Genomic DNA, 270,340 nt, shown 5'->3' on the forward strand with positions numbered 1-270,340 from the left:
GTGTTTATGTTCCCTCTTTTAATTCAACAGGAGAATATTCTAATTATTTTCCCACTTAAGTGTCCAGACATCTGGAGAGAATAGTCTCAAAGTGCATACCCGAAATGTTTCAGCAGACCTAAGAGATTAGGTCCTTTCAGCCAGACTTGTGCGGTCTCCAAGATGACAGTCGCAAACCTTGTGTGTCTCAGGATATATTATATGTAAATCAGTGCATCCTGGACGGAAATTCTCTTCAGCACAACACATGCTTCTGTTCGCTTTAAACTCTGGACCAAAAGACAGTAGAATCATGAAAATGAACTCATCTCGCCACCGGCCACCTTTACTTGGCTGCATGGTTTTTCCTTATGTGTATCTCCCCACCTCAAGAGCATGGGGCCTTGCTTGAGGAAGTGGGGGGCCATATAGTTCTGTGTGTCCCAATAACCACAAAAGTGCTATTGTAATCAGTGGGTTCTCAGGCATAATTTGAATAGAAAAACTTACAAAGGTTATGGTTTTAAAAAGTTCTATGTTTCTCAGCTGTTCTTATATCTACTTCTTGGCAGAAAATTTTTTTTTTTTTGCATATTAGTGAACATGTTTCTGGGCATGAGGCTACTGAAGAGTGCCACCTTGTGGTTTGGTTTTGCATCAGCCTACTAAGGCTTTATAATTTCCCATCTCCAATTATTCTAGTAAGACATTCTTTTGAATTGATAGCATCTCTTAGTACAAATCTTGAAAATGTTTGTCATGATTAGCTATTATTCAGTATTTTCACTTTCGCAAATCAATTCTGTAGCTGTTATATATCTCCCTGACTAAATTAAAAAAAAAAAAAACCCTCCAAAAACTAGAGCAGTCTTAAACACTGAATTTCTCAGGATAGTTCGGTTTTACTATTTATTACATGCCTGCCTTGCACAAGGCGGGGCAGTGAGGTGGCCCAGGAGATAGAGTGCTAGACCTTAAATGAGGAAGATTGGAGTTCAGTTGCAGCTCATTTGTGTGTAATTGGTGCAGTTTGGACTGCACATGGGCAAGTCACTTAATCCTATTTGCCTCAGTTTCCTCATCTGTAAAATGAGCTGGAGAAGGAAATGGCAAAACATTCCAGTATCCTTGTGAAGAAACCCCCAAATTTCATCATGAATAGTTAGAATACTACTAATTGACCCAAAAAAGTGTACAAGGAATTTTGCTGGACATCAAGAAGCACAGAAATGAATAAGAAAGAGGTCTCTTTCCCTACAGAGCTTGTAATTTAGCTGAATAGATTCATCATAGTCTAGGATTTGTGTTTTTTCATGTGAAATCTCACTTACTTAGCAGATGAATATTAGAGAGCTAACTGAACTTGAGAGAGACTATGTCCTTAGGCACATAGCCAGTAAGGGACATAGGCAGGATTTGAACCTGGTATCCCTTCAAATCCAGCACTCCATCCACAACTACTCCGTGCTGCCTCTATTTGGGCAGATGATACCTATCATAATGATAACTGTAATTTAGAATATAAATTCACAATTAAGATATCGTGAAAAACATACAAAGATGAAATATGTTCCCCCACCAGACAGACAGGTGAGAGAATCAGGCAGCAGATGGCAACATATTTTGGAGACATCACCAATGTGGGATTTTGTTCTACTTGACTATGCATATTTATTCAAGAGTTTTGTTTTGTTTTTTTTTTTCTTATATTAATTAAAAAAATAAATAAGAATCAGTAAGAGGGAAAGGGACGGAGGTTTGGTGTACCAGGCTTTATGAAAGAACCTATGCCTAAGTTAGACTTTGGGACATCATTAGAATTTCATTAAGCAGAAATGGGGGGGGGGCATTTTCAGCATCCAGAACAGGGAGAGCAAAAACAAAGTCATGAATAAGTTGTGTACCATATAATTTGTCATAAGTTTAGTACATATAAATATAAAGTAGTATGAAATCAAGCTGGTGAGATAATCTGTGATTCCATCACTATAGGAATTCCCTCCAACAATGTGGATCACAATCTCCTCATGACAGCTAGTCATGTGTGCCTCTTGTCCACATCCTCCCATAAGTTCACCAAAAGTGACCTGAGGCCTTCTTTCCTTCCCATTGGCATCTTGAGGGTACTAATGTAATACTGGCGGTCCTCCGACTTCACTATCACCAGACGGTCAGCCTACCTTCCCTTCCTTTCATACAGTTCCTTGATTATATCTTTTACTCCTATTCTTTGAAGTTCCCTATTGATTAGATATTGTAGCCTACTCACACCTAACATGTGCCTTCCCATTTCCCTCTGTGGGATATTAATTTTTTATTCTTCAAATATAATTGTATTCCATCATTTTGACATTGACATCAGTTTGGACAATATCAAGATGTCATATAGCAACACTATAAAATGGACCTTTTCTTTCATAGAAAACTCAGAATGAGTTTAGTAATTTCCTGAAGCAATACACCTTGTTCTTCTCCCTGTGTTAAACCACAACTCATCCTTCTGTATTGTCCATTGCAGATACAAGTTTTCTAGGATGTCTTTCTAAATGCAAGTTAAAATCTGGACAATAGAGATTTTTAACCTTTTGGGTTTTTTTCTGTGTGCTTGAACAGGCTAAGCTCTTTTGATTATAAGTCTCTTTTAGGAGGTTCTACAATGTTCTATGGAGTGTTCAAGCAGCTTTTCTTCCCAGCCTGAAATATTCAGGGTTATTCATTTCACTCATACCAACCACTGAGAATATATCCCATTCAAAAGTACTCTTTGGACTTGCTAGTCATCTGACATTAATTAATGCTCAGCCCATATTCAGGGAGTTGGTCTGAAGGAATGTTTTGTTGGAACCCTAATTCCTGACCTAGATCACTTTGCTCTGTCATCAGTTGAACTTGCTCTGTGTCAAGGTGCCCAAGAGACAGATGACATGTGAATATCAAAGATCTTTAACATTTGATCTTAAGGGGTAATATACTCTGCATTCCTATCATTTGTAGTTGTTTAACTTTAGTTGCAAAAAGTGAGAAACATTTTCTCCCCAACGTTTTACTGATTCTATACTTGAAGAGTCTTGGGGTCATAATATATTAGATTTAAAACTGGAAAAGAACACCCTCATTTTCTAGATTTGGCTCAGGCGAAGCTAGAATTGGAAACATCTGCTAGGATACAAATTCAAGGCTCTTGCCTTTGCACTACCTTGACCATTTTCTCTACTAGGACAAAATGTTCTCTGGTAGGTGCTAAAAAGAGTATCCCAAGCCTATACCAGGAGGATAAATACAGCTAGCTCTCTGAAGAGCTAGCATTTTATTTGTCAAACCTGACATGTCCTACTGGACTTTGTAATGAATTGTTTAGTATATTCTGACTAAATTCTAAGCTGGACAATGGATTACATCCCATCCAGCTGCAGCCAGTTTGCCATCTTCTCTGCCTGTGTCTCCCTCCCTGGATAAAAAATGATGTTTAGACCATATTTCCGGAATTCATATCGCCAGGTCTCAGGGACTGAGATAAACTCATGAGTGAATTCAAACCCACCTAGCTTACCAGACCAGATTATGCTTCACACCCCATCCAGCTACCCATGGTGCCATTTATACCAACGTTCTCCATTTTCTACCTCCTGCTTGTTACATACATTAATCAAATCAATATTAACTATTACTTCTGGGAAGGTCACATTGATTGGCCATCCTTATGGATCATATTCACCATCCTTTAATTTCTCAGACCAAAACTCCCTTCCCTGGCTACCCTTTTCTTACATATATATATTATCACTATTGGTCCTTGAAAAGAGGACTTTTTTTTAATTTGTCATCACATTGAATAATGAATGCTTTTTTAACTGGGACACTGGTAGAGTTGTAAAGTGATCCAACCATTCTGGAGAGCAATTTGGAACTATGTCCAAAAGACTTTAAAACTGCGTATACCCTTTGATCCAACAGTGTTTCTATTGGGCCTGTATTCCAAAGAGATCTTAAAGGAGGGAAAGGACCCCACATGTGCAAAAATGTTTGTGGCAGCCCTTGTTGTAGTGGCAAGAAATTGGAAACTGAGTGGATGCCCATCAATTGGAGAATGGCTGAATAAGTTGTGATATATGAATGTCATGAAATACTATTGTTCTGTAAGAAATGACCAAAGGATCACAACATAGTATTTCCACTTTTTTGTTATTATTTGCTTGCATTTTGTTTTCTTTCTCATTTTTTCCCTTTTTGATCTGATTTTTCTTGTGCAGCATGATAATTGTGGAAATATATATAGAAGAATTGCACATTTAACATATAAGTGGAATATTTGCCATATAAGGGAGGTGGTGGGGAGAAGGGAGGGAGAGAAAAATTTGAAATATAAGGTTTTACAAAGGTAAATGTTGAAAATTATCTGTACATATGTTTTGAAAATAAAAAACTTTTAAAAAATGCCTTTTCATTCATTTAAGGGTGCCATCAGCATGAATAATTACAATATTTAGAAAGGGAAGAAATTTTAGTCCTACTTATGGTATGCTGGAAAATATTTAACAACCAGCTTTCTTGGGGAGGAAGGGGGAGAATTTATATAAGACACACTGATGAGGCTGGGGTGGGGAGGCACTACAGGGTTTAATGACTTTCACAGGGTCTCACATCTAATACATTTCTGATGCCAAATTTGAATTCAGATCTTCCTGATTTCAGGGTCAGTGTTCTATCCACTGCATCACTAGCAGGCCCACATATGAAATGCTTTTAATCTGCATTTCCCCCTTTTTTAATATCACTTTCACAAGTCAACAAAACAATCAAGTCTGGATTTATAGTGTTTGTTTGGCAATTTTCAAGGTGTAAAGGCTTGCACTGAAAAATTTAACTACTGACTTTCAGGGAGACCATATGCCTACAAATTGGTTCTAGCACACACCTAAGCCCAGCATTCTTGTTGATGATGGCTTTGGTTAGGCAGGCTAGAAAATGGCCCTAGAAGAGTTAAGTGACTTGAACAGAACCATACAAGTGGTTTGTAACAGAAGCAGGATTTGAATCCAGGACTCCTACCTCAAACCCAACAGTCTTTGCATTGTACCCAACTATAGAGTTGATATTCTGAACAGCTGCTTTGAATTCATGATCCAAATTCTTTTTACTGTAATATGAACTTCTTGGTTTGCTAAGTCTTCCTTAATTTATGACTATTTCTTTTAAAAAATAATTTTAATTATCCTATTTCCCATCATTGCCTTTGATTTTTTTCCCAATAATTAAGACAGATACATTCAGGTCCTTTTAAACTCCTCTGCTTTCTATTATTTTTAGGGCTCTTCTAAGTATTTAAAATTTTTTTAAATTAAAAATTCTTTTCCTATTTAGTCTCTTTTTATTTGGTTAGCAGTTTTTTTCCTTTGTTTTAAATGACAATTTGAAAATCAAAATAGTTTTGTGGTTTGCTGCTTTGTGAGGAAGTCTCTAATGAATATTGTTATTTTGCAGTTATAAAGTTAATATTATGATAATCCTATAAATCAATTAATAATAAAATCTTGGTAAGAGAATGATGAATAGACTATCTGTAAAATGAGAAAACTTGAGCAAAAGTTCACACTGACTGGTTCTCAGATGTTAAGTATAACCCTCCTGGGACAGGGTTGTTTTGTTTTAATTGGTACAGAAGTAGTTCTTGAGGCTTTTAGAATCTTAGAATTTAGAGTGAAAGGACCTTAAAAGTTTAGATAAACTTACCTTGAAAAAAAAAAAAAAAGATCAACTTAGGGAAAATGGGACTGTTAATAAGCATTCTATGCCTTTACTTGCTCTGAAGAACTTTTCCATTATTCTCTGTCAAAAGGGTTTAATTTGGGATTTTTCTTTGTTTTTGGCCTTATGCTTTAGCATAAATTACAGTTTGTATCTACTCTAGAGGTCCAAGAAGTAACCCTGTGAAACACTTGCATTTGCAATTTTAAGCAAGGTTCCAGAAACAAGAGAGAAACATTCAGCTGGGAAGCTGATCAGGGTCCAAGTATATTAACTCTGGGCTATATAGTTCTTGCCAAACAGGAAGTTTTTAATATTGGGAAAACAACTTAGACTATTAGACCCTCCCCAGCCCCAGGGGAAGGCCTGAAACTTTTCATCCCGTGTTGAGAATATGAGTACTCTACCCTATCACCTTTTTCCTTTTTCCTTCCTAAATGGAAAAGAAAAACAAGCCCCCCTTTTCCAAATATATACAGTCAAGCAAGACAAATTTCTTCATCAGCCATGTCCAAGAAAATGTATTTCATTCTTCATTGTGAGTCCATCACCTCTCTCTCAGGAGATGGGTAGCAGGTTTTAATCATGAATTCTCTGCAACTTTGGTTAGTCTTGCATTGGTCAGAACTCTTAAGTCTTTAAATTTGTTTATTTTTACAAAATTGTTGTTGTTATATAAATTGTTCTTCTGGTTCTGCTTACTCTCTATCAGTTCATACAAGTCTTCCCAAGTTTCTCTGAAACCTCTGTCTTCATTATTTCTTAAAACACAACAGTTTTAACACAGCATCACATTCCTATCCATAATTTATTCATCAATTTCCCAATTAACAAGCATTTTCTAAGTTTCTGATTCTTAACTTTGCAAAAAGAACTGCTATAAATATTTTTGTTATAAGGATTTTTACTATAAATATCCTTAATTTGAATTTATTTTGCTTAGGACATTGCTCCTTTAATCTACCCGCCCTTTTTGCATTCCTTTCACCCTTCTCCCCTTTTGTTCCTGATTCCTTGTTCAATGAAATGTAATTCAGTGTACGTATTTGTATTCTTCCTTCTTTGACTAGTTCAGATTAGGGTAAATTGCCAGTATTGCCCACTCCCCTCACCTTTTTTTTCCTTCTTCCTTCTACTGTGCAATGTGACTAAAAGGAAATGTGATAGGTTAATTTTTTCCACGTTTCTCTAATTTGCTTATGATATGAGCTTTTATATCTAGATCATTTACCAATTTGGAGCATATCTTTTTTTATATGTGAGTTGTTGATTTATGTGTACTTTATTCCATATTATTGCTTAATTTTCTCTATTCAAAAAAAGAGTAAAAGTCATTGATTTGAAAAGAATGGAAAAAGAGAAAAGAGGAGAAGAAAGATGGGGGAAATTATTTCATTTTAGTCAGATTGTACAGTAGAAGGAAGAAGAATACTGATAAATGTCTAAGGATATAAAAAGGCAGCTCTCAAAGGAAGAAACCCAGGACATCTATGGCTACATTAAAAAAAAATACTCCAAATCACTACTAATTGGAGAAAAAAGATATTAAAATAATTCTAGGATTCCAACTCACACCCATATGTTAAAAAAAACACTTTTTCCCAAGGGGATAGGAAATAGTATGGAAAGAAAATAGATTTTTGTTACCTTTTTTTTTAAATAAAGGTGCAGGATGCTATAAATATGAAATATTGCATGACTTTCAAGTGAGCTCACAGTATTAGTTTTACTTAATTTTTACTTGATAATAAGAGACCTCTCAAAGTGAGAGTTATGTAATATAAAAACAAATACATCAATAAAATTTTTTAAAAATTAAAATAGAATAGGTACACTTCTTGGCTTTTTTGTCTAATTAGACTCATTCTGTGTGACCCCTGGTGTTAAGAGGATTCTGAGAGGACATATGTATCATCTTCTTTCATTAAAATGCAAACAGTTCATCCTAGTTTGGTCTCTTATGTTTTCTTGCTCATATTTACCTTCTTATGTTTTTTGAATCCTGTATTTGCACTTCAAAATTTCTATACAGCTCTAATCATTTCATTAGAAGTGCTTGGAAATCCTCTATTTCATTAAAAATCTACTTTTTCTCTTGTAGGATTATTTATGGTTGGAAACCTGTATCCTTTGCTATTTCAAGCTCTCAGTTTTGGTAGAGTGGTGGTTGCTAAATCATGCATGATCCTGACTGTGGCTCTTTGGTACTTGAAATCTTTTTAGCTGTTAGTATTTTTCCTTTGTCCCCTGGTTCTAAGAGATCTGGGCAGTTTTCTTTATGATCTCTTGATTATTTTTCCATCATTGCTTTCAGGAAGTCTAATGAGTCTAATATATTTTCTCATCAATAAGTTTTCCAGGTCAGTTATTTTTGCAATGAGATTGTTGTCATTGCCATTGTCTTCCTTCCTCCTCCTTCTTTTCTTTCTCCTCCTTTTCCTGCTCCTCATTCTTTTTTTAAAAAAATTTAGTATATTTTCTTTTCCCCCAATTACGTGTCAAAACAATTTTAAACATTTTTTTAAAAATTTGAGTTCCAAATTCTATCCCTTTATCTCCTCTCTTTCACATCCCCCTCCCTGAGATAATAAGCAACCAGATACAGATTATACATATGCAATTATGCAAAACATTTCCATATTAGTCATTTCAAAAGAAAAGTAATGAAAGAAAAAGTAAAAAACAGCATGCTTCTATTTATCAAGTCTTTCTCTCATTATTAGTGTTTTGGGCTTGTCTTAGATCATAGTATTATTGAGAATAGCTAAAGCATTAACAATTCTTCATTGTACAATATAGATTAATTACATATTACATTGCAGTAAATAACCATAGTAATTCAAGTTGTTTTCAGTTAATTTTCTCGTTATTGTCATATGGAGTCATTATTTGATCCTTTCTAATTTTCAGTTTGTTGCCTAGGCAAGATATAACTTTTGTACCAACTTGTTAATTCCCTTTTCAATTATATCTTCTCTAACTCTCATTTCTTTTCCAATTTTTTCTTCCAGCATTCTCATTTCATTTATAAAACTTTTAAAAATCTTTTAAACCTCTTGCTTCACTTCTACTAGAAATTTTAGTTGAATTTGTGCCCAAGCTGCATTTTTCTTTGAAGCTTTGCTTGTAGATATTTGGAAATCATTTGATTTTCTTGGATTTGTATTTTGAGCATTCATTTTTGAGTTTTTTATGGTGGGATTTTTTTTTTCTTATTCTGTTTTCTGACTTTGGACTTTATGTTAAGGCTGGACACTGTTTATATCTGGAGAGATTATCTTGGCTGAACCTGAGTTTTCTGAAGTCTTGATGTTGCTTTCCAAGGGTACTTAGTGTTTTGCTCTGGTTTCTTGCCCTTATGACTCTATAATAAGTACTCTATAATGTGAGTTGGCAAATAGGTAAGAGCAGTAGATAGAGAGTCAGACCTAGAATTAGGAAGACTCCTGGGCAACCTCTTAGTCCCATGGGCAACTATCTCAGACTATCAATTCCAGAGCAGGTGCGGATCTGAAGAGGTAGAAGGAATTTCCTCAGTGACAATATTCTATACCAGAAATCACGAAAGTTAAATCCCAAAAACTCTACCAGTGTGATAACTGTCATGGAGCCTAAGACTATTCCACCTACACTGAAATAAAAGGGATAGTCTATTTAAAAAAAATAAAGTATCAAAATTAATCAGTGTATATAAGCTTTGATAGAATAATAACATGATAAGTTGAGGGAAAGACATTTCCCCCCCCCCCCCATATACACTTTAGAGATGAGCCTGGGTTGAGAACTTACTTTTGACACAAGTTAGTCATTAATGCAAGCAACTTTAATTGAATCCCTGCCATGTGCAAAGCAATGTGTTAGTTTGGGGGACAATATAAAAGGGATTTTTAAGTGGAATAGAAATGATTCTTGCCAATACAGATCTCACCCCTGTGAAGTCATAGAGCTCAGACAAAGGATCCTTTTTCTTTCTTTCTTTTTTCTTTCTTTTTTTTTTTTTTTTTAATTTTTTAAAGTAATGTAGAGGAATGAAAGCAAGGTTGTCTCCAAACATTCGGGTAATATTTGTATAGGCTGAGTCACATATTGACTTAACAAGGGTTTAGTGAATCATTTAGCAAATCTGGGCAAAGTTGAAACTCTCATAAATAAGAAACTTATCAATGACTTCTAGCTTCCAAACCTTGAGAACTCTGAGGTGGCTCTTGGTGCATCACTCTATTAGGCCCTTTGGAAGGTAAGATAAAAGATTGCTGAAGTCAGGTAAAGCTGATCCCCCTTTTTTTTTCCCCCAAATCAATTAGCATTTAATTCAATCCAAGGAACTGTGATAAGTACTGGGACACAGAGACCATAATAGAACAGTCCTTTGCCCTCAAAAGAGTTTACATCCTGTTGGATTCATTTTAAACTAAAGGCCATTTACTTGGTTTCTCTTACCACCACACAGAATTTCTTGTTGCACTGATAGTATGTCCTGGCACCTCATTTTTTAAAGGCTCACCTTAATATGGTTTTATTCTACCTAACTTAATTTCCTACTATTTTAAAAGCTGTTTATTTTCAAAACATGTGTATAATTTTCAACATTCATTCTTGTAAAACTGTGTTCCAAATTTTTCCCTCTCCTCCCATCTCCTTCCCTCCCCTAGACAACAAGCAATCCAATATATGCTAAACATAGCACCTCATTTTTTAAAGAGATAATATGTCCTGTAGCCCCACTCAGGACATTAATGGAAGTAGATCTATCAAAATTTAATTTTGCCCCTAGATTAAAACCCATTTACTGCATATAGGAAAAGAGAGCAAAGATCACTGGGAAGGTGAACACTAAGAGTATACCTACCTCAAAGGGCCCCCACTCACTAGGAAGCAGAAAGGCAGCAGCAATATTGCCATTTCCACTTGAAGCTCCTTTTGTGTGAGTGCTTGACAAACTGACAGCAAGCACTCACGCAGGGTCCTCCTTTCACCCAGCCTCCAGCCAACCAGATGGATCACATTCAAGCTGGCCTCTGGAAGTAGCTGCACTGAAGCCTCCTTCTTCCAGAATTTAAATACTTGTACTGCCCATCATCGGCCCTTGGCCTTTCCCTCTGGACTTCAGAGAGTTGTTCAGTAAGATGGCCTGTCTTACCTCCCACAGCACAGCCCCTGAAACCATGTTCTGCTCAGCAGCACTTTGTCCTCAGTCACAATTCGAGGCAGGCCCTTGAAATGCTTTGTTTAGTGTCTAGGCTTAAGAAAACAATAGGGGGCAGCTAAGTGGCACAGTGAGTTCAATCACCAGCCCTGAGTTCAAATGTGGCTTCAGACGCTTAACACTTCCTAGCTGTATGACCCTGGACAAGTCACTTAACCCCAATTGCCTCAGCCAAAAAAAAAAAAAATTTGTAATAAAAAATAATAATAATAAAAGAAAATGATAGCAAAAATGTTAAATTTAAATTTAACTTAAAAGTGTGTCTGAGTTATTTTTTCTTCTGGGGAAGCTGGTTGTTACATGTTTACCCGAACTAGTGCAAGTAGTGGTAGCTGCACAGATGAATGGGTTGAACGCCACCTGTGTACCAAGCTGATGAAATCTAGAGCTTTTGACATCAGAAAACCAAGTGACATTTGTGTATATGTGGCCGTGGCCACTTGAGGCACCAAGAGAACATGTAGGATGCTCTGCTGGTTGCCCATCAGATGGAGCGGTCTGGGGAACCTGCATCCGGAGGCGAGGGGGGGGAGGGGAGAGGATGGGAAGGTGGAAGGGGATGTACAGGACAGGGAACCACTTATCTCTGGGAGCTACTAGGGAGGTGTGGCCAGCTTCTCCTGAAGGAAAGGGCCTTGAGCCCCTGCTCAGCTGGAGCTGGCTCGAGGCGTGGGCACATGGCCTTCCTATTGCTGATCCGGGTCCCTTCTTCCCACTCTGGCTGACATGAGGCCCTGCATTTCTTCTGTCCTTGTTCTTACCCTTTCCTGGCTTAGGTGAAGGAGAGATGGAAATGAAAGAGACTGAGTCATCCGCTTGTAGGTTCTGAAAGGTCAGGATGGCCACCAGATGTCTGAGAGCTAAAATCCTCATCAGAGTTGGTACATAGCCCCAAAGCAGCAGGGATTCTTAGGCCACCATACTAGGCTGCTGCTTTATGGAAGACCTTTTTTTGGAGAATAAATGACACTTAGAAACTCTTGAAACTTGAAGGATATTATATTCCATTGATTCCAACCTCTTTATTTTATTTTTTGATTAAAGCTTTTTAATTTTCTTTTTTTTTATTATTTTTATTATATATATATATATATATTTATAATATTATCCCTTGTATTCATTTTTCCAAATTACCCCCCCTCCCTCTATTCCCTCCCCCCGATGACAGGCAATACCATACATTTTACATGTGTTACAATATACTCTAGATACAATACATGTGTGTGAATATCATTTTCTTGTTGCACAATAAACATTAGATTCCGAAGGTACATGCAACCTGGGCAGACAGATATTAGTGCTAACAATTTACATTCACTTCCCAGTGTTTCTTCTCTGGGTGTAGCTACCTCTGTCCATCATTGATCAACTGGAAGTGAGTTGGATCTTCTTTATGTTGAAGGTTTCCACTTCCATCAGAATACATCCTCATACAGTATTGTTGTTGAAGTGTACAGTGATCTTCTGGTTCTGCTCATTTCACTCAGCATCAGTTGATTTAAGTCTCTCCAGGCCTCTCTGTATTCCTCCTGCTGGTCATTTCTTACAGAACAATAATATTCCATAACCTTCATATACCACAATTTACCCAACTATTCTCCAACTGATGGACATCCATTCATCTTCCAGTTTCTAGCTACAACAAAAAGAGCTGCCACAAACATTTTGGCACATATATGTCTCTTTCCGCTCTTTAGTATTTCTTTGGGATATAATCCCAGTAGTAGCGCTGCTGGGTCAAAGGGTATGCACAGTTTGATAACTTTTTGGGCATAATTCCAGATTGCTCTCCAGAATGGCTGGATTCTTTCACAACTCCACCAGCAATGTATTAGTGTCCCAGTTTCCCCACATCCCCTCCAACATTTATCATTATTTGTTCCTGTCATCTTAGCCAATCTGACAGGTGTATAGTGGTATCTCAGAGTGGTCTTAATTTGCATTTCTCTGATCAGTAGTGATTTGGAACACTCTTTCATATGAGTGGATATAGTTTCAATTTCTTCCTCTGAGAATTGTCTGTTCATATCCTTTGACCATTTATCAATTGGAGAATGGTTCGGTTTCTTATAAATTAGGGTCAGTTCTCTATATATTTTGGAAATGAGACCTTTGTCAGAACCTTTGTTTTTAAAAATATTTTCCCAATTTGTTACTTCCCTTCTAATCTTGTTTGCATTAGTATTATTTGTACAGAAACTTTTTAGTTTGATGTAATCAAAATCTTCTATTTTGTGATCAATAATGATCTCTAGTTCTCCTCTGGTCATAAATTCCTTCCTCCTCCACAAGTCTGAGAGGTAGATTATCCTCTGTTCCTCTAATCTATTTATTATCTCCCTCTTTATGCCTAAATCATGGACCCATTTTGATCTTATCTTGGTATATGGTGTTAAGTGTGGATCCATATCTAATTTCTGCCATACTAATTTCCAGTTTTCCCAACAGTTTTTTCCGAATAATGAATTTTTATCCCTAATGTTGGAATCTTTGGGTTTGTCAAAGATTAGATTGCTATAGATGTACCCTTTTTTGTCCTTTGTATCTAATCTGTTCCACTGATCTACCGGTCTATTTCTTAGCCAATACCAAATGGTTTTGGTGACTGCTGCTATATAATATAGCTTTAGATCAGGTACACTTAGACCACCTTCCTCTGACTTTTTTTTCATTAGTTCCCTTGCAATTCTCGACCTTTTATTCTTCCATATGAATTTTGTTGTTATTTTTTCTAGGTCATTGAAATAGTTTCTTGGGAGTCTGATTGGTATAGCACTAAACAAATAGATTAGTTTGGGGAGTATTGTCATCTTTATTATATTCGCTCGGCCTATCCAAGAGCACTGAATGTCTTTCCAATTATTTAAATCTGACTTTATTTTTGTGGCAAGTGTTTTGTAATTTTTCTCATATAATTCCTGACTTTTCTTTGGTAGATGGATTCCCAAATATTTTATACTCTCAACATTTGTTTGGAATGGAATTTCTCTTTGTATCTCTTGCTGTTGCATTTTGTTAGTGATATATAAAAATGCCGAGGATTTATGTGGATTTATTTTGTATCCTGCCACTTTGCTGAAATTTTGAATTATTTCTAGTAGCTTTTTAGCAGAGTCTTTGGGGTTCTCTAAGTATACCATCATGTCATCTTTCCTGTTGAAACTCCAGATTCTCTTCAGCTGGTAAGTCGTGCTTCCAGTCCTTGTGGTATCTATCAGTCCTGAGCTAATTCTGAGACTTAATTTATCTAATTGGTTGTGAGGGAATGAGGACGTTCACAGAGACGTGTGTTTCTTCTCCGCCATCTTGGCTCCGCCCCAAAGCTTTTTAATTTTCAAAAGATATACATGTATAATTTTTCAACATTAATCCTTGAATAATCCTGTGTTCCAATTTCCCCCCTTCTCCCTACTACCTCCCCTAGCAAGTAATCCATTATATCCAACCCCTTTATTGTATAGATGAGGAAACAGATCTATCCAGAGCTCCACAGCTAATATCTGAAGTGCAATGTGATTCGAGTCTTCCTGACTCCAAGCTCAGCACTTTATCCATCATACATCCTCACTCTTCTCCTAGATTCCCTTTCTCCATCAGTGACACTTACCCAGTCACCCATTGCAGCCTAGATGTTCCATCTTGGAAATATCACTCATTTGTACAAAGCGACGATCATATTCATGACCCCCCTGGTGCGAATCCTCCTTACTGACTGGGTGGACTACCATACATAGTAACAGCCTCCCAACCAATTTTTTCATTTCTGTCCTTAATTCTCACCAGCCCATATTCTAAAATTAATATTCTTTATCCACAAGCCGAGATTCCTTATTGCAAATCTCAAAATTTCCTTTCCACCAATCCAAATTCCATATTTTCTAAGTCATTACACAAGCTTCTTTGAAGATGTTTTAAGACTAGAAACTTTTCACCATATGCATCTTTCTACTTTTTCCTTGGCAAGTATCTGTAATACCCCTGAAACCACTGCACTATCAAACTGAACAGAGTTCTTAGTGCTTAATGCATTGACTCAAATTAGCTTGTTTTAAGAATTTCTTTATAATTGTTTGGTTTACTTTTAGACAAGCTTCTTGAGGACAAGAACCATATCTTTTTCTCTACATGGACACCAGGTAGGTATTTATGTCAGAGCTTGTTCATCAAGGGCTAAGGACCAACCTCTTAAATACATAGTTTTAGTTTTTTTCTTTTTCCTTTTTCGTTGATTGAACAGCCTTCAATTTGATTGCTACAAAAGTGTATGAAAATGGAAATTCATAAAGATCTATGTATGCTTCCCTGCCCCTAGCAATATCCCTTCTAGACAGCTGTTTTTTTTTTTTCCTAGTGATAGATCATTTGAGTATGCTCTCCCCTTATATCAATTACTAAATAGTTAGCATCTCAGTTAATGAACCTTAGTGAAATTCTGCATGACAAACCATTTCAGGATGCATAGAAGCAAGCTGGCTGAATTTTATGCCATGTCAGAGTATGGTAATATTTACTTTGTTTACCAAATGACTTTTGACATTCTCAAAACTATATGGGTGAATAACTTTTACCTTAAAGAATATCCCAAGAAAAAGATTCATTGGAATAGTAAGTATTCCATATTTACAATTTACAATTAATAAGCATTTATTAAATGTCTAACAAATGAAATTTAAAAATCTAAAAAACATTAAAAAAAGAAATGACAATAAAGCTAATTTCTAAATTAAAGTGTTTTACCTGTTTACCTATTGAAAGCATTTAAATACCTTTCATTAATGTTCCTATCAAACTACTGGATTGTCAGCTCCATGAGAGCATGGACAGAGTCTGATTCCATGTTGGAAGCCTCAGTTTCCCATAGTGCTTCATCCATACTAAATGTTCAATGAGCCAATCCCAAAGGAGCAACTGAAAGCGTTTTGCCCACCTAATGTGCTATAAAAAAAAATGAATTACAGATCACTGTACTGTTGTTAAAATAACAGATCCATTGGAAATTAGAAAACAAATGCAGTGCCATGTATTTCCAAGTGCATTTTTATTTGGTTATTTATTGTCTGGTACAACAAGGGGCCTTCCTTTGCCACATCCCTAATATATTTTTTTCTCTAGTGTTCTGAACACATTGATGTACTTCATTCAGGACTGTCCTTTCAAATTCACAGTTCTTTGGGAAAAAAAATGGTTTTAATCTATTCAATTTCCTGGCAACATCTTTCAGCTTGTCTTTGAGATCTCAGTTATTTCTACTGGTTCCCACACCTGGAGCCAGATTGCCTTGCAAGTCGGAGGCTGCAGGGTATGCCAAATTCTGATTCTCTATCAAGAAACTGGAGAACCAGATGGAGTAAAACTAGGCTTTAGTCCAGCAGCAAAAAAGGAAAAAGCAAAACAAAAAACCTCATCAGTTTTAGAAGTGTAAAAGCTCTTCCTTAAAAACTAAATGTCTTTCTCCCATTATAATTAATAGGGATCAGGAACACATGGGTCCTGAAGTAAGGAGGACCTTACCTCAAACACTCAACACTTTACTAGCTGAGTTAACCCCAATTGCCTTACTCCCCAAAATAAATTAGTAGGGATCTCTTTTTAATCTTACTCTAGGTAATATTTGAGCTCACTATGAACCCAGGAGAGTATCTATCAGAGTAGGAAGCATCATTGGGATATTTCTGAGACTTTGGAAAAGAAAAAGTATTCGGAAAGCAACCAAATGGAAAAAATTAGCTTGCACATTGCATCCTGCCAAGGAGAAGATGACCTCCCCCTCTCTTCCCTTTGGGCCGGCAGCAGCACAGCCCTGACACCGACTGCTTCAGGTTTCATTCCCACACGCCAAGGTGGGCCTTGGGGAGCCTGTGCAGGACACTTCATCTCCCACTCTCAGCAGCAGGGCTCCCGATCTCTTGGCATTCTGGCAGACCCCCAGATCAGCCTTCATGGTGGCAAGTTGTTCCATACCTCTATCCCTGTCTCAACAGGTCAGGAGTAAGTTCAAGCACAGTAACCAAATTATTAGTTTCTTGAGAAGCTAGGAATCAGGATTATGGGAATAGGTAGCTTGGGAGGTGAGAATTTTTGATATATTTTTCATTGTCTGTCATTTGATACTTCTTGATAACACAATTCCTTCTATTTTAAGTAAATTATTATTTTTCACTACAACACAAGGTCCTTGTGATAAAATACTGACATAAAAGCAAACACATTGGTGAGGTTTATTAAAAGCTGTTGGTTTGGGTACTATGCCTTGGGGTAGCTTTCAGGAGATTTTATCACTGAGTGATGCTCCAGCAATGACATTACTATTTGCAAAATCAAATAATCTTGCTTGGCAAGAATCACAAGCCTATATTTTGCTCTTTGATTACAAGTCAAAGTAGTCAGTCATGTCCCTCAAGTGTGATGAGAGTGGTCTTTTAAACAAAAGGTAAGTTTGCAGCTCAGGTATTTTTTTTAATTGCAATTTTAATTAGTTACATTGTTATTTTCAAGCAGAAAGCTTTGATAAATGACACTTCCATACCGTAAGCTTGAAGTGATATCTCTTTTATTGATATAAAATGTAAAAAGTAGGACACAAGTTCAGTGATTTCACATAATACAGATAAATCAAAGTCATTCCACATCATCAGAAGACAAGCATTTAAAATCAGGATTGAATATGTTCAGTTCCATTTATATGTGTGGAGAGGAAAAAACCAATTATAATAAAGAAAATGGAGTATTTTTGAATTGTCCAAATCAAAAGTTTAACTAAATTCTGGTTTGATTGTCTCCATGTTGCAGCAAAGGGTATCCACTGGTTTATATACATAGTAGATTTTCACATACATGATTCTCACTTATTTTTCCTGAAAAGATAAAATATTTTGGCTGAATAAATGTCACTTGTTGAAAAAACTCCTCACAAAATATAAAGGTTTCAGTGCCATAATGGGAGTCATCTGACAATACTAGAATTAACTAGTGATATAATGCATTACTACAGAAGTTAAATTATTCTAATGAAATTTAAAGAAACCCAAAATAACCAACCAACCTGTATCATTCATTGTCCTTTTAACAAACCATAACTTTAGGCTTCATATTTCCAGAAATGCTATGTCCATTATTAATCTTATTATACCTGTCATCATTTAAGCCCAATCTTATTCCACACACAGAAGTCTCTAACAATGGTTCCAAAAAATTAGTCACCATAAAAAAACATCACTAGCCTGAGGACATGTTAAGAGGAGCTAAGTCTTCAGTGCTAAGTAAAGACATGATTTTTAATTACACATTTTGTTCATTCTAGAGGAGTTCTTCATTGATCTATAATGCTTACAGTTTGTTGGAAGCATGGGATTTCTTCAAATGTGGAGGCATTTTTAATATTCCACAAACAAAATGCTTTGTACTTTGGTATCATTTATCAGCATTCTTAGGGGTTTACTGAAGTTATCTTGTGTTGAGGATAAGAGAGGAATGTAAATGTGTATGTTTAACTGAAGGCACTTTTATCTTTTTCTCATTTATGGATCAAAATAGCAGAACTTGGTCATGCAGGCCAAATTTTTCTCAAAGATTTTTCTTTTAACTAAATCTGCCAGATCTGGGAAAGGAAAAAAAAAACTTATAAAATGATCCAAAATAGGGCATTAGTATGGGTCTATTGTTGTTCTAGTTATTTAAAAAAAAAAAAAAAGAGCTAAAAGGACAGTAATTAAAAGCAGAAACTAATATAAACTTTTGGGGTTTTTTTTCAGACTCTTGCTATTAAGTAGAATCATTACCTTCCATTTCTATGATCAGTTTTAATAATGCATGACAATTTCAACTTCATTAGTTGTTGGTTTGTTAAGAACTTTTCAAGATGATAGTGTATAAAATTCCAATGGATACAGGTGGTTATCTAACTTGAAGCATTAGAAATATGCTATAGTAAAAAAGCATCTCATCTTTGGTCTCAGTGTGGGTCTGTATTTTTTCTTTTGTTATAAACCTTATTCTGTTTACAATGGAATTAATTTTATCATGGGTGAATTATCTTCAATTTCACAAAACAAAGTTCAAACTAGAATTCTATTCTTCAGTGTTTCAGAAAGATAGGTCTATTTACTTCTAAGAACTTCAGGTAATTTTTCTTTGATACCTTCCTCTTCTCTACAGATTTACATCCAGGGCTCCCATCCTATCCAAGTCCTGCCAAGCACATTGGGGTCTGTAGCCTGGTCCATAAGACACTTGACCTGAGTCTCTTCTGAGAGCCCATCATCTGGTTGTTGAGCACGAAAATTGTGGTCTCTATTTCCTCGAGCTACAGACACATAGCACTCAAAGGCAGGGACCTTCTCATGGCCCAGGCGTAATTCGTCACTGAAATAAAGAACACATTATTTTAAACCATGTATTTGTTTCTTTCTATGGCTGTATTCCTAACTCTACTGTGCTAATCTTTTCACTTCATCACTTAAATTTAACAAGTCCAATTCCATGGAATCATGGGACTTTTAAAGTGGAAAGGACCTTAGAGATTACCTCCTTAAGCAAAAGCTACTGAGTTCATCTAGTTTTTCTTTGACCATTTTGCTCTCAATTCCAAAGACTAATTTTTTCCTTTCACTTACAGAAGCAAAAAAGAGGTTTTAGACCGTTAGTTTTGCTTAAATTTCAGGAACATTGTTCTTGGCACTGGGGAAAGCCTTTCAGATCATCTAGATACAGTCCCTGATGGATCCATCAATCTTCTTTACAACACCCCTATGAAGGCATCATCATGCAGCTTCTACTCAAATACCTACAGTCATAGGAAACTCAAGCAAATCATTATACTTTTGGAACTCTGTTAGAAAAAATTCTTCATACTGAGTCTAAATTAGCATTCTAAATGAAAACCTAGTATCAATAAGAATAAGTATTAGGAATTCAGTTGTGACAGGGAATCAAAATGCTTTTTAATTTTCCTGTTTAGTTGAGCTTCCTTTAACTTTATGTTAAAAGAGCTGAAGGAAAAAGAAAACTGTGTAATATACAAATAAAATTTGTCAAAATTTGTCAATAACTCTTTCCTCCTCCCACTCTTTTCCAAACCCTCTTTTCACCACCAGTTTCAGAATAATTTTTTATGACTATCTTTTTAAAAAAGATTCTTTTCTTTATCTTAGCAAGGACAATTTTGGTCATTATCACAAAATCAAAAAAGTCTCATGGGTAACACTTACCAGGTAATGGCTGCAGGATTGGCTCCTGCTAACTTTCTCTTGGCATAATTTATTTTCTGTAAAGGATACCAGTTTATTTCTGTCATATTTACTTCTCTGGTCCAGGAACCTCCTTTTTTCAACATCTTTTGTTCAAAATTCTAGGAGAGAACAAAACTGTTTTTTCCCTTACTTAGCAATTATAAAATCATGACCATAGTCACATAGAACAAATTCCCAAACAAATTTTCAAAAAAGGTTTCTAGGCAAATTGATGTCTATGTTTGATTATAACTAGGCAGTGTTAAAAGAAAATATATGCTAGAATTTAATTTACTAGAGTAGACTGAAGTTAAGTTATTCATGAAGAGGTTCACTAACTAATTCTTTATGGGTTACAAAGAAATTCTAAGGTATATATAAGGAGGAAAATAAATATGTGGTTTAGGTAAGCTCATTGTTAAATGTTTCAATCTTCAGACCATATGTCACAGAAAGAACATCAAAAGAACTATATTTCCATCCGTAACTCAATGATGTCAACCTCCACTGAGCTTTCCTTTCCTCCACCTTAACCAATATGATCAACTATTTTTACTTTCTGGTTTTTGCTTAGTTCTTTATATAGCGGTTTTCAGGCAAGGTGAGCCTGACATTTATCATGTACAATTTAAATATTAGTTTTAAATAACACTATGCAAAGCAATAAAAATGTGTTTACAAAGATTTTTTATAAAAACTTTTCTAAAGTTCTAAAGTTTCTAAAGTTATAAAGTTCTTAGATTTATAATTGAGGACACAGCAGAACAGAAATCTTAATATAAACAAAACCTACCTTCCAGTCTAAAGAAGGTTCCTTTACAAATACATCCATGGTGCTGATGAGAAGACCTGGATCTAAGCGAAAAGCTCTTAAAGCATGTACCATGACACTGTAGATAAGACCATTTTCTTTCATTGGTAACATTAGATTGATAAATTGGCGAGTTAGACGAAAAGGCATCAACTCAGGAACTGGTAGAAACTAAAGAGGAGGAAAAAAATCATACAGAAAATAAAAGATAAATGTTTACTAAAAATCCCAAGCTATAAGGTTAAAACCATCCTTTACCATAACTGCATTTGTATGGTATTTGTATACAACATCAAGGGGAATGTGAACTCGTGTCTTTTCTGTGAATATCCTATAGCACAAAAAAGTAAAAATGGGTGGAAAAATCTCAATAATCAAATTTATAGGGTCCTGCCATAACTACTTCATAATATTAGACTGTCATATGACAACTAAATCAACAGAAAAGAGCAGTTCAATACCATACTTTAGAGGCTCTAAAAAGTGTACCTGTGTTGCTGATCCAAATGCATGACCAAAATCTATTCCAATCATGCCTCCCGTCTCCATGTTGATCATGAAATTGGACAGATGTCTATCTCCAATTCCTAGAATCCAGTGGCTGATACACATCAAGGCATGGGAACTGGCAAAATGGGATCGAAGAGCCAGAAAAGCCTCGGGGGTTGTACTCATTTTAACAAAGGCCCTCCTAAGGAATTCAGAAGCAAAGTCTTATTAACTGCCAAAAACACATTATTTCAAAAAGAGTTAATGATGTTACTTACCTTAACAAATCTGCTGGTACTTTACTCTCTCGGTTTCTGAAAGATGTGATTGCTTCCGTACGATTAGCTCGTCTATAATTAAATAACACAACTTTATTGAAAATGAAATTCAGTCCTGAAATTCTTTTTTTTTTTTAAATTATAGTTTTTATTTACCAAATATATTATGCATGGGTAATTTTACAGCATTGACAATTGCCAAACCTTCTGTTCCAATTTTTCTCCTCCTTCCTCCCACACCTTTCCCCAGATGACAGGTTGACCAATACATGTTAAATATGTTAAAGTAAATTTAAATACAATATATGTATGTATGTCCAAACAGTTATTTTGCTGCAGTACTAAAATTCTTGAAATTTAAATTCGAAAACATTTGCTTCAAGTGAAACTCAAGTAGCAAATAAATGTATTTTGATGTTCCATTTACCACTGGCCACAATTTATTTTACTGGAGCTAGAATTTCTACAGGGCCTTAAAGTTTGTAAAGAACTTTATATCTCAGTGTATCCCTCAACCACAACCACCATCTTAGGATGAGAGGACTTTGCAGATAAGGAAAATGAGGCAGAGGTTAAATGACTTGTGCAGGATCACACAACTGGTGCATGTCTAGGCCAGGTATGATTTAAGGTCAGAGTTCTATCCCCAGAGTCACCTAGCTGCCTCACAACCCACAGACGAATTCTGATCATTTTTACCAGGATTAAAATCACATCTACCCAACAGATAGAAAAAGTACCATAGCAAAAGTATAACATTAACTTCAACTGGTTATTCCATTCACATGATGATAAATCCCATCAGCTCACATTCTATGGCCTACTTTACATTGTCTGGGCCTCTCTTTTACACTTGCCATATTCTATTTTGTAGTACAGTCATTTTTATACATATCTTACATTTCCTAATAAAAGTAAGTCCTTTGCCCCTCCTTTAGTCAGGGCCATCTGACCCATGGGCCCACTTGGCAAGAAGAATTGCCAATGAGGTTGCTCTTTTCCCCCATCTTCTAACTTGGTCACCCAGACCCCAATGGGCATCTGGAAGTATTAGCCACTGCAAGGATCCTTCAACAATCCCTTCTTCCCCTTTTTTCAATCATAATGAGCCAATGATCCTTATCACATCCCTGTTCCTTTGAAAGGATACAAAAAAAAAAAAAAAAAAAAAAAAAAATCCCCATTCTCTGGCTAGCCCACTTCCCACTGAATAACTGCATATCAAGACTCTCAATTCTTCCCCTCACTCAAAGCCATCAATCAATAAACACTTATTAAGCACCTACTATGTGCCACGAGTGTTCATTGTGTGTATAAGCTATGATTCATCAACTACAATCCTTCTGGTAAGATAGAAGACATATGTCCTATCATCTTATCATCCTTGTCACCTGTCCTGCCACTGTGTTCTAAAGTCCTCTGGAGGCCTCCCCATCTACCCTGCCCACATAGCCATAAGGTCTCCAGGACATCTGTCCTGAATCAAAACCTTTCCAGATGCGCCATCTCCCCAACTAGTGTGTGAACTCAAAAGCAGAACCTCTTTTGTGATCTGTATGCCCGGCACTTGGTCATCTCAAGCACTCAGTAAATGCTTTTCTATTCAATCATTCATTTCTGTAAAGGAAGGCAGTTGCCCAGTGGTTTTCACATAGGTACAGAGATAGGGAGAGGATATTTGTGTGATCACTGGTATAGGAAACTCCCGGATAAGGACATGCCCTCTCCTCCAAGATTTCGGGTCGGTACCTGATTCTACAACTACTAGGCTTAGAGACCTGCCAAAAGCATGGACTTGCCCAGGGACTCTCAGGCACTATGTTTCACGATTGAACTTGAATCCAGATCTCCTTTGCTCCAAGGCCAGGTCCCTATTCACTATGCTATACTACCTTTGCGTATATGTATATAAGATGTTAAATATTTTAAATTTAATTAAGAAGAATATCTTTTAATAACAATTAGAGAAAATGCTAAAAAAAATAATGTTACCACTAAAATATACTATAGTTAAGGAAAAAATGTAAAACATATTAATTTAGAAATATGGGCCTCCATATATTCTCAGTTAGATCAAGAAAGCTATGTTGGAAATCTCAAAGAATATAGCCAAGTCTATCCAAGTAATGGGGTGACTTCTATTGAAATAGGAGAGTACTCAACTGAGTACTCAACTCTCTCTCAACTGAGAGAGTCTCTTTTCCACTAAACACTTTAAGTCATCAAAAGAACACAGGTCATCTGAAACCCAGATTTTTAAAGATTGGATTTATGAACCCCCATGGGGTTTGTAATTGAATGTGGGGGTCACAAAATTATGACTTATTATTAGTAAATGTTTCATTTGTATACCCATATGTCTGGGTCCCTAAAAATTTGGGGGGTAAAAAATGGGTTGCCAGTGGAAAAAGTTTAAGAAGCCCTCTATAGGATCTAGAGATTTTCACAAACAGGCTGGAGCCATAATCTTCAACATTAATCTTCTAGATCTAAATCTATGATTATGAGAGCTTAATAACTGCAAAAACTAGAGTATCATCTGACTGGGAATGTCTATGCATCCTGGAGATTGATTAGGGTTTCCTTAATCAATAAAAACACATTATGAAAGAAAAAAAAAAGCGCCTCAAAACACACTAATAAGAACCAGTTTAACATATTACATTTAATAGTAAACTAAAGTTTTCCTAGAAATAAGAAGAAGCAGCAACAATATATAATAGTAATTTACATTTCATACAGAATTTTAAGACTTACAAAATATAAAATACAATGCTTTCCTTATCAAAATATAATATGGAACTTAGCACTCAGCCAGGAGAATTGAATTTTGTAATGCAAATTTACAGAAATTAAGAATTGTCAACTATACTGTCTCCAAAGTTATAAAACATCCCCAATCTGCCAAACCCAATAGTCTTTTCTCAGTCCTCAGTCTTCCTGGCCTCTGTTCACCTCCTCCTCCTGCAGAAGGAGGAGTAAGATTAAGCCAAGAGCATCTTTGATGGTATAGTATGGGTGGAATGGGATTTTGTCTGAGTCAGGGTTAATGCCTGAGGGGTTATTGGAGCCTCTCTCCTCTCTGGGTTTTTTGAGAGCGACCTTCCTGTCAGATGGGTTCTTTTGGATCTCCTCTTGGGGTGCTCACTAAAACTCTATCCTGGATGCTCTTCTCTTTTCTTTCCTCACTCACTTGTCAGTTTCCAAGGGTTCACAAAACATTTCTAATACAGGTCACTCTTAAATCTCTAAATCCAGTTTGGATTTTTTTCTCTTGAGCTATGGTTTCCAATTGCCTACTAAACATTTCAAACTCCAAATTTTAATGAAGATTCAATCAGTTTCCCAAGTTTGCATATTCTCTTGATTCCTCACTTTTCCCTCCCACATTTACAACCAGCTGCCGAATCTTCCAGTCTCTACTCTGACACATCTCCCACATCCTTCTCCATCTTCATGGCTACCAACATAGTATGAGTGCTCATCATCCTTCAACTTGACTTTTTTCCCCCTGGCAAGGCAATTGGGATTAAGTGACTTTCCTAAGGTCACATAGCTAATTAACAAAGGTCAGATTTTAGATTTGAACTTGGGTTTTTCCAGGGCTGGTACTCTACCCACTACATCTTATCTGGTCTGCCACAATTTTTTTATTTTATTTTAAAAAGCCTTTCCTATTCCAATCCATTTCCCATTCTGTCAATGCCATTTTCCCAAAACATCCGACCCTGTCATTCTACTTTTCAGTGAACTTCAACAGTTCCCTCAGACCTTTCAGATCAAATACAAATTTCTTGGGCATTTAAGTCCCTTTACAAGCTGAGACTCCATCATTCCAGCCTTCTTACATACAGCTCTTTCCCATATTCAATGGCAGTCTTATTGTTTTCTTTCCTATAAGGTGCTCACTCTCAGTTCTATGTTTCAACAGGCTATTGTCTTAAGTATGCAGCACACTCTTGCCTTGTTTCTAGCTCTCAGAATTCCCTATTTCCTTCAAAATTTAACTCTTTTTGCATGAAACTTTTCATGACACCCCTTAGCCACTAGCATCCTTCATGCAAAATTACTTTGTTATACACATATGTACAAAATATACACAAAGACACATAATGGGATAGAATGTAATCTGTAAGGAAACATCTCATTTTTATCTCTGTGTCGCTAGTGCTTAGCACAGTGATTGGTACTGACTAGTTGGCACATACTTGTTAACTAGTAAATCATAGAAAAATTTAATTAAAAAAAAAAAAAAGGCGCAGACTTACCTGTACATCAACATATAGGCACTAATATCTTGTTTTCCTGTTATTTTTGTCAGCCAGGTACCATATTCCAATTGTGGGGCTTTGGGTCCACTAACAACAAAAATAAAAACAGGATTTAAAAATTAGTTACTATTTTAGGGTCATGTGATTTCAAAATACAACAGCCCTTTTGTATCACTTTTAGTAGAAGAGTAAGAGGAAAAAAAATAAGCTTTTACTATATTATTTTATAGAACTTTAGCTTTTGCCTCTGATATTCTGGATTTAATTTATATTTTCATTCTCAAAAAATTTATCCTGCTTCTAAATATACAGCCATAAAAAGAAAAATAAGCTGATACAACAATTTCCTGCTCAAAACAAATCCAATATACTTGCACTGTACTGCAATCATGCCTCCCCAGACTACTTCTTCACTTCCTCCTCCAAAGCCAGACAACATCTTCACCCCTACACTCTCCTCTTCTCACTTGTGAATTTCTTAGCAGGACCTCTTCTGGAAGATGTCCCCATGCCAGACATGCCTGCTCCAAACCTAGCTCAGCTCTTACTTTTCCACTTCTCTCTCATGTAGAAAGCTCCACCATCCCCACTCTCCCTTCAGGTCCCTTTCATGGGCTGTCTTTTCCCAGTTTAATATAAGCTCCTTGATGTCAGGGGGACTATCTTTAATTTGCCTTTTTTTGTATTCCCAGCATTTAGCACAGTGTCTGGCATATACAAATTGCTTAATATTTAATATATTGCTTTAATATTTTATCTAGCTAGCAACAGACTAGGGATGATTCAATCCTCTAAACTTTAAACCATATTGACAAAGGTACAATATCATGCCATCTTCTCACGTTTTAAGTGAATGAAGAAGGTATTATTATTGCCATTAAAAAAAAAAAAAGATGGGGTCTCTCAGGTTAGAAGGATCAAGGCTACTTAGAGACCTATACTACCACTTTTTTTTTTTCCAATATGGGTTAGTTTGTACCTTACTACTGGGGCTTATAATATTAATGGCAAACTTAGAAACCCAATCAGCACAACCCAATATGGCTTAGAACCCTTGAGCAACAAAGCAGATCACCTCAACTTCCCTGGTAGCTGACATTATAGATATATAGTATCATACTCTTTCACAATATCATTTTAAAAATACATATATACATTCAGCCTAATTTTTTTATCCTATTTAAAATATTATCTTTCTTCTTTTATACATGTATCAAAGCCCAAATAAAACAAGACTGAATTTTTAAAAAAATAAAAATTGCTGATCAAGAGTTGGAATTTAAAATGCTCTCCTGTTACCTATGAGAATATATAAAATGCTTAGCCCACTTAGAATTGTATAAGCTCAGCCAACTTTAGTGGCTGCTGTAAAAGAGTAAAAAAAATTTTTCCTACAAATATAAAAAGTATTAACTCACTATAAGGGAAGTTAGCATTTCAAACATTTATGACAAGAAAGGAAATAAGCATTTATTAAGCACTTATTATACACAGGCACTGTGCTAAAAGCTTTATATATATTATCTCTTTTGTTTCATTTATGGTATATTTCCTGTGACTCATTAAGTCAGTTTTTTAATTGACCTTTTGATTCAAGTCACTTTTCTACTTGTGTGTACAAAGATTATAAAAAAAAAAAAAAAAAAAAAAAAAAATAGTAAGAATGTCACTAAAAATTGACCGAGTCTTTTTTTTTTTTTTAAACAGGTAAAAGAAAGACAGCTACATTATACTGTAGGTGGAAAGCACTTTCATTTCCATGAATGAATACAGCTGCCTGTTGCAGCTCAATGTTGTAATTCCATTTTATGAATGGAGGTGTGAAGGCAAGATGTTGATTAATTGGTGTCTCATGTGCCAGCATGTCAGTCAGGCAAACTCAGCATTCTTGGCTTTAGGAGATACACTTTTCAAAACCTTTAGAGACTGAGTTTTTCTCTTCTAGGAGAACACAACTCAATTACTTAAAGGGAAACATTCAAAGAGAAACACTGCCTTTCTCCAGGAATATATCCCTGGATAGTAATATCCAGAAAAGAAAAGCTTCACCATACTACTCTACCTACCATTTCTGATAGATGATGATCAAGCCTTACTCATCCCCAGAAAAAGAATGATGTTGCTATTTATAGAAACTGCAAAATCACCCAAGCTCAAATTCTTAGTATAATTTTTAGCTCATCTTTTGAATAAAATATAAAGTCACTAAGGGCTGCCAATTCTTCATTCAAAATGACTCTTGTACTTGTCCTTTGCTTTCAAAGAAAACAAAATCCTACCTCACACCCTCATTTTTCACACCTGTGCAGCTACAGCAGATTCCAAACTGCTCTATCTTCTTGCCTCCAGTCTTTCTCCCTCTTGTTGAATTTATCACTGTTTCAAAATTTGCATTACCTTCTCATAATGCTCATGAATTCTTCCTTTTAAGATTTATCATCTTTAAAAAGTCTCTGGAAAAATTAGGATGCATCATTTCTTGTAAAAACAAAACACTGTCATCTCCCCAGCACTTCTCTCTTTTCTTTTATTCACATCTTTTTCCTGCTTAGAGAAATTACCCTCCTCACATCTTATTTCTTCACCTATTCATTTATCCAACCTAAATTCTTTATATTGATCTTCAACTTTGTAAAAGATGCCTTATTTTCATGTTAATAACAACTGTAAATATTGTTCTTCCACTTCATAAAAAGACAAGTCACATGACAGACTCAGTATATACAGGATTTCATTTCCAAACCAAAGTATTTGACCTATGCCATGGTTCACTGTAATAACACAGATGAGAAGAATTAGTGACTTTTAAAAATTCTTAATGCTTTTGAGCATCCAGAGGAAATATTTAGAGTTTTCTAAAATTCTAAATTTCTAAACTTCTGAAATTCATAAGACATTTTCTCTTATAGCTTAAAGAATAAACACTATGCTAAGAGCTAAACAAAGAATTTAGTGATTGCTCTTTCTACTACTTTGACTAATCCTTGTCAATGGAACATCCTGAAACAAACACAAACTATCTATTAGGTCCAATGAAATAGGAAAACAGTATTTCTTCTACTTGAGGGAAGGGTTACACTTAACATAGGACTGTAAGATAAGAATGTCATCTTGTAATGAAGAGAAGGGAAGGGAAAAGAACAGTGAACGATGACCAAGTTCTTCATTTGGAATTTTGACCTTGTTACAATATCAGAGAAGCGAAGGAAGAGAAGACAGACTTTTCTTTTCTTTCCTTCTTTTTTTTTTTTCTTAAAGGAAACAATATCTCAATTCACAGAGGGTTAGATCACAAGGAATTTATAAATTTAACTTATGAAAAAAATTTAGCATTTTAAGACAAAGATTTTGAAGTTTTCACAGATACTTAACGACTTAAGTCCCAAGGGCAAGTAAAACACTGTTACCTTTCGTAAGCAGCTTTCTCTTCTTCAGACATATTATTCAAAAGAAGTTCCTTTAATGTACAGGTATTTTCTATCCATTCAATCAATCCTAATCTGAAATAAAAATTTAAGGTATGAATAAAAACTCCAATTTAAAAAGCAACAAGTCAACATATATAATATAGATTTAGATAAAAAGTTTTTGTTTTTCCTCTGGATTAGTGATGCCCATTTAAAGATTGTGAGCCCCTTGGGGTTCATGACAATGATTCAAAGGGTTTGTGTTAAAAAGTTTTTCATCTAGAGGCCAGATAAATAAATTCAATGAATTTAAGCAAAATAGAAATTCATGTGACATAGCTACCCACCTTTTCTCAGAAAAAAATTAAAGTTACTGCTTTTTTCCAGCAGTTCAGTTCCCTCCATTTTCTTGTCATGTTTACAACCCTGAGAAGTTGGGTGGCTGACCATTCAAGAGAATGAAGCTAAGACTTAGTTCATCAGTCAAACTTTCTCATTAAAGAATTTCTTTTCCTATTAAGATGTAAAAACTGGCTATTTTTTAGACTCACAAAACGTATGGAATTCCTACCTGGTGGTCATAGGAATAACGTGGTAAGTTTTTAACCGCATGTTCCTTTGGCTACAAGCAGCATCTTGTGATAGGATAATATTCATGACCTCAAACAGTTGCTCGATGCGCTGATCCTGTCTCAGATCTTCCCCTCCTTTCACAAGGAAAGGATACTCTTTCTCATCATTGCCTCGGATGGTGATACGTTTGGGCTTTCTGATGGATGTCATTACTTTTACCTTAGAAAAATATTTATATGTTTTAGGTCGGAGATTGAATACCAGTTAAGCCACCAACAGAACCAAGAAATCTCAGGCTTATTACTGGATATTCCCCTGTGGAATCTTGATTCCATTCAGTCCCATAATTAGGTTACCTAAATAGCTATGACACATAGGACTTTGTAGAGTTAGGTTGTGATGTGATTTAAGAAATAACTTCCTAGCATTTGATACTATTCAAAGTAGATTGGGATGCCACGGGAAGAAACTACGGGGGAACCTTGTTGGGGCCACTGAACAGGTCATTCTTATTCAAGGAGACAGTTCACTAGAATGATCTCTGAGATCCCTTCCAAAGGGATTCTTTGGTTCTCATTCTGAAACAAAAGCCTTCCTTTAACTAGTGATGCCAGATAACATGCAGATAATATGCAACAGCATATAATGTTTGAGGCTAGCAAAATTTCATTATCAATTTCCTGTTTTTCTCAAGTTAACAAGGCAGCCAAATTATCTTCTTTTTGTTTTTGAATTTTTTTATTAAAAGCTTTTATTTGCAAAACATATGCATGGGTAATTTTTCAACAGCGATCCTTGGCAAAGTCTTCTGTTCCAAATTATCCCCTCCTGCCCCTCACTCACTCCCTTAGATGGCAGGTAGTCCAATACACAACATTATCTTCTAACTGGTGATTGTGAGCCAATGCAAATTTTTGACCTGTTCACAATTATTCATCATTTGCTTACATGCAAAATTAATTCACTTTCTAAAAATCAAGAAGTAATTTTATTTTGCCCATATTTCATAAAGGAGTGTTAAGATCCTAGTTCTAAGTCCTAGCTCTGCTAATTCAATTCAATAAAATTTCTAAACATGAACCAAGTAAAACTAAATACTATAGGTACAAAGATGACATTAAGATGGAATCTTTCTTCATAAAGCTTACAGTCAAATAGAGATTAAGAAATTCACACAACTAATTACAGTAAAAGGCAAAATATATGCAAAGCTGTTAAGAAAACAGGAGGAGAATATTTTTAGAGGGATCATATATGACTTCAGAGAGGAAGTGACACCAGAGTTGAGTCTTTAAAAAGGGCATTTTAAAAGTGGAAATGGTTGTAGAAGAGTGCGAGTAGAAGTTGGAGTAATTCATTCAAAGCACAGGAGCTAGTATGAGCAAAGTTATGAAGATAAGAGAGAACAAGATGCAAAGAGAAGATTATTTTCCACTTTGGCTACAGAAGCAGAGTATATGAAAAGACTGTGAGATAAAACTAGAAAGGTAGTTCAGGTTGAAGCAAGATTGTTAAGAGCCTTAAATATAATGATAAAAAGTGAATATTTTATTTGATATCCAATGAAGAGCCATGAAGGATTATTTCTGAAAAAAGAAATAGCATAAAAGCAACACATTGGGAGAATTAGGTTAATATCTATATGAAAGTTAGCCTGGAAACATAAAGAATAGTTGGGTGGTCATTACAATTGGCTAGGCAAGAAATAATGAACTAGGGTGCTTGCAGCAGGACCACAAATAAAGGAAGAGAAGAGGGACTATTTCCAAGATAGTACTGAGAACTGCCTGGATGTAAGGCATGAGTGAAGAGGGAAAGTCACCAATGAGTCTCACTGATTGACTAGGAAGATGAAAGTATTATAAACAGAAATAGAAAAGAGAGGAACTCCAGCAGATTTGGAAAGATGAGTTTGGTTTGGAATGGACTGAATTTAAAAGGCAGTTGAATGGCGACATGGCACCAGAAGTATAGACAACAAACTTGGGAGTCAGCTGTAAAGAACTAACAATTGAATTCACAGATGAATTTGCTAAGGGAGAAAAGGATGAAGGACAGAGCCTTTGAGTATTGTTCATAATACTGCCCAAACACAGTACTCCATTTCCAATTTCTGTGCCCTGGCCTTGACTGACTCCTATACATGGAACACACTTATGCCTCATTTTTGCTTTCAGAATTCCTAATTTCTTTCAAAATTCAGCTCATGCACTCCCCACTACAGGAAGCCTTTCCAGCCTCCCTCTCCTTCCAGCTCAGCTGATCCCTTTGTGTCTGTGCATGTGCACATGTCTCTCAACAGATTATAAACTCCATTAGGACAGGCACTTCCCTTTTGTCTTGATATCTTGGTACTTCCTGATACAGAACTGGCACTTAATAAATGTTTGTTGGCTAATTACTAGCCAATAACTTTCAATATAACCCAACATTTATTAGGCACCTACTACGTGAAAAACACTTCAGTAGATGCTGACAATAAAAATATTAACTAGAACAGCATTTAACCTTTTTGAGGCTTTTTGAGGCAAAATGGGGATAAAACTACTACCCTAACTACCTTATATAGCTATTGTGAGGATGAAAGCATCAGAATGAACAGAATGTTGGGCTAGAAATTAAGGAAATATGGGTTTCATATGCTGAACATGTCACTTAACTTTGTTCAGCTTCAATTCACTCATCTGTAAAACCAGGGATAAAAATTCCACCTATCTCAGAGTGGTTTAGGATCAAATGAAATAACATAAATAAAGTTTTTTTTTTTAAATAAGTATTTAAATGTTATATAATATGCTATATAAAATAAAATATTTTAAAGTTTTTTGAAAACTGTAAACACATATCACTTTTCCACATAAATGATCTGATTATCACATAGCAAAAATCTTAAGAGCAAAATAAAATAATCCGTGCCACCTTACCCGCTCATCAAATCCAGTTATTTTTGCATGGTACTCCGGTAATGGCTTTCCTCTACCATCATACTGACCTAAAAAGAAAAAAAAAAAAAAAAAAGAGTAAAAGAATGGATTACTTAAACAAAATCTTTAAATATTTTAAAAAATGTATTTATCTAATGAAAACAGGTAATATAGCATCACAGTGTTATGTATGCAAAAAAATATAAAAAAATCCCATTAAAAATAGAAGTAACTTTTCTCTTATTAGCAAAAAAAATAATATTAGCTTTTAGAAGTCAGTTTACTTCTTATATTGAATATTCAGCACATTAATACATAGGACTAGGAATTAAGCTGCTTTAATCTTACTCATTGCTGGATTATTACTTTCTAAAAATATAAAAACCAAGTGCAAATTCTGAGATGTTTTCTTCTTTCTGAGAGTAGGTTTTTGTTTTGTTTTGTTTTGTTTTTTGTAATTGTACCTCTAGCACCTACCAGAGTTTCTGGCACACGGGAGATACTTAATAAATGTCTCTTGAATGGTTAAAGTATCATAGTGACTGGCTAGACAGAAATCCTCTTTCATTATATACTTCTGTTACATGGATTCATTCACAAATCTAACTTAGAAAATCTATATCATATTCAAAAATGGCCCAAGAGGTAGAGTCATCATTCAACTAATCTTCAGACTGTCTACTGCTTTCAACACAAGGATAAATAAATTATATTGCAGTCCCACTGCACATTCCAATAAAATAAGTTAACTTCATTTATATCCATTTTTAATCTAACCTAAAATTATAACTACATATTCATTGCCTCCATTAATGTATAAAGTATTGTCAGTTTTATATTTCTGAAGCTTATATGTGTCAAGTAACTTTAAATATTATCCTCATTTATTATTACTAAAATAAACTATACCAGCAAAATTTAACTTCCATATTTCAGTGGATCTATGATCTCCCCAATGAATAGATAATAAAGAAACTAAGAGCTTTGATCAATGCAGTGGCCAGTCATGATTCCAAAAGACCAAAGAGGAAGCATGCTTTCTACACTCCTGACAAAGGGGTAACGAACTCAAGAAGCAAAAGCCAATGACCACTTTTAGACATGACAATTGTGGGAATTTGGTTTTCCTGACACTGCATGTCTTTACAAGAGTTTTGGCTTTTTTTTTTTTTTTTTAAATGAGGAGTGAAAGGAAAAAGGACAGATTAGGAGAAAAAGGGAGGAAAGAAGAGATGGAAAGTACGAAGGAAGGACATTGAAAAGAGAGGGGGAGAACAAAAGGAAGGCCAGAAGAAATCACAGACAGAAGTTTTGTAAGTTCTATACTAAGTTTATTATATATTTAAAAAGAAAATTAAGTTTTATATAATAAGGATTTTCAATTTCATATTCAATACTCTTATTCTATTTACCATGTCTACCATGTCAGAATTTAAAAAGAAAGGAAACAAAACTTAAAAAAAAAGGGAAATAAAAATTGCTTCTAAACAGATAGCAGAGCTTTTTGATTTGGTTCATTTTAACAGACATTTAAGATCTTAATAAGAATAGGGAATTAATATGTGTATCCAGCATCTACAAAACAAAATAGTTAACCTACCAGGAACTTCTAGCTCATTCCTCAAGAATTCTACTTTGAAGTTGCTCATCCAAGGTGAGCACTCTTTAAGATTTCCAGGTGGTTTTGAGTCTTCCCTCATTTTATTCAATAAAGTAATAGTAATGTTGTTGAAGTCACTGGGTTTCATAACTAGTAGCTTTGAACCTCTTTTTCCAAAATGTTTGTCAAACTCTTTTCCATAGGTCTGAAAATAATAATTTAGCTTAAATTTAATGTTCAATTCAAGGTTGGAAAAAATGTCACAGATAATTAATTGTACAATACATTTTTAATATAGATTATCCATAATCACCTTTCACCTCTTAGAATCCTCGTTTTCTTTAACATTCAATTCACGTATACTCTGCTCCATTAGTTTTGTGATCCCTTCCCTCAAGTTGTTAATATTTTTTCCTAGACATCCCTTTTATCTGCATGTGCCTGTGTCTATACAATATTTATCAGACTATGCTTGGGTTTCCTTTCTTATATCATACAATACATGCATAACACAGACACATGTATGTGTGTGTGTGTGTGTGTGTGTGTGTGTATATATATATATGTATATATATATATATATATATACATATATATATATATATATATATATATATGTGCACATATACACGTGTACACATATTATCAATGTATGATATAAGAAAGAAAATTTGGGTGTGTCTGGCATGGACTTTAGATCTAGGAAAGCTATATGTCAAAGGATTCTAAAAAATGACAAATAGACTCCCATGTACTAAAATTATACAGACATTTCCCAGTAAGGATGGATTTTTAAAAAATGACTTTTGAATAATTCCAAATGAGGTACAGTCCCACTGCACATTCCAATAAAATACATTAACTTTATTTACATCCAATTTTAATCTAACCTAAAATAATCACAACATATTCATTCCCTCCATTAATGTCTTAAGTATTATCAGTTTTATATTTCTAAAGCAATTTTATATGTGTCAGGTAAAAAAAGTAAAAAAAAAGTCATTATTCACTGATACATTGTTGGTGGAGTTGTGAAAGAATACAGCCATTCTGGAGAGCAATTTGGAACTATGCCCAAAAAGTTATCGAACTGTGCATACCCTTTGACCCAGCATTGCTGTTATTGGGATTATATCCCAAAGAAATACTAAAGAGCAGAAAGGGACCTGTATGTGCCAAAATGTTTGTGGCAGCTCTTTTTGTTGTAGCTAGAAACTGGAAGTTGAATGGATGTCCATCAATTGGAGAATGGTTGGGTAAATTGTGGTATATGAAGGTTATGGAATATTATTGCTCTGTAAGAAATGACCAGCAGGAGGAATACAGACAGGCTTGGAGAGACTTAAGTCAACTGTGGCTGAGTGAAATGAGCAGAACCAGAAGATCACTATACACTTCAACAACAATATTGTATGAGGATGTATTCTGATGGAAGTGGAAATCTTCAACATAAAGAAGATCCAACTCACTTCCAGTTGATCAATGATGGACAGAAATAACTACACCCAGAGAAGGAACACTGGGAAGTAAATGTAAATTGTTAGCACTACTGTCTATCTACCCAGGTTACTTATATCTTCGGAAGCTAATAATTAATGTGCAACGAGAAAATGGTATTTACACACATATATTGTATCTAGGTTATATTGTAACACATGTAAAATGTATGGGATTACCTGTCATCAGGGGGAGGGAGTGGAGGGAGGGAGGGGATAATTTGGAAAAATGAATAAAAAAAAAATCATAACAATGATGATAGTTTATATTTACACAGTATTTAAGATTCATAAAGTATTACAATTACATATACTATCTCATAACCCCTGAAGTAGATGCTAGGAAGTTCTTTCTTATATTGAGTCTTTGAGTGAGGCAACAGGCATTGGATAAGCAACCATTAAATTTAATTCTATAAATTTAAAAAAAAAAGTCATTATTAAAGTGATATTTATCATATCACTTCCATATTTCACTGGATCTATGATTTCCCTGATGGAATAGGTTATAAAGCATTTTTGAAAGACTGAAGAACTTTGATCAATACAGTGGTCAGTCATGATTCTAAAAGTCCAATGAGAAAGTATGCTTTTTACCCTCCTAATAAAGGGGTAATGAACTTAAGAAGTAAAAGGCAACATACAATTTTAAACATGACCAGGTTGATGAGGATGCATATAGTTCTTATCAACCAACTCAGATTTTAAAAAGTCATATAAGGGAAGAGGAAAGGGCAGGAAAGAAATTGATAATAAATTCAAAAGTGTGACATCTCCAAATAAAACAAACAAAGGCTTATAAGAAAAGAGAAAAGGTTTTTTTAAACTTAGACAAAGAGAAGGATAGAAAAAGAGACCAGGCAGCAGATGGGAAAATGGCATGATTTTAACTAATAAGACAATTTATGTGCAAGTATTATTATCCTCACTTTAAAATAAGGAAATCGAGGCTCAGAGATTTTAAGTCAATGTCAAACAGCAAGAGGCAGAGCCAACCTTCAATCAGAATTCTAGTGACATCAAGTCTGGAGATCTTCTCACAACACTATCCTATATCCCCAAACACATATAACTTATGAAGGTGGAATACAGAAGGCAAATGATAGCTCTGTGGTACTTCCTAATAGTCAATGAATGACATGTGACACCCTGTGCAATACAAGATGTAATGTTCTTTTCTCTAAATGTGATGTTCTCTGGGAGCAGGTTTCTTGAGGAGCTTCTAGAGGCAGCCTTCCTTTCAGTTTAGTGTAACCACCCCAAATGCAGCCAGGAATTAAAGTCCAGATCCTTTATTGTGTCCTTCAAAGTCTTGTCTCTTTTCTTGGGGCCTGGTTAGCTTTAATAGAGGCCTATCTCTCTCCTTGGTTCCAAGAGCTCCCTCCAAATGTCTCTAAATCCAAAGGTTTGTCCTTCAGCCTCCAGCCAGCACAAAGGTGGAAGTTGGAATGAATCTAACTCTGCCTCCAAGAGTGGGCTTGTGAGCTTCTGACTTGTGAATCTCCCAAAGTCAATACTAGTTAGGAATCTCCCAAAGTCCAAAAGTAGGCTTGTCTTTTAGTGGGTTTGTGAACTCTTCCTTATATATGCTCTCTAAAGGTGTGAATGTGTGAACTAATGTGTGAATTCCTTTAAAAGTGTGAACTAAGTACATAAACATTAGCACCTTGTTTCAAGTTGTGGACCATAACAGGAGTGAATATGTGATGAAAAAAGAATATAACCTGAAAGAAATCTGGGGAGTAGACTTAATTTTTGGCTTAAATTGTCAGTGAACGTCTCATAAAAAGATGCATTCCTGAAATGAACGAGTTTTACATACGTACCTGAACAAACTTCTTTCTAAAGGCCCCAATGCCAGGAACTTCTAGGGTTCCTAAGATTGCATACATCTCTTGATACATTTTTTCAAGTTTTTTTTTATTTACTGGGGTTTGCATCAATACACCTCTGACATCATCAGCCCAGTCCTATATGGAAAGAATAGAAGGAGGAGAAATACTAAATTACAAAGCACACATTTTACCTGATTTCTCTTACTCTGAAGTCTGTTTTACAATAGCTATATACAGGACTGCATACAATATTTAATGGCACTGTAGAGATGACTATAAAACACTAAAAATTGCATAATAAGTAAGAGAGAAAGGTAAAGTGGGCACTTACAACTGTCTCTCAGGTTCTGGGCATCCTGAGTAAGGTAATAACTTATTGTCCTCACCACCCCCACTATATATAACATAGCTAGGCAGTCACAATAAATACTGCTGTTTTTTTTTTTTTTTTTTTTTACCTTAAAAAGTAATTCAGGATTAGAGAGCTGCTCTAAGGCATTAATAAAATCTTGAACCACTCCTCCTTGATCCAATTTACTTTTTATCCTAGGAAAGAAGAAATTGCCAAGGTTAGGAAGGTAAAGTGTCCTCTTAATATCAATCTGTTGCTGTAAACATCAGATTCTTGTTTTCAATCTAACAATGTTATATTACAAACAAGAATAAAGCAAATATTTCCTGTAATAGCAGAAAAATATATAAAGTATTTCTTTAGCCAAAATTTATATTAATGTTTTGGTTTCTGAAAACTAAAAACTGACATCTTAAAAATTGGTTGTGGTTTCTTTTGATATATGCAATTTGGCATTTATGACTTGTCTCTAAATTTCTGCTATGGAAAAAAATCACTTTAGCAGTCTCCTTCCCTTCTCCCCCCACTTATTTTAAAAATAACTTGTTTTTAGTTGTCTTTGTTCAGAAGAAAAGACTGAGATGGGCAGGTAATAGCTAGGAGCAGATGGCACAATCCAGCCCAGCTATGCACAAGATATTTATTTTGTATATATCCCCTTCTCTCCCAACCCTGCCACTGTCTTGATTCAGCGCCCCATCACCTCTTAGCTGAGGTATTGCAAAAACAGTCCAGTTGCCTCGTCTCTTCCGAGTCCATTCAATTATTTCTCTACCCAATTGTCAAATTCCTTATCCCTTTATTTTTCTTTTAAAATGGCAACAAAATTAATCATCTGGTGGTAAAAAAGATTAACTCTTAGGCTCTACAAAGGAGTTTTTTAAAAGCAGCTCAATAAAAGTAACTATTAACAGCTCAACTTTCTTCCTTCAGAGACAAACAGAAGGAATAACATTGTAGCTTTGTAATGATAAATTGTTAAGAGGCCTTTCCATACAGGTACTAATTTCAAAAGCTATACCATTAAATCTCTCTTATCCATAATTATGAATATGAATGTCAGTTACAGGGGATATAGTACCATGACTTGGAAAGAATTTGGCAAGACCAAAGGAGAAATTTTAAGGAAAGGAAAGGAAAGCAAAGGGGAGGGAGGTCAGATACTTAAAAAATATCCAGCACGGAAAAATTAAATAGTTCTCTACATATCAGACAGTTTTACATTCTGTAGCAGGCTGTACAATATTCTTGGTCATCAAAATTTTCCACATTTTAAAAAATTATATTAATTGCATAGCAAACAACATTTTACAAACAGAATAGGATTTGCTAATTTTACCAAGGCTATTGTTTTTAATTTTCTCTAGGATTTTATCAGCAAATTAACTGTAATATTACCTTAATACAAACTCCTTCTTCTTGTGACCAGCAGAAGTGTCTTTAAAGGAATAGTTTTCACTGCTTATCATAAAAGGATAGACAATAGCCTGTGGATAGTTATCAGCAATCTCTGCTACAGTGTGCTGCACAGCTACTGCTTCTTCTTTATCAAGCAAGGCCATCATTTGGCTGATCCAACCAATGAACTGCCAGCAGGGAATGGAAGACATCTAAAACACACACAAAGTTGTCACTAAAATAATTTTTGTAATAATACTAGGAAACAATAAAAAATAAATCCTTGACTATTTTAATACTTGAAGTAAATTTCTATTTCTCTGTTGAAGCCACAGACTCTATTTGTTTAAATGATGATGGCAACAAAAACAACGTTCTGTTTTGTAAAAGTATAAAAACCAACATTTATATAATGGTTGTTTTTGCAAATATAACAGAGAGGGCACCAAAAAAACAGTTACAAAATATTCACAAACCTTCAACTCAAAAAGAATCACCATGTAGAAATATTTGAATATGAATGTGAATATAGTGTGTACTTACTTTAATACTCAAAGGATTTGTTATTTCATCAGGGTAGAATAGTATTCCTTCTAATGATACAGATAATAATTGTTCTGTTCATTAAGATAGTCTTCAAGAATTGCTATGAACATTGTATTTGAAGAACATTATTTGAAGAATAAATGAGGAGGCAGCTAGGTGGCACAGTGGATAGAACATCAGCTCTGAAGTCAGGAGGACTTAAGTTCAAATTTGGTCTCAGACAATTAACATTTCCTAGCTGTGTGACCCTGGGCAACTTAACCCCAATTGTTTGTCTGTCTGTCTGTCTGTCTGTCTGTCTGTCTCTCTCTCTCTCTCTCTCACACACACACATGAATAATTGCAAATGACTGAGTTATTCTGAGTATTATAAATATTTAAACCAACTACCAAGGCCCATGAAGGAAGAAAGATGCTATATACCTCCAAAGAACTGATAAATAGAACTATGCATAATATGGGTTTTATACTCACGCATGCGCGCGTACACACACACACACACACACACACACACACACACACACAAAACCATACTGTATCAACTGGGGAGCTCTTCATTGTTGGGTGGGGAGGGAAGAAGGCAGTTCAAAACTTAAAATGTACTATGTGATCCTGGGCAAGTCATTTAACCCCAATTGCCTTGCTCAAAAAAAAAAAAAAAAAAAAAAAAATCAAAACCTCTCCTCAAAAACCCTTAAAATATAACAAAAAATAAATTAGCTTTTTTTTTTTTTTTTTTTTTTTGGTAATTGGTGTGGCTAAAAATTTATCACCTTACAACCTACTTGGTGAAGAACAACCTCCTTGGGCATGTAGAGGCTGGCCTCTAAATTATAGACATACTGTCCATTATAATGCCCATGATCCTAGGCTTTTAAATTTGATAGGATCCATCAAAGTTTATATTCTGCTAACTATGCCTCTAAAAACTAAGGGTCACTTCCATCCCATGAAAAGATAACAACAGAGCAGAACTTTAAATAGAGGAGACTGCGCTACTAAAATATACCCATTTAAAGATCAGTTACAGATCTGTTTCAGAATTCAATGTGTAAGTCTTATGTTTTGCACTGAAAAATAAATAACAATCATAGCATTTTAGAATCAAAGAGTAACTAGCTCATATAGTTGAGTCCTATAATTTCACAGACAATTAAACTAACAGAGAGGTAAAATAATTTGTCAAAATCAAACAACAAAATTGAAGGAGAGGGCTAGAACCAAGGACTCCTAAACTGCTAGTCCAATGCTCTCTAACATGTGGTACTTGCCCTTTCCTTCTCCTTTTCCTCCTGAAGAACATATTCTTCAAAAAAACCTTTATGAAATTACCACCTAAAACTCAATATATAAAAGCAGATTTTATTCATGCAAACTATTCTTAGCACTTTCATCAGATCCAAAGCAAAGCAAGGAATAAAATATGTAACTCAAATTCATCAAGTTTAGAAGACATCTCATGAATGCCCAAGTTCCTATCACCACCCTGCATTGCTGATATTGTATACAACATACTTCAACTATTTGTGGCTACTACCCTCCAGTTCTCTCCCCTATAATCATTATTTGAGCAGCTGAACTGATTGTGCATGTTATACTTCAAAGGACAAAGCAAAGTATACGCATATCACTGGAAAAGAAGATAAAATGGAAAAAGATCCAGGACCCCTCTTGTGGTCTTTAATGGAGAAAGCATCCCTCTCTGTTGCCTGCAGTTGAATATAACTGACAGACTAATGGATATTTTAAAAATGGCCATGATGATAACAGTTCTCTGCTAACCATTCTCTTTTTTTTTTTTAATTCATTTTTCCAAATTATCCCCTCCCTCCCTCCACTCCGTCCCCCCTATTAACCATTCTCTCTTGCCAATACAAACTGGCAGTCCCTGATTACTATAGATGAAACTACTTTTAAACATTCATTTCTTTGGGCTCACAAGATGTTCAGCTACCTTACAGCTCTGAAATGCAACAAGCCCCTGATTCTTCTGTGCATTACCCATTCTGCTCACCAGCAGTGCATAACAGTTAAGTGCCAGATTTCTCAAGTGTGCACAGGATTTCAAATCATTTGTTTTATACTTAGATATAAATTTATTTAAATAGAAATTAAAGACTGATAAAAAATTATAACAGGAAACAGGAGGAAAGTGAAATGGAATAAGTATTTAGATAGTGACCTAATACATTTTAGGCACATTTGACAAAATTTGATCCTCATACTCTGCACAGTATTGTTATTATACTCATTTTACAGCTGAAGAAACTGTAAACTGCAAACAGAGGTTAAGTCACCCAGGTTCACATAGCTAATAAATTTCTAAGGCTAAATTTTATACTCACATCTTCTATTTAAAACTGTCAACTACTAATGATATTAGAAATATATGCCAAAGTCACCATGTTTAAGAGATAGAATGAAGTAAAAATATAAAAGACCATAATTTTTATTATGAATTCTTCTTTGATCTTATTGTTCAAAGGATGCCCTTCTATCTCAGGTTTCCTAGAACACTTTGTCTGAATCTCCTTTGTCACTACCTCCCACTCCTCCATCATACTCTAGCTCATGTTATACTTATCTATGTATAGGCAGAGATGGAATAATTTTTTATCTTTATATCTCTAGCACTTACCACAATTTCTTCATCAGAAAACATGCTTCATGTTTGTTGCAATGACATTGAATTGATTCAATATATTATTTAGTAGTGATTCCTGATGAATATAGCTTAAAATATAATTTAACCACAAGGAACAACTGTCTTAGTTTTGGATAGTTCAGTTTTTATAGAAAAATCCATGTCCTAGTACCTCAAACACCCACAACTTTACTCTTTGGTTTGTTATATCAGATATACTGTTCACTTAACACCCACAGGGAAACAATGCAAATATGGCCATTTAATTATTTTATAGTAATATGAATTAAATATTTTTCTGAAACCAGGACAAAACCAAACAAAATGGGACTTTTATTAGTAGTAAATGATCCCAAATAATCACTACTATTTTAATATATTTAAATACAAATGGGACAGTTTTCAAATAAAGTTCATTATATTAGGAAAAGAACTTGCTGACCTCTTTTATCATTAAGTTTAAGGTCTCTTCTGGATACCGTTCTAGAATTTGAAGCAGTCTAGGAAACTTAAGTCTGGCTTCTTTAGAGTTTAATTTTAAGGCTTTTAACATCTTGTCCACCACAAGTGCAGGATATGTTCGCAGCTCCACAGTATGAATAACTATCAAAATAACACAATTAAGGAAAGGTTACCAAAAACCTACTCTTTAAATTTATTTTTTATCTTAATTCAGAGAATGACAAACTTGACTAAAGATAAAACCCTCTCTCCTTGCTCTGCAAGGGTGTCCCTTCTCCGATCACTTCCTTTTGACCAATAAACATCAGACATGTTTTTGGACCATGAGGAAAAGGTTTCATCGCAAAATGAAATCTTCTCAATAAGATCATCCACCCCATATGAAACATTATCATGTCCTCCTGGACAAAGAACATGAGGAGCATTTGCTGGTTATGGAACTTGTTCCAGGAGTGAGATGCAGACACATGAGTCATAATCATAAGTAAAAATATGAAAATTTAAATCATGCAAATAGGAAGATAAGAGGACAGTAAAATCTGTCCAAATGCAGACAAATCTTGATGAGAATGTCATGAGCATTTTGAAAGCTAGTAAGCTTGACAAAGTTTTGCCATTATTTTCTAGTATAATCAATCAACAGCATTTGCTAAACACTTATATGCCAAATACAACACTCTATTTAAATATTATTTTATCATATATATATATATACATATATATATATATATATATATATATATATATATATATCAACTTTCTTTTTGTTTATTATTATAGCTTTTTATTTACAAAACATATGTATGCCTGGGTAATTTTTCAACACTGACCCTTGCAAAACTTTCAGTTCCAAATTTTCCCCTTCTTCCTTCTACCTCCTCTCCTAGATGGCAGGTAGTCCAATAAATGTTAATATGTTAAAATATATTATGCATGTATAGCAACTTCCAAAGAAAACTACTTTTTGCTTAATTTCCCACCTGATAAACATCACCTTTTTTCAAGATGACAATCTCATATATTTCTCCAGATTTTCTCTCTCACCTGATGTACTTTCTTCTTCTTTACGGAGATGTCTATCACAGAAATCGACCAAAGTCATGTAAGCATCTATGACTCCAGCTACATCAACATGCTCAGTAGTATGAGACTGGACCTCATCTTCAGCTCTCCTTGCAGCTTTAAATAGACATTCAAATGCCTTTTTGTGTAGACCACCAATAACCTAGAATTTAATCATAACAAAAAACATATGCATGGGTGTGTGACTAAATTTTTTGAAAATTAGCTATTTTCTGCTAACAGTGGAAAAAAAAAAAGCTTCATTTTTGTCATACTCTTGACAACAAAAGTCACATATCAAGATGATGATTGATGATCTGAAAAAAGATTAAACAAAAATCGAACCTGAAGAATTTCTTACTGAGTGACTGATTAAATTATAGCAAACGAGGCCAGCTCTTGCCATGTGCAAGCCTCTGTTTTTCATGGAAGGACTGCAATATTGTTGTCCATTAAGTGGAGAGAAAAAGAGCTGAAAATAAAAACTGCTTAGCTAAAAGACATGTGCCCCTTTCACGAATGATCATAAAGACACAAGGAACATTAGGATATATGAAGAAATTACTTTAAGAAAAGAGGAACATGAGGGCCTAAAATCAAGTAGATGCAGCAAAGGAAAAGAACTGGGAGCTACAAAATTTCACAGTTCACAAAACAAAACAAAAAAACTTCAATATATTAAAGGAAAAACTAGAAGTAAAACACAAATTGTCTTTGTATTAGTATTTGTAAATTCAACCCACTGGCTAGTAGATTTAGAATAAAATTTTAATTTGAAATAAATTTGCACTAGTACCAACATAATAACAGCTCTATTAGCAAAATTTGCTACAACTAGGCTCCATTCCATAAAAAGTCAGACATTTTTCTGCTTACTATGACCATGGTGCTATGATGGGCTCTTTAGCTACAAAGACAAAACTCAAAAATGGATTTTACCTTATAGTAGTATTTTACTGGGAGGATAAAACACAAACACATATGTATAAACAAGATAATTTGAGGAAGGAAAAAGCACTAAAAAACAAAATTAACAACAACAAAACAGAGGATCAAGAAAGGCTTCCCATATGAGGTAATACATGAACTGAACCTTGGAGAAAGCTAGGAATTCTAAGATGAGGAAGGGAATTCCAAGGACAGGGGCTGCCTATGGAGATGCACAGAAGCAAGAGAGGGAATATCAATTTTAGGGAACATTATATAGGCTGATTTGGCTGAAATGTAGAGTGTGTAAAGGGAAGTAATATGAAATAAGCTTGAGTAGGAAACGGAGGAAGGGAGAGACAAAAAGAGAAAAAGGGGGAGATTAGAGAAAGATAGACAACAGAAACAGAGGAAAATAGAAACTTAGGAATTCAGAGAAAAGGCTGTGAAAATAGTTGTGGTAAGCAATGAGGAAGGTCTGATTTGCAATGGTACCCATGTGAGTAGAAAGAAGAGGATGAATATGAGATCTACTGGGAAGGTAACTATTGGTGTACGTGAAATCTCTGCGATTGGTGGAAGGTTGAGATTCAGGGATTATTTTTGTGTTTGGGGAGCTGAGGCACAATAGGGCTAAGACAATCAGGTGTCTCCCTAAGTCTGGTAATCATACAACAGGCCTGTTTAAGGCAGGGCAAAACGAGTAGGCTTTATTATAGAGGAATTATCTAAATCAGGCATTCTTAATTTAAGACAAGTTAAAAACTTAAAAAAAAAAATTTTAATAACTATTACAGTGTAATTAGCTTCCTTTGTAATCTTAAATTATTTTATGGATTTAAAAATGTTATTCTGACAAGGGATCCACAGGTTTCATAAGAATGTCAAAGAAGTCTATGACGCAAAAGAAGTTAAAAATTCTTAGTCTAAACTGAACTACCATATAAAAGTTCAACTTTTATACTGGAAATTATGAGTGGCACATACATAGGTATGTGCCAATTTTCATGTATGGAACTTTAAGAACTAAGTTTTAGAACTGAAATTTTGATCTACAATTGTTTTATTGGACTTTACTCAGATTTACTCCTTTTTCATAAGAAAAAAATGTCGTACTTTAAATGTTCAAATTCTGGCATAGTCTGCTGCTACTGTATAGCCCACAATTTGTGTTAACAAAAGCAAAATATATTTTTACTGTTTGTTTTGTTAGTCTTTTTTTCCTATGTTATGTTTCCCTCCCAAACTCCCAAAGTATGAATAAGCAAGTAGTACATTTAAAAAATACTTAATGATACTGAATATACTATTCCACTGTAGCAAGAAACTTAAATGCAGGCATGTATACAATATTAAAACATTAAACATTCAATTTCCCACTATTATTTACCATCTCTGCATCCTCAGAACTGGCTCCAGAAAGCTCTAAAACTTTCTTAGCTTTACTTTCTTCAATTTGGGCAAGACAAGTTGGCTCATTGCTGAGTGCATTAGCTATGATGTTGTAAGTGATGCCCAGGAGAATGTTCTGATTACGAAAAGCCAGACTATTCTTGCTTTGGTAGCTTGATAAGTTTTCATCTGCTGGATCACAAAACAAAACAAAACAAAAAGAAATACTTCTTTTCCCCAGAGAAACAAACCACTTAAATTTAGAATCATCCTGCAATCAAAACTAATTAATTTTTCATTTTATCAGCTCAAACTAGTCATGATAAATGATACTTTGTTATAAAGTTTTCTTAAATATATCATAAACATAACAGGTGAAAATATCACCACATGAATTTGGCGCACATATAAAAGTAGACACTGAAGTAATTAATAATATTAAGTTTTCTACAAGACTAGACATGTATAGTTGTAAAGTAGGTAGTCATAACAAAAATAATTTTTTTCCCTTTTTTGTTCCCATGGTCACATTATTAAATATTGTAAAGCTAAAAGAAGAGGTTGATTCACCAAAAGGGACACAAAGATTATGAATTTGGTTTTAACAAAACTTTCTTCTGAGCAGTTTAAAGTGCTCAGCAGTCATAACAAAATGAGACCCACAATATTTTTAGGAAGAAGGGAAAAGCTCTATAATTCTAATTTCATAAAGATATTCAGGTTCTAAAAGTCATACTGATTCTTCCACCTCCTGCCTTGGCTCCAAATTTTCTTCTCTTTTCTCTTTTCACCATGTTTTAGAGACTATCTAAAAACTAAATTCTTAATTGTCAAACATAATATAAAACAAACAAAAAGAAAATAGTTTCTTTTTAAAAAGTGAATGTAAAAACTTCCTGTCTTTCACAGAGGTGCAAAAGAAAAAACAAAACAGAACAAATGCAAAAGAAAATAAATACCCAATAATGAGACTGTTTTCAGCACCGTGAGAATCTGCTCAGAACTATTCTGTATTTGACTGCGGCTGTGGCTGAATCGACAATAACTGTGATTCCATTTCACCAGCCAGTCTTCTCTTGTTTTAGATTCTCTATGCAGATCCTTTAACAGCTTCATGGCAACTGAAAAATTATTCTGTAAAAAAAAAAAAAAGGCAAAAAATAGAATTCATTATATAAACAATTCAATTTGATGACAATGTAACATACAACTACTATGCACAAAGAATTATGAAAGGCTGAAAAAATTAAAAAATGAAAAATGCTATCACTTCCTCACAAAAGATGTAATCCAGTAGAAGGAGAGTACATATTCAAATACTTGTACAACTATGTCTTTGGTTAAATAATGGATCCCATAAAATTATAGCAAGTCTTCAGATTCACACTATTTAAAGTTTTAACTATTAAAAAATGGTAACTGGTTCTAATCCAGTGGATATATGCATCATGAATTAGTATGACAGGACTCATTCACACTAAATAGGACCTAACTGTATTATGCCTTAGAAAAACCATTAAATACATAGAAGTTAGGGGCCTGTGAGATTTAAGGAAAGGATCAAACTGGGGACTTAAAAATCAGAGAAGGTTCACTTCAGAGATAATATTTGAATGGGTCTTGAAGGAAAAATAAAAATGTCAGCAGGTAGAGAGACAAGACCATGGATATGAAGCTAGTTCCACACATTGGCATGTCTACTGGCAGAGGATGCAGGAAAATAGCAAGAGATTTGGTGTAGATGAGATGTAGAGAAAGTCAGGACCATGAAAGAAGGTTCATATTAGAAATGTGAAATTCAGACATCAAGAGACTGAGGAGCAAATAATTTTTTGTATATTTGTCAATAAAGGAAAGAAGATTAAATATGATAACAAATATCCTGAGGGGTGAGAAAGTGGTTTTAAATTTTTTATTTTAATTTTATTAGGAGACACCACACTCTATAAGCAGACAGGAAGGAAGTGGCAAGGAAGAAGTGATTAAATATGAGAGAAAAAAGATTTTTTGAAACAACAGTGTCCAGGAGATGATGGAAGCAGATGGAATCAAAGATGAAGCGAGTTACCTAATCCTCTGAGACTGGAGGAAATGATGAAAAAGCAAGTTGTGAGGTTTGAAAGAGGGAAACTAAGTAGTTCTGATGAATGGCCCCAATAAGAGATAGAACTAGTAAGAGAGATAGATGAAGACAGAATTTAGAGATTGAGAAAGTTTGGAAAGACAGAGTTTGGAGATTTGAGGCAGGTTTGAAAAGCAACTGTGTGCTGCAACAGAGAATCAGTATGTTAGTCAACAGTTAGTCAAAAAGAATTTATTAAGCACCTATTTTGTTAAGCCATGCATCAAGATGCATGCTACAAAGAATCCCTGTGCTCAAGGAGCTCACTCTAGTGAAAGAGACAATAAACAAACAACTATGTGAAAATGGCATTTATGCAGCATAAACTAGAAATAATCAACGAAGGGAAAAGCACAAGAATTTAAGGAGGATCAGGAAACACAGCTTTTTTAAAAAAGAGAATTTTAAGTGGGACCTGAAGAAAACCAGGAAATGGAGATGAGGAAGGAAAAACTTCCAGGCATGGGGGACAGTGAACAAAAATACATGGAGATAGAAGACAGAATATCTTGTAGGAGGAACAGAAAGGAAGCTGAGGAGGCAAGTACCACTGGATTAAAGAGTATGTGGGGAACAATGAGGTGTAAGAAGACTGGAAATGTAGGAAGGGACCAGGTTACAAAGGGCTTTAAATTCCAAATAGGAGATATTATATTTGATGCTGGTTATAGGAAGCCAATGAAGTGTACTTGGGGGGGGGGGGTGATAAAGTCAAACCTGTACTTAAGGAAAAGAAATTTCAGCTGAGTAGACAATGAATCTGAATAGGGAGACTGGCATTTAGGGACACCAACCAGCACGTTACTCCATTAGTCCCTTTGTGAGATTATGAGGGCCTGAACTAAGGTGGGGCCACATCAGAGATGGGGCATATATGAGAGCCATTCTGAAGCAAAAGCAACAAGACTTGGCAAGTGATTGAATGTGTGTACATGTGTGTGTGTGAGGGGAGGGAGGGGGAAATGAGGATGAGTCTGAGGGAATGGTGGGGCCCTGACAGAAACAGCAAATTTCAAAAGAAAGGAAGCTTCCAGAGAAAAGATGAGTTTAATTTGGGACATGCTGAGTTTAAGATGCCTCAGGACATTCAGTTTGAGAGTATAGCAGGCAGTGGGAATGCAAGTCAAGAGACCAGGAGGAAGGCTGGAGCTGAATATCACACTTCCATAGGGATGAGAAAGTGAATTCATGGGAGCTAATAAGATTGTGAAGCAAAGTAGGAGAGAGGGAGAAGAGAGCCCAGAGAGAGTCCTAAGAGACACCAGTTAGTGGGCACAACTGAATGATGACCCTTCAAAGGAAATTGGAAAGCAGAAGTCAGAATGGAATAAAAGTCAAGAAGGAGAATTATCAGAGAAACCCAGGGGGGAAAAAAAGAACATCAAAGGGAAGAGAATTATTGTCAAGAAGGATGAAGACTGAAAAAAATTATTAGATTTAGCAATTAAGACATTATTGATAACTTTGGAGACAGCATTTTGAATGAGTATGTCAAAAATCAGCCTTCTGCAGGGAGTTAAAAAGGGAATGAGAAAGTAGGTAGACACTGATTATAGATGACTTCAAAGAGTTTAGCCTTTAGTCCTTTTAAAGGACAAGAGCTTTCAAGATGCACAGATCAAGGGAAGATTTTTGCACATGAGGGAGATGAATGTATTCTTAGGCAGTCAAATGATAGGGAGAGATTGATTAGTAGTGAGAGAAGAATGAAAGAGGAGGCAATCTATTAGAGATTATTATTATTATTATTTAATAATATTATTATTTATATATATAATATATAACATATAATATTATTATAATAATAAATAATTATTATTTTTTTTGGTAGAAAGATGGCTTAGGGTAAAGTAGGAGGTAGTGGTGGAAGACATCTGTGAAATAAATATAAAGAATAAAAGGACTACTACTTAGCAAATGAGGCCTACTTGAGTTTAGAGAGTACTACTTTGTTGTAGAACTAGTCATTATGATTTGTTTTGTTTTGTTTTTACTTTCTCCAGATATCTGGAAACTCAAAGAGAACTAAAGAATAGCAAGGGTGGTCAGAATTGATACCTGAATCCAGGTTTTCCTGACTCTGAAGTCAGTTCATATCTATTATATTACATTGCCTCAACTAGTGGGCATTAACTTTCTGGCCAAGAAAATGAATTGCAGTATCACTGTAAAGATAGGTAGCATATCATTATCTCCATTTTTATATACAAAGGAACTAAAGCTCAGAAAGGTTACTTTTTACTTATAATCACAATCTAATAAATCAGTATAACAATACAAGTTTGGCTCATGGCTTAATGTTCTTTCTACTACAAAAACCCCAGAACTTCCAAAAGAAATAAAGCAGAAGGTTAACTATTTAAATTACAAAGGGATTCTCTGATTCACTGTGCGACTCACCAACGATTTCTTTTAAATAAAAAGCTTATCTGTAAAATAAATGTGTGTGATGTTGTGATTTCCGAAGTGTATTTCTAGCTCTAAACACTAAACATTTACCTATGGACATTTACCAATATTTACTAATACTTAATAAAGTAACAATCCTTGATTGTAAGAGAGTATCTTTTTAACTTTTAGGTATTGAGTTGAATCTCTGTTTCTTCCCCCACCCCTCCTCCCACAGATGGAGTTCCTCTTTTTTTCACCTTCTCCCATTTGGACGAAAAAACCCAGCCTGTCAACTAGTGATTAAGCAGGTACATTAGGAAAATCAAAAGTCCACCAACTATCATCATATTTTCTCAGTGGCAAAGAGTTAAACTGGGTTTGTGTACACAAAAGTTAATTGAGGTAAGACAATCTCACTTTTAAGAAAGAGGGGAAAATTTAATTTTCAAATAGGTTAGATGGGAATGGTCCATTATGGAATAAGCTCAAAGAATTACTTAGAAAGGTCCCTAGAAAAAAGGATAAGGATCAAAGGATTCAAGTTGCAAAGAGTTGGTCTTTAGCTTGGCAAAGGAAAAAAAACTTGCTTATGATCAGTTACTAAAAAGTGTAATGTTTTAACAAACAATCATAATAACCATAATTTAATAATCAACAAAGAGGACCATGATGAAATATGCTATCCACTGCTTTGTTGTTGTTATTTTTCCTCTGTTGTTGTTGTTTGTCCTTTGTTCTCTACATAACATCAGGGAGGGGGTGCCATGACATGGAAATGAATTGGATTTAAGAGGGAAAGGGTTATGCAAGATCATCTGCCTTACTTTCCCTCCAGAGTCACCTCGATCCAGGGGCCAGATAGAGATCAAGAACTGGAGACAGCCCCCACACATTGCCTAGCATGGAGATGAAGAACTCATGGTGCAAAATAATATATTGCTAATATATTAGAATTATTTTTATTTAGCTATGCATATTTGTTATAATAATTTTTGTTTTTTCTGGAAAGAGATGTGGAGGATAATTGAAAAAAATTTTTTTTTGCTTTCTCTTGGGAAGTAGTAAGCTCATCCTAATTAGATAAATCTTTGAGCAATTGAATGGTTGGCTTTATTTCACTATGTTGGAGATGGGATTTTTATTTGGGTATAGATTGGCTCTTAGCTCTCATACACTTATGAAATCTGGGTACTAGCCTATTGTTAAATGGAGTTTTCTTTTTCTTCATTTTCAGGCCTTGAGATCTGCCTTGACTTTTCATTGTAAGGATGAGGAGCTTCCTTTGGGCAATTTACATTGTAAAAGGTTAAATGATAAATAAAACTTGAAATGTGTCAGGAGCAGGACCTGAAACTTAACTCAATCCACTATTTTGCTAACTCTTTTCCATGACTTTTCAATTACCTAGAAACCTATTCTTGATATTTCTGCATACTATTTGATTCTCTTGGGAATAAACTCTAGAAAAAACACTTTGTAACTGTACCAAAGAACAGCAAAGGCAAAAAGTTGAAAGGGTAGTTTCATCAAGATAGTCCCAAAGGAGGGAAAATGTTATTAGGAATTGGATTTGAGAAGATTTCAACCCAAAGAGGCAAAAGCAGGTTTAGAGATCAAGAAAAACAGGAGACATAGTATCTTATGTTGTTTTATCTCATATTGCTTTCAGAAATAAGGTAAAAAAGGAAAAGACAACAAAACATTAGCTTACGTTTTCTCTCTTATCTTTAGTAATTTTTAAAGGAGAAAAAAATCATGCACTCCACAAACTTTGAAAACAAAAAATTGAAAGGCCCCTATATTTTAAAAACCAATGTCAATTATCTTTATATGTCTTTGAAAAATAAAATACTATTGAGAAAAAAAAGCAACCCAAAAGCCAATATGACTAATTTCTAGAACTCCATAATGGGGTCCACAAACCAAGGAAGACAAGTACTTACCTGCTTTCTGGCACTCTCAATCATTTTCATTTTCATGGAAAACTTACAGCTTCTAATCATTGAGTAAATATCTTCTTCCTGCTTCTCCACATCTACCTTGTCACTGAAATTTCCATCTCCCTCCACTTCCATACTATCATCCAATTGGAGGCAACTAAGCTTCTCCTGAATTTTATTAAGAAAGAAACACCTACACAAGGAAAAGGAAAAAATAACAAAGATCCATGAAAGAAACCAAAGATAGTTTTTCCTAATCTAATACACATCATGTAGGTACCAAAGAGTCAAGAGCCTCAGAGTTCTCATCGTAAGATTATTATTTTAAAATTTTAACCAATAGTGTTACAAACTTGGCTTTTATTTCAAGGATCCAAATCTTTAACCAAAAAAAAAAAAATTACTGTTTCATTACACTCTTTGTCATGGATAAGGAATTTAGTATAATACAGACAGTTTTCACTTGAAGTGGACCCTTCTGCAGATCTTTATGTGAAATGATTTTTACATGATATGAATTTACCTCTAAATATGGGAAGGGCAGGAAGAGTGCCACATGCTCATGAAGGGAAAGAGACAGCACACTTTGTTCAAGAACACTTGGAGGCTGGGGACTGAAAAGCGAGAGCAGGAAGAAGAACACATGGAGGCTGGGGCCAGCCATACAGAGGGCTGCCTAAAATTGAGAGGAAGAATGCAATGGGGAAGGAAGGAGAGTGCACCAAAAACAGACACAGAGTTGACAGGTGACATGCAGGGGCCAGGGACAAACATGCTGTATCTGAAGAACCAGGCAAAGGCATCTCTCTCCATATTCTCAAGTTAAGCCCCAACTCAGAGACTGCAGTATTCTCTCCTGGTTTGTTCTTCTGTTTTTACATGGAGAGTTTTTGATTTTCCCCCCCCCCTAGTGTGAGGAATTAGAGGTCGAGGATGTCAAGCCAAGGGCAGGAGTGGAAAAAGAGAGCACACAGTAGAGTGAAGTATAGGGGCTCTTTTTTGGAATACGAATCAAAATTCTTTATGTAAAGTTGACTTTGCATAAGGCAAATTTATATAAAGTGAGAACTGTCTGTATACTACCCACTGCCTTCATTTCCATAGGATGAGTGTAAACTTACAACTTTATATTTTAATGAATCTATTAATCCTTGTATTAAGGTCAAAAAGTATTCTCATTGTTAGCCTACAACAACAGAATATCTAAGGTTCTAGAAAAATACGAAATGTGTGTTCCTTTAAGCAAGAAGCTTTACATTCTTTTAATGCTTAAAAGCTTAACACATTCGACTCAAAAAAGAAAGAAATTCAGGTTGTGGCCACTTGCTAAAAGCAGTATGATTAATATGATACATCAAGGACATAACTTGTGTATTTATCCTGACTAAGATCCAAGAAGATATTTGTAAATGTTATTAGGATATTTTTTTGATTTCAGTGTAGAGTCCTATTTTAATTACAGAAACCAAATGAATGAATGGAGCAGTTAGAATAGATGACTAAAGAACTAGACAGCTGAGCACTAAGAAGTTAGCAGGAATACAAAGAAAAAGACCCAAACACAGAAGAGGTGATCTTCTCCATGGGCTCACTTGGTGTTTTCTTTTCTCTCTTAATTGGAACTGGGTTGTTTTCATGGAAGTAGGAAGGTATACCACCTTGTCCATATTCAGTTTTACTGAATAATTATAATCACAATGACTGAATGAGAAGGCATTATATAACTGGTAGAGGTTTCCTTGGTTCAATTCTGTTACCTACAATGTAGTGCAGAGAGGCAGAGGGAGATGGAGGCTAACAAGGAAGTAGATGTGCTGCTGCTGCTGCAAACATTGCTCCTCTCATGTATTCTACTCACTGGTGCTGCCACTGCCAGAAACAGCTTCACTTTCAAAAACCTGTGTAAAGCCAGGATCCAGATGCAAGGGATTCAGCAGAAGCTTCAACATTGTGGTGAAGCACTTGCTTTCTTTACTTAGGCTTCTGAGTGGAGGGAGGGAGAAGGGGAAAAAAGAGGGTGTAGGTTGGCACGTTAGGGAGCCAAAATGGATAGCTAAAAAGTGAAAACTTCTGTTAGAAGAAAAAAAAATACATAAGATCTGCATAATAAGGGATACCTATATTTTAATCAAACTTCACCTTTTGTACAATTTAAAAAAAAAAAAAAAAGCAGTTTGGAGAGTTAAGAAAATAATCTTTAGTTAATTCGTCTGACTGTCTCATCTTACCGATTTGTAATGATGTCATCCCAGATGTTCATTGGGTCCATTTTAGCATCTGGATATCTGTTTGTCCAGATTCGTAGAAGTCTCTTAAGGGGAGCTTGAGATGATAAATTACCTAAAAATAATTTTAAAGGATGACTACACCCATAACCCAATGCCAAGCATCAATCAACAAAGTGGTAATCAACACCAATAAAAAATAAGCCTAGCTTAAATTTCTTGGCTTGAATAAGAAAAAAACTTCTTTTCTGAACAAAAGAAAATTCAAGGTTAACAAACAACTTATTTTGGCTTTTTAAAAAATTCAAATTATTTGAAAAAAAGAAATAGAAATCATTAATAGAATCATATATTGCTAATATTCTCTCAAGTATGGAAGAAAAATTGGAATGGAAATAAATGTACACTGATGATGAGTACATATATTTAATCTTTATAGTAATAATTCTCATTAAACTAACCTTTTCATAACTAATATTCAATGCTTTAGTTGCTAATTGTTCTAGTTAAATCAATGGAATAGAATTTAAAAGTATCTACTAATATATTGCTTAGGCAAGAAAAGAAATATGAAATAAGACTAGAACTTTTGTTCCTAAGGAGTTTGTAATTTAGCAGAAAAGGTATTTATGCAAATAATTAAAATACAAAATATATATATAAGAAGAAAGTACTATGAGAAGCCGGAGAAGGATGAGATGACTATTGGATATTTAGGTCAGGAAAGACATAGGAGAAAGTAATATTTAAGCTGGAAAGGAAAGTAGGATTTCAACTAAATCTAAAAAAAAAAAAAAGTAGGATTTCAACAGATAAAGACTTAGATGAAGAGGGAGACAGAGATTAAAAAGAGAAAGAAGATTCCAAACATAGGGAAAGTATGGACAACAGTATGGGGGAAATATGAACAAAATAGTAATTAGTCTAATTACGTGGAAGATATAAAGGGAAGCAATATAATAAAAAGGAAAGGTAGATTAAAGCTAGGGTATAGTAGCCTAAAGTGCTATCTTGAGGAACATGTACTTTGGTAGAAAATGGATGGGCACTGAAAGTATTTGAGAACAAATATAGTAATATGGTCAGATTTGTGCATTAAGTTTCATCTATAGGCCTGTGTAGGGCACAGAGGAAGAGACAGACACTTAAAAGCAGAGAAACTGGTTAAATGTCTGAGGAATTTTCAAAAGGATTTTTAGTTTTAGACATTTAATAAAAGTACAAGAACACAAAGCTGCCATCATCAATCTGAAAATTACTTTTAATATATTTTTAAAAATTTTAAATTTTGATTCACTACTTCAAAATGTTAACTTTATTAAGATTACATTAAAAGTCCTGTTTTAAATTTAAAAGTATTTCATAGATTCACAAACATAATAATATATATTTTCTTTTCTTTTTTTTCCCTTAGGCTGGGGTTAAGTGACTTGCCCACAGTCACACAGCTAGGAAGTGTAAAGTGTCTGAGACCACATTTGAACTCAGGTCCTCCTGAATTCAGGGCTGGTGCTCTATCCACTGTGCCACCTAGCTGCCCCTATATATTTTCTACTAGCAAAATGTCAAATTCTCCAAAATATAATTACATAGAAAAGAACAATAAGAAAAAAATTACCTTGCTTACTCATAAAGTTGACAAAATCTTGAATTTCAATTAAAGCTTGCACAGACTGTAGTTTGGTTAATCTACTTTGGTGTAAAAGAGCATCAATACTGGAATAATTCTAGGGAAAAATATTTACATAATACAAATCATAGTATTAAAAAATTCAACATGCTCCCTTAAGCATGATTGTCTATATTTATTTTACAGAATCTGAAACAGTTAAAAAAGAAGTTTCATAAATCCAGTTAATAATTGACTTTTAAATAATTCATATTTAATAACTTTATATTGATACTGTATATGTTTATTACATATTTATATCCTTCACTGAATATATAAACTCATTACGAGTAGGAATTATTGCATTATTTGTGTCTGGCAAATAATAAACAATTAATGAATATGTGATTGATTTTGACAGATCTAATTTTCTTAAAGACATCCAAACCACAAAAAAATCATTTATTAAACCTAATAACATCTATTTCAATGAAATAACCAATAGCTACTTGTACACAGGGAGGTCCAAGACACTTAGTTGAAGACAGAAAATGCATCTCAAATAGGGCATTCAAAAGAAAGGAGGAATGGAAACAGGTTAAAAACTCCATCTATATCTTATTCTGCAGAGAACTGTCCTCCATACAGTTGCTCTGAATGAATATCTTAGAAAGCAAGCAGATGTTTTAAAGGATTCTGAGGAAGTGAGGAATATAGGAAGTAATAAATAAAGAAAAAAAAACAAAAAGAATTTTAAGTATAAAGGGAAAAGAACAGGAAGAAGAAAGAAACAAGTGAAAAGGAAGGAAAACAAAAGGAAGAAAATGATGTTAAAGAAATAAAGACAACTATTTACTAATAAAATTAATAATTTTTTTGATGAGAGTTAATTACTAGTATTTTTAAACAGCATATCAAAATATATTTGTATTACCTGCATAAAAACCTGAATGCTATTTTCAATATAATATTTTGCTCTGTCAAAGTCATCCTGCAAAATGTAAAGAAGACTCAATTCCTGGCTATAGTGAACTTCTATGAGTGTCTTCTGGGGTTCTTTCTTCATAGCTTCATCAATGAATGTTAAGAGTGACTGGTCACTGGCACCCTGAAGCAATAACTTTAGCTTACTGCGAATCATGTATGGTAGATAAGTTTCCTAAAGAAAAGAAAAATCTCACTGAAATTAATAACATATACCTGTGTATATATAAAATCAGCATTTAGTTCCTGGTAGTACCTCAGGTAAAGGTCTGAAGATTAAATGATTTTTACTTAATGGTTCAAACATCTATGTTTAGAAAGAAGCAAAACTGTAAAGGCCCTACTTATTTTGTTATAAATGAACAATAACTATTGCAAACATACAGAAGCATCTTTCCCTGACATTTTAAGAGTTATGATATCCATGCAAATTAAGATTTCCAAAGAGAAACAAAAACGATAGCTAAATGAAATCCTAAGGAAGATAATTCAAGTAGTTGAACCTTAATATTATTTCATGCAGGTCATGGCAAATGATATTTAGCACTAGTTCATCAAGGACAATTTGTGATATTAGAAGCAATAGAAAAATCACTGCACAATCATAGGAGGAATAAAAAAGTTCAAATTTTAAATTAGTTTCATCTATGTAGGAAGTACTAGCTAGAAGAGATAAAAAGGCTTCTATATAGTAAAGGTTATTCTATACATTCCTAAATATATAAAAAAATAACTTTAAGATTTTAATTAGGGGCAGCTAGGTGGTGCAGTGCATAGAGCACCAGCCTTGAATTCAGGAGGACCCGAGTTCAAATCTAGTCTCAGACACTTAACACTTCCTAGCTGTGTGACCCTGGGCAAGTCACTTAACCCCAGCCTCAAAAAAAAAAAAAAAAAAATTTTATTAGTCAAAGAATATAAATAATTATATAGAAACACTTATGATTTAAACATTTAATATTTGGATCCAGAATCTTATAATTTAGTATTAATTGTATTTCAGTCATCTTTAAAAAGGAAGTTTTGCAAACCTGATAAAATGGCTCAGTCCATATTTTGCTAAGGTCTGGAGGATTTTCACTATCGACATTGATGGTAGAACAATATTCCAATGACTTCCATTCAGTAAGATGATTATAACATTCAAGAGCTGCAAGTTCCCAAAAATCCTTTTCAGCTTCTGTAGGGTCACCCTCTAACCACTCTTGTGTATTTAAAGCCTAGGGGGAAAAAAAAAAAAAAAACTTGCTAAGATAGCTACAGAAAAATTTAAAGATAGATATAAAAAAAAAGAGAGATTGGCACTGGTGGGATCATTTACACATAAATACATTCTCACATCTAAAGAACTAGAGCAACAAGCTGGGAGATTATGATTTTTGAATAAAAATCAAACACACATAGTGAAAATGAAAAGAAGGACCTTTTGCTACAGATATACTGAAAGGATGCTAACCAAGTAGTTTAGCTTTTTTTGAGGAGTTACCAATGCTGTCAAATATTGGGAAATTTTAAGAATTTAGCAACCTATTCAAATATCTAACAAGTTCTTAAGAGTTACATTTGAAAAAAAATCAGAAATATCACATGAGAAAAGCAAAGGAGCACTCAGACACAAAAGTATTTTGGTTTTAGCTTCATCATTTTGAAAAAGAGTAGTTTAATTAAGTAATTTCAAAAGACCTTTTGGTTCTAAAGTTATACTATAAATATTACATTCTACATACGGATAAAGGAAACACTGCCCTAATATACTGGGAAAAGTAAAGAAAAAACGGCAAAAAAGATTTGTTCAGTTATTGCTAGCAACGTTTTGCTATAATTTAAAAATCAAAATATATTTAGTATATTATTCTAAAGTAATACACCACTGTAATTAATATCAATCCAATTTTTGTGAGACTCTTACATGCAATTCTTCTATTCACAACTATAAAAAAAATATGTGGTGGCAACGAATAAGCCTCAGGAAAGAAGTCGATATAGAATATTAATTCCTCAAAAGTAAGACTGTCACTTTTCCTCGGTATGCCTAACACTCAGAAGAGTAGTCTAACATATAATAGGTGCTTCAAAATGCTTGTTGAGGGAAGCTATGGAAAGAACTTTAGAGCAAGATACCAGAATTGGAATTCTACCACAAAGATCTGGCTTTTTTCAATGTATCAAGATTCTTATGAAAGAAATAGAAATAAATTTAAATAAATAAATAAATAAATCTTAGGCTAGAAAAGCAGGTATATTAACATTCTTTAATTAAAGAAAAACATATTCTGTCATTTTATATAAAATAAGAGGCCACAGAATTATTTAAATTGTAAGTTGAAGTATGAAGACCATTAAAGCTTTCACAGATCTGTGATCTCACATATGTGGGTTTCTTTTAACAATGAATTTATTTCTTGCTTTTTATTTGATAGATAATAGAAGCATATGAATAAATACAACATATTTTTAAAAAGATTATTCCCATTTTGTCATCTTTATTAATTTGAATATTTGTGAGGTTAACCTTCCAGGTTTTAAAAATATTTCCTTCTTTTGTAAAATAAAAATTGTATTTTATTCATGCCTTTTGTTTTTATATCATATCTCTCAAAATAAATCTGCTAGAGAATCACTCTTTGTTATGAGAAACAAGAGAAAAAAATAAAACTAACCAACTTATCAGATGAATCTTAAAATATGTGCAATATATTCCATATTGACATATTTGCCTCCATTACTTGTTCAGTTGAATATTCTCTCCCTAGTTATAAATGGTACTTGATCATATTCACTACAAAAAAAAATTTTTTAATAATGTATCTTTTATACTCAGGTTATATATATCCATGTTAAAGTTCTTTTATTATAATGTAATAAGATGTTTGGTCTAAGATTAATTTCAAACAATTCCTTCATTTTTCTTAAATCTTGTCAAATAGGGATTGTTTTCCTTAAGTTTATATGTTCTTAGGTTTACTGAAGAAGTAATTAAATTGACTGATTATAATCAATTTTTGTTTGTTCAATTTTTAGCTAATATCAAAAGTGTGGATAATTATTACTTTATAACAGCATCTGAAGGTGTAAAGTACTTTCCTTCTTTATTGCTTCTTTCACAGGATTGTGTTAATTTTCGTTTCTATTAATGATTTGAAACATCTTTTCATATATTTACTTATTTTAAGAACTTTTTCAAATTTTATAAAGTCTTAATAGCTGCCATATCTTTCCCATTAGTAGGGAGATCAAATAGATGCTACCTGAGATAGCTTTAAGTTTTTTCTCACCACTTAAGAATGCCTGGCATAGATCAATCACTTAATAAATGCTTCCTGACTACTGACTATTGTTCTACACAATGCCTCCATCTTCACTAAAATTACTGAATATTAAAACCACCAATTTAATTTGGAGCATCTCATCAAACTCACGATACTATTTCTCTCTTGTCATCCTGTCCAACAGATGTTGGCACACTTCTCAATAAAAGATGGAGTATTGGGAGGAAGAAGGAACAGAGTCTGGAACTCAAAGTTTTAAAAACAAATGTTAAAAATTGTTTTACATATAGCTGAGGAAAAATAAAATACTAAATGATGAAAAAAAAAAACAAAAAAACAGATGTTGGTACAACAATGACCTTTCTACAAATACTTATATTGAGCATTGCATTACAAAGTCATCAAATATACCCTGAAACTGTATTTCTTGTTGCTTTTAGATGAATAATAAAATCAACTCCACTAATTCCTTTATTTGCCTCTCAAAAAAAACCCCTGTGGTTCATCTTTTCCATTAAGCTCCAGATTTCTTTTATCTTTTGGGTTTACTTACAGTGAGAACATCAATGTTGATACTTTAGGACTATCACTGCACTCTAAAGAAGGACCTCACATTAGAGTAACAATAGTTAATTTTGTAGACAATCTACAAACCGTGGGGTTCTTGACACCTTCTGTCTCACCTCCCTTCTTTTCTAGCATTCTGCTGCTATTACTGCACAAATAGAAAAAGACCATACAAGACGAAGGGCCATTTTGTACTTTATTTCATAGGATATCACCATCAAATAATCACCCTAATGGTCAGTATTATCTGTTGGTAGTAAGCCTCTCCACCCTTAGCTAGGCTAGTTCTTAGAAAGCACATAGAAATCACTATGGCTGAAATGGTGTTCAGAATCTTTATAGTATGCTGAAACCTGCTAGAGCTTGTGTTCCAGAAACAGTATCCTTAAGAACCCAGTCTATACTACAAATAAGCATCTTAAAATGACTACATGAACAACTTAGATTTAATATAAAAAAATAATTCCCTAATAGTGGCAAACTGTGAAACATTACAATAGTTTTCTAAAAAAGATTGATTCCAAAAAAGGCTGTGGAATTTTCTCTGTAGGACTTTGAAGAAAAGAGAAATTTTTCATTTTGTTTAGGATCATTTTAACATGTTGTTCCTGTAGGCCAGGGGTTCCCAAACTATGGCCCGTGGGCCAGATGCGGCCCACTGAGGACGTTTATACGGCCTGCCGGGTTATGGCAAATGGGCTGAGGGGCGGAGACAGAATGTGAATTTTTGTTTTTACTATAGTCCGGCCCTCCAACAGTCTGAGAGACAGTGAACTGCCCCCCTATTTTAAAAGTTTGAGGACTACTGCTATAGGCAATGAGAGAAAACAGGTTGGGAGAAGAAAGGATAGAACCTTTGCGGTCATTTCCAGACCAAAGATTTTTTCACTTGAATATAGAACTTATGTAATTATCATTTAACTTAAGTTTCAAGAAAAAAATAAGTAATTTCATGGTAATGATTGACATTTTTAAAAGAGACACAAAAGTTTGTATATTTTGGACTTAAATTATCTGATTAAAAGATTTTAAGAAATAAATGACACTAAGGAAATAAATATGAATATGGTTATTCTACAGCTAATTTCTATTATTAAGCTATAGATTAAATCTAAGGAGAAAATTTGAAATGAAAGGATTTGAAAGTTCCAAAAACTCAAATAAATGATCAGAGCTATTCCTATTTGTAAAAATACAAGTGAATATGTGGAAAAAGGTATTTGCAAATGAATCATTTTACCTCATTATATTGTTTAGCAGCTTCAGAATAGTCATTTTTGGCTTCTGCTAATAATGCATTCTGGGTTACTTGTTTCGTTTTAATTTCACCACTGAAGATGCCACGAAGAACATCATACTCTCCTATAGACCTATATAATCTTTAAAAGACAAAAGCAAGAACATTTGAATTATGTTTTTAGAAACAAATATTATGGCATCTAAAATCTATGAAAGCATACAATAACTTACTGGCTAAAAAGAAAAAGGTCATGGTTTACCTTACCTAAAAAAAGTTAAAGTTTAATTTTTACAATTCTGACATTAATAACATTTAAATTATATTAGAATAATTTCATCCCTCTTGTGATTGATATGCAATTAAATTATTCTGCAAATATATAATTTCCAAAGAATGTGTAGGTAAGATGGTCTTATGTATAGTTCTTTTACATTTATACATTTGTCAGCTTCTCATATAAAGGTTTTGAAAATCAACTGCACAAGTGGAGAATAGGGTAAGATCAGAATGTGGTTGATCATTTGAAAATTATGGAGATTTTTTGCCTCTATACTCAACAGGATAATGTGGCTTATGGGGGAAAAAAGCTGATGCAATGTCAAGCTGCATCAACTACAATGTCAAGAAAGGAAAAAAATAGAAGTGCTTAAGCCAAAAACGAAGAATTTGGAGAAGATATGATGGCATTATTAATATACTGTAGAAGAGATTAATCTGTCAGGAAGTAACTCAGATTAGATGTCCATTATGATTATATAGTGTTATATCACAATAACATTTCTCATCTGGCAACCGTTCAGGAATATAGCTGAGAAATCCAAAGAAAGAAAAAAATCTGAGCAACCCCAAAAGAGTATGCAAAATTAAAGCTGATAAATCATGATACACATAGCTTTTTAAAGATGGCAAAAATAGCTTCCCTCACAATATCCCTGTGAAAGAGTTAGTACGAGTATTATATTCATTTTACAGCTGAAGAAACTTCAGAGACTTGCCCGGCATCACACAGCTAGTAGGTGTGATTAGCCACAAACTGTGGCTAAAAATGAGAAAATGTAGGTTCAAATTCTACTTATTATCTATAAAAATATTTAATCTTTCTGGCTTATAGATCCCTCATCTATCAAATCAGGCTCCCATCTGCTCTACAGGTTTCACACATTGCTAAAAGAATAAAGCAATAAAGCATTATATAATGCATGTGACAACATTTAAAGAACAATAAAGTATAATCAACGACATTTTTATGAGTCTAATAAAAAAAAGATTAAATTAAGTTTAAAACACTGTAAATTAAGAAAATAAGAGCATAATACATTTTAGAAAGATTTCCATCCAAAAAATATAGTTGGCACTTGAGATAAACTTCAATTTATTTAGAACATACATACAATTTCAAACATTTCATTTCTCAATGAGATTAGATTCTATTTGTTTTTGGTGACTTATGGGTACAAATTATGCCAAAGAAGAGAGCTAGATATCATTGCTAATATTTATGAAGAAATAAAAAAGCACCTGAAGCTCTTGTTCTCAGTCAATACTCACTTTGCAAGCTCAATCCATTTGATGACATCTGGAGAAAGCTGGGGCTTTCCCCGCATTCGTTTAGATGGCGGTTCTTCTGCAGGAGTAAGATGAATCAGTGCTTTTTCAAGAAGGAGGATGCCTACGGGTTGCTGCAAACTGGCCAGGCAGCTGGTACTCACAGTGGTTGAGTCAAGGCTGAGGAGCTCTGGGTGCTGGTAACTCATTTCCTGTGAAACCACAGACATTAAAATATTTAATTCATGGCACTAGAAGTTATCTTCTTGGGAAATCATCTACATTTACTAGAAGTTAGAGAAAGTTTTGCTCTATTATCGATAAGTCTTTCCTGAAAGTTCAACTTGCTCACTAAACAACATTTTTGTTTTTGTGCTATCATAGCAGAACTTCACTTAAAGGTACCTACCACCCAAATGAGCAAATCAATAGAACAACATATATCTGCAACTTCAGTTGTAATGTTTTCTCTAAAATGTAATGGTCTCTTGTTGAGGTTTTTTGGGGGTCTCTGGAGGCAGCCTTCGTTTCAGTTCAGTAATTATCACACAACTAGCCAGGGGTTAAAGTCCAAATCCTTTATTGTCTCCTTCAAAGTCCTAGCTCCTTCACTTGAGGCTCAGCTAGTTTTTTGGAGGCCTTCCGGAGTCTTGGCTTCAATGGAGAAGTGAAGGAGGAGAGCCTGTCACCAAGATGGTATGAGATGGGATGGATCTGTCTGAGTCTAAGGGTTTGTGCTCCAGCCTTCAGTCTGCTTGTCTCTGAATCTCCCTGGCTGAGGCTTCTAGGTTATAAGTTCCACACTGAGTACAAACCAATCATTATATCACTAGGAAACCATTATTTATTGTAGGATTAAATTAGTGCTAAACTAGATTTAACCATTGTCTCCTCAATTCCACTTAGTACTTTGTTTCAAGTTCTAGCCCATAACATCTCCTTGTAGGATTAAATCAACCATACTGAACCAAAAATTAGATAACTATTGTCTCTATCAATTCTACTGATTTAGTAACTTATAAGAATTCTTTGTTTCAAGTTCAGAGTTCTGGCCCGTAACATCTGCTTTCTTTTGTTTTAGAACATAGGTGGTCATGACCTCCCTGACTTCTCAAGGAGGTGAGAATCTCTCAAAAGGAGATGATCATGCCTTCCCTGACTGCTCAAAAAAGGAGTGAAAACACCATAAAAGGAGGTGATCACATCCTTCCTGACATCTCAGGAAGGGAGATGAAAACACCAAAGGAAATGGGAAATCAAATCATATTAGCAGGTTTCTGAAGGGGCTCACCTGAAACAAGGTGTACATAATATCAACATGGGAGGTATTACACATAATTACATAAGCACATAGCAGCACAGTTAGTAGTGATGCAACAAATAACATGACTCAAAATGAGGAATTATACATGTCCATAAGTCCTAGAAATAGTCCAAAAGGAATCTATTGTCCATTAGTTCATGTGCCAGGAATCCAATAATTCCTGCAAATTTTGAAGTCCTGCAATAGTCTTATTATGTGTTAGGGAGTCCAGTGATTCCTGACGGTTTTCAAGTCCTGCAACAGTCTTTTACAATAATTTTTTATCTCAGGGAATCCAATGATTCAGCCTCATTATCAGCCATGCTCTTTCAGTGTCAGTTGTTTTTTAGGTCTTCTCCTTTGTTTTGAGGTTTTTTCTCTTTTTTGTCTCTCTCCAGGTGCTAGTTGGCACCCATTTGATTCCTTCTCCATCTGTAGAGATACAAGCAAACCCTTTCTCCCAAGCAGTTAACCTATTTGGTCCCTTCTATTTACCATTTTCTAAATCTCTTCTCATCACCTGGCAATTACACTGGAACTGCTTGAACTGAACACAGCCCTTCTGTTGGGTTAAAAAAGCCTATATTCTCTCCAATTGTAATCTTTCTCCCATATGATTGTATTTCAGCTGATTGATCACATCAGAGCCCTGACTTCTAAAGGTGTAACCTTGGCTACCATCATGCCCCACCTGTCTTTTGTTTGAGGTTTTTGGAGCTGGGCCCTGCCTCTCAATTCCCTGAGTCAATCTACATTCTGAATCTCTATACCTACACTGGGCTTTTAGGTGTCCAATTTTTCCACACTGAAAGCATCAATGAGTGTCTCTAGAAGTTCCTTGCCAAGAGGAAAGAACCTTGTCATCCCATGTTCATCATAGACTGGGTAAAATAAGTATTTGTGCCCAATGTGGCTTCCTTAAAGGAGCATCTTTGTGTAGTCCCCATATAATTCTTCTGGAAACCTCATTAGCATTTTCCTTATCCAGTTGTCTGATCATTATTCTTGTAGCTGCATTTTCTCCAATGATTCTTGTTACAGCTCTTTGCAAATGTCCCACAAAATCAGCAAAGGGTTCATTGGGACCTTGCTCTATTTTTGTGAAGGCTTTCCCTCCATCTTTTCCTGGGAGGGAACACCAAGCTTTGATTGCAGCAGCAGCAATTTGCTCATACACTGCTATGGGATAATTAATCTGTGCTAAATTGTCTGTGTAGTGACCTTCACCTTCTAGTTGGTCAAAGGTGATTTGTATGTTAACTCCAGTTTGCTTATTGTGTTGGGCTTATCCTGCATAATTCACTATACTCCTAAAACCACAAGTTTTGTCCAGGTTCTAAACATGTCCTTGCTATGGATTTCCAATCACTAGGGGTTAGCTAAATTCTCTAGTAATATCTTAACATAAGATGATGTAGCCCCATAAAGAGTACAACTCTTTTTCAGATCCTTATTTTTTTCCAGATCAAAAGGAATGTATCTTCTCCTTTGTTGACCTGAAGAGTCAAGCTCTTCAATCACAGGGCATGCGTTTATTAAATCAGATATATCCTGTTTTTCTTTTTTAGCCTTAACCAGTGCCTTTTGTAATCTTGTCATAGGCTGCTTCATAGGTGGTGCTGATAGTGTTATTGCCTCTCCGCCTCCTCCTTCTCCCTCCACCCATGAAGGGTTAATTGAGGGGGGTAGATCAGGGGATGGGAATGCCCTAATTTTTCCTGCTGTGAAGCACTACACTCAGAACTGTAATTAACTCCATTCTTATGATTCTTCATCCTTTTCACCTAGTTTATCTGGATCCTTCCCCTTCCTGCTCTTTCTTCTTTTTTCTTATTCTAATACTTATATAATTTCTTAAAGCCAGTTGTATTAAATTATATTTATAAAACATTTCTTTGGAAATTGAGTCAGGTTCATTATCATTGTAGTATTGACAAAGTTGCTCTCCTACTAATTTCCACTCGTCTAGATTCAATTCTTTTTCCTTAGAGAACCAAGGAGATGGGTACTGTACTGTTTCTAAAAGTTCAATGATCTGCTCCAAGTTACAATCAAACCTTGGTTTTTCATAAGTCTGACAACGCTCTTTACACATTTTCCTTGAATTGGAAAAGAAGGCTGTTTTCGAAACATCTGTCCCATTTCAGCTGAAGCACTAGTTTAACCCTTTACAAAGTTTCCTTCTTGTACTTACCCTAATTTCTGGGTCACAGATAAAGGTTCTTGATCCCACATTCTTGTGCCAAAATGTAATGTTCTCTCTAAAACATAATGCTCTTTTGTTGGGTTTGCTTGGGGTCTCTGGGAGCAGCCTTGGTTCCAGTTCAGTAATCACCACAAAGCACAGTCAGGTGTCCAAATAAAGTCCAAATCCTTTATTTTATCTCTTTCAAAGTCCCATCTCCTTCACTTGGGGCTTGGGTAGTTTTCTGGAGGCCTTCCAGAGTCTTGGTTTCAGTGGAGAAGCGGAGGAGAGCCTGTCACCAAGGTGGTGTGAGATGGGATGAATCTGTCTGAGTCCAAGGGCTTGTGCTTCAGCCTTCAGTCTGCATATCTCTGAATCTCCCTGGCTGAGGCTTCTAGCTTATAAATTCCACACTGACTACAAACCAATCATTATATCACTAGGAAACCATTATTTGTTGTAGGATTAAGTCAATGTTAAACTAGATTTAACCATTGACTCCTCAATTTCACTTAGTACCTTGTTTCAAGTTCTGGCACATAACATCTCCCTGTAGGATTAAATAAATTATACTGAACCATGCTAAATTAGATAACTATTATCTCTATCAATTACACTGACTTAGTACCTTGTAAGAATCCTTTGTTTCAAGTTCAGAGTTCTGGCCCAAAACATCAGTCACTTTCCAAGTTTCTAGAATTTTGTGCTAACATAAAAAGCAATCGAGAGGGGCAGCCAGATCTGCAGTGGATAGAGTATATTCTAGAATCAGGAAGACCTGAGTTCAAAACCAGTCTCAGACATTTGACACTAATGAGCTGACATGACCCCAAGGCAAATCATTTAATCCCATTAATCTCACAAAAAACAAAGCAACAGAGAGCAAGGAGTAAAAACAGCAGCTGAAACATTTTCAAAATCTATAGTTCCTTCTTCAACACCATTGGATGCAATATCTGTGTGTGATACACACACACACATTTTTTTGCCGAGGCAACTGGGGTTAAGTGACTTGCCCAGGATCACACAGCTAAGAAGTATTAAGTGTCTGAGGCCACATTTGAACTCAGGTCCTCCTGATTTCAGGGCTGGTGCTCTATCCACTGCATCACCTAGCTGTCCCTGTAATAACTATTTTTAAGGCATTTCTATTCCTTGATTATTCATTCCTAAGAGCTTGACTACATAACATTATTTTACTATAGTAAAAAAAAAAAAAAAGTACTATAAGAATTACTGAATTGACATTTTTATTTCAAACTCAAATTTAAGAGTTGATTATAGGTTATACTAATAAAAAAATCAGATTAAAATATGTAATTTCATTCTAAATGCTTCTACTTTTACTTTATACTGTTCAAAAATTTCTGACAGGAAAAAGAAATTTAAAATATAAGGTTCAATAAAAGAAAATTAAATAAAAATTTAAGACCATTATGTAGCTATATAAACATTTTCATTTTTAAAAAGGAAATTATTTCATTAAATTAAAAAAAAAATAGAAAAACTACTAATTGCAATTACAGATTAGAAATCAAGAGATGAAATATTGATGTTAACCTAGGATGAATGTCTTTAAAGTGTAACATTTTGCCCTTTAAAGTATTTGTATTTCTGAATGCATTATGTCCAGAAAAGTGATGTGATAGAGCAAAATACAGACAAGTTTACAAACTTGATGCACTGAGTTGCCATAAAATCTAGACTTTTTTTTCACATACCCAGAAATGAATTCTCTTGAAATACCTGGAGCCACTTGATTTCAATGTGAAATGAAAAAAGAACAATTCAATTGAAAGCACTAAATGTCTAACCTAGAAAGTTAATAAAATATTAAGGTAACTAAGTAAGTTTAGGGCAGAGAGAAAGAAACAGAATGTACAGGAATACACAGAGCAAACTTCTGTTGAGAAGCAATATGGTATAGTTGCTGGAGAGCTGGCCATCAAACCAGGAAGGCCCAACTTCAAGATCTATCTGTGACATAAGACTAGTTGTGTGAAGCTGGGCAAGACATAATTTGTCAATACTACTGGCAACCCCTTAGGACTATAAATTGCAGGAAATGTGGTGAACTATAGGGCAGAAGGAGTTCCTTTACCTTGTTATTCTTAATACCAATGAAATCACAGATGCAGTGCCCATCCCTAAAGAATCCTAAATAAATCACTTGACTTTATCTGTAACAGAAGAGTAACAGACTAGATGGTCTATAATATCCTCAAAGCTTTAAATGTGTGGTCTTGCATGAAAATAATAGAGATGCTTCTCAAGGAGAGGAATGCCAGAGCTGTGATATATGAATAAAATGGAATTTTAATGTGCTATAGAAATAAAAAATATAACAGATTCAGAGAAATCTAGAAAGACCTTATAAGAACTGATGACCACAATGATAAATACAAAAGGACACAATTCAGAACCCAGAAAACAAGTATGACTTCATAAAACTCAGCCTAAAACATACCCTCCCACCTCCTGACAGAGATGATGGCATAGAAACTAATCAGTTTTATTTTATTATTGTTTTATTTGACTATACACAATTGTTAAATGGGAAATTTCTACTTGGCATTAAGGCAAGGAAGTTTAGCATGTACTGACAGAGATGTAGGAAAAAGATAGCAATAAAACATTGAAAATGCAGAGAAGGAAAAAAAAAGCAGAATTATATATATATTATAGAATTGGGGTCAGGACATGAATTTGAAATCTACTTCAAACATTTAACTAGCTGTACATGATCTTGGCAAACCACTTAACCTCAGTCTCAATTTCATCAACTATAATATGGAGATAATCACAGTATCTGTATCAAAATTGTTGTTGAAAGTTTTAAATGATATAACATTTGTAAAGTACTTTAAAGCACTATACAGATGCCAGTTATTGACCTTCATATGTAAATTTTTTAATATTAATAATTATATTATCAAAAATAAAATGATTTTTTTTTCAAGATTCAGGTAATTTGCTGGTCATGAGACACATACCTAGGTGATTTACTTGCAATCATGTAATGCTATCTTAAATATACCTGTTTAAAAAAAAACAAGAAAAATTCCCTATTTGACTAACTTAAGAATTGGGGCCATACCACATAAATTATTTATGTACATGTAATAAAAATTATAATTCATTACAACAGTTCTATTTTTCAGAGATAACCACCATTCAAATAACATGATAAATTTTCATTTATTCAAAAATTTCTAATTAGAAGAGCCTAAGTTTACAAAGATTCATCTTAAAAAAGAAAATAAAGATTAAAGGTTTAAGTTAAAGCCTTGTTTAAAATTCAAGAAAGGAGTAAAGAGTAAGAAAAACTCCCCAACAACTGGTCTCCCTTTGATTCTTCATGGTATGGAGGTTTGCTTATGCTCTCAAAGGTCCTTGCAGCAGAGCAAAAGTGCTGGCAGGTTCTACCAGATGGAAAAACCTGAAGTAGATGCTGATGATAGACCTGTTCTCTAAGGCACACCCCAACTACATTTGGAGAGGGTCATCATGAGGATGGCTGTAAAGAACTGCAGATAGTGGGGGAACTCTCGGTGAGGTATAAGACCCTTCAGCCCAGAGGGAACTTGCTAACAATGTCTGGTTCAGCTCTCATCTACCCTTGAGGTGCCTCACCCTTCCTGAAAAATCAGAGGGCAGGACAACCTACGTTCTATTTGAAGCAGAGATACTTGCAGTAAAAGAGGCATTTACACATTAATAGGAGGGTGTTTATAGTTATCACATGTGTGCTGTAGTGATGTAATTGTACTAAGGTATTTAAGACTGAGAGAACTTGAAATAAAGGGGGTCCCTGCCTCATTACTCCTCTCTAAGATCAAGGACTCAGGCTGGTACTAATATGATACTCTAGAAAGTAGGGCATATAGCAGCTCAACTGATGTGATCAGCAAGTTCAGTTGAGGAGTCTTTGTGACCCAGGAACAGGGTAAGTATAAAAATAGGCAAGCAGAAAGATTTGGTAAGGGCTAAACTAGTCAATGGGGCAAATATTAACAACTTGGCTTTGTAAAGAGAAGAGATTAGAGCCAGAGATGTGGAAATAGTGGGAGAGCAATTGGATATTACAAAATTATGGGTCCTGATTCAATTCCTGAGGAAACACTCCTTATGGAATATAATAAAATTTTATATATATATATATCAAATATAATAAAATTAGCTTTAAGGAATCCCACATGTTTTAAAATAAGGAAAAATTTTAACAAGGATGGTCAGATAAGTGTGAGAGAAAAAGTAGCAGGAGAATGGTACTGACAATGCCAGAGGACATGGCAAGTTGGGCCTGGAAAGGAGTTAAGTACTGTGCTGAGAAGTTTAAGGGTTGTAGTGCTTCTCACTTTCACAGCTCCATTTCACTTCTGCCTATATTTGAGCATGCACCCCTAACAAGACTTTTTCAGTCAGGTAATTAAAATGGACCAACACATCAAAGGGGAGCCAGGAGACTGATGAGGGACTTATGAAAAAAACCTACTATGACTACAATCCTACTTCTCCATTTGTCAGAAAGTTATGATATTAGAGCAAGGTAGGTCTCATAAGATTTAATAGTGTCTCACCCTTCAACCATCCAGAAAAGACTCTGACAATGCTATTTGCATTTCTAAGCATGTAGACTCAGATAACAACCAATGCATAAACTTACTAACCATTTTGTTGGGGGAAAAATAATTGTGTTCCCATAAAACAAAAAACAGGGAATTGTTAAGGACCATGCCTAAGTGTGGAGGGGCAGGTCAGTTCTCTGAAAGCCCCTGAAAGTCTCTGAAAGACATGGAAGAATTTGTATAGCCCTGTAACACTAATCAGGAACTGAACTAGAATTAAGAAAATGATATGAAATATATGATAACTGGAAAACTATTGTGAGATAAGATACACCAAAAAAAGGATTCCACCTAAAGGAGATATATTATTATGAATTACAACTGTGAAGACTACAAGGAACTAATATAACATATCATTACAACCTACCAAAATATATATTTATTTATATATATATATTATATATATATATGTGAGAAACAGGAAAACAAAAAGTATATTTTCTTAGAATTTTAGGGCTTTCTTATTCTTTTTCTATTTTGTACAACACTTTAAAGAAAAAAGTGTTATTTAGTTTCTACTAACATGAGTGATGCTTAAGAGTTGTGCCTATAGTTTGAGTTTTCATAAAGGCCTTGATATTTCAGAACTTAAAAATACTTTGAAGAGATCACTGTGTTGAGAAGTTAGTGATCAGTTACATGTTGTAAGTGGTAAAAGTATTGGTGTTTTTTTTTAATCTACAACAATAAAACTTACAATTATATAAATTCTAAATTATAGAAACAGGAAATTGTGGAATAAAAAGCTCAATGAAGTGCAACCAAATTTCTAAAATGATTTCAGCATAAGATAAAACCAAGCACTTTTATAAAAAAAAAAAATCCTACTCACTGTCTCATGTGACCATTACCTTCGCAAAGGGCAAAACAAACTGAACATTTATAAGATATTATAGGTCTATACGCTTCCTTATTCATGATTAGAATAGTACTTTTGAGACAAAGGCTAAAGTTACAATATATTACAGTAAACAGAAGGAAAAAAAATTGGCTATGTGAATGCTTTTACCTGGATACAGGAGATGAAAGGTGGAAAGAACAACATAGTGCTACTAAGAAAATAATTGAAGTCCAGAAGCAACTTCTCTGTAATGCTTTTTTTCTCAGATGGGCTCTTAAATTTATCCATCTCTTTTAAAATTCCAGCAAACAAGCTGCCAAAGAGCTGCTTTGCAAGGGCTGGGTCTCGCTAAAAATAAAAAGCACAAGAAAGCTTATCAACAAACAAAAATCTGAAACAAAAATGATATATTGCCAATACTGCTATAATGAGTTTCATTTAGAAACAGTCTTGCAAATTTACTTTCTCTCAAGTCTATTTTAAAAGTTAAAAAAATTAAGATACTTTATATTTCAATCCATTGGCTTAAATTTAAACACCATTATTGTTATAAATACCGAAACAACACTTAATACAAGTTTTTATTTTATATAAAGTTCCATAAACAAAAATTCCTGAATCATACCAAATTTTCAATTTCAAAAAAGTAACCAATTCATTAGCCTCCAAAAAATGTATGTGAAGTAACAAAAGGGTAATTAATTAATAATTCTACTTTACAAATTAAGAAATAGGAAGCACAAGTCATTTTTCCTTCTTGAAAGCCTTCTTCACTTCTCTCCACTGTCAAGAGTCCTTATTTCCCTGCACTGAGATGCCTTCTCCAAGAAGCCCTCTCTTATCCTACTAATTACCAGCAGTATGGCTGTCCTCAAATTATCTTGAACTCCCCATCTGTGTACTTACCTTCCATACTTGAAAGTAGGAATTATTAGTTTCTGTCATGCATAGCAATGCCTAATACATAGCATAAGCTTAAGAAATGTTTATTGAATGGAATTCAATCAGCTTAAATATAGCTAACATTGAAAAGTAGGGACAGCTAGGTAGTGCAGTGGATAGAGCACCAGCCTTGAAATCAGGAGGGCCTGAGTTCACATCTGGCCTCAGACACTTAACACTTCCTACTGTGTGACCCTGGAACCCCAATTTGCCTCAGGAAAAAAAAATTCAGTCCAAAATTTGTGGGGGCTGAAAAGAAAAGTACTTGAGTACTTGACTTGCTTTAAAAGACAGAAAATTAATTACTTTTAAATGATTAATAATTTCCTGGTGAGAAGAGGACAAAATATCTGGGGGCTCCTGGTCACGTTAGTCAACTTATTAATGATATGACAGACCATCTTCTTATTCTTCCAAAAGAAATTTACTTCCCAATAATTATCCAAATTCGCGATTTCATTATGAGGTTGCTCCTATGAAATAAATTTTTTCAACAAAAAATAAGTGTCTTATCACAATGGTCTTTCATTTGAACCATAAGTTCCTACACTTGCAGTCAAGGAATTAACCGCTTAAATTCAGAACAGATGCGGTAAAACAAGTTTCTGTAAAGACTGTGAGGATTTTAGTCTCCTGAAAGCTTAAGATGAATCAACAGAGTGAGATAGCAGCCAAAAAAGTGGATGCCATCTTAGGCTGCATGGAAAGACGATATGTGGAGGGAGGGGAAGGGTGTCCTGAGCTATTCTCTGGTCAGACTGGATCCACAGTATCTTCTTTAGTTCTGAATAGAACATTTCAGGAGGGGCCTAGATACGGAGTATCAAGAAAACAATCAAGATGCACAAGGGACAGAATGATATAAACTAGGCCTGGAAGACCTGCCCAGTTCCAAAACTTATTAGCCTTCAGTGTCCCTTCAACTCCACATCTATGACCTTACAAGTGTCACAGGATGGAAGGAAGTCATGAACCAATGGATCAATGAAGCCTTTTCTGCTCTCCCCAAATGAAAGTGGGGGCCCACCTCCCAATTGATCTTTTCTTTAATTACTTGGCATATACCATATTTGTATTTATTCACTTTACTTTTACTTTACTTTTATGCTATATACATATATATACATCGGTAATGGTAGTTTCCCCTAGCAGAATGCAAACTCACTAAAGAAGAGTGTGTTTCATTTTCTGTACTTAACTCCCCAACATGTAGGCCAATGTCTAGTACACAGCAGATACTGACTATCAACTATCAGTTGTCTTCAAGTACATTAAATCCTGTAAGAGTAGGGTTTATCCTTGGTCTTCTTGGCCCTAAAGTGTAAACTTAGAAACAGTGAACCTAAGCTACAAAAAAGCAAATCCAGACTTTATATGAAAGCAGATCATGTTAATAAAGAGACAAAGGTAGAATGGACTGCCTTATAAGTAGAAAAGCCTCTTTAAGAAGCTCAAGGAATAGTGTTCTTCAGATAAAAGAGGGACTGAGGTCACTTCTAATTCTGAGGTTCTTTGTTTCTATAAATTAATGGCCTCCCATATTTTCTTTGTTTCTGTGTTAAGGAAAGTATTAAGAGAAAAGATGACCAAGGAGTTTAACATGCTGGAGCAGGAGTGGAAAGAAGACCAAACTTAAGGACACAAGAACCAAATTCAAGGTCTGCCAGAATCTGTGTGAGCTTAGCAAGTCATTTTACATTTCTGTGCCTCAGTTTCTTCATTTGTAACATGAACTGGTTGGACTAAATGATATCCAAAGTGTTTTCTAGCTTCATATTTGTAGTGCTACTACCTAATGGTAAGAGAAAGGTAACAGACCTGTATATGTAAGATTCTGATACTACTGAAAAGATGCCCAATAAAACAAATGACATTTTAAAAAGCTTAACAGATGCAAATTTTTGTAGCATTTGTAAACATGAGAAATATCTTGAATTTTAGCACTCGAAATACAAACTACAAAACTTTCCTGCCCAATTTTCTATGGTGTCTAGAATAATTCCTTCTAAATATTTACTTATAGAGACCCAAGCATATGCAAAATCTTGATATTATTTAAAGTTTGTAAATATGAAGTTAAGATAGCACTGACCTGAGCCACAGCTTGTAGAGGAGTGATTAAACTGCTGTATTCTATCTGAATGTCAGGCAAATCTCCTTGGCGATAACTTCTATACAAAGTAACATGAGCATCATGCTTCATTTTCAATTCATTTTTCATCTCCTGCAAAAAAGAAAAAAAAAAAAAATAAATAAAATAAAATTGATGAAATTAAAAAAAAAAAAAAGCTATTCTGTTAAAAAGCAAAGTATTAATACAGGAAAAAATAAGTTTTAAAAAACAACCGAAGATATGAAGCTTCAAAGAAAAGTTTAGTTTTTGCATCTATATGCCTCTGTACTTCAAAAGCATTTATAATTTCTCTTATAAAGAGCCTTAATAGGTTTAAATGATTTGCTCCTAAATGTAATATGTCTCCAACATATAAATTCTTTCCAATTTTGTGGAACTGATCAAAGCTTATGTTCTCCAAGGTGATGGATTTTTAAAAACTTATTCTTTGAAACTTAATTGCATTATAGTATTTCATTACAGCTAAGTACTGATTTAATGATTCCTCCATCATTTGTACATTAAATTTATTTGCAATGAAAAATAAAGTTATGAAAACCTTTGAACTACTTGTTCTTTTTTGTCAGTTAACACTTTCAAGGCTTATTTGTGACTGAATTAATGATTTATGGAAATTAATGGATTAAGAATATCACTATTTTGTTATTTTACAATGCATATTATGAGATTATTGGTTAAAAAGAAACTATAAGTTTTCAATTTCGTCAGAAATAAATGAGTTTCTGTTTGTCCACAACATCACCAGCACTAAATACTGTGGGGGTTTTCTGTTTCTGTTTTTGCCAATTTGATGAATATATGGTGGTACCTCAAAGTTATTTTAACTTGCATCTATTTAATTATATAGGCACAAGTTTTTTCCCCAAATTTAAATATTTTTCTTCCCTCATCTAAAAATTTCTGGTGCAAATCCTTTGCTGTTTACCATGAACAATTTCATTGATATATATATATATATATTTTTTTTTTTTTTTGGATGTCAACTTTTTTATATGTCATATATGATTTCCCTTGATTTCTGTGATATATAAAATTTTAATTTAATATAATCCTAAATAATCCGTCTTCTTTGTTTAGCAGAAAAGCTATTTTCTATCCTTCAAATAAGATTTATCATTCCATCATCATCTCTCAAATTATATTGTAAGATAACTCTGCATTTCATGCTTAAATGCTATATTATCCTAGAGAATATAATTTCTCTTTGTCTTTGTGTCATTAACCTTCTGAAGCACAACAATAGACATTGTATATGCTTAATGTCTGATGAATTGGGCTGCTCTAGGTTTTGTTTTGTCTAGGTTTCTCTAAGTGGTCTTTTCTGGATGTCTACCTAGATAAAGAACAGTACTCTATTTTGTTCTAATAATCTATTTCTCTATTTTTACCAAAAGTTACTTTCTACACCATTAAGACACTTAAAAGTAGAATGCTGGTGGTATTAAACTACAGCTGAAATTAAGAGACATTAAAATCATTATATATCAAAAGATGAAAAAATTCAATGTTTATTCCAAAGCCATTTCAGTATTCTTTGTTTAAAACGGACTGTGAAAAAGTAGAGAAAGTCAGGTTTTGGTTGGGGAAGATACAGTGATCTTCAGTATGGGTTAAGAAATTGAGGAACATCACCATTTAGTCAGTTCACATGCTTGGATTTGGAAACATTAAAATAAATCTGAATGACAACATAAAATTACTATATTTTATTTCATATTTTCTTTATGTAGTTTAAAGATATATATTTATATTTCACAAAATGGAGGTATGGGTAAAAAAGCAACTTTAAGTATTTTTGTTGCTTCCAAATATTAAAAAGATTTCTTTTTCACTCTATAATATGCCATCAACTTTTTTTAAAAACAATTACTGCTTATTTTATTTTAGTTGAAAAACAGTGAACTAGATTGGGGAAATCAGTATCTAAAATTGGTGATCAGATTTATAAAAGGTACTATTATAATAACTAAAAGTTAAAATAAATTTAATTTAAAAAATAAACCTGTAGGATTTCATTGATGCCTTTTTTTTTACACTACTCTTATATCCCCATAACCTCTCCACATTGACAGAACAACTTCTTAGAGAAAATCAAATTGATATTTGCTCCACTTTTCTGATTAATTCTATTCTGTAGCAATGATATTTTGTAAAAATTGCCTAAATCATGTTTCTGTCTTTGAGTTAAGTTTAGAAGTTCCTACATTCAGAAGTTTAGTCTTCCTCTCTATTAAGTTCAGAAGCTTTTTCCCCTTTAAATCACTTTAATTAAAAGAAACTTATATTCCTTATAGACTATTATACTTGAATCAGAATTTCCTATCAACAAGATGAAAGGACGGGATGCTGGCCATATATTCCAATCATACTGCCCCCATGCTTATGATGTTTCTGGCTTTATAATGAATTATGTTATTTTCCCCATATAAGATTTTACCTACTATTTCTTTTTTTTGATACTTCTTTTGTCTGTGAAAATGATCGATCAGCCTTCCTTCAAGGCATTTTGGCTTGATGACAAGCTAAAGATCTCTTTCATTGGTAACTGTTAGCCTTACCAATAAAAATTGAACATGCTCAGAAATTTGTTGCCTCAGTTCAAAATGTCTTAATTTTAAACATGACATCTTAAAACAAAAAGAAATTGGTAAGCAAAATAAATCAGCTGACATATTTATATCTGTACCAAGTCTGATATATATGCAGTAGTAAGTATGTCTTGTTCATAATAATTCTACAGTAAAATATGAAAACAGCATCAGTATTTTTAAACAAATTCTTAAAAAAACAAAAAACAAAAAATAAAAAAAAACACAAACCTTTTCCTTTTTCTGTTCAACAACACCTTTTCTGGCATAAATCAAACTAAGCTTTTCTTGATCCTTCAAAAATCGCCTCCGCAATCTTAGGATTTCTGCCCGTTCATCTATACCTAAAGTACAGGAAGAAAAAGTTATTACTAACACCAAAAACTGCAGAGGACCAAATTGGTGTTTTAATTTTTTTTTTTTAGCCATATTTTAAAGTCTTAATTTCCCTTAAATTATTTAAATAATTCCTTAAGAAGTTCAGCATTGCTCCTGAGAACTAAATTCTCTAAAATACTTAGGAAAGATGACATGTTAAAAAAAAAAAAAAAAAGTCCAAGTTTAGATGAGGAAGTTTAAAGTTACTCAGTAAAAAATGAGACAAATTATTAAAACATTCATTTTATTTATGTCATTACTAATAAACTTTTGAAAGAAATCAACAAACTAAATGTAATTACCTAAGGAAAATAAATAGTTTAAAGAAACAAGTAAACTACTCTATCTTCACTCACACATTTTCTCATAATACCACCATATCTGAATCCTTGACATTTTCCACATTTAAAATGGGTTTTAGTCCATCATTAATGTCATTACTTTTATTAATCTTTGGGATTGTTACTCCTAATCTCTTTATGAACTCATGCAATAATTGGCAAAAATGTTTCAAATTCTCAATTTGCTAATATTTTTCCTTTTGCAATTCCTTGATATTTAGAGCAAAAGAGTTCCTTTAAATAAGTTTTCATGTGAGAGGGAAAAGAATACTAACAGGAAGAAGTGAGTGATGCTGGCAGTTAATAGTTCCTTTTGATTTAGCTATTTTTGATCAAGGCAGATATTATAGCCCAGGACTACTTGTGTTGCTTCAAGTCTAAAGGTACTTTTAATAATTTTCAGAGGAGACATGAAAGTCAAAAAGGAGAAAAGCAGTGAAAGGCAGTTATGTTAGAGGAGGAGAAATAGAAATAGTAAGTGTTCCCCAAAGCTAATATCCAAGAGCTCATTTAACTTCCTAGACACCTAATCTATTTTAAAGGAGGAGAAAAATGGAGGGAGAGAAGAGATGATGAGCTTTCTCTTCAATGTCTTCCTTATACATCTCTGCATTTAATTTGCTTTAAGAAAAAAACAATGTAAATGCAAACTGTCAGATGGTACAAGTAAATGTATGTACATAAATAACATAGGAACAATGAATGTTAGTAATATACTACTTACACCACTGATGGAAAGGCAGAAAGCTTGAAGTGTAGGTTTATTACTCTATGTGGGTTGTAGAGTATTACTTTACCTTTGGTTTTGTTATCTACTTCATCTCCTGGCAATCCCAATCTTTTTTTCCCAAAATTAGGTCCCACTGATTTCCAGACTGCCCTTTGTGGTTTGTCAGTCCTCTTATGAACAAACAGCAAGGAAGAAGACAATGATTCAGACGATGATGGAATTGTATAGTCTGCCAATGTGTCAATGCTGCTGCCAGTTAGCCAATTAAAAGAGTTCCTTCCTGCTGTAAAATAATTATAACTCCATTAAAATGAACTTAGATTCAGAAAAAGTGACCCAAATTATATTTAAACAGATTATAACTTCTCCTAATTACCAAATATAGAAAAAGTCTGATAGAAGATAGTTTATAAAGTATCAGTGCTATCATCACAGCAGTGTGATATAGTGAATACTAGGAATTAGACCTGGATTGGATGCTTGGATCTGTCACTTATTGTCTTTGTAATCTTGAACAAACCTGGCCTTTAGTTTCATAATCTTCAGATTTAACATATTTGATTAATTATCTGTAAGGTTTCCTTCTGTCTCAAAAATTCTATTACACAAAAACACTTTTACCATTATTATTAAATGGAACCACTGTATTTGTCAAATAATTACAAAATATATGTTTTCATTGTCATAATAATAGAAAATTGTGTTAAATGTCTAATAAAAACTTCAAACTTATATAATCAGATTTTTATTAGACACTGCATTTTTTAGAAATATGTTAAAGGAAAATATAGAAAAATATTTAACAGTCCAGTGGTGTATATGTATATACCTGTCTTGTAACAAAAACAATTACATTATGTCTATTTATATTAAATTTCCAAAAATATTTATTTTGTTTTTATCATACTTTCTCTTTAAAGTATCAGTTATTAAAATTAATATAATGGTATATAACTTGTCTTTGCAGAAATTAAGCTAAAGGATCAGCTAAATTAAACATCTGACATTTACCTATATTTTGTGTAGGAGTAAATTCATACTGTTGTTGGGTAGCTCTTATTTGTTTAGTAAGCAATCGTGGAAGTGAAAGAGAACCTTCTTGTGACCGATTTCTAGTAGAATTCTGGGAAGCCTGACTCTCAATAAACATTGGGGTGAGGACAGTACTTCGATAACGCCAATCAGAATCGATACTATATTCCTGTATGTGAACAAGTTTAAAATGAAATTAAAGAGTAGCTTTAGCATTTTATCAATAATAAATTATTTTAAATTCAACAACAGCAAATTGGACTATAATTCCATTTACTTTCATTCAGCGCTCTAAAATATCATCCTGTCAACTTGACGTCAGATCATTCAAAAGTATATTTCCAAGAAACTCTCTCTCTTCTTATCAACCTTTCAGCTTCCCTGTCTTCCTTCAAATCCCAGCTAAAATTTCACAATCTAAAGGAAGCCTTTCTTGAGCCCTCTTAATTCTAGTGCTTTCCCTCTTTTAATTATTTCCTATTTATCCTGCATCTAGGTAACTTGTTCATAATTGTTTGAATATTGCTTCCACCATTAGACAATGAGCTCCTCTAAAACAAGGGCAGTTTTTTACTTTTTTTTTAATTCCCAGCACATAGTAGGCACTTAATAAATGTCTAATAACTGACTTTAACTCAGTTTCTAATTATACTTTTAATTAAGAAGATTCTATAATAAAGAACTTTCAAACAAATTGCCTCAATTTAAAAAAAACAAAAACCTCTGGCAATTATACAAGAAGGGATAAATAATCATTTGAAACATTCCCTCTTTCTAGCTAGTCTTGTTAAATATATAATAATGAATTAATTTATGCAAAATCAGAAAAATTTTAGCCCAACTTTCATAATGTTAAAAAATTAAGATATTCAAACTCTAAAGAAATGACTTATGACCAGTTTTTCTAGTATGGTTTTTCTTCATGCTCTAAAAGGAATTTAACATTTTTAAATTTTGTAACTATGTATATATTAAGTACTTTACCTGGAATTTGCAATCTGAAAGGGGATGCTCAAATATGTGTCTTGAATAATCTGGGCTCTTGCTGGTCATTTCAAGTAGAAAATTTGTTGCTAAGCTCAAAAAATGCATTTCTATTTTAGTAGAGTATAAGGACCTCAGAGCCAGTAAGCGATCCAGTATGTTTGATGGTAACCTGGTTTCATGACTCCAAAAATTTCTAATAATTAACCTACAAGGGGAAAAAGGAACAGAAATATTCCATCCTATTAATAAAAGTAATACACTACACAACATGAATTCAAAAAAATTTAGGTTTTTCAGACCAGCAAAGACTGGGACTAGGAAAGACTGTTCTAAATTACTAATTAGAGAAATGCAAATCAAGACAGCTTTGAAGTTTCACCTCAAACTCTGCAAATAAGCAAAGAAAACAAAAGAATAGTCAATATTGGAAGATAGGACAAATTTGATGAAGTTGTGAATCAGTACAACCATTTTAGAAAACAATTTTGAATTATAAATCAAATGACTAAATTGTCCAGACATACCACATCTATGTTTATATTCCAATGAAGTAAACTTATTAATCTACAAATCTACAACACTTTATCTATAAAGATAGAAATTCCACAGATATAGTAAGTACATTCCACATATATTCAGACTTTCTTGATGCATTAATCAATTTTACAGACTTTTATCCATTCTTTTTCTTTAAAAAATATTGTTAAATAAAAAATAATGACTCTTTGGGAAGAAGAGTCATGCCAGAAGAAAATGTGGTAATGTAGCAATTCAAAAGATACCAACTGAAAGGTATTTTTAAAAAAGAAGTTAAAATAAGATCAAATGAACTAAACTGTAGCAAAATATAGAAGTTAAAATTATAATGAATTCCATATAAATTATAATGCTTTTTTGATTACACACACACACACATATATATACATACATACTTACATACATATACCTATATAAACATATATATGGGGGAAGGAGGGGAGGATAATAACAATCAGTTCATCCAAATGTCTTGCATTAGGAAAAAAGGAAATAGGATAATTTTGTTAAGCCATTATTTTATAGTAAGTTTCTCAAACTATGATAAAATATAGTGATACACAAACAACTGTTAAAACTAATTTCACTATTATGGTTTTCATATCCTAGAAGAATCACCTACTGAAGTCCAAGGTTATCATCCATCAGCCCTTGAAGCAGGACTTCTTTTGCCAGATTCAATACTTCCTGGGATACTTCATCAGTTTGACTTTCTAGATCCCTTTAGAATATTAAAAGAAAAAAGAATTACTAATTTCTATCTGGATAGATAAAGAGAGTATGGCTGCTAGGGCAATAATAGGCTGTCAACTCAGTTTCCAGATAAGTACTGTTTTTAAATTAAATTAAAAGGAATTTTCTTCAAACTTGTTGAGTAGGTTACATTATGAAAGATTTATGGGCAGATATGAGCAAAAATTACAAGAAAAAGATGGCAGGGATAGACAGCAATTTACATTAAGTGAGGGAATAATCCTATAGACAAGATTATGGCTCTATAGAAGTATCAAAATATATTTACTTCCAGAATTAATAAAGATCAATATCTACATAGCAAGGAAACCATACTTTTTGTAAAGTATACGCAAGGAATAAGAGGAGTAACCAGGATAATTTTATCAAGAATTATGACAACACCCTATCCTTTGTAAACATTTTTTATCACCAATACGCTTCCTGTTAAGAGGAGCTGTGGTAGAAATAGTGCAATAAGAAAGGAAGAAACAGGAACAGAGTTAAAGAACATAAAAAATATATTAAAAGGATCTTCTGCAGCCATTAAAATAAATGGTGATATAGATTCTGACCCTTCTAAGAAATGATAGATAGCATGCTATTTCAAGCCCTACATATATATCTATATGTATAGATATATATAGATACATCTAGATACATCTATACAGCTTTTTCCCCTAAAAGAAGAAAACTACTAGATAAGCAATACCTCCCTCTTCAGGACAAATCTTGGAATAGCATCATAAGAATAAAGTTTTAAGGGAAGATTCAAACTTGCCAAAAATTAGAGTCTAAGCATACTATTTACAAGGAGTACTTAATTATTACATAAAGACAGGTTTTAGGAGTAGTTTCATTGTCTTAAAAAAAATCTAATTTTATGTAATAGTCTTGTAACATATCATAAAGTATCAGCATCCTTAGAGATATTCTTCAGAATGCCAAATGTGTCATCATCCCTGAAATACAGGGTATTATTAAGAATGTAATGGAGCTCTGCTAAAAATCCATACCTGTAATTATCATGAATCCACATTAGGATATTATACATTTTTTCCCGACACACTGGAGAAGGATGAGAGATGAACTCTACAACACAATTTAGAAGGTCTCGTAGTTCTACAGGTTTCAGTTTTGCTAGCATTGTATAAATTATATCCAAACATACTTTTTGCCTTTCATCATCTCTAGAGTGAAAGATACCAAAATCATTGGTTACATAACCTTTCTTACTTTACTTTCTTCATCACAAAGTTAAGTGTTAAACACCCCTGTGTACATGATTGTGGGTTATAAAACAGAAAATGAATTACAGTAACACTAAACAACAATGACTTTATAGCACTTCAGAGAGAAGCATGCCTCCTTTCAACAGAGAGAGGATGGGCTATTAGTGCAGAATAATGCATTCATTTTTGAATATACAGATTTCTTTTGCTAAATTAAACTTCTTTTTTTCTATTATTTTTAATAAAGGCTGATGCTATTAGCCTGGGAGTAGGGAAGAGATCACTGGTAGTGATACATGTTTAAAAGAAAAGTATAACAATAAAATACATGTTTTTTTTAAAAAATGAATTACAACATCAAACTAATAACTTTCTAGAAGGATTCTATGATAAAGAAAATGGTTTCAAATACCAATGCTTTACATATAACATGCATTTGATATTTACTGAGTTTGTTCTAATTTTAAAATAGAGCTATTATAAACTAATTAGACAGATATCAAAATCTGCTCCACAAAATTACTTTTAGCTCATTGTTCTCCCACATGCTTTTCTGTTCCTTCCTTCATCATAGAGCTATTAGAAGCCACAGACATAGGTTTGTTGCACATTAGCTTCTCTGGTTTTTTAATTTCTGTATTTGGATCAACTTATTCAAAAGTGTAAACTTTTAAGAACTACTTGGTGTGTTGGTGGTCACCTCCTCTGAGCTCCTCATTTTTGCAGAGAAAGGAAATGAAAGTCCAAGAGGTTTTATGACTTTGTCCATATAACTATATAAATGAGTTAGTGGAAGATCTGAAACTAAAACTGACCAGCTGGAACTGACTCCCAGATCAGAGCTCTTTTCTACTTTATACATACTTTAGTATATATTATATAGTTACTGACAGTTGAGCCAAAGGCAACTTCCCTACTCACCGATGTCTCATGATCTGGATGAAATCCTTACTCTTCAACTGTAAGTAGAGTTCATGTATTTCTTCTGCACGACAAAGTATTACCTCTAAACATAAGGTTTTCATCACTCCATGAAATTTTGGGAGCAAAAAGAACACAGCATTCATAAACCTTGAAATAGATAACAAACAGAATGAAGAAAATAACACTTTCCTTCCCATCACCAAAAACATGAAAATGTTCACTATGACCCAATATCCTACCTATCAGCAAGAGGAGGGAAGGTCTTCACTGCTTTATTTAAGCATACAATAAATTTGTCCTCCTTAGTATTCTGATGTTGCTTCAATTGTTTGACAACTAATTCAAAAACTGAGTCCTCCAACACCTAGAAGATTAAGTAAACTTTGAAACAAAGAAAAACATTGCAAATTTAAGGATATGTTCTGTTGACTACTATTGACAAATTATGCTTTTGATTAAGTAAACATAAATGAAAATCAATGGACTCACCTAGAAATAAAAAATATGTTAACTCACATTGGTAGAACTTTTAAAAGCTTTGTAAACTGCCTAGTTCACAACAAACTTGTACAATAGGTATATTAAATATAATTCACATTATATAGTTAAGAAAATCAATCAAATCAAGATATTAGAGGCAGTTAGGCAGCACCTTATTATGCACTATGTACATTGGATTAAGGTGCTACAGATGACAAGAAGCTTATATCATTCAGTAGGGGATATGTGTATACAAATAATTAAAGTGATAGAATGTGTGATAGACACAAGAGAGATTAAAGAGAAAGTAATCAGAATCTAAGAGGGTAGAAAATAACTTATAAATGTTTCCTAGTTTTGACCCTTTTCTTTCAAAGATGCATAAATCAATAACAAAATCCCTAATATTGCCACTGATATTTTTTATTCTGAAAGAAATATATCTAAGATTCAAGTGTGAAATTAATCAGCAAGATGCTGCTATAACTAAGTAAAGCTGATTTGAGGAAAAAAACAACAAATTTGCTAGTAGAAGGTATTAGTGAATAATGAATTTAACAGTAATACTGCCTGAATATAATACTATAACTAAGGAGATACTTTAATTCTAAGCACCAACTTTCAAATGTTTGCTAAAAGTATCAGAAGTTACTACTAAACTATGTGAAGACTTCTCTTGAACCTGAATTTTTAATATACTCTTTGACATGAAGAAGACCATGCTGGTGAAATTTCACATCATATGTTAAAATAATTATCCATTTACTTAAACTATAAATAACTTTAAAATATTAAGTGAATATTTCCCCATATATTCTTCAGTAACAGTTCAAGAAATAAATACCACACAATACAAAAGAGGAAAAGAGTTGCAAGATTGCCTTTATTTCTTCCTTACTTCAATGGAGTGAGTGAGTGAGAGAGAGAGAGAGAGAGAGAGAGAGAGAGAGAGAGAGAGAGAGAGAGAGAGACTAACTAACCTTTCCTACTCACTGTAATAGTTTTAGCATAGACAAGATAATGGTTGGTCAGGTATGCAAGATCTGTTTTTAAATAAACAGAAAATAACTCAAAGCTATCCTTCAGCATTTACAGAATCACAGAGCAGGAAGGGACAGTAGAAAAACATTTTTTCTATCATAGACTCATCTGGCAGTCTGGTTAAGTCTATAGACTCCTCAAAATACTATTTTTAAATACAACAAGCAAACAAAAAAAGAGGTAATTATCTATGTTAGGAATACCTATCTTAATAGTTATCTAATCAGATTTATAACCTGATCAAGAATTCCTTCTTCAACAATTGCAATAAGTGATTGCCTAACCTTTGTTTCAAGACTTTGAGTAAAGGAGAATCTGCTAGCTTCCTAAAGCAGAAAAATCCATCTTTGGAATATTTCTAATTATTAGGAAGTTTTCTTCCTTACATCAAACCTAAAATCTCAGGAACTTTTTCATTCATAGTTACTCAATAACTACATTATTCAGCTTTTAAGTAATACTGAGCTAAGTTCAACCCATCAGTGACTAAGTGAAATAGTTCTAATGCCTCTTCCAAAATTATATCCCTTGGAAAATTTAAAAAATAATAGCAACTAATTTTACATAGAACTTTAAAGTTTGTAAAGCAATTTACATGTAAGGTACACTGTCCTTGTAGGATAAATGGCCCACTTTAGTGCTTAAAAGGGTAGTAAACAGAAATTAAAAAAAAAAATTATTGTCAAAGTATGTAAGATATTGCCCCTACTTTAGATTAATAGTTACAGAACTAAAAAATGTAGGAACAGAATTATGATTTAATAAAAACTGCTAATATATTTTTATGCAGAAACCATTTTTTAAAAGCACTTGAATTATTTTGTGTACTTTATATGATCTGTGGCAAAAAAACAGACTGTTTCAAATGGGAATGATATAAAATTATGCTACCTTACTTGTGTGGGAATTGTCTGACTTATGAGGGAGCAAAAAATATTTTTCATATTGAGAACTAAATATGAGTATAAAGAAACTTTCAAGGACACCCAAGAAACAATGGATCAGCTTGAATTATGGCTAAAATGGTAAAACTAATAAAATACAATATTTTATACATATACATATAAACAAAGGCTTTGACATACTTTTTAAAGGAATACAGATTTCACTAGAGAAGTCTGGGGTGAAAGGTAAAATCACTTAAGAAGAGTCAGAGGGATCTACCTTAGAAGCAGACAGTTAAGATTTTGAAAGAAGACTGAGAGAGTAAGCTGAGAAGAACTAAAGATGCTACACTGGAACAAAGGTAGGCTCAATCCATGCTCTAACAATAGGAAGTAGTCAGCTGACAGAAGGCTTCAGCCAAATTATTCCTAACTGGTGGGAGGGAAAACTGACTTCATTGATCAAGAACTTCTGTCACCAAGTGGTGCTATTTGGATCTACCTGATCTTACAAAAAAGTTGATCATCTCTTCACTAAAGCATAAATTTACCTGAACCATCTCAAAACACATTTCATTTTTTAAGTAATAAATTTCTGACTGACAAAATATGAGAAGAGAAATTTTTGAAAAGAAACTTTACATATTGCTTGCCAACTTGGGCCATCTTCCTTTCTTTCCCTAACTAAAATTTAACCTGTCATTACTTAATATGACAGTTGTTTTGTCTGATAAAAGTTGAACATTGTCTTCTCCAAAAACAGCATTATTATTATTATTATTATTTCTTCTTCTTTCTTTTTCCTCTTCCTCTTCTTCTTCTTTCTCTTCCTCCTCCTCCTCCTCTTCTTCTTCTTTCTTTCTTCTTCTTCTTTTTTTTTTTTTTTTGCTAAGGCAATTGGAGTTAAGTGACTTGCAGGGTCACACAGCCAGGAAGTGTTAAGTGTCTGAAGCCACATTTGCACTCAAGTCCTCCTAACTTCAGAGCTGGTGCACCACCTAGCTGTCCCTCAGCATTGCTTCTTAATGAACTATGTCAAACTACTAGTGAATATCAAGTTTATTTACTCTCAATAAACAGCATCTGGCACAGTTCAATCTGCAGTGAACCATTTAGAAATACTTTTTAATGTTCATTAGTTATTTAGTCATAGACTATTTCCCTAGACATTTCTGCAGAAAATAATAATATGCTTTTTACTCAAACCTTATCTAAATATAATGGCTTGTCATTGCACACAAAAGTCCAAACTCTTTGCCTTGTCATTCAAGACCATTCATATGCTGTCCTATATTCTATCTAAACTATATTATTCCCCATTCCTTAAATATTTTTCACTTTTCCAGTGCCTTTCTTCTGTCTCTTAATCCTGAAATATTCGAACTCCAGATTTTTTCTCCTATTTAGAAAATGTATGTAGTATTTTATTTTTCCCATTTACATGGAAAAATGATTGATACTTTTTAAATATAGCTTTATATTTTCAAAATATGTGCAAAGATAGTTTTCAACATTCACGCTTACAAAAATCTATGTTCCAAAATTTGCCTTCCCCCCACTCCTTCCCCTAGACAGCAAGCAATCCAATATAATTTAACATTCATTTTTAAAACTTAGAGTTCCAAATTCTCTCCCTTCCTCCTCCCTCCCCCATTGAGAAGGCAAGCAATTCAATATACATGAGTAATCAAGCAAAACATTTCCACTATTGTCATATTGTTAAAACAAACAAACAAAAATCCCAAAGAAAAATAAGGTAAAAAGGTATGCTTCAATCTGTATTCAGACACCATCAGTTCTTTCTATGGAGATGTATAGCAATTTTTTAATCATAAGTCTTTCAGAATTAGCTGTTCTCAGTAATACAATGATCCATTCACAACATTGCTGTTGCTTTGTATACAGTACTTTTTTATTTTGTATCAGGTCATGGAAGTCTTTCTTTTTTTTTCTTCTCTTTTTTTTAATTAATTTTTATAATTATAACATTTTTGACAGTAAATATGCATAGGTAATGTTTTACAACATTATACCTTGTACTCCCTTCTGTTCCGAATTTTTCCCCTCCTTCCCTCCACCCCCTCCCCTAAATGGCAGGCATTCCCATACATATTAAATATCTTATAGTATATCCTAGGTACAATATATATGTGCAGAACCGAATTTTATTGTTATTGTTGTTGTTGCAAAGGAAGAATTGTATTCAGAAGGTAAAAATAATCTGGGAAGAAAAACAAAAAAAATGCTCACAGTTTACACTCATTTCCCCATGTTCCTTTTCTGGTTGTAGCTGATTCTATCCATCATTGATCAATTGGAATTGGATTAGCTCTTCTCTATGTTGAAGATATCCACTTCCATCAGCATACATCCTTGTACAGTATCATTGTTGAAGTGTATAATGATCCCCTAGTTCTACTCGTTTCACTCAGCATCAGTTGATATAAGTCCCTCCAAGCCTCTCTGTATTCCTCCAGTTGGTCATTTCTTACAGAACAATAATATTCCATAAAATTCATATACCATAATTTACCCAACCATTCTTCAATTGATAGACATCCATTCATTTTCCAGTTTCTAGCCACTACAAAAAGGGCTCATGGAAGTCTTTCTAGGTTATTTCTGAGATTATCCTGCTCATCATTTCTTAGAGCATAATAGTAATAGTCTATCAAATAACATAAAACATTTTGTTCAATCACTCCCTTCAATTTCTAATTCTTTGCCCTCAGAAAAGAGCTGCTATAAATATTTTACATAAGTCCTTTTCCTTTTTTAAAAAAATCTTTTGGGATACAGACCTAGTAGTAGTAATGCTAAGTCAAAGCATATGCATGGTTTTATATTTCTTAGGCCATAGTTCCAAATTGCTCTATAGAATGGTTGATTCAGTTCACAATTCCACCAACAATGCACGAATATCTTGATTTTTCCATTTCCCCACCCCTCTGCAATTTGTCAGTTTCCTTTCCTGTTCTATTAGCCAATCTAATAGGTTCAATAACTATTCCAGATATCTGCCAGTTGAAAATTTTCTTATCTTTCTTTCTCTAATATACTCAGGTAAAAAGGATTTCTCCTTTCTCTAAGCTCTCATGGCATTTTTTCTTTTTCTTTGAATTTTCGCATTCTATAGAGAGAGGCTTGGAGAGACTTACATCAACTGATGCTGAGTGAAATGAATAGAACCAGAAGATCGCTGTACACTTCAATGCTGTATGAAGATATATTCTGATGGAAGTGGATATCTTCAACATAAAGAAGATCCAACTCACTTCCAGTTGATCAATGATGGACAGAAATAACTACACCCAGAGAAGGAACACTGGGAAGCGAATGTAAATTGTTAGCACTACCGTCTATCTACCCAGGTTACTTATACCTTTGGAATCTAATACTTAATGTGCAACAAGAAAATGGTATTGTATCTAGGTTTTATTGTAACACATGTAAAATGTATGGGATTGCCTGTCATCGGGGGGAGGGAATGGAGGGGGAGGGATAATTTGGAAAAATGAATACAAGGGATAATATTATTTAAAAAAAATTACTCATGCATATATACTGTGAAAAAAAATTCTAAATTAAAAAAAAAAAAGAATTTTCGCATTCTATACTAATGGATTATTCAAATTTATAAGAATACAAGTCATTCCCTAATAAATTGTCAAAGCATATGAACAATTTTCAGATTTAGAAATTAAAGGTCATATGAAAAAAATTATTATTAATTACAGAAATGCAAATTAAAACAACTCTGAGGTGCCACCTCACACCTATCAGATTAGCTAAGAATACAGGAAAAGATAATGACAAATGTTGGAGGGGGTGTGGGAAAACTGGGACATTAATACATTGTTAATGGAGTTGTGAAGTGAGCCAGTCATTTTGGAAAGCAATTTGTAACTATGCCAAAGGGCTATCAAACCATATATATCTTTTGTTCCAGCAGGACCATTACTGCGTCTATAACCCAAAGAGATCATAAAAGAGTGAAAAAGACCACTTGTGCAAGAATGTTTGTAGCAGCAGTCTTGTAGTAGCAAACAATTGGAAATCGAATGGATGTGCGCATCAGCTGGGGAATGGTCGAACAAGTTGTGGCATATCAATGTAATGGAATATCATCATTCTATGAAAAATGATGAATAAGCTGATTTCAGAAAAGCCTGGAAAAAGCTGAGCGAGGTCAACAGCACAAGAATAATATTGTACATAGAAACAGCATGATCAACTATGATAGACTTAGCTCTTCTCAGCAATACAGTAATCCAAGACAATTCCAATATATTTGGGGTGGAACATACCATCTGCATCCAGAAAAATAACTATAGAGACTGAATGCAAATCAAAGTATATTATTTTCACTTTTTAAAAAATTGTTTTTTCTTGGAGCAGCAAGTGGCACAATGGATAGAGCACCAGCCCTAAAATCAGGAGGACCTGAGTTCAAATCTGACCTCAGATACTCAACAGTTCCTAGCTATGTGACTCTGGGCAAGTCACTTAACCCGAATTGCCTCAGCAAAAAAATAAAAATTAAGTTTTTTCTTTCTCATGGTTTCCCCTTTTTGTTTTTTCTTTCACAACATGACTAATACAGAAATAAGTTTAAAATGACTGTACATATATAACCCATATTAGATTGTTTGCTCTCTTAGAGGGAGAGTGAAAGAAGGAAAGAAAGGAGAAAAATTTGGAACTCAAAAATCTTACAAAGTGAATGTTGAAAACTAACTTTACAAGTAATTGAAAAAAAAAATACAATACTATTAAGAGGGTGGCAGTGGGGGAAGCTTTGATCTAGTCCAACCTCATCATTGATTACAAGTCAGTTTCTCATCTGTAAAATGAGCATAATAATGCAAGAAATGTCTGCTTCACATAAGCATTATAAGGATAAAATGAGATATGTTATTTTTTATATTTCTAAGATATAATACTGTGTTTTATACAACAAAATGTTCTCACCATTGATCTATAATGATAAATAATACAAGTACCATAATCATTGGATTATAATTTAAAATATCAACATAAGGTATAATGATTACCAAATAAAAAAAATATTTTTAAAAATGCTTACAAAAAGACTTTCTACATAGTAGGTATTCAGTATGCTAGTTGAATTATAAATTATTATAGGAAAAAGTAATTTATATAAAAGTTCACTTACATTTTCCTTCTTAGCAATATATTGAAGAATTAACCCCAACACTTCTGCTGCAGCTGCATATACTTCTTTATACTTTATGAAAGACATATTATTGACCAAAGCTTGAAAGTATCTACAAATTATAAAAGATGAAACAAATTCATAAAAATTCATTTAACTAGTATGCTATAAACCAAATTACACATATAAAACAAAGTACTATAAGCTTTTCATCACAATTTAGAAAGTAAACCTGAAAATAATTCTTCAATAAGCATAATAGTCCAAGGTACAGTTGGACCAAAATACCAAGAAAATCCTGGATATTATTCAAGAAAATTTTTGGAAACATTTATATACTATTACATAGAAAACTATTCTATAACTGCATATGGAAAACTGTGTGAAGTATACTTTTACTGTTTTGGATCCATATATTCATTAGTATGGGTAGTCCTTCTAAGAGAGTACAATTAGTGAAAATTATAAACTTTCCACACAGTCTGTATTACTCTTATCCATGCCTTTTTATAAATACATTCTTCAGTTTCCTTAATATTCTGGACAGGCCATTATGGTACTAAGGTTCACCCTGTAGATTTCGTTTTGCTACATTACTAGTTCCCTTCTTTCTTATTCATACTTGTCTGATGAATCTGGACAAAAGATCAAAACTATCTACAAAATTTTCTGTAACATACTGTTTTTACCATCAAGAACAGTGATACCACCACAACTGATGGCACAATCTTGGTTATATTAATAAGAAATGAAAATAGCACTGAAGAAAATGAAGACCAAGTGGTTGAACTAGATCAATTATATCAGGAATAAGTCCATGATGAAGTGATATAAATGAGAGCAGTGAGAGACTGATTCTCAAGATATAAGAACATACAGAAGACACAGCAAAAATGTGGGACCCCCCCAAAAAAAGTAATTGAGAAAACTTTAACAATGCTATCTTCTTCTATATATAAAACTTTTGAGTATACAGAAGCCTTTAATGGGGAGGACAGGAGGTGGGAGTGAGAGGAAGCTGTGAACCAGGTACTGAGATGAGTGACAAAAGGGCTTGTTACATAAGGACCACTTTGAGAACTGCCCATTTCTTCTCACTATTCTGTGAGACCTACTTGTGACGCCCTGAGTTTTCCCACTATGTGCCTAGTATCCTTCAAATGCTGATTTTTTCCTGATAAGCGCCATTTCATAAAGGCGATCCTTTCTTTCTTTCTCAGTTCTACTCCAGGTGCTCTCTGCACTTTTCCATGTCCTTACCAGCAGACTTGTCACCGGGATGCTTCCTACCTCTGACAGCCCTCTTTCAATTGTTGAGTTTATGCCCCAGGAAACAACTTCATGATGTACCACACAAATCTCATTGATTTCTGGTTTATTTTGATATAATATCTTCTTTGATTAGAACTGGTAAGCTTCTTGACTTGTTTTGCTTTTACTGCTATTCCTCGTTCTTAGTAACATGTCTGGCATATGGCAAGAGCTTTAAAAATGTTTCACCCACTTACTTACCTGCCTACCTGACACCAGAATCCACACTAAATGCTATTATATATGAAAAATAAAATATCAAAAGAAGAAAGGATGTTAAAAGTAAAGTGGTGGGGAGATCTGTAAGTTGCAAAGAGGAATAAGCAATCTGATGATTTTCCCTCTAGGACAATTAAGTACTCATCATGGGGTGTGAGAAGAAGAGCAGACAATACTAGATGTGATTGCCAATATGGCACTGAGACCTATTAATGCAAGAACGCAAAAGGAAGAGATCCAAGATGAAGTAGAAAAAAAGATTTCAACAAAGAAGAGTATGAATGAAAAAATATGATGAACTAATCTCATAGAGAGTATGAAGGATAACTGATAGGAAATCAGTTTTCTCCACTGTTACCTTTGTAATGTCATGAGAAAGCAAGTAAGTTGGAAGCATGTGAAGACTTGTAAAGAACTAAAATGAGAACACAGATGAGAATCACACCAGATGGACTAATATTTGCTTTCTCTGACATAGCACCCACACTGATAAAATCCAACAGCCCTCTGAATAATTTGCTTAACCCTCCCTAAGAACTAGTGATAGAGTCACAGGATAATAGGATTTAGAGTCAGAAGAAACATAAATGATTACCTAGTCCTGGCCCCATAATTTTATAGATGAGGAAAGGGGGATTCAGAAAGAATAACTATCCAAGTCCAACTGGTAGGAAGCTTGGTTTATGTCTATTTTTCTCTATATAGACTTATATGTCTATTTTGTAGGGTTATTCAGGTAGGCTATCTTAACTATACTCTACTTTCTCTATTTTTTCCCCCTGATTTTGTACTATTTAGAATTCTTTAAGAGATGATGATGTGACTGAAGAAAGAAAAAAATTCTCCATTTAGGACTTATTAGTATAAACCTGGTTCTACAATCACTCTTATTAGCAAAACATGTTATGAAATAGGTATGTGGTGCACATTAAAATCTGAAATTTTAGCATATCAGGACAGTGAAACAGTAAGAATTCATATTCTAATAAAAGTAAGAATTCTTATTCTAATAAAAGTCAAATGACTTGAGGCAAGTTATTTCTGATCTTTTATCCTTAGTTTTTCTCATCTATACAGTAAAAACTAACTCTAAGATCCTATGAAAATAGGTAAGTTCTATTCTATGGGGAAAAAGGTAGAATAAGCAAAAATGAATAATAATAATAACAAACTTCATTTGGAATCAAAGATTTCTTCTTCTCTCAGGTATAAAATAAGGAACCGACTAAACAAATTCCTACAAAATAAAATTCCCTGAAATACTTCTCATATTCATACAACAAAATCCCTTGCATTAAATATCCTTCTGGAATCATTTTTTTAAAAAAGATTATTTTTATTAATCTGGATTCTGGTCCCTAGCACAAAATTTAAAACAGAGAGTTTTAGTCCATTTTGCTTAATTTACATTCTAATAGACAAAAATATCAATACAAAAAGATATGATTCTCACCTTGTACTTTCTATACCACTTTTTGAATCATAGGGAGGTAAGTTATTTGCCATTATAATTCCTAATAGTTGAATTCCTACTGAATTGTCTTTTGAATTGGGATCTCTATTAGAAAACTTTTCAAATATTATCCTGAAACACAAGAACAAAAGGAAAAATAAAACTAAATGTCCCATCAAATTATTAAAAAATAAATATTTACATAAATACCTTTGAAAAGTTTACACTAGAAAATCCACAGACGTACAGAAACTTTCCCGATGAAATTCTATGATTTTATTGTTTTTCCTTGATATTATTGTTTTTCCTTCACATTCTTCTAGCATCCATTATTGTTGTTATGACTCCATGAACCAAATTGTGCGTGTGATTTTCTAGGCAAGGATACTGGAGTAGTTTGCCATTTCCTTCTCCCATGAATTAAGGCAAATAGCTTAAGTGACTTGCCCAGGATCACATAAATAGTAAAGTATCTGAGTTAACATTTGAACTCAGATTTTCCTAACTCCAGGCCCAGCACTTTCTCTACTGAGTCTTTTAGCTGCCTCTATTTGCACTCAGATTAATCAACTGTTTTGCTATTGATACATTTGATTACATCCTCTTTTCCCTTCTTTCTATATCTTTTTCACAAACTAAAAGTTTTTTCATCTTTAAGTTATATTTATTTTCATTATTAAAATTAAGATGTTTTTAGAACTGTTCCATTATTAGAATCACATACTTTAGTAACTATTCTAAAAAATATCAAATAGTGATATACACTGAAATAAAAAAATACAATAAAAATACAATATGAAAGAAATCAGTCTTATTCTAGTTTTCTCAATTGATTAACTTAATACTGTCACTATAATCCAAGCCACGAGTAAAATAATGTACTACCAAACATATTCACACTAAGTTCATGTTGTATCTAAGCCTCTGAACACATAAAAAGACATGATATTTACCTAAATTTGTTAAGTTTACATAAGGAAAACCAAGTAATATGGAATAAAGTAGGTTTACAAGGGATTTAGCGCAATCAGTAACTCAATCAATTCCAATAATCCCAAACAATTTAGTTTTATGATTTCAATCTGTCCTTTTTCACTCAAACAAAATATTTATAAGACAATTACATTTTAAGAAATATAGTACCTTCCTAGTAATTAATTTTTTTAACAATAGGTTTTTTTTGTTTGTTTTTTTTTTAAGCTCACTACTAATTTTGTACCTGTATGGTATGGATAAACAATCCTTCCAGCATTCAACAACAGTTTTTATGATTTCAAGATTGTGTCTAAACACAGCTCTTTTTGGGTGAAAGACATGTTTCATCAAGAACTGAAGTAATCTATTTGCTAGTAGTTCATCTTTAAGAACACCCTGAAAAATATGGAAATTATGTAGTCACATGTAATACTAAAAATTTTAATACCAAAATATTTTCTCTCTCTTTTTTTTTTCCCTGAGGCTAGGATTAAGTGACTTGCCCAGGGTCACACAGCTAGGAAGTATTAAGTGTCTGAGACCAGATTTGAACTCGGGTCTTCCTGAATTCAAGGCTGGTGCTCTATCCACGGTGCCACCTAGCTGCCCCAATACCAAAATATTTTAATAAAAATGCAAAAGTATATTCATAAATATTTTCTTCAAAATCATGAATCTCTGTAATACTTAAGTAAAAATTACCCTTAGCCATCAAAAAACTCTAAATTGTATTCTGTACTACTCTACAAAGACAGAAAAGCATAAAACAAATTTTTTAGAAATACTCTGAAAAGTGTTTAAAATTTTTTTCATTTTGAATGAAGTAGGTTTCACTTATCTGAAAAATTCAGTTTTGAGAAACATCTAATTCTCCAATGATACTAAATAAATGAGGCATTATTGTAGTTGTAAAATACTTGCAAACTTGAAATACCATATAAATGTAAACAATTATTATTTTCATTCTCTTTTATTAAAAAAAGCTAACAATAAAAATACTTTTGATACCAAAAGAATTTTAAATTATAAAATCCCTTAGAATTAAATTATTCACTTTAAAAACATTTACCCATTCTGCAAAATGCTAACAATATTGTAGCATATTTGATAAAATGGGTAAATTACATGGTATTAGATATTTGCAATGATATAAAACTAATTCAATTATATATAAAATTATTACTTTGGGTGTAGCGATGCTTGTCCATGAAAGAACTACCACCACTATTTCTACCACCATGTAATGAATCCCTTCTCCTCCATTGTTTTCAGAGACAACTAGCTGTAGCAAAGGATTAAGCCAATGTTTTGCATATGGCCGGAAAACCTAAAATCAAAAATTTAAAGTTATTTTAAAAATTCAATATTAAATTTTAAACACCTGTTCAAAACAATTAACTTTTTATTTTAAAATTTGACCTAAGTCCATAAATAAAGTCAATTCAAGAAAATAAATTCAGAGTTGAAAGATCCTGTATGCAATTATGTCTAAAACCTATCAATCAATGGTAATGGCTTACTTTTTATGCAATGTTATTGCTGAGGTAACTTCTACAGACATTAATATAAAGAAACCCATAGGAACCCTTTTTCCACCTGACTAATAAGCAAACCTAGTTTGTGATTCTGAATGACTTCTGGATGTATCAAAAATTTAAACTCAAAACCCAAAGGATGAGCTGCTGACATTCTGAGAAAAGAAAAAAAAAAGTAGCATGAAACTTGAAAAAAATTCCAAAAGAACCCTTCTATAAAAAGTTCTAGAAATGACATCTTTAAGTAAGTTCCCTAGATAACTACTTTTAAGAGAATAGCAAAGTGCTTTGACTTTGCAAGCCTGAAAGTGTTATAAAACTGTTAGTTATTATTATTATTAATAAAAATCCTAAATCATTGAGTGTTTACTGCAAGCTAAGCATTGTCTGTTAAGTATTCTGAACATCATACCACTCATAAATGTGAAAATGCAAGCATCAAAAATTATACAGAATGATCATAACTTTTTTTCTGACCTAGACCTGTGAAAAGAATTCCTAATATACTAAATTCTTTCACTGATTTAGAGATAAAAATTCATTATTTTCCAGAAACAGTTCAGTGAGTATTATCAAAATGAATGAACAGTTCTCTGACTACTTTTCTATTACAAACAATTCTTTGGAGGACCAAGTAATGGGGTTATCAACATGAGGAAAAAAAGGTGGAAAGGTAAGAAAAGAGTAGCAGATAACTCTGAAAATATGCAATCTTTTTTTTTTTCTTTTCTGACTATAAGAGAACTCTTATTGTATTTAGTGTGTTTAAATTAGGTACTAAAATAAGGAAATGAAAAATTTAAAAATTACGAAAAATTACTTACTTCTTCAGTATTTATAATGAGTTTAGCTAAGAAGAGACGAATATTTAGTGGTGTTGACAGATTTTCTAATTTACTATGAAGAAACTTCATCCATGGAGGGAGATTTGGTGGCTCCGAACTCTGGAACAAATAAAAAATATACACACGACAAACACAAGTGTGTGTGCGTGTATAAATAAATACATAAATATCTATACATATATAAAAATATCTTAGGCATGTCACTTAACCTCCCAGGGTCTTATTTTCTTCACCTACAAAATGAGGATTAGATTAGATGTCTTCTGATGTCCCTTCCATCCCTATATGATCCCATGTACACTCAAAATTATACAGATAAAGAAAAAAGACTATCTGTTTATACTACATACAATTATTTGAAACAAGGTAATTAACTTATTTTTCAATATAATCTGCCCCCCAATAAGATCAGTTAAAAGGATGTGGGAGTGAAATACCTCTTTTACATGGGGTGTGATATGGTTTCTCTGCATATGCTTAATCAAGGCTGTCATGGTTGTCATACACTCATGCTGATTTAGTTCATCCATTTCTAACTCCATTACATCATCTTGGACCATGGAGTCAATACGTTCCTATAGAAAAATAAGAAGGTAAGGGACTGTTATATCATGTGTTCACTTTCAAAGTATATGCCATTCTTTAACAAAAACATACAAAATAAACCCCCAAAATAGCTTATTTTCAAAGAATTACTGAATAAATTGAGACATATGGTTTTAAGAATATAATAGAAAAATTCCTGATCTTTTCTTGCTTTCAACTTAATTTCTTTAAGGAACCATTTTTTAATAACCTCTTGCCAAAACCACTAATTCCTTCTGCTTTGCTTCCTTACCTAAATATTCATTAATGTTCACTATATTCCACAAAACTATTCCTGGAAATTAGGGAACAGTTCACTCTGCTAATTCAGTATTTCATTATTTAACTCTGCTAGCCTTTCCTCTTAGATTGTTAACTTAAGAGGAAAGAGAAATGCAAAAGACAAAAAGCTAGATTAAAAACACACGGGGCAGTTTTTTAAAAATAATAAATTTTAAAGAATTTTATACCCTAAAAACACCAACAACTACCTGAAAAATCATAGGCAATCTTGGAAAATTGTACAAGTAGGATATTGACATGCTGTCCCTAAATTTCTGGTTAAGCGCTGTAGCCATGGCCATGATTTTCAGAATATTTCCCTGCTCAAAAAAAGCTTTCCATACATTCATTTCAGCTAGAAAGTTCAATTTAAAAAAACAAACAAACAAACAAACAACAATACTGTTGAAGAGTTCAGATTCAGACTTTTATTTAAGTTGCTTTAAATCAAATAACTGAGCTAAAATATAATAATGTATATTTCAAGAGTAGAAGAAAAATAAAAAGAGGCCATTTGGAGTATGGCAAAATGTGGTTAAACTAATGGCAACTGAAGAAATTTTGAGGCAGTGTGGAGGATGGAAAAGAGACAGACACACACAAATACAATTCTCAAACATAAATTATTTTTCAATTTTACATTTAAGATTAGGCATGTCACTATTATATTCCACTTAAAGCACAAGTAACCAAATTGTAGTTCAAAGTTTTCTATTTGTTCTAAAAATAAATATATTATGCAATCAGTGAAAATGTCTAGAACTGGAAAGTGGAGTGCTGAGCATGAGTGAAGAATGGAATGGAGGTCAATGTCATTAAACTGTAATGTCATGTAGAAAAGAGGAAAATGTAAGAAGTGTGGAAATGTGAGTATGGAAATTTTTTCAACTAGCACAGATCACAACCTACCTATCAGTTAGAAAAGATCTAATCAGCAGCCTGAAGTACAGAGGGATTAAGGAATTTATTTAGAGTCACACAGCCAGGAAGTACAGATGGAGAATTTGAATCAGGAGAATCCTAACTAAGCCCTGCATTCTATCCACAGTACCATGTGGCCTTTGGAAAACGTGTACCCAAGCATGCACACACGTTTTCCATTGCAAATGGATTAAAAAAAAAAAAAAAAAAAAAAAAAAGCACATGCTAAATTTCATATCATGTATTAAACATACTTAAACCAATATTTCTCTATATTTTAAAATGGTATTATTACCCTTCTCCGGAAATGAACAACAGTAGCTTTAGAATCTTGGGTACTGTATGAATAGCTCTGTACTCCAGTAGAAAAGTCGAATTGACTCATTTCCTCACTCAGACTGCTGTCTGCCATATATGACAATGAAGATAAATAATGAGGCCCCTCTGAAAAACAAAAACAAAAAGAGTGAATGAATAAAAAAAGCATTTTCTATGAAAAAAGTGAGGGGAGAAATCTTTCTTTGCTTAAAAAATCATCAGCAAATAGCTGTTTAGTATATTGCACATATAAATTTGTAAGTCATTCTAGGACCTAACATAGAGAATTTATGTTTTTGCCAAGATTTCAAAAGATCTTTGTAATAAAAATACAGAAACTATTAACGAATATGGTGTGATAGTTTTTTCCATAATAATACTTCTTTTTTACCTAATCATTTTTTGGGTTTATCATTTTGTCTTTTGATTGTTTAAAACTGTGTCTTTGTGACCCTTTACAAGGTTTTCTTGGCAAAGATATTGGAGTGGTTTGCCATTTCCTTCTCCAGTTCATTTTACAAAGGAGAAAACTGAGTCAAAAAGGGTTAAATAACTTGTACAGAGTCATACTGCTAGTAATGAGGACAGATCTGAACTCAGATCTTCTTGACTCCAGGCTCAATGATCTATTCATTGAAGCAGTACTAATCATTCTTAGACAGACAAATTAATTGATTTTATCACTTTCAAAATTGTCATTTTGCACATCACCAAAGGAAACATTCAATTAGTTACATTGCCACCTGACTCAATGAGTACAAATTTTGAAAAGAACTAATAATTCCTTATTCTGTTGAAAGAACAGAACCCACGTGATGGATGTAGCTCTTTTTAACAATGAGACAAATCAGGCCAATTCCAATAGACTTGTGATGAAGAGAGCCATCTACATCCAGAGAGAGACTGTAGGACTGAGGGTGGATCAAAGCACAGTATTTTTGCTGTTTGCTTGATTTTTGTTTTCTTTTTCATTTTTTCCCTTTTTGTTTTTTCTTCTGTAGCATGATAAATATGGAAATGTGTATAGAAGAAATGCACATGTTTAACACATATTGGATTACTTGCTGTCTAAGGGGTGAGAGAAAGGGAGAGAGAAAAATTTGGAATGCAAGGTTTTGCAAGGATTTATGAATGCTGAAAACTATCTCTGTGTATATTTTGAAAATAAAAAGCCATTTAAAAAAAAGAACATGGCCCATTTATAAATTACTCCATGGGACTTTTGGCCTCCTACTTCGCCACTTACATTTCTGTAATCCTATTTTCAAATGTCACATCCAAACAATATGTATTCTATATATAATTTTTAATATCAGCAGAATTTTCTTCCTGACAGATGACAGATTTAATATGAAGAATGAAACACTTTTTAGATGGAGTCAATACAGAGATTTTTTTGCATATCCACATTTGTTACATAAACATTTCATACATGTTATAAACATGTTTATTAGGTTTTGTTTTACTTTTTTCTTCTTCCAAGGAGGAAAGTGAAAGGAAGAGAAAATAAATGGTTAACTGGGGGGGAAAAAAGCTCATCAATTTAAAAAATATTAACAGAAATTACTTTTTCACTATTTCAAGAATATCTTACCTGAATCGCCATTTGCTGCATCTCTGGCTTCCTTTCTAATAGCAATATATCTTTTCTTCCTTTCCATAGGAACCTATGGAAAGATAAAGATAACAAGATAAGATAAAAACAACAAAAAACATTTAAACTTCTACAAAGACACTTTTTGATATTTTCCAAATTTGAAATTTTATCTTCCTCCTCGATAATATGCAAATATGAGATTCCCTGCACCCAGAATACACATCATGTACAATCTCAGAAGCCATTGGGAGAGCACCAAACTCAGATTCACCAAACTGAAATGCAAACCCTTGCTTTGGGATTCTGGGCAACTCAAGATGCTTTCCGGGTCTCAGCTTCCTTTATTTATAAAATGAGACAACTGGATGAATGGCTCCTTTTGGCTCAATTCACAAGCCTTCAGAATCACTGCCTGTGTTTCTTATATTAAACCTGAATTTTATGGAGTTATCCAATTAGCTCGTGTCACAGACTGTTATTTTGTTCACATTTTACTTGGGAAGCTTTGGTGCAACAGAGAGTGATGATCCTGGAGTCAGGAAAATGTGAAATTGAATTGTGTACTTCCTAGCATGTAACTGTAGACAAGTCACTCAACTTCTTTCAATCTTAGTTTCCTCATCTATAAAGTGGGGATAATAATGGCACTTACCTGCCAGGGTTGTTGTGAGGATCAAACAAGATACATATGTGAGGTACACTTGTAAACCTTAAAGTGCTATTATCAATTCTAATAACTATTATTAGTGAATAATAGAGAGGACAAATACAGAAGGAGATGAACTAAACTTTCAGCTGGCTTTTAGATGCCAAAAACTTAGCAATGGGCTAATAAACGAATTTCATTCAGTAATTAACAACTCCCCTGTTCATCTCATTGGGCTACGTAAGTGTCTCTCCATGTGTGTGTGAAAATTCTCCAATTTTCTAACTAAATTTACTGTTAAGTTTCCAAGTTTCTTTTCTTTCCTCATTTCTCAGCCCCATAGCATTTTTAGATCAATTAATCTTCCACTTGAACCAAATACTCTGACTTAATGATATGGTATGGTCACAAATATCAATAGATTTCAATGAAATTAGAAAAAAATTAGATGTAACTATTGATTTTAAAGACCAAACCCCACTGCTACCACTTCATAGTGTTACACTGATTATGATTATTATTATTTTGGGGGGGCTAAGCAACTAGGGCTAAGTAACTTGCCCAGGTCACATAGCTAGGAAGTGTTAAGTATCTGAGACCAAATTTGAACTCAGGTCCTCCTGACTTCAGGGCCAATGCTCTATTCACTGTGCCATCTAGCTGCCCCTGACTATGGTTATTTGTAAATATACAGTATAATAATAAGGTTATTATAATAACCTTAGTATAGTATTGAACAATTCAGCATTAAGTCTCTGGTTTTAGTCAGTTATTTGTGGTATGTGATTCTGAAGAAGTCTCACACATCATTCCACTCCATGCTTTGTGACTTTAAACTCATGTGAATTAACACTGATTATCTATCATTATGAAAAGCAGTCTTCCCATAATATATTCCTGTAAGAAATAAAATATTTCTACCATAATCTAAATTTAATCTTATAGGCAAACATCAATCAACTAGTTATAGGCAAACTTTAAGGAAATTCTTCTTCCTTTAACCCATTTTTATTGAAAATATTTCAGAAATGTGCTTCAGGATACACTATTCCAAAATTTTTCATTGTTGATTCAGGATTTTATAATTTCTCAGGGATATAATTCTGTATACTGATTCTTGTTAGAAAAAGTACGAAGCAATAGCAATGTTCTGGGATTACCAGCTGTAAATTACTTTGCTATTCTCAGCAATACAATGATCCATGACTACTCTGAAGGACTTCTGATGAAAAATCCTATCCATATATAGGAGAGGAACTAATTATGTCTGAATATAGATTGAAACATACCATCTCTCCCTTTTTAAAAATTTTATTTGAATTTTTTTTCATTAGGTGGGAGAGCTATGTTTTCTTGTATAATATGATTCTTACGGAAATAACTTCACACATAGTTTCTTAATGAATGGAAACTAAGGATAGAGACAAAGGAGAGAACCTGAAACTCAAAAGTCTCAAAAACAAATGTAAAAACAAATTTTTTTAATGTAACTGGAAAAATACTAATTTTTTTAAAAGAGAAAAAGTACAATTTCATTAAAAACCTATTCTAATGTCTAATTCAAAGTGTAGAAGTGATCCTAAGTTCTCAAAGCCACATACATCAAAAAAAACAGACAAAACCACAATATGGTCTATGTAGTTTCCTCTCTCTGCCTTCCCTCTCCTGTCTTCTAAAGATTTGAAAAAAGAAACAAATAAACAGACTATGTTAAGTACTATACAGTACTTGGTCTACCTAATAATATTAATTTAACTAACTGTAACCAATTGATGTATGTAATTTTTGCTCAACAATAGCAAAGAACAGGCATATCCCCCAAAGACTTATCAGAAAATATACAAAAAAAAATATTAAGAATTTAAGAATATATGGCATAGAGAGGATTTAAATAGCCACAAAAAGCCACAAGTAGGAAAAAGGGCTGAATATGAATCAGTAATAGAACTTCTCAAGTAATTTTTCCTTCAAATTTCTAACATTTTATTTTGTTATCATTTAGTTCTTCTCCTAAAGATGAAATTGATAATTTTGGTTAACTGGGTTCCAATTAAATGAAGTTGCAATTGATTAAGAAAACATTCAAAAATATTTTAAAGCTTGTACCGAACACAGAAAATTTTTACTCACCTCAACTTCTACAGGAAACGTATAGCAGTGTTTCAAGTCTATCAAGTTTTCCAAAATAAACAAATTCTGCAAAAACAAAGAATAGAAATATGAAAATGAACAATATGAAAACTAACTAGAACAGTGAAAAATTTTTCATCAAAGCTATGTAAAACTGACAGTATTTAATTACAAGAAAATCTTTTTCAACAATACTATCTGGGCCAAAAGAGAGAAAATCAAAACTATCACAATCACATATTTAAATTCATCCACATCCATCTGGAAATACTATAGAAAGAACCTGATTATATGACATACAGTTTCAACTGGTTTAATGTAATTCCTAAAACTGACATAAAAAACAACATTAACCTACCTTCTCTGGTTTCTCAGTAAACAGAAAGCCCTGGTAAAATTTCATTTCACTGAATACACGGCAGAGAATAGCAATGGCACAGTTATATGCAGCACAATGATAAAGTCTTCTTTTCTCTAGCAACTGAGTCTCACCTGCCATATTTTCTGTAAATGCATCATAACACAATCTGTAAAACATACCCAAAGTTATAGTCAATTAATCTCCCATTTTAACCAAACACTGTGACTTAATACATCACAGCCTCAAATGTCAACAGTTTTTGATTCCATTAAAGTAATTCTCCTATATATTCAGTCAACCTGATTAATTTGATACTGCTTTGAAAAATTTTATGTAGATTTTTACACTTAATATTATTTAATTTTTTTCCAATTACATGTAAAAAGTTTTTATCATTCATTTGTAAGATTTTGAGTCCCAGATTTGTCTCCCTTCCTTTCCCAAGATAGCAAGCAATCTGATATCAGTCATACATGTAGAATTATGCTAAACATATTTCCACATTAGTCATGTTGTAAAAGAATCATAACACAAAGACAAAAAACCACAAGAAAGAAAAAAGTGAAAAAAAGCGTGGCTTCAATCTGCATTCAGATTCCAAAATTCTTTCACTGGATGTGGATAGCAAAAATATGCTATATTTGTTATGAAAACATATATCATTATATTAAATTATGTAAAATTAACACATGTTCAATATTATATCAAATTCATATTATATTACAAATAATAGTTCTAAAAGTCTGTCTCAAACCTATAGGAAAAAGAATCAGGAAAAATTAGCATAGGAAATATGATTCTTTATGAAACAAGAAGATTGAGTAAAAACATCTCTGCTTCTCACTAAGTATATCCAAGTTTACTAATAGAAAAAATGTCTACATCACAGAAAACATCAGCAATGTGCATTTTATTATCAAATATATAAATTTAATATCTCTTCATATCAACAGGACATATATAAATTATAAATGGGCTTAAATAAAAACTTACTTAATAAGTGTCTTAGTGAGTTCATTTCCTTCTACAATGGAAGAGCCATGGAAAACTTGATTAATTCTAGATTCTTTGGAGTGAACATCATCTTTTGGGAGCCGAGAATATAATACCTCAAGCATTTTATAGTAGCCCAACTTTTTGGTGACTTGAGTATCAAAAGTAGATTCACTTAACTGAAAAAATTGAACACACAAAAATGGCTTGGTCTTATATAATTTTTCTTAGTAACAAACATCTTATAAAAAGATAAATATTAATACTTCTACAATACCAGTACCTTTCTATTCCTCTTTCAGAATTTATGTGTTTATAGACAAGCATACCACTTAAAAAGCAATGCTTAATAAAATGCCAATATAAAAAAATTTTGGTGCAATTATCACATAAATAACTGATTAGCTACTTGTACCAAGGCCAAAAATTTATAGTAATGAGACATTATATAGGTAGCATCAAGAATTTCAGGGAGTCCAGGTAACTAAACCTGAGAAGCAGTATGATTTGAAAGAGTATTGGACCTGGCATGAAGGAAGACATGGGCAAATCTGGGCTCTGATATCATGTGTGTTACTGGTTTGTCATTTGTCTGATCCTCAGATTCTTCAACTATAAAATGTGAATATTTGTATTTGTACTATCTATGTCACTTGACTGAGGAAAGAAAGCATTTGCAAGCCCTAAAATACTACAGAAATAGGAGCTATTATAAAGTACATGTGGTTATGTATGAGAAGTGAAAAATGAAGGTGAAACTTCAGGTAAGTAAACCTGTTTATAATTATTTTCACTAAGTTGTACTGCACAGGGTTTCCAAGAATTGAAACAGATAATGTTAAGATTGCATTCATGTTACAGTTTGGTGTAGAAACTACAGAAATTTATCTCACACACATACCCCCCTTTACCTTACAAAATAGAGTTAGTGGGCAAAACAGAATCTGTTTCTTAACTGAAAATATTAATAATACATTGTTCTGAACAATTTTAGTCTAAGTGAACAATATTTTAAAGACATAAACAATATTTAATTTATTAAATATGTAGTACCTTTGTAAATCTGGACTTCAGTACATCAAGAGCTTCCACTATAATACTACTAAAGAATTCCCTCAGAGCAGCCAAGCTGCAATGCCACAAAAGGGTCAGGAGACAGCGATCCACAAATGCCAGGCGAGGGATGTTTGACAGATCATCTTTCTGGAACATTCTATGCACAGTGTCCAGTAGAGCTACTTGTGTGGCAGAGCTACTCCTAAGAAAAATAGCAATTTTGAGTTCTTCCTATTATCAACTACAAAGTGAACTTTATAAACTTCCAGTATAAAACTGACTAAAAGCACAATGTAGCTTGTCAATAATCTAAGAATAAGATTGTGACATCAAAGTAGTATTCAATTCACCATCATCATTCTATTATTTAGTATTCAATCTCTGAATGCCACTGTATTGAGATGAGACTGACAGGCTTACACGTATTTATGTACAGCCATCAATAAAAAAATGAAATTTAAAATACTGAATTGTGTGAACCACCATCATATTACCCTAGCACATACATGAGATTATTCTGCACCACCACCACTAGTGGGCGATGCTGCCATTTAGTGAATGGAATTTAGAAATGTTCTAACCAAAAAACAATTTTTGCTTCAATGGTTAACACAGCTGTTCATGCACATTCCATGTCTATCACTTTTCTTCTGTTTCTCATCCCTTATAGCTCTATTAGATATGCTTCCAGCAATCTTTCACATAACCTCTTTATTAATACTTTTTCTTCTCCTCCTTCCAACTCTTAAACAATTACATTAAGAAAATGTCTCACAGCCACAATCTCCAGTCCCTTTTTGAGTAGAAGTACAAGAACAAACAAATGAAATGTAACTATATCTAAAAAGCACAAGAGTTGCTATATACCTATAATCAAGGAAAAGGGAAACCAAAGTAACTACACTAAAGTAATGAAAATAATATTGTTTGGAAGTTAAGAATCTTGAAAATTGCAGACTTGAAAATCTACAGCATCAGTAGTACAGATGGAAAGTTCAGTAGTTATACAAAAGTCTTCATATATCTAAATTTTCTTTAGTTAAAAAGGACCCACATGCGAAACTTTAAAATTTCTAGTAAATTCCATTTAATTGTATTGTAATAATATTATTATTAGCAACAAATATAATAATAATAAAACCTTTCATGAAAATCCTATTGTGGCAGCTCATCACAGAATGGATGTGACCCTCCTGGGTTCTTGAAGGGTAAGCTTTACATTAATTACAGAGGAGGAAATAGTAGTATTCAAAAAATAAAATAGAATCTAAAGACTTAGAAAACATGGGTTCTGAACCCAGCTCAGTTGCTTACTAGCTGTGTGATCTCAAGGTAAGATATTTTATCTTTTTGAGTTTCCTCATCTGCAGAAAGGAAAAAAAAAATTTGCATTACACCATTTCACAGGGTTACTGTAAAAATCAGGTTTGATACAATGTATAATTTTATAAATTATAACATCTCTATATGCACCTCAAAATTTTAGAAAATGATTTACCTTCTAGAAATCCTTTGGAAAGTAGTTTGAAATAATTCTTCTATTACATGCCTCTGGTCCCGACAAAGAATTTCTGTCATGAATTGTAATAACATAGGGCTCTGGGATAATTCTAATGCATCCAGGAACTGAGAAAACAAATTTTGGTCATAATATTACTATTTACTTTTGATATGTTCATAATTAATAAAGAATTTATTTCTGGATTTTATTTTACACATTTTTCATTCATTCTTGACTATATATTTGATACTCAGACTATTTTATTATAAAGTCATGGTAGGTGAGTAAACAGATAAGAAAAAAATCAAAAACTGGCCTTTATTATACACAATTTAGGTACATAATAAACCAACATTAAGATATTCAAACAATCACTTTATTTGAATATAATATAAAACAATAAATATTTTTGAAGAACCTAAAAACAAAAAAAGAATAAAAGTTTGAAAATTATTTTACACTGACCCAGGAAAAGCATGTATATATGTATTATGTATGTTTTGGCTATGTATACATATACACATGCAAACATATGTATATATAAAAATGAAGAGTAGTTAACATAAAAATATATTTTATTGATGGGAAGTAGAGACAAACGTGCAGAATGTATGAAGTATTATACTTATATCAAGTATACTTATGTCAAGTATATAAAACAACAATTTATCTGTTACAATTTTAGAGAACTGTTTGGGATACTGTGTCCAGGAGTACCACAAATAATAACTTTATTTTTATATAAATATGAAGTCAATATGAATCAGGTAAAACTGGAATGAAGGGCTTCTTGATTTCAAGATCAATCACCAACTCCCTATATAGCAAGCTGTTTTTTTTACCATAAATTTTTTTTTAAATCAACATAAATCTATTTTTTCTCCCTCATCGTTGTTTGAGTTAATTATATTTCTTAATTTTTCAAGTTGTGTATTTTTCACAATATTATAGTTCATGTGTATTAAATTGTATTCCTAATCTTGCATTACTTCACTCTGCAACTTCATTATATCCTTACATTCATTAATCATAATTTAATTCTTCCCCAACTGTTAACAACTGTTGTTAATTTCCAGTTTTTAGCCTTATGACATAAATGTTTTATAAGTTTTTTTCCCCTCTTTCTTTGATTCCTCTGGGATATTTGCCTAACAGTATTTCACTGTATCACAGGATAGGCACAATTTACTGACTTTTGTTCAGTCCCACACTCCTCTACTAACAGTACATTAACAGTACATTATCATACCTGTTTTCTCATAGTGCCTCCAAAATATCACTTTTTAAAAATTTTGGCCAGCTTTGTCAATCTTTTAAATATTATGATTTCAACTATACCCAGAGAAGGAACACTGGGAAGTGAATGTAAATTGTTAGCACTACTGTCTATCTACCCAGGTTACTTATACCTTCGGAATCTAATACTTAATGTGCAACAAGAAAATGGTATTTACACACATATATTGTATCTAGGTTATATTGTAACACATGTAAAATGTATGGGATTACCTGTCATCGGGGGGAGGGAGTGGAGGGAGGGGAGATAATTTGGAAAAATGAATACAAGGGATAATATTATAAAAAAATAAAAAAAAATATTATGATTTCTCAGAACTGCTTTTATTTGCCTTGCTCTAATCATAATGGTTTGAAACTTTTTTCATTTAGCTACAGAATGGATTTCTACCTTAGAAAATTTCTTATTCATATTCTTTGACCATTTATCACTAGAGAAATGGTTCTGACTCTTATCAAATTCAATAAATTCCTTGAATATTTTTTAAAACACCCTTATATGAAAAATTGACTATTATTAATCTTAGTAAATGAAAAAAGGAAAAACTTTCATAAATATTGAAGCTTGGGGCACCGAGGTGGCGCAGTGGATAGAGCACCAGCCCTGAATTCAGGAGGACCTGAGTTCAAATCTGGTCTCAGACACTTAACACTTCCTAGCTGTGTGACCCTGGGCAAGTCACTTAACTCCAGGCTTGGGGGGGGGGGGGAATATTGAAGCTTGCTTTCAGAATTACTCGAACATGTAGAATTTATTTATTATTATTTTTTGAATTACAGGAGAATATCTTTTTATTTGTGACATTTGCATTAATCATTTTTATTTTTGAAAACAGGAAAGGAACTGAATAAATGGTCAACAGTCAACATTTCATATTTATACAACTGTATTCATTATTTACCTTCTTTGTGCAGTCCACATAATTGTTGTACTTCAGAGTTCCCTGGACAAATTCATGAGATGTCATTGGGAAATTAGAAGCCACAAGCTTTTCAAGAGCAAGCTTAAGGTCTTCAAGTCTTTCCCCAGTAAGATTGGTAAAGAATGGAAGAATAATCAAAGCTTGACCCTGTTAAAGAAATATCAGCAATCACAGACATATGAAATTATAGTAAAAGCAACCAATAGTCTATATTGATTAAAGTGCTATTTACTAAAGATAATTAAAATAACAGCTTGTGTAAAATGAATTATCTCAGTATAATGCTTAAGTTTCATTTTAAGGGCAAAACCTGAATCAAATCCTCAATCTTAGCTTTCCTTCTTTTAGGTCACTCACTAATTAAAATCTTGGCAAATTCACAGGAGGAAAAAAGTAAAACACATAAATACATACACACATACATCACATGCACAGTTATATATGCTGCAAAATTATATTATAAATTCAAATGATATTTTCTATTTATCCAAACAGACTTTTTGTAATTCTGTAGAGATCTATGACACTAAAGAAAGAATCAAGCCCATATATTTAGAACTAGTTCAGGAATCCAAAGTTGCCCCTGAGTGGAGTGGACCATTCCCTATCTTCCTCATATCATAGAAAAACGGCACTCAAGTGAGCAAGAAGAAAAATAGATTCCTTGAATAATCTTCACAGTTCTGTCTAAGACTGTAAGAATTTCTCTTTTTCTGTATCGTATTCATGTAAAAGAAAAAAAAACATAACTTGCCTTTAAATTCAAACCCAACTTTGGATCATCTAATAAACTGGTATATGTGGTAAAGACATCCAAGAAAGCTCCATGATTGATACTAAAAGATACAGACGAGTCTATCTGAAGGAATTAAAAATCAATAATAATAATTTGGACAGTTTCTATACTTTCCCAAAAGAATATTACTCCCCCTACATTTCCCTCATACTTTAAATTTCACAAATGGAATATAATTCTTAAGGCATTAATTGTTTTTCTAATAAGATAAAATGGGCAGAAAGTACTGTAAAAAGCAAAACTCACTTCCTAAATACAAGATTTATAACATTGTATGGAAGAATGAAAATGACAAATATTGTTGTTAACAAACCTGTTAGGTTCTTACTAAGTGCTAATGAGATAGAGATATTGGGTTTTTATTAGAGAATTTATAAATGTCCATAAGTCCATTTTCCTTTAGTCTCATCTTGTGTTAGGAAATCCAATGATTCCTGCTGGTTTTTAAAGTTCTTTAACAGTCTTCTTATTAGCCATGCTCTTTCAGTGTCAGATGTTCTTAGATTTTCTCCTTTGTTTTGAGGTCTTTCTCTTTTTCTGTCTCTCTCTGATGGACAAGGCGAATACGACTGGTTGGCACCCATCTGATTCCTTCTCCATCTGAAGAAATACAAGCAAACCCTTTCCCCACTCAATTTGCAAATTTGCAAATTGGGGTTTTAAGCAGGAGGTGTCAGAAAAATTACCACAGGGATAACTGGCTTGTGGTGGCCAAGCGTTCATAGCGAAGTGCTTTTTGATCCTGTGATGTTGGCTCTTCCTATCATTGTGAAGCAGAATTCACCAAGCGTTGGATTGTTCACCCACTAATAACCTCCCATGGAGCAGTAGGGCAAAAGCTCACTTGATCTTGATTTTCAGTATGAATACAGACCGTGAAAGCAGGGCCTCACAATCCTTCTCACCTAGTTTATTTGACACTTCCCCATTTTGCTCCTTCTTCTCTTCTTTTAGAATAGCATTTTTAAAAGCCATTTGGATTAAACTGTATCTTTGGAAATTGAGTTTACTCTGGAACCAAAGGGCAAAATGTCATAAGGGCAATTGTAGTGTTCACCTAATTGCTTTCCTACTAATTCCCTTTCATCTAGATCCAATTCTTTTTTCAGAGAAAAACAAGGACATATGACCTTCACAGTTTTTAAAAGTTCAGTAATCTCCTCCAAAATTATAATCAATCCTTGGCTTTTCATAACCTTGATAATGCTCTCCAAACATTTTCCTTGAACAGAAGGCGTTTGCCCCATTTCACTATAAGAGATTGCTGGTTTAGCCCTTAACAAGTTAAGTTCCTTATTTATCTATTAGCACGCTCACTTAATCTTTAACAAAGTTTCCTTGTTACTCGTGGTTCTGGGTCAGAGAGACTGTGATCTGGATGGGAGGCTTTTCCACTGGAATCAGGACTGTGTCTGTCCCTGTTCGGGCGCCAAATTGCGAAGGTCTGGGCTAGCTCCTCTGAAGGGCTCAGAATAAGTCCTTGTCAGGATAAGGAAAAGTCCTTGCCCCACGTTGGGTGCCAAATGTAACGTGCTGTTGTCTCCAGAAGCTGCCGATTGCTCTCTGGAGGAGATCTGCTGTGTCAACTCAAATCTCTCGGACAGATTATTCTTCCTGTAGAGAACCGTTGTCTCCAGGCAGTTGCCGTGAACTGTCGTCCAGAGAAATGACTTCCCTTCCTGCAGAGAGCCCCGTCAAGCCTGGTCTAAAGCAGAGATTGACTATCTCTGGAGTACTGCCCTCTTTATCCTCCCAGAGAATAGGCATGGGATAATGCAAGGGCTTCTGGGAAGAATCACTTCAACCAATGAACTTGCTCCTCCCAAGCACCCAAGCTCTTCCCCAGGAATTCACAAGTCAAACTACCAGGAAAGGCCGGAACTAGAAAATTGTCAAGTACCGACTTAGCACTTAGTAAAAACCCAATATCTCATTATCTCATTAGCACTTAGTAAGAACCTAACACAAACCAAAATTTTAAAATTCAATTTAATCACAACCTCATCACATTTTAAGAAACTTCAGAAAGAAATTGCTTAATACAAGTATTTTGGAGAAAGCTATAAATACAAAAGCCATTTTTAAATAACTGCAAAATACCTGTAGAATTTTAGCCATAAGAGTCAAAACTGCCATTTTGCTTTCTGGAGCAGAATCTTTAGCCCACCATGTATCAAGTTTCTTCCAGTTTTGAAGAATTGTTGCCACTAACTTCATTCCTTGCTGTTTTCGCACAGCTCGATCTCGGAAGCTCTGATCTAGCATACCATTCAAAATGGCACCCACCTGAAATGAAAAGTTTTCTTTTACCATTGCTGGATGACATAGCATCATATTCTGGATTGATAAACAAGTTATTACTAATACTCAGCCACAAAATTATACTTAGAAAGTAAGAGGTACTGTTGTTCATCATACAAAAGAAAATACAGATTTTAGGAACTGATCTTTAGTAGAGTAGGTAAGGCAAATAAATCAATAGAAATAGTCTACATTTTCATTAAAAAAAAATTTTTTTAAATCAAAACATTACTCTTGCCATAATTGGCCTCCTCAGAGCAATGCAGATTTTTTTTATACCAAAAATTTGGCATAAACTAAGTATTCTAGAAAATGAAGCATCCTGAAAAATTATGGTGTCAAAGAAAACCAAAATTTTATCAGTAGATGAAGCCTAGAAACAAACCCCTCCCTAAAAAGAGGTTTCAACCTCTATCAATAATTTTTTCTTTTTTTAAATGACATTCTGGGTAATAGTGATAATTTTTATATATAATTATTCAAAGAAAATGCTCAATACCATTTTGGCATTATCCACAGATGATTTCATAAGTTCTAATATAGCAGTATCAAGATTTTTCAGCAGTTCAGTATTGATGACTTCTGAGAATAGGCTGTAGAAATATTCTCCATGGGAGAAGTTGATTAGATTCTTCTGGGAAGTTCCTGAGAGTGGCACAGAGAGAACCACTGTATTCAACAGAAGATTCACTAGCTCTTCACACTGTGAAAAGAAAAATTAATACTTATCCTCATTTCAAAATATAATTTAGGAAAAATATCTTTAAATAGTTGATGTTCAACTGATGCTGAGTGAAATGAGCAGAACTAGGAGATTATACACTTCAAGAACAATACTATATGAGGATATATTCTGATGGAAGTAGATATCTTCAACATAGAGAAGAGCTAATCCAATTCCAATTGATCAATGATGGACAGAATCAGCTACACCAGAGAAGGAACATTGGGAAATGAGTGTAAACTGTTAGCATTTTTTGTTTTTCTCCCCAGGTTATTTTTACCTTCTGAATCCAATTCTTCCTTTGCAACAACAACAACAACAAAATTCGGTTCTGCACATATATATTGTACCTGGGATATACTATAACATATTTAATTTGTATGGGAATGCCTGCCATCTAGGGGAGGGGGTATGGAGGGAAGGAGGGGAAAAATTCAGAACAGAAGGGAGTACAAGGAATAATGTTGTAAAAAATTACCTATGCATATGTACTGTCAAAAAATGTTAATGGAAAGGGATAAATATTAGAGATACTATGAAGGTGAAATCATAAAATTTGGAAACTCCCTGGATGTGAATATGAGTGAGGAAGTAAAAAGTTGTGAGCCTGAGTGACACAGTAAAATTGTGGAGCTCCCAACAGCAATAGGAAAGTCTGAAAGAATGGAGAGTTTGGATGGTAAAAATAATGAGTTTTATTGTGGACATGTTGAGTTTGAGATGTCCACAAGAAACTCAGTTCAAGATGTCTGGAAAAAAGCAGTTGGTGATCTGGAACTTAGAAGGGAAAGGAGGACATAGATCTGTGCATCACCTAGATAGATATACACATTGAATCTATGTAAGTTGATAAGACAGGTTTAGAGGGGAAAGAAATCTGTTTATAATATAATTTTTTTCTTTCTTTTAAATAAGTTTTTAAATCTACTAAAAAACTAGCAATACTTAACAAATACTAAATTCCCTTTAAATTAATAAGCTATAGACTCATGTGCAACAAAAATAAGACATTTAAAGGTAAATTTAGAATTACTATCCTAATAGTAAAATCAACTAAAAGTTAATTTTTTTAAAATAAGAATATTTAAAAGTAAATTTGAGTTTCCTATCTTAATATATTGCTTTCATTTAAATTTAATGTGCCAAGCATGATAAATTTTGGAGGGAAGAAAGTTAAAAATAATGCAATTTTAGCTTCTAGAAAGCCATTTTAGACCTGATAGGAAAAGTAAAAAGTACCTGAGATATTTTTCTTTACCAAAAAATGTTTCCAATTTTACTAACAGAAAACAATGAAAAAGACAAAATGACTATTTATTTTTCCCTTTTCACATTTTCAAATTTTTTCATGAAAATCTATATTTCTAGTCTGGCTACCCTAAACATTACTTGAAGTTAGATAGGTCAGGTCTTGGCAAGGAGACAAAAGCATGAAGAGCAGAACATATATGCTATCAAGATTGGGGAAGCAAACAATTTAAATTAAATCATTTATAAGATGTAGTCATAGAGCTCATAACAATTAAAATTTCTCTGGTGCTTTCAGATATTCTGAAATAAACCAGAGTAATTTTTAAGTTAATAAGATGTTAATTCCTCCAGAAGTCTTTTTACCACAATGTCCCAAATACTGAATGAGGTGTTAAATTCTATTTTTAGAAACAAAAGTGAGGGGCTACATATTTCTATAACTGATACATTGAATCACAAAACTCTTTTTTATTTCCTACCAATCCTCCAAAAGCAAAGGCCAATTCCAGCAGTCCACTTGCCAATCGTTTACTACTGATTTCTAATGAGGGAAGGGCAGTCCTCTCATCTCCTGGTGCAATGCCTTTATAAACAACAGACAGGAGCTTAGTACCAATTGGATGCGGTAGGTCTGTAGCCTAGAATAGAATAGATATTCAATAACAAAATATTAAGCAACATTACAGCTATAAAACTTTTCCTAAATAATGTCTACCAAAAATAATTTTTTTAGAAATTTTGTATATAAATTATCAAAAGATAACAACATACATTTCTCAAGGGGAAAAAAAAACTAAACTATCAACAAACCAAGTAAAAAAATATCCCCATCAATAATAAGAGAAAAAAAAAATTAAACACACTAACATTCTACCTTACATCCACTAGACGGGCAAAGGAGACAGAAAACAATATTGATAATTGTTAGGAAGACTATGGAAGAACAAGCACATAAATGTAATTTGGTCCAACTGTTTTGGAAAGCAATTTGAAATTATACCCAAAAAGTCAACAAATGGTGCACATATCTTTTGACCCAAAGATATAATTATAAGAGTATACCTCAAGGAGATCAAAAAATTGAAAAAGATCTCATACCTTTTTTTCCCCCCCAGACAAAAATATTGTAAATCAAATGGATTTTCCATCAAGTAGGGAATGGTAACCAACTATGATCTAAGTGTAATGGTATACTCTTCTTATGGTACATGAATATAATGGATTATTGGGCCACAAGAAATTATGGAAAAGACAGGTGTTAAGAACTCTGTGAAGATTTGTATGAAATGACAGAGTAAAATTAGTACAATCAGAAGCCATATTTGTACAATAATGATAGTACCATAAAGAAAATAAATATAAAAGACTTAAGAACTCTAGTTAATGCACTAACCATGACTCTATAAGATTAATAACTAAACATGCCTGATACTTGCTAAGTGGAGAGGTGAACTGTAAGTGTAGAAGGAACATATGTTTTTTAGATACAATCAATATAATTTTTTTTTACTGGCCTATACTTATTACAAGGGAGGGTGCAAAGGGTAGGTAATGATAATTATACAAAATTTAAAAATGTCAATGAAACAGTTAAAAAATATAAATGAAAGCAACATGAAGTTCAGAAGGCACAAGCAAACAAGATTTAATGGTTAATCACATTAAACTTAATATACATATTAATTTTAAAATACTCATGGATTTAAGTTTGAGATACAGTCTTCTCTATGATCTTCTTCATGTATGGAACTGCTATTTAATGATGGCAAATTGACAAAAAATTAATTTGTAAAGATTTTGTATCTTGTTCTTTATGAGCAAATGAGTTTCTTTACCTTGCAAAGTGTTTTATTTGATAATGCAAACTTGGTTATATTTTCTAGGGTCAATTCTGACCTAGTTTCCTAATTCTGCATGCACACAACTATATATCTTTAAAAAAAAACTTATTAATTACTAACTTCCTAATTCTGTAAGTGAACACAGAATATTATATAGAGGATTTACAGAAATCCAACTGGAAATTTAACAATACAAATAATTTCAAAGAAAACTATCTGGCAGAAATTCAAGTTTTAAAACTTTATTTTTACTTTTAAAGAAGTTCAACTTATCTGTTTGAGAGTATACCTGTGTCATTAAAAAGATAAAAGATAATACTTTAAGCATTTTTATAACTGGAAATAGGCATTCTTCTTTATATATTAAAGTTTCTTGATGAATAGCACAAAAGAACACAAAAATTCAATACAATCAAAGCAACTTGTAAATCATTCATTTTCCATAAAAATGTTTACCTGAGACTCTACTGTAGAATGCAAAAGACCTGCTTTATGGAGTTGTTTACATGCTGACAGGAGAGAAGCCAAATTGGCTCTATCAAACCGAGCATCTGAATTATATAAATCAACAGCACAAATGACTTCAATGCTGGCCAGGTAAGAGAAGAAAAAACCAAAACAAAATTAGTTTTTAATCTCAATAAATTCTACCAATACAATTTAGAAAAATTGCTACATGAATTCATTGCTAGATTCATATTCTAGATAGAGCTAGATTACATGTAGCTAAAGTTTTGTCCATGCATCTTATTATTTATAGTTACTTTGAATTTAAGCTCTGAATTTATTAGCAAATTTAATACATTAATTGAACAGATTGAATATCTACTATATGCAAGTATTTAGTCTTATCTTAAATAATTATATAAAATATAATAAGGGTTATATAAGATACACAAAAAAATATAGTAAAAAATGCACAGGGTTTAAGTGGTAGACTTGATTTTTTTTTTTTTTTTTTTTGATCCTCATGACCTCTCTCCACAAAATAGGAATTATACAGCCCAGGATATTAAAAGTTCTGATGAGTTAACAGCAAAAAAAAGCTAATTTATTAACCCTAACTCAGTATCTCTACTCTATCCAATCACAGTTCTTGTAAAACCAAAAGCCAAAGCTTTCTAGGTTGGAATGGCAGTGAATCTCTACCACACAAGAGCTCGGACAAAAAACTGAGGAAGAGAAAGCCTTGAGGCAGGATACCTGTGAGGGGCTATGTAAACCTCCACTACACCTACAGGAAAGAATACAGAATCCAACTAAGGCTAGTACTATCAGTAGAGAAATCATTTGGGATAGAGACTAATGTTGGACAAATATGAAATAACTCAAAATGGGAGGTAGCTGACAGGCCCCCAAAGTCCAGTCCTTTGGGAAATCACAATCAAAAAGGAAGGAATTTTTGTTTTTGGTTTTTTTTCCCTGTTCTCATATGGTTTTAATTTCTTCCATTAAATTTCTTTTTTTTAAATTAATTTTATAATTATAACATTTTTTGATAGTACATATGCATAGGTAATTTTTTACAACATTATCCCTTGTACTCCCTTCTGTTCTGAATTTTTCCCCTCCTTCCCTCCACTCCCTCCCCTAGATGGCAGGCATTCCCATACAAATTAAATATGTTATAGTATATCCTAGGTACAAAATATATGTCCAGAACCGAATTTTGTTGTTGTTGTTGTTGTTGCAAAGGAAGAATTGGATTCAGAAGGTAAAAATAACCTGGGGAGAAAAACAAAAAATGCTAACAGTTTACACTCATTTCCCAATGTTCCTTCTCTGGTGTAGCTGATTCTGTCCATCATTGATCAACTGGAATTGGATTAGCTCTTCTCTATGTTGAAGATATCCACTTCCATCACAGTACATCCTTACATAGTATCATTGTTGAAGTGTATAATGATCTCCTAGTTCTGCTCGTTTCACTCAGAACCAGTTAATGTAAGTCTCTCCAAGCCTCTCTGTATTCCTCCTGTTGGTCATTTCTTACAGAACAATAATATTCCATCACATTCATATACCATAATTTACCCAACTATTCTCCAATCGATGGGCATCCATTCATTTTCCAGTTACTAGCCACTATGAAAAAGGCTGCCACAAACATTTTGGCACATACAGGTCCCTTTCCCTTCTTTAGTATTTCCTTGGGATATAAGCCCAGTAGTAGCATTGCTGGATCAAAGGGTATGCACAGTTTGATAACTTTTTGGGCATAATTCCAGATTGCTTTCCAGAATGGTTGGATTCTTTCACAACTCCACCAACAAGGGAAGTAACAAATTGGGAAAACATTTTTACAGTTAAAGGTTCTGAAAAAGGCCTCATCTCCAAAATATACAGAGAATTGACTTTAATTTATAAGAAATCAAGCCATTCCCCAATTGACAAATGGTCAAAGAATATGAACAGACAATTTTCAGATGATGAAATTGAAACTATTTCCACTCATATGAAAGTGTTCCAAATCACTATTGATCAGAGAAATGCAAATTAAGACAACTCTGAGATATCATTACACACCTGTCAGATTGGCTAAGATGACAGGAACAAATAATGATGAATGTTGGAGGGGCTGTGGGAAAACTAGGACACTGATGCATTGTTGGTGGAGTTGTGAAAGAATCCAACCATTCTGGAGAGCAATCTGGAATTATGCCCAAAAAGTTATCAAACTGTGCATACTCTTTGACCCAGCAGTGCTACTCCTGGGCTTATATCCCAAAGAGATACTAAAGAAAGGAAAGGGACCTGTATGTGCCAAAATGTTTGTGGCAGCCCTTTTTGTAGTGGATAGAAACTGGAAAATGAATGGATGTCCATCAATTGGAAAATGGTTGGGTAAATTATGGTATATGAATGTTATGGAATATTATTGTTCTGTAAGAAATGACCAACAGGAGGAATACAGAGAGGCTTGGAGAGACTTACATCAACTGATGTTAAGTGAAACGAGCAGAACCAGGAGATCATTATACACTTCAACAATGATACTGTATGAGGATGTATTCTGATGGAAGTGGATATCTTCATCATAGAGAAGAGCTAATCCAATTCTAATTGATCAGTGATGGACAGAATCAGCTACATCCAGAAAAGGAACACTGGGAAATGAGTATAAACTGTGAGCACTGTTTTGTTTTGTTTTGTTTTTCTTCCCAGATTATTTTTAGCTTCCGAATACAATCCATCCTTTGCAACAACAACAACAACAACAACAACATTCAGTTCTGCACATATATATTGTACCTAGGATATACTATAAGATATTTAATATGTATGGGAATGCCTGCTATCTAGGGGAGGGTGTGGAGGGAAGGAGGGGAAAAATTTGGAACAGAAGGGAATATAAGGGATAATGTTGTTAAAAAAAATTTACCTATGAATATGTACTGTACAAAGAAAATGTTATAATTATAAAAATTAATAAAAAGATTTAAAAAAAAAAAAAAAGGAAAACCTATGTAAAAAAAAAAAAGGCAAAAAAAAATGATTTCTAGTTCTCCTTTGGTCACAAATTCCTTCCTCCTCCACAAGTCTGAGAGGTAAACTATTCTATTTATTTATGATCTCGTTCTTTATGCCTAAATCATGGACCCATTTTGATCTTATCTTAGTATGTGGTGTTAAGTGTGGGCCCATGCCTAGTTTCTGCCATACTAATTTCTAGTTTTCCCAGCAGTTTTTGTCAAATAATGAATTCTTATCGAAAAGTTGGGATCTTTGGGTTTGTCAAATACTAGACTGCTATTTTTATTCACTATCTTGTCCTGTGAACCTAACCTATTCTACTGATCAACTAGTATATTTCTTAGCCAATACCAAATGGTTTTGGTGACTGCTGCTTTATAATATAGTTCTAGATCAGGTACAGTTAGGAAAACCTTCATTTGATTTTTTTTTCATTACTTCCCTTGAAATTCTCAACCTTTTGTTCTTCCATATGAATTTTCTTGTTATTTTTTCTAGGTCATTAAAATAGTTTCTTGGGAGTCTGATTGTATAGCACTAAATAAATAGATTAGTTTAGGGAGTATTGTCATCTTGATTATATTTGCTCGGCCTATCCAAGAGCACTTAATGTCTTTCCAATTATTTAAATCTGACTTTATTTTTGTGGCAAATGTTTTGTAATTTTGCTCATATAATTCCTGACTTTCCTTTGGTAGATATATTCCCAAACATTTTATACTATCGATCGTTATTTTGAATGGAATTTCTCTTTGTATCTCTTGCTGTTGGATTGTGTTGGTGATATATAAAAATGCTGAAGATTTATGTGGATTTATTTCGTATCCTGCAACTTTGCTAAAATTCTGAATTATTTCTAATAGCTTTTTAGCAGAGTCTTTGGGGTTCTCTAAGTATACCATCATATCATCAGGAAGGAGTTTTAAAGTGAGCAACAGGATATTAAAAGGAAAAGACTGAAATTATCAAAAAATTTTGATAGAAAAAAAACTCAGTTTAAAGTAGATAAACCAATGGAGAATATTATATGGTCTCAAGATGAGATAAGAGTGAAGATATCTGTGAGTAAATGATGCAAACACAAAGGAAAGCGACTCAACACCTGTGGAATCCTAAAGGTAGCATAGCCCCATGCCAGGATTTTCCTGAATAGCTTAGAAGAGACATAAGAATTGTAAAATTAGAATTTATGGCCAATACGGCAGAAATAATTCCTAGAATATATTACTTTAAATCTACTGGCCTCACTAAAGAAACAAAAGAGGAGACAACTGACTATAGATGAAAATATAGAGACGGGAAGGACAGTCTTGAAGAGTAAAAAGTATCAATGTTAAAAGAAAAAATGATCACCATACAAAAAAACCAAAAACAAAAACAAAAAAACCCAACAAACATAATGATCCTAAAGACAAGATCTAGAGAGACAAACTAAAGAAGAACATGACAAGTCAAAAAACCCAAATGCTAAAATGCAAGAAACAATACAAGAGAACTGCTCTCTATCCCTGTCTCCTTTTTTGTTGTTGTTTGTTTCATTAAAGCTTTTTATTTTCAAAACATATGCATGGATAATTTTTCAACATTAAAAGAACATTCATTTTAAAAACATGAATTTGTTTCAAATCATACATTAGGGAATTAGCATAAATTTTGAGCCAGCTTACATGTGACTGCTTATGCAAAAAGTACACTGTATAACTCAAAAGCTGTCATTACTCTGATGCCAACTTCTACAAGAAAACTTCAGGTTTTTGTCACAATAAAGAGCCGTATTTATTATATGTCTTCTAATGCAACAGTAAGTAGCTGTCGGTGCAGAAGAGCTAACCCATTATGTCATCCTTGCATTCGGTTCTCCAGTCCCCAAGTTTTACTAGTCTAAGCTTATGGAAATTGGACTCAGGCAGAGAGCAGCAGCTGGAAACATTGGACTACTACTATTTATTACTGTATTTATTTCTTCACCATTTAATGTGTACAAAACCATGCTACTATTTTAAAGTTCCTAACTTTTTAAAAAATGTGTCATTGATGAAATTATTGAATATTATGTCTCATATCCATTTTCCCCATAAACTTCTGGTTTTCATTGCTCAGTTTTGCACAGCTGGTACTTTTTTTTTGGAGGAACATGTCAGTTATAGCAAAATTGATTGTACAACAGTACCAAATTATGAAAGGTCTCAACACTAGGCAAAATACTGTTAATTTTTTATTTGACAAGGAAGCCATTTTGAATGAACAAAGTTTATGTGACAAAAGATAGATTTTTAAAGAATAATGTGGCAGTGGCATATATGCTCAACTGGAAATAAGTGACTAAAGGTGGAGACTCTAAATTATAACAGTTTAAGCCGGTGTTCTCCAAAGTGGGGGAGATCATGGGATCCCTTAACTGGAAGGGATATGTGACCAGCCAACTGGAGGCTATGGAAATGGGCTATAACTCAGCTTTTCCTTAACAGATAATTGCAGGGCTTGTCTCCAACATAATCAAAATCTATCCTTATCTGTACAGGCTCTCTCAACTCTGCACCATTCCTCTATGGTGCAATCTCTCAACCTATACCTTACTAAACCAGGCAAAATTCTCTAAAGATATTTATAATGTAACCAATACCCCTAGGACCCATAGCAACAACAGCAAATCATTGAGAAAACTCTACCAATCTCTATAGCACATCCATTGAGAAAACTCTACCAATCTCTATAGCACATCCACACCCTATCCTCTGATTCTGACTTGGTTCCTGGAAGGGCAGAATGAGTTAAAAAGAAGAATAAGTTGTAATCTACATCACAGAACTTGTATTATGTTCACCTACTCCCACTCCTTTTCCAAACTTCTGCATCATCACAGAAGACACCAATCTCTTTCCAGAAAACCAAGTTTACAACTGCAATGCCATCTTTCAACATCTCACTTTCCAAAACCTATACAGTCAGTTGTCAATCGTTCCTATCTCCACAAAATCTTATATTTCTTCTTCTTCTTTCTGCTTTAACTCTTTAATCTAAACCATGACCCTATATACAGCCTTCATTATCCTCTTGCCTGTACATGAATTGTACCTTGAATGAGAACAGCTAAGTCTTAAAAAATAGCAGCTTTTAAGAAGGCAATAAATTTGGTTTTTAGTTGAGTATACTACTGAAACATCCAGGCTGAAGTTATCCAGTGATAAATATTTTTTCCAGTAAGAAATAATTTATTCTAGTATTCATATACCTCATTTGAGACACGACAAACAATGAAAATGTCACTCTTCATTTCTGGTCAGCAACATAAAATAGATAATTTTACTGCAAAGGTATACTAAAAAAAAGTTATGGTTTTTAATTTAAATGCATACCTTTGTGGTGTTATTCTTTTCTTTATGTTGATTTCTAAAGATTCCTTATATGGAGATTTTTTTAAGGCTTTCAGAAGATTCACACAGACATTGGGAAGATTATTCATCACTTGTACATCAGCTATGTTAAAACCAATACTTGATGGATCACACAATGTTTTGACCAATAGTTCCATAAAGTAAGTGTTAAGTAAATCCTTCTCAAGGAGCTGTAAAAATGTTTGAAATCAAACAAGTTTTGGTCAACAATTGCTAATATCCTTTTAACACCATAATTACGTTAATTTTATATTTGTAAAATCAGGCTAAGGATCTTTCCCTCTAAGATCACTGGATCATAAAATATTACACAAAAGATAGAATGGTGAGAGAAAACTAAATATTAAGCAACATTAGGTTTCTTCTTACTCTAGAAAATATGCATGTATAATATTCAAATTTCATTTTTTCTTTTCAAAGATGATTAGCTCGGACAGCCCAAGAAATACTAAATAAGAACCTCTATTTAATAGATAATTTATAAATATCACTTTAAACTCAATGATTGAATAGAAATGAAAATGAATACAAAGGACTATTAAAATTGTGTTTACTCACTCCATCCACTTTAATCATTAGATGACACAATTGAGTTTGATCTGTCACCTAAGCCCCTTTCACCACCAAGTTTTTTTTTTTTTGTTTGTTTGTTTGTTTTTAAATAGCCCTGAAGAGAATCCCAAAAGGTGAGTTCCAAAAGTAGTTTGGGCAATTATCAGTATTACCAGAATAAATGAAGGGCTTCCAAAAATAGCTTAAGCAACAGCAGCATTACAAATTAGTAATGGTAGTCAACTCTTGAATGATAACCCTTTGAATATATAAATTTCAGTATTTGTTTTTCAAACATCTCACTACTTTTTCATTTAGGTGCTTCTAGTTTTCACTTAAACTAGCAATTATCAAGACCATAGGATAAGATATCCTCTTCCAATATTACTTTTGACCAATTCCTGGCAGTTTGATCCTAGATACCTATACACTCCTACAATTTCATTTACTAATTAACTAATTTCTTAAGCTTTATTTTTAACCAGTGTGTTTAAAGAATTCTAAACTTAGAAAATGCTACACAATATAAGTATGATAAATAAAATTACATTTTAAAGGTCATCAATTAAAAAGATTTTTTGGCACTCCTACCTTCCAGACATCCTGACAAGTATTTAGAAGCATCGAAGAAAATTCCATAATCCTGACCACAATTGTACACTTGCTGTAATTATATTCTTCTCTCTCTTGTGGGCTAAATACATTGCCTTTTACGCCAGTGCCAAAGCATTTTTCTGCTGCTCTAATATCATGAAGAGCAATATTTTCTAAGAAAAAGCCCACAGCTTTCAAAAATGAAGACTTTGCTTTAGTACCTAGAAATAATTGCATAAGACAATTATTACACAATTCTCTAGTTCAAAACAAGTACAAGGGGCAGCTAGGTGGAACAGTAGATAGAGCACCAGCCTTGAATTCAGGAGGACCCGAGTTCAAATCTGGTCTCAGACACTTAATACTTCCTAGCTGTGTGACCCTGGGCAAGTCACTTAACCCCAGCCTCAGGGGAAAAAAAAAAAAAAACAAGTACAAATATTTTATTTTAAAGCCAAAAGAACTTTCATAAAAAGATACAATAAAAGGAGTACTTTAATAAAAATTAAAAAAAGGTCACAATTTAAGACATTGTGAACAATCCAAGGATAACCAGGATGAAGAAAAGATTTTGAATTAATTCCACACAAGTATCAGCAGAAGGAACTAAATTTGTCCAATCTTGATGAAAAGAAGACAAAGTGAGGTGAAAACAAAGGGGACATGTCAGCAACCTTCAATTACATGAAAGGTTGTCATGTGGAAATATGACTAGATTTGTTCCATTTGGCTTCAGAGACAGTCACCAAAAGCAAGGTAAAGAAGTTGCAAAGAGAACAATTTAGGCCAAATGTCAGAAAACATTAACTAATAATAAGAGCTATCCATCAGTAGAATGGGCTGCTTCAGGTTCCCCTTCATTGGGAGAGGGGAGGAGGAAGAGAAGGGGGAAGTTTCAAACAGAAGATAGGTAATCACTCATATATGCTATAGTAGAGATTTCTTTAGGGGGCACATATTCCTATGATTTCTTTCAGTTTTAAAATTCTGTGCTTCTGTAATGGCCCAGTAAAAGTTAAAAAATGTAAAGTTTTCTCTTATCCTCCAAACAGTATTCTGATTTCTGATTCTGTAGTTTAAAAATGTAAATTATAATAATAACCTTCATGAAGAACTAAAAATATGTAATTAAAAGTACCAATAAAAACAATCAAATATTAGAAAGCAATTTTTGAGCTCTGGAGTTCAGATTATAAAATTCTTTTAAAAAATGAAAATGCAAACACCTCCAGCCAGTTCAGTTTCAACATACTATTAAGAACAAGAAAGGTACATTAAGAAGTCATTCAAAAATTTCAAATGTAGTGTTCAGAGAGCTTAATGTTAATTTTGTAACATGAAGTCCCCTAATTAAATGAAATGACTATCTTTCAAATGGGGAACTCTGTCAATCTTTCTAAGACAAAAGTGATTCTTCAAAATTTTCATCTCTGAATCATTGTAAATAAAAGACCCTGCAGATCATCTACCCAACCAATTTTCACAGATTTTTTTAAAAAAAGTTTCCTTTAGTCTACTTCTTTCCCAGTCATGTATCCCTCTCTTCATGTATTAAAAAAAACAACAACAACAACAACAACAACAACAAACAAACCAAGAAAAGGAGATAAAATAAGTTATTTAAGAAGAAACAGGAGGAAGAAATAAAGATCTTTTTGAAATAAACTCATTCATAATTCCATTTTGCTGCCTTCTCTATTTCTATTACTATTGAAAGCCTATTTCACCTCCCCCCCCCCCAAAAAAAATCAATGAGATAGGGTTTAAAACTATTGAATCTGGAGCCCACTAAGTGGCCCAATTATTTAAAGCAGTGATTTGTGGATTTTTTCCCACAGTCATTCAAAATAAACAATCTACCTCTTTCCCTTTGTTCTAATAATGTTTGAGTGGTTAATCTAGACCAGGGGTTCTCAAACTCCGGTCTGCGGGCCAGATGCAGCCTGCTAAGAACGTTTATGCAGTCGGCCAGGTTCCGGCAAATGGGCTGAGGGACAGAGACAGAGTGTGAGCTTTTGTTTTTACTATAGTCCGCCCTTCCCACAGTCTGAGGAACAGTTAACTGGCCCCCTATTTTAAAAGTTTGAGGACCACTGATCTAGACATCAATATGTCAAATTCTTCAATTCAACCAAATATCAGGATATTCCACTTTTTATATATTTTCAGACCATGGACCACAAAAGAACAATGGACACATACAGGGATCTCAGTTCTACTTCAATCAACTCTATCATTTTCAAAGGAATAAGTGATTCTAAGATTTTAGCAAATTAAAACATAAGAACACAGAATATAAGCAAAAACTCTAATGGCCCTGATACATTCTTTAATGTTATACAAATTAAAATTTTGGAAACATAACATCAGGAAGTTAAAGGTAGAACACTACTCATTAATTTCTCTAATTCCTAATAACCTAATAATTCAATCCTTTAAGGATCTGTGATTTCGTTGGTATGGGCACTCTTTCACCAGTTTAAATACAAAAGTTTTAAAAGATGACTTTTATGAGCTACTAAGGCCAAAAAATTGACCACACTTCTTACAAGGAGCTTGCCCAAACTTAGGCAGGCTCCTGTGACAGGTACTAAGTTCACTGATCAGCCTTTACTTGAAGCTTCCAGCTTGGCAGCATCAGAGGCACTGCTGTACTAGAATTCTCTAGAGGTGAAGGGTCACATTTATTTCACATTTTTTAAACCTCTCAACAGGACTAAAATGGAACAAAAAATTTCCCAGAATAAAACCCAAAAATTACGGCCCAAATTTTACCTACCTAATATCTCTTGTGCTTTGACAGCTCTCTCTTCAATAAAGGTATTATAACACTCCAAAGCTGCTAAAAGCATATCCATCCACTGCACAACAGCTCTTAAAGTAAAGGGTCCTTGCAAATCAAAAAGAGTAGGTTGAGCCAAGATTCCTGACAAATGTTCACTGGCATTGCCTGCTCCTTCAAATCTATTTATGAGGAAAGAAATGTCTTCTTTTTTGAGAATGTCAGTTAACCAACAAGATGGAGATCTATTGCCTTTAAAAAAAAAAAAAATCAAGATTTAATAATAGTAGAATTTTTTTACATCAGAACAAAATCAGAAACATTTTACACAGAACCAAATTTTTGTTTCTATAATTATATCATTATGACTAGTGAAAAGCAGCAAAAGAAGAAAAATAAAAATTTTAATACATTGGAAATACAGAACTAATCAAAACATAACTTCCTTTTAGATTTTATGAAGTTTCAGAAAACTTTTCAGGCCTAAGGTCATAAATATATTACCTTATCACTATATACGCTTCTCTTTAAATATAAATAAATATCTTTTGTTGTTGTTGTTATTCCAGACTTGTTACTTCACAGTGCAAGAAACTCAAGGAAAGTAAACTCCTTCTACCAATTCAAATGAACAATGGTTTAACTTAACATGTTGCTTAGGGCACTAAAAGGTTAAAATTTGTCCAGGACCACACAACCTGTAATGTCAGAGATAGTATTTCAACCAAAGTCTTCCTAAATCCAAGTTCTATATATCTATTATACCTCTACAATTAAATACTACATAGTACTAACAAAGACGGCATGACAGAGGAAAATCAAGGCCCCTCAGTACCTTCTGGCATTAAATCTATTTCCTATGAACTGAATGAAATTAACTGTTGATATTTCTTCTGTTATCTCAGAAAAAATGAGGAACTGATTTCATTCATGAATTGTAACTTACCAGTAATAAATAAAGTATCCAGTAATAACATTGAATGAAGAATATATTCACTGGCTTCTTTAGAAAGCTATTTTTAATAACATAATTTAATGGCAAGTATTTTCCTGCAAAGATTGGAATTAACTTTTTTCTGCTACTTTTTATTCCAAGTCTAAGACTCTTTAGTGATAGATATGTAGACATTTAGGGATATCACATGTTGAAATAGCACAGTATAATCACATTTATTTCATTAATTGGCTATTAAAAACAGTGCATATTAACTATGTTGAATACTGTATGATCAGAATAGTTTTGTTTTTTAAGGTAAAATTAAGTGGAATACAAAAAGTGAAAACTGTGAAATTAAATAACTGAAAATTTAATTTTAAAAAGTTATAGAATTCAAAAGGATTCCCTCAATGTCACCATTAATCAATAGCCATTTGTGCAGCTACTTAATTACAACTCTTTTTAATCAACAGATTTACTTAAAAAAACAAAAACAAAAAAAACCCCACATACTAATATGCTCAACTGATATAAAAGAAAAATTTAAAAAAATAAACTTCAAACTCTGCATAAGTTAGTATGTTATTAACAAAACATTCATCATTGTACCTGGTAGCAAAGGAACAAATTTATAAAAAAGTTCTATAGATTTGTGTCTGCATTCTGTTTGGGGGCGTCCACACTGTGCCAAAAGCCACTTCACCAGATCCAATAAACACAATGTTTGGACAGGTGGAAATCCACTGAAACAAGAAGACAATAATTGCCAATTAGTGAACATTATTGACCCTAATCTTACTTTAAGACCCAGCTAATATCTTTCAAAACTCAAAAAGCACACTGCCATCATCAATATAACTAACATTTATATAGTGCTTACAATATGCCAGGCATTGTACAAAGAGCTTTACAATTATCATCTTACCTGATCTTCACAACAACCTTGCATGGCAGGCGCTAGTATGATCCCCATTTTGTGGATGAGAAAACTGACAAAATGGTTAAGGGCCTTGGTCCAAGATCACACAATAAATAGATGTCTGGGCCATATTTAAACTCAATCATTTTCCTGACTCCAAGCCCAGAGTTCCACTTCTTCTGACTCCCTGACTTTTCTGTGGCACACTCCCATGCCTAAAATGCTTTTCCTCAATCTCTTGATTTCCTTTAATATTTGGCTCAAATCCAACCTTCTGTAGGAGCTCTTTCCTTATCTTTCACACTGCCAGTGTTTTCCCCTTGAGGTTACCTTCTATTTGAACTATATATTTTATATGTGTGTTTTTTTTTTCCTTCATGTTTTCTCCCCCTTTAAATTATGAGCTCCCTGAAGGGAAAAATTATGCTTCTGCCTATTTTTTGTACTCCCTGTGATTAGAAAAGGGCCAGGCACATAATAAGCATATAGTAAATTCTTGTTCAATGGCTGACTTCTATCAGGGTCTTCTCTCCAAATATTACTCGAAGTTGTAATGACTTTTCATCTGGAATAATAAAATAATCTATTAACTAGTCTCTCACTAGTTTCCTTTTCTCTCCAATTCATCTTTCACATATCTACCAAATTAATCTAAGGCATAGATCTGTGGCCATGCCTTATGATTAATCATTAACATTTACTGACTAACTCCTTATAGCATCAAAGATTAAATAGAAGTCTCTTATATTATCCTTTCAAGCCTTCCAAAATCTAGTTTCTTTTTACAATTGTTCTTTATTATTCTCCTTTATACATTTTGTGTAATAATGAAATTAGCTACTGAGCTTTTCCTCAAACTTGGTTTCATTCTATTTGTCTTCATGTCTATGTACAGATAATACCCCATTCTTAATTCTAGCACTTAAAATCTACCTCTGACTGACTCTTCACAATGGTGTTTTATTCAATTTGGTTTGTATTTATTTAACTATACAAGATGAACTCTTTCATTAAAATGTAAGATCCCAGAAGGCAGTCACTGCTATTTTTTGTCATTATATCATCAATACATAAGCACTTGAATTAAATTAAGTTGAATTATTAAAATATTTCTTTCATTCAGTCAAATTCCATAATTATTAGTATTGTATAATAAGGGGATGGGGACAAAAAAAAAATAGAGAAAGAATTTTCTTTCAAAAAGATCAAGTAAACTTAAACCAAGCATTTCATTCATACTACAAACTATATAATTCTTTCCAGTACTTGTTAGCTTTAAAAGGACAATGTTGATGTTTAAAAAAAAGGGGGGGGGGCAGCTAGGCGGCGCAGTGTTCAAATTTGACCTCAGACATTTAACACTTCCTAGCTATGTGACCCTGGGCAAGTCACTTAACCCCAATTGCCTTAGCCAGAAAAGAAAAAAAGAAAAGAAAAGCAGAATAGTACCAACCGAGGTAAGCGTCGTTTTTTGGGCTTATTTAAAGTGATGTGCTTTTTTTCAATTATGCGCGTAAGGTGATCAATAGCATCACAACATTGTTGAATTGTACCTGTTCTCAAAAAAAAAAATAAATAAAAATAAAAACTTAAATTCTAGTCTTGAAGGGACTCATCTACCTCATTTTATAGATTAAGAAACTGAGTTCCAAATAAATTAATTGAATTAACCCAAATCATAGAATTGCAGGTACCAGAGCCAAGATAACAATTAAGTCTTCTGATTATAAATCCAACCCTTTGTGTCACACTACTGTCTTCCTATTAATCATTTCATGTGTTATTATTAAAGGGAAAAAATATCCTTTTTTCATAGATTTTGCTATTTCCCAAACCTTCAAATGTTTTCAATACATATGTAATCTATTATGTCCATTCTTCAATCAGAAAATCACAAACTGTCAAAAAGGAGTATATTTTACTGTTGGTGGTAATTAAGGACAATAGAAAGGCATTTCAGCTATTTTAAATAGACAATAACACTTTATTTATCTATCAAGTAGAATACTGGTAATATCAACCATCCAAAGCTAAGATGTAAAATCAATAACAATAATAATAACAGCAAGCATTTTGTTTTGTAAGAAATGATCAGTAGGATGAATACAGAGATGCTTGGAGAGACTTACATGAACTGTTGCTAAGTGAAATGAGCAGAACCAGGAGATCATTATACATTTCAACAATAATACTATATGAGGATCAATTCTGATGGAAGGCAATGAGAGGATCCAAAACACTCCAATTGATCAGTGATGAACAGAAACAGCTACACCCAGTGAAAGAACACTGGGAAATGAGTGTGGACCACAACATAGCATTTGCACTCTTTCTGTTGTTGTTTGCTTGCACTTTTGTTTTTCTTCCCAGGTTATTTTTTTACCTTTTTTCTAAATCCGATTTTTCTTGTGCAACAAGATAACTGTATAAATATGTATACACATATTGTATTTAACATATATTTTACATGTTTAACATGTCTGGGACTGCCTGCCATCTAAGGGAGGTGGAGGGGAAGGAGGGGAAAAGTTGGAACAGAAGTTTTTGCAAGGGTCAGTGTTGAAAAATTACCCATGCATATGTTTTGTCAATAAAAAGATATATATATTTTTAAAAAATGATATTACACATAAATTAAGTTTTTAGATAACTGAAGCTTTGGCAAGGTAATTTTTTTTTAAACTTCCTAAAATCTCTTCCTGATTAAACAGGATTTATCACCAGAAGTTTAACCACCAGGTAAATATTTCTTTAGGCCAAAACAACTTATTAAAGTGTTTCATAAAACATACAAGGGTGATACAATGCCTTTTTAAAAGAAATAAAACTGAGTTTTTAATCCCAAGCCTAAGAAAATATTTCATTTTTAAAGGGCTACTTTATGTTCACTTGAAACATTTTTATCACACTGAAAACACTCAGTATTACTATAGTAATAGTAATTAAAAAAAAAAAAAACCCTTTTCTACAAAGTACAACCTACCTAAAGATTTTTCATCTGCATGAGTTAAGGCCAAACTTTCCATATAAACAACTAAAGCTTCAAAGACGAATTGTTCTACAAGGGCCTCCTCTTCCCTGTAAAATAAAAAAATAGAAATATAGCAAGTAAGAATCGAATAAAGTAATAGAATAGAGTAAATAAGCAAATGGAATACAGTAAATAAGAGTAAAGAGAACTAGAAGTAAAATAATATTTAAATATATGTTAAGTTGAAGTATTACCTCAAAAGTAAAAATTTCAAAAGCAGGTCATTAGACTAAGCCCCAATTATAAAATTCCTCAAACAATGGCAAAGTAACTGACATCTTTGTAGGGTGCTTAAAAGCTTACTAAGTACACAAACATTTGATACAATCTTTTCAATAACCCCACAGTTCAGATTTAGCTGTGAAATAAAAGATGTACAATTTTTTTCTGCTTAACAACTGCCTGAAACCAGCCATTTAATATTACCCAATGACTATCTGCCTTAAAAATCAAGGAAGGATATTTGTTTCAGAGAATAATTTTGAAGTTATTTTTTAAAAGCACATGAAATTTTCCAAAAGCAATTTGGCACACACTCCTATTCAATTCTTAGCCCAGATCATTTATCCTTCCTTTTACAATGTTTTTCCAAGAAAAATGTGCCGGTGTGACAGCTGAACAGACTGTCCATGAAATTCCATGTAACAAAAATTAGAACACTGGCATTCATGGATTTTCCTGTGTCACAAAATTCTGTACTCTTCTGAATTATAATGGTTCTTCTTTAGAAGGTTTTACAATGTTACTCCCAAACAGAAGTTGCTGAAAGATAAAGTAAATTCAATTTCCAGTTGGAAATTGCTTCTCCATGACAGGAACACATGAGGTGAGCAGCACATCTGGTTTATTTTTTTTATACTTAAAATATTTGTGAGGAGAGGATCAATGAAGAATATTTATCATATTCAAATTATTAAAATATCTTTCATTTAATTGTTATACAATTTTAACATGAAAGGAGACACTGAAGGAGAAACTTTATGGTAACACTTTGTTCTATAAAATCAATTTTTTTTTTAATAATAAAGCAATAAAAAGCACAGGAGGATATAACATTCTCTTCACTTTTTAATCAATAATGTGACTATAAATATTTGGCCTGCTGTGGAATATCATTTGTAAAAGTATCATTTGTAAAAGTAATTGTTTCTTTTTTATACCACCTTCAATATTCTTTCAGTGATGCCACATGTTTGAGAAGTATGCAATATGCCAATCTTTGAGAAATTAAAGTTAAAAGTGACCCAAAGTGTAATGGTGATATGCATGGGCAGTATATGACATTAAAGATACTACTAAAGAAGAGAAATTGAATCAGGCTCATACAGAGAACAGCTTCCATTGGTATCCATACAATAATGTAGAGACTGAGAAAGACTGCATGTTTGCAGAGCTCTCTACAGAGAATTTGTGCAGACAAGAATTACAGAGGATGAAGAGTGGGCCCACTGTGATCTCTCCTGACAAAAACAAAGGTATTCATCAAAGATATTAAAGAAAACTAAGGTAGAAATCTCAAAATACATTTAAAATAAAAATGAGCATGAAATTTAATATATAAAAAAGATAAGCCTTATTTAATAAAATCAGTGAAGTTTCAAAATATGTTGACTTACAAAACATAATTAAAGCTAGTATTTTGGCTAAAAACTCTAAAAATACAAGATTTCTTCAAACTATCACTCTTTGCAGATGACATGATGGTATACTTAGAGAACCCCAAAGACTCTGTTAAAAAGCTACTAGAAATAATTCAAAATTTCAGCAAAGTGGCAGGATACAAAATAAATCCACATAAATCCTCAGCATTTTTATATATCACCAACAAAATGCAACAGCAAGAGATACAAAGAGAAATTCCATTCCAAACAAATGTTGAGAGTATAAAGTATTTGGGAATCCATCTACCAAAGAAAAGTCAGGAATTATATGAGAAAAATTACAAAACACTTGCCACAAAAATAAAGTCAGATTTAAATAATTGGAAAGACATTCAGTGCTCTTGGATAGGCCGAGCGAATATAATAAAGATGACAATACTCCCCAAACTAATCTATTTATTTAGTGCTATACCAATCAGACTCCCAAGAAACTATTTTAATGACCTAGAAAAAATAACAACAAAATTCATATGGAAGAATAAAAGGTCGAGAATTGCAAGGGAACTAATGAAAAAAAACTCAGAGGAAGGTGGTCTAAGTGTACCTGATGTAAAGCTACATTATATAGCAGCACTCACCAAAACCATTTGGTATTGGCTAAGAAATAGACCGGTAGATCAGTGGAACAGATTAGATACAAAGGACAAAAAAGGGTACATCTATAACAATCTAATCTTTGACAAACCCAAAGACACCAACATTAGGGATAAAAATTCATTATTTGAAAAAAACTGATGGGAAAACTGGAAATTAATATGGCAGAAATTAGATATGGATCCACACTTAACACCATATACCAAGATAAGATCAAAATGGGTCCATGATTTAGGAATAAAGAGTGAGATAATAAATAGATTAGAGGAACAGAAAATAGTCTACCTCTCAGACCTGTGGAGGAGGAAGGAATTTATGACCAGAGGAGAACTAGAGATCATTATTGATCACAAAATAGAAGATTTTTGATCACATCAAACTAAAAAGTTTCTGTACAAACAATACTAATGCAAACAAGATTAGAACGGAAGTAACAAATTGGGAAAATATTTTTAAAAGTAAAGGTTCTGACAAAGGTCTCATTTCCAAAATATATAGAGAACTGACCCTAATTTATAAGAAATCAAACCATTCTCCAATTGATAAATGGTCAAAGGATATGAATAGACAATTCTCAGATGATGAAATTGAAACTATATCCCACTCATATGAAAGAGTGTTCCAAATCACTACTGATCAGAGAAATGCAAATTAAGACAACTCTGAGATACCACTACACAACAGTCAGATTGGCTAAGATGACAGGAACAAATAATGATGAATGTTGGAGGGGATGTGGGAAAACTGGGACACTGATGCATTGTTGGTGGAGTTGTGAAAGAATCCAGCCATTCTGGAGAGCAATTTGGAACTATGCCCAAAAAGTTATCAAACTGTGCATACCCTTTGACCCAGCAGCGCTACTACTGGGATTATATCCCAAAGAAATACTAAAGAGTGGAAAGGGACCTGTATGTGCCAAAATGTTTGTGGCAGCTCTTTTTGTTGTAGCTAGAAACTGGAAGATGAATGGATGTCCATCAGTTGGAGAATGGTTGGGTAAATTATGGTATATGAAGGTTATGGAATATTATTGCTCTGTAAGAAATGACCAGCAGGAGGAATACAGACAGGCTTGGAGAGACTTAAATCAACTGATGCTGAGTGAAATGAGCAGAACCAGAAGATCACCGTACACTGCAACAACAATACTGTATGAGGATATATTCTGATGGTAGTGGAAATCTTCAACATAAAGAAGAGCCAACTCACTTCCAGTTGATCAATGATGGACAGAGGTAGCTACACCCAGAGAAGGAACACTGGGAAGTGAATGTAAATTGTTAGCACTAATGTCTGTCTGCCCAGGTTACATGTACCTTCGGAATCTAATACTTATTGTGCAACAAGAAAATGGTATTTACACACATGTATTGTATCTAGGTTATATTGTAACACATGTAAAATGTATGGGATTGCCTGTCATCAGGGGGGAGGGAGTAGAAGGAAGGGGGAGATAATCTGGAAAAATGAATACAAGGGACAATATTATAAAAATATATATATAAAATAATAAATAAATAAATAAAAATACAAGATTTCTGAAATTCCTTGACATCATTTCCTGATTGTTACTACTGAATCTGTGATCCAAAGAGATCATAAAAAAGGGAAAAGGACCCATATGAATAAAAGTGTTGGAAGCAGCTCTTTTTGTGATGGCAAGGAATTTGAGGTTGAGTGAATGTCCATCAGTTGGGGATTAACTGAGTAAGTTATGGTATATGAATGTAATGGAAAATTATTGTTCTATAAGAAATGATCAGCAGCATGATTTCAGAAGTCTGAAAAGACTTACATGAACCAATGCTGAGTGAAGTGAATAGAACCAAGGGAACATTGTACAAGGCAACAGCAAAATTATATGATGATCAACTGTCATGGACTTGGCTCTTCTCAGCAACTCAGTGATCCAAGATGATTCCAAAAGACTTGGAATGGAAAATGTCATCCACCTCCAGAGGGAGAACTATGGAGATTGAATGTGGATCGAAGCATACTATTTTTTACCTTTGTTTTTTATTTGTTTGTTTTTTTCTTTCTTGTGGTTTTCCCCCTTTTGTTCTGATTTTTCTTTCACAATATGACAAATATGGAAATATGTTTAAAATGACTGAACAAGTATAATCTATATCAAATTGCTTGCTTTATTGGAAAGGGGAGAAGGGGGAGGGAGAAAAAATTTGGAATTCAAAATCTGATGTTGATGTTGAAAATTATCTTTGCAAACAAAAATCCATGTTAAAAAATATAATTAGAAAAATACTATTAAGAAAAAAAATTTCATTACATTTATATATCACACATTAATCCATTCCCTAATTGTGGGTATTCCTGCAGATTCTCATTGTTTGTTACTTCAAAAAAAAAAAAAAAAAGCTATAAACATTTTTTGCCCATCATTTGTTTTGCACAGAACTAATGTCCCTGTAAATTTACCATCCCTTTAATTTCCTCTTTACCCCTTTCCCTATTTCCCTGTGAAATGTACTGCTATACCCAACTCTGTCTGTCTGTGTCTTCTTTCTTCTGATTATATTCAGATGAGGGATTTAAGTATCAACTGATCTCCAGTATCCCCTCCTCCTTGTTGTATACACAATATCTGCTTGTGAACCCCAAATATATAGCATAATTGTCCATAGCCTTCTTTTCCCATTCCCCTCAATGTATTCTTTTACCACTCTCATTCTGTTCTTAAGATCTTCAGGACAGAACTTGAACTAGACAGAATTAAGAGTGTATGATTCTTGAAGACAAATTTCAAAAGGGATACAAATATTGTTTTTCCGTAATTGAATGCAAGCAGTTTATCTTAGTTCATTATCATTATCCTTCACCTTCATATGTTTCTCTTCACTCCTGTTATAGATCTATATTTTTTTTAATAAGAATACTGGGAAATTCTATATTTCATTAAAATTCCATTTTTTGCCCATACTTCATTTTGCTTAGTAAGTTGTTATTGGATGTAAGTCCACAAACGATGTATTTTGGAATATTAACCTCTCCATTTGATTATAGTTCTGGCTGCTAAGTCATCATTATCCTGATTGCCTTCTCAGGATTTAAATTTTTCCTTTCTGGCTGCTTGGAGTCTTTATTACTTTGACCTTGAAGATCTGAATTTTGGCTGTGATGTTACTGGTAATTTTCATTTGGGGGACGGGGGTTCTTTTTACAAAGTAACTGGGAGATTATTTTTATTTTCACTTTGTCCTGTTTCAAGGAGAGCTGGCTAATTGTCCTCTTTTAAGATTTCTTGAAATATATCTAAGTCATTACATTCAGACAATTCAGTGATTTTTAAATTTTTTTCTCCTCAATGTTTCCCAGATCAATTGTTTTTGCTATGAGATAGCATATACTTTCTTTTTTTTTTTTCAGTCTTTTGCCTTTGTTTTAATATTTCTTGTTGTCTTATAGAGTTAATGGTTTTTATTTGGTCCATTTCAATTTTCAAGGTATTAACTTTGGTAAGATTCTGATTGTCTTGTGTCAACCTATTGATTCTTTTTCCAATCCTTTCTTTCATAGTTCTCATTTCTTTTCCTATTTCCTAATTCCTATCCTCAAGAGTTCTTACTCTACTTATAAAAAATGTTTGTAATTTTTTTTAAACTTTTAGCTTTATCTTTTCTAGGAATTCTAGCTGAACTGGTGCCCAAGATATATTTTTCATTGAAGTTTTGCTTATAGATGTTTTGGAGTTTTGGTAGGTTTGTGTCATGAGCATCTCTGCCATTAAAATAGCTCATTATAGTGGGATTCTTTTTGTTTCTCCATTTTTCCAGCCTACTTCCTGACTTCAAAATTCGTATCAGGCCCGGGCTCTGCCATAATTCTGGAACGAATGTTTATAGTCTGGTACTGTTACTGCTTTCTTAGAGTATATAGTCCCTATTATGTGCCAGGCACAATACTAATATTTTACAAATATTATCTGGTTCAATCCTCAAAAAATCCCTAGGAGGTTAAAGACTATTATTATTCCTATTTTACAACTGAGGAAAATGCAGCAATCTGAGGTAAAATGACTTGTCTTGGGTCATATAGCTAGTGAGTGTCTCTGCCCAGATTTGAATTCTAGTTTTTTTGATTCAGGAACAATGCTTTGTACCATCAACAAGCTGCACTATCTGAGAAATGTAAAAAATTCATTGTACAGAACAAAACAAGTTTTTTTGGACATGATCAATGTGGAAATAGGTTTTGTTTGACTATATATTTCCAAAGTAGTTTTGGGTTTTTATCCCCTCAATAGGAGGGGATGAGATGGGGAAAGAGAAGGCAAGTTTCTGTTGATTGGAAAAAAGAACATCATAAATATGTGACAGGAGGATGGGGAGAGAGAGAGAGAAAAAGAGAGACAGAAACGTTGAGAAAGAGAGTGTAAATAAATAGCCAAGTTTGGTCCCATCAAGAAAGTAAAAAAGAAACCCAAGGCACTTTGAATATTTCTTCAAAGAGATTAATGATTATGAGTATAAAACACTAAAATTAATGTCAGACTTCTTAAATGTGTTGGTCCTCCTGACTCCATACTAGTGCTCTACCCACTGCACTATCTAGCTATCCCAGGTTACTTTTTTCTGAACTTTTTTTCTCTTTCATATTATTTATTATATTTGCTAGAGTCTAGCTTCTTAAACTGGTTCTTGACCTCATAGGAAGTTTGAATACCTATTTTATATACCTATATACCTGAGATCACATAAAAACTCCTCAGGTGAAAAGAGGTTGAGAGTGGAAAAAGTTTTAAGAACCCCTACTTCTTAGGGAGAAAGAGAATGTATATGTAAAGACAGTTAATATTAACATTTATTTTTTTAAAAATATGTATGTGTATAATACAGTGATATATAATGCATAGTAGAGCATAATGGTGTAATACAGTCAAATAGTCAAACATATATCCAGATAAGAATCCCAAATCATTTTTTGAATAATTGTTTAAATGCAGAAAAAATTATATACATTTTTTCTTTACTTACCTAAATTCCCTATAGATATTGTTAAAAGCAAGTGCAGCTCCTAGTCTCTTGAAAGCATTGGGGTGAAGTGCAAAGCTATAGAGACGCTTAAAAAGTGATTTAGTGTTCACAGGACTTTTCTCTTGCTGCTGAGGTGTGGTCTGTTTAATGGACCATTTTAAAAACTCTCTAACACACTGACCACAAAAATCTCGTAAGGTACTGTCAACAGGATCCACTATGCCATCCTGGAACAAGAACAGATTATTTTGTTAGTAAACTTTTATTTCCATGTCACTGGATCACTATTTAAATAGTAGAAGTAATTTTAGAAATCCCTAAATTCAATCCCCTTATTTTACTGATGTGGAAATTAAGGTCTAGAAAAGAGTAATTCAACTAAGAAATCCAAACTAACGTGTCGACAGTGAGTGAAGAGAAAGGGTCAGATGAGAAATGTTGTGGGATCAAAATCAGTAAGACTGGGCAACTGAATTAAGTCTGGAGTGCTGAAGAATTGAGGACAAGTCCCAAGTTGCAAACCTTGATTTCTGGAAGAAGAGAAGTGTCCTGAACAGAAAACAGAAGTGTTCTGAACAGAAATAGGGAAGTTAGGAAAGAGTGAGTATGGAGGAGAAATAATGAGTTCTGTATAAGACAAAATCAACAGTTATCTTTTGACCTGACTTAGATTAAACCTTAACCTATTAGTGAATATTTTCTTTCCACAAAGGAAAATTAAAATTTACAAACAAGGAATTTTGACTCATTGAAATAGATTTTTTTAGTTCCTTAAACAAAATAAAATATTTTAAAACACATAAGACCTAATTAGAAATTAGGAAGAAAAAGAAATTATTTTGGTCTCTTTGTTAAAATGTCTAAACACACATTTTATGTCACTGGCTAGGAGAAAAAGCAGAGAAATTAATTGCTACCTACCAGAATGGTTTCTAGTAATGTCACCGTATCCTGACTCTCAAATTTCTTGTTGTTGGTGAACCAGTGAATTAGTTGCATGACAAGTGGTTCATACAGTTGCCTTGTCACCTGAATCATAAAATAATATGTACATAAAAAATGTACATCACATATATCTGCATATTTTTCTTCAAATAATTTTGTCTTGGAAATAGCTATTGCCAAAAGATCAGTGTATTACTACATCATCACAGCAATAAGCAGCCCAGAAACCATAAAATTATAATATTTCAGAAGTCATTTCATTCAACCTTTAACTGATGCACAAAGCCCTTCTACAACATTCTTGACATCTTCTGTTTAAAAGACCTATAGTGATAGGGAGCTCACAACCACAAAAGGCAAGTTACTCCAATTTTAGACATTTCACATTTTCAGAATATTGTCATTTAGTCAGAACTAGAGTAGAAGAGATAATTTCCATAATCTATAATTAAACTCAGCAACTTTAATTCTGCTCTAGAAAATCTGATAGAATAAAATTCAGTTCCATATGAACATGTTATTTGAAGACAGTTTTCATACGCCTAAGTCTTTAGTCTAATTCCTTTAGTAATTCCTCACATGGCACAATTTTCAGCCCTGTATCATTCTCACTGCAGCATATGAACACATTCCAATTTGCCAGTGTTCCTCATATAATGTTACATGCAGAATGAATAGAACACTCCAGGAGTGATCTGACCAGGGTAGAATATGGTGAGCTTGTTTTGAATACTACACTTGTACTGGTATAACTTCAACTTTTTTGGGCAGCTACATCATTAAGGTGGTAATATTACACAAAACAAACAAAAAACACCCTCGTTTCATAATTACAGTGTAGATGTAACATATGCACCCTGTACTTATTCTATTAAATCTCTGAACCTGAGCACAGTATCTGATTTTTAATGTTATTTAACTGAACTTCATGAAGATTTTGTCTTTCAACATCTTTTTGAATCTGGATTCTAACAGTTAATCAATTAATTATCCCTCCCTGCTACAAATTTGGTAAATGTGATGTTACAACTTTATCTAAATCAGTTTTTTTTTTTTTTAATGAACAAGATATGATCAAGGACTACAAACTGTGATTAGCAGAAAACAAAATTTCAATCAATTAGAATAGAATTTTCCCCACAGGAAATTCAAGAATCAATTCAGTCCCTGGGAAGCAACATTCACTGGGTGTGACTATCTCATATTCTATTTAATTACATACTATTGTGCAGTCTGTATTTTTCCCATTTTGTTTCATTACAAAAGCACAAGAAAGTATCAAATGTTTTGGCAAAATTATTTCACTCACAGTTTCAATATTTCCCCAATCTACTAGTCCAGCAAAAGTATCAAAAAAATAGGCCAGTCAGGTACTTTGTTCTTAATAAATCTAAGGATCAATACTTCCAATTATAAGTACTCACAAAACAATCAAATTTAATGATGTGCTGCTGTAGTCTCATTACTGCATCCATATTCCAAAGAAATCATAGAAGAGGGAAAAGGACCCACATGAGAAAAATCTTTATATTAGTCTGGAACTGGAAATTGAGCGGCTTCCTATCAGTTGGGGAATGGCTGAATAAGTTACACGATATGAATGTAATGGTATATTATTGTTCTGTTAGAAATGATGGGAAGGCTGATTTCAGAAAGTTTGATGCTGGTGAAGGAAGCAGAACCAAGAGAACATTGTACATAGTAACAAAAAGGTTATGGGATCATCAACTGTGATGGAATTGGCTCTTCTCAACAATGTGGTGATTTAAGGCAATTCAAATAAGTCTCGGAATAGAAAATGACATCCACATCCAAAGAGAGAATGATAGAGACTAAATGTGCACTGAAGCATAGTATTTTCACTATTTTTGTTTTTTCCCTTTTGGTTTAATTTTTCTTGCACAATATGACAAACATGGAAATGTATTTACAATAATTGCACAGATTTAATTTATAACAGATTGTTTACTGCCTTGGGGAGAGGGGAGAGAAGGAAGCAAGAAAAAATTGGAACACAAAGTCTTACAAAAATGAATGCTGAAAACTATCTTTATATGTATTTGGAAAAATAAAATACTATAAAAAAAAGAACTAAAAAATTTTAAAATTGAATGTTTAAAATTACTTTTACATGTAATTGGGGGAAAAATAAAACATAAAGAAATAAAATGTTTAATGAATTAAATGAAAAAAAAAAAAAAAGAGAGAGAGAATTTTTCTGGGGAATTAAAATAAATTTGAATTACATTTCCAAGAATCTACCTTTTCCTCTTTGTGAAAATTGGGAAATTATTTATGTATCTCTAGTTTTCCAACCATTCCTTAAAGATCAAAGACCAACACTAATGCATTGTTGATGGAGCTGTGAAATGATCCAACCAATCTGGAGAACAATTTGGAACTAGGCCCAAAGAGCTATAATACTGTGCATAACTTTTGTCCCAAAAGTCCCACTAGTGGGTCTATATCTCAAGAAAATCTTAAAGAAGGGAAAAGGACCCACATATGCAAAAATGTTTGTAACCAGCTTTTTTTGTGGTGGCAAACAACTAGAAAATGATAGAACAGCTAAATAAGTTATGGTATATCAAAGTAATGGAATATTATTGATCTATAAAAAATGATGAACAAACTGATTTTAGAAAGGTCTGGAAAGATTTATATGAATTGATGCTAAGCAGAACCAGGAATACACTGTACACAGTAACAGCAAGATTGTGTAATGATCAATAAGAAAGATTTGGTTTTTCTCAGAGGTTCAAAGGCAATCCCAATAAACTTTGGATAGAAAACACCATCTGCATCTATTGGAATTATGGAATTTGAATGTAAATCAACACAAGTTATATTCATTTTTTTCCCATTTTTTTTCCTCCTTTTCTCATGATTTTTCCCTTTTGTTCTGATTTTTCTCTCCCAACATGATTCATAAAGACATGTCTATTTAAAAATGTATATCCAGAAAACACACACACACAAATCCAACATGAACTGTTTCACTTTTCTATTTGTACCCTTTGCACTTAAGTGCCAGTCCTTGGTACACAATAATCTTAATGAATACTTCATTTGTTTATTAAAAAAAAGAAAGAAAGAAAAAAGGTCATAGACCAATTAAGTAATTACATCTCATGATTTTTGCAGTGATCTAGGATATCATTTGTTCAGAGAAGAGTTTTGAACTTATTTAAAGCAGCTAAGTGACTCTTATTACCCTCTCAAGATATAGGTTTCAACTTTCTCTGGAATATGTTTAATCAGTCAGTCATATATTGAAAAGACAGAAACAAAAGAGAATTTTGTGTAGTATTTTATTTTCCCAGTTTCATGTAAAAAACAAACTTTTACATTCATCTTTTAAAATTTAAGTTCTAGATTAGTTCTCTATGATTCTTCCTGAGAAGTATTTTCTCTTATTCTTTTATTTGCTGAAAACATATTATGCTGTCTTGCATTTTTCACAAGCTTCAATTCAACTTTAAATTTAGCCTTTCTGACACTAAGTTCATAGGTTCATGCAAATCTATATAATTCCTTATTATTCTTGTTCAAACTTTTATATTTGTCCTTTCAAGCTGAACTCTAAAGATAAAGCTCCTACAGTTAACTGCATGAATTTTTACATTCTCGTCAAGATGGTTCAAAAATGTTTCTTAAAAACCTCCTTGAGTTTTCTTTCTTGAGAATTTCAGGCAATGATATAATCTCCCTGAACTTTTGCATTCAAACTATGGGAAATTCAAATGGTAGCTCCTAATGCAATTTTTAAAAGAGAAATAAGTTTTACCTAAAGATTACCTGTCACTTTTCTTTTTCTGGTTCAATGCTACATTAAATAGAAGTCTCTCTAGCTATTTAAACAAAGGAGAGCTATACAAGGTCAACTGCTTCACTTTCCCTTCCAATATATTTTGGAGTTTACTGGCTAGATTTCTTTCTTAAGGACAATGTCATAAACCACAAAAATCTAATTCTAATTGGCCACCAATAAATCCTAGGCCAAGCCCCACTGGTCTTTATTTTGGGTCCAGATTTATTCAGATTAAATGTAAATAGCAATCAGAAAATTTTTGCTTTGGTCAGAAACCCCCGAGAGTCTTCCCCTCCTAGATTCATTCATTTATTTAGTTCTTTTTTGGACTAGGTGAAAGAGGAGATTCTTTGCCTCCATTGCTACCTAGCCTTAATCAGTGAATGGGTACAGCCTTAATCAAACTGAGACCTACTGAAGATCTTAGCTTAAAAAGGCCAAGGTCTCCCACTGCATTCAGGATCATCTCCAGTCATCATCCTATTCTATATCTATAAAAGACAGAATTTTTCATTACTTTAATTCACATAAATAAGTTAGATATGAAAACATCACTCTGTTCATATGTCAAGGTTATTTCATAACATAATTTGGAATTAAAAATAATCAATCTATTTACCTGATCTACATCACAGGCAAGTCGAAGTAGCACAGGAAACGTCTTCTTATATAGCTGATGCATGGGTGGGGAGCCCAGCTTTCCTTCAGGTATCTGGGTTGCCTTTCCCAACATAAACATAACCATGCTATGTAATAGTTCACAGGCTGCAATCTAATATAAGCAAAACAAGTTATCAAAATTGTATATACCAGTACTATCTCAAAATAATTTTATAAAATTAAAGTTTAAAATAAATCATAATAAAACCAAAATTTTAAATATGCAAGAGAAGCACTATACGACTCAAATATAACTTACAGATATGTTGTGAAAATATAGAATTATTGCTTTTGTTCATTTCGACACTTTTTTGCCAAAAGATCTAATTTAAAAACTTTTAAAAGGACAAATATGTTAACTTCATTTTTAGTTAAGAACCACATAAATTCTACTTATACTTGATAAATATTCCTTGTTCTTTAATCATTCATCTAATTTGAACAAATTAATAGTACATATCTGTTCATTTTTGGTTACTAAAGAAGCAGAATCATATGAGACAAAACATAGTCAGGACAATAATATTTTAAATTTGAAGTTATCTGCCTTTTAAATTGTTTTCTTTAAAAAATTAGTTGTATTTTAAAAATCTGCATATGTCCTTGCATACTACCATAGTTTTTGACAGATTCTTATCTCAGTCTGTGATCACACTGATGTGAAAATTTCCTTCAACTACATATCTGTATCCTTATCCATATTGTTCATAACTATCCACCTAATGTAATTTTTATCCATGTCCTACCATAAACTACAGATGAGAGAGCTAATGTGATGTGAGGACCCTCCCCATATCCAATATAAATATGTTTTCTCATATTTTCCTCCATGTTTTTCTTTTCAACTGTCATCACAATTTGTCTTTTGTTACTACTTTGGAGAGGTAAATTAACGTATTTTTGAATAAACGCCCAGTTTAAAAAACCAACAATTATTACAACGGAATGACTGAAATAGATTCCTCTTCTTAAATACTTGCTTGTGGTTTTTTTTTTTGTATTTTATTTTCCTAGTTACATGTAAAAAACAATATTTTACATTCATCCTTTAAAATTTAAGTTCCAAATCCTTTTTTTCCCTCCTCACTCCTGTCATTGAGAAAGCATTGCTTGTTATTTTTTAAGAAAAAGCTTCTTTAAGATTACAGTCTTTAAAAGCTCACTTAAAATAATATCAGTAAAAAAAAAAAATTAATTAAAATAAATAAATAATATCAGGGAAACAAACAAAAAAAGAAAATACTTTCGTTTGTCTGTCACTAGATGAAAGAGCCAGTTCTGTGACCCGAGGCAAAAATACATCCAAATATATTACAGGCTTCATTTCTGCAAATGGTACTGCAAAGCTCAGTTTCTTCTCTGAATCCCAAGCCAAACACTTCTTCATAATTTCATCTGAGGAAGCAGCTATTAAAAATTTTAAGAAAAAATACATAATCATAATCTAATACTGAAAAAGTATTACATACTTAGGAAATTAAAACGGAACATACCAAGAAGAGTTTGAATGAATACAGAAGGGTTTTTTAGGTAGGATATTTATTATGAAGAATAAAATGGTCTAAAATTTCACTTTATATTAGAATCTGAAATGGTTTTGATGTTGTTATTATTTCAACTGTAAACACTTTAAGGTGGCAAAATTAGCTCAATAAGATTTCTTCAGATTCAATATCACTGGCAGCTTATAAATCTTTAGAATAAAAGCTGGAATAGTTGGGGGAAAGAACAATTTTCTAAACTTTTAAAATATTTATTAACTATCATATATAACTGTGAAGTTCAAATTTTAAAAAGAGATATATATTTATTATATTAACATAGTACTTCCACAAATGTCAAGGAGGAGTTTTAAAAAGCAGATTGACGTTCCTGATTTACCAGAATCAAGGGTAAATTGGTTTAATATGATTTTGTGTAAAAAAACAAACAAACAAAAAATATAGTAAGATATCTTATTAAAAATATCTATATCTTATTTTTAATCTTATGATAAGAATCTGTCTAAAGATATATTTTTTTCATGCAAGCCAATCAAAGCATTTAATAAACATTAGCTCCTAGTCACAATTTTTAAAAAGAATATATTAAATGTATGTACCACAAGTAAATTTAGAGGCAACTTTGAAATTAAATACACCTAGAAGGAACTTAACAGGTTTACCTGTAACAAGATTCCTATTTATTTGTCCTCCTAGAGATCCAAGCACTCGAATCACTTGTGCTCTCACAGCTTCCAAGGACATCTCTTCATCCTTTCACGTTTGCACAAAGATTAGTAAGGCAATTTTGTGACCATTTAAAAACCAAGACCATTTCAATTAGGGGCATGAATTTTAAAAGAGAAAGAAAGTTATCTAACAGTAAAAATACTTTTAGTTCCTTTTATTAGTCATATAACACACACACACACACACACACACAGAGTATCTTCAAATAGAAAATACAACACTATTTGAAATGCAGCTGGAAAAAATATCAGTGTGAAAATTGCATGTTTATTTTTCAGGCATCAGAGTGGTATCTCTCCATAGAAATATATTAATAACTGCCTAATTCAAAACAAGGTCAAAGTATTTCAATCTGTAGAATTAAACTCTTGAAAGGAAGAGATTCTTCTTCTTTGTTTTCCCTATTCCTAGGACAGTGTCTGGCACTTCATAGGGACATAAATATTTGAAAAAATGAAAAAGCTACCAGTCATATAAGAAGCCTACAGATTTGTCTTAATCAATGGCATCTATCTTCTCCATTAGGCTTTTATCTTCTTTAGTATTCTAAGCTCTAGCTTTTGCAGGATTTAAAATTAAAATGGATAGTATTTTTAACATCAATACTTTCCATAATATTTTCCATTACCTAAGATACTATCTTAGGAGCAGAACATTTTTAAAACAACGACCATGAGAATAGTTAAATAATCTTTATATATATGAATGAGCTTTGGGGGTTGTAACTTCAAATATGTAAAGTTTAAAACTAGTTAATTAAAGCAAAAAGTCATATTATATTCTCAATTATAATCCATTATATTATGAAAGTAGAGTGAATGCATTGAAAAAAATAACCAAAATAGTAGTTATTAAACAGTATAATCTTATTACCAAAGCTTTAATGAAGTAATCGCTGTATTGAATTATTTAATATATTTTATATTTCAGGTTTTGAAATTTACATTTTATTTTTTTCAATTGGAGATTATCACCAACTCTCATATTCTGATCACTAGAGCTTAAAGTAGAAAAAAAAAATAGCTTACTTACTGATAATATGGTCTTTGATTTTTTTAGATGCTTTACTACAACCTTATTAAACCCTTTCTGGGCTGCACGAGAAAGTACTGTGACTTCTTCATTATCCTTGTTATCATCTAATCAAGAAAAGAAAAATTCATTACGAATAAACAAAGATACTTACTGTCTGCCAAAATGTTGAATAAAATTCTGAGATGAATTTGCAATTTTAAAAGTAGTTTCATTATTTATTTCAAAAAAGTACAAATATTTTTCATTAAGTTAAACCTCAAAAAAAGTGAACAAGATGATGAAACATTACATTTGTTACCAGAAACATTCATGTAAAAAAAGAACAATTTTGCACAGTGAATACTTACTGCTCTTCCTATAATGTAAATTCTAAAATGTTCACCAATCTTGAAAAATTTAACATGTGATTGGTCATTATTATGCTAAAACACATATTAAAGCTCTCCACAAATCTGAATTTTCATATTTTATCATGAAATACAACTAATAATTTGAATCTTTCCTGATTAACTATAAAGGGACATTGAAAGCATATCTTAAGAAATTTATAAAGCTTTTGGTGATTCCTCACAAATAATAATCGCCCATGATAATATGCATTTCCTGTGCATATCAAAAAATAAAGTCATTAACTTTTCTTCATTTGCTGATCTTAACTTCCACATATATTGTAATAATATCTTTTCTCTTTGACTAAATTAATTTGACTCTGACTTTCAATTATTTTCTCCTACCAAATATAAAACATTTCTCTATTTCATATAGATATTGCCATCCATTTCCCTTCTAAACACTTATTTTCATTCCTAGAAAAAATCTCAGTATGCCCATTTCTCTCATTCACAAATGATTTTTCTTCTTTGAATCTTCTTAAATCTTTTTCTTCTATAACAATTATCACTTATTTTCAATCTCACAATTCTAAGGTTCAAACAAAATAGACCAACTGGATTACCTACATAAAATGTAACAAACAATTAACAAAAACAGCAATCAAAACTAACTAGGTAGAAGTTCAACAAAATTATTACTTGATCCCCTTATAGCTTTACTACATCAACTTCTTTCATTCATTCCTTCAACTAACCAGTTGTTTGAATGACTTATGGTGCAAATAATATCAGCTCCTATCTACTTAGTACTGTATTTTATAGATTGTTATAACAACCTAAGGATCATGGAACCTAAGGTCTAGTTCATTCTGGTTCTAACATTAAGTAGTTGCATAAAAAGAGTCAAGGTGCTCATCCAATGTAGAACTTAATTTCCTCATCTGTACAATAAAGCAGGGAGAGTAGATGGTCAAGTCTCTTCAAATTATAAGACTTCTAAAAATTTGGAATCTATAATTCTACTTTGTGCTAGACACAATGGTACATGATGGTTCACAATGGTTCAACAGTCCTGACTGTTGAAATTAGAATTTGTTAAATCTTAAAGACATCAATGAATGAATAATAATTTTTTCTTTGATTTTTTCTGTCTGTTATATTATACATAATAAATTTTTATAGATTAAAAAGAACTCAGGAAAAAAGATGGTATAACCCCTTTATCTTCAATATAAGGAAAAAATAAAAACAAAATCATTTCTCCCATGTAAAATAGCATTCGATATATTTAGGGAAGTAACATAAAGAACAAATGCCATTTCCCAACATTAAAGGGGTAAAATATGTGAATAGTCAGGTCTTAAAAGAAATATAAACTACCAATGACAATATATTATCACTAATAAGAAAAATGCCCATTAAAATAATTTTGAAACTTCATTTCACATTAAATAAGCAATGATAAAAGATGATGATAATAAACGTTGAGGCAAAGTTGTAGGAAAGTAGAAACGTTAAGACATCATTAAAAGAACTGTTAATTTTTCCAATTACTTTGGAAAGCAATTTTGAACATACTGGAAAAGTTATTGAACTTTTGATGCAGTGATAAAGCTACTAGTTGCACATATTCCAGAAAGGTCAAAGAAGAAAAAAAGGCTTCAGGTGTATTCAGACATTTAAAACAACACTTTTATGGCAGATAAGAGCTAAACACTAAGCAAATGCTCATTGATTGAGGGTACAGCTAAATAATTTCTGGGGAACAAATGTAATGAAATGTTACTGCACTCTTAAGAAATGGCAACTTCTCAAAATTCAAGAAAATTTATATTACTTATAGGAATTAAATTACTTATAGAAACAGAATAAAATGAGCAATGACAATAGACCATTTGATTCAATGACCACAATACTGTTGATATAGTGAAAGGCACTGTGGTTAAGAATCAAAGCTCACATTTCAAATACTGTCCCTACTCACTTCCTCTCTATGTGGCCTTTATCAAATCTACTTAAGTTCTCTGTAACTTAGTGTTTTCCATCTATAAAACAAGAGCAGTCAAACTATCATCTCTATTTTCCCTTTAAGAGCTCAACTTATATGATACTTGATATAAAGGAATACAATACTGAACAATATCAGAATAATGATTTTTTTAAAAATTGACTAATGTTGGCTTCATTGAACTAAACGTGAAAATGCTTACCCTCCAAAGGCCCTAAGGAGGCTTGTACAATGTTGGTTCTGGCTAATACCCAATGTACTACTGGTATACAAGGAGAAATCAATAATAAACCAAACTCCTTTGTTATAAGGGAGAGTCAAGGGGAGGGTCAAATCATTGAGAAGTGTTAGTAATATTTTTTAAATTATCAATAGAAAATTTATTTTAAAAAATTAAAATCTAGTTCATGACAGTCTGGTCTAGAACGTAAAAGTCTGCTGACTCCCAAGATAGTAATTTTTCTACTATTTTACATTATACTCAAATTATCTGTTAGAAGAATATTAAAAATGATTTGTGACTACTAAATTCTCTTTTCCAATTTAAATTTTATAAGCTACCAATTTTCTTGGCTTACCTGATAATGCTGTAGTTTTCAAATAATTATCAAGGCAAGGTAGAATGTCTTTGTAATATGGCTGAATTGTATGTTTTGGTATGTACAACGACCACTCTTCTAGGGCATTCAGACCTACTTCTGCCAGTGGGGTATAACTTAGGCCCAATTTGAAAGCCATCTGCATATTAATATATACAACAAAGTAAATGTCACAAAGAATCAATAAGAACAAAGAAAAAATTTAAAAATAATAACTAAAGAAATATCAGCTTTAATATGAAAGGTAAACTATCAAGTACTACAATATATAAATTCTATAGCAACAAGAACATACAAATTGTACCAAATGGATAGGGTATAGCATTGTGTTTAATATGGTTCTCTAAAGATTAATAATCATGAAGGAAAATGTAATTTGATTTATAACAGACACTAACCTGTAATGCAGGTACATAAGCTTTAATATCCAGCTCAATGATGTCATGTGGCAAACACAGTACAAAGTTCAAACAGGAGGCTAACAGTTCATCTTTATATTGCTTCATTTTTATTGATACCTTAAATAAAATAACACTAATTATTCAAAAAATAATATTTAATAAATGTCATCTCAGGACATACTTAAAAGTGAACATTTTTCCTATTTATGGCACTTTGTAATAAATTCTAGATCCTCTGCATAAGATTTTAAACTATAAATTTAATACTTATCACAACCCAAGTTAATTAAAAAAAAAAAACAACCTGAAAAGATTATAACATCATAGCTGTAGGGAATCTGACAATTAAAAAGGATAAATAACAGCTTTGTTATTTAGAGAATTTGGATACAATGTATAAATACTTTCATTATAATTGCCAATGATATTTAATATATTCTCACCTGGATTCACAAGTAAATTTTAAAATAATTAACAGAATCCTGTCCTTGGCAATTATGATTTTTTCCATACATTGCTAATTTTAAAATAATCCAAAACAAGATAGGAAAATAGCTTTTTAAAAATCTATGATTTCAATGATACTATTCCCATCGAGGCAAATCACAATAACTCAGTGAGTTACAGCAAATGAAAAATTTACCAACCAATTTTATTATAAATCTCTCTGAATCTAATTGAGCTTCAGGTAACAGATATCTATCACCAGTAACACATCTAAAGCTTCTCCAACTGCTAGAATCTGTGAAAGTTTACACTCCACGAGTTCAACCTTTGAGAAGTCAGGGTCATTAATTAGTGTGAAACTTTTAAAAAAGTTACCTCTTTCCCAAACTTTGCAAATAATGCAAAACAAGAATACTTTTCAGGGTCTTCAGGAGATTTTTTATGGCTCTTTGGACTTAGTCCCTGTCAAAATAATGTACAAAACCATGTCATACATAAATAAAATAGCCCAGGAGTTCCCAACTCATAAGAAAGTTACTGCATGTGAACCAATTCATTAAATGACTCAGCATAATAAATAAGAAAATACAATTTCTGTAAGCTGAATAAATATCTTGCAATACATGTATTACCATTTTTGTATGTAAATTCCATTATGATTAATAAAATACAAATTCATTTTTAAAAACTGTTTAATTCACAGTAGTAGCTTTCTGTCAATTGTATTCTCAAACAAATATATGCAATACAGCTACTACCAGAAAGACAACTATGAACTTTGGGATATTTATGAAGGAATCTTCATACTCTGAAGTCCTACTATAGCTTTGAAGTTGCCAATTTTTTTTTCAGAGAAAGAAAATTATTTTTATTTGTAAACTAAATGAAGTATATTATCTACTTCTTGATAAAAGAGATGATGAATTCAAGGTACAAAATGAGACATTTTTTTTAACACAGCTAATGAAGGAATTCTTTGGTTGACTATTTTTGTTACAAAGATTTTGGTTTTTTTCTCCCTATCCTACAATCTTCTCTCCACTCTACTCCCATCCCTGCCTCTCTGGAGCAATAGAGAAATAGGAGAGAGAAGATAGATTTTTGTCATTCAAAAAAATTTTACTGTAATATTTTTTATGCTCAAGATTTCTGAGGTTGGATAAAGAATACATAAGATCATATTTTTGAATTGAAAGGGACCTTATAGTTCCATGGTTTCCAACATCTTCATTTAGAGTTAAGGAAACTGAGGTCCAAAAATATTAAGAGATTTAAACTTCACTAAAATGATTCTTTCCATATGATTACACTTATACATACTTATCTTTCAATCACTAATTGATTTCTAGGAAGATGTAATGTATTAGAGAAGGGGAAGGTAAAAGGGAATAACCATAAATAACTACAATATGCCACCATACATATATTATTTCATGTGTTCCTCAAAAATCACCATGCAAAGGGAGATGCTATTATTATTCTGGTTTTCCAGTTCAGGAAATTGGGAAAGGTAAAGTGCCTCCTTGCCCATGGTCACACAGCCAGTTAAGTGTCTGAAAATGCATTTGAACTCAGATATTCATGATTCCAGGCCCAGTATTCTATCAACATTTATTTATTAAGTACCTAGTATTAGCCAGTTACTGTGCTACATGCTGAGAATTGAAAAACAAAAACGAAACTAAACTAGGACCTTGCTCTCAAGAAGCTAATAATAGGAAGAGGACAACTATATATATTCCGAATACATACAAAAATGTTTTAGAAGGGAAAGTATTAGTATGTGAGGACACTAGAAAAGGCTACTGTGGTTCTGGCACCGTGTAGGAAAGGGAACAATATATAATAAGCCTGGGGTTAATAGCCACTGGAATTTACTGAGGAAGGGGATAATATGGTCAGACCTGAACGTATGAAAAAACTGTCTAGAGGATGGACTGACAAGGTTAAGAGGCTTACGACAGGAAAATCACTTAGAAGACCGCTTTCAGGTGAAAGATGATGAGGACCTGAACCAAAGGTGGCTATGTGAAGGATGAAAAGAGGTCAAATGCAAGAATTGTTAGGGGAGTAAAAAATGACAAAGTGGGCAATTGTATATGTGGGATGAAGGACAATGAGGAATCCAGGATAATTAATCTAGGTGACTAAAAAAATGGTAATGCCCTTGACGAAAAAATTCAATTCCATAAACATTTATTAAGTACCTACTGGGTGCCAGGCACTATACTAAGCAATGAGATATAAAGAGTTAAATGAAAATCTCTGCCCTAAAGGAAATTACAATTTAAGAGGGGAGAAGAGGATTTGGAAGAAGAGTAAGTTTGAGAAATAAAGGAAAAGGAAAATAACGAACTCTATTTTGAATATGGATAAGTGCTAGATGTCTGTGGGACATTTAATTTAAAGAGTCTAAAAGGCAGAGGTAAAGTTCAAGGTGCAGAATGAGATATACATTGTTGGACACAGACGATTTGGAACTTATTTATTTATTTTTGCCTAACCACACATATTTGTTACAAGGGTCTTTTCAAGCCTGGAAAGATTTACATGAACTGACGCTGAATGAAGCAAGCAGAACCAAGAAGCCATTGGACACAGTGACAGCAAGATTGTGCAATCATCAACTATGATAAGAGTTAGCTCTTCTCAACGGTTCCCAAGTGATGCAATGCAATCCCAATAACTTTGAATAGAAAACATCATCCATATTCAGAGAGAGAATTATATAAATTGAATGTAGTTTGACACATACTATTACCATCTTCCCCCCCCTTTCTCCTGATTTTTCCCTTTTGTTCTGATTTTTCTCTCTAAAAGTGATGCATATGGAAAATAATACTAAATAAAAATAAATAAATTTCAGTTGCTTCCTATTACCATTAGAATCAAATACAAACTCCTCCCTTTGGCCAAACATAAAAAACAAATTAAAAAAAAAACCTCACCAAGAAAATCCCCAAAGATCTTTTCAATTTTGCTTTTAAATTGAAGGAGTATAAGAAAGAGAGAGAAAACAAATGCCTACTAATTAAAAACAAAATAAAATGCAGGGAGAAAAAAAGACTAATGCTATTTGTGGGCCTGTATAATTTTCCTGTGACTTCTTCATATTCTCTGTACTTAGCAAAATATCTGGAATATAATCAGTACTTAATGTGTGCTGATACCTAATCAACATGTAGAGATGTAATGGAGTTCAGTAGAGCTGGCCAGATATATAGATGTAGAGATAATAATTAATATCATGGGAGCTGATAAGTTCTTCAAGTAAGAAAGAGAAGAGAGTCCAGAAGAGACCCTGGGATATGGCCACAAGTGGGCTATGATAAAAATAACACAGTAAAAGAGAGAACCAGAGTTCAGAAAAATGGGAGTTGTCCCAGGAGAGAATAATGTAGAAAAACTTCAGACATGAGAAAAGATTCTGCAGGAAAGCGGTGTAGACTTTGTTACTAACCAGCTTTGAAATTCTAATCTAATGTTTCATAATAAATTTATTTTATGCCTGGAAGAAAAAAAAATCTATACCATAAATGCCAATAGTTAATCCCTGAGGAACATGACAACAAAGCCAAAATAAAATATTACATGTTGGGTAAAATAACTATCAGACATAATTACACTTAAGAGAAGATTGCTAAACTAAAAAAACAAAATATGGAATAGTTATATATTAATAAAAATTACACATATATACAAACTAGTTCATCAAAGGAATACTCAGTAGAAATGCTTTACAAAGAAATTAGAACCCAAGCAAAAACTCATGAAATCTGATATTTCATTGATGTGAATTCTTACTATATTGAGTAACAATGAATATAAATAGAACATATGTTAAAATTCTATGACATCTGTAAAACAATGAAATTCCTTATAAATATCTCACCTCAAAGTATCTTAATTTTTTGGCATTTCTTACTGCAATAGCAAGTAATTTGTAGAATCCACTAATGAGAGGTAATCGTGTAGATTGTAAAATCAACTCATATCCAAATGAGTATATCCATGGTTCAAAATACTGAATATGCTTCTCAGGAAGGATTTCTCTGCAAAAAATAATACATATACGTAAACATGTATGTGGGAACATACTTTAGCACAAGTATTTTTTATCCAAATTTTGAAATTATGAGGGACATAACTTGGAACCAATCTATTTCATTATGTAAGTATGACAATTGACAGACCTAAGGGAAATGTGTGTGAAGAAATTTTATCACCCTTTCCATTTAGTACTTCAGCACTATTCTGAACTATAGAAAGAAAAATGGCTGATACCAAAAAACTGTCCATTCAAACCTTCAAACTTTAGGCTGCTTTAAGTATATTAAATTGTTTATCTTAATGATTAATATTCTAAAATTATTTTAAATAATCAATTGCAAGGCTCTGGATGCTTGTTATGCTACATTATAATAGTACTTTTATAATAGTATTTAATGTAATCTATAAATATAAATATACATAATATAAATATAATTTAATAATAGTATTTCACACTTAAACAAGTAGCTAAAAAAATACCTGCAAAACTCCACCAGATTAATGAAGGCAGTAAAATCTTTAGGTTTAGCAGGATGCAAGTTTGCAGCTGGATCTGAGGTTGGAATTACCCATACACCACTAGCTTCACTCTCATCCTGAAAAATATCATTGTACCATTCATCCAATCCAATATTTATTGAGCTCTTACTATATAGAAGGCCTCAAGAAAAACGTGCTTGAGGGTAGGAGGACATGACTATACCTTTTCTGCCCAATGAGCTGTCTTTACTTTCTCTAGAACCCCGTTATTGAAAAGATTCTAGTTTCTTAGCTGAATGAAAACCAGGGCTACTTCCTTGTCATGAATTATCAAAATGGGGCTTTAATGAAAAAATATATTACTAGAGAATTTTTTAAAAAAGGAAAAATAATATCATCAAAAAGCCATTTAACCACTATAATTTCTAGATGAGGCAACTAAAGTCTAATGGAACTAAGTGATTTGCCTAAAAATTCACAAAACCAGTAAATAGCAAAGACAAGACACAACCTAGATCTTCTGAGCCACAATACTTTTTCTATATTAGGCCGTAGTGGAAACAAGAACAATTTTATACTGGGTCTTTTTCTTTGCAGATATAAGGAATCATTCCAATGTACATAAATTTTAAAATATAATAAAGCAAGTCATCAAAAATATTTTACTGTAATAATCTTACATTAAAAACATTCGCCAAGATTCAAGGACCATAACTGAGATTTGAAAGAGTTGCCACTAAATAAAAATGTCACTATTTACCAGAGATTATGAGGTTATAATCCTTTGAATAAATAGAATATAGACTGATCAGAGCTATAATACAAAAGTTTAGCAATTAATAGCAAGAACCCTGAACCTATGATAGATGATATGATATGAAGAATTAAAAAATAAGCTGCAAACTTTTAATATATTTTTTGTCTAAAAAAATTCTCATAATTACTATTACTCTAAATCAAATTAACCTTAAAACATATGTGCTTATTTTTTTTAAACTTCAGCTAACCATGTCATGGTTAAATTTTTCACCTGAAATCGCCCAACTCCTAACCCAGTAATTTAAAATAATATCCCCTTTCTCCTCTCCAAAGATACCTGAGAAGAAAAGACCAAACCACTGTCATGTTGCAACTACTATGCTGCGTTTTTCTATGCAAAACTTCCATCCTATCTTAACATCTGGATTTTTCAGAAAACTAAAAATAACAGCATTTTAAGATGTGTACAATGCTTTGCACATGCTATCTTATTTGCTAAATCTATTTTATGCCTAATAAGAATTATTTAGCATCACTTCCTGCTACTGTTAGAACTATCAGACAAATTTGTTGTCAAAAAATTTTCCCATGGTTTTTAATATACAGAACAATTACTTTTAAACATAATGTTTTCCTCCATATTCAGCTATGCTAAATCTAAGATTATACCTAAACTAATATATCACACCACCATGATTTTTCAAATATTTCATAATCTAAATATATGGATTTTTTTTCATTTATCAAAATGAGATCTGTCATACCATCTTAAAATGCTATGTAAATGCTAATAGTTTAATTTCTGAATATTCAAATGTTAAGATGTAAAAAAAGCTTTGCATCAAAAAATATAACATACAATACAAAATTAATATATAACAAAGAAACTTTAAGGTTTTATCAAATACTTTCCTCTAAACAACCCTACAATGTAAGGGTGTAAATCTTACTGTCTCCATTTTATTTATGAGAAACAAAGAGAGGGATTACTAGCAGCATGAAGTTACAGTTACAGACAAGTTGCAGAGCTAAAAGAATGGAACAGTTCTTACCTCCTGATCGCCAACATTCTGCTTTTCTAGTTTAAGATCTAATTTCTCAACAATCTTCAAAATTGACTTTATAAGTTCATCATATAGCAAATGATTCAGAGACTGAAGAGGTGAATTCACTAACAGAAATGTTTCATCTGCTAGAAGAGAGTCCTTTGGAATAAGGAAAAATAAAGAGAGCTTGAATCCCAAAATGTATGTATGAATACCAAAGAAGTTTTCCATAAATATAAAAAATGCATTTCCCTTATATAAAAAAAAAAAGTATTTTAATTGAACCTAACCTATTCCACTGATCAACTAGCCTATTTCCTAGCTAATACCAAATGGTTTTGGTAACTACTGCTTTATAATCTAGTTTAGATCAGGTACAGCCAAGCCATCTTCATTTGATTTTTTTTCCCTTAATTCCCTTGAAATTCTTGATCTTTTGTTCTTCCAAATGAAATCCCCCTCCCTCCCCGAAGCTGGGGTTAAGTGACTTGCCCAGGGTCACACAGCTAGGAAGTGTTAAGTGTCTGAGACCAGATTTGAACTCAAGGCTGGTGCTCTATCCACTGCGCCACCTAGCTGTCCCTTCCAAATGAAATTTGATGTTATTTTTTTCTAGGTTATTAAAATAGCTTCTTGGGAGTCTGATTGGTATAGCACTAAATAAATAGATTAGTTTAGGTAGTATTGTCATCTTTATTATATTCGCTCGACCTATCCAAGAGCAATAAGTACTTTAATTGAGAAAATAGAAATAAGGTAAGTTAAAATATTGCTTTTTAAAAGTTGGACTAAAACTTTTTTCATTACTTCTTTTTGTAATTTTTTGTTTTAAATTTAGAATCATTATAAATTATCTGTTATTCTAAATCATCAACAAAAATAAACACCCAAATTTTATAAAATCAAGCATAAAGACAGTTCAAATTATTTAAAATTTGTTTACCTTTAAAATTTATTATTGTCATTAAAATTTTTTAAATATCTTGCTTGATATGCTCCTTTTAGGAATAATTTTCTTATTTTTTACCCCTTCAAATTTTGTCAGTTCTCTATTACTTTTCACTAATGAAATACTCTAGCTATGAAGCCTGAATAGTATCTTAAATTAGTAGGAAATCACTATCTGTAATATCACATGTATAATAATTTCATCTTTTTCCCTAATGGAACATCACAACAAAAAATACCAACATTTACTTCTCACACTAACCACTGCACTATGGAATTTTTGGATATCTTCAATGAGACAAGATATATAAAGGAAATACTAATAGTGAAAGACAAGATAAAGTAATCAAGATAAATCTGGAGAGGCAGCAGAATATGAATTGAAAAAAATTGAAGAAAAATACAAAGACAAGACACAACCTAGATCTTAATATTTATCTCCAAGTTCAAAATTATTAAAACAAAAAAAGATTCTTTTCATGGTTTCAATGCTATTTTTACCTTCATTTGATCACAGCTCAGTAGATTTCTGAAAAGATCTAAATAGTCCTTACATGTAGGTACTTTCCATTTTCCTGTTTTAACCTCCCCAGATGCAGGATACTCTTCAGACTCAGAAACCTCCTTACCAAAGGCCTCCTAAAAATAAAATTACATATTTATGTTATTTACTACAGAATAATATTAATAAGCATTGGAAGAAACAACTATAAAACATGTAACTGAACACAATCTTTCTGACAAAGACTTTAATAAAATCATTGTATACCATACAGAGAGATATGAACTAGGTTACAGTTCTATTGGGAAAATTGGAAAAAGCTAAAGAAATAGAACTAAAGAACATCAATTAATGAATCAGTGCTATCCTAGAAGGAGGCCTTAGTGAAATAATATAGGTGTTTATCCTTTGCCTTATTCTGTTAAACATATTTTATCAATTGTTCAGATAAAGTTATAGATATTGCTTGTTAACTTTGCAGATGACAAGGAACTGAAAGGAACAGCTAACACAATGGATAAAAGAAAAAGGTTGCAAAAAGATTTCAAGAAGCTAAAATGATAGACCGTTAATAAGATGAAATTTAATAAAAATAAACTAAAATCCTAAATTTACAGTTTAAAAAAAAATCACAACTCTTAAGTGGGATGAGTAGAAAGAGAAAAGAAAGTCTTTTGGATGAAATATTTTCATGTGTTGGTCAAGAATTTTTCAAAAAGCCTATTTTTTGTGTGGGGTCAAAATGTCTTTATAGTAAGCATAAAGTTATTGTTTGATACTTTCCAACACATCACAAATGTGCCCATTAATCAAAATACCGTACAATTTTTTAGCCTGTTATAGTTAATAATTAATAAAACGCATAATACATAGTGTTAACACCAGATTTAGTATAAAATACTAAAAATCTCACAAACATATTTAAGTTACCAAAACTAACAAGAGATGAAAAGGAAAACAGACTAGATTATTTGCATGAAATTACAAAGTACTTTTACTGAACCCAAGCTTCCCATAAATATTTTTACAACATAGTCATTTTATCAGTGTTGTATGGCAGTAAGATCTAGACCATTCCTGCCTTTGAAAAACAAAAAGAGAATGAGCATCAAAGACCACTGGAAAGAGACTAGATGAATGTAAGCAGACTGCAACATACAACCAATGAGCAAATGTAAAGAACAGGAATAAAAGACATCATTAAGGAATTGTATGACATAAAGAGAAATGAGTTGGTTATGTGGTAATAATAGAAAAGGGGCCATCTGGTAGATGGCCAGAATGTTTCACTGTATTATCACAAAATCAAAAGAAAGCAAGGAAGACCTCCAGTACACTAACTGAACACCCTGTGTGGCAAACTTCTGGGAGAACATAAATGAGGACAGAAAGGATTGCAATCTGCATCACTGGAGGGAACCCCCCAAATGATCAAAGGCCATTCACATATTTAAGAGTTCCAGCAACACATATTTTAAAATATCTGTTTCACAATTTACCTTTTGAAGGATGACTGGTTTGGAACATACTCTGATTAAGCCCTGATGCACTAAAAAAATTAAAAAATAAATTTAAAAAGATCAAAATACATATAAAGTCAACAAACAAAACCATTTTTGAGACACAAATCTATTTTCCTATTTCACCTTAATCATTATCAACATTTTCAATCAGAGAATATAATGTTAAGTTCTTTTTGTTAATAATATTGGTCTGTTATATGAGATTATACTAAGCTCCTTGAGGGCAGAAACTTTTAACTTTTCATCCCCTTGTATTCTAGTATATTGCTGTGCACACAGGAGATATTTAACAAATATTTGTTGTTTAACTTATTCTATGAAATAGCAATGTAGCCCTAAACAAGAAATAGAGTCTGTGTCATCTGTTCTACAAATAATTAATGACACACAAAAGTAACATTGAAGCTCTCTAACTGGGCAACTGGCTTGTTTTTTAATTGAAAAATCCATAATGTGTGTATGTATATAAGATTTCTCATAATCATAAAAAAAAAAGGAAAATAAAATATCCAAAACTTACCCACAGTACTAATAAAATTCCAGAGAATTGGTCCCTTTTCTGCCAAAGCGAGAAAAACTTTTATTATAGCTCGACAACAGATTGTTTGCATTTTAATACTGTACTGTGGAAAATTGTCTATTTGAACCACTATTAGACGCTCAAGAACTGGAGTGTACACCTCAGGAACCTACAAAAGACAGAGGAATTCAGCTAATAGTAAACTTTAAAATTAAGTTAAGTAAAGTAGTTGATTGCAGTCAAATAATTCAAACTTTAAGGTAGTTCAAGATAGGATTAGCCAAATATAATTTTTATTCCACTAGGTTTTATTTCTATCATTGTGGTTATTGAAAGCAAAATAAACTGACAGGTCTTATTCTACTGAAAGAATCAATTTTTTTTTAAGATACACAAAGTAACTGGAGGTTTACAAAAAAGCTTGGTTTGGCACATGATGGCTGTCTTCAAATATCTAAATGGCCTTTATCTGGAAGAGGGATTAGACTTGTTCTGCTTGGACTGAGAAGACATGACAATATCAACAACAATAAATAGTTCACTTACAGTATCAAGGTGAAGCAAGATGCTTGCAATAGACTGGAGAAAACTTGGGAGCTGGTACATGTGGTCATCTATAGTATCTGTTTCAGTGAGGAACATTTGCTTACAGCGCTGAATGAGCTCAATATACATGAAGTCAACATCCTTTGCATTTATAGATTTACAAGGCTTTAATGAGAATAAAAACAAAAAATTAGTATTTATTAACCTCCCTATATTCTTGGGATACAATATTTAATATACACTATGAAATACAGAAACATATTACCACAACCTGAAGATTGCCAAATTTAGTAATATGTAGAAAAACCTCTCATTTAAAATCAGTTAATTATTATTAATAAAGCACTCCCAAGATGTTCTATGGAGAATTCTCTATTTTTCACTACAGGAAATCTGAGTATTTTAGAATAAAGTCTTCTTTCTAGTCACACAGTTATTTCTATAACCTTGTTTGAATTTTAACTTTGTTTCATAAATTTCAAAATGACAAACAATTACTTAGAACAAGTATTTGAACAGCTATATTCCTCTATACTTCTACCATTATGAAAGATAGTAAAAAGGTAAGGCAATTCAGTGAGACATACTCCTGCAAACATCCCATATCCGCGAATGGCAATGGATAATTCTTTACTACTTGAATCCACATTCCTGATGATTCCATAGAACTGTTCTGTGAAGTACCGAAGGGTGTTTGTATGTGCTTCTGCATCTTTGGCTACCATTAAAGAAACCTGAAATTAGATAATTAACAGTTATATTTTTCAATTTGAATGGTGTATCAACTCCAAATAAAAGCTATATATTTCCAAATGTATAAACTGTATTCATATTTACTTTTGTAAGTGTTGCACTGTTATATTTACTCTTTCCTAAATTATACAATCACAAAATTGCAAAAACCAAGGCTTGAAAGTGACCTAAAAATATTGTCTAGTTCAATCCCCTTTATAATAATCTTCAACAAGTAGTTATAAAGTCTATAAGCCTTTTCAAAGAAAGGGAGGGAGCTCAATGCCTTTAGAGAAATCCATTATGTTTTTGGGTAGTTCTAATTGTTAAAAATAACCTTTTAAAATTAATCACTGTTCCTACAACTTCTATTCATTAACTCTGTCTTATGGCTATGTGGAAAAGACTAGTTTTTTTTCATATGACAACCATTTAAATATTCAAGCTTATGGTATTCCTCTAAATTTTCTATTCCCCAAAATAAGTCAACCTAAGGCATCAACTGATTCTCATATAGCTATCTCATATAGAATCTCACCATAACACTGAAAAAATCTGTGACTTTATTGGTATGGGTGTTCTATATGACCTTCATGATTTACTGTGATGGATGAAAAGGCCTTTTTGAATTTAGTTAGTATGGCCTTCAGGTGACAAGCATAATTGATCACAAGCCTTAAAAATGAAACATTTCTAGCTTGATCTGTATTGCTAATACCCACAGCTTGTCCTCCACTGGCATAGCTTTCAAAAATCCAGGATAACCTCCATCCTGAGAAAAGGCACCAGAGAAAGGTTTAAGTGGAAGAACTATGCTTTAAATTTCTTAGTAAATGATGGAAGTTACAGAGAAGCAGATTTCAGCTTGATATAAAAAACAACCTTCTTTGGCATTCTCCAAAAATAGAACAGATTGTTCAAAGAGGCAGTGACTTCCCTATCACTAAGGGTCTTAAAATAGAAGCTTGATAAACCATTTAGTGGAGATATGCTAAGAAACATGAACATGAACATTTCATTAGGGATTGTACTATAACTCTTCCCATTCTTCTATGATAATAGCATAGTTGAGACAGTTAAGAGAGAAGAAAAAATGAAATTTGACTGAGAGGAATAGTGAGGAAGCAGGGGGGAAAGAACGTGACATTGGACATTAGAACTGGCTCACATGAGGAGTCAAGAGTGCATTCATCAGTGCATTGTTACCCTATGGAATAAGAACTAAAATTGGAAGGATAAAAATCAAGAGGTGAAGAGAAACAAAAAAAATTTCACATATTTCAAAATTTGACTAAGGACAGATATATAACTAGGAAAAGGATGAAGCAACAAATTTTTCCTCCTCTTCCCTCCTTAATATATGATTATAACCATTACTAGTATCATATAGTTCAGCTATGTTGAAAATTAAATAGTTTCTGTATGCTAGCCTCATAACCCTCTGAATTTTAAGCACCTAGTTCAGAAAGATATTTTTTAAAATACCATCTCTTCTTAAATTGGCATACTACCTCTACTATTTGATTTTCTTCACTAATTAGCCTGGTCACCAAAATTTTTCTGAGGTACTCCCATTGGTTACCATATCACTGACCCTTAAAAATTGCTTAATCAGTGATGAGAATCCTAACTCAAGTCATAGCTTCTGTTGTATTCTGAGAGCCAATTCCATTAATTTTCAAATAACTTGATTACTGCCAGCCTCAAACTCTGAAAACTTGTTTTTCCTTCCTAGAGAATACTGAGGACTATGGATCCTCAACCTACACTAGTTCTCACCTTCATCTCTTGACTCACATGCTGACACCTGACTTATTCCTATTCTAAGTTCTGAGCCAACATTACCCATATCCTAACAAAAATCAGATGAAAATGAAGAAAAAAAGCCCATTCACTAAAGTCAAAGGTCAGAAGAAGCAAGCAACCTTTATCATGTAAACAAGTGTTACATTTCTCAAAGTCTCACAAACATAGGAATCAGGAGACCAGGAGGAGGAACACATATTTTTATGATAAAAGCCCAGCAATCTGAGGATGCCAAGACTTTTCATTTAAAAAAAAAAAAAAAAAAAAAAAAAGAGTCCTAAGTATATACATCTGATCTCCAAAGCTCCAGGGTTTAGGGCTCCTTTGATTTCATTATAGCATCATACCCAGCCCCAGTTTATGCTCATGATTCAGGCCTTCGTGGGAAGGAAGACATAGGCCTGGTAAGGGAATCTGACACTACCCAGACTGAGGTCTCTGAAGCAATTTTAAAAAGATGTTGAAGTTTCAGTACCTGTTTAAGGAAGGAATCTAAAGCTGAGTGTGCAATTTTCTTCAGTTCTCCATTTGTGTGACCACACCACTTAGACATTATTTCAAATAGGGAAATATAGTTGTCCAGAAGACAAGTGCTAAACTGAGATGCATGTAAAGTAAATAGGCGCAAACCAGCTGAAATTGGAGGAAAAATGCAAATGTTATTTAAAATTAAGAGAAATGTAAACAATTATTTTAAAAACTATACAGGTCACTAGCTGGCCCCAATTTTTCTATGTTGTTATTTTAGCTTAGGCTAGTGGCTGGAGGAAAACCACTACACTAAGCTAAATTGCTTTAATTTTTAGAGTCACCTCAAACTTCTATAGGAATAGAATATAACTAATGGAAATACTAATTGTTCTCAAAAGAGAAATTCTAAAAGTAAAAAAGATGTGCTTTTGCTCAGCTCATGCCACTGTTCTTATAAAAGAAAAATAAACAAGTATCAAATATCAAGGTTTAGGTGATAAGAGCTATAGATGACACTAGATTCTATCTACTATAGAATAAATACAGAAATACCTCAAAAGCTTATAATGAATATGATTTTTTGGCCCTGTTATCATATCTATTTCATATAATCCAAAGATTGCAAAAGGACTTAACTTGGTAAAGAAATCAATTTATAATGAAATGAAAATCAGAATCTTACCTAAAGGTACAGCATATCTCTTCAGATCAACCTATTTAAAACAAAAAACTTTCCATGAAGGAATCTTTTCCACCACAATTAATTTAAATAAAACAAAATTATCAAAGTAACCACAAATACCCTCCTACCTGAGGACTGATAGCCTTCAGTGCAAAATCAAAAATCTCCTTTGACATCTGAGGATCTAAAAAAAAAAAAAAAAAAAAAAAAAAAGTGTGTCCAAACCAAGAGTATTTGGAAATAGTATTTAATTTTTTTTATCCAATAATCTTAAAGAATTTTCTAACTACATCTAGTTATTGGGTTGTTAATTTTTTAAATAGTTAACAAATGACTGCAAAGTAATTTATCATAGGACAAGAGGATTTGACTGAAGTAATAGCTCCAACTCCTTAGTGAAGAATATCAGGAACATTCCTAAGGCAAACCAAGAATTCTAGGCTCTCATTCCTATATTATATATTACCACAGAAAGTCAAACTTCAGATTCCTCAGCAGAAAGGTACTACTTAAGCAGTCCTGAAGTCTTAAATTGCTCTGATCAGAATCAACTGTCCTTTTGACATGTTCTTTCCAAACCCATTCTGTCTTCACTGTGACTTCCAGATCCTCCAACCAGCTTCACTTTCCTGCCTTCAATCACAATCCTAGAAGTGAGCACCTAACTACATTCAAAGTCTTCCACCTTTGAGTTCCCTGTCCCTTGCCCCATTATTGATCACACTTTACCTACTCCAACCTTAATTTATCTCTACAATCTACTATATCCATTCCTATTCCTATCTGCTGTAGAAACTCATGGAATCATAAAAAAATAGGTCAATTACTATTTAATTTCTGCAGGGACTTTGCTGTTGCAAAGGAATCCTTTCACTCTTTTCTATCACATTTCTTTACAGAACCAACTCTTCCACCAAATTCTCTCTCCAGCCCCCAAGGATAGGAACTTCTCATATTTTACTAAGAAAATAAAGTTCATTTACCATGATCCTTCCACTTATACTCTTCAGATGAAGAGGCCATTGGTCTTTCTTCCCAAACTGTACACTTATGCTTTCTCATCCCCATCCCATCATTTTTTGTCTCTTTCTTCCCATCATCTTTATTCTCTCCTTATATACTGGCTCTTTTGCTCCTGCCTACAAACAGGCCTGTCTCCTGCATCCTTTAAAAAACAAAAACAAAACAACTTCATTTAACCCAACCTTACTTTCTAGCTATTATATCTCTTCTTATCACCTACATGTCCTAAAAGTATCTACCTTACCAATACTTTGCAACTAGCTTCCAACCATACAACTTGATTCAAAGTGTCCCTGAGCTTTAAATTGCTAAATTCAATGGCATACTTTCAGTCCTCATTTTCTATGACCTTGCTTACTATCTCCTCTGTTCATAGAAAAGCTCTATCTACTCCCTTAGCTCCTGTTCTGCCCCTTCCTACTTGACAGCACCTTCTTAGTAAACCATCCATCTCCCACACCCCACCTGTGAGGCTGTTGCTCTCTCCTACTTCCCTCTCTAACAACTCCCTCCCATTCTGTGTTGGCCCCTTCTCTCTTTCTACAATTTCTTTGCAATGACCATTTCTATGCAAATAATTTCTTAATCTATATATCCTACCCTAACCTCTCTTCAATGACTGCTCCACATTTACAACAATCTGCTGGATATTCCATCAGCAGATCCAAAGCAGACTTTATCTTTATCCCAAACCCATCTCTCCTCTAATAATCTCTCTACAATCCTTCCAGTTATCCATTTTTGAAGTATCAGTTATCCTTTATTCTTTTCCCTAACATTTTATCTATCTGATAACTTATTGATCATATTCCCCATATCTCTTGCAAATAACTCACATTTGTATTTAGATAATCACTATCCTTGTGCAGGTCTTTGCTCCTCTCATATGTACTGTGATAATAGCCTTCTAATTGGTCTTCCAAGTCCCACTTCTTTCTTCTCCAATCCATCTACCACAAAGTTGCCAAAATATTCTAAGTAATAGGCAACACACTCCCCTACTCCAAAAACTCCAATGGCTCTCTATAAATAAGATAAAATACAAAATCCTTAACATAGAATTTAAAGCCTTCTACAATCTGCTTCCAATTTATCTTAATATTACTTCCTTTCACTCACACTGGGTTCTAGCCAAATTGGACTGCCACTAGCTACTGGTCCATTCAGCAGTCTATCTCCTGTCTCCCTGCCTTTACAAAGATTGTTTCCCAAACAATTCTCTTTTAAGAATGATTCAGAACAAATAATTTATTTTGTCTATTATAAATACCCAAATTAATTATAATAGATATGTGAAAGAAGACACTATCTGCATCTAGAAAAAGAACTGATAGATGTATGAGAATAATTTCACATTATGTATATACCTATTTGTGTCTAATGGTATCAGGGGCATTTTTGTTTGTAGTTTCATACATAATCTTTTTTTATTGTACTGTTATTGAAATAAAGAATACAGAAATACCTCAAGTTTATAATGAATATGATTTTTTGGCCCTGTTATCATCACACCTATTTGATATAATCCAAAGATTGCAAAAGGACTTAACTTGATAAAGAAATCATACATATATAATCTTTTTTATTATACTGTTACTGAAATATAGAAGAAATACAAAAATACCTCAAGCTTATAATGAATATAATTTTTTGGCCCTGTTATCATCACAACTATTTGATATAATCCAAAGGTTGGATTCTATTTTGGTTTGGATTGTTTTAATTTATTTCATAAATTAAAATTAAATTTGCAAATAAAATAAAATACACTCCCTTTCTTCATTTGTATCTTTTAAGAATCTTAGCTACTATATTATATAGCAGTAGTCACCAAAACCATTTGGTATTGGCTAAGAAATAGACCAGTAGATCAGTGGAACAGATTAGATACAAAGGACAAAAAAGGGTACATCTATAGCAATCTAATCTTTGACAAACCCAAAGATACCAACATTAGGGATAAAAATTCATTATTTGGAAAAAACTGATGGGAAAACTGGAAATTAATATGGCAGAAATTAGATATGGATCCACACTTAACACCATATACCAAGATAAGATCAAAATGGGTCCATGATTTAGGCATAAAGAGTGAGATAATAAATAGATTAGAGGAACAGAAAATAGTCTACCTCTCAGACCTGTGGAGGAGGAAGGAATTTATGACCAGAGGAGAACTAGAGATCATTATTGATCACAAAATAGAAGATTTTGATTACATCAAACTAAAAAGTTTCTGTACAAACAATACTAATACAAACAAGATTAGAAGGGAAGTAACAAATTGGGAAAATATTTTTAAAAGCAAAGGTTCTGACAAAGGTCTCATTTCCAAAATATATAGAGAACTGACCCTAATTTATAAGAAACCGAACCATTCTCCAACTGATAAATGGTCAAAGGATATGAACAGACAATTCTCAGATGAAGAAATTGAAACTATATCCACTCATATGAAAGAGTGTTCCAAATCACTACTGATCAGAGAAATGCAAATTAAGACAACTCTGAGACACCACTACACCCTGTCAGATTGGCTAAGATGACAGGAACAAATAATGATGAATGTTGGAGGGGATGTGGGAAAACTGGGACACTAATACATTGCTGGCGGAGTTGTGAAAGAATCCAGCCATTCTGGAGAGCAATTTGGAACTATGCCCAAAAAGTTATCAAACTGTGCATACCCTTTGACCCAGCAGCGCTACTACTGGGATTATATCCCAAAGAAATACTAAAGAGTGGAAAGGGACCTGTATGTGCCAAAATGTTTGTGGCAGCTCTTTTTGTTGTAGCTAGAAACTGGAAGATGAATGGATGTCCATCAGTTGGAGAATGGTTGGGTAAATTATGGTATATGAAGGTTATGGAATATTATTGCTCTGTAAGAAATGACCAGCAGGAGGAATACAGATAGGCTTGGAGAGACTTAAATCAACTGATGCTGAGTGAAATGAGCAGAACCAGAAGATCACCGTACACTGCAACAACAATACTGTATGAGGATATATTCTGATGGTAGTGGAAATCTTCAACATAAAGAAGAGCCAACTCACTTCCAGTTGATCAATGATGGACAGAGGTAGCTACACCCAGAGAAGGAACACTGGGAAGTGAATGTAAATTGTTAGCACTAATATCTGTCTGCCCAGGTTACATGTACCTTCGGAATCTAATGCTTATTGTGCAACAAGAAAATGGTATTTACACACATGTATTGTATCTAGGTTATATTGTAACACATGTAAAATGTATGGGATTGCCTATCATCAGGGGGAGGGAGTAGAGGGAGGGGGGGGATAATTTGGAAAAATGAATACAAGGGATAATATTATAAAAAATATATATAATAAAAAAAAATATATTAAAAAAAAAAAAAAAAAAGAATCTTAGCTACTTGTACTAAGGCTCAGTTTAATGTCACCTTTCACAGGAAACCTCTTCTAAGCTTATTCCTCCCCCTCATCCTCCCACCATTTTCCCTCCAGAAATTTTATTTATCTATGCACATATTGTATTCCCACAAGCTCCCTTTCCCCAAATCTCCTAATGCTTTGTAAAGATTGGGCTATTTTTCTCTTTGTTTTTTATCTTCAGTTCCTTGCACAGAGTAGAGTCTTAGTGTTTAAGTGAATGACTTACCTTCATCCATGGATTTAGTAAAGTTATACATAAGTGAAGATAATCCCTTCAGGCATCCTGCTACCACAGGGAGTTTAGGCTCTCTGGTTGTTGATGTCATCTGGAAGAAAGATTTTAAAGGAGTAACATTAAAATGCAACCATGTTTTTGAAAAATGGGATTGCTCAAATTTTGTGATTTGTCATGTCTCACCTGGGTTTTTAGTTCACCTAAGAAAGCACGGAAGAGTTTTTCTGAGTTGTTCACCATAACACTAGGATGTACTTCCCCTAAGACTCCCAGGAGCTCATATATCTTTTCTAATACTAAAAAATAATAATAATAATAAAATAAAATAAAAATGAAATATATTGGTAACTAAAATGTTACAAAAGTAACATATACAAAATAAATTCAGTTTTACCCTAATAATCAAACTACAGAAGACATACAAGCACACTTAGCTTGAACTTGACACAACAGATTTATTCTTAAAAAGACTTGTCCAAATTAATTGTTGGAGAAAAAATATTTTAAAAGCCTTGAAAAATTTGTCAAAGAAATCCTTACTTAAAATATTCCAAAGAACAATCATTAAAAAGTGAACAATTATTCCTTAATAACTTTCTTATAAGGTTCAATCCAACAATGTTTTGCTCAGAATAAACAGATTTTAAAATAAAACATATGCTCCTTTACAAGGATCAGATATATGTACATATGTATATAAACTCATATGTTATATACATATACGTATCTTTATAATGGTCACTAGAGATAACTTAAATTTAGTAGGAAAAAAAAGAAAAGCCTCTCACCTGTATCTGCTATTTTTGTTTTCAAAGCAAGTTCTCCATAGAATTTGCTAAAGAGTTCTCCAAGTTGGAACTCTTCCATATATCTAGAACTTCGCAAAGTTTTGAGCAACTGAAAAAACAAAAAATAGCACTGTTAAAGGAAAGAATGAGAAATAAAAAACGTACAGCTCATAATTTAGTCAAGTAAAGAATGGTGTGGCTCTAAGGATGGATTAGAGATACAGGATGACATAGAAAGGACACTTGATTTGAAGTTATTTATATCTAACTTGCTATTTATCAGCTGGATTACATCAGGAAAGTTCTAAGATCCCAGATTTAGAGCAGAAAGAGACTTCAGACATCACCTAGTCCAATTTATCCTAAATTTTACAGATAAGGAAATTGAGGCTTATGTCAGAGACCTACTTGCCCAAACTGACACTGATTATTAGCAAGGCTAGATTTCAAACCAAGATCCTCCAATTCTAAATTCAATGCCTGCATGGCACTCCTGTGATACTCAAATTACTTAATCTCCTTCAGCCTCAGTCTCCATATTGGCAAAATGAAGCTAAGACTAGAGATACTACCCTACAGAAGCCCTAAAACTCTTTACCTACTCAGGTATGTGTTCAATTAATTAAAAAATTCTTATGTGTTTCTAAGGTTCAAATATCTAAAACCAAAGTAAAAATACAGATGAGAGCAGAGTTCCCTAGCACTCCACCTGCTAGGATTCAGAAAGATAGTCATGGGAAGAATACTGAATTTGAAGTCAAAGACCCAGGTTCAAATTCAGGCTCCATAACTTCCTACTTATGTGGCCTACAAATCACAACCCCTCTGGTTATGGGCTCCAGTTTCTTCACCTTCAAAAGGAGAAAACTGGATCTGATCACTTCTAAGAATTTTAGCCAGTTTTAATTCTATTGATCCCCATAGAGCACAATGAAATAAATAGGTAATTTTTGGAACTTCTGGATAAATTAAACCAACTTTCACTTTCACAGAGATTAATAAAAATCCATGAAGTTCCCTTTACTCCACTAAGAACTCAACTTCTAATTCCGCTATTCTAAGGAAGTATTAGAAGACAAGTTATCAAGGTGCAAGGAATAGAAAAACTTGATAAATGGGCATATTTTCTGAATTAAGTTTTCATTAGAGTTGCAATCTATTACAATGCTCTTTCTACCCCCTCTAACCCAAACAAAATTCACAACTTTTCTACTTCATATATCAAACATATGACCTAATATTAATGCTCTTATAAATAAAAGGATTACCTGAATTAGAAGCTCCAGGGCTGGAATCTTACATTTTGCAGCTTTATCTTTTGTGTAAACACTGGTACACACGCTCTAGGTTTAAAATGAGACACCAAAACCATCAACAAGCTGGAAGAATCAAGATTCAGTGATGAATCAAATTAGATCACAGAGAAAAGTAACATGAACTTACATTATGAATATACTTTTAATCACTAAAAATTGCATTTTAACATCAAGAATATGAGGTGCACATGAGACAAATACAATATGTTCCTTGGGGCCATTGTGAAAACCAAAATACTGGATTAAAATGGAAGATGGATATGACCTATTATAGAAATCACTATGTATTTTTCTTTTGGACCATTTTGTGATCTAGCAAAAAACAAAAGTTTTTTAGAAGTATTTTTAAAACTCACATGTGTACATACACATGTATATGTGTGTGCATAAATACACATATCTCAGATGCACACAATTATATTCAACATATCTTCAATTTTTAAATAATGAAAAGATCAAAGAAAAAACTAAAAAAATGTCATAATCACTTAATTTTTAATGTTAAAAATATGTAAGTGAGGAAATTTCCCAAAGAGAAAAACATAACAAAAACCTATGTTCAAATTGTTTAGAAAACAAAACATTTTTATAAGAAGGCAAATTTCAACTAAATTTTTTTTTTCTTACCTTAATTCCAAGAGAATAAGGCTCAATTTTCTGGCCAATTTTTTCTAAAAAAATGCATAAAAATTTTAAAGCTTCTTCTCTGCAATCCCGAAACTAGAATAAAAAGAACATCTGTATTTATTTTAAAATGGAAAATTGAGCTTTTCCAATATAGAGAAATATGCAAAGACAAAAAAAATTTTAACTTACTTCTTCAATGCTTAGAGATTCTCGAATAAATACAAGTAAACCAAACTCCTTGGAAAAAATCAAGGAAGTCTGTAAAGCTGCACAAAGAACACAGTAAGTCATTAAGAAAGTTCCTAGGAAGTACTCTGTAAATCATACACCTACTGTCAAGAAGAAGAAATATATTAGCATTTTTTAAAAGCTAGAAAGGAATAAAAAATAATCTTGGTTAAATTTCTTAATATTTTTGTGATCAGATTACAGAGAAAAATTTGTCTTAATTTTAAATGCAGTGACTTTGTTATATTAGGTCGTAGAAATTTTCTGTCACTGTTATCTCATCCACTCAGTAATTTCTTAGAAAAGTTCAAAATTTGAATATGATTTTTTAGTACTTTGCAGGCAATGGAAAAAGGAAAGAGAACTAGATAGGAATTAACTTCTGGTACTATTATTAACTGTAATTCTAGGGTATTAATTTTATTTCTCTGAGTCTCACTTATCACTTAAAAATAGGAATAATATTTGTGTAATAGACATTTCATAAGTAATTATTTTGGATGAGATAAATAAAATTTTTTAAATTAAATTTAAATTTAAAAATTATTTAAATGCAAGTGGTTAATACAAAAATCAATGAGAAATACAGAGGGGTCATTGGAAAACGAGTATCATGTAGTTGATGGATCTATGAAGTGATTTAGCCAATCTGGAGATCAATTTAAACTCTGCCCAAAAAGTTATTAAACTATGCTTACCTCTTCTTACCCAGAAATACTGATACTAGGTTTACATGTCAAAGAAAAGGACATGTATGTAAAAAAGTATTTATAGTAGCTCTTTTCATGGTACCAAAGAATTAGACACCATAGGGATTCCCATCAATTGTGGAAAGACTGGACAAAGTTATGTGATATGAATATGATGGACTGTTATTGTGCTGTAAGAAATGATGAAGAGGATATAGTTTCAGAAAAACCTGATACTTATATGAACTGATACAAAGTGAAAAGAGTAAAACCAGAACAAATTATAAGATAACAATGATACAGTAAAGACAAACAATTTTAACAGACTTAAGATCGCTGATTAACATAATAATGATTCCATGATTCCAAAGAACTTCCAATTAAACTTGATATTCACTCTCTTGATAGAGCATTGATGGACTCAGAACATTTTTTTTTTTGGACATAGCTGATTTGGGCGGTTTTTATTACTTAACTATACATGTTTGCAAAAGTTTTGTTTTTCTTGTTTCCTCAATGGTGAAGAGAAGAATTCAGAGCTGAAAACAAAAATGATATCGAGGGGAAAAAAACCTAGTATAAACTCAAACTAAAGCTGCTGTACAAAGACAAAAAAAAAAAAACAACTAAATATATTTTATTTATATTTAATTTTAAAGAATATTTTTGTTTTCTTGGTTTTCTAAAGAATCTCACTAAAATCACTAGATATCCCGGAGGATACTTGGAGGGGAAATGTCATACAGCGTTTAAACACATTAAGCCTTCTTCAGAAATCAAGATGAGTGCTTTAAGTGCAACATCATGATACACAGGCTATATGTCACATAAAATAAAACACATAATCACATAAAAAGGTTTACTAACTTTAGGTAAAACACAAATTAGAATGGAGACAGAAATAAAGGTTGGTTTAGATACTTCATTAGCACATAATTCTCAGGGGGGAAACTCCTCCTAATGCAGATCACCACTTTGTAACTTATAGTCTCTGAACTTCAATCCATCTGGCAGTCTTAGAAAACTGCCTAGAACATTTAGAGGGTTAAGGAAGAGGCCCAAGTTCACACTGAAGTATGTCATAGACCGAACTTAAACTCAAATCTTCCTGGCTTCAAGATGAGCTTACTAGTCTCTATATTAAATTGCCTTTCAAGGCCCAAATATATTTTTAAAATATAAGCATTCACAGTTACTTTAATTGTCTCTTAATTTACATAGTTTTTACATTCATATACATTTTCAACTGAAGTTCAAAAATTTTATTAAACACAGGAAATTAAGAGGTGTTCCTTTAACAAATTGTAAGGGGAAAAAAATTGTTTTAAGATAGTAGATCTGTCTGGCCGGTATTCTTACCATCTACTTTGAAGGCCAACTATGACACAATGTCCATAATATATAGTACTGACTTATTCAGCAAATATTAAAGAACTACAGACCTCGAATGAGGGGGAAACTTCCACCTCCAAAGGCAGGCCATTTTGAATAAAGAATCCCCTTACATCAAGCCTATATCTATCTTTTAAGTAACTTCTTGTTATTAGCACTGTCCCAGAATTAATCTCTGGCACTACCACATTCTCCTTCACTTATATGTGTAAGCCTTACACATAAGGAGCTAAGTCTTATCCAACACATCTCCCCACCAATGATAGTAAACTTCTTGATAAGAAGTTATTGTGTTTAGTTCAGATCCCTAATGATCTAGCAAATATCCTGCCCACAGTATCTTGGTAAATATTCATTCAATTAGACTGACATTAAGAAAAAATATATACACTAACAGATGATGGTCTACTCTATAAACTTTATTTTTAAAATCAATTTTCTCAGTTACACTGTAAACTTCACATGTGAATTCATATTAATCAGTCTTTCACAACCAATATTCTTAAAATCTTAACGAAGCAGTAGCTTTGATAGCTGTTTTGGTAGCAGAATGCCAAAAAAATAAAATTGGACCTGAAGAGGGCATTTATTTAGTCCAGTCCCCTTCTTCCAAGTAGAATTATGCCAAAATCAGGCCAAAATTCCCTGGAGAAACAAATTCTACAACACTGGCTTACTCTGTGTACTCCCTTCAACAACAAACAATTCCTTATAAACTAAATCCCTTCCTCTGAAAACATGGTAAATAGTTGAACGGAACTCTTATAATATCCCTTTTCGAGCCAGAAGACAGGCATTAAATTTCCCAGATTAACCTCAAGCACAACAAAAATAACATCTTTGCATTAATCCAATTCTCTAGTCCTTTATTGAATTATACTTGGGATTTCACTAATATACAACAATGTGCAAGATAAAAGTATGAAACTACTTTGCTAGCAAATAGACTTTATGACCATAAAAGAATGTTTTTGTTTTTTAATTTTGAGACTTGAAATTACATTGTTAATAAGGTATCTTAAATGAAAATTACAAAAATCTGTTTTAAAAGTTATCTTGATGGCCAATACAACCCACACCTGAGAATTTTTCTACATCATTTCTAAGTCATCCAGCCCTTTTTTTTTTGATGAGTTTAAGCAGCTAACTCTACTTTTGTATATTTCAGCTATTCACTTTTTCCCAGCAAGCCTAATTTTGCCTTTATATTTCTTACTCCCTTGTTCCTAGCTCTTCTTTCTAGGGTTGAGCAGAAGTACTTCAAACACTTGAAAACAACTATTCTTTCTCCAAGCTAAACATTCCAAAATTCCTTTACCCAATTCTCAGGCCCTTCACCATTCTAGTACCCTCTTCTGTATACTTACATTCATTAACATCCTTTCTAAAATAAGACATCCAAAACTAAACATGAGTCATGCATAACCTCCAGATAGAATCTGACCTCTCTAATAAGTGGATATTATGCTTCTCAGTGCAGCAAGCTAAGATCATATCAACTTTTTCACCTATTGGATCATGCTATTTACTTACATTGAAGTACACTGAAACCCCCAAATCTTTTTAAGACTAACTGTAATATAAGCATATGTTCTCTGTTCCTCCTTTGTCAAGAAGCATTTAAGAATCACTTAGTGCTTAAGTGGGTACTGTATAAAGCTCTGAGGATACACAAAGAGGCAAAAACAAAAACTCAGACAGGATTCTCTGCGTTGAAAGAGCTCATGATCTCATGGGGAAAACATCATGTACAAAGACATATACAGAATAAATAGGAAATAATCTAGAGGGAAGGCACTAGCATTAAGGCAGAGCAAGAAAAGCATCTTGCAGAAGATGAGATTTCACCTGGGACATGAATAAAGTGAGAGAAAAGTCTTAACAGAGGGAGAGAATTATGGGCATGAGAGGATAGCAATAAAAATGAAAAGTCAGAAGACAGAGTATTTTCTCTGAGAAATAAAGAGAGTTAGTGTCATTGGAGTACATAGTCTGTAGAGGGAAGCAAGCTTTAAAAAAAATTGGCAAAGTAGAAAATCTAGTTATGAAACCCAGTTTTAAAAGCCAATAAGAGGATTTTATATTGGAGCTTGGAAGTAAAAAGGGGATACAGGAATGGATTTTAAAAGGATTATGAAACATGGTGATTTAAAAAAAAAAATTATCACTATTAAACTTGAGCTTATTTACTTTTCCCAATATTCTGGCCAGTTAAGACCTGTTTGGATCTTGCTTGTCATTCAACTTGCTACATGATCCATTTAGGTTTGCATGATCTGCAAATTTAAGAACATTCTTCCATACCTTTATCCAATTCAATGTTAAAAGAAAAAAAAAAAAAAAAAAAGGTATGAAGTTATTGGGCCCTGCCCATACTACAAGACCAAGTACAGATTCCTTGGGATAGTCTTCTTAGTGAAGTTAACATTCATGAATGAGTACTCCTTTCATCAAGTCCCTCAAAAATTCTAAATCCATATAACAGTATTAATACTAGTCCATATTTCTCTAGTTTCTCCTTAAGAACAGTTTGAGGAACTTTGCTATATACCCAGTGAACGATATTTACTATGTATATGATTTTTTTGGGGGGGAACTAAATCCATGATTTCATAGTTGTCTATAGAGTGAGCTATTTTCTCTATACATTCAGTGGCAACTTTTGCAAGGGTTGCTTGTAACACCAAGTAAGTGATTTGTCCAGATTTAGTCACTGTTTCAGCAACAAACTTGAACCCAGTTGTTTAAATAGAAACATTTAGTGACTTTAATCCTTTGATGGACTAAAATTTAAATGTTTCTAAATAAATTAGTGAGGAATTATTACAATGACAAATTGACAAAATTTTTATGCTAATAAAGTTGACCAAAAAATTTTTAAAAGAACAAAACCTTCTTTCTCATTCTATAAACACTTAATTTTTTTAGTAGCTTCATCGAAAAACAACTTTGGCAAAATGTCTTTGATACAAAGATGTTTGGGGGGGAGGGGGGAGAAGAGTATTTCCTTCATCTTATCTTGACTTTCCACCATTATCATTCTCCCTATTTCCCATTCCCTACTGAACCATGGGGGAGTTGGGGGGGGGGGAGGGGAAGAAAAGGGAGGAAAGTTCTCTGCCCACTTTTATTCAATTGTAATGAATTACCATAAATTTTAAAAATCATTTTTCTGCAAAACTGAGTAACACCAACTGAGATCATTGGAGCCAGTGCCAAATCAGAAAAACTAGAACTAGACATCACTACTTTATATACAGCCCTGACCCTTAGAAAGAACCTGCTTGAAAATCATTAAACTTGTGTTGAATCCCAAATGGGTGGTTACTGTCTGTGTAAACTTGGGCAAATTACTTAACCCTCCCCCCCATTTTAGCGAAGGCTTTTGTAAAATGAGTGGGGGAAGGGGAGTACTAAAATACTCATACTCCAATTATCTAAGGGGAAAAAAGCTTTCACAAATCTTCCACTGTTCTTAAAATTTACTCTACTCCATGTACTCTACAACCGGACCCCAAAACACTGTCCTTCCTTAGCCTAGGAGGCATCATTTCCTGACTTGCACCTACCTTCCATCCTGACTCAGCTCAAATCCTAACTTTCTGTGAGATTTTTTCTCCTCCTCCTATCCCTCTCTTAAGACCCAATACCTTTCCTTTTGAAATTACCTTCCATTTACACTATATTTGCTCTTTTTCTAGGATATAGTGCTTTGCACGTGGCCTACCTATTTGACTGGGAGCTCCTTAAAAAGAACCGTAGGTGGTGGGGGTTGTTTTTTTTAGGAGGAGGGTTGCCTTGCTTTGGATCCCTAGAACTTAGCACGAGCCTAGCAATAAGTTTAATAGCTACTTAGCTTACTAGTCAATAGCACTCGTCCCATGTATAACCTGTATCAGATTGCTTGTAGCCGTGGGGAAGAAGAGGAAAAAAAATTGGAACTCAAAATGAATACTGAAAATTGTCTTTACGTGTAATGGGGGGGGGGGGGAGAGAGACTACTGCTGATTTAAATTTTAAAAAATTACACACTCACATTCACTCACATTCAACTGAAAGGAAAAAAGGGTTGGGAAAGGGAGAAATTGAGGCAGATATTTTCTGAGGTTCCTTTCGTCTCTATAACTGCTCCTAATATTCTACCTTTTAGAAGCTATCTTCTTTTAAGAAAGGACTCATTTCTCAGGGGGTAATCAATCAATCAACATTTATAAAGGAACCACGACGTGCCAACTGATTACTACTGTGTGCTGGGTACACATTAAATTTTCCCAAAAAAAGCCAAATAGATAGTCCTTATCTCAAGAAGAGAAATTAAAGATTTTTTAAAACGTCAAGAGATATGAATATGTTGCCCAAGCAATAGATGCCTCGGGGGTAATCACCGGCAAACAGCTACGGAAGGTTAAACTTAAGTCCGGGGTGACAGCAAGGTTCCGCGGGGTGAGGGTAACAGGTTCCCCACGTGCCGCCGGAGGCACTCCAAAATCATTCTCCACACTCCGCAAATCTCATTCTCTAGGGCCCGGCAGGACAGGCCCCTTTCCTAAACCCGGAACCCGGCGGGGCCTACAAGGATAGCGGAGGAATGGGTATTAGTGGGGGAGGGGTGGCTTCTTTCGCCGCCGACCCGGGGAGCACTAGGGCCGGAAACCGGCGCTTCGGAGACCCACCCAGGACGGCGGGGCTGGTGCAGAGCACGCCCTCTTGGCCCACGGCGCGGATGAGGTGGTAGGCGGCCAGCGCGGCGCTGCTTGGGTCCCCTCCAGACAGCAACTCTTGCAACTGCAGCAAGGAGCCCTGCAGCCCCCCGCCACCGGCGCTACCGGCGCCGCCGGAGCCAGACATGCTGCCGCTACCGATGCCGACGCTGACGCCGACGCCGTACCCGCCACTACAGAGAAGAAGCAGCCCAAACGAACGAGCGATGGCACAAGAAGACCACGACAGGGCCAATCACAAAGCGGAAGGAGGGCACCGGCAGGGCGAAGGGAGGGGAAGACGGGCTGAGACACAGGACGAAACCTTTCTCTAGAAAAGGGGGAAGAAGAAATAAAGGCCAAATTGGGAAGAACAACACAAACAAGAGGATTAAAGGGAATTTGGGCAGCGTGGCACGGTTAAAATGCGAATTAAAGTAGTGGGTGAAGCAAGATTAAGCAAATGAAAGGAACATGTTCTGATGAGTAGGAAAATATTAAGCAACACAACGAGAGATTACTCAATGGTACGGTCCGGAGAAGAATGAAACTGAATCCCTGAGACCAATGTTGGACTCAACTATTGGAATTTCAAAGGGGTATTTTTGGAGGGTTATGTAGCTGGATATGCATCTCTTTATTCTTTTTAGACAAACTGGAGACCAAAACAAAATAAAATTCATTCTAAAATATCACCCCCCAATATTCAAGAAAACGGATTTGTATATACACAAAATAAAAACAACCCCTCGTAGGAGAATAATCTGTTCTGAACCCCTAAATATCCCGCGAAACAGGGGTCAAATTGAGATGAAACCATCTTCACAATATGGAGGGGGAATATGATAATATTTAGGTCTGATCCCTACTGGTTGCGTAAGGAGATAAATTCATTTCCCCTATTGTTATGTTCAGTGGTACCTCCCGGAGGTGCGTTTTTTACGAAGGGACTTCGAAGATTGGCGGGAACCTTTAGGGGTGGAGCCACAAATTCCCGCGAAATATTGTCCGGATTCGGCGTTTTCTTCTAGGATTTGGGGTACCCGCGGGTCAGGTAAGGCACTTTCGTTGGAAAGGTTCGCGGCGTTGGGTTCCGATTTAGGCCTCGCAAAGCTAAGAAGATGGAGGGTGGAAACTAACTTGAAAAGAAAAGGAACTAGAGGCCGGGAGCGGGCGACTAGGGCGGCTTCCCGCAGCGGACGAGGGCTAGGGGGCTCCTAGTCGGCCTCTTGAACTTTGACTTGTGGCCTCCTTCCTCGAGGCAGGTGAATCCCCCGCGCAACGCGGCCACTCTTCGTCATGTCCTCGTCTCCCGCTTCGACTCCAAGCCGCAGAAGCAGCCGGCGCGGCCGGGCCAGCAACCCTTCCACGCGTGAGTCTGAACCAGTGTTTCCCTTCCCCCACCGCCGGGTTCGGGCCTCTTGCACTCTTACCCGCCATGTCGAGTCTTATTAGAAAAGAGTTAAGAGCCACGGCCTGGGCTTTTTTGTGTTTTTTACAAGGTCTCCTATAGACCAAAAACAATTAATTTTCAATTCAGTTATCGTTTTGTTTTTTTAATTGTATACTTACTTGCCATAGCACTGTGGTCAGCTTCTGGGGGGAAAATGTGTTTGATAGTTGGAAAATAGGATGCGATATATTTCTCAGATTTTTTTTCCCCAGGAACAGTAAACCTAAAACTTTACAGATCTGTCTTTGGTTTTTAGTTAAATACAATTAACTTTGAATCTTTTTTTTTTTTTAGTTTTTTCCTCAAATACATGTAAACAAAATTGCATATTTTAAATCACATGCAAAAACATTTTAAATTTTCATTTTTTAAAATTCTGACTTCCATACTCGATCTCCTCACCTATTTGGCAGGCAGTATTAGCCATTTTGTAACAGAAAATGCTGACCAAAAAGTGCTTTGATCTCAATTGAGATGGCATCAATTCTTTCTCTGTAAATGAGTAGTATCTATTCCTCAAAGAGCTTACATTCCATTTGTAGAGACAACATGGATGTATATAGCTTATACAAATTAAATATTAAAAAACTGGGAGGTTATGTTAGATCGTGAAGTAGGTAACTTATGAATTGTTCTTTGAAGAATTATTCTAAGAAGAGGAGGTGAAAAGGTCGTGAATACCAGTCATGGAGATAGGACCTATGACACAGAGACAGGGAATGGGATTTTGTTTGTGAGGATCAGCAAAAAGACCATTTTTTGATTGGAACATAAAAGATTATGTGTAAAAAGGCCTGAAGGTGGTTTTGAGCTATGTGGTAAAGAATTTTAAATGCTTATATTTTTTGGCTGAAGAAGTAGCAGAGAGTCATAAAATTTGAGTGGGGAAGCAACATCAGTGATATAATTTTCTGTATAGGGATAGGAATTAGATTTGTGATTTGATTGGTTGAGGGAATTGATAAATTAAGGAACTCCTTCCACCCAGACTTCAGTGGATTTCTGAAGAGATCTCTGAAGGTTTTATGATGTCTTAGAAAAACACAAACATCTTTTGTATTTTATTTTGTTAACCATTTTTCCATCTTTTTCTAAGTACTGGGGAAGGTTGTTTGATGCATTGACATTGCCTTAGGACATTGTGAGCTTGACTGCTGCAGGATTGTAAAGGCAGTGTCAGAAGCAGTACTTGAACCTAAAGCCATCATCTCTACTTTATAGAGAAGGAAACTTGAGATCACTTAAAGCAACTGGGCAGCAAGTAAAGGTGCATCGCTGCTATTTTTTTTTTTAATCCCTGCTAATTTTTATCCTTTCTTCTAGTACCACTTGCCTATGCATGTATAACTTGCATGTAGGAAAGTAATATGTCTTAAGACTATGGTGGTATTAACTAAAGCAGGACTTGAAGACTGGGCAAAGGAGTTTGGATTTATTAAGGAGGCAAAAAAGGAAGAGATCATTTATTGAGTACTTTGAACCATTTACGTTGTTTAAAAGGAAATATGATGACTAGATCTATCCAGGACAAGGATTAATCTAATAACAATATGGAAAATTTTTTTTTATATATATATATATATATTTTTTTTTTATAATATTATCCCTTGTATTCATTTTTCCAAATTACCCCCCCTCCCTCTATTCCCTCCCCCCGATGACAGGCAATACCATACATTTTACATGTGTTACAATATAGTCTAGGTACAATACATGTGTGCGAATATCATTTTCTTGTTGCACAATAAACATTAGAATCCGAAGGTACATGCAACCTGGGCAGACAAATATTAGTGCTAACAATTTTCATTCCCCTCCCAGTGTTTCTTCTCTGGGTGCAGCTACCCCTGTCCATCATTGATCAACTGGAAGTGAGTTGGATCTTCTTTATGTTGAAGATTTCCACTTCCATCAGAATACATCCCCATACAGTATTGTTGTTGAAGTGTACAGTGATCTTCTGGTTCTGCTCATTTCACTCAGCATCAGTTGATTTAAGTCTCTCCAGGCCTCTCTATATTCCTCCTGCTGGTCATTTCTTACCGAGCAATAATATTCCATAACCTTCATATACCACAATTTACCCAACCATTCTCCAACTGATGGACATCCATTCATCTTCCAGTTTCTAGCTACAACAAAAAGAGCTGCCACAAACATTTTGGCACATACAGGTCCCTTTCCACTCTTTAGTATTTCTTTGGGATATAATCCCAGTAGTAGCGCTGCTGGGTCAAAGGGTATGCACAGTTTGATAACTTTTTGGGCATAATTCCAGATTGCTCTCCAGAATGGCTGGATTCTTTCACAACTCCACCAGCAATGTATTAGTGTCCCAATTTCCCCACATCCCCTCCAACATTTGTCATTATTTGTTCCTGTCATCTTAGCCAATCTGACAGGTGTGTAGTGGTATCTCAGAGTGGTCTTAATTTGCATTTCTCTGATCAGTAGTGATTTGGAACACTCTTTCATATGAGTGGATATAGTTTCAATTTCTTCCTCTGAGAATTGTCTGTTCATATCCTTTGACCATTTATCAATTGGAGAATGGTTCGGTTTCTTATAAATTATGGTCAGTTCTCTATATATTTTGGAAATGAGACCTTTGTCAGAACCTTTGTTTTTAAAAATATTTTCCCAATAACAATATGGAAAAATTTGAGGAAGAAAAGATGATAAGCATTAAATGCCTACTGTGTGCTAGGCATTAAGCTATATCTGTTGAGGTAGGTTCTGTTATCCCCATTTTACATTGGGTAAAACTGAGATAGAAATTGGATCTTAAAAAAAGAAAGAAAGAAAGAAAAGAAATTGGATCTTTATTTTATTTATTTATTTATTTTTGATGTCTTGTTTGACCCCTTTGACCCTCTTTGGGGTTTTCTTGGGAAAGATATTGCAACTGCCTTCTCTAGTTCATTTTATAGATGATGAGACAGAAATAAACAGTTAAATGACTTGCCCAGGATGACACAACTAGCGTCTGAGGCCTGTCATTCTTCCTGCTCTGCCATTTAGGAAGACTCCAAAATTGTAATTTTAAGTGAGTAGAAAGCTAAAGGTGTCTTCCACAAGTGAAAGGAAGACTGGGGGATGAGAGATGCTGTTTTCTTACATGTATGCTACATTCAAACAGCACAAAAATTCAGGAGAGAAATTAAAACTGGATTATAGTTTTGGAAGTCATCTGCATAAAGAGTACACATAGGAACTGATGAATTTTTAAAAGGACAGAATAAGAACAAAAGAATTATTCCAGGATATTGGCTCATACTTGGAAGTTACTATACTCTTAAGTTTGACATAGGCTATTTTTGTTGGTCTTCTTTTTCTTTTTCTGTATTAACAGCATGACATACAGGCTTTTAATAAATGTTGAATTTTAATCCAGCAGGAGTCTTGGAAATAATTGAGCAAGTAGAATAGTGTAATGGAAGCTGTGTGAATTGAGAATGTGGTGTTGCATGTAAAATGTATGGGATTGCCTGTCATCTAGGGGAGGGAGTAGAAAGAGGGAGAGGAAAATTTGGAAAAATGAATACAAGGGATAATGTTATAAAAAAAAATTACTCATACTTATATACTGTCAAAAAATTTATAATTATAAATTTTTTTTTAATTAAATTAAAAAGAGAGAGAGAGAATGTGGTGTTGGGAAATGGTGCGATCTGTCTAGAGCCACACTGCAGCAGAGAGTTCAGTTACTTCACTAGGAGAAGCTGACATCTTGGAATAGTCTTGACTTCTACTCACCATAAAATATGTTTTAAGAGTGCTGACAGTGATAACAAAGAAAAAATTAAGAGGATTTGATAACTCACTTTTTTTCTTCATATCCAAAGATTACCCCAAGAATTTTTAAATGGGATTATACCATTTTTTAAAATTTAATTTTTAAATTTTAAAAGTAAATATCAGTGCCATATGGCAAGAAGAAAATAGCAGGTTTAGGTGAAAAGATCATCAACTTAGAAAATATGAAATAGGATTTGTAGGTAGAAATACTCTGATGGCAATGAAATTAAACTGTAAATATTTCTTCAGATTGCATTTTGTATTACGATTCAGATATGATTTAAAAACAGCCAGTAGATTATAAGCTACATGACATCAGAATGCCATGCCCTTTTATCTAATTATTTCTACTGAAGAGGAATTTTAAGACATCAGAAATGAAATGCACAAAAAGGAAAATAGCAATAGAATATTTATCAATTAAAAATACATGCCAAACTTTGTGGTTAATTACCTATTTATTTTAGAGGGACAGTGTGCACTAATGCATGTAGTGTTAGCAGTTGGAATGAAGACTCAAGATCAAATCCTTCTGGTACTGAACTAAGTCCTTGGCTCTGAGCCATGTCATTTAACTTCTCTAAGCCCTGGAGCAGTTCTTGACAATAATGTGATAGATTAATCAATTAATAGTATTTTTATTTAGTGTCTTCTACATGCTAGCATTGGGGATACAAAAAAAGAAACTGCTACTCTCAGATTTTACATTTTGAGTGGAGAAAATTGCAGGTGCATATATAGGTACATTCAGGATAAATATGAGTTTGCAAGTATTTATTAGAAACTTATAAGCTAGACATCATACTAAAAACTTGGGCTACAAAAAAAGAAAAACAGCTTTTGCCCCCAAAGCAATTACATGTTCACATTCCAACAGGAAATATCTAAACTGGTACAAGTAAGATAAACCAAGAGTAAATGGAAGAGAGTCTTGGAGTAGAAACAAGGGGAATGGGGCGGGGGTGGGGGGGGAGCAGGCAAGATACAAGGATGGGTCTCTGCACAAAATGCCCCTTAAGCTGAGTTTTAAAGGAAACCAAGTAATTCTATCAGAGCTTGGAAGAGAACATCTTTGGCATGGGAGACAGCCAATGCAAAAGCAGAGACATGAGAAACAGACTGTTTTCTATGAGGAGCAGGATGTGAAGCACTCCCTCAATGATTTAAAAAAAAAAAAAATCTTAAAAGCTTGACATTGACTTGCATTTTAAAAGCAGATATTAGACACAAACATAAATCTTTAAACTTTGTCCACACTTGATAGATACATACTATTCTGTTCCATGGAATAGGTAAATCCTGTAAAAAGACATAAAAATATTCGTTTGTATTTTTATTTTTGTGTCAAAGCTCGCAGTGAGAATGTCAAGTCTTCTCCATCTCAGAGGCGTCGGCCAGAAGATTCTACCTCCACAGGAGAGCTGCAGCCAATGCCCACCTCGCCTGGGGCTGACCTGCAGAGCCCAGCAACCCAGGATGCCTTGTTTTCCAGCCCACCACCATTTCGTTCTTCGGGTGGGTTCCTCAAGGAATTGCACTTTAGCCCAGGCTGCAGGAAATGTCATTCTGGAAATGACACAGCTGTATTACTACTTTATAAATATTTGAAATAATTATGGTAAAGTACCTATTAGGTACTTTATGTTGTTATCACTTTTTTTGATTTCATACTTTTTACACCAATGCAGCAGAGGAGTTTAGCACAGAAGATTGGACATACTAGGTTTTTCTGAGATGGAAAAGAAAGCCATCATTGAAGATCATTATCTTTTGGAGGGATTGCTAAAATAGTTGGGTTGGACTTTCTGGTTAGTGTGGACTTTGGGACAAACAGAAAATGGTTGATACTGTAGCTACATATATTTAGGAGCTTTAAGGGGCTTTTATTGCTGCAGTGTGGGTGGCAAAATGAAGTAAAGTCTGTATTTATTTTCTAATGAGCAGTTTGTATATAGATGCCATTCCAAATGACTAGTTTTTCTTAAAGTATACTGTTTCTGATAGAACCTTTGCTCTTAAATTTTGCTTGGGTTTACTCGTCTTTTCCTGACGTTGCCTAATTTTATCTTTTAATTTTGTTTTTTTGTTCTGAATTTTGAGAAATTAATTTTTGAGAAAAAGTAAATTTTTATTTAAAATTAATTTTGTTTATTGATGATAAAAACTTAAATGATAAATAATACAATTCTGTCTGGAAAAAAAAATTCTATAATGAAACTTTGGCCAAAGAACATGATTTGATCTCTCAGTAGATATGAGGACACAGCTGAAGTTTACAACAAATTAAGACTATCTAGTGAAAACATGATCAGTCATTTTATTGAAATTTTTATTGTCTCCAATACTTGAGACATTTCCTAATCTTCTTTATAATAGCATTTCACTGTCCATCAACATATTTTAATTTCCCATAGACATGCTACTATCTAAAATTCTCATTGCAAAACTTGTTTTGATTTCTGTAGCTATTCCTCTTGAATTTGATCTCAGTTCACCTTTGACATATGGTACTCCCAGTTCACGAGTAGAGGGAACTCCAAGGAGTGGCGTTAGGGGAACACCGGTGAGACAAAGACCTGATCTGGGATCTGCTCGTAAGGGTCGTCAAGTTGATCTGCATTCTGATGGGGTAGGTTTATAGTTCCTATTTTCTCATTGATTAATTTTAGAGATATATATTCCATAATAGCAATATTGTGACAGTAAACTTTGAAAGACTTCATTACTCTGATCACAACAGTTCCAAAGGATACATTATGAAAAATGCTATCTACCTGCAAAAAAAGAGATAATGAACTTTGAATGCATATTGAAGCTCTTTTTTTTTTTTAATTTACTTTCTTATTTTTGATGTTTGTTTTGAGTATGTTTGTTTTTTGTAATATGACTAATGTGAAAATGTTTCACATGATTGCACATGTATGATCAATATATTTATTTCATTGCTTGCCCTGTAAATGGATAAAGGAAGGCTGGGAGGGGAAAAAATCTGAATTAAAAAAAAAAATGCATGTAATTAGGAAATTTCTAACAAAATGAAATGCTGTAAAAAGAAAAAAAATAAGGATGTCATGTGTTGAGTTATTGCTAGAAAGTGTTGAGAGATTTGTTTTCTTCCCAATAGCCAGCTGCAGAAGATACAATTGCTAGTGAACAGTCTCTTGGCCAAAAACTTGTGATATGGGGGACAGATGTAAATGTAGCTACATGCAAAGAAAATTTCCAGGTAAGCTATTTGAGATAAATATCTATTTTTTAAAAAATGTTTTATCACTTTTTGGTCTCTAAAAACATAAAGTAACAGACAATATGTGGCAATTAAATTAAGATTCCTTTGAGCTTTAAATTCCATAATTCAAATACAAGGAAGAGGATTTAACATTATTGAGATGAGCAAATAGACTGTAAATCATTGCTAATATTTGTTCACTCTCAAGGCTTTTTTTTTTTCCCCCCTGAGGCTGGGGTTAAGTGACTTGCCCAAGATCACACAGCTAGAAGTGTTAAGTGCCTGAGACCAGATTTGAACTCTGGTCCTCCTGAATTCAAGGCTGGTGCTCTATCCACTGTGCCACCTAGCTGCCCCCAACTCCCAAGCCTTTTAATGCATACTTGATAAAGAAAGACTATAATTGGTTAAGATTTTGATTAGAAACAACTTGCTATAAATGGAGAGAGAGTTGGGAAGACCTGGAATCAAGTCCCACAATTGATACAAATAACTATGTGACCATGCACAAGCAAATCATTTAATCTTTTTGGCACTTTAAGTCTGAGAACTGGTATGATTTATATTGGTACAGAGTATTTCTCATGGGAGAATTTTTTTTTTAATTTAATAGTTTTTATTTATCAGATATATCCATGTGTAATTTTACAACATTGACAATTGCCAAACCTTTTGTTTTAATTTTTCCCCTCCTTTCCCCACTCCCAGATGGCAGGTTGACCAAGACATGTTAAATATGTTAAAGTATAAATTAACTACAATATATGTATACATGTCCAGACAGTTGTTTTGCTGTACAAAAAGAATCGGACTTTGAAATAGTGTACAGTTAGCCTGTGAAGGGAATCCAAAAGCAGCAGACAAAAATAGAGGGATTCGGAATTCTATGTAGTAGTTCACAGTCATCTCTCAGAGTTTTTTCGCTGGGTATATCTGGTTCAGTTCATTATTGCTCTATTGGAACTGATTTGGTTCATTTCATTGTTGAAAATGGCCGCATCCATCAGAATTGATCATCATAGAGTATTGTTGTTGAAGTATACAACGATCTCCTGGTCCTGCTCATTTCACTCAGCATCAGATCATGTAAGTCTCTCCAGGCCTTTCTGAAATCATCCTGTTGGTCATTTCTTACAGAGCAGTAATATTCATATACCACAGTTTATTCAGCCATTCTCCAATTGATGGGCATCCACTTAGTTTCCAGTTTCTGGCCACTACAAAGAGAGCTGCCACAAATATTCTTGCACATACAGGTCCCTTTCCCTTCTTTAAGATCTCTTTGGGATATAAGTCATGGGAGAACTTCTTAGACTAGTGAAACCTCAAGTCCAAAAATAATTATTTTTGACTATAATGATATTCATTACTCAAATTATAAAAGAGCTAATTTTATTCTATTTGTTGCCATCCTTTAGCGATTTCTTCAACGTTTTATTGATCCCTTGGCCAAAGAAGAAGAGAATGTAGGCATAGATCTCACAGAGCCTGTGTACATGCAGCGACTTGCAGAGGTAACAAAAATTTTTTTTTCCTTAAAAGCCAAAGATTTTATATATTATGCTTTAGCTTAGATAAATAATTATTTTACCTTTAATTTTTAATATTGTAGATCAACGTTATTGGGGAACCATTTTTAAATGTAAATTGTGAACATCTAAAATCATTTGACAAAAATTTGTATAGACAACTTATCTCCTACCCACAGGTAAGAAAGAAATTCTTTTAAAGTAAATTTGATTTTACTCTGAATGATCCATATTTAAAGCCATACCTAATTATAGAATCTCTAGAAAATTAATTGAATATCTTTCTCAAACAGATTTTCTTAAGTACTTTTTTCCTAGATGTAGGAACTTTTTATCTTTAATAATTTAAGATGGAAATTTTTCATAAAATGTTACATTATTATGTTCTTTGATCATTACAAATATTTCAGTTTTCTTTTTGTTGATTTGAGAATGTTACTATGTTATGCCAGTCTCTCCTGACTCAGTTTCCCTAATTGTTCTACTCCAAAACCACCCCTCCCTCTTAATCAGAATATTTGATAAGGATAAAAGATCTTATATTTTAGAATATCAAGATGCCTCTCCCCATCTTCAGGGTTCCTCCCCCCATTATGTCATCCCATCTCCTGTGGCTTGCCCCACCCTGTCAGAGCCTGCTTGGCTCTCAACACCCTGACTCCGCCTCTGCCTCAGTCTAACCTCTGTGTCTGAGCCATGTGTATATATGTCATTGAGAACTCACATTGTTTGCTGGATTCTTAGAGACAATAGTCTCATTCAGCTCTAGGACCAAACCATAGATCCATTTGGTCCCAGTAAATCACTCCCTTTCAATAAATTACTAAATACTCTCTAGTCTCTATCTTGCCTCACTTTCTCTGGCATTACATTTATAATATAAATGATTGCTCATAAGAGTGATGCCCTCAGGTTTTATTGATAGATATAAGGCTACTTATTAACCCTTCCATATGGCCCCAGTTTGCTGTGTTTTACAATAATTTTATTTGCTCTTTTGTTTGTTCCCTGAATTGCATCTTGTCACTATTACATATCTACCTATATTAGGCCCTGTCTGTTCCTCTGATTTACTATTTCTAATCAAGTGTGGATTCCTTTTGTACTAATATTTTTATCTTCTTCAATAAACCTCTTAGAAAAAATAGCACATACCTAGTTCTTTCTTACTTCCCACCACATTGTCTTTTTTCTAACTAAACTTTTATATTCATCTCATGTGTATGAGAACAACAGAGATCTTGGATAAGCATTGTAGATGGTCATTGAGCTGCATTCAGAATTTGAGAGAGAACCTCTGTTCCATTTGATAAATTATATAGTCTTTTTCATGATGTCATCCTGTTTATTACTTTTACACAAAGGTGAGCCTTTCAACACTAAAATAATTTTTCCATTGAGTATATGTTGCTAAAGAATCAAAGTCACAGATGACTCAAAAAGCAATGGAGAGATGTGGTGGGCATGAGTAAGCTAATCATCCAGAAATTGTGTGATTAGAAAAGAAGATTGAGCTGTTAAGTAATGAACACATGAAAAGCATCTAAATAATCACTGATCTCACAGAATATTGCCCAAAGGGACATTTACAATTCTTTGGGTAGGTTTACATGAAAAATTTATTGGAAAGCTTAGGCAAGAATACCATGGGTTTTATTTTATACCTTTGAAGAATTCACATTAAGATCACAGATTCATTGTATACTAAATTAGTTCTGGCATGTTCTCTTATTATAAAATTTTCAATTCGGTTTACTACTTAAAAATAGATGTAAAATTTCATGTTTTTAAATCTTTTTTTTTTTTTTTTTTTTTTCCTTCCTTTTTTCATTCTATATAGGAAGTTATCCCAACATTTGATATGGCAGTCAATGAAATCTTCTTTGAGCGTTATCCTGACTCAATATTAGAACATCAGATACAAGTTCGACCATTCAATGCACTAAAAACTAGGAACATGAGAAACCTAAACCCAGAAGGTAACATTTTTCATAAATTTATTTTTTGTTGTTGACTGTTGTTTACATCTATCTTGAGGAAACCCAACTAAATGAAAACAAATCAAAAAGTAATTTTTGAATTACCTATGTTCCAAGCATTGTGCAAAATATTTCTATACTATTGCAAGTATTTAAAAAAACACCCCCCCCCAAAAAAAAACAAAAAAAAAAACATGTAATATGTATAGTTTCTGTCCTTAAAAAGTTTACATTCTAGTTGGGGAGAAAGACTAAAAACATGAAAGTTAATAAATAACACAAGAAGCTGAAATTGGAAGGGAGCCTTCAGAGAGATCATATGGTCTAACTCCTTCATTTTCCAGATGAGGAAACAAAGGTCCAAAGAAGTTTTGGGTTTGCCCAAGTTCACACATGTAGTAAGTGTCTGATAAGGGATGCAGATTCAGGTCTCCTGGGGCAAAAGCCAATACTGTGCACAGCAAAATAATAAATAGTAAAAGATGTCCTCAGACTGTTTATACATGTGTTTACAGTCACTCAGAGGAAGAAGAGAATTCTCTTGAGGGCTTGGAACAGCTTCATATAATAGATAAGCCATTAGCTAATCTTGAAAGGTAACCAGAATTTGAAAAGGCAGAAAGAAGTAAAACAAGCATGACAAGGGCGGGTAATGAAAATAGGATTGACTGGAGGATACTATTCATGAAATTAAATATTTGAAGAGAAGGCTACAAAAATGTATTGGGACCAGACTGCTGAAGGTGGTAGAATATAAATAGGTGAGGGGCAGCTCATGCTTGAGTACTCATCCTAGAACTCAGGATCTGAATTCAAATGTGACCTCAGATACTTACTAGCTATGTGACCTGGGCAAATCACTTAACCCAAATTGTTTTTCCTTCTCAAAAAAAGAAAAGAAATGAGAATATAAATAGATGAAATAAATTACTAATTTACTTCTTAGGAAAAGACATTTTTGTGGAAGAATTTCATGGAAAAGGGCCAGATAGGTGTTAACATTGTCTATAGGAGCAGGCTAAGTTTTCAGTTATTTCAAGAAGAAAAGCTCAAAATGCAGGAGAATTTGACCAAGAGAATTAGGGACAAACAACAAAGCAATTAGTGGGTGAGAGTGGGGTGAATTTGAAGGATATATCACCTAGTTTACCTAGGGTAAAGGGGTGGGACAAAAAATGAAAAGACAAAGATTACATGAAGTATAGATACATAGGAATACAGAATAGAGTCAGATTCAGGCAGAACAGTGAAGCCTTTTAGTAATAGAATATTTGTGTTTTAGAATGTACCTCAGAGAATAAAATGTAACCCAGATATAGCTGATCTCTGCACAAGTATCATAGTAGGAACCCAGTGATGGGTAAGTCCTGGTAAAGTTGGAAAGGCCTTCTCATATCTTAATTATCTACTACCTCCCCTTTACTTTAGTTCTCAGTCATTCAACATTTTTTAAGCACCTATGTTGAGTTAGGCACTGATAATACAAACGTAGAAATGAAATATAAATATATAAAAGTACATGCAAAATAAGCACCCTATAGTTTTGGGAAAGATAGCACCAGCAGTTTAGAAGAATTAAATAGATGGTACCACTTCAGCTGAATTTGTTTTAAAAAAAATTACTCCAGGTACTAAGAGATGGAGAGAAGTGAGGAAAGTGCCTCCAGAGAGGAAATAGAATAAGGGATCGTAGTATTTACACCGGGACAAACATTTTCCCCCTTCTTACAGATATTGATCAACTAATTACCATCAGTGGCATGGTAATCAGGTCATCCCAGTTAATTCCAGAGATGCAGGAAGCATTTTTCCAGTGTCAGGTTTGTGCTTTTACCACAAGAGTCGAAATTGATCGTGGCCGGATTGCTGAACCATCTGTTTGCAAGCACTGTAACACGAAACACAGTATGGCACTGATCCATAATCGCTCCATGTTTTCTGACAAACAAATGGTATGTGATGGCCTTTTCTTGCTATATGGTATAGAGAGTTTTCCTACTCGTCCTCATAACTAGAAAAAGTCAAGTTTAACTTGACGTACTCTGACCCTGATAACCCACTATCACCCTCCTAAATGGTGATTTGTTGTCTCAACCCAAAAGTACTCCTTTTCAGAGGTTGTATTTTGGCTTGTTCTGGGTAGAACAAAAATTCTGAAGAGTTTTGCATATTACGAGAAGTGTAAATGTTTTCCTGTATGATTTTCCAAAATTGCAATATTTTTTTAGTGATTGAATAGTTTATTTTCACTCATTACTGTCATAGCCAAATTCCTTTTCAGTTTTTGGCATTTTGATTCATTTTTATATTTTATAATCCTTATAGGCCAATGAAAAATAAATGTTAAAATTTGATTTTCATTTTTGTGCTGATTTTTTTAAACTGTATGGATTTGAATTATAGAATATTTGTCTACTTGAAGTTAAATTCAAAACTTTATAGAATTATTTTCCCAGTTTTTCCATTATTTAAGAAGTTTGTCTTTCTCCTGTCCATCTCTATAGTAGAGTAAGAAATAGTTATTTAAATTTTGTTTAGAATTAATATCCAGTGGGGGGGGGGTTGTTGTTTTTTTAATCAGATCAAACTGCAGGAATCTCCTGAAGATATGCCAGCAGGACAGACTCCTCACACTGTGGTTCTCTTTGCTCATAATGACCTTGTTGATAAGGTTCAGCCTGGTGATAGGGTGAACGTTACAGGTGAGAGGGATATGCTTTTGCACCAGCACAACCAGTAAAATATCCAGATGGTTCAGTCTTAAATAGAAAGGCAGAATGGGTCCTCTCTAATAAGATAACAAATGTAAATCATTACACTTGGGTTAAAAAAAAAAAATAGAAATCAGTTTTGTAGATACCAGGTGGCTACTCATGGTTTTCAAAAGAGGGGAAAGGGTTGGAAATGGACTAAAAGCTCAATACCCAATGGAGGTTAAATTTTGGTCTACATGGAATGTATACAAGTCAAGGTAGATAATACAGATTGTCCTATTCAAATTGAGTCAGGAGTATTTTTTCACTGATACTTTTGTGGGAAGATAATATGGGGGGGAAAATGCCACTAGCCAATAAAATACTACAGTGACACTGATATAGTGGGGCAAGAGAGCAGATCTTCGCAGCTGTAAGTATGCCTTTGATCCAGGGAGTTTGAAATGAATCAGACAACTTGTATGGCTTCTTGCTGCCACTTAAATACCTGCAATTCCATTCTCATTTTTTATTCTCTTTAACTAATTGTATAAGGCTATTATCTTATAGACAGTCCTGGAGAACTAAGGATGAGAATGGAATTGCAGGCAGTTAAGTGAAGGAAAAATGATATCTTGATCTTAAAACACATCAACTCCCTTTTAAATTGTAGCTTAAATGATATGGCAAGGACAAAGCACTTTTTTTTTTCTCTTCAAATGCATACCAAGAGAAGGGGGTAGTAGGTCGAGATATATCCAGGGGAAACATCCATGGTAATCTTCTGTTTGTGCTTTTCTTCAGGAATCTATAGAGCTGTTCCTGTTCGAGTCAATCCAAGGATGAGCAATGTCAAATCTGTCTATAAGACCCACATTGATGTCATTCACTATCGTAAGACTGATGCCAAACGTCTTCATGGTCTTGATGAAGAAGCTGAACAAAAACTTTTTTCAGAGACTCGTGTGGAAATGCTGAAGGAGCTCTCCAGAAAACCAGACATTTATGAGAGACTTTCTTCAGCCTTGGCTCCAAGCATTTATGAACATGAAGATATCAAAAAGGTATACAAGAACTTTTGAATATGATGACAATAATAGATACAACATAATGATTTGATGTTTGCAGAGTGCCTCACAATATTAGCTTGAAAGAGATAAGTGTTCCCATAAATAGCCCATTTTACAGATGGGGAAATTTAGGCTGGCAAGTAAGATGACTTGCCTAGGTACACACAACTTGTAAGTGTTATAGGCTAGATTCGAACTCAGGTCTTCCTGACTTTTGAGGTCTAGGACTCTGTTATGTATGCCACCCAGCTGCCTAACTGTACAAGCTCTAACTAATTTATCAAAATTTTAGTGATAAATATCCCATAGATAACTGTTTTTATTGTGAAATAAAAGATAACTATCACCTAAATTTAGCATACTTATAAGAAAGCTTTAAAAGTCTCTATTCTCATGCTCATAAGTAGGAATTAGATCTTTATAGACATGAGAAAATGATGTACCCCTCTCTGTTCTGTCATTGATGATATCTGTTTCTTTTTCCTGTATCTTTTATCACCTTTAAAATGAGAAAGCCTCATACATGAACACAATTAGAAAACACTTCACGAACACAAACTGAAGTAACTGAACAAATAATCATTATTCATAGGTAGACTGAGTCAATATAATAAAAAAGACTTTATCTAAATTATTTTACTTATTTGGTGCCATACCAGTCAAACAACCAAAGAATATTAAATTGTGTCTACTCTTTGATCTTTGATCCAGTAATACTTCTACAAGGCCAATACCACAAAGATCAAAGAAAGAGGAGACAGACCCACATATAAAAATGTACATATATTTATTGTAGCTCTTTGTGGTAGCAAAAATTGGAATCTGAGAGAATGTCCATCAATTAGAGATTGACTGAACAAGCTATGTAAGCATGCAATTAGAATACTAATCTGCTATAAGGAATGATGAAAGTTTCAGAAAAATATGGGTCGACTTGTATGAAATGATGCAAAGTAAACAGAATAGTTTATACAATAAAGCAGTATTATAAAAAATATTTAATTGTGAGAGACTTAGAAACTGATCAATAAAATAACCAACCACAATTCTAGAAAGAACTGGTGGAGTCAGTTTAAGCAGACTTCTTTTTCTTGTGTTTCTGGGGAAATGGGGGAGGCCAATGCAAAAAAATTGTTTTGTATAACTGCATATTTATAACAGGTTTTGTTTTTCTTGCTTTCCCTTGAGTAAAAGATGGGAGAATTTGGAACTGAAAATTGTTTTAATTTTAGAAAAATTATAAAGTTCTAACTAGTACTTACATATCAATTTAAATAATGCTCACACATATTCTTTCTAGGGTATTTTGCTTCAGCTATTTGGAGGAACAAGAAAGGATTTTAGTCATACTGGAAGGGGCAAATTCCGTGCTGAGATCAATATCCTTCTGTGTGGTGATCCTGGGACCAGTAAGTCCCAGCTGCTACAATATGTCTACAACCTTGTTCCCCGAGGACAGTACACATCTGGAAAAGGCTCTAGTGCTGTTGGTCTTACTGCATATGTAATGAAAGACCCAGAAACAAGACAATTGGTCTTACAGACGGGTGCCTTGGTCTTGAGTGACAATGGTGTTTGCTGTATTGATGAATTTGATAAGATGAATGAAAGTACAAGATCAGTACTTCATGAAGTAATGGAACAACAGACTCTCTCAATTGCCAAGGTAAGGCTTTTCTTGTCTACTGTAATGCATGCAATAAGAAATAGAGATTATTGTGGATAAGAAATTAGTGTATCTGGAAACAACTTTTTTTTTATTCCAATTGGAAATTAATTGACAGTTTTGTAGCTACATTACAGATGTTTATAAATGAAACTTAAAATACTTCTAAATATATTTGGTTAGGGCAAATTTCTGATTATTTATATTTATTTCCTCTTGTTTATGGCATATACCACCATTTTATAGAAATCATGGTTCTGTCACCTAAAAGTCCATACTTTTCATGAGTCCTGAAGATAGCACGTTAAGTGAAACTCCACTCACACACTTAATTTCTGTTTTTCAGGCTGGAATCATTTGTCAGCTGAATGCTCGAACTTCTATCTTAGCAGCAGCTAATCCTATAGAGTCCCAATGGAATCCTAAGAAAACAACCATTGAAAATATTCAGCTTCCCCATACCTTATTATCAAGGTATTGTCAAACATGTTTATAAGCTAGAAACTACAATATAACATGTTGCTTTTAATACTATGCTAAATCTTTTTTTTTTTTCTGAAATGTATTTTTTTCTTACATTTTACTAAAAATTTATCTATTAGTCTTAAAATAATATAAAAACTTCCCATAATATAAGGAAGAACTATTTTAGGATGAATATTTATGTAGCCTACATTTTTTCCTCAGATTCCAGCCAAAAGTCTTTGCATAATATTTATTTGTTTGTTTCTTTATTTGCTGATACAATTGGGGTTAAGTGACTTGCCCTGGGTCACACAGCCAGGAAGTGTTAAGTGTCTGAGGCCAGATTTGAACTCAGGTCTTCCTTGACTTCAGGGCTGGTGCTCTATCCACTGTGCCACCTACCCGCCCCCTTTGCATAATTAATGGACAAATTTTAGCTTATATTTTTCTTTTGCTAATTGATTATATTTCCTTATGCTATATACTTCCTAATGAGAGGTGATAGACAAAAGCAGAATGAATCCCAGGGGTTTTTTTTGTTTGTTTGTTTGTTTGTTTGTTTTTTTGACAGATGGAGATTTATTTTGGCTTGACATTGCAAGGGTTTTGTTTTTCTTCCCTCCCAGAGGAGTGTAGCAAGAGGGGGAGATGAGGTTATCTCACACATACACACACACACACACACACACACACACCCTAAATTTTTCTGTTGTGTGTATATAGTAATTTCATTCCAGGGGGAAGTTTACTTTATTAGCTTTTGTATAACTGACTGACGAGCATTTCTTGAATCTGACATTTTAAGTAGGAGGCCAGAAGGTGTGTTGAAGGCTCACTAGAACCTGATTAGAAATGCTTGTCTCCAAAGTCAATGTCAATAGGCATGCCTAAAACAAAGAACAAGAACTTTTTAAAAACCTCTTTTTGTTGATGAACAAAAGAAGCCAATAGATATTTCTGTTCAACCTACTTTAGATTTGATTTGATTTTCCTCATGTTGGACCCGCAAGATGAAGCTTATGACCGACGTCTTGCCCACCATTTAGTCTCTCTATACTACCAGAGTGAAGCACAAGTAGAAGAGGAGTTCATGGATATGGCAGTCCTGAAAGACTACATTGCATATGCCCACAGCTCTATTGCTCCTAGACTAAGTGAAGAAGCAAGCCAGGCTTTAATTGAGGTAATATATTGATTTTTTAAGAGTCCAAAAGAAATTTGTTGCTTTGTTTTTTTCATCCAAAACCATGTTTGCTAAATACTAAGATGCAATAAAAAAATGTAAGTCGTTGTCTTAAAAAGCTCTAGAATCTAGTGGGGGAGAAATGAGTACTCAATAAAGTATGATACCAGGTAGAATAGGACAAAGGCATATAAAATGTACATATTGTTTTGACTTGGGATAACAGGAACAATGGATTTGGAGTCAAAAGGTTTAGTTTTAGCCCTGAGCTTACCATTTACTACTTTTGTAACTCTGATTTCCTCATCTATAAAATAAATGAATTGGATTTCATTTTAAGGGTAGTAAGGAGCTATTAAGTATCGTTTAGTAGTTATTTGCAGGTGTTGGGTAGGGCCAACTCTCAGCTGGCATGGCTTGTAGTTTAGGAAAAGGGTTGTGAGATATGGTTTTAATATATAACAAGATCAACATCTGCTAAAAGTACAAGCAAGAACAAGATTTTTGGTTTTCTTCCCAGGTTATTTTTACCTTCTGAATCCAATTCTTCCTGTGCAACAAAAAAATTTGGTTCTGCACATATATATTGTATCTAGGATTATACTATAATACATTTAACATGTGCGGGACTGCCTACCATCTAGGGGAGGGGGTGGAGGGAAGGAGGGGAAAATTCGGAACAGAAGAGAGTGCAAGGGATAATGTTGTTATAAATAAATAAATAAATAATACCCATGCATAAGTACTGTCCAAAAAAAATGTCAATTATAAAATTAATTAAAAAAAAAAGACAAGGCTTTCTGGAGGCATTTGAGTTGGGCTTTTAAAGGATGGGTAAGAAATTAAGTACAGGAAATAGGGTGAGAAAAGTTATAAAGGTGGTGATAAGTAGCCTATATAATATAATATATTTTAGGTGGAAGTAGTATCAGATATATCCAAAAGATGGAGTAGTATTTAATTGAAAACTTACATGTAAAAAAAGCATGAACTTTACTCAGGTATTAACAATCCATTGAAAAGTGAGGGAAGGAATGATTATCTAATCCAATAAATATTTATTAAGTGCCTACTATGTGCTAGGTACTGTGCTAAGTTTTAGGGATGCAAATGATTTAAAAAAAACAAAAAACCCACAATCCCTTCCCTCAAGGAACTTACTAATAATAGAAGGCAGGAAAGTGGAATTGGGAACAAGCAGATGCAAAATCTAATATAAAGATGGATTTGTAAGAAACAGATTTGCAGCTAGAAGATAGCAATCTACATGGATGATGAATGTATAGACTTACTTTTGGAATTAAGAGATATAGGTTGTATAGTAACCTGACACTTAACTGTTGGATGCATAAATAAATGTAGATACTGACAAAATTAATTTGGAGTAGTATTTTGCAAATACACTTGGGTGCCTATTTCTGTGTTTGTATAATAATTTTTATTAATCTTTCTTAGGATCTTAATAAATGTGCAGTGATGGAAATTTAAGCAATTTTAAAAGTTTAAAATTTATATTTTTAAGATAGCTTCTCAGATGGAATTTTTTGTGAGCCTCTGCTATACACATATATTAATAATTTTGGTCATTATTAAAAACATTTGCAATACCCACAAATCTTTGAGGTAGATGTGTTAAGGGGTTAAGATTTCTAAATTACTAAGAACCTAAGAATTTACAGTGTCCTGTTATTATTGTTTACATTTTTGCGTAGGCCATAGAATCAAATTCTGCATCAAAATCAGAGTATATAACATGAGGTAATATTAAATTCATTACATTTTTGCATTTTATCCAAAATAATCCAATACTTCATTATTATTTTAAAATATGTAAAATGATTTCCTCTTACATTATTATATTGTATTAAAGCAAAGAATTGTATTTATATGGATCATACAGAGCCATGAAAATGTCAAGTAAGAAATCTTCTATATAAACAGATTTTAAATGCAAAAAAAAAAGAAGAAGAAGCAACAGCATTTTGATCTTTTAAATAGATTTTTCAGAATTTGATCTTAATGGATGTGGGAACTCCCCTTACAGTATTGGTCACAGCCCATCCATGCCTTCTCATCTTGGCAGTTCTTCGATTTCCTCCCATAAATTCTTCCTAGCAGATCCATCCAATATACTGAAAATGGTCTGGTATTTGTTTGTTTATTTATTTGTCATTGCAAAGGTACCAGGAAAACATTCAAATTGGCTGACTATTATTCATGTTTTTATTATATAACCATCTCCTCTTTTTTCAAATTGGATGTTCATGTCCTGGATACTTCCTTTGCTGCTTATCACACATAAGCCCTTGTTGGTGATATGCTTTGCCATCTTTGTGTGTACCTTTGTTGTTTGCTTGTGTCTAACTTTTTCTTAACCATGTATGAGATTTTCCTGGCAAAGGTACTGGAGTACTGTGCCATTTCCTTTTCTTACATTTCTCCATTGCCCTTTAGCTCCACTTACAATTTTATTTAAATTCACACTTTTACTATGGCATGGAGATGACCCTGAGTTATTGAAATCTGTGCCTAGTGGCACACACACATGCACTATTAGGTTCTACTGTACTGAAAAGGCTTTGAATGCAATTTTTTTGAAAGTCTTGGTTTTGCAAGAGCCAGTCTAGCCATGTACTATCACTAGAACAATTTTTGTGTTTAAAAAAATGAATTTTTATTTGATCCTAAGTTGAATCTCCAGACCATTAAAAATACTGTGCCTTTTAATCAAATTACCAATTGTCCCATAGAATGTTATTTGGGCCAACTCCTTTATATCACTTTCCTTTTCTCTCTCCACCTTCTTAATTATCTACAATCAGCTTAGTCATTAATCAACTGAATTTGGTGTCTCCAAATTTACCTTCTCTTAACTGCTAAATCTATGAGTCTTTTAAAAATTCTTGACCTCTCTGCAGCCTTTGATATTTTCAGTCACTCCCTTGATATTCTTTTCTTTGTAGGTTTCTGTGATGCTACTTTATCCTGGTTCTTCTTTGGCCAATCCTCAGTGTACTTTACATCCTTGTCTGTTAATAATGTGTGTCCCCAGTCTCTGAAATAATTTTTATGTTGGTGAGCACATCAGCTCCATTGAACTCAATTATCACACTCTATTAATGCTTCTATTTATCTAGCCCCTTTGCTAACCTCTGTTCTCCCATCTCGAGTTGCTATGGGACATCTCTCAAATTAAATGTGCTACAGATACCTTTTACTCAGCATGTTCATGATAAAACTCATCTCTCCTCTCACTCTCTTCTTCTTGTGTTCCTGTTAACTATCTAGGGCATTACTGGACTCCCAGCCTCAAAACCTAAATGTCACCCTCCACTTCCCAGTCCCCATATGCAATCTGTTTCTAAGCTCTGTCGATTTTACCAGAGTAAATCTCCTATTTATCCCTGTTCTCTTCTCGAACCCTGCCACCCCTCTGGTACAGGCCCTTTTCACCTCAGATTTGGGTACCTCAAATCTCTCCCCACTCCACTCCATTTTCCAAGCTACCATCAAATTTCTGTTCCTAAAATGTTTCTGTGACTTAGGGCCCTCGCTTCCCTCTTCCCAGCTCCCTTCTTGCCTTACTTTGGCAGTAAACCTGTTTCCATCCTTAGCTTGACAGTTAATGAAAACTAGGACACTATTCCCAGAACTATATTGTGAGCTCTTCCAATGGGGTAAAACACTCCTCCAATCCCAAGGCCACTTTCATCCTGCAATGAGGCAAAAGCACAATTCATATGGAAGAGTTTATGTTGATGTCTACTTTAAACCAAGGCCTTTTTTTCTTTACACTCTCCTCAAACTAGGCATATGTGGACATGAGGAAGATTGGAAGTGGCAGAGGAATGGTTTCTGCCTATCCCCGACAGCTGGAGTCATTGATACGTTTGTCAGAAGCTCATGCCAAAGTTCGATTTTCAAACAAAGTTGAAGCAATTGATGTTGAAGAAGCAAAACGCCTCCATCGTGAAGCACTCAAACAATCTGCTACCGACCCAAGGACTGGCATTGTGGACATATCTATTCTCACTACAGGTTTGTGATTTATATGTGACAAAAATCTTAAATTGGTAATTTTTATGTATTCTTTGTGTTTAAAAAAAAAGTTTTAAAGAAGGATACATTTGTTAAACATTATATAGTACTATCAGCATTAGTTGTGCAGATGCATAAGTTTTTAAAACTGCATGAAGTCAATGTTATTTGTATTTTGAAATGTAATTATATACAGAAACATTCAGGAACTGCTTAGATTTCATTTTAAACATAAGAAAAAGAAAACTGGGAAAATCAAATGAAGAAATATATTATAGGAAAGGAGCAGTCTTAATATAAATGTTTGGGAAAACCCTCTGTTGGGTAGGGTTTTCTTGGAGGGGGGTGGTGAGATTAGATCTTCCTAAATCACTAAGGCTAAAAGTATAATGGCTGATCCTTTCTTCCAGCATTCCAGTATTGATTGGAATGGAAACTTTAACCTCTGGTTTTCCCAGTCTGGGCTGGTTCAACTATCCTTAGTTATCCTGGTGATCCTTTACCCCAGGGATTCACTATGTTGGTGCCAGACTTATTATAGACACCCAGTTGATTTTAGGTCCTGTTTCATCTTAGAACTTCCCAAATCAGGTGATCCACAAGCCTTAGCCTCCTCAGTCTCAGGGATTACAGGTATGCACCACACCCAGCAATAGAATGTATTTTTTTTCCTCTTTACCTGAGCAATAGATGGATAAACTGCCAGATTCAGGATAACCCATCTATTGAGGAATGGGTTTTAGTTGTGTGTGTGTGTGTGTGTGTGTGTGTGTGTGTGTGTGTGTGTGTGTGTGTGTGTATTAATTGTTAATATATCCTCTACATCAAACCCTCATCAGAAAATTTTGATAAAGATTTTTTACATTTGACCACTTCCTTATTATTTTTGTACAAAAGGTTTATTTTCAAGTAAACAGTTGTCTATTTTTTCTTCTATAATTGTCTTCATCCTTTGTTCAGTTAATAGTATATTTCTTACCCATACGCCCAATAGTGTATAATGTTTAATTTTTTAATGGCAAAATTTTTTTTTTCCCTGAGACAATTGGAGTTAAGTGATTTTCACAGGACCACAAGCTAGGAAGTGTTAAGTATCTGAAGCCAGATTTGAACTCTGGTCCTCCTGACTTCAGTGCTGATGCTCTATCTACTGCACCACCTACCTGCCTCGATAGCATGATCTTTGATACTAAGGTCACATCCATTTCGTCTGTATTGTGAGATATAGTATAATATGTTGGTCTAATCTTTTCTGTTTGCCAGTTTTTAATAAATGGGCAATCAATTCTTAAGTAATTTATTTTTTCTGGTTTTAAAATTAGGCTTTTAATTCACTCTTCTTTAGTTTGTTAGTTGTAACTTTTAACTTGTTATTTTTAATCCACATAAAATAATTTTGATGACTGTTGATTTATAATATAGTTTGAGGTCTGGAATTACCCTCTTTGTCCCTATCTCATTATTTACTTTGACATTATAGATCTTTTAATTTTTTTTTTTAATTTTTTTTAAAATTTTATAACTATAACTTTTTTTTTTGACAGTACATATGCATAGGTTTTTGTTTTTTGTTTTTAACAATATTATCCCTTGTACTCTCTTCTGTTCTGAATTTTTCCCCTCCTTCCCTCCATCCTCTCCCTTAGATGGCAGGCATTCCCATACATATTAAATATCTTATAGTATATCCTAGGTACAATATATATGTGCAGAACCAAATTTTGTTGTTGTTGTTGTTGTTGTTGCAAAGAAAGAATTGTATTCGGAAGGTAAAAATAATCTTGGAAGAAAAACAAAAAAAAATGCTCATAATTTATACTCATTTCCCAGTGTTCCTTTTCTGGGTGTAACTGATTCTGGCCATCATTGTAGATCTTTTAATTTTTAATAAATTTTATTTTATTGAGCAATTTAAAGTAGGGGAAACATCTGAGTAGGATCCAGACAGACAAAAACTTGAGAAGTTCAGAGGTAGGATAGAAGCTTGAATCAGCAAGGGGAAGTAAGTGTTAAGTTTATGGTTAGTGAGACAAAAATGACCTTTAGTTGGGGGTCATCTAATGTCAACACAGTCCATTGAATTTGACATAGATAAAGAAATATATAGTAAAAGAGTAAGAGGTTTTGTTTTTTTTTTTTTTTTTTTTTTTTTTTTTTTTTTTTTTTTATTTTGAGCCAGTGAGATTACAGGAGCATGATCTAGAAGTCCATTTTTAAATTTTATAAATGAAGAAACAGGCCTAGGGAAGTTAAGTAAGAATACAAATACTTGTTCTTAACTTATGTATTAACTTTTTTTGGGGGGGGGGGGGTGTTTGGAGGCTGAGGTTAAGTGACTTGCCCAGGGTCACACAGCTAGGAAGTGTTAAGTGTGAGACCACATCTGAACTTGAGTCCTCCTGAATTCAAGGCTGGTGCTCTATCCACTGCACTACCTAGCAGCCTCCTTATATATTAACTATTACGTATATTACAATCTTTTTGGAGGGTGTGAAAGCTACTGGGGTATGGATTTGCTATTTGATCAAATCTTCTGGGAAAACTGGGCAGTAGTCTGGCAAAAATTAGATTTAAGTCAATATTCCCATCATATACCAAGATAAGTTCCAGGTGGGTAGTCACCTAAATTTTAAGTCATATTACAAATAAATTAAAGTAACAAAAAGGAAATTATCTTTCATATCTATTGGTAGCAGTGTAGTCCCAATTCAGGTGATAATTGGCTATGGGAACTTAGACTAATCATAGCTTCTCCTTATCTAGTGTATTCTACACTTAAACTTGGGGGAAAATTCTGTTTCTCTACTTAAAAGAATTCCAGATTTGCTTTTATTGAAATTTATTTTTTAGGAATGAGTGCCACATCTCGAAAAAGAAAAGAAGAATTAGCTGAGGCCTTGAAAAAGCTTATTCAATCAAAGGGCAAAACACCAGCTCTAAAATATCAGCAACTCTTTGAAGATATTAGAGGACAATCTGACATAGTGAGTGTTTTACATGTTTGGAACTTTCATTTTAATTTCTTTTCTTTTTTTTTTTTTCTAAATTTAAACATTCAATAGTAAAATTTAATGCGAAAATAAGTTTAGTTTTAATCTACAATACAAAAATGGCCTATTAATAAAAGGGCTTTATTTTTAAAAGTTAGGTTTAGTAGAAATAATTTAAAGTGTGAGAAAATGAAAACTAGCTTCTTAAAGTTAATTTTATTCTAAAGATACATGCTATTGGATGGTAAATTAGCTAGAAAATTTACACGTTGTTAGCAATTATGTATAAGATTGGCTGTGTGTTTTTTGACTTGGAAAATATTGTCTATTTCCCCAAGGCTATTACTAAAGATATGTTTGAAGAAGCTCTACGTGCTTTGGCTGATGATGACTTCTTGACTGTGACTGGAAAGACTGTTCGATTACTCTGAAGAAATAAGATATGAACATTGTTATGTTCTGCTTTTCTCCACAGATGTTTCACCTGGTTATTTTGGTAAAACTAATGGTTTTGCTTCATTATTTGCCCATCACTTAACACCACTGCCATCAATGTAAATAGCTCATTCTAAAACATTACCAAGCAGTAATCTATTTTTCAAATAATAATTAGGTATCCATTTTTATAATAAATTGTATTCATTAGAAATGCTTTAAATAAAAATCTTCCTTTCTATACACTGTACTTTTGAAATTGATCTTTGTTAGTATGGGCCCTGCTAGAGGAGGTGCTTTGTGTAAATTTTTTTATATCTCGGGGGTACAAGGACACACACACACAAACTTGTGTGTTGCCTCTTACTTTATAACCTATATAAAGCTCAACATTTTTTGTAGCAGCAAAAAACTGGAAACAAGGTGATTGCCCAACAGTTGGGGAGTAGATAAAGTGAAATTATATATAAATGTAAGGTATTTTGTTATGTAGCAAGACAATAGTAACTAATGGGAATTCAGAGAAACGGGGAGCTTTGAAGGTTGTATTGTAAAACAATCATAACCAGAAGAATATATACAATACTACAATGTAAAATAAAAGAACTCTTTAAAAAAAGCTGAACTGAGCAATTGTAACCAAGTCCCAGAAAACACATAAGAGAATAATTGCTTCTAATGATCAGGGGCCATATAGGATCATAAAGTTAGATCCACTGTCAAATAATATCACTATATAATCCATTTTAGTTTTGCTTTTTGCTAGTTTCAAGGAAATGTTCAATTTTGTGGGACAGGGAGAGTTTATTCAAAAGTGACTAATATAAAAAACAAAAAACTTTGGGAATGGCCAAATAAATTGTGGGACACGACTGTAATATTAGTGCACCATTAAGAAATTAATATGAAAAATTATAGTATGTAGCTTTTCTATAACACTTTAAGTTTGGGGAGTAGGGGAAGTAAGCAACCTCATATGGTAGGTGTTATTATGCCCATTTTACAAATAAGGAAATTAAGGCTAAGAGAGGTTAAATTATTTGCTTAAAATATGACAGCCTGCAAGTGTTTGAGGCAAGATTTGAATAGGTCTTCCTGATTTCAAGAGTAATACTTTTCTACAATACTATCCAGCTGACCAGAATGAAAAGAAGCATGGGATGACATTACACCAGTATTGCTGAAACAAAGTGCATAAGATGTCTGAAAAGTCTTGATAGTTTATGAAGGGTTTTAAGTAAGAGAAAAACTTGTGGTTTTTAGTTTAAAATAATTTTTATTTTACTTATAGCAAGTCCGCAAGTATTTTTTTGAATACTCATAGAATATTTGGCAGCATAATATTTTTTACTTTTCTCCCTAATTGTATGTGAAAATAATTGTCAGGAGACAGCTAGGTGGTGCAATGGATAGAGCATCAGCTCTGAAGTCGGGAAGACCTGAGTTCAAATGTGGTCTCACACACTTAACACTTCCTAGCTGTGTGATCCTGGGCAAGTCACATAACTCCAATTGCCTCAGCAAAATAAAAATAAATTTAAAAAACAATTGTCAGAAGAGAAACTTTTCAATTGCTCTTTCACGTGAAATTCAAAACTTTTTTTTTTCTTGCTCCTTTGAAGAAAACCATTTCAGAGTAAGGAGGTGTTTTTGCCCCTTATCTGTATAATCAATAAAGAACTTCTCTATTTGGAAACATAAGGGTAACTTCTCTATAAGAATCAAGAGTTTTAGTGCCAAAAAAATCTATCACTTAGAGTCCAGCTTCTCCTCTCCTCTTCCTCTCTTCAGCACAGATCAGAAGGTACACATAAAAGAACAGTGATCAAAGACAGGCAGCAATGGGCTCTTCATTTCAAAATAGAACTACACAAGATGATGGTCAGAAATCAGAGGACATTCAGAAAAGGGTAATTCTCAGGAGCCAAAAGCTAAAATAAACTCCAGAAAGCCAATAGGATCCTCTCCCTGCCTTGGGGAAAGAATACAGGGTAGACAGTTTCCATCAAAACACTAGGAGCTCGTAGCAGGATCCATGGCCAACTTTACCAAATGGATAATTCACAGGAATCCTGAAACTAACTCCATTTCCAACATGTAAGTAGATAAGCCTACAGGAGCCACATCCATCAGGATGAAATGAACCCCTGTTGGAGATTGTGTCAAGAAGACAGAAGAGCCAAGGCAACTATCTGTTGGTCCCCCTAGGAAATAGAATGAAAAGCCAGGAGTTGTGGACACTATGTAACCATAGTGGCTATACTATTAGGCATGGAGTTAAGATCTTAACATACACATCTTATTTCGGGCATTTACTTGTGTGATCCTAGGCAAGTCACTTAGTCTTTCAGTTTTCTTAGTTGTAAAATAAAGATCAAACAAAATAATATTTGTAAAGCACTTAGCAAAAGTATCTGGTACGCATTAGATGCTTAATATTTCCTTCTCGGAAGGCTGAGGCTGGGTTGAATTTGGGAGCTCTGAGGTTTTGTTGTTCAGTTGTACCAATTCCTTGTGACCCCACTGGGGTTTTCTTGGCAAAGATGCTGGAGGGATTTGCCATTTCCTTCTGCACCTCATTTTACAAATGAGGTAAAGTGAAGCAAATAGGTCACACAGCTATTAAGTATCTCAGACCAGATTTGAACTCAAGGATGAGACTTCCTCACTCCAGGTCTGGCACTGCAATACATAGCTGTCTGGCTTAAGGTACATTGAGACTAAAGCAGATCAGGTGTCCCCACTTTCTAGCATCAATATGGTAAGTTCCCACCCCCAGGACTAGTAACATTGGATCATGTGCAAGTGTCTGTGCCAGTTAGCAGCAGTAGGATTGAACCTAAGTGGGACTTCTATAATTTTAGCCTGGGAAAGATAATATATACATAATTTATGCCTTATAGGAAATTGTACAAATAATTGTTACTATCCACTTTTCTTTTTAGAAGGAAATTCAACTATCTGCTGTCAAATGGATATCTTAAAGGAATTAAAAATATAGCCTCTGTGTTGTCAAACTTCATAATATTATAATGAAATATTTTTTCAAATATATTTAAAAGATAGGAATACTACAGAGCAACCCATAGAAGGATAATACTCAAAACAGTTTTTCTGCATTAAAGTCCTATGAACCTAACGAGAGCATATTACATACATACATATCCCAACAAATAAACATACACATCCATGCACACGTGCTTGGACAAAAGACAAAGTAATGCCATAAAGCTTTATTCGGTAATCACTTTGAGAGTATATATTTGTACATAAATATATCCTATCCTGGAATAAATCTAAACTCATTAGTGGAGGAATAGAGCATCTTTAATGTAGATAAAGTGGCAAACTTACTACTCTGGGGGATGTCCCATCAGCAAATTAACAGAAAAAGTTTCTTAGACTTTTAAGATAAAAGGGAAAGCTGGAATCACATTAGATAGCAAGGACTGGTCATAAAATACCAGTCACCCCTTGCCTATCCAGGCAAGAATATCCATTCATTCTAAATACCCATTCATACAATAAATTTCAATGAACAGGATGAGTAGTATAGACACTGAGATCCAGTTCAAGCTAAATTCCTTTACAAGTTAAGATCATGTGGGGAAACTGGGGGCTGGAGAAGGTGGCTTAAGATGTGGTTCAGTTCAACCCAATCAAGAGTAAATAACTTAAAATTAGGAATGTGGGGCAGCGAGGTGGATAGAGCACCAGCCCTGAATTTAGGAGGACCTGAGTTCAAATCTGGTCTCACTCACTTAATACTTCCTAGCTGTGAGATCCTGGGCAAGTTACTTAACCCCAGCCTCAGGGTGGGGTAAAAAATAGGAATGCAAAGATATTGAAATTCAGACTACTTGGATTACTTAGGGAAGTGGCAGATAATACATTTGGTATCAACACTTTTCTGTCATATTAACAATATTTATGTCATATAGGTACCGTAGCTGCATTCCCAAATGGCCTTTATTAAATTAACTTACATAGAAAAAGTTCTGCACTCTGCATTTTAGGCATTAAACCATCAGAAACAAGTTTTATTAATCTGAATTATTCCAGTCTTAAGCATTTCTATTTAGAGAGAGGGACAAACCTTTTTCAGACCCTTTTTATAAGTCAGTAGTACAACCATTTTGGACAACAATCTAGAATTATGTCCAAAGAGTTCTAAGATAAGATGTAGCCTTTGACTCAGCAAAAAGTGGTTTGTCTTAATCTTTTAGTTGCTAAAACTCCCTTTTGGAAATTAGCCTGCTATCCATCTGGAATGTAATAAAATCTTTGCCTTTTGATGTGAAGATAATCTAAGCCTACAAATTCTTTTGGTATCTTGTTACACCAGCCTGGAACCCCAATATATTTTGGGGGGCCAAAACCTTACTCCCCTATATTTGTGGATCATATGAAGAGAGTCTTAAAAACCTCAATATATTTTGGGGATTAAAGCACATCTGCATTCCCCCATATCCCATCAGTCATTTTAATTCATTGCTGAGGTGGGTTGTTTTTCATAACTAGGAGTTGACATGAGTCAATATAAGTTATTATTTGGAATAGCTGGGGGAATTCTAGATTCAGTATGCCAATGCCACAAAGGAACTTCTAATGTGTGAGTACTTAGAGTAATCTCATCCAATTTAAGAAATATTCAGTTTTTTCTTGTTTGGCTGTTCCTGATTCCTGGCCTCTTCTGAATGGTAAGGGAACTTGAGCAAATCTAATTTGATTAGTAAATTCATTAACCATTCCATTTTTACAAGAGTTCCTCCAATGAATGTAATATGAGGTCATGGTTTCAAATCTTTATTTTGGGTTCTTTTTTTTTTTTTTTTACTAAAGAAGGCTCCTACATTGTTAATGTCATTAACAAATACTGTATTTTATTGAAGGGATTTCCTGCATCTATTATCTTGCCTTCATTTCTCTCATTACACAAACTATTTAGATTGTTGGGTTTAAAAAAATACAACTTGGGGACAATTACATGGTGCAGTGGATAGAACACCATCAGCTGTAGACACTCTACTGTGTGACCCTAGACAAGTCATTTAACCCCACTTGCCTTACAAAAAAAAGGAAAAAGATTTTTTAAAAATTTCTATTAACTAGCTTTACATTTCAATTATAATTTCTCCTTTGTAATGGATAATTTTTTATGTGCTCCCATATTATATTTTTTATATTCGTTAATGACATTGAATGGGACCAGGTCAAGGTTTCTCAAAGAGTCTAGAAGATGCATCAGGAAGTTTCCTAACTCACAAGAAGTAGACAACATTGCTGACCATTGGTCAGTAGTTACTTCCTTTTCAATCAATTCATTGAACTCAAGTCTTTTGGTATTTAACCAAATTCACTATTCAGGCACAATGTGCCTAAAGGAGAGGGGAGCTGAAGGGCTCTGGATCTGCTCAGCTGAGCTGGTGAGTTTGGATCTCTCCTTGCAAGGACCAAATAAATGCTTCCTCTTTCTACCTGAATATGCCTCTGAGTAATCAATTTGGGTAAGGGAGACAGCACCCGTCCTACACAGTTTACAGGGGCTCTCCCAGGATCTGTGACTTCCCAGGGAGTTGGCTGGGGTTCTGATTCAAGGCAGGCGACAGATTGGGTTTTCTCTCACCCGTCCTTGACATCAGACCCTCAGCCTCCCACTGTAAAGTATGGGCCTCAAGAGAGGCATCCAAATACAAACAGCACAAGTCTCTGAAGAAAAAACAGCAGCCCTACAACAATTGGCCAATCAGGTAACATATGTGTTTATAATCCAGAGGGAAGGGGAAGGAGCAGTCCAGCTCTCCCTCCCAGGGCACTGCCTGTGCCCTTGAGCTGTCCTTAGGTGGAAGGGGAAGCCAGAAGGAAGTCTTTTGAGAAATGGCACAGAGGCAGGGGTGCTCTGGCTGATTGCTGAGAGGTCAGCTCTATGTATTACAGCATCTCAAGCCATGAGATTGGAACTGCTCTCCCCAGGAGAGGGGAAGGACAGTCTAAACCAAATCTTTGGAGCAAAAAAAATCTAAAATATCTAAATTACATGAAAGAGGACCCTACTTCCCCCACGCAAGAAAGTAGTCCTCTTTCATGTAATTTTTGTCTGTGTGTGTCTTTGCACAGAATGTCTGTGGGCTAAAAAAAAAAAAAAAAAAAAAAAAAAAAAAAAAAAGCCTTTTTTCTGTAGACTTCAGCTCTGTCCAAGCTGGGGGCTGCAGAAAAAAGTTAGCTAATTTTTGAGAGTAATAATCGGGGAGTTGGGCAATTGGTCATTTCAAGATTGCAAAAGTGCTTAGCATGAAACAAATGCCTCTTCTTGCAAGAACTGAATAAATGCTTCCTCTATATCTGAAGATGCTTCTTCATTGTTAATTTGGGTAAAGGGGTCTAGCACCCATCCCACACAACATTGACTATAAATTTTTTCCTCAGATTTCTCTTTGTCTATTTTAAAAATCAAAACCTATTTGTCTATAAAAGATGGAGGCAACGTTCAATATTATCTCTCTATTCAATAAGTTTTTTGGGGAAAAAAATTACCATTGAAGGTACTTAAATATACTTTTTAAAAGCATACAAGAATGTACTTATGAATTTGGAATCCAGTACCTATCCTTAGGGTAGCTTTTTAACGGTCTGTCTGATATCTTTTAAGATTGGTATGTTTAGGCTTCTTGTTTTGCTGATTTTGGTATTTTTTCTTTTCTGTAACTTCTCAACTAAAACTTTCTTTTCCTTCTATTATCCCCAAAAGGTGTAAATGTGATGACCACTCTGCAACCCTTGATTCTACTAACTACCTTCTTCTAGAAACGCCATCTTTGGGTTTTTATGATGGAAGTTCCTATGAAACAGTTCTTTAGGCTACTTTGCTGTCTTACCATCATCACACTCCAGGGTGATGTGAATTTGACTCTCTTCTTTTTACTCTTTTCCACTAGATCTAGATGACCTTCCATTTCTCAAGGATTTATCTTTTCTATACAAATAATTCTGAAATGTACACAATCAGCCTTAGTTTCTCTCCAGGAACCCAAATCATGCATTTTCTATAGCTTATTGTATGTCATTCTCAAAGGATGTTACATATATATATATATATATATATACATATATATATATATATATATATATATATATATATATATATATATATATGTATATATATATGTATATATATATATATATATGTATATGTATATGTATATGTATATGTATATGTATATGTATATATAATTTGTAAACATATATGTGTTATATATATAATTCTATATATAATATAGAATTTTTATATAATTCTAACTCAAAGAAATCCCAAACTCATTGTTCTGGCCCATTAAACCCATCCCCATTCTAAACTTCCCAGTATCCATTTAGGGTGCTTTGCTGTATCTTGATTCCCCATCCCTCACATAAACAGTTAATTTATAGGGAAGTTCGATGCGCTCCCTACCATTACTTACTAACTCCTCAATCCATATGTACCACTCAATCAAAATCTTATTAACCGTTTGTCAACCAGCCTCCGTACAAGACTCTCTCCTTTCTGCAACTAGTTCAGTGCCTGGCTCACAGTCTTTCCTTACTCAACTCCTACATCAACATAAATAATATTTCTTTAAACACCCTGAATTCACAATTTAATTTACTCACTTCCAGGAGTTACTCCCACCTCCCATGCATCTTTTCCACGCCCATCCCACTTCAGCCACCGTTTAACTCACCAAAAAAAAAAAAAAAAAAAAAAAAAAATCCATTTCCTCGAACCCTGAAATTCTCTCCGTTGCCCCTCCCTCTAGCTAGACTCCTTAATGGAATGAATCTAGATTCTTCTCGAGTCCTTAGTTCCCTTACCGTATCATCTCCATGTCTATTTGGCTTTCAAAGGTCGCCATAACTTGATTGCCCTCCTACCTTTGTTACGTCACAATTCACTAGAGACCTTGGCACAAACTTCCAGTACAATTTCCCGGTCCGTGAATTCTCATTTGCAGGGCTGGAATTGACCGTTTCCTTAAATTTAGCCCCGAATCCCTGGGAAACCTTCAGGTCCCCAGGAAAGATTCACTTTACTCAGAAAGCCTTTCCCAGTGCCGGTTAATTCGTCCCTTCCTTTCCGGAGTTCATTTTTAAGAAAAGATCGCCACAAAACGCTTGGAGAATGCGGGCATCGATCCGCTACCTCTCGCATGCTAAGCGAGCGCTCTACCATTTGAGCTAATTCCCCTCCCTGAAAACGACGAAAACCTGCACAAACCTCTCAGCCGCACTGTGGTCCGGCCAGGCTGTCAGCAGAACGTGACACCGGCGGCAGATCTCGGATACTATCTTGCGGACTCCTTCCGCCAGCCCTTTTCTCTCGAGACCCGACCCTCAGCTGGGAGAGAGGAAGGGAAGAAGGGAGAAAAAGGAGGTGGAAGGAGGAGGGAGCAGGGAAAGGAACGGGCCGGAGCGGAGAGGAAGAGAAGGAGCAGAGCTGGGACTTGTACTTTTCACATTTTCTTCTTTTCCATCTACGTCCGATCAAAGGCAGAATATGGGATTCTGCTCATTAAATTTAAGTCCACTGGAACTGGACTTGTGATGGAAAGAGTTACAACATAGTATTTTCACTCTTTTTGTTGTTTTTTTTGTTTTCCATTTTTCCCCCTTTTTGATCTGATTTTTCTTTTGCAGCAGGATAATTGTGCAAATATGTAGAGAAGAATTGCACATATTTAACATACATTGAATTACTTGCCACCTAGGGGGCCGAAAAGTAGGGAGGGAAAATATTTGGAACACAAGCCGTGCATTTGTTTTGAAAATAAAAAGCTTTAACAAAAATATTTTTTTTAAGAAAAAGCTTAAAAAAACAAAAGAAATATCACCATTTACTTTAATACCAAAGAACTGGAGAGTAAAAGGAAAGTCCTTAGAAAACTTGGGCAATGAGCCCTATCTCCATTTTACAACTTAGATGAGCATACGGTCTACTCAACTGATAATTACCTTCTTGAAAATGTGAAGAAACAACTAAAAACTCAATCTTACTGGTTTTTAGCAGGATTTGTTTAAAACTCTGGAGGACAACTTGTGCCTTTAATGATTTGTCAATTTTCACAGTAGCTTTTTTTTCACTTTGCTTAACTATTTGGTCCTTCTTCAGGTTTGGGACACTTTTTCACTCATTCATTCAATTGATCAACTGTTATATATCTGGCCCTATGCTAGGTTTTGGATACAAACCCCCAAATTCAATTACTTAATAAATCTGTTGATCAAGCAATGAATTAGTAAAATTGGTTCACGATCATGAGTCTTATTATAAATGCTTAACAAATACTTATTGAAATGAATACATCAGTTGGCAAATGTTCCTCACTCTGGTAATCTTATACCCTAATACATAATAACTGAAAACAAGCACAAGCAAAATAGTAATTAAATAAACATAAAACATAAACAGCACATTTTTAAACGGACAAAGAGGAGCACATTCTGGGGTGTCAAGTGTCAACCTTTTGTACAAAACATTTTCTGTGGCTTTATTCCTTCTAAGTTAACACACATACAGGAGAGCACAATTAGCACAAACTCAGGGTGGGCACAGGCAACAGAGGCTATAAAAACAAAAATCACAGTGGAGAGGCGGCAGTATAATTGCACATTGGTTTTTAATCGGGCTATCTCTGATCTGAGTTGTTTTTCAGAACTTGGAGTTGATATGAATCCATCGGAATTGGTCATCTGAAACAGCAGAAGTTCTGGGTTCAGTGTGCCAATACTGTTAGAAATTTCTGATCTATCAGATTTTGATAGGTTCTGACCTGTTTGATTTAGATGAAAAGGAAGGTGTGTGTGGGGAAACAAAGGGAATTCACTAAACTGCTTACATTTTATAAAAGAAGGCTTTATGGAGGAGGCAAAATCTCTCTTGTAGTTTTAATAAAGAAAAGTAAAAGGTTTGCATGAGTTCTACTCAGGGCAGCCAGCCAGAAGTCAACCTGGAAGGTTTGTTCGAAATATTTAGAATATAAAAGATACTTATTCCAAGGCCTCCATTTTACACATAAGGAAATGGAGAGCCAGACATGGTTAAATGGTTTTCCTCAAAAATAGCATGTCAGAGCACTGGATTTTAGATTCCTTCTTCTGACAACAAATCCAGTGTCCTTTTCACTTATAATTACTCTTCAAATTCTTTATGAATGTGACCAAACCATCTAGGAAGGCCCCAAAAGTTAGGGCCCTGAGTGTCCACACCAGTGGCTGCTCCTTTCCAGGGAACTTGTTCTTTAGAATGATCACAGATTCCTTGATCGTCAGATCCTTGAAAGAAATGTGCATACTGTACTAGAAAAAGCCTTGGATTTTCCACTAGATCGACCTGAAATTGAATAGTGGCTTAAGATCAAATTCTTCTTAAGCCTTGGCACTAACTTATCACAGAGGGACGGGCGGAGGGGCAGGAAAGTCCATTCTCTCACAGTACCGGTGATGTGAGTCCCATCCTTCCCGGACTGGATGCGTTAAAAGCCTCCAGTTCTGAGGGATAGTTGAGTCTGCTCAGACCCTGGCTATGCACAAATGAGCTTAAGACATTTATTTCTTGCATTCCACTTTTAAGTCTTCGGTTATTTCTTACTTTGACCCTGATGAAATTAAAACAGCAATCAAGGCATTCAGATACAAAGATCAAAAGAAATCGCCTCTATCCGGTGATTTTACATCTAGCTACTTTAATGAGCAGAATCATATATTCCGCTCACGTGGGAAGGATGTGGAAGAGAAGGTCGTAAAAGTGAAAAGTGCAAGTTACCGATCTTCCCCCTTCCCCCTCCTCCTCCTCCTCCTACCTCCTCCTTTAACCTCTCCCTTCCCCCCTCCTCCACTTCCTTCCCCAGCGTTCGAAGTTGATAGGCAGCTGTGAGGCAGGGGGTGGTGGAATGAGTCAGCAAGAGTGCATCGGAAAGCGGCTGGTATTTCACTCAGCGCACTGCCCCCACTGAGCGCTGGAGAGCCTGTGAGGTGTGAGTCAGTTTTGGAGCTTCTCAGGGAGGGGAATTAGCTCAAATGGTAGAGCGCTCGCTTAGCATGCGAGAGGTAGCGGGATCGATGCCCGCATTCTCCAAGCGTTTTGTGGTGAAATGTCATCATTATTTACCCAGTGATGTACAAGTGTCACAATTACACACGCACTATTATTGACGTAGCGCTCCGGAAATCCTTTAGTTTTTCCTAATTCCATTTACATCCAGCTACGTTTTCCACTTTTCTTTCAGGATCGAATTATTCAAAGCGGAAACGAGGTGAATTCGGACATTTTAGCAATTCTTTCAACCCCGCTCCCATTAATTTGTCCATAAACCCCCCCTTCCAGACGGCCATTAGAACTTACAAACCCGTGTTTCTGCAAGAAAACGGGAGACCGTCTAACTTCGGTCCAGTCCTGTAGAGTTCTGAAGGTGTGTTCAGAGGCCCGTCTCTCTGACGTGTTTATTTAGTACATTTGTATTTAGTCTTTTAAAGTTCTTTTAAAAACTAATGATCTTAGGTTACCCATTACTATTCAATATAGTACTAGAAACTCTAGCCTCGGCAATAAGAGCCGAGAAAGAGATTCAAGGAATTAGAGTAGGAAATGAGGAAATCAAACTATCACTCTTTGCAGATGACATGATGGTATACTTAGAGAACCCCAAAGACTCTGCTAAAAAGCTATTAGAAATAATTCAGAATTTTAGCAAACTTGCAGGATACAAAATAAATCCACATAAATCCTCAGCATTCTTATATATCACCAACAAAATGCAACAGCAAGAGATACAAAGAGAAATTCCATTCAAAATAACTGTCAAAAGGATAAAGTATTTGGGAATCCATCTGCCAAGGGAGGGTCAGGAATTATATGAGCAAAATTACAAAACACTTGCCACAAAAATAAAGTCAAATTTAAATAATTGGAAAGACATTCAGTGCTCTTGGATAGGCCAAGCGAATATAATAAAGATGACAATACTCCCCAAACTAATCTATTTATTTAGTGCTATACCAATGAGACTCCCAAGAAACTATTTCAATGACCTAGAAAAAATAACAACAAAATTCATATGGAAGAATAAAAGGTCGAGAATTGCAAGGGAACTTGCTGAGTGAAACGAGCAGAACCAGAAGATCATTATACACTTCAACAATGATACTGTATGAGGATGTATGCTGATGGAAGTGGATTTCTTCAACATAGAGAAGAGCTAATCCAATTCCAATTGATTAATGATGGACAGAACCAGCTACATCCAGAAAAGGAACACTGGGAAATGAATGTAAACTGTTATTTTTACCTTCTGAATCCAATTCTTCCTGTGCAACAAAAAATTCGGTTCTACACACATATATTGTATCTAGAATATACTGTAATATATTTAACATATATAAGACTGCTTGCCATCTGGGGGAGGGGGTTGGGGGAGGAAGGGAAACAATCTGAATAGAAGTGCAAGGGATAATGTTGTAAAAAATTACCCATGCATATGTACTGTCAAAAAAATGTTATAATTATAAAATAAAATTTAAATTTAAAAAAAAAAAAAAGAAAGAGAGAATTGCAAGGGAACTAATGAAAAAAAAGTCAGAGGAAGGTGGTCTAAGTGTACCTGATCTAAAGCTATATTATATAGCAGCAGTCACCAAAACCATTTGGTATTGGCTAAGAAATAGACAGGTAGATCAGTGGAACAGATTAGATACAAAGGACAAAAAAGGGTACATCTATAGCAATCTAATCTTTGACAAACCCAAAGATTCCAACATTAGGGACAAAAATTCATTATTTGGAAAAAACTGTTGGGAAAACTGGAAATTAGTACGGCAGAAATTAGATATGGATCCACACTTAACACCATATACCAAGATAAGATCAAAATGGGTCCATGACTTAGGCATAAAGAATGAGATCATAAATAGATTAGAGGAACAGAGAATAATCTACCTCTCAGACCTGTGGAGGAGGAAGGAATTTATGACCAGAGGAGAACTAGAGATCATTATTGATCACAAAATAGAAGATTTTGATTACATCAAACTAAAAAGTTTCTGTACAAACAATACTAATGCAAACAAGATTAGAAGGGAAGTAACAAATTGGGAAAATATTTTTACAGTTAAAGGTTCTGATAAAGGTCTCATTTCCTAAATATATAGAGAACTGACCCTAATTTATAAGAAATCAAACCATTCTCCAATTGATAAATGGTCAAAGGATATGAACAGACAATTCTCAGATGATGAAATTGAAACTATATCCACTCATATGAAAGAGTGTTCCAAATCACTATTGATCAGAGAAATGCAAATTAAGACAACTCTGAGATACCACTACACACCTGTCAGATTGGCTAAGATGACAGGAACAAATAATGATGAATGTTGGAGGGGCTGTGGGAAAACTGGGACACTGATGCATTGTTGGTGGAGTTGTGAAAGAATCCATCCATTCTGGAGAGCAATTTGGAACTATGCCCAAAAAGTTATCAAACTGTGCATACCCTTTGATCCAGCATCGCTGCTATTGGGCTTATATTCCAAAGAAATACTAAAGAGTGGAAAGGGACCTGTATGTGCCAAAATGTTTGTGGCAGCTCTTTTTGTTGTAGCTAGAAACTGATAGATGAATGGATGTCCATCAGTTGGAGAATGGTTGGGTAAATTATGGTATATGAAGGTTATGGAATATTATTGCTCTGTAAGAAATGACCAACAGGAGGAATACAGAGAGGCCTGGAGAGACTTACATCAACTGATGCTGAGTGAAAAGAACAGAACCAGGAGATCACTGTACACTTCAACAACAATACTGTATGAGGATATATTCTGATGGAAGTGGATATCTTCAACATAGAGAAGAGCCAACTCACTTCCAGTTGATCAATGATGGACAGAAACAACTACACCCAGAGAAGGAACACTGGGAAGTGAATGTAAACTGTTAGCACTACTGTCTATCTACCCAGGTTACTTATACCTTCGGAAGCTAATACTTAAAGTGCAACAAGAAAATGGGATTTACACACATATATTGTATCTAGGTTATACTGTAACACATGTAAAATGTATGGGATTGCCTGTCATTGGGGGGAGGGAATAGAGGGAGGGGGGATAATTTGGAAAAATGAATACAAGGGATAACGTTATTAAAAAATTACTCATATATATATGCTGTCAAAAATTATAATTATAAAATTAAAAAAATAAATTTAAAAAAACCCAAAAAACTAATGATGTTACTTTAATATATTTAACATGTATTGGTCGACCTGCCATCTTGGGGGGGGGGGGAAGGAGGGGAAAAATTGGAACAAAAGGTTTGGCAATTGCCAATGTTGTAAAATTATCCATGCATATATCTGGTAAATAAAAACTATTAAAAAACTAATGATATCACGTTTATCAAGGGCAAGAGGTTTTTTTTGGGGGGGGGGCGGGGCAGGCTACCCACATATGTACAGTTGCACTGTCCTAAAAGAATGGTTGAGGTGTTCTTCACAGAGCGGAGTGGGGAGGGGGGGAAGCAAGAGTTGTGAGAGAGCACGCATGTGTTAAGTACCTAACACAAGCCAGGCGCGCTGTGAAGCACTTTGCGAACATCTGTCTCTTTTAATTGGGGAGTCAATAGAAACTGTCCAAGACTGATGCAGAAGTGAAAGGAAACGGGAGCAGGGAAGCTCACTTTCTTTCCCAGGTGCTAGTATTTTTTAAGCGAAGAATTTTGGTTAAGAGCATTTCCTTCTACACCCCCATCCCAAGTTGGCAAGAGTAATAGATCAATCGATGGGTAGTGCGCATGTGTACCAAGCATTGGTCTAAACACAGAAAATTGGTCCAGGAAGGGCCATTTTCCAAGTATCATTTCCTCCTTCCTTCTGTTTTTCTCAACTCCCTGCATTTCGGCTGAACCTCCTCTTTATCCTCAGCAAATGTTTCCAGTCTCTGAACTCCCTCTCTGTTTCTCCCAGTCCACTACTACCACCCCTTTGCTTTCACAGAACTGATTTATCAGAACTGGTCATATCATCTAAAATCCAGCTTCTAACATTGTGCTTCTCAATCCCATAGGGAGTCAATGAATGTGGGAGGTTGCAAAAATTATTATCAGTAAATGCTTGATTTGTAGACTTACTTTATGTCCCTAGATGTCATGTAGGAATTTCTCTGGGAAAAAAAGGGATCAGGAAAAAGTTTCTGATCTAAAATAAAATTTTCATTTTTCAAGATGAGTAAACCAGAGCCTAGAGTAGTTAACATACAAATCAAATAACTGATTAGTGATCACATCAAGTTCAGAATTCCTACTTTTTTTCAATGATAATGACAACTCACATTTATATAGAATAACTTCATTATTTATAGTTTCTTCCATGCTGTCCTAGATCCAATTTCCACAAGGCTAGAAAACAAGAATTCTTGACTTTCTGTCATACCTACTATCTGCCTTTACCAATCCCTAATATTGAGACCAATTCTAGATAAACCTATTATTCTCTATTCTTATTCTTGTGCTATGAAACATTGCTCAAAAAAGAGGTTATCTAACTTCTCATTTCTTACTATAGGTGCTACTAGTGGTAGTTTGAATTCCTCTGCAGAAGGGGTTTTAGCTATGATATCCATATATTCATCTAGCAAACATTTACTGAATGCTCCTCTATACACAATACATTGTGCTAAGTGCTGTAGGGTTTCAAAAAGGATACATTTCTCTCTCTCTCTCTCTCTCTCTCTCTCTCTCTCTCTCTCTCTCTCTCTCTCTCTCTCTTTAAATAGTTTTTATTTACCAGATATATGCATGGGTAATTTACAACATTGACAATTGCCAAACCATTTGTTCCAATTTTCCCCCTCCTTTCCTCCCCTCCTCCATGGCAGGGCGACCAATACATGCTAAATATGTTAGAATATAAGTTGAATACAATATATGTATACATGTCCAAACAGTTATTTTGCTGTACAAAAAGAATTGGACTTGAAATAGTGTACCATTAGCCTGTGAAGGAAATCCAAAATGCAGGTGGACAAAATTAGAGGGATTGGGAATTCTCTGTAGTGGTTCATAGTCATCTCTCAGAGTTCTTTCGATGGGTGTATCTGGTTCAGTTCATTACTGCTCTATTGGAACTGATTTGGTTCATCTCATTGTTGAAGAGGGCCACATCCATCAGGATTGATCATCACATAGTATTGTTGTTGAAGTGTATAATGATCTCCTGGTCCTGCTCATTTCACTCAGCATCAGTTCATGTAAGTCTCTCCAGGCCTTTCTGAAATCATCCTGTTGGTCATTTCTTACAAAACAATAGTATTACATAACCTTCATATACCATAATTTACCCAACCATTCTCCAATTGAGGGGCATCCACATAGTTTCCAGTTTCTGGCCCACCACAAAGAGGGCTGCCACAAACATTCTTGCACATACAGATATCTTTCCCATCTTTAAGATTTCTTTGGGATACAAACCCAGTAGCAATGCTGCTGGGTCAAAGGGTATGCACAGTTTGATAACTTTTGGGGCATAATTCCAGATTGCTCTCCAGAATGGTTGGATTCTTTCACAACTCCACCAACAATGCATCAGTGTCCCAGTTTTCCCACATCCCCTCCAACATTCATCATTATTTGTTCCTGTCATCTTAGCCAATCTGACAGGTGTGTAGTGGTATCTCAGAGTTGTCTTAATTTGCATTTCTCTGATTATTATTGATTTGGAGCATCTTTTCATATGACTAGAAATAGTTTCAATTTCTTTATCTGAGAATTGTCTGTTCATAAGGGATACATTTCTCAAGGAACTTACAATCAAATAGGAGAAGTAAGACAAGTATAATTACAGCTATCATGTAAGAAATATGTGAGATAGGAAAGCTGCAAAGAACTCTGAGTTTAGAGGGAAAAAAGAATCAGAGCTAGTACAAGGGATCCGGGGAAAAGAGAGAAGTTATTTTAGGCAGGGGAAACAGCATGATAAAAAGTGCCAAAAGTTTAAAAGTTTGGGGACATATTTGAGTAACAACCAGAAATCCAGTTTGGCTGTAGTATAAAGCACAAATAAGTAGTAATGTGATTAGTTCAATGTATTCTTGTCAAACAACTCTAACAACAATAACAAACAAAAAATGAATAAAGGCTATTTGATGGAATCCTAGAAATGTCAGCTATGACAGATCTCAGGCAATTACAGAATGGGAATTTCTAGAAAGTACACACATATTTCTCCGTTATTCATAATATTTTTACACAACTTAATTGTGCTAGAGCATGAAAACCACACACAAATGCAGAAGTACAGAAATATTAAACAAATCCTTTATTGATCTCAACCCAATAAAAAATGCTAACCAATAAAGATTTTTGAAGATTCAGTTCAGTTATTTAAAGTTCTAATTCTTTGTGACCCTACTTGAGGTTCTGTTGGGAGAGATATTGAAGGGGTTTGCCGGCCCCTTTTTTTACCTCATTTTACAGATGAGAAAACTGAGGCCCACATGGTTAAGTGACCTGCCCAGGGTCATACACAAGTCAGAAAGCTGAGTCTTACTGACACTCCCTCCTGCCCAGGACTCTACACTACATCACCTACTTACTCCTTCTTTGAAGATTGTATTCAAACAAATAGAGACTCAACAACTTAATAAGGTTATAACACAAGCAAAACAAATATAGCAGCATAAAATTCAGTTGACCCAAAAAATAAAGACTGAATATTTGACAAAAACTGTTTGGAAATCTAGAAAGTAATTTGCTTGAAATTAGGTTTAGACCAACATAAAATATATTAACATCATACAATATATACACAATGAACTCCAAATGGGTCCTGAGTTAGACATAAACAAAGTAGAGGAACAGACAAGGAATTACTTTTTACAACTGTGAGCAGGGGAGGAGCTCTTGACTAAACCAGAGTTAGAGAGGATCACAGGAAACAGGATGTATGATTATATTATATGATATGGTGATATATTTAGAGAAGCCTAGAAAATCAATGAAAAAACTACTTGAAGTACTATTACAATGTTAGCAAAGTTGCAGGATATAAAATAAACTCACATAAATCATCAGTATTTCTATATATTACTAACAAAGCCCAGCAGCATGAGACAGAAAGAAAAATCCAATTTAAAATAACTGCATACAATATAAAACTTTTAGAAACCTATCTGCCAAGACAAACCCAGGAATTATATGAACACGATGATAAAACTTTTCATACAAATAAAGTCAGAATTGGAAAAATATCAATTGCTCATGAATAGACTGAGTTAAGAATAAAAATAACAATTTTACCAAAATCTACTTATTCAGTATTATTTCAATCAAATTACCAAAAAGTTATTTTATAGGGCTAGAAAAAATAATAGCAAAAATCATCTGGAAGAACAAAAGGTCAAGAATATCAAGGGAATTAGTGGGGAAAAATGCAAATGAAGGTGGCCTAGCTGTACCAGGCTAAAAACTATATTATAAAGCAGCACTCATTAAAACCATTTGGTATTCGCTGAGGAATAAAGTGGACACAATAGTTAATGACTATAGAAATCCAAAGACTCCAACTTTCTTTGAGTGCACTCAAAAATGTCAAAATATAGATCTGAAAGAAGAGGTAACAGATCATAACTTGCTCTTTCAATCACCCTAAAAAGGAGGAAGCATTGCTAGATCATATCGAAGATAAGGCTTTTCCTCTATAAAAAGGGAAATCTGGAAGTCATCTTTGGAATTGCCACAAAAGTATAAAATGGAGACTTGCTATGCCATTGTAATGTTCTTCTCTAAAATATAATCGTTCTCTGGGAGCAGATTTCTTAGGGGGCTTCTGGAGGCAGCCTTAGTTTCAGTTCAGAGTAATAATCACCTCAAATGCAGCCAGGAGTCCAAATCCTTTACTGTCTCTTTCCAAATCCTATCTCCTTCACTTGGGGCTTGGCTAGGTTTCTGGAAAACTTCTGGATCTTAGTTTCAGCGTTCTACACAGGACAGCCTGCCACCGCTTCTCTGTCTTCCTTCGTTCTGCCCGAGTTATGAATCTTCTGAAGTCTCCAGCCAGCACAAAGGTGGAAGTTGGAATGACTCTGACTCAGCCTCCGAGAGAGTGGGCTTCTGGCTTATGAATCTCCTTGACTGAATCCTGGCTTGTGAATCTCCCGAAGTGCATCTTGGTTGAGACTCCTAGCTTATATATGCTCTTTTAAGGCGTGAACTCTAATGTACTAAGTACATCTAGAGAACTGTTAAGCCCATCCAGTTATTATCAATAGAAATAACACAATCTTCTCTTGAGCCAGTGAGAGAAGACCCTGACTTTGGGCAAGATACACAGTTTACATAGAAAATAAAGGATGTCATTACTCATAGTAGCAAGTATGGTATCATAGGGATTTTGTAGCCTTGCCCCAAAAGCTACTTTAACGGCAGACAAGCGTCAATGCTTGTATTAGATGAACTCATCGACAATGACACTGCCAGGGCCAGAGACAATGATCAGCAAAGATGAAATCTCTGTGCTGGTCCATAAAAGAAAATAAGCAAATTTACTTCTTTTTGCCTTTCTTAGAGGCCTGCTGCTTATTCTGTTGTCTTGTAAGCTATTTCCTTCTCTTTCAGGAACTAGCTCAATTTAGGGCCACCAGCAGAGCTCCATGTATATTTTATTATACCATACATACTATGTCCATGCCCTATAAGATTATCTTTAAGGAGTTTTTGCTTTTTGGAGTGGTACAGTTCTGGATGATTAAGTCCAGTGAATAACTAATCTAGTCATAAATGAAGTGGAATAAGGCTATCACTAAAGTTGAATAGGTCAAGGAACTAGGAGGCCAGGGGCCAGAGTATGGGAAGAACATCAATATAGAGGCCAAAGTCATTAAAGTATAATAGAATATCAGGGGATGTTGACCCTTTCAGCCAGGGGGAAGTTGGGAAATGTTAAACAATCAGATCTCTGGAACAAAAAAATATATGCATGGCACAATTTTGAGTTTAATATCTATGACTAACATTTTCTCCATCACTTAAGTCCAGAAAATCTGCAAGACAATAAATCAAACCATGACTTGTACTGTTTGCTATTTTCCCAAGGCTTAAATGTTTGCTCTGAAATTGAAACAAGTGACTTTCGTGAAGATTAGAGTTACTAATTCTAATCCATTTTATGAAAATTTTCAGTCATTTTATGAAAGAAGGTAGAAGAAGGAATGGCTACTATTAGAAAAGACAACACTTTTTCTAATGTCATCAGGGAAATTTCATGTTATAATTAAAAAGACCTAAAAATCACCAGTATTAAATGTTAAAAAAATGTAAAAATTCAAATGAAAGTTAAAAAAAATCAACAACTGAAGCCAATTAAGCTTATACTAACTTTGAAGCAGATCCTGAGCCTTTTGGTGGTAAATAAACCTTCAAGAGACATCCTGATCTTCAGAGACTCCCCTAATTGTTGGTCATGGAGCTCTCTGATACATACTGTTTTAAGTTTTTTGGAGGTCAATAAGGGGTACCTGAAATGAGTCAGAGTTTGAACACAGTTTACAAAGATTATAAATGTGTTTATTGCCTGAGAAGGAGCTTGCAAGCTGGAACAATGAGACCAGCTTCACAATTACTCAAAGTCCAGTTGGAAAGTCTGTGAACATATTCATACTTTTCAGACAAAGAAAGATAGGGAATTAGGCAGGTCCTAAAAAGAAATGAAATGGGAAGAGATCCAGGAAAGAGGAAGAGTGAGGAATTCCACGTGTCCAAACTGTGGCCCTTTGATACACAAATAAGAAGCAGTCCTGATGGTCAAGGTTAAGCACTAAGAATAAGATACAAAAAAGGCTAAGAGCCCCATAATCAATAATTAGGGAAGTCTCTGAAGATAAGGATATCTCTTTAAGGACCATCAATCGCCAAATGGCTCAGAGATTGCTTCAAATCTGTTTTGAGCTTGATTGGCTTCAAAGTTGCTGATTTTCTACATATCCAGCTAGATTTACTCTTGGTCACCACAAAGGATTGTTGGTATGTCAAGCAGCCCTGTATTTTAGCTAATAACAGTCCTCTTCTTGGTTTCCTGGATAATTGGAGGTCTCAAGCAAATGAAGATAATTAGCATATCTATTTTTGAACTAGATTAAAAATTGAGCTGGATAAGGATGTGGATATGAAAAGAATATAACACAGGTCAAACATGTGTATATAGTGTAGTAATGGATAATATGAAAGAAGTAGGAGACTGAGAACTAGTATTAGCAATAAGAGAGTAGTTTTAGATGAAATGATCTAATAAAGAAGCACATACTCAATTCCTATTATTTTCTACTGAAATGTTGATATGAAGACATGGGATTCTGCTGTTTTCCTATGTAGTAAACCTGATTTGTTGGAAATGTTACATCTTCCTATGTTCCAGTTTGAGAGGAAAAGATTGGGTTAAGGGTATTCTAAAAATCAAAATTGCTGGAAAAAAGGGATATAGTTAACTTCATAACTATAAATAATAGATACCAATTCTACCATGAAATATATCATGTATATACCATGATATATTAGAATATATTATATTTCTGTGTACAATATGTAGAATATAAAATATATGCATGTAATGTATCCTGTGTATAATATTTATAATATAAAATATATGCATATAGTATGGACTTTGAAATAACTTACTATTTTCCCTTATCAGGAAGAAGCCCATCCAGTTATTATCAAGTATAACCAAGTCCTGGACTATCCTGTTTGCATAGAGTGATACAAGGATGGAACTTTTTATCAGCCTCCATTGTCTATCCCTCCAGCCTGGGAGTATCTTTAAATAATCTTTGAGTTCTTGATTAGCATATTTTTAGAACAGGGACCTGGTCAGCTAGATGGATTCCTCCTGACTCCTCCTTGTACTTATGATAAAGATCTTTGCTAAACCCTTTTCAGTACTAAGTCCACTATGAAGTTTTCCCTTTAATGGCATCTTTCTCCTTTCTATAGCTGACTCTGGTTAGTCTGCTATACTACTCTATGGATTTGACCTGTCAGTCAATGGCATACTCACACATGACATATTCCCTTTCTTCTGGTAAATTGCCTGTTAAAACCCCTTTTCTTACTAACTATATGCTCTCCCAAAACTATTTCACATTAATCACTCTTGGCGCCTATTTTGCCTCTTCATTTTGTCTGTAATTTCTAAATAATTGTTCCTTTTGGTTAAGGAGAAAGCCCTTGTAAGTTCTTCACATATGAATTGCTGCTGAACCCCATCATTTGGTACCTACACCCTATCTTATCACACCTGTATACATAATACTTTTCCTCCCCCTCTCTTGCTCCTGTAATGAATGTGGCTTTCGAATAAAACTTTCTAAAACAATCACTTGTTATTGTTGTTCAATTGTTTCTAACTCTTCATGACCTCCATGAACCACAATACATCAATAGTGTCCATAGAGTTTTCTTTGCAAAGAAACTAAAATGGTCTTCCATTTCTTTCTCCGCTTCACTTTACAGATAAAGAAACTGAGACAAAACAGAGTTGAGTGACTTGCTCAGGGTCACACAGCTAGTATGTGAGACCATGTTTGAACTCATTAAGATGAATCTTCCTTACTTCAGGCCCATCACTCTGTCCACCATGTCACCTAGTTGCCCAGAAATGGAGTAAATCTTCAAAAATATATGCCCAGTGCAATTTTGTCTGACCATAACCATCTGAGACTACATGATCCAGTGGAATAGCATCATGAGACTATGAAGAGATTATACCCCCTATAGAAACCAGTGGGATGCAGACCCAACACCAATAGAAGCTGCACAATGACATCCCTACAAGAATTTGGTGGCCCTGTAGTATTACAGCTATAAGCAATTCTTCCATGACTGTCTCTTGGCCATAAATGCTCCCTGCATGTAGTAAGTTATCCACATGCATCTTAGGAACATGGGATCCCAACTAGTGTGTCTCTTCACACATGTGCTTTGGCCACATGTATTCCTTATGTTTGTACCACTGCATCTGTGTACTCTAGCACGTTCTTTCTCTCTCTCTCTCTCTATATATATCTTGAATGTCACATTTCATTAAACACCTTTGCTTTGGCTTACTAATAAAGGTAAACACATTGCTGGGGTCTCACAAACCATGGTTTTTAAGGAATGAAAATCCACAGTCTACCTTGAGCCTGAGTAACTGTGTCAGAGACCAACTCTGTAAACTATCTTTGTATTACCTCTACTTAACACAGTGGCACATAGGGGCAAGTGATATATGGGTCATGAATGAATGAATAATGATAACATTTATAAAGTGCTGACTCTGTGCAAAGGCACTATACACTAAGCACTATGTATCTCATTTGATCCACATAACAACCCTAATATTAGGTAATATTACATTCCTTTTTTACAAACGAGGAAACTGAGGCAAAGAGAGAGTTGCCAAGGGCACAGAACTAGTATCTGAGGCTGAATTTGAATTCAGATTTTTTTGACTATAAGTTCCTCTCTCTATTCACCTAGCTGTCCCAATAGTAGGCACTCATTAAATATGAATTAAATTTTTTCTTAAACATATAACCAAAGCACAGGTCAAAGCATTCAATGATGAATAAATATTTGCTGATTGACTAATGATTACAAATTCACAAAATATCTATTAGAAGTAATGTAAGTTTTACAAAAATAGGTGTTTTGATTGGAAGTTATATGGGATCCCAACAGTACAGCAAAGATGTGAACATTAGATGTTTGATAGCAGGGGTAGCAGGGGTAGCATATTTTCCACTCTATTACAAAGTCTATTTACAGTTTAATACTTAAAGAAAATTACCATGTCATTATGTATTCAGTAGGCAAATATTGTTTATTGAAAATATTAGTACAAACCCAAGCATCACATGCAGATATTCTTTTAAAATGTTTTTGACAATATGGTATATTTATATTTTATACTAGTATCAAATCTAAAATCAAAGCATTGGATTAGTAAAAATAAAAATTGGAGAACATTGCATTCACTTTACCATGCCTCCCATGATAAGGAAGTACTTTACCCTTTGGGCCATTTCTTCCTATTTTATTTATTTGCATAGTACGTTAATAATCATATAATCAAATAATCATTGTGTATAGAACCGTAGACTGTTCTTTGGTTCTTCCTGGACCCTCAGCTGAACCAGGCTGGTTGTGTTCTGTGGGCTTACACATGCTTGTGATATGGGGAATTAGCTCAAATGGTAGAGTGCTCACTTCTCATATAAGAGGTAGTGGGATTATGCCCGAATTCTCCAAGATTTGTTTCTCTATCAGTAAACAGTAAATCAGTGATGAGTGAAACATCTTGGCAAAAACATATTGTTCTGAATAAGTAGATGACTTGCAAATCATTGAAAACAGTCCTTTCTTCAGGCTCACGTAGCTGAAGGTAAGTGATTGTATGTAGTATGTTAAAGATTTCAGTGTTATGATTTAAATCCTATTCTTCTGATTCAAAGTGCAGAATTCTTTTTTTATTTTCTTTTTTATTATTATTATTTTATAGCTTTTTATTTACAAGATATATGCATGGGTAATTTTTCAGCCTTGACAATTACAAAACCTTTTGTTCCAACTTTTCCCCTCCTTCCCTCACCCCTTCCTCCAGATAGCAGGTTGACCAATACATGTTAAATATGTTAAAGTATATGTTAAATACAATATATGTATACATGTCCAAAAAGAATCTGACTTGTTTTTCTGTCCAAAAAGAATCGGACTTTGAAATAATGTACAATTAGCCTGTGAAGGAAATAAAAAATGCAGGCAGACAAAATTAGAGGGATTGGGAATTCTATGTAGTGGTTCATAGTCATCTCCCAGAATTCTGGTTCAATTTGAAGGACTGGTAGCCACGTCCATCAGAATTGATCATCATATAGTATTGTTGTTGAAGTATATAATGATCTCCTGGTCCTGCTCATTTCAAAGTGCAGAATTCTTTATCCCATATTTCACCCTAGTGCTATAGGTAATAACTAAAGGCAAATGGACTCTCAAGGAGCTTACTGTTCTAATGTAGTTACAATATGTACACACAAAACAAGTACTTAATAACCTTTGAAGGGAAGCACTAGCATCTGGAATGGCCCCAGAAAGGGCTTTCAGAAGGTCACTACCTTTGAGCTGAATCTGGAAGGAAATTAGGGATTTCAGGAGATGAAGAGTAAAAGCATACCATGCATGGGAGACAGCTGGTGAAAATGGATGAATGTTTTGCCTGAGGGGCTATAAATAAGCAAGTTTGGTCATATTATAAGGTCTGTGAAAGGGAGTAATGTGTAAGAAGAGTGGAGAAAAGAATGGTGACAGATTTTGAATAGTTTTTAAATGCCAAACAGAAGAATTTCTATTTTATTCCAAAAGGAGCCACTAGAGTTTATTGACTAATAGAATGGCTGGGCTATTGGGATAAGAACTCACTGTTTGACAAAAATTGCTGAGAAAATTGGAAATTAGTATGGCAGAAATTCGGCATTGACCCACACTTAACACCATACACCAAGATCAGATCAAAATGGGTTCATGACCTAGCATAGGCATAAAGAATGAGATTACAAATATATTAGAAGAGCATAGGATAGTTTACCTCTCAGACCTATGGAAGAGGAAGGAATTTATGACTAAAGAAAAACTAGAGGTCATTATTGATCACAAAATAGAAAAATTTGATTATATCAAATTGAAAAATTTTGTACAAACAAAAATAATGCAGACAAGATTAGAAGGGAAGCAATAAACTGGGAAAACATTTTTACAAAGGTTCTGATAAAGGCCTAATTTCCAAAATATATAGAGAGTTGACTGTAATTTATAAAAAATCAAGCCATTCTCCAATTGATAAATGGTCAAAGGATATGAACAAACAATTCTCAGACGAAGAAATTGGAACTATTTCTAGCCATATGAAAAGATGCTACAAGTCATTATTAATCAGAGAAATGCAAGGAAAAAAAAGAATGGCTGGGTTAGACTTATATTTAGGAAATTTATGTTGGTATTTATGTGGAAGAGTGTATTGGAGTAGTATGAGATAGGGAGATCAAACAGAGGTTATTACATTAGAGGAGGCAAGAGGTGAAGTTCTGAAATAAGATAATGGATATATGAATGGAAAGAAGGGGATGCATTTTAGAGATGTTATGTTGTTGTTATTTAGTCATGTTTGGCTCTTTGCAACCCTATTTGGGATTTTCTTTTGTTTTCTTTTTTTTATTAATTTTATAATTATAATTTTTTGACAGTATATATGCATGAGTAATTTTTTTACAACATCATCCCTTGTATTCATTTTTCCAAATTTAACCCTCCCTCCTTCCACCTACTCCCCTAGATGAGAGGCAATCCCATACATATTAAATGTGTTACAGTATAACCTAGATACAATATATGTGTGTAAATCCAATTTTCTTGTTGCACAGTCAGAATTGGATTCCAAAGGTATAAGTAACCTGGGTAGAAAGACAGTAGTGCAAACAGTTTACATTCAATTCCCAGTGTTCCTTCTCTGGGTGTAGCTGTTTCTGTCCATCATTAATCAACTGGAAGTGAATTGGATTTTCTTTATATTGAAGATATCCACTTCCATCAGAATATATCTTCATACAGTATTGTTGTTGAAGTGTATAGTGATCTCCTGGTTCTGCTCATTTCACTCAGTATCAGTTCATACAAGTCTCTCCAAACCTCTCTGTATTCATCCTGCTGGTCATTTCTTACAGAACAATAATATTCCATAACATTCATATACCACAATTTACCCAACCATTCTCCAATTGATGGACATCCATTCATTTTCCAGTTTCTAGCCACTACAAAAAGAGCTGCCACAACATTTTGGCACATAACAGGTCCCTTTCCCTTCTTTAGTATTTCTTTGGGATATAAGCCCAGTAGTAGCACTGCTGGATCAAACGGTATGCATAGTTTGATAACTTTTGGGGCATAGTTCCAAATTGCTCTCCAGAATGGCTGGATTCTTTCACAACTCCACCAACAATGCATCAGTGTCCCAGTTTTCCCACATCTTCTCCAACATACATCATTATCTTTTCCTGTCATCTTAGCCAATCTGACAGGTATGTAGTAGTATCTCAGAATTGTCTTAATTTGCATTTCTCTGATCAGTAGTGATTTGGAACACTCTTTTATATGAGTGGAAATAGTTTCAATTTCATCATCTGAGAATTGTCTGTTCATATCCTTTGACCATTTATCAATTGGAGAATGGTTTGATTTCTTATAAATTAGAGTCAGTTCTCTATATATTTTGGAAATGAGACCTTTATCAGAACCTTTAACTGTAAAAATATTTTCCCAATTTGTTACTTCCCTTCTAATCTTGTTTGTATTAGCTTTGTTTGTACAAAAGCTTTTTAATTTGATGTAATCAAAATCTTCTATTTTGTGATCGATAATGATCTCCTCTGGTCATAAATTCCTTCCTCCTCCACAGGTCTGAGAGGTAGACTATTCTCTGTTCCTCTGATCTATTTATGATCTCATTCTTTATGCCTAAATCATGGACCCATTTTGATCTTATCTTGGTATATGGTGTTAAGTGTGGGTCCATATCTAATTTATGCCATACTAATTTCCAGTTTTCCCAACAGTTATTTTCAAATAATGAATTATTATATCAAATATTGGTATCTTTGGGTTTATCAAACACTAGATTGCTATAGTTGTACCCTATTTTGTCCTGTGTACCTAATCTGTTCCACTGATCGACTAATCTATTTGTTAGCCAATACAAATGGTTTTGGTGACTGCTGCTTTATAATAATATAGCTTTAGATAGGTACAGCTAGACCACCTTCATCTGACTTTTTTTTTCATTAATTCCCTTGAAATTCTCGACCTTTTATTCTTCCATATGAATTTTGTTGTTATTTTTTCTAAGTCATTAAAATAGTTTCTTGGGATTCTGATTGGTATAGCACTAAATAAATAGATTAGTTTGGGGAGTATTGTCATCTTTATTATATTCGCTCGGCCTATCCAAGAGCACTGAATGTCTTTCCAATTATTTAAATTTGACTTTATTTTTGTGGCAAGTATTTTGTAATTTTGCTCATATAATTCCTGACCCTCCCTTGGCAGATGGATTCCCAAATATTTTATCCTTTTGACAGTTATTTTGAATGGAATTTCTCTTTTTATCTCTTGCTGTTGCATTTTGTTGGTGATGTATAAAAATGTTGAGGATTTATGTGGATTTATTTTGTATTCAGCAACTTTGCTAAAGTTGTGAATTATTTCTAATAACTTTTTATTAGAATCTCTGGGGTTCTTTAAGTATACCATCAGATCATCTGCAAAGAGTGTGTGGGATTTTCTTAGCAAAAATACTAGAGTGGTTTGTCATTTCTCTTTCCAGTTCATTTTACAAATGAAGAACTGAGGCAAAAAGAGTTAAAAGACTTGCCTAGAGTTAGACAGTTAATATCTGAGATCAAATTTGAACTCAGATCTTCCTGACTCCAAGCCCATACTTTATTGTCTACACTACTTATCTGCCTTCTTTTAGATGTAGAGAAACAGCAAGATTTGACCACTAATTGTATATATACAGTAAAAGTGAGGAATCACAGGTAATACTTAGATTGTAAAATGGGATAACTGGGATGGTGGTCTGACCACAGTGGTTCTTCACACTCATTAATTGGGAAGTTGAGAAAAAGAATAAGTTTTGGGGGAAATATACGTTCTAACTTAAATATATTCAGTATGAAATTTCTACAGGATATGTGATTCAAGATGACTAATAGGCAGCTTATTATGAGAGATTAGAGTTTAGGAGAAAGTATAGAGTCATGTATAAATATATACATATTTAACAGAAAACCCATGAAAAAAGGACCTTAATTAAAAGAAATGCATGAAGATATAGCCAAGAGGACTAAAAAGGAATGACCAGACAGGCAGGAGAAAGATCAAGAGAACATAGTCACAGCAACTCAGATGGGGGGAAGGGGAGGGGAGAGAGGGGAAATCAAATTACTATGGGGACACCAAAATGAGCAAAAAAAAAAAAGAAAATAATCAAGTTAAGAACCTATTTATAAAATAGATATGTTTAAAGATAAATAGACTAAGTCAAACAAGAACTTAATTGAATAAAAACATTTTCAACTAAGAGTGTTAAATATGCCATTCATAAAATATTCATAAAAATATTATAATATACTGCACAAATGACACATATACCTTTTTTTTTTTTAAGAAATCAATACATTTTGGAGAATCATAAACCATACTTGAGAAATTAATTGGGGTGAATTGAAGATTTTTTAAGTTGAATTTTTCATTATGGCATTTGAATAAGCTGAAATGGAACATGTGACTTCAGAAGGTCTATAACTAAAAAACTTTCCTTATCAATATGCTCCTCCTAGTGGTTTTTCACATTATTGCAACAAAATATATTTCAAGAAAAAGGATCCAAAAATGCTTTACTAAGACTACAATTAGAAGACATATCAAGAGTCATTTAATCTGACCCCTTCATTTTACATAATGGGGAAACTGAAGCTTGACAAATTAGATGAGTTGTCCAAAGTCACAAAGTAATGAGTGCCACAGATAAAATTTGAATCCAGATGCTTTGACTACAGAGTTCTTTTGTACTGTACACCAAGGAAAGGAAAGTAGGTTGTGAAGAAATAAAAATTATGAATAAAAAAGAATAAAGTTTTAAATATATAAAATACATGTTGTTGTATTATAGGTCATAAAATGTAGCATCTTCTACCTTAAAGGATCAGAGAGCTTGAAATATGATATTGTGGAGGGCAAAAGAACTAGGATTACAATCAAGAATCATCTATCTAGCAAAACTGAGCATAATTCTTCTGGGGAAAAAAATATGAACATCCAGTGATTAATGATAAAAAAAAATCAGAACTGAATAGAAAATTTGACTTTTAAATACAACATGCAAAAAAAGCATAAAAAGGTAAACATGAAAGAGAAATCATAAGAGATTCAATAAGGTTAAACTATATTCCTACATGAAAAAAATATATTTATACCTCCTAAAAACTTTCTCATTATTAGGACAGTTCGGACAGAAAATTAGGTTTAAAAAGCATTTTTCTTACAAATCTGTGACATAAACTATGTAGGTAAAATTATGTCACTTTAGTTCAAACTATTATCAATTTTCTTAGGCTAAAACAAAAGCCTCCAAATTGATCTCCTTGCTTCAACTCTTTGCAGCCTCTCCCTCCTCCAAGTCATTCTCCACACCAATTGCTGTGATTTTGCTTACCCAAATTATCTGGCAGGTAGGTAGTGCAGTGGATAGAGCACCATCCCTGAAATCAGGAGGACCTGAGTTCAAATCTGGTCTTCCTAGCTGTGTGACCCTGGGCAAGTCACTTAACTCCAGTTGCCTAAGGGAAAGAAAAAAAAGGCTTATCCTACTCAATTAATTCCACTAATCCAACAAATTCTAGTAGTTCTCTATTGCCTCTGGTTTAAAATAGTAACTTCTCAGTTTGATTTTTTAAAAACTCTTCTTATCTGATCCATCCTATTTTTCCAGCCTTGTTATTTCTTACTCCTCTTCCAGTACTCTATAATCCAGAAAAATTGGCTTTCTCTCCATGTTATTTCCTTGATTTTGTATTGTCTGTCTCTTTGCCTGTAAAGCACTTTTTCACTTCTAATTTATGTAACCTTTGTCTCAAAGCTCACTGACTTGGGACTCTCCTCATTAGTGGAGATGAAGGTCCTGTTCTTATGAGGAGACAGAGTTGGTGAGAGAGCTCCAACCTTCAACAATAGGCCCTCACGACTCTTCAGGCCCAATCTTCTTGGGGACTTTTCAAGCTACAAGTCACATCTGGCTTCCAGCTTCAAGGAAGAAAGGAAAAAGCCAACCCCACTTTCACTCACTGAAGGAAAAGACTCTGGGACGACATGAGAGGAACTGGCAGTCTCCATCATGTCCTTTCCCCCAGTTTGTTACACTAGAGACTTTGGAGGGTTGTCCCTTGGGTAAGGTCCAATTCTCTCTTTTGATTGTGCTGAGTTACCTAACTTACAATGGGAGAGATTCTCCATTGTGTATTGTCTGGCATATATTCTCCTATGTAAACTTTCTCTGATTTCTGTTTTGCTATGATTTGGATAAATAAATTTCTTTGCTATTTGCTATGTTTGTTCATTATGGAACTGGTATTTATTTGGTGGGAAAGGGATCAAACCTTGGATATAGATCTGAAATCTTTGTTCTCCCACAAAATAACAAGTTGATCAGAAATTAGCTTGAATTGTATCATATCCCTTAGAAATATAAAGAGAAGATAGTTATAATCCTTGCCCAGTACCCCTCTCTGAGGAGAGACAAGTGACTTCTAGTCCCACTCTCCTGGTTTCTATCCTGGCAGGGGTAAAACTTTCTTGGAAGAGAAAAAGAGGCTAAAGGTACCTATTCTGCCTCCTTTGAGTCACACACAAGTACAGTTCTCTTTTTACACATGGATCCATCCCTCTGCAAATGGGGCCCTCTTCTCTCCCTTATGTTTATACAATTTTTTCTTCCTTCAAACTCTATCCTGGACTGTGTTCTATGCTGTCTTGAGTAAAATTTAACAAAGGGGTAAACTGAGGCAATTCTCCAATCAAGATAACATTTATTAACAGGGGCATGCTTCCTATCAATAAATGGGTCAATGACTTGCCTCTATTTAAAGACTCCAAGTAAAAAGACAGTTTCTCTTTTTTATTTTGGAGAAAAGAGAACAAAGAATAAAATGAGATAATTGACATATGATTGAGGACAGTATTACTGACTATAGAACTGAGGCACAAGGAATAACATGATTGGTTGAAAGCCTGGCAATGGGAGCTAGCAACAACCCTTTTATTTTCCCCCTGTGCCTAACAAGTATGTTCCTTATTTGAGACCAGATCAAAAAATAACATTCTAGTCCTTTTTTTGGACAGCTAAGCAGATAACCTTTAGAGATGGCTTAGAGATCCAAAATCTTTACACTGGATAAACTCTCTTGTGTTTACATGCATTGTCCAAGGTCAGCTAATAAATGTTTATTGACTGACTAATAGTCCAAGAAATTTCCCTTGGAAGAGGGATTTATAGGATTTTTTTTTCTCTTCTGCTACATGCTTTCAATTGAACTTTGAAAGCTTAGAAGATTTGGACTTCCCATCTGCATTGATACTGGATTCTTGGTACAGCAGTAGTTAAAGACAGTTGGCATTAGTTGCTGAGAGACATGTTAAAGAAAGGCATCCTCAAAATTTTACTAGGTCAATAACCTCTAGAGAAAGGCAGGTAGCTTACTCAACTTCATGAGAATTCCATGAAAGGAATTCTAATCCTCAAGAACTTTGAATCACCCTTAGATCATACATCCTCTTTAAGTTTGAACCCATCTCTGCAGTGACCTTGTGTGTGGCAAAATGAAGTTAGTATCTCCTCTAAAGTTTGTTAAAAATTGGGCCCTAAATTGCAATCACACAAGTCAGTGATGATCAAATGTTGCAGCCTGCTTGTAGCCAGCAAATGCCTTTTGTATTTTCTGTAATTTGAATTTTTTTTCTGAGAGTGTATGCATCCTTGATTAGCAGTTACACGGTATTTACTAAGGTTAAGGAGATGGACTTTTACAATTTCAGATCTTTAAAAGTATTGTGAATTTCTTGGAGTGCAATTCAGCTTAAACTCCTGTTTAATTTTTGATCCACTAATTTCCATCTGCTTTTCCTATACTGATAGACTCATTCAGAGATTCTTTCAACCCAAGTTTAAGACTTGACATTTTTCTATTTTTTGCCCCAAGTTTTGGTCTATCAAGATCTTTCTGGATCTTGACTCTGTCATTCATGGTGTTAGCTATGCCTCCAAGCGTGTGTCATTAGCAAATTTTATACGTATGTCTCAGATACTTACTTTCTGTACCTGTTTCTTCATCTGTAAAATGGATAGAACTGTTGTGAGAGTAAAATGAGTGATTTGTAAAATACTTTGAAAACTTTAAAATATTAGATAAATGCTAGTTATCCAGGTAGCTATTCCTTATCATTCATTCAATTCATACATTCTATATGTAAGGTATCCTGCTAGATGCCAGAGGAAAAAAATAACACAAAAAAAATCTATTTTATTTTTATTAATTTATTTTACATTCTATTAAAGGGATACAATATAGAACAACTTAAGCATTTTATATAAATTAATTTCAAGAGGCAGAACACTTGGGGAAATCAGGAAAGCCAATGTAGAAGATTGCACCTAAGATATATTTTGAAGGAAACTGGGAATTCTATGAGATTAATACTGGAGAAGTATCCTTCCAGTATCTCTTGTTACAAAGATGTCAGACATGACTGAAGAGATCGAACAAAGAGAGGTGAGGATAGAATACAAGTAAATGAGAGATGGAATGCCATACTTGTTAGACACCTGGCATGCAAGTTTGACTAGAATAAAGAGTACCTGAGGGGGAATAATCCATAATCTCTCTACATATGAATTGCTACTGAAAAGGCAGTTAGGAACCAGATTATAAGGAGTCTTAAATATGAGATTAAGAATTTCATATATTATCTTTTCTCTCTCATCCAGGGCTCCTAGCTCTAGGCTTTATCGAAATTAGGTACAAATTAGACTTAGAAACTAACAATTGTTTTGCTTTCCTTAAGAAAAAGGAAAAATTTCAAATTTTGTTATCTATGTATAAACCCAACATGGACAAAATGGACCCTTAGATTCTATACAAATACTCAAGATATCAATAAATATATTGAGCACAAGACAGTATTTATTCTACTCCACATATTATGCAAACCACACTGCAACCTGTGATTTACTCTTTTTCATGAGGTTCTCATCTTTGGTGGTGTCTCATAACTCAATATTCTATTGTAACTGGTGAGAGTTTTAGAAAGTGATCCTAGTGGCGTAGTGGATAGAGCACCAGCCTTGAATTCAGAAGGACTCGAGTTCAAATCTGGTCTTGGACACTTAACATTTCCTAGCTGTGTGACCCTGGGCAAGTCACTTAACCCCAGCCTAAAATTAAAAAAAAAAAAAAAAAAAAAAGAAAGTGATCCTGGTCTTCTAGCTTCAAGAGTTTTTTCTCTCTACATATCCACAAAGGGAGAAAGATTCTGGGAAGAAGCTGACAGGTAGAGAAGCCAACAAACCCAGTCATGTCTCTCTGACCAGCTTATTATACTGGAGCCTTTGGGGGTATTTATTCTTGGTGAGATCTGTGATTTAAATTGAGTTACCTTGTTCCTTGTTGGAGGAGTTCATTTACTTTTTGATTTGTTGTTATATGATCTCCTATGTATACTTTCTTTGATTTCTGTTTTGCTATTGAGTTGAATAAATCAATCTATTTGCCATTTGCAAATGTGTTCATTGTGGAATTGTCATTTGCTAGGAAGGTCAAGCCTTGGATGTAAAGTTTAAGATACTCCTCCTAATGATTAGCAGTTAGGATCATGGCCAAATGCAAAAAAAAATTTCTTCAATATTAACAATATTTAAGGGGTACATAGATACAATTATAGAACTTTTTCTCTGAGATGAACAAAATGGCCAACCTCCTGATTCTCTTCCTAAAATGAATCAAAATTTCAATCCAGATATCTCTTCCTCCTTCAAGCCACATCTATTGTCATTTGCTAGGAAGGTCAAGCCTTGGATATAAAGTTTAAGATACTCCACCTAATGATTAGCAGTTAGGATCATGGCCAAATGCAAAAAAAATTCTTCAGTATTAACAGTATTTAAGGGGTACATAGATACAATTATAGAACTTTTTCTCTGAGATGAACAAAATGGCCAACCTCCTGATTCTCTTCCTAAAATGAATCAAAATTTCAATCCAGATATCTCTTCCTCCTTCAAGCCACATCTAGACAGATTTGTGTGGATATAAGTAACCTACATCATCAAAACAGTACACCACCCATATATTTCCCTACACATGAAAAGATTTACAGTTTTCCACAAACAGTGCAGAAAAACACATATAAGACTGATTGGCAATTTTCCAGATGAATCCTACTATTCATAGGATCTTGGTCCTATATTCTTTCTGGTCATGCCCACTGACACCTTATTGATAGAACCAAAGACATTTGAATAAGTACTAGTGACTGGAATTGCCCCCAAAATGAATTGCCTGGTTGGGAGCTTCCATTGGTGCCTTTTGAAGAACCATTCTCCCCTTTCCTACTGCCACTGCATATTGATGCCTTCATCTTTCTATTCTTATCTCTGCTGCTAAACATCTCCCACCACATGAGTCCATTTTCTATTGTTTAATCACAAATGAAAATAACACACAGATATGTCAAAAAGAGGGCTTTAAGTAAATGAGAGTACATCTAAAGGAAACTACTTCATGGTATATTAGTACTCAATTTTTGAGTTGTTTTTTAATTGAAATAACTAATTAATATTAGTGCTATTCTTTAACTAAAATCCTTGAATTTCACTATTGAAGAATACTTATAAGACTAATCTGTTGGCTCAGACTCTTAGAGATAAATGGCATCTTTGGGGAGGAGCCATTATTTGTATTGGCCTAAAAAGACTCAGTTGCATTTTTTCCTTTCATTTAGAAACACCCCAAGATTATAGCATTGTTTCCTCTTTAATCCCAAGAGTCATTAATGGCTTTCTTGTAGAAGGGCAGAGTGTTTTGCCCACATGTGGTAAGTTTGTGGATAAGGTCATTCTTGAGCTTAGTCCTTCTAGTTAGAGGAAGAGAATGGTTTCCTCAATGATATGTACCCAGAATTCAGAAGGGGAATTTCCTTAATAACTCTGGAATTGGGGTTTGCCTCATGAGTAAGCTCATGAATGAGAGTTCAGGAATCCAGGGGAATTTTCAGAGCATTATGTTTCTTAGTAAAAGAAGACATATAAACAGTTTGAAAGACATAGATTCTGAGCAATTAACCATTTTATTAGTCATGTTAACAATGATTAATAAGAGTCAATGGCACTCTCAGTGCCAAAGAACCTTCATGGAACCAATTCAATGCTTATATGCCCCTGAAAGAGTGAGTATTTCTGAGGGTGGCAATCAATTCTGACTGGTTAACAAGTAATGAGAGAATGAATAATATAGTAAAAGGTGGGCTTATTCTGATAAAGGTCTGGGGGCCGTGATTGATCACTAGCTCTTGGTTCTTAATATAGGAAAGATATAATTTCTCTCTGAAATAATATTGTACATAAAAAAGTAGTGGAAAATATTCTAAAGTCAAGTTATGAAAGTGAGATGGATTTAAACTTGCAATCCACTATGTTGATGTATTTTAAAGGTATAGGTTTAATGGGAAAAGGATTTTCTGCTTTATGGTCTCAAAAGTAGTTCCAAAGAGGAATTCTGTAGAATGCTAAGATATTTTCTGAATAGAAGCACAAAGTTCAGCATACTTCAGAGAGGAGTCCAAACCAGGGTAAATGTGGGGGAGGTCATTCTGTCAAAACCTTTAGATAGATGGAGAATTCACCAGAATGAAGTACAGTTTCTCTCTGAGGGGAGTTCAAATTATGAAGTGGCCAACACAAATCTTGAGCGAGGTAGAAACCTGTGATAAAGTAAGACTCACTAGAATCTGTGAGTTGCCTATTTAGTGACTTCAAGTTTGACTGTCTGAAGGTAATCTACACAGGGTGTCATTAAGTCTGGAGGACTTTAGAACCTTATGGAAAAGTGACACTCACTGGAGAAGGAGAATTGTATCAATTGTTTGTGGATCATTGTGAATACTTTATGTTTTCTTTTAAAAAATTTTTTTATTATAGCTTTTTATTTACAAGATATATGCATAAGTAATGTTTCAGCATTGACAATTGCAAAACCTTTTGTTCCAACTTTTCCCCTCCTTTCCCCCACCCCTTCCCCCTCATGGCAGGTTGATCAATACATGTTAAATATGTTAAAGTATAAGTTAAATTATATATTTTCTATATTTGTTTGTCGACGCTATGAATCCTTTTTATTTTATATGATAGTGAAAAAAAGGCTGTTCCATACTTGAATAATACACTGAATTTTTTATTAAGTGCTTATAAAGGAGATAGAGATTCTACTACCCAAATTTTTGTAAAGCTAGATATGTCACATTCTGAAACTTCCAAAATAAACTCTAGCTCAGGAAAATTGCAGCTAAAGACATATTTAAAGGTAGCCCTTTGGATCAAGTCTAGGCTGTATAAGCCTGGAGCTTAAAGGTTCTGAGCTATGGGTTCCACAATCTAAAGAATTGTCCCCAATTATGAAGGCTCTTTCTCTTAAAGAATTTTGGAAATATTATGTCTGTCCACATACATACATACCCTTACATATACACACATATATGTATACTTATATATAATATTGATGTATTCTCTATCCATTTTTCTAAATTGGAAATCTCTCTTGCTAATTATTCCCATGCTTTCATCCATATTCAACTTAGTTTCTGGGCCCATATTTCCAATTTTCTATTAATCTCTTTCCCCTTAGCACTGAGATTTGTATAATACATGTTCTAACATGAACAAATTTCCATTTTTTCACATGGGGCTCATTGGGCTTCCTATCTAACTGAATTCTGTCATTCCATGATAATTTAACTCTTCTCACAATGGAATCTATTTCTTCAATTCTCCCTCACTCATAAAGGAAAGGGGACCAATATACCCTTTATCCCCAACTCTGACTTCCAACAACTATTACCCCGTAATGATTAAGTACCCTTTTAAAATTCATGTCATAGGCTTTGTTGACCATTGCAGTTTCCCATGGTCTCAGGTCATCTCAGAGTTGTTCTGTCCTTCATTCTTGAAGAGGACCATTATATCAGGGAGGTGTTGCTATAACATGCAAATGCATTGCATTTAAGTGAGGGAGGGCTGTAAGGTTCTTTGTTTAGTTTTCTGGAGGTCTTGGAGTAGCCTTTTTTTCAGTAGATTAATCACAAGAATAGCCAGGTGTTGAAGTCCAAAAGTCTTTTTTGTCTCCTTTGCCTGGTGCTCAGCTAGCTTTCACAAGACCTTCAAAGGGGACTTGGTTTCAGTGGAGAAAATGCAGGTGGACAGGCCAGCCACCACAAGGCTGATGAAGAAGGAAATGAATCTCTCTCTCCTTGGCTCCCAGAGCTTGAGCTCCCGCCTCCAGTCTGCTGGTCTTCTCTGCCTCTGAGTCTGTATTTGGCCCTTCTGAGTCTGTCTCTGGCTCTGATAGGCCTTGGCCTCAGTGGAGAAATGAAGGAGGAAAGCCTGCCACCCTGGTGGTGCGAGTTGAAGTGAGTGAATCTGGCTCTGTCTCTGAGCCTCTTTGTCCCCCAGGAGAGCCACCAGGAGCCAAACTGAAGGTGGAATGAATCTCTCTCGTGGGCTCCAAGAGCTTGAGCTCCCGCCTCCAGTCTGCTTGTCTTCTCTGGCTCTGAGTCTGAGTCCAGCTTATACTGAGTAAAAGCCAATCATATCACTAGGAAACCATTGTTTATTGTAAGATTAAATCAATCATATTGAACTTAGAGAACTATTAAGCACCATGCTAAACTAGATAACCATTGTCTTATCAGTTCCACTGACTTAACACCTTACAGAGTTCTGGCCCATAACAGAGGGCTATTAGTCTTATTTTCTTCCTCAGAGCCATTTGGATCCAGTGACAAGATATGGATCAGGATCACTGGTATGGCCCTGCCTGCAGTAGGTGGGGGATCTTGGCCTTTTTAAGCTAAAGCCTTTAAGAAAGCTCAGATTGACTAAGGTGATGCCCCTTTCTTAGAGACTGATTTAGGGGACCATAGTCAGGCCTTGACCTAGGAAGTATCCTTTTTCTCTAGTCTAAATTTCACTGATGTCTAAATCTCAACTGGAGTTATAGAGTCTGACATTGTTGATACTTAAATCTGTCTTTTTGGGGTCAGAGAATTTGCCTCATTTAATTCTTATGTTAAAAATAACACTCAACACTGAAAATCAGATATCAAGGAAAATTTATCAAAGAATCTTTTTTTTTTATTATAGCTTTTTATTTACAAAATACATGCATGGGTAATTTTTTCAGCATTGATCTTTGCAAAACCTTTTGTTCCAATTTTTCCCCTAACCCCCCCCCCCCAGATGACAGGTAGACCAATACATGTTAAATATGTTAAAGTATATGTTAAATACAATATATGTATACATGTCCAACAGTTATTTTGATGCACAAAAAGAATCGGACTCAAAGAAGAATCTTAAGGAATCGTTTTAATGTTTCTGGTCAGAAGTGGGCTCCACTCCTCTTCAGGAAGAGGGAGCCTTGAGTACAGAAATGGGGGAACCGTTATACTTACTCCTGTGACGCTGCTCCTCCCTTCAGAGAGTGGATTGGTCCCTTTTGTCTGGGATTACAGTCTTTCTGATACACGTACTCCATGTTTCCCCTTAATATGTATAAAACATGCCCCCCCCTTCATCATAAATTCCATGTTCAAAAATGGTGGAAAACTCCTCCTCTGGGGTGTGTTGTTTAATATTCAGTTAGCCTATTAAGCAGGCCCAGTAGTTATTTGGTTAAGTCAGGTCATTGACCCCAACTAGTTTGGGCTGGATAGGCTATTATCTTAAGTTTGTGGTTTTCTGAAAACCACAAGACTCTTTCTGATTGGCTAAATCCACCTGTGCCCTCCTAGCCCCCCAATTACAGTGTTTGCTCAAAACTTCTATTGATCACTTAATTATTAATATTCCTTAACCTCTCATTCAGAAAATCTCTTGGTCAGTAATACCTACTATCCCAATCCCAAACTATCTCAAACCTTGCAATACTGTACAAACCCAACTTTTCAGCATTTCTCACACTTAATTACCTTTTTTCCTCCTCTTGTCACTCTACCTTAGTACTCAATTTTAGTCTCTCTTCCTTCTTTCTTTCTTATCCCTGCTACCAAGTTCAACATAGTATATGAGAATACTTTCTAGTGATTATTCACAGAGTAGCCTGCAGAAATATAAAGAATAGGACTGCAAGTAATTCAGAGAATATATAAAAGAAACTACTTGGCATATTACTATGTGAATAGAAGTACTTATGAGTACTCTAGCTAAAGTTCTCTTGATCAAAGCTGTGGAATTCTGGCACCCCAGGCAAATTCAGTTTGGTTAATTGAAATTCCCCCAGAGAGTCTAGTCATGGATCCCATTATATTTGATGATCCATTAATCCTTATGAGAAAGTAGAAGTGACAAAGGTGGCAGATAGAGAGCACAGTGATGGGAAAATGAAAGTTATAGGAGGGGAGAAAGACTTTCAGAGGTAGTGCTACATTATTCAGGGCCTGATAATCCATTGAATGAAGGCACTCTAAGCAAAGGAGAATGAGCAAAGGCTTCCTGTAGGATATAGGATTTTAGCTGGGACTTGAAACCACGGAAACCAGGAGGTGGAGATGAGTAGGGAGAGCATTCTAGGCATGAAGGACAACTAGTGAAAATGCCTGAAGTCAGAGATGAAGTGTCTGATGAGAGAAAGAGCAAGGAAGCTAGGATCACTGGATAAAGAGTTCTCAGGGGAATGGAAGTATACGAAGACTGGAAAAGGTCAGATTATGAAGGGAATTAAAAATAGAGGGTTATATGTTTTATATTTGAACCTTGAGGTGATCGGGACGTTTATTGAGTATGGTATAAACATGATTATCCTTTTCCTTTAGAAAAATCATTTTGGTGGCCAAGTGGAAGATGGATGGTCTGAAGTGGAGAAAGATTTGTTGCAGGGAGACCAACCTGCAACTAGGATGGAATCTGTAACAGGAAATATCAGAGGAGGAAGGGGCAAATTCAAGAGATGTTGCCAAGGTGAAATTGATAGCTCCTGACAACTGATTAGATATGAGGGGTAAGAGAGGGTCAGGATCCAAGTCCACTCCTCTCTTTTTACTCTTAGGAGAAACCCTGTGTTTCAGAGCTAAAATCCAGCAATCAAGTTGTGCCCTGAGCGTGGCCTAAAAACAATCCTTTGCATGCACTCTCTGAATGAACACTGTTGAAACTAAATCCCAGAACTGATGGCCCCTGAGGCTGGGCAGGCTCAATAGGCCCAGACATGAAGCCTTCCTATGGATGTACTTTTTGTCACTAGACTACCTTGTTTCACTGTTGCTGTTAAGCAACTGTAATGCCAGAGAAACTGAGGCAGGATAGGCATTAGATAGTTTTTCATATTTTATCTGAGAGGGAGAGATTGTGCTGGGAGCATGTTGCCCCCAGGGCTAATGTGAGGTTCCCATGAAATATATATATACTGTGGCTCTTAAAACTATCAGGGTAAATAGAGCCAGAGGCAGAGTCCGAGCACTCAGCTGAGCAGACCATCAATCCGGTTCTGATGGGGTGGGGGGCAGGATCATAAATTCTTACAAATTCGGAGTAAAGGAGATAATCAAACTAGAGCCAGGAAATCCGAAGAGATAGAGGTAGACAATTAGGTATCTGAGACGGGACGCGTGGAGTCTTATCTTTTGCAGTGCCAGAGTAGCCACAGCCCTAATTATCTCAGTTCTGAAGAGCAATACAAGTACTGCTGCTATACTACACTTTCTCATTCTTTGTCTAGGCACAAATATATAAATCAAGGTTTAGCCCCATTACTTTGTCTTTGGTTTTGACAGGTGTCAAGACTTCTTTTCCCCAATGGAATAAAGCTTTCTGCTTTTAACTACTATGAGCTGGGGAAGATGGTGGAGGAGGTTGGTAAAAGTCAAACTCTCCAGATTCCACCACAAATAGAATAGATTTGCGCCTCAGGGTGAACATAGATTGGTGAAAAATGCAGGAGATTTGGGGCAGAACCGCAGTCCTCTAGATACCACCTGGAAGATCTGAAGAAAGACCCCAGGGCTGGGGATTAGTCGGAATGAAAGGCAAACACTTTCCTGGTAGTTTAGAGAAAACTTTCAGGGGAGAGCCCTGAGGCTAGCTGGGCGTGGCTAGAGTCAGCAGAAACACCTCCTGGGTTGTTGGTGGCTTGGGGTCTGAGTCTAGCAAGACTAGGGAACCTAGCTGACCAAGAATGAGAGGCTCGGCTGTGCTGCAGAGCCACGGCCCTGGGTGAGAAGGGGTTGCACAGTTCATGAATGCAGAGGCATTGAGGCAGGGATACTAATGGCTGTGGCTTTGCTGGAGCCTGGAGCTCTTGGTCTGGGTTTCCAAGTCAGGGGAAAGAGCTGAAGGAAGCTGGAGGACCATCCTCTCACCCCACAATTAGAGGTTTGTACACTAATACCTCTTATTTTTAAAAATGAACCCATAATGAAGAAAGAGCCACACCATAGAAATTTACTATGGGAACAAGAAAGGCGAGGATTCATCTTCAGAGGAGGACACTAAAATAAAAAAAGTTTCTACCCCAGAGAGAATTTATAGAACTCAAAAAAGAATTTAAAAAGCAAATGAAAGACATTGAGGAAAAACAAAAAAAGAAAAATAAAAGCCATTCAAGAAAAACAATAAGATTATGAAAAAAAATTAATGAACTAGAAAAGGAGATAGTCTCAATAACAAAAAAGAACACAACTCTTTATAAATTAGATGAAAATAACCCATTTATTTATAAATTAGAATTGGACAAAGGGAAGCCAATGAAACTATGAGAGACCAAGAAATAAAGATTATAAAGAAAAAAATAGAATAGAATGTGAAATAGAAATAGAATGTGAAACATAAGAAAAACAATAAATCTGGACAACAATCAAGAAGAGAAAATATAAGAATAATTGGGCTGGAAAACTGGAAATTAGTATGGCAGAAACTAGGCATGGACCCATTTAATACCACATACTAAGATCAAAATGGGTCCAAGATTTAGGCATAAAGAACAAGATCATAAATAAATTAGAGGAACATAGGATAGTTTACCTCTCAGACTTGTGGCGGAGGAAAGAATTTGTGTCCAAAGGAGAACTAGAGACCATTATTGATCACAAAATAGAAGATTTTGATTACACCAAATTAAAAGGTTTTTGCACAAACAAAACTAATGCAATCAAGATTAGAAAGGAAGTAGCAAATTGGGAAAACATTTTTACAGTTAAAGGTTCTGATAAAGGCCTCATCTCCAAAATATACAGAGAATTGACTTTAATTTATAAGAAATCAAGCCATTCTCCAATTGATAAATGGTCAAAGGATATGAACAGACAATTTTCAGATGATGAAATTAAAACTATTTCCACTCATATGAAAGAGTGTTCCAAATCACTATTGATCAGAGAAATGAAAATTAAGACAACTCTAAGATACCACTACACACCTGTCAGATTGGCTAAGATGACAGGAACAAATAATGATGAATGTTGGAGGGGATGTGGGAAAACTGGGACACTGATGCATTGTTGGTGGAGTTGTGAAAGAATCCAGCCATTCTTGAGAGCAATCTGGAATTATGCCCAAAAAGTTATCAAACTGTGCATACCCTTTGATCCACCCTTGCCCTTTTAACAGCATCCATCTAACAGACCCTTCAGCTTTCTCTTCCAACCTGATCATTCCAGATGATGAGTTTTGGACAATTCTGGTTATTAATCTGATCAAACAAGGGATGTAGATAGGGAATAATATAACACCACTAAGAGCTATAAGGCCAAACCAAAGGAGCTGCTTCCACCCGCTTCCCAAACCAGGACCATCAAGAAGTATTGAACAGTGAGGTCCAAGTCTGTACAGGAACATGAGCAAGTTTCCTAATGTTCTTAGTGATTTCTTTCACTAGATTACCATTGTTATCAATCTTTATACATGTGGATAAATTTAGTTTAGCACAAACTCTCCCTTCCTCAGCCAACAAATAATCCAGCACAAGTCTATGTTGTAAAACAGCCTCTCTGGTTTGAGTAGCTTCATCAGCCAAAAGATCTAGTGCCTCAGCTGTCTGATTGGTGATAATCTCTACAACTGCCTGAAGCCTAATTATCCTGTTCAACATATATATTGGAGTTCTATATCCCCAACTTCCATCTTGAGCCCAGGTCGCTGGCCCATACTCTTTGACTATTCTTTCTGGAGGCCAGGCTTCACCCCAACCATTTGCATCTCCAGTCCAAGTGATGGAGGTATCTAAACTCCATTTCCCCCTTCCCAAATCATCATACAACTGAATCCCTAAATATTGGTTTGCCTGTTCGGGAAGAAAGAAAAATTTTGGCTTTATTAGTCCAATATAATAATTCCCTGTCCAATTGAGAGGCAGGTGAGTATAGGCAGTTAAACCACAGATTCAATAATGACCCTTTAGAGCAGGTTGTTCCCTTGGAAATATGTCTGAGCTATTCCTTGTAAAAGGGTAATATTGTTGGTCTCTCGTCCCTAGGGGGCTTCTTCTCCCCACAAAGGGGTCATACTGGCATTTCCATAAACCTTGCTCTTTTCTCCAACTACAATTGGCAACTGGCCACTGGCCTGTTAGATTAGAGGTACTCCAAAATGTGGAAAACAGAGTCCCATGCTGCCCGGGTGTCCCTGGGGTGACATTATACCAACCCCATTGGTAACTGTACCCAATGTATATGTTCCCTTTCCTCTTATTCTCTTTTATACATCTCAATACATCCCATTCTACTTCATTACACTCAGCAGTAGTGACTTGTTGATAGCAATATCCCTGCTCTCCTATTTCTGGGAGAACATCCAAGGTACAGTCTTTCTAGTCCTTCCCACACTTCAATTGAGGATTCCTCCCCGTATCCCGCCAATATTTAGACATTTTTGTACAGTCAATTGTCTTTGGCCTCAGGTCTGTTCTCGAATAGGTCCACTCACATACACTAATTCCCAGCTTCAAACCTTGTCCTGTCTGATTTAAGCAGTATTTCCCTTTCCTATCTTCTGTCAATGACCACTGATGTTTCTCTTCTAAATTCCAGAAACCAGTCCCATATGAATTTGGGATTTGTTGCTAAGGATCCAGGCTGGGCTTAAGGGGACAGGTACCCATGGCCATTGGTTCAATTGTTGGGATCCACCACAGATCCAACAATTCGATAAGTTAAATGTTCTCCCTATATTCTGCATGAGCCGGAGAAATTGGTTCTCATCTCTAGAAGGTCATAAGGAAATAGATAAACCCAAAGCTTAGGGAGAGCCTCATAATGTTCAACTATTATAACACTGTTATAAGGTGAACTTCCCAAAGGAAAATATATCAAATCACAAACAGGCAAAGAGACCCAAAGTAGGAAAAGAGAAGTCATACAGTTACAATGCACTGGATTCAGAATCAGTGTTCCCATTCAGTGGAGGTCCCCTCCTCTTATGTAATTGGAGGTCTCCCCTGTCTTCAACTGTCCACTCTGATAAAGGTGGAGCCACAGGTCCTTTTGTCCTGGTGTGGTGTGTCCAGCCTCGTTCCTGGGTGCGAATCGCAGTATCTGAAGTCAGTATCACTTGGTAGGGTCCATCCCAGCACGGAGTCAACTTCTCGTCCTTCCAGGAATGGATCAGCACCCAATCACCAACCTAAATTCTATGAACAGGGAAACCTAGGAGTCTGAGCTATTAGCCCTTTTTGTTGAAGTCCTTGCAAATGTTCCAGCAATGATTTAACATATCTCTTAACAAACAAATCCTTAGTTTCTAAAATAGGGTCCTAGTCTCCTTTAGGATAAGCCTGGAAAGGATGACCATACAATAATTCATAAGGTGAAAGCCTAGTATCTCTACGCGGCTTGGTCCTGATTCTAACCAGAGCGAGAGGAAGGCATTTCGTCCAAGGTAGTTGGGTCTCTAAAGATAACTTAGTCAGCTGCCATTTTATTTCTTGGTTCATCCTTTCTACTTTCCCAGAAGAGGGAGGATGCCAAGGAGTATGGAGATCCCAAGTGATTTCTAAGGCCCTAATCAGATTCTGCAATACCTGGGCAGAAAAATGTGTTCCCTGATCCGAGTCTATCCTCTCCACCATTCCATATCTAGGAATAATTTGTTCTAATAAGACCTTACTTACTGTCGAGGCAGTTGCTCAGCCTGACGGGAATGCCTCCACCCATGAGGTCAGATGGTCCACTATGACCAGCAAGAACTTAGGGCGACCCACTGGTGGCAGCTCAGTAAAGTCCACCTGGATGCTTTGGAATGGTCTGATTCCAGGAGGTTGTCCCCCTTTTGGAAGCTGGCGTTGAGCAGCCCTGTTAGTCCTTCGACAAACAAGACAATTGTCCACCAGTTGTCGAGCCATAGTATATAGGCCGGGGGAAGCATACCTTGTCAGTATAGCATCACACAGGTTTTGGACATCCCAATGACTGCCCTGGTGCAGTTGCTGAAGGATTTGCCTCATACTTGCTTTGGTCAGTACCTCTCTGCCGTCAGGTAAGAGCCATTGTCCTTCCAAGTTCTCAACTGCTCCGAGAGTTGAGGCCTTCTCTTTTTCCTCCTGAGTAAAACTAGGAGAGGGTAGACTAGGGGAAGTACAGGTATCAAGGCCATTATATGAGAAATATCCTGGTCTCCAGCTCCTTTGGCCTCCTCATCTGCTAATCTATTTCCCTTTGCCTCAAAACAACTTCCCATCTCATGTCCCTTTACATGTATTACTGCTACATTCCAGAAGGTTTTCCAGTCCCCCTTTTCTCCCAAATCCCTCCAAATCCATGCATCACACCCCAGGCATATCTCAAATCAGTGTGTATATATATAGTCTCATCCTGGTCCCACAATAATTTCAACGCTTGATTTAAAGCATACAATTCACAACAATTCACAAGTTTGAGCCAACTAATGGGCAGGTAGACTGCCCTTGGTAACAGTGGAAGTTCTAACAAACCCATTTCTTTTCCCATTTATCATCCTAGAAGAACCATACATAAATTCTAAACAAATATTTATCATAACCTTGTGTTGACAACAATAAGGAATTTGTCCCAATGAGTTTATATCCAAGTAGATCTTTCATAAGTGAACATTATTCATACAAATCAGTTTTTTTTTTTAAAACACCCAATGCAAATACAATCATATACAGAATGTCTAATTCCACACAAGAAAATTCAAGAAGTTTTGATAAGAGATTCCCATTAACTTGTAATGGGAGAGACATTCTGCTATTCTGAAACATAAGGTCTTATCAAGTATTCTGATAAAGAGGCGGGGGGGGGGGGGGGGGGGGGGGGGGGGGGGGGGGGGGGAGGTTTGCAGAACTAAGAGGCAGGGAAACTCGAGGCAGGACTGAGTCAGGACAATAATTCAAAGTTAAAACATAAGCCAGCCAATCATAGTCTAGCAAATTTTCAGCTAGAGTCCCCTGTAAATGAATTCACAGGCCGAAAACCTAGATGAGTAAAAAAGATGTTTATTGCAAGGTTTGAAAGCAAGGTTGAGGTCTGATTAGAAAGCCTTGAAATGCAAAAGGCCTTTTGTCTCTGCAGCCTTCTCCAAACCCAGCATCTGCTAAAATCAGGTGTGTCTAGCTAGTGGACAGGTAAAGAGCTTTTTCAACTTTTTGCAGCCTCTCCCTTATCTGTAGAGACAAGAGAGCGAGACAAAAGGAGACCTTTCCTCAATCGCAGCAGCAATTCTTAAAAGAATTGTGCCCGAGCATAGAGCTCTAACAACGATCTAGGCCAGAAGCAGCCTGGATGTCCACTGCAAAAAGAAAAAAAAAAAAAATCTTTTACCTTTTCCAGAGTTCCATTCAGTACCCAAATTATGTCTAGTTTTCGAGGTCCTTCATCAGGGAACCAAAATGATGAGGTAAGCAAAGAGTAAGTAGTTTCCAATTCGGCCTGAACTGAAATAAGACATCAGTTTTTCCCAATTTTCTGACCAGTTGAAATCTCAGTTTCCCCCCCCCCCCCCCTGTTTACAGAAATTATCAGATTATACATAACAGACTAGTAAATTTCCCAAAATAGCAATAGTCATACAGTTTTATACAGCAATTGTTCTGTTCTCCAGGGGACAAAAAGGAAGCAGGATTAAAATTATGATCTTGGATTATGGAGCATTCTTTTCTAATAGCATTGGCTCATGTTTCAACATTCTGGAATCTGTGAGCCATCTCCCAGACCTCTAGATTTAATATTGTTCTAACTTGAATACCCCTTCCTTTCATTTTCTGTGCATATTTAATAGGGGATTGTTTGAGTGCCAAAAGTTCTTTCCATATAAATTCTTTCCCCACTATGATCATGCAAAACATGAAAAACGCATCTGAATATAGATCTATAGTCAGGAGTCTAGGATTGGGGTTCCAGAAATTGCCAGCTTCGTCTCAAAAAGAAAGGCAAAGTGGGAGCGGTCCTAGCACTGTATATCTCACTGACCACTTGGCTCTGATTACAAACATAAGAGGAAAAAGCAGGGGCATGATTTAAGGCAGTTTTACTTCAGGTTGCTGTCCTAATTTTAACCATCCCACCTCCAGATGGTGGAGTTTAACGACCTATGCAAACAGTTATACCTGAGTTCAAAACTCCAAGTAAATATTAGCTTCAGTCCCAAAAGATTTTATCTCCTACAGCAATTATCATTAATCAAGGCTTCAGGTGAATGTAGTTCTCAAGAATCACAGTAAAGATTCATCCTAGGAAGTTCACAGATTATACAGTTTCTTTCATAAAGTAGATGGTTCTAGATTTAACATTACAGATTATTTTGCCTTCAAAATACTCAATACAAGAAAAATTCTAAATCTCATGTTGTCCATCCCGTTTCCACAGAAAAAAAACTTCCAGGTCTTTCAGAGTTAACATTAATACTCTCTTCATTCTGAAAAGGATTAAAATTTTTACAAATAACCCTATCAAATTATCATATCAGATTAAAATGTTATAGACTTGAAAAATAAAAATAAAACATTCAGTTATTAACACCATATAAATGTAGGCTGTTCCTTTAAACAGTAGAAATAATTATTATCTAAATCAGCAAGGAGGTGCAGTTATTAAAAACAAACAAACAAAAAACCCCACTATACTTAATGGGAGGAGAGACCTCTCCACGTGGTCACCCTTCCCCCACACCACCATGCTTCCCGACCCAATATATCATAGCTCCATTTAAACTATTAATTACTTTTACAAATCAATCTTTCCTGTCCCGTCTTCAAGTAAATATATATGTATATATTTTTAAACTTTACACTTCAATGTTCGCAAGTAACTGACCCAAATTTCATAAAACTTAATACATGCCCAACAGAGCTGACAAACACTTAAGGCGTAGCTCAGTTACAAATTACCCAATACCTCTAGCAAACATACCATCTAAGTAGGGAGATACAACCACAACCTCCCCTAAGTAAGCTACCAGCATTTTGTTTTAAAAACCTATATTTTAACTTAAAATCCCAAACACAGCTTTAAATTCCCAATAATATAAAGCTACTTTGCTATCACATTTAAAACAATGAACTTCACTAAATAGCGGTTTCTTTCCCCCAGCCCACGTGGCCCTGCTGCAGTCAGGACACGTGGGAGGAAAAGGAAGGAAGCCACCATCTTCACTGGCTCAATCCCACATACTTCCCCATGTACAGGGTTTCTGATCCCAAATGGGATCTACTAACAGCTATTTCTGGTCAGCTGAAACAACCCCTGCTTCAAAAGACATATTTCTCCTCCCCGCCCGAAGGCCCCTGGAAGGGCTAATGGAATTAAATCCTCTCAGGTCCTTCCCTTCAGGTACCATTTAATCCTTTTGGCACACCCAGTCTGCAACAAAACAATACCTTATCATCTTTTTCTTGCTTTTTATTTTTCCTCATATTTTGGCAGTTTGTTCCAATTACTTAATTTATCTCCCAAGGGAATATCTACCGGTATTTTCTGATATTTTTCTCATTTCTCTCCACAAGGGCTGGCTGGGACTAGGCCACACCCATTGAATTTGGAAGGAGTTTAACAGACTCCTAAACGCCCAAACACGCTAACCGTCGCCGGTTAACTCAGTCACCCAGGAAGGCCTAGCTCTCTTCCTGTCTACCGTCTACAGCCTCCTCCAGAACCTATAACTAGACTCAAGGGGCTTCACAGGACGCTTACCTCTGGGTTGCTGCGCAGCAAATTACTTGACTGATCTGTCCTCCACCAACCGGTTGGGATTTTCACCGCGGAGTTTCCGTTGCTTTTCTCTGAGTTTCTCCACTTCGGGTCCACTCTACGTCAGGGAGCAAGGAGAAGCCCCTGGACGCTGGCGGGCTGCCTAAATCAAGGCAGGGCGCCATCCCACTAGCACCCAGGAGTTCACTTACTCACTGAGTAAAGGATCCCGGACGAGCCCCCAAACTGTGTGGTACGGAAATGGTGAGGGATCACCATATAATAAAAAAAGCTGGAGAGAGCTCTAGAGAAAAGCAAAGTTTATTGTACATTCTCACGAGAAGGGCGTCCCACCCTTCGAGCAGACTATCGAAGAGAGGAGGCACCTTCTGTGGGCAGGACAGCACTTTTAATCCCTAAGGCAAAACGCCCCCTCCCACCACTGACCCTCATCCTCATTGGCTGAGAGTCTTACATTCTAAACGCGAGATCTACCCATGAAATTGAACTTGACCAATAAGCACATAGTTGCCCATATTTGGATGAAATAGGGAGATGATATCATAGGAGGGGAAGGCAATGCCCTTTGCTCGAACTTCAGAGTCCTTCAGGCCTACTTGAACTATGAAGTAGATGAAGCCTTACTCGATTTTCGCAACTGTCTTGAGAGATCTCACCTCATCTCATTCATTTCCATTACATTCATATATCACAACTTGTTCAGCCATTCTCCAACTGATGAGTATCCTATCTCAATTCTTTGCTACCACAAAAAAGCTGTTATATTTTTCTACAAGTAGGGCCTTTTCCCTTTTTAATGATCTCTTTGGGATGCAAACCTAGTAGCTGCATTGCTGCATCAAAGGCAGGAACAATTTTATAGTCCTTTGGGCATAGTTCCAAATTGTTCTCCAGAATGTTTTATATAAGTTTACAATTCTACTATCAGTATACTAGTGTATTAATTTGTCTACATTCTTTTCAGTGCTTATTTTCCTTTTCTGTCATGTTAGCCTATATGATAGGTGTGAAGTAGTATCTCAAGAGTTGTTTTATTTGCATTTCTTTAATCAATAGTCATTAGAATTTTTTTTTGACAGGTTGGATGTCTTTTTCTGGAAACTGCCAACTCACATCCTTTAACTATATTTCAAGTGGACATAGATCAAGTGGATAAATTGGATTATTTTATAAATTTGGCTTGCTTCCTTGCATATTTGAGAAAAAGGATCTTTATCAGAGAAATGATGAGAGTCAGTGGGGGAGGGGATGTTTCTTAGATTGTCTGCTCGAAGGGTGGGACACCCTTCTCTCTAAAATGTACAATAAACTTTGCTTTTCTCTAGAGATCTCTCCAGCTTTTTTTTTTTATTAAATGGTGACCCCTCACCATTTCCATACCACACAGCTAGAAATTATGGAACAGTATGATGACAGAAGAATAAAAATTGTTGGTTTACTGAAAGGGAAAAAAAGAAAAGATGAAAGCAAACTGGCATTTACACAGTTCTTTAATGTTTTCAAAATGCTTTGTATTACATTATTTGATTTGACTTCACTATCATCCTATTACAGGATACTATTACAGGAATGTGTGGTACGGAAATGGTGAGGGATCACCATATAATAAAAAAAGCTGGAGAGAGCTCTAGAGAAAAGCAAAGTTTATTGTACATTCTCGAGAGAAGGGCGTCCCACTCTTCGAGTAGACTATCGAAGAGAGGAAGCACGTCCTGTGGGCAGGACAGCACCTTTAATCCCTAATGCAAAACGCCCCCTCCCACCACTGACCCTCATCCTCATTGGCTGAGAGTCTTACATTCTAAAGGCGAGATCTGCCCATGAAATTGAACTTGACCAATAAGTACATAGTTGCCCATATTTGGATGAAATAGGGAGGAGGTATCATGAGAGGGGAATGCAATTATGCCCTTGATGTTCACAGTCCTTCAGGCCTACTCAAACACTGAAGTAGATGAAGCTTTACTTCAACTGTCTTGAAAGATCTCACCTCATCTCATTCAGGAACGATTATCTCTATTTTATAGGTGAAGAAACTCACACACAATTAAGTATCAGCAGTGATATTTGAATCCAGTACTTCCTGACTCCAAGTCCTGCATTTTCCACATAGCATCTAGTTGTTTTTCATAGTAAGCTGCAGCATTTAACCAAAAACTATGAAAAATTGTGTAAAAGACATTATACATGAAACATTTGACTGGAAAAAGTCTATCTGTCATATAGTAAAAGTGACGGTAAATAGATGAACAGTTTCATTGTGACAATAGTTGTCTACTAAATGTTAAAAGAATCAGAGGAGAGCCTTTTAATGAATAGATTTATTATTAGATTATAAATTCCTTAACGGCAAGGGCTCTTTGTATTTCTAGTACTCAGTGCTACCCTTCTTAACTTGGAAGCTGCTAAATCTTAAATAATACTCAATGTGGATCCAAGACATTTGAATTGTTTCTTTCAGGTTTAGTGTTTAGTATTTTCTCCTTGATGTGGGAGCTCTGGAATTCCTGGGAGTTTTCAGTTTAGGATCCCTTTCAGGAGGTGATTACTGATCTAATTCTATTTTAACTTTCTGATTTTAGAACATCATGACAATTTTCCTGGATAATTTTTTAAAATATGCCTAGGGTTTGTTTTTTTTGTTTTTTAAATTAAGGGTTTCAGGTAATTCTATAACTCTTAAAATTCTCTCTTTGATCTGTTTTCTAGGTCAGTTGTCTTTCTGATGAAATATTTCACATTTCTTCTACTTTTTCATTCGTTTGACTTTTATCAGATATTTTAGTCTCATGGAATCATTAGCTTCCATTTACAGAATTCTAATTTTTAAGGAATTATTTTCCTTAGTGAGTTTTTGCACATCTTTTGCCATTTGACTAATTCTTCTTTTTAAGGAGTTCCTTTTCACAATGAATATTTGCATTATTTTTTCCATTTGGTTTATTTTGGTTTTTTTTATTATAACTTTTTATTGACAAAACATATGCATGGGTAATTTTTCAACATTGAACCTTGCAAAACCTTCTGTTCCAACTTTTCCTCTCCTTCTCCCAATCCCCTCCCCTAGATGATAGGTAGTCTAATACATGTTAAAGTCTATGTTAAATACAATTATGTGTATACATATTTATACAGTTATCTTGCTGCACAAGAAAAATAGGATTTAGAAAGAAGGTAAAAATACTTCAGAAGGAAAACAAAAAATTCAAGCAGACAATAACAGGAGTGGAAATACCATGTTGTGATCCACACTCATTTCCCATAGTTCTTTCACTGGGTATATAGCTGGTTCTCTTCATTACTGAACAATTGGAACTGATTTGGATCATCTCATTGTTGAAAAGAGCCACATCCATCAGAATTGATCCTCATATAGCATTATTGTTGAAGTGTATAATGATCTCCTAGTTCTGCTCATTTCACTTAGCATCAGTTCATGTAAATCATGTAAGACTTTCTGAAATCATCCTGCTGATCATTTCTTACAGAACAATAATATTCCATAACATTCACATACCACAATTTACTCAGCCATTCTCCAATTGATGTGCATCTATTCAATTTCCAATTTCTAGCCACTACAAAAATGGCTGCCACAAACATTCTTGCACATATGGGCCCCTTTCCCTTCTTTAAGATGTCTTTGGGATATAAGCCCAGTAATAACACCGCTGGATCAAAGAGTATGCATAATTTGATAACTTTTTGAGCATAGTTCCAAATTGCTCTCCAGAATGGTTGGATTCATTCACAATTCAACCAATAATGTATCAGTGTCCCAGTTTTCCCACATTCCCTCCAACATTCATTATTATCTTTTCCTGTCATTTTAGCCAATCTGACAGGTGTGTAGTGGTATCATAACAAAATTTGTTATCTTTTCCTGTTATCTTAGCCAATTTGACAGGTATATAGTGGTATCTCAGAGTTGTCTTAATTTGCATTTCTCTGATCAATAATAATTTGGAGAATCTTTTCATGACTAGAAATAATTTCAATTTCTTCATCTGAAAATTGTCTGTTCATATCTTTTGACCATTTATCAATTGAAGAATGGCTTGATTTTTATAAATTTGAGTCAATTCTCTAAATATTTTGGAAATGAGACCTTTATCAGAACCTTTGACTATAAAAATGTTTTCCCAGTTTACTGCTTCCCTTCTAATCTTGTCTGCATTAGTTTTGTTTGTACAAAAACTTTTTAACTTGAGATAATCAAAATTTTCTATTTTGTGATTAGTAATGATCTCTAGTTCTTCTTTGGTCACAAATTCCTTCTTCTTCCACAAGTCTGAGAGGTAAACTATCCTATATTCTTCTAATTTATTGATAATCTCGTTCTTTATGCCTAGATCATGAACCCATTTTGACATTATCTTGGTGTACAGCATTAAGTGTGGGTCAATGCCTAATTTCTCTTATACTAATTTCCAATTTTCCCAGCAGTTTTTGTCAAAGAGTGAATTCTTGTTCCAAAAGCTGGGGTCTTTGGGTTTGTCAAACACTAGATTGTTATAGTTATTGACTATTTTGTCCTGTGAACCTAACCTAGTCCACTAATCAACTAGTTTATTTCTTAGCCAATACCAAATGGTTTTGGTGACCGCTGCTTTATAATATGTTTTAGATAATATGTTTTAGGCCACTTTCATTTGATTTTTTTTTTATTAGTTCCCTTGAAATTATTAACCTTTTTTTCTTCCAGATAGATGAATTTTATTTTTTTTCTAGGTCATTAAAATAGTTTCTTGGGAGTTTGATTGATATAGAGGTTTATTCTGTTTTTAAAAGAGTTCTTCAGTGAATTTTTGTGCTTCTTTTACCATTAGACTAAGTTTTAAAATATTTTTAGTAATTTTTTTTCTTTTAGCAACCTGTTCTTTTTTCATAATTTCCTTGAATCACTCATGTCTTTTCCCAGTTTTACCCCTACCACTCTTACCTCCTTTTTAAACTGTTCTAGGAATTATCTGGATCTTATTACCTTTTTTTCTTTGAGGCTTAGCTTTTATATTGTTAGCGAAGATTTTTTTTTTGGTGTTGTTTATTCATTTTCCTAGTCTATTTCTTCACTTTTAACTTTATGTTAAAGTTGGGCCCTACTCACCTGGAGGTAACAAAGCATTGTTCCAAGCTTCAGACTTTTTTTGCTACTGTTTTCATTCAGTTCATTCTAAACTGATTTTATATAGAAGCAGCAAGGGGATTACTGGGTCAAAGGTTATTATCAATTTTGAGACTATTTTGTGCTGCCATAGTATTATCCAGAAAGCTTGCCAACAATACTTTTCTTCCCTGAAGTTCTGCCAACTAATAATTATTAGCTATCTCTGCTAATTTGATATGTGTAAATTGGTGCCTTGAAGTTATTTGCTAGTTTTTGAGTATTATAGAATTTGAACTTTGTATCTCACTATCCTGGGCACCTACTAGTTTCTTGGATAAAGTAAATGCTTGATAAATTTTTGCTGATGTGAACTTCTAAAGTGTCAATTAGCAATAAGTATTTTTTTCTCTCAAAAAACAGCTATATGGCCATTGACTTATTTCTCCATCCTATTATATATTTAGGGATCTCAAACTCAAGCTTGTGGTGATAGGGCAGAGTGTCAAAACAGGTACTACATCAAAAGTTTAATCAGTATTAGTCTCTGCCAAACAACAGGCATATCACCAGGAAGGATACCAAATGCTGCCATGAGAAATCCAAAAGGTATCTCTAATACACAATTCCTTAGCTGTTTCCATGCTAGTTCAGTTTTTGGAGAAGTACAGAAACACTCGCATTAGGAAACATCCAGAAAACTAGAGCTAGGCTATAACCTTAATTTTCTCACCAAGCCCTAAAGGCTTACTTGGGTCTATCTATTTACTCTGGAATATCCTTAACCTATCCAGAGGTACCAAGATTGTGGCAAGCATATTTGTCTACCTGGGAACAGAGCTTCCCATACCTTAAACATTCCAGCTAACAATGGCTTCTGTGTGCCTCTGAGATCCTCCATTTCACCTGATTCCAATGCTGAAAGAATTACTGTAAAAAACAGGATTCCTAAACAAAGAATAGTGTGGAGGGAGGGTATACAGGCAATATAATTACAGCAGCTGAGGTATAAAATAGAGAGTTTGCTGAAAACGAACAAAGTTCAAGTACCAGAATTTAGTTACAAGTTTAGCATAGAAATAGTAACAAGGCTGAAAAGATGAAGTCTGATATAACAGAAAAGGCACTTAGGAGAAAACTTGGGTTTGAGAACCAATTGAAATGATTATTTCTCATATCAATAACCATTTTTGAATTAGGATTAAGATGGCAGAAATTAGATATGGATCCACACTTAACACCATATACCAAGATAAGATCAAAATGGGTCCATGACCTAGGCATAAAGAATGAGATAATAAATAGATTAGAGAAACAGAAAATAGTCTACCTCTCAGACCTGTGGAGGAGGAAGGATTTTATGACCAGAAGAGAACTAGAGATCATTACTGATCACAAAATAGAAGATTTTGATTACATCAAACTAAAAAGTTTCTGTACAAACAATACTAATGCAAACAAGATTAGAAGGGAAGTAACAAATTGGGAAAACATTTTTACAGTTAAAGGTTCTGATAAAGGCCTCATTTCCAAAATATATAGAGAACTCACCCTAATTTATAAGAAATCAAATCATTCTCCAATTGATAAATGGTGAAAGGATATGAACAGACAATTCTCAGATGATGAAATTGAAATTATATCCACTCATATGAAAGAGTGTTCCAAATCACTACTGATCAGAGAAATGCAAATTAAGACAACTCTGAGATACCACTACACACCTGTCAGATTGGCTAAGATGACAGGAACAAATAACGATGAATGTTGGAGGGGCTGTGGGAAAACTGGGACACTGATGCATTGTTGGTGGAGTTGTGAAAGAATCCAGCCATTCTGGAGAGCAATCTGGAATTATGCCCAAAAAGTTATCAAACTGTGCATACTCTTTGATCCAGCAGTGCTACTACTGGGCTTATATCCCAAGGAAATACTAAAGAAGGGAAAGGGACCTGTATGTGCCAAAATGTTTGTGGCAGCCCTTTTCATAGTGGCTAGAAGCTGGAAGTTGAATGGATGCCCATCAATTGGAGAATGTTTGGTTAAGTTATGGTATATGAATGTTATGGAATATTATTGTTCTGTAAGAAATGACCAACAGGAGAAATACAGAGAGGCTTGGAGAGACTTAAATCAACTGATGCTAAGTGAAATGAGCAGAACCAGAAGATCACTATACACTTCAACAACAATACTGTATGAAGATGTATTCTGATGGAAGTGGATATCTTCAACATAAAGAAGATCCAACTCACTTCCAGTTGATCCATGATGGACAGAAACAACTACACCCAGCAAAGGAACACTGGGAAATGAATGTAAATTGTTAGCACTACTGTCTATCTACCCAGGTTACTTATACCTTCGGAATCTAATACTTAAAGTGCAACAAGAAAATTGGATTTACACACATATATTGTATCCAGGTTATACTGTAACACATGTAAAATATATGGGATTGCCTCTCATCTAAGGGAGGGAGTAGAGGGAGGGAGGGGAAAATTTGGAAAAATGAATACAAGGGATGTTATAAAAAATTACTCAAACATATATACTGTCAAAAATTTTATAATTATAAGATTAAAAAAAAAAGAATTAGGATTAAGGTATTTCTTTCCTATTTCTTCATTCAGAAACCATTCTCTGAAGGTTATTTGTTGTTGGTCCTTCATTTTTGTAGAAGACCATGATGTCAGGGAGATGATATTATAACATGCACATGAATGGGATTTAGATGAGGGAAGGCTGGAACAGCTAGGTGGCATAGTGGATAGAGCACCAGCCCTGAATTCAGGAAGACTGGAGTTCAAATCTGGTCTCAGACACTTAACCTTCCTAGCTGTGTGACCCTGGGCAAGTCACTTAACCCCAGACTCAGAAAAAAGGGGGAAAAAAAAAAAAGGTGAGGGAGGGCTGTGGAAAGTTCCACTTTCCCTTCCAGAGCCATCTGTGATCTGTGGTAAGATACAGAACAGAATGACTTGAGATGGTCCTGGATACAGTGGGGAAACCTTGGTCTTGACTGAGGCAGTGCCTGATTTGTAATTTAGTCAGTCTCTTCAGTATATTGCTGATAGATGAGAATGCCCAAATTCTCTGGGTATATGCTTCTAAATCTTATAAACAGAACCCAGTCTAGGAGACAGAACAGCATGACTTGAGATGGTCCTGGATACAGTGGGGAAACCTTGGTCTTGACTGAGGCAGTGCCTGATTTGTAATTTAGTCAGTCTCTTCAGTATATTGCTGATAGATGAGAATGCCCAAATTCTCTGGGTATATGCTTCTAAATCTTATAAACAGAACCCAGTCTAGGAGAGTTCTTGTTTTTAGGAAATATGCTCTATTCTTGGAATCTTACATTAGAATTTAAGGTGACCCAGCTTATGAAGAGGGAAACCAGCCAGAATAGTCTGGGCAGAGATAGATTCTTTTGTTTTAGATAGCTGGAAGTGGCTGAGTTTCATGATTAGATCATATTCTCAGCAGGAGCTGAAGACTTCTGCTTACCTTCTCATTAATATGTTCACCTTTCATCCACTGTTAATCGGAGTTGATTCCCACCCTCCAGTATCTCTCTTTCCCAAAGGCTTTTTACTAATTCCATGATCTGGGGATGCTCTTGGTTTACAAGAGAAAACCACTGACCTCAATCTCTTATTTGCTGTCCATAATTAATAAATTGATTAGTTATCCAGAAACTATATCTCTCTAGATTTTTCATTCTCAAGTTATTTCATTAACTATGTAACTAAGGGCATTACTTCTGTAAAATAAGGAAATTTGTATTGAGAGTAAAGTGTTTTATAAACTTAGAATTATATAAAGTAAGCTATTTGAGTTCAAACCATTTGACTCATAGATATGAAGGACCTTTTTTTCACTTCTGAACAGAGGTGAAATAAGTAGGTAGTATCAAAGGGTGGTGTACACCTAAGTCAGCTAAATCTCTAGTTAGGTGACCCTGACTGGGAAAGTTGAGAATAGAGAGTCAACTAGGTCACTATATATATAGTCTGTGAAAGTCAAGTACCTATTTATTTATTTTTAATAGTTTTTATTTACCAGATATATGCATGGGTAATTTTACAACATTGACTTGCCAAACCCTTTGTTCCACCACCCCCCCTCCCCATGGCAGGTTGACCAATACATATTAAATATGTTAGAGTATAAATTAAATACAATATATGTATACATGTCCATACAGTTGTTTTGCTGTACAAAAACAATCGGACTTTGAAATAGTGTACAATTAGCCTATGAAGGAAATCCAAAATGCAGGCGGACAAAATTAGAGAGATTGGGAATTCTATGTAGTGCTTCATAATCATCTCCCAGAGTTCTTTTGCTGGGTGTTAACTGGTTCAGTTCATTATTGCTCTATTGGAACTGATTTGGTTCATCTCATTGTTGAAAATGGCCACATCCATCAGATCAAGTACTTATTTAAATATTTATGTACCTATTATGTGCCAGTTATTATGTTAAGTGACAGTCATACCAAAAAAAGGCAAAAAACCATTGTGGCTCAGAAGGAGCTGAGAATTAGATAGGAGACAACAGATAATTATCTACTACCATGATATATGTAGGATAAAGTGGAGATAATCACTGGAGGGAAAGGGATCTGAAAAGGCTTTCTACAGAAGGTAGGATTTTTATCTGGGATTTAGAGTTGAGGGAAACCAGGAAGCAGAGAGGAAGAAGGGGGAATTCCAGGTACAGGGAATATCCACTGAAAATGTCTAGAGTTAGAAGGAGACATAATATTTTGATTGCTAAATGGCAAAGTGGTCAGTGTCCAGTTTTGTTCAGTGGCACATAAGTAGGCATGAAGGCAGAGTATTTCAAGGCTAAGACCTGTCAGGGCAATAAAAGAGACAGGAAAAGGATAGTGTAGAATTGAAATGATTTACCAAAGGATCAAGATGGAGAGCAGAAATTAAAGCAAGTTAATGCAGAGATGAAGGCATGAGGAAGAACTGAGAAGTGGAGTGACTGGAGATCAGATGAAGGGATTGGAGGTGAGGTGAACTTGAAGACTCGGGTTGTAACACTAAGGAAAAGATGGAATGAAAACAGATTATAAATAAAGGAATTTCAATACTGATGATTAAAGTGAATAATAATGATAGATGAATTTCAGAACCAGCATTTGGTTGAAGATTCTGTGAGATTAAAAATTTAATAGTAATTAGCCTATATTAAAAGACAATTAAATTTTTTCCTCTCTCTGATAACCATAGCAGTCTGTTTTATTCTAGTAATGAAAACTGGCC

The 270,340-nt window shown here is 34.2% G+C and overlaps 2 protein-coding genes, 1 long non-coding RNA gene and 1 other non-coding gene across 10 annotated transcripts; 3 read left to right on the forward strand and 1 right to left on the reverse strand.

Moving 5' to 3' along the window:
- Nucleotides 1–17,463: 17,463 nt before the first annotated feature.
- Nucleotides 17,464–183,871, reverse strand: PRKDC (protein kinase, DNA-activated, catalytic subunit). 6 transcript variants are annotated; one of them, XM_074277954.1, is made up of 87 exons: nucleotides 183,326–183,871; nucleotides 176,533–176,609; nucleotides 176,344–176,436; nucleotides 175,669–175,743; nucleotides 174,401–174,509; nucleotides 173,796–173,908; nucleotides 173,604–173,703; nucleotides 169,067–169,122; nucleotides 168,939–168,969; nucleotides 168,261–168,418; nucleotides 165,835–165,981; nucleotides 165,248–165,412; nucleotides 164,702–164,870; nucleotides 164,158–164,207; nucleotides 162,658–162,795; nucleotides 161,215–161,367; nucleotides 159,404–159,519; nucleotides 158,766–158,925; nucleotides 155,249–155,335; nucleotides 154,424–154,543; nucleotides 154,005–154,164; nucleotides 151,084–151,190; nucleotides 149,985–150,075; nucleotides 149,064–149,227; nucleotides 147,780–147,932; nucleotides 143,326–143,433; nucleotides 142,405–142,631; nucleotides 135,108–135,202; nucleotides 133,578–133,677; nucleotides 131,815–131,948; nucleotides 130,266–130,520; nucleotides 127,484–127,707; nucleotides 126,302–126,510; nucleotides 119,928–120,060; nucleotides 118,110–118,268; nucleotides 116,155–116,358; nucleotides 115,455–115,640; nucleotides 113,313–113,417; nucleotides 112,538–112,705; nucleotides 110,337–110,464; nucleotides 108,836–109,040; nucleotides 107,783–107,961; nucleotides 106,787–106,955; nucleotides 106,429–106,494; nucleotides 103,650–103,722; nucleotides 102,033–102,181; nucleotides 100,387–100,524; nucleotides 99,929–100,048; nucleotides 98,753–98,896; nucleotides 97,814–97,965; nucleotides 96,595–96,726; nucleotides 93,612–93,723; nucleotides 86,270–86,394; nucleotides 86,028–86,177; nucleotides 84,891–85,064; nucleotides 83,765–83,863; nucleotides 82,603–82,810; nucleotides 81,598–81,787; nucleotides 80,654–80,869; nucleotides 79,369–79,481; nucleotides 76,508–76,639; nucleotides 73,642–73,821; nucleotides 64,520–64,728; nucleotides 62,972–63,110; nucleotides 58,927–59,115; nucleotides 57,846–58,070; nucleotides 56,921–57,029; nucleotides 55,306–55,417; nucleotides 53,081–53,270; nucleotides 47,584–47,758; nucleotides 46,623–46,816; nucleotides 44,288–44,468; nucleotides 43,224–43,384; nucleotides 39,592–39,803; nucleotides 38,300–38,387; nucleotides 37,833–37,976; nucleotides 34,511–34,715; nucleotides 32,911–32,978; nucleotides 29,985–30,205; nucleotides 29,414–29,506; nucleotides 26,004–26,093; nucleotides 21,736–21,807; nucleotides 21,458–21,659; nucleotides 20,951–21,139; nucleotides 20,137–20,276; nucleotides 19,068–19,291; nucleotides 17,464–17,784 (listed from the first exon to the last, which is right to left on the reverse strand). In XM_074277954.1, the coding sequence occupies exons 1-86, from the start codon at nucleotides 183,498–183,500 to the stop codon at nucleotides 19,087–19,089; spliced, it is 12,441 nt and encodes a 4,146-aa protein (XP_074134055.1). In that variant the 5' UTR covers nucleotides 183,501–183,871; the 3' UTR covers nucleotides 17,464–17,784; nucleotides 19,068–19,086. The 6 variants fall into 6 exon arrangements, with proteins under 6 accessions (XP_074134055.1, XP_074134075.1, XP_074134065.1 ...); XM_074277974.1 differs by having other exon boundaries at nucleotides 17,464–19,291; nucleotides 80,654–80,866; XM_074277964.1 differs by having other exon boundaries at nucleotides 17,464–19,291; nucleotides 46,623–46,813.
- Nucleotides 135,861–151,273, forward strand: LOC141548814 (uncharacterized). Its single transcript, XR_012484074.1, has 2 exons — nucleotides 135,861–135,981; nucleotides 151,111–151,273. It is a non-coding gene; the product is annotated as an uncharacterized LOC141548814 (long non-coding RNA).
- Nucleotides 183,872–184,286: 415 nt separating the features above from the next.
- On the forward strand, nucleotides 184,287–210,123 carry MCM4 (minichromosome maintenance complex component 4). Of its 2 annotated transcripts, none has more exons than XM_074278010.1 (17): nucleotides 184,287–184,406; nucleotides 184,618–184,724; nucleotides 189,954–190,118; nucleotides 191,069–191,232; nucleotides 191,728–191,829; nucleotides 193,251–193,346; nucleotides 193,445–193,540; nucleotides 195,202–195,340; nucleotides 197,072–197,292; nucleotides 197,922–198,042; nucleotides 198,838–199,097; nucleotides 200,404–200,769; nucleotides 201,116–201,243; nucleotides 202,210–202,417; nucleotides 206,227–206,455; nucleotides 209,306–209,439; nucleotides 209,784–210,123. In XM_074278010.1, the coding sequence occupies exons 2-17, from the start codon at nucleotides 184,652–184,654 to the stop codon at nucleotides 209,874–209,876; spliced, it is 2,595 nt and encodes an 864-aa protein (XP_074134111.1). In that variant the 5' UTR covers nucleotides 184,287–184,406; nucleotides 184,618–184,651; the 3' UTR covers nucleotides 209,877–210,123. The 2 variants fall into 2 exon arrangements, with proteins under 2 accessions (XP_074134111.1, XP_074134105.1); XM_074278004.1 differs by having other exon boundaries at nucleotides 184,299–184,406; nucleotides 184,614–184,724.
- Nucleotides 210,124–220,914: 10,791 nt separating this feature from the next.
- TRNAA-AGC (transfer RNA alanine (anticodon AGC)) lies at nucleotides 220,915–220,987 on the forward strand. Its single transcript has one exon. It is a non-coding gene; the product is annotated as a tRNA-Ala (tRNA).
- Nucleotides 220,988–270,340: the final 49,353 nt, after the last annotated feature.

Source organism: Sminthopsis crassicaudata, chromosome 1 (genome assembly GCF_048593235.1).
Source record: "Sminthopsis crassicaudata isolate SCR6 chromosome 1, ASM4859323v1, whole genome shotgun sequence".
In the NCBI taxonomy this organism is placed as follows: domain Eukaryota; kingdom Metazoa; phylum Chordata; class Mammalia; order Dasyuromorphia; family Dasyuridae; genus Sminthopsis; species Sminthopsis crassicaudata.

What these genes read in the sequence shown, in the direction of transcription:
- PRKDC (XM_074277954.1), bottom strand. Translation starts at nt 183,500, where the DNA reads ATGTCTGGCTCCGGCGGCGCCGGTAGCGCCGGTGGCGGGGGGCTGCAG. An exon ending in CCTTTGCTTTTGGAGGATTG is followed by an intron (nt 116,359 to 118,109) that starts GTAGGAAATAAA and finishes TTCTTTTCACAG; the next exon opens with TGTGAAGAGCTAGTGAATCT. An exon ending in AGTAGATAACAAAACCAAAG is followed by an intron (nt 79,482 to 80,653) that starts GTAAAGTAATAC and finishes CCTGTACTTTAG; the next exon opens with GTATAGATGAACGGGCAGAA.
- MCM4 (XM_074278010.1), top strand. Translation starts at nt 184,652, where the DNA reads ATGTCCTCGTCTCCCGCTTCGACTCCAAGCCGCAGAAGCAGCCGGCGC. An exon ending in GGCCAGCAACCCTTCCACGC is followed by an intron (nt 184,725 to 189,953) that starts GTGAGTCTGAAC and finishes TTTGTGTCAAAG; the next exon opens with CTCGCAGTGAGAATGTCAAG. An exon ending in CATATCTATTCTCACTACAG is followed by an intron (nt 206,456 to 209,305) that starts GTTTGTGATTTA and finishes TTTATTTTTTAG; the next exon opens with GAATGAGTGCCACATCTCGA.